The sequence below is a fragment of the Microcaecilia unicolor genome, chromosome 7 (assembly GCF_901765095.1).
Source record: "Microcaecilia unicolor chromosome 7, aMicUni1.1, whole genome shotgun sequence".
NCBI classification, from domain to species: Eukaryota; Metazoa; Chordata; class Amphibia; order Gymnophiona; family Siphonopidae; genus Microcaecilia; species Microcaecilia unicolor.
In genome coordinates this window covers 49,261,855-49,526,370 of record NC_044037.1, presented here as the reverse complement: position 1 = coordinate 49,526,370, position 264,516 = coordinate 49,261,855, and the positions used below count along the sequence as shown (strand labels likewise).

At 43.1% G+C, this 264,516-nt stretch overlaps 2 protein-coding genes across 2 annotated transcripts; both read right to left on the bottom strand.

Annotated features, from left to right (window-relative positions):
• Positions 1-24,660: 24,660 nt before the first annotated feature.
• Positions 24,661-129,446, bottom strand: LOC115474986 (sodium- and chloride-dependent neutral and basic amino acid transporter B(0+)-like). The gene is given in 15 exon segments (XM_030210727.1): positions 24,661-24,722; positions 24,725-24,776; positions 30,235-30,402; positions 31,768-31,877; positions 39,549-39,648; positions 65,799-65,917; positions 69,458-69,583; positions 75,468-75,696; positions 82,774-82,914; positions 97,233-97,365; positions 100,477-100,594; positions 111,399-111,560; positions 117,079-117,210; positions 126,249-126,381; positions 129,420-129,446. Coding segments are annotated over 15 exon segments (1,812 nt in total).
• A 3,643-nt stretch (positions 129,447-133,089) lies between these two features.
• Positions 133,090-261,003, bottom strand: LOC115474985 (sodium- and chloride-dependent neutral and basic amino acid transporter B(0+)-like). Its single transcript, XM_030210726.1, has 14 exons — positions 260,895-261,003; positions 254,692-254,823; positions 248,005-248,166; positions 241,804-241,936; positions 233,785-233,917; positions 217,821-217,961; positions 202,230-202,458; positions 196,972-197,097; positions 174,471-174,589; positions 171,501-171,600; positions 153,246-153,355; positions 149,854-150,021; positions 148,246-148,293; positions 133,090-133,218 (listed from the first exon to the last, which is right to left on the bottom strand). The coding sequence occupies exons 1-14, from the start codon at positions 260,962-260,964 to the stop codon at positions 133,090-133,092; spliced, it is 1,800 nt and encodes a 599-aa protein (XP_030066586.1). The 5' UTR covers positions 260,965-261,003.
• Positions 261,004-264,516: the final 3,513 nt, after the last annotated feature.

The following is a 264,516-nucleotide window of genomic DNA, read 5'->3' as shown; positions in this document are numbered from 1 at the left end:
ATACGGAAAATGTAGACCGTCAACAATATTGAAACAAGGGATCATAATATCACAATTCTCATGTAGAGCCACAAAACATCCTAATTCATGTTTAATGTGGGATAAAATGTCATAAATAAGTAAATAAACTTTTAATGTTGAACACCTAATTCTCAAAGTGGACATATTCCAAACACTATAATGAAAATAAAATGATCTTTTCTACCTTTGTTGTCTGGTGACTTTGTTTTTCTGATTGTGCTGGCCCAGTATCCGATTCTGCTGCTATCTGTCCTCTTAACTCCGTTTCCAGGGCTTCCTTTCCATTTATTTGTTTACTTTCCGCCTTTCTTCTTCATTTCTTGTCCTACATCCGTAAGTAAAAGCTGGGTCCTCCGCAAACTTGACTGTCCAGTGGATCCAGCTTTTGCCTATTTTCTTCATCCATGTGCAGTTTTTCTACTCTCTTCCTTTTCTGTTATCTCATCTCCTTCCTCACTCCTCCCTCCCCCTCCATGTCCAGCAACCCTCCTCTCCCCCCCTACCCTCCATCCACCCATATCCAGCAACTCTCCTCTCCCCTGTCCTCTCCTCTCCCCTTCTTCCACCATGTCCACCAACCCTCCTCTCCCCTTCCCTCCATCCAGCAACCCTCCTCTCCCCTTCTTCCACCATGTCCAGCAACCCTCCTCTCCCTTCCCTCCATCCAGCAACCCTCCTCTCCCTTCTTCCACCATGTCCAGCAACCCTCCTCTCCCCTTCCCTCCATCCAGCAACCCTCCTCTCCCCTTCTTCCACCATGTCCAGCAACCCTCCTCTCCCCTTCCCTCCATCCAGCAACCCTCCTCTCCCCTTCTTCCACCATGTCCAGCAACCCTCCTCTCCCCTTCCCTCCATCCAGCAACCCTCCTCTCCCCTTCTTCCACCATGTCCAGTAACCCTCCTCTCCTCTCCCCTTCCCTCCATCCAGCAGCCCTCCTCTCCCCTTCCCTCCATCCAGAAACCCTCCTCTCCCCTTCCCTCCATCCAGCAACCCTCCTCTCCCCTTCTTCCACCATGTGCAGCAACCCTCCTCTCCTCTCCCGTCTGCCCTGTTTCCTTCCTGCCCTGCCGTACCTTTAAATATTATATTTTTGCTGGAGTCGCGGGCAGCCGGCATTGAAGACATCGGCAGGCTTACGCCGGTTCCAGCAGCCTTCCCTTCCCTCGTTGCAATTCGGATGATGGCTCCGCCCTCTTCTGACGTATTTCCTGTTTCTACGAGGGCGGAGCCATCATCCGACTTGCAACGAGGGAAGGGAAGGGAAGGCTGCTGGAACCGGCGTAAGCCTGCCGATGTCTTCAATGCCAGCTGCCCGCGACTCCAGCAAAACTATAATATTTAAAGGTATGGCGGGGGCGGGGCAGTGGCGGGCTGGGGAGGCTTAGCCTCCCCAAGCCTCTTATACGGGGCGCCTATGTTTCTAAATTTAGATTTAAGGCGAGTTACAACCAATACAAATGAGAGACTGACAACAGAACATCAGGAATTAAACAAATGAAGAGAAAACAAATCATTTCATGCAGTAAGAAAATTAGGGCCCCCGGATCTAGACACCAATAGGAATATAATGGGCATCTTAGCTTTTACTGTTATATGTAAACCGCTTAGAACTTGTTGGTAAAGTGGGTTATAAATGCCAAATTAAATTAAATAATATAGTTGTTTTACATATTGATTGAATTAAGCATTGTCATCCAGTACTTAACATATATTAATACGCCCCATATGCTAATGTGTCACTCTAATAATCTTTAAAACCAGTGCGTTTTTTCTAGCGAAAAAGGTGCTGGTACTCAAATGCCAGGCCACCTTTCAGGGGTGGGGGTGATCACTGTGGGACCCACCCCACAATAGCCAGGCCCCCTGCAACCAGTCACAGAATTTATGACAAGGCAGAATTGGTGTGTAGAGCCTGAGCTCTTTCATTAAAACTTGGGGACCATGGGTCAATTTTAGCAGACAATGGAAAAGGTGCCGGTACTCAGTACCCCCAAGTACCCCCTCAAAAAAGCCCTGTTTAAAGCATTAAATTGAGCACTTTACTGAGTCACATGCTACAATGTGCTTAATAATATGTTTTATATGTGTGTATGTTTTTTAAACATGTTTTTATACATTTATTATGTTTGTTGGTTGTAAGTTGCCTACATTCTGAGATAGGCATGTTATAAATGTTCTAAATAAATGAAGTCAATCCATTGCAGAACATTACAAGTATACGACAGGGGTAGTTCTATTATTAGGTCAATTAGGGCATCTGCCTCAGGCTATTAAGTTTTGGGGATGACAGAAAGTGGTTCCCAGTCAGTCCTTGCCCGTCACTTGCAGTCACTACCTCATTCACCACTTCTGCTTAAAATAAAATAGAGAAGGCATGGGGTCTTCTAGCATGATCAAAGAGCCTTTAGTGGCAAGCACAAGCTCAATGGCCTTTCATTGCTGCTACTGCAAGTCCCGGAAGCAACAGTGGCAGAGAAGGTTGCAGGGAGAAAAGAATGACAATGCTGAATTGAAGGGGGGGTAGGGGTGAGAGAAAGGGAATAAGGTTGGTCAGAGGAAAAAGAATGGATAGTGGACACGGGTGGAGTAGGACAACAGAAGGGAGATGCTGGATCAGGATGAGAGAGAAGAGGTTTTGAAATGGGATAGGGAGAGGATGCTGGCTCAATAGAGCGAGAAAAGGAGGGAAGGTGCTGGATCAGGGGAGGGTGTGGAAGGGGGAGGTAAACATGGGATGGGGAAGGGGCAAAGAGGAGAAAGAGACACAAAGGCAAGAAGCTAGATATTGAGGGTGGGGGTGGGGGTATAGGCTGAAAGTGGAAATGCTGGACAAAGGGACTAGGAAGACAGAGGGAAGGTGCTGGACATGGAAGGAGTAGACAGAGGGGAGATACTGGATATAGGGAGAGTAAAAATACAGAGGGAAATGCTGAAAAGGAAATAGGGACAGAGAAAGGGAGTGCTGGATATGGGGATATGGATACAGGAGAGATGCTGGGCACAGGAAGGGGATAAGGATAAAAAGGGGGATCCTGGACACTGCAAGGTTTAGGGTAACAGGGGAAATGCTGGACATAGAGAAGGTAGGAAGACAGAGAAGAAAGATGCTGGACACAGGGGAATAAGGTGACAGGTCAGATACTGGATATGGAGGAGAAAAAGATGACAGAGGAGATTCTGGACATAGGTAGGAGATAGATACAGGGAGGAGGATGCTAGACCTGGGAGAAATATGTAGATGGTGAGGATGCTGGACAGTGGTGAGGGAGTAAATAGGAAGATGAGGGATACTGGAAATGAGGAGGGGAGCAGGAAGACAGATGTGAGATCATGGATGGAAGGGAGAGAATGAGAGGAGATGCTGGACAAAGGATCAGGGTGGAGAGAGAGGGGGGAGAGAAGATACTGTGTGGTTGAATAAAGAGTGAGAGACAGAGAGGAGATACTAGACAGAGAGAGAGGAGAGAGAGAGGAGAGATTTAGCAAAAGACTTGGGAATAAGAGGATAAGGAAAGGCTGAGCAGTGGTGATGGAAATATATGGAAAGCTGTGGGTAGATGCAGTAAAAAACAAAAAACAGAGAGAGAGAGAGAGAGAGAGACTCGGTGCATAAAGTCAGTGGACTGGATAATGGTTGAAGAATATTGGTTAAGGAATGGCCAGCCAGCTCAGTGACATTTAACTGGGCAAGCACCTCTCTTGCCCGATTAAACCTCTTTAAATATTGACTCCACAACTATTATAGTGGCCAACTGAGATATGAACTGAAGGATAGCTATCTGATTTCTTCCCAGATGGAGGATAGGTCAAAACACTGACCAATATTGGAACTTTGTATATCGAGATACCTCTTTGTTGTCCACCTGGACGATTTTCATGGCCTCCATGAGAGTACTCAGCTCATCAGGGAAATGATTTATATTGTTTGACCACCTGCATATTTGATTCTCTTTACGAAGTGAAAATGAAACATATGGACATGTATGTATTGAGATGGAGAAGGGAAATACTTTTCTACCCCTTGCTTATAATTATTTGGATTTAGCTCACACCTTTTTCAGTGGTAGCTCAAAAAGTGTTACATTCAGGTACACTAGATATTTCCTTGTCCCTGGAGGGCTTACAATCCAAGTTTGTATCTGAGGTGATGAGGGGTATGTGACTTGCCCAAGATCAGAAGGAGGAGTAGTGGGATTTGAACAGGGTTCTCTGGTTATCAGCTTAGTACTCTAACCACGAGGCTACTCCTCCACTCACTTCAAGTTTAGGTAATGTTAGTAAATGGAACTATGGTCCCAGTGATTAGCTTGTAAACATAACTTTGTGGTGTTGCATATGAGTATGGGCAGCATGTATCAGTTTTCTCTTTCTGATATACAGGATTGGCCATTTTTGCTGTATTTTAGGTTTAGCCAAAATCTTCTCCCTTTGTTTTAAGAGGATTAAGTACACCTTGCGCAAAAATGCAGAGTGCCAATCATTAAGGTCATTGTGCATGAATTTGATAACATAAGTATGCATGACACAGGGATGAAACTTCACAGTTTTCTATAAAGCTTTCATACGGCATGTGTGTAAAAACATACCTCTGGTACAAGTACTTTAGATGGCTGTAAACTGTTTTCCATTTGTCTGGCTTGAACTGTCACTCAAGTGATCCACAGCACCAGACTAAACTTTGTGTTCTTCATGAAGAAAGAAAGAAAGAAAGAAAGAAAGAAAGAAAGAAAGAAAGAAAGAAAGAAAGAAAGAAAGAAAGAAAGAAAGAAAGAAAGAAAGAAAGAAAGAAAATAATATAAATAACAGTGAGAATAAGCACTCATTTTGTAATGATAAATTTGAACATCTTGTCTTGATCCTAGAAATTTTGGGAAAAGCATACTCGGCTCCATGATATAGTGTGACAGTTACACCTATATATTTTGAGACTCACCTGATAACTCGGTATGTATTTCTTTAAGACTTTGCCCACTGCTTGTTAAACTGTGAGCATGCTTTGTGTAAACCCTAGAGGTCCCCATTTATTCTTGTCCTGAAGGAGTAAGCTGAAGAAGAAACACCATCCCTGTGGACTGGATTCTTATTCACACCAAAAATGGAGTATGCCACTCAGGGATGACTGATTTCACAAGGCAAATTTATATAAAAGAACCATAAGACCCGATGTAGCCAAGTTTCACCCTCAAGTTGCATCAGAAGTAAAACATCAATAAATAAAAAAACATAAAAATGAAAATTAACTACATTTATAAAATAACTACATAAAATATTGCACATAAAATACATATAAACTGTTCATTGCAAACATAAATTAGGAAGAATTAAAACAAGATAAATTGAATTCAATGAAATAAATATTATAGAATGCTGTACCCATGAAAACATTTAAATCAAGGCTTCATCATTGACACTACTATTCCAGAACTTATTATAAAACATTCATATATTGTCAACTGAAAAAAGTTGTTATTCACAGAATTAATGCACTCAATATTTACAAAAGAAGTCCTATATAAAAACCCATAGAACCTAATTAGTCTACTATAACAATTCAATATATGAAATAAAACGTAAATTAAATTAATTGTGTATTATCCCCCAAATTCTATAAATGGTGCATTAAGTTGTGCGTGCTAATTTGGCCACACAGCCAAATTGTGTGCATAACTTAATTGATTAACAAGCCAATCGGTGCTCATGCAAAAAAATCATCCCGCACATTCCTTAATCTTCACTTCCCCAGCTGTAGAGGTCTAAAATACAAACTAACGCATGCATCAACCTTTTCATACCTGAGCACACAACTCTGGAATGCGCGGCTGCGCAACTTAAAAATGATTTATGAACTAACTAACTTCCGTAGACTACTGAAGGCATATCACAAAGATCAACAAATGTGAACTCCTCCACATACAGTGGGGGAAATAAGTATTTGATCCCTTGCTGATTTTGTAAGTTTGCCCACTGACAAAGACATGAGCAGCCCATAATTGAAGGGTAGGTTATTGGTAACAGTGAGAGATAGCACATCACAAATTAAATCCGGAAAATCACATTGTGGAAAGTATATGAATTTATTTGCATTCTGCAGAGGGAAATAAGTATTTGATCCCCCACCAACCAGTAAGAGATCTGGCCCCTACAGACCAGGTAGATGCTCCAAATCAACTCGTTACCTGCATGACAGACAGCTGTCGGCAATGGTCACCTGTATGAAAGACACCTGTCCACAGACTCAGTGAATCAGTCAGACTCTAACCTCTACAAAATGGCCAAGAGCAAGGAGCTGTCTAAGGATGTCAGGGACAAGATCATACACCTGCACAAGGCTGGAATGGGCTACAAAACCATCAGTAAGACGCTGGGCGAGAAGGAGACAACTGTTGGTGCCATAGTAAGAAAATGGAAGAAGTACAAAATGACTGTCAATCGACAAAGATCTGGGGCTCCACGCAAAATCTCACCTCGTGGGGTATCCTTGATCATGAGGAAGGTTAGAAATCAGCCTACAACTACAAGGGGGGAACTTGTCAATGATCTCAAGGCAGCTGGGACCACTGTCACCACGAAAACCATTGGTAACACATTACGACATAACGGATTGCAATCCTGCAGTGCCCGCAAGGTCCCCCTGCTCCGGAAGGCACATGTGACGGCCCGTCTGAAGTTTGCCAGTGAACACCTGGATGATGCCGAGAGTGATTGGGAGAAGGTGCTGTGGTCAGATGAGACAAAAATTGAGCTCTTTGGCATGAACTCAACTCGCCGTGTTTGGAGGAAGAGAAATGCTGCCTATGACCCAAAGAACACCGTCCCCACTGTCAAGCATGGAGGTGGAAATGTTATGTTTTGGGGGTGTTTCTCTGCTAAGGGCACAGGACTACTTCACCGCATCAATGGGAGAATGGATGGGGCCATGTACCGTACAATTCTGAGTGACAACCTCCTTCCCTCCGCCAGGGCCTTAAAAATGGGTCGTGGCTGGGTCTTCCAGCACGACAATGACCCAAAACATACAGCCAAGGCAACAAAGGAGTGGCTCAGGAAGAAGCACATTAGGGTCATGGAGTGGCCTAGCCAGTCACCAGACCTTAATCCCATTGAAAACTTATGGAGGGAGCTGAAGCTGCGAGTTGCCAAGCGACAGCCCAGAACTCTTAATGATTTAGAGATGATCTGCAAAGAGGAGTGGACCAAAATTCCTCCTGACATGTGTGCAAACCTCATCATCAACTACAGAAGACGTCTGACCGCTGTGCTTGCCAACAAGGGTTTTGCCACCAAGTATTAGGTCTTGTTTGCCAGAGGGATTAAATACTTATTTCCCTCTGCAGAATGCAAATAAATTCATATACTTTCCACAATGTGATTTTCCGGATTTAATTTGTGATGTGCTATCTCTCACTGTTACCAATAACCTACCCTTCAATTATGGGCTGCTCATGTCTTTGTCAGTGGGCAAACTTACAAAATCAGCAAGGGATCAAATACTTATTTCCCCCACTGTACATCCAGAATTGTCTTTTAATATAATATCCGCTTGTTATACTACTATCATGTTTTATCATTATAATGTTAACCAAGATCCTTCTGTAAGACTAAATGTCTATTTTCGTATATATTTCCACCATTCATGATGTATTGTAAGCCACATTGAGCCTGCAAAGAGGTGGGAAAATGTGGGATACAAATGCAATAAATAAATAAATAAATAAATAATTGGTATTTAACCAATTATCGGCACTAATTGTCTTTAAATAAAATTTATGCGCCAAAAAGGGAGCACAGAAATGGGCATGGAATGGGCAGGGCATGGGCATTTCAAAAAAACTATGCACACCATTATAGAATACACCCAATCTGCGCCTAAATTAGGTGCAGGTATTTAGACCTGGTTTAAGGTGGCCTAAATGGGTGTGCTTAAATTTTAGTTACAAGAATAGCCACTAAGCGTATTCTATAAGCTACATCTAACTTTAGGCATAGTTTATAGAATTGTGCTAAGCGTGGCTTTTTGGTGCCGATTTTTAAGGTGCCGTTTATAGAGGGAGTCTTTTACAAAGCAATAGTAAGCCCAATGTGGGCTTACTGCTCGCTAAAATGGAACTACTGCCAGCCCAACGTGGCCAGTAGCGGTAGTTCTGGCTGGAGAGCAAGCCAATTCTGATACTATGGAAAAAAAATTTCCCTAGCATGGTGGTAATCGGGCATTGTTGTGCGCTGCTGGGTTACCATGGGAACCCTTGCTGCCAACTCAGTAAGTGCATGGCCATGCGGTAAGAGTTATCTTACTGCATGGCTGTTTGGGAGGGGGGGCATTTTACCAGCTGTGGTAAAAAGGGCCCTTGTGTGTGGGAAATACAGCCCCCACTGCTACCGCAGGGCCCTTTTTCCCACAGCTTAGTAAAAGAACCCCAGAATTTGGCCCTATGTGTTTAAAAACTATCACCTACAAAAGCTTCCCAATAAAGTCACCAGAAGAATACTATGGAGTCCTTTTACTAAGGTGTGCTAACAGATTTAGCAAGCACTAAATGATAAGACGCCCACAGGAATATAAATGGTCATCTTATCATTTAGCGCACACTAATCATTAGCAAGCACTAAATCTATTAGTGCACCTTAGTAAAAGGACCCCTATGTGAATAGTGATCTTAAGACTATCAATTCTACACCATTAGAATCAAAGGGGCCCTTTTACCCTTTTACTAAGTTCCGGCATTGGGAATGTGTGAAGAAATAGTGTGTTTTAAGCCTGTAGAATGTATTGGATATTCTCCTGCATTATGTCCTGAAGTGCACTTCTCCTAATTGGCCAGCAGATGGTATTTCTTTGCTGTAAAGCTGTTACAGAGAAAGGAATGTTCTTTTCTTTAGTTTTAGCACACAATCAGGAAGCAAGAAGCAGTATATGTTTGAAATTTTCTTGTTCCGGGCTCTGATTGCCCCAGGAGCTCATTGTCATTTGAAGTGTACTGGCTTTTGCTCCAGTCTTAGCCAGGAAGAAGAGAGAGACTTATTTCTTGGCTAAGTCCCTGTAAACAGTTACATTTGATAACTTGTGAGCAGCTATATATCTTGATCTTCCCAGGTACCTTTTAGAAAGTAAACAATGTTTAGTTAGTATTATAATTGATATTTTAGTTAACTGTTATTATTTGCTGATTGCACTTTTTCAGTTCCACTGTTAAATATTTTTATGAGAATAAACATAATTGTTCGCCCTGCTTGTCTGGACTGATAAAGAATCCTGGTAGTTTGTGTGTTGGGTCTGTGAGTGCCTTCTGGAGTCTGTGGGACCACTTGCAGTGTGGCCTCCAGTAACCTAGAAATCATTGGGGATAATTTGAGAGTGGGAGACTCACCCAGAGGCAGTTGTGATCCAGTTGGTAGGAGGAGGGTGCTAGTGTAGAGCATGAGCAGCAGGTGCAGGCGGACCTGAGCTGTGCTGGGGATAGACCCTCTAAGTGGCCATGGGCTAACCTCAGGTAGGTGGCTAGGTGTTTCGTGACAGTGTGCTTATCACAGATTAAAAGGGCTTACCGCGGGCATACTCAGGTGTTCTGTAGTAAGATACCAATCTGTGCACACAAAACACATGCTAAAAAAAATGTTTACTTTTTTTCACAGAGAAGGCATGTCTGGGGGCAGAGAGTGGGCCTTTCCACACACTAATTAGAACAGGATTAGCATGTGAGCCCTTCTGGCTGCACAGTAATGGCAGGCCATTAATTCAAATAAGGCCACTTTTTGCTGCAGTTTAATAAAAGGGCCCAAATGTTCTACTTACAAATTATCTCAACCTTTAAAAAGTTATAAAAACATAAGAATAGCCATCCTGGGTCAGACCAATGGTGCATCTAGCCCACTATCCTGATTCCAACAGTGACCAAGCCAGGTCACAAGTGCCTTGAAAAAACCCAAATAGTAGCAGCATTCCACGCTACCAATCTCGGGGCAAGCAGTGACTTCCCCATGTCCAAACCTTTTTTTAAACCCAGATATGCTAACCGCTGTTACCACATCCTCCGGAAGTGAGTTCCAGAGCTTAACTATTGTTTGAGTAAAAAATATTTCCACCTATTTGTTTTAAAAGTATTTCCATGTAATTTAATTGAATATTTAGTGTGCCTTGGCCTTTCTACTTTTTGAAAGAGTGAAAAAATGATTCATTTCTGCTCGTTCTACACCACTCAGGATTTTATAGGCCTCAATCATATCCCCCCTTAGCGGTCTCTTTTCCAAGCTGAAAAGACCTAACCTCTTTAGCCTTTCCTCATAAGGGAACAGTTCCAGCTTCTTTATCATTTTGGTTGCTCTTCTTTGAACCTTTTCTAATTCAACTATATCTTTTTTGAGATACAGCGACTAGATTTGAACGCAGTTTTCAAGGCGAGGTTGCACCTTGGAGTGAAACAGAGGCATTATAATATTCTTGGTCTTGTTTTGCCTCCCTTTCCTAATAATTCCTAGCATCAGGTTATTATTAAAATCACTAGTTCATGACTAATAGAGTCAGCATAAGAAATACTGATGTCAAACATGCTGTCACAAAGTGGGCAGTCTTTAAACTTATTCAAAATAAAGCAACTCAGTATTTGGATATAATAGTTGTGAACTCAATTATGCTTGACTGATGTACTCCATTTTCTCTCTCGGACTATTTGTACTGCCCCACCTATGTGCCCTGGTCTCTTCTCTAGTAATTAAACTGATCTTGAAGAACCATCATTAAAGTTACAGTCTTAATTTATTTATTTACGCCCTGGTGGGGGTAGAAGCGGGATCACTCAAAAGAAAAAAACACCTGTAGACATCCACTTGGATTAGTCCTTTTATATGGTGAGTGATTCACTGGGGCTTATCCACCACAACAGTATTTCTCAATCCTGTCCTGAGGCTACACATGGCCAGCTGGCTTTTCAGGACTGTCACAGTGAATATGCATGAGATATAGATCAGCTTGGGCCCCTTTTGCTAAGCTGCAGTAAAAACATGTTTTTTACGTGCGCTGAGGCACCCTTTTTCCGCAATGGGTAAAAGGCTGTCTTTTTATTTCAGGGGGAGCCATTGAGGGCTCCCATGCTAACTCGGCGGTAACTGGGCAGCGTGTGGCACTGACTGATTACCACCAGATAAACACCAGCATTACAAAAATAAAAAAATATTTTTGTAGCACCGGAAATGCCGCGTGCTGGGGGTGGGAACTGGCGGTAGTTCCGGATTAGCAAGTGGTAAGCCCACATTGGACTTACCGCCGCTTAGTAAAAGACCTCCCCCACACACATACTATAGTAATCCTAGAGACCTGATGGATAACAGATGACTCCAGGACAGTGTTGAAAAACACTGCACTTCACCATATATTTGACCCATAAGTACATAAGTATTGCCATACTGGGAAAGACCAAAGGTCCATCAAGCCCAGCATCCTGTTTCCAACAGTGGCCAAGCCAGGTCACAAATACCTGGCAAGATCCCCAAAAAAGTACAAAACATTTTATACTGCTTATCCCAGAAATAGTGGATTTTCCCCAAGTCCATTTAATAATGGCCTATGAACTTTTCCTTTAGGAAGCCGTCCAAACCTTTTTTAAACTCCACTAAGCTAACTGCCTTTACCTCATTCTCTAGCAAAGAGTTCCAGAGTTTAATTACATGTTGAGTAAAGAAAACCTTTCTCCAATTCGTTTTAAATTTTCTACATTGTAGCTTCATTGCATGCCCCTAGTCCTAGTATTTTTGGAAAGCGTAAACAGACGCTTCACATCTACCCATTCAACTCCACTCATTATTTTATAGACCTCTATCATATCTCCCCTCAGCCGCCTTTTCTCCAAGCTGAAGAGCCCTAGCCGCTTTAGCCTTTCCTCATAGGAAAGTCATCCCATCCCCTTTATCATTTTTGTTGCCCTTCTCTGCACCTTTTCTAATTCTACTATATCTTTTCTGAGATGCGGTGACCAGAATTGAACACAATATTCGAGGTGCGGTCACACCATGGAGTGAAGGCATTATAACATCCTCATTTTTGTTTTCCATTCCTTTCCTAATAATACCTAACATTCTATTTGCTTTCTTAGCCGCAGTAGCATACTGAGCAGAAGGTTTCATTGTATCCTCAACGATGACACCTAGATCCCTTTCTTGGTCAGTGACTCCTAACATGGAATCTTGCATGACGTAGCTATAATTCGAGTTCCTATTTCCCACATGCATCACTTTGCACTTGCTCACATTAAATGTCATCTGCCATTTAGACATTGTACGTGCAGGACGTCAGACCTCAGAAACAGAACGAAGCCTTGCGCCGGAAGAAGAGGACCTCGGCTGGTGGGGGTTGGGGTCCCCCGCCAGCAAAGGTAGGCGACGGCGGGTTGGCGGTGGGAGGGGGTCGAGAGGGTCATCGGCAGGGGGGTCTAGGTCCAAATCTACGGGGGCCCAGGCCCCTGTGGCCCCACATAGCTACGCCATTGATGTGCACACTATCAGGAAAGAGTGCACACTCTTCAAGAACAGTGCAGTCTTCAGCCAATCATGTTGAAACTCTTCAACAAGCAGTCAAGGAAGCCTATAGTTCCCTAACTTATCCAAATGTCATAGGCAATGGTATCACAGCTGGGCGGAACACACACAGCCCGCATCAAGTGAAAGAATCATTCTGTCTGAGACTTTCAGAGAGGGAGGGACAGTTAGTAGCTGGGACTCCAGTAATGTTGCCAAACACAAGAAACAGCAGCAGTCAGAAGGGAAACAATTCTGCCACAGGCCACACAGTAAAAGCACACCTGAAGAAAATAAAAGTGCAGTCTTTTCAGGTTTCTTAGAGTATTTTGCTTACTGACTGCCTGGTCAGGGAGGGAGTGGGGGAGGGGTTCAGCAGAGTCATAGGCAGAGATTTGGAAGGCACAAATGAGTGGACGAGTAGCCTAGTGGTTAGTGCAGTGGACTCTGATCCTGGGGAACTGGGTTTGATTCCCACTGCAGCTCCTTGTGACTGTGGGTAAGTCACTTAACTCTCCATTATCCCAGGTACAAATAAGTACCTGTATATAATATGTAAACCGTAGTTGGAAAAACCACAGAAAGGCAGTATATAAGTCCCATTCCCTTTCCCTAGGTATATAAGAGTAACAGTTCCTGCTCCTCATAGTTTATAACTTAGTCCCAGCACATATAAAGTCTGCTGAAAGGCTTTTTCCAGTTTGGTTGACTGACTTGAACAGTAGCAGCAGGTCAGGCACAGAGCACGAGCAGAGGGACACTCAGGACAGTACATAGAAAGGGATCTGTCAGACTCTTAAAAGGACCTCAGCCCTAATATCTGAGAAATCATAGTAAGAGTTATACACCTTCTGAATTCCAAAAGTGTTACTGGGTTACACATTAAGTGGCAGACTAAAGACACAGAGAACAGCATCAACCCCTGTTCCAGAGAGCTTACATTCTAGACTAAGTGCATCATAATGCATACAAGGGAAGCAGGGAGAGCAGGTGGGATCAGTAGCAGCACATATCAGAGGAAGAGACAAATAATTCCAAGAGTATGCTATAGCATCCTGTAGTCCACCACAAAGCAAAAGAGATTTTTCAAGAGGAAAGTATCAAGAGCTGCAATTTTCAGGGTTAATGTGAAACAGCAAAGTCCCATCTCTATATATAGGCTCTGCAGGACATCTTTTAGTAGTCAGGTGATTTCTATCAGGTATAATAAATTGTATGCACAGCTGCAGGCACATCTGGCAAAGTCCAAATGGAATGCATTACCCACAGACCTGAAAGCAATCGACGAAACAACTATCTTCCGCAAATCTCTGAAGACATATTTCTTCAACAAGGCCTACAATGAGAACCTACAGCCCGACTAATCCACTTCACCAACCCATTCAGTTACGAAAGCCCACCTTCTATAAATACCCTTATAAATCCCGTCCTTCTTCTTTCTTCCCCTAATTAACCTCTACACAATATTAACTATACCTAATATACTGGAACAACTATGTTAACAATACTATGTAAGCCACATTGAGCCTGCAAATAGGTGGGAAAATGTGGGATACAAATGCAATAAAATAAATAAAATAATGTGCATTTCACCAGCAACATCTCAACTAGTCAGAAGGCTACACATGCCTACCTGTTCCTGATATCACACCAGTGGCAGCTGGAGAAACAGGAACAGGATGTGGGTATAAGGGAGGTATATCAGGAGGAGAGTGCCAGTGGGCTGTACTGCACTTCCAGCTTGGATGATAAACATACCTGGGCCAGTATCTTAGTAGAAATAAGGAGAGTGCTACAGGGCTGGCAGATAGGCCACAGACAAAGCACCATACTTCCTGCTTCTTTTGAAACAGATGATGGAACAAACATGGTTAAGGCAGTGGAAGAGGACAGCATTCATGATTTCAGATGCTTTGCATACTTGCCCCCAGATTCTACAAAGTTTTACACCCAAATTTCCAATTAGTGCACAGCTTTGAGCGCCTGTCTTTCCTTGCTGATACCATATGATGCCAGCAACTGTAAAGCTCCTGAACGAGTTTCAGCAATAAAAGAATGGAAGATCCTCAGAATTTTTCAACCAAAATAATGGAGGCTTTTTACCTATAAAATGTTTTCTAGTATGAAAACATCTATAGATATTCAGTCATATTACCCACTCAGGTACTTTACAGACCAGAAGCTATATAATCTAGATGGAAATCATGATATTTTTATCGTGAAATTATAACAGATTTGTGTACTTTGGGTCAGCATCACATAAATTATAAAGAGCTCATCTATGCAATGTCTTTCCATATATCTCCTGCATCTATCTACCTTAAACTCATCAGTTGATACTAGGAAGATGTGCCTAGTACAGAATTGAAATGATAATCATTTCCTGAACAGCTGCTTTTGCCAGGTCTTTGACTTCATTGATGGCCTTTTCCTTTCCTTGCATGAATTCCCCCACACTAATTCCCTCAACTGCTAACCAGCCCCCTCATATGAAATAACAATAAAACTGCAGTGCTTACAATACACAGTATCAACTGCCTCCAGCTGAAAGTGGTCCGTTTTAACTGCAGCAGGCTTCTGGAATGGAGGTGAAGCACAGTTCTATGTTCTCCCCACATCACTGTAACATCACTTTTACCTAGCAACAGGAGAAACAGAAAAAAGAAAAACAGGAACTGATTCTAAAAACTTTGTAACCTGCCAAATACAAGGAAATCATATTAAAAGCATCTAAACGTGTAAAGAGTTTTACATGTGCAGATTGCTATTTACAGGTAGACAATTTCAGAAAGCTGTTGTCTAAGCTTATAGATGGTTGTGATGCTGAAACGTGAAAGGGGCTTGTGTGGTTTGGGTAGTATATGTATTTCCCATTTTATGCTGAAGTGGTAACACCACCTTAACAGGTATAACTGTATTTCACATGATTGACTATGTCATTCAGGTGTGGTGATGGCCTTTGCTCTGCATTAGCTATAAGATCATAAGAATAGCCTTTCTGGGTCAGACCAATGGTTCATCTAACCCAGTATCCTGCTTCCTGCAGTGGCCAGTTCAGGTCACAATTACCTGATAGAATCCGAAATAGGAGCAAGATTCATGCTACTGATCCCAGGGACAAGCAGTGGCTTTCCCCATGTTTATCTCAATAGCAGACTATGGACTTTTCATCCAGAAACTTATCCAACCCAGATACACTAACTGCTGATACCACATCCTCTGGCAACGAATTCCAGAGCTTAACTATTTGCTGAGTGAAAAAATATTTTCTCCTGTTTGTTTTAAAAGTAGTACCATGTAACTTCCTTGAGTGTCCTCTAGTTTTCGTACTTTTTGAAAGAGTAAAAAAAATCAATTTACATTTACCCATTCTACACCACTAAGTATTTTGTAGACCTCTATCATATTCTCCCTTTTCCAAGCTGGAGTCTAACCTCTTAAGCTTATCACTGCTGTCTTAGTAATACCTATATCATGGGGTATTACATTTGTAAAAGTACCCTAAGACACCAAGGATATATTTTGTACCCAAAATTCATAAGAAATGTAATTCACCTTGAGCTACTGGTGAAAGAAAGAAAGAAAGAAAGAAAGAAAGAAAGAAAGAAAGAAAGAAAGAAAGAAAGAAAGAAAGAAAGAAAGAAAGAGCCTTTTAGTAAATTCAATTAGTTTGGTAAACCAGCTGCAAGTTGAGTTCCTTCATTTATTCAAGATGTATTTTTTGAGGGACATTCAACACAAAGTTTTGTATAAACATACTTGGTTGGTCTCACTAGGGGGCCCTTTTATGGAGTGATGGTAAACCCAATGTGGGCTTACTGCTCACTCTTCTGGGACTACCACCAACACAACACGCAGTCCAACATGGCTGCCATCCATAGTTCTGCCCCAACCGCCCACCACAGAGCCACCGAGAGACTGAACTGGGGCAGGGCTGCAGCTCCTCCCGCACGATCGTCATCGCTGCTGCCCCCCCCCCCCCGAGGATCACCGCCACCCCCAGGATCTCTATCACCATCCCAGGATCACTGGCGCTGCCACCCCCACAGATCGCTGCTAGAGCTGCAATGCAAGTACCTTCAATGCAAGTACCTTGGCTGGCGGGGATCTCGAGGCAGAATGAAGAGCAGCACTGGAGGAAGACCTGCAGTGTCTACTCCTCTGGGTCCTCCCCAGCCTCCAAGGGGGGCCCGGTGACAGAGTTTTCTCTCTCCTGCTCCTGTTGGGACGTGATCACCCAGGTCCCATCAGGAGCAGGAGAGAGAGAGAGAGAGAGAGACCCTGGAGCCAGGCCCCCTTGGAGGCCTGGGCCCAGGAAATTTTGCATCCCCCCCCCGACCCCCCTCTTGGTGGCCCTGGTGTACCATTTCTGGGGGAAAAAGAAATCTACAGAAATGTCTTATGTGGCGGTAACTGGGCATCGACGTGCGCGGCCTGGTTATCGCCAGGTTAGCGGGGCAGACCTTATCACCACCTGAATGGGTGAAGGTAAGGGCTCCCCACTACATGGCCATGTGGTAAGAGTTCTCTTACCGCATGGCCATGTGTATCGGTGGGCTTTTTACCCGCTGCGCAAAAAGCGCCATGGCACACGGGAAAAATGGCAGCTTGGTAAAAGGACCCCTAGATGTGTTATCATTGTACACTCAAATTCCACAACATGAAGCATTGGATGTGATATCCCATAATATTGGGAACAAAGATATTCTTTTCAATATATTTCTTCAGAGTTTTTGTATGATTTAGTGCTTGTCTGACATTGCTGTCTGGATGTCTCAACGTCACCTGAAATTAAACATGACCAAAACCGAGCTTCTCATTTTCCCCTCCAAACCCACCTCCCCGCTCCCCCCCCCCCCCCCCCCCGTTTTCTATTTCTGTTGATAGCTCTCTCATTCTCCCTGTCTCCTCAGCTCGAAACCTTGGGGCCATCTTTGACTCTTCTCTCTCCTTCTCTGCTCATATCCAGCAGATCGCCAAGACCTGTCGTTTCTTTCTTTACAACATCCGTAAAATCCGCCCCTTTCTTTCCGAGCACTCTACCAAACCCTCATCCACACTCTTGTCACCTCTCGTTTAGACTACTGCAATCTGCTTCTTGCTGGCCTCCCACTTAGTCACCTCTCCCCTCTCCAATCGGTTCAAAACTCTGCTGTCCGTCTTGTCTTCCGCCAGGGTCTCTTTACTCATACTACCCCTCTCCTCAAGTCACTTCACTGGCTCCCTATCCATTTTCGCATCCTGTTCAAACTTCTTCTACTAACCTATAAATGTACTCACTCTGCTGCTCCCCAATATCTCTCCACACTCGTCCTTCCCTATACCCCTTCCCGTGCACTCCGCTCCATGGATAAATCCTTCTTATCTGTTCCCTTCTCCACTACTGCCAACTCCAGACTTCGCGCCTTCTGTCTCGCTGTACCCTACGCCTGGAATAAACTTCCTGAGCCCCTACGTCTTGCCCCATCCTTGGCCACCCTTAAATCTAGACTGAAAGCCCACCTCTTTAACATTGCTTTTGACTCGTAACCACTTGTAACCACTCGCCTCTACCTACCCTCCTCTCCTCCCTCCTGTACACATTAATTGATTTGATTTGCTTACTTTATTTTTTGTCTATTAGATTGTAAGCTCTTTGAGCAGGGACTGTCTTTCTTCTATGTTTGTGCAGTGCTGCATACGCCTTGTAGCGCTATAGAAATGCTAAATAGTAGTAGTAGTAGTAGTAGTTGTCCAGGAGAATTACTTCTGGTTTCAAGGCATTTTTTACAAACAAATACAGGGGGTGGCCATCACTTACACCTTCCGTGGCAATCTTATACATGGTGAAATTTGAGGAGATCCATCTATACAGTTCGGAGTGGTTCCAGTATATTGGGAAATGAAGGACATTTTTGGATGATGTATTTTTCCTTTGGGATGGCTCAGAGGAACAGCTTGGACAATTTCAAACATGGCTTAACTCCAGATTGTCTGCTTTACGCTTTACTATGATGAGTAGTAAAGATTCTATTGAACTTTGGATGTGCATTTATATCGGGAGGGCACTACTATTCAGACAACTGTGTACCACAACCCTATTGCAAGAAATTCTTTATGACATTATAATAGCTTTCTTCCTTTTCGACTTAGGTCTAGTTTGCCATTTAGTCAATTTCTCCATATTGTGTTCTACAAAAGATCAATTTGAGGAGCAAGCTATCATAGTAACATAATAACTTTGTAGATGACGGCAGAAAAAGACCTGCACGGTCCATCCAGTCTGCCCAACAAGATAACTCATATTTGCTGCTTTTTGTGTATACCCTACTTTGATTTGTACCTGTGCTCTTCAGGGCACAGACCGTATAAGTCTGCCCAGCACTATCCCCGCCTCCGAACCATCAGCCCCTCCTCCCAACCACCGGCTCTGGCACAGACCGTATAAGTCTGCCCAGCACTATCCTCATCTCCCAACCACCAGCCCTGCCCCCCAACCACCGGCTCTGGCACAGAACGTACAAGTCTGTCCAGCACTATCCCTGCCTCCCAACCACCAGTCCCGCTGCCCACCACCGGGAGAGCATTTTATTCAATGAAGCTACCCAAGAAAGCTTATTTGCAAGCAGAATTTGCTCATACAGAACTATTGCTAAAGTATAAGAAACAAATGTATGAAGATAAATTGGTAGCGGTGTTGCCATTTTCAGCAAATGTGTGTACAATATTTCATTTGATCTTTAAGTACTGGGAAATCTTAATTGCACATGACTGTTTTCAATCTTGTCCTACGATTGCTTACAGTAGAGACAAAACTATTGGAGAAGTTCTCTCATATAAAAGAATTGATTATGCTCAAAAGCACGCCAGCCAACTGGGTCACGTTATGTGTGGTGGTTGCCGCTGGTGTGGGTCAGCAATTGAGAGCACTCAGTGAGTGGTACCAGGTAGGATTTATTCAAGACAACATATCACATGTAAAACATCTCATGTTAAATATGTAATCGTCCTGCTTATTTTCGAACGAGAAGGCCAGCCATCTTCCGACACAAATCAGGAGATGGCCGGCCATCTCCTGAACCCGGTGAAATCGGTATAATCAAAAGCCGATTTTCGCCGGCTTCAGCTGCTTTCCGTCGCAGGGCCTGCCAAACTTCAAGGGGGCGTTTCGGCAGGGTATGGAAGGCGGGACAGGGACGTGGTTACCAGATGACAGGCTTCGGCCGATAATGGAAAAAAGAAGGCCAGCTCTGACGAGCACTTCACTGGCTTCACTTGGTCCATTTATTTTTAGGACCAAGCCTCAAGAAAGTGCCCCAACTGAGCAGATGACCACCGGAGGGAATCGGGGATGACCTCCCCTTACTCCCCCAGTGGTCACCAACCCCCTCCCACCCCAAAAAAAATTAAAAATCATTTTTTTGCCAGCCTCTATGCCAGCCTCAAATGTCATACCCAGCTCCATGACAGTAGTATGCAGGTCCCTAGAGCAGTTTTTAGTGGGTGCAGTGCACTTCAGGCAGGCCCATCCCCCCTACCTATTACACTTGTGGTGGTAAATGTGAGCCCTCCAAACCCCTCCAAAACCCACTGTACCCACATGTAGGTGCCCCCCTTCACCCCGTAGGGTTATGGTAGTGTTGTACAGTTGTGGATAGTGGGTTTTGGGAGGGATTTGGGGGGCTCAGCACACAAGGTAAAGGAGGTATACACCTGGGAACAATTTTTTAAGTCCACTGCAGTGCCCCCTAGGGTGCCCAGTTGGTGTCCTGGCATGTGAGGGAGACCAGTGCACTACAAATGCTGGCTCCTCCCATGACCAAATGCCTTGGATTTGGCAGGGTTTGAGATGGCTGCCATTAGTTTCCATTATCAGCAAAAACCAATGGTGGTGATCTCTAACTCCAGCCCAAATGTTGAGATTTGGCCGGCCCGACCGTATTATCGAAACGAAAGATGGCCGGCCATCTTGTTTCGATTATACGGTCAGGTATGCCGCTTTCTGGGGCTGGCCTTAGAGATGGCCGCTCATATAGATGGCCGGCTCCGTTCGATTATGCCCCTCCATATGTCCTTGTGATTTAATTTATGTGGGGAGATCTATTAGGGCAATTAAATATACACTTACTCAACATGAATTCTGTATTAATAACTGGGTTACCACAGCATCTTTGGTACAACATTGGCTTGGTAAAAATCATTCTAGTTCTGATATGTGTTGGAGAATAATAGATAAGGGAAAGGGGATGGAACTTGATATACCACCTTTCTGTGCTTTTTGCAACTACATTCAAAGCAGTTTACATAGCATATACAGGTACTCATGTATACCTGGGGCAACGGAGGGTTAAGTGATTTGCTGAGAGTCACAAGGAGCTGCAGTGGGACTTGAACCCACCTCCCCAGGATCAAAGTCTGCTGTACTAACCACTAGGCTACGCCTAGGAGGGAGGAAACCCTGTGCAATTGCTTATTTACAAAGAGCAAAAGTGGATATTCACCTTAAATATGACAAATCCTGGCGGCCTTAATATGGAGTTAAATTGGATCGCCTTAATGTGAACATGGGTTTTGATTGGCTCTCTAGCCAGCCTATTAGAATGCTATAAATAGCAGTTACTGGCGGCTCCATCTTCAAATTATTTTTGAGAAGTGACTGGCAACTGGCATTTGAAGTATGTTTGTGCTACAATATAGTTTTTCAATTTGTTAGGGTACAATTTTTCTACAAATTTTAATTTAATATTTTGTAATCTCTAGGTCCACATTCTGATGATGCTGAGGCTTAATACCTAGCAAAACATGGTTCATGTTGGCGGTGGATCTGAACATGAGAGCTGAAAATTAAAGCTAAGTTGATCCTATTTCAATTTAATAAATCTTTTTAAAAAAATTAGATACTAAGATAAAAAGATAAAATGAGTTTGAAATAAAAGTATTTGGAACAATGAGGAGTTGTCGCTGAGGTCATTTGATACTATTGTAGCAGTTGTGAGTGACGAACATTTGAGTTGTAGTATTTGTTTGTGGCTCCTCCCACTCTTTATTAAACAAAACAAAATAATTCTGACAAGTTAATGTGATTCATCTGATCATTTAGGGCAACGTTTTGTGACTTAGGCAACGTTTTGTGACTTAGGCACGATTGAAACAGGTATAGACTAAAATGTCTAATTTTAGCCCTGGACGTTTTGGCTTTGTTCCATTATGGCAGAAAAACGTCCACGTTTTGGGAACATCCAATTCCCACCCCCAATAAACTCCCTTGTGATTTGAATGCACTGGAAAGAAAAAAAAGTCTCAAATCTGAGTTTCAAAAATCATGATTTGAATGTTTTTCAGAGAAAAAAGTCCAAATGCCACTTTATGCAATTTTTGAGATATTTTTCTCTTTGAAAATGAGCACCATCCTTTCACCTTCTAATCAGAAATTATTTAATACAATGTTAGCAGTTGCCACCCATTTTATAATCTGTAATTTGAAAAATAACTCTAAATTATGCTCCCTTGTGAGAATCACATTGGGAGGTTACACTTGGGGAGGGATGCCATCAGGGGGTGGTTGCATCAGAGGTGGGTGCTTGTAGTCACGGGGTGTTGGGGGGAGAGGAGGTTGACGTGGGGGTTAGTAGTGGTGGGAATCCTGCCATCTGGGGGCTGGACTAGCATTGAAAAGGGGTGGGCAGAATTGGTGATCATGAGACTGTAGACATTGGGGGGGAGGGTGATCAGGAAGGTGCCCAGATGTTGAGATGTACAGCAGGCACAAACAGGCCTTAAGGCAGTTGTGAATTCCAACATCTATTTTTTCCATACAGATGTGGATTCCCTAAGTGAAAAGGGGCATGCTTGCTTGCATTGTAGGCCCGCCATGACCACTCCTCTCTCTACCTACCCTACTCCCACCCCCTTGACATCTAGATATACTCGGTTTCCCATGTGTGAATGACCCCTGTTCTGAAATGGTGTTTAAAGGTCTTGGCCTCTCCAGACATTTAAATACTGGCATTCCCACATGCAGATGCATCTAAAATAAGAGCTTTATGACATGGGAAACATCATTAGCATTTCTTATGTCCTTTAAAACTATTGTACATTCCCATGTATTTTTGTGGGATTTTTCATTTTGTTCAGGATTCTAAAATATTTTTGTTTAATTTCTGAGAACAATTTTACCAACAGTGTGCTTATTGCTCAAATGTTGTGCCCTGTTGCTCATACAGTACGTACTATTACTCAGTAAGATCCTCTATTGTGCTATAGTGTGCATTGTTCTTCAAAAGTACGTCTTCTGATAAATTGTGTGCCCTACTGGACCATAGCGTACCCTATTTGAACAATAGTAGGCACTATCGACATCATGGGGGAAAACACAATTTTGTGGCTTTTCCTGTTGTTTTAGGTTACAAATATGAAAAAATACGTGGGAAATGAGGTTGACATATCCTATTCTCTTTCAAATGAATGCACATCCTATATAATAATTCTCACCTCCAACGTTCTAATGTGCCTGGGGCCGTGGCTCCCTTGGAGGTGGTCTGCTAGGCAGTTTAGAATGCACTGACGTCAGTGATGTCACTGACAGCTGATTCCAAGGCAAGGGGAGGAGTAGGGAAACACGCGGAGCATGTTTCCCTACTCCTCCCCTTGCCTGGGAAACAGCTGTCAGTGCCCCCCCCCCCCTTGGCGCAACACCCAAGCCCCTGCCCTGCAAAACTGCGAGCCAGGCAGGGGGAGGAGTAGGGAAACACGCGGAGCGTGTTTCCGTACTCCTCCCCCTGCCTACCAATCAGCTCTCAGTGCCCCCCCTCGGCGCAACACCCAAGCCCCTCCGCCCCGGCGCAGCACCCAAGCCCCTACCCCCCCTCGACGCAGAAAGACCCCGGAGGAGTGCAGCGACATCAGAGGGGAGAGGAGGAGCGGCTGCAGAGATGACAGCCAATGCCAGATGGCTGTCTACGGAGCCGTGTTTCAGGTTTAAAAATTTTTTTGGGCTTTTTTCTTTTTGTACCGGCCGCTGCTGCTCAACAGGAGACGCAGCAGTGGCCGGACAGCGTTAGTATTGGCAGGTGTGGGTGACGAGGGGGTTGATGTGCCCGAGAGGGGGGGGTAGGGGCTTGGGTGATGCGCTGGGGGGGGGGGGGTAGGGGTTTGGGTGATTCGCCGAGGGGGGAGGGGAGGGTCACTGGACATGGGTGGCTGGAGGGGGGCAGGGGGAGGGTCACTGGACATGGGTGGCTGCAGGGGGAGAGGAGGGTCGCTGGACATGGATGGCTGCAGGGAGGGGCAGGGAAGAGGGAGGTGGGGAGGGGGTCCTGAGACCAGATGGGTGGCTGCAGGGGAGGGCAGGGGAGACAGAAGGGACGCTGCAGGGGGGGCAGGGAGAGAGGAGGGTCGCTGGACATGGGTGGCAGCAGGGGGGGCAGGGGAGAGAGGTGGGTCGCTGGACATGGGTGGCTACAAGGGGGCAAGGGGAAAGGAGAGGAGGGTCATTGGACATGGGTGGCTGCAGGGGGGCAGGGGAGAGGAGGGTCGCTGGACATGGGTAGCTGCAGGGGGAGAGGAGAGTCGCTGGACATGGGTGGCTGCAGGGGGGCAGGGGAGAGAGGTGGGTCGCTGGACATGGGTGGCTGCAGGGGGGCAGGGGAGAGGAGGGTCGCTGGACATGGGTAGCTGCAGGGGAAAAGGAGGGTTGCTGGACATGGGTGGCTGCAGGGGGAGAGGAGAGTTGCTGGACATGAGTGGCTGCAGGGGGAGCAGGCGAGAGAGGAGGGCCGCTGCACATGCGTGGCTGCAGGGGCAGAGGAGGGTTGGTGGGGAGGGGGTCCTGAGACCAGATGGGTGGCTGCAGGGGGGGCAGGGGAAACAGGAAGGACACTGCAGGGGGGGATTACCTTGCTAGCGCCCGTTTCATTGCCTACCGAAACGGGCCTTTTATACTAGTCCTTAATAAACATGAACAGGAGGGTAAAGCTGTTGCTGGAGATCAAATAAGGTCTGTAGTATAACAACAGAAAAGAGAAAGAGACCATTAAGAATGGACTTTGTGATCTTTATATTTTTATCATGGCCACATTTTAATGAACAGACTGTATTTAATGTGTTATATCTTTTAATATACGTAATTTATATTCATGCAGAAGGCAATAGTTATATTAAAAATATGCTTTGTTGTGATATCCAATTATAACCATATGTCTGTATCTTTGTCCATGATTTTGTCCAAGGCTGGGCCCCAGTTTGAAGTAGGTTTCGAAGTCTTTACTATGCGCTGTTTGAAAGAAAAAAAAAAGTTTTTTTTTCTGTTAATGATATTGTAAGTTAAGAAATAATACTATTGCTGGTGAACAGTGACACTTCAAAATAATTTCCATGGATAATCCATGGGAAGGGACTTTTACAAAAATGCATGCTTAATATGTGGGTAAAAGTGCATACTGCCTATATGTGCAAAGGAAGTAGAGGAGGTTTCAATGATCAGATTACAAAATTGTTTTGTACTTATTGTGTATACGTTTGAAAATTTGATAATATGCAAGTCAACTCGAAAATTTGTGCACCCTGAAAAACAGGAAGAAGAACAGTGTCCTGGGATAATTTTCAAAGCAGAAGTACGTGTGTACCTAAGCCTTGAAAAGGGAAAGGGACTTGATATACCGCTTTTCTGTGGTTTTTTATAACTACATTCAAAGCAGTTTACATAGTATATGCAGGGGCATATTTGTACCTGGGGCAATGGTTGCGTGACTTGCCCGGAGTCACAAAGAGCTGTAGTAGGAATTAAACTCAATTCCCCCAGGATCACAGTCTGCTGCACTAACCACTAGGCAATCCATAAAACTGGGGCTGTCTGTGAGCTAAATCTTTCAATGGCCCTTTTACAAAGCTGCGGCAAAAGGGGGCCTGCGCTGGCATCGGTGCATGTTTTCAACCTGCGCCAAGGCCACCATTTACCATAGCGGGTAAAAGGCAGCCATTTCAAAAAATGGCTGTGCAGCAAGTGAAGCACTTGCCACATGGCCATATGAGGGGGGGGGAGCACTTACTGCCACCCATTGAGTTGGTGGTAAGGGCTCCCGCGATAATCTGGCAGTAACCGGGCAGCACATGGCACTGCCCAATCACCACCAGGTACACACTGGCGTTATAAACATGGAAATGCTTTTATAGCACCAGAAATGCTGTGCCTGGGGAAGGGAACTACCACCGGGCTGCTGCGGTAGCCCAGCGGTACTTCCCTTTTAGCAAGCGGTAAGCCCGCGCTGGGCTTACCGCCGCTTCATAAAAGGGCCCCTGAATTCTTCTAGGACAATTTGCTGTTAAAATCATTGCTGTAAATCTAAGTCATTTTTTCCTTATGGGTGATTTAATCTGGTCAGTAGAATAGACATACAATGATGATTTTCCCTTGCCTATAATCCATTACACCTAATCAAAGGTCTCTGCTCTCAGTCCCAAAATCCTCAGCTCCTATCTCAATTTCTGGGGGTTCAATTCACAGTTATGTTTATTATGGGGCAAGATGGTGGCTATGCTATGAACACCTTGCATTACTTCATGAAAATCAACAGGGACATCCAGCTAATAACATCCAAAAAAGAAAAGTTCATCTCACAGCCATTTTTGAACAGGAAAAGCGTTGGGGGTTTCCTGTTCAAAAATACATGAGAACATCCAAAATAAACAGCCATGTTACAAAATAAAATGCCCAAATTATGAATGCCAAAAAACCAGGGACAAGGACATCTGTCTGGCAGTACAGAGGAGCCCCGTTATAATGCGATGTTAGGGATCCATAAAATATCATCACATTAAATGCGGGTTCGTGTTATATCGGGGTAATGGAACACGAACACAAATGAAGCAAACATTGATCTGCTGCAAAATATTTATTTGCTACAAACCGAGGCATTTACACAGTATTGAGTATTATGGCTGAACTATTATACTACATTACTGAAACATACAATACTGTGCAGTACAATACTGGTACAGGAACTTATCTTGTGTGGTCTGTTTTCTTAATGCAAACTGTTGGCTTCTTGCAAAATCAAGAATGTTCTGTAAAATTTTGATACTGAACTTTGGGTTTGTCCACAGGATCCAGAGGGTGGCACAAGGCCCCTGATAGCCTAAGAGGGGGCCAGGAGAGGAATATTGGTATCCTCTAGATGATAAAGAACCCAGGGGAGGGGGAAGCGCTAAGGGTCTTGGGCTCACCTTGAGGTAAGAGTGGGGCCCTGAGTAAGATACAACAGCAAAGGAGCCCAGGAAAACAGAGACTGCTCTCTCCCTTTTGGGGAGTTGAGAGGTTTTGCAGCATGGATGGGCCTTTTGGGTAGGTGCTAATTGATTATGGAGAGAGATTTGACCTATGCTTTTGGTGGGTAGTGATTGGCTGTTATGGATTCAGCCTCCACCTTTGAGTAGGCAGCAACTGGCTGTGATGGACTTAGATAACACCTTAGGGTAAGCAGTAACAGGCTTTTGAAGACTTGGCCTACATCCTTAGTAGGCGGTGATATTCGCATCTACCCAAGGTTGTTTTCACACTGGCACTGGGTGTGGCCAAAGCTGTGTTGAAAGAGTCTAAGTGAGGTTGTTTTCACACCGGCACCAACTTAAGTCACATATACAGAGTCCACCTGAACTTGTTTTCACACTGGCAAAGACAGAGCTCATCTGGCATAGCTAGACATTGGCTGGAGTGGTTTTCATGCAGGGAAGGGTGTGAGCTCCACCCTGGTGTAGATAGACATTGACTGGCGTGGTTTTCAAGCAGGCATGGGGAGAGGGCATTGCCGACAGAGGAAATGTAGGTTAAAAAAAAAAGGACAAGACATAAGCGGATTTGTATTATTGTGAGCTGTGTTATAACAGGATTCCACTGTATTTGTTCAAATATGGCCACACAGATGTCCCTGTTGAGTAGCCTAGTGGTCAGTGCAGTGAACTTTAATCCAGGACACCCAGGTTCCTATTCCACTGCAACTCTTATTTTAAATACTCAATCAAGCCTCCAGAGACAGGGAAATATCTACTGTACCTGAATGCGCACCATCTCAATAGCTTTCAGACTTGCAGGTATCTTTAATATTTATGTATAGTAGGGTATATCTCTGCTTCTGGAGAGCTCACAATTTAAAGGGGGAAAAAAAAGAGAGCTGAAGTGGGATTTGAAACTGAGGGCTAGATGCACTAAACCTTAACGACCCTCTAACAACCCTTTAAGGAAGGAAATTCCTAACCGTTGCATACATTAAAGGCCCTTTTCCTACGAAGCAAGCAGCTAAGGAAAACGGAATACAAAGGAGAAACTACCATTGAAATGTGGACAATTCGGAATGCACTAACCATACCAATGATTGCAACGAATCATTTACCGTCAGAAAGTTTATGTGTGCTCAGACCTGTCGTTAAGGCCCCCTGCACCATAAAAATCCAAGCCAGCATGTTTAAAAAGAAAAGTGAGATACAAACAAACACGTGGCTCTCCGCTTTCCCCTGCATCATTATAAAACAACAACAAAGAGAGTCCAAAATCTCCCGCAAAAAAACAAGACCACAACAAAACGAGCGGAAGCTATCCAGAAGGACCAGACTGAAGCCACAAATGTTGGAAACCAGAATAATTTATTACGACCCAATTGGGTCATAATAAATTATTCTGGTTTCCAACATTTGTGGCTTCAGTCTGGTCCTTCTGGATAGCTTCCGCTCGTTTTGTTGTGGTCTCATTATAAAACAAAACATACTGGTCTCCCTGCAGCTTAAAAATCCTGTCTCTCCCCTTCTACTACTACTACTACTTCTACTTAGCATTTCTATAGCTCCAACAAGGTTGAAAATTAACACCCTAAAGCCAATTTTCCCACTACTGTAAACAAACTGCAAAGAGGTCTTTTGTTTCAAAAGGGGATTTACGAGGTCGAGGGTCAGTTGTTCTTTTTAGAATTATCTTCAACTGCACTCTTCTGCTAGATCAGACAGCTAAAAGGCTTGCAGGTCGGGATCCCCCCCTCGCACGCCCCAGTCTGACGTAAGCAACCTATGTAGGTTTAATACGTTTGTTGCTGCTCTGCGCATGCTTAAGGAGCAAATTAAGGACGGGGATAACGTACGCTTAATACATTGTACTTTTCAATACTGCATCGAACATTTCTGAGCTGTTTTTTTTGTGCATTCTTCATTGTTTCAAATTCGTTAAGCACTTTTACGATTTAGATTTTTTAACGTTTGGTTGATGCATCTAGCCCTGAGTCCTCTGGTTTACAATCCATTGTGCTGACCAGTAGGCTACCCTTTAGACTTGCTTGCTATTGTGTTCAGAATGCCCCTAACCCTTGATGTTTTCAGGATCCTAGTTTCCCCTTCTGGTGTCACTTTCAGGGAAGAGGGAGGGGGACAGTAACCACTGGGGGGTTAAGAGGGGGGTCACACCTTAATCCCTTCAGAGGTCAGCTACTCAATCAGGGCACCTTTTTTAAACCCTGGATGTGATTAAAATAAGTCTAACTTAGGATGCCTTTTTTTTTTACATGGACGATTCTTCCATTCAATTATCGCTGTTGGATGTCCTAACTTTGAGCCTTCCCTATTCCTGCCCTAAATACACCCACAACATGTCCCCTTTGCTATTTAATGAACCGCAGTGAAGGATGTCCAAATTCTGCCTTTCAAAAATTGTAATTTGGACGTTTTTGGCATCTGCTTCAAAAATGAGCACCATAGCGTGATTATTCCAGCTAATCTCCAAGGAAACGCTTTCATTTAAATGACATCAATGGCATTTCCTATTTTGTGTTTTGTAAATGAAACAAAACTAAAGTAAAGAAACTTTAATTTGCCTTTGTTTTTTTTTTGTTTACAAGAACACTACCAGCCCCAACCATATCATTCAGCTGTGAGGTCTAATATGAGGAAGGAGCAATCCACAACTGTTACTGCCTCGCCAGTGCAACATTACAAAACAGCACTGGCTGATGCAAAGGGTTACTTCTGCTCCCTTTGGGCTCCATAGCTATGGGGTAAGTTATTTTCTGTAGGAATGAGGGGATGGGGACAAGCCCAAGGGTAGATGTAATCACTGGTGAGGCAGTGGTGAATGCCATCTATTAGTGCACACTTCAAATATCATGCATTAAAAAATAATGACACCTCCCATGGAAAAAAAAGAAAATATTTAAAATGTTGAGTCAAAAATATATCTACAATAATAAAAATCAAATAAAATTAAAAATGTGCCTACACATCCCTTCTGCACACACAGAAAGGTCAAATACCTGGAAATAGCTATCTTTGACATAAAGGTGCTACTCTGCTTTAGTTACAATTACTACTACTACTACTACTTATCATTTAAATCCCACAACAGAAATATATCATTAACTGCTCGATTTGACAAAACCAAATGATAACATTTTTGTATTCAACCATTATTTGTTTTCCTTGGATGTTCAATTATATGATTACTTCTGCTAACACTGGGCCCTGTTTACTAAGCAGCGTCATAGGCACGTTAACATTGTTAATCCTCATTAACCATGTACACGCGTTAACCATGTACGTGCCTACAATATCCCTATAGGCGCCCATAAGTGTAGGCGCGCTAAAAACACTAATGCACCTTAGTAAACAGGGCCCTTATTCTTACATGAAGCTACAACAGTAAACATATTTTTCAAAGTAATTATTCTAAAGATTTGTAAATATTCTGTTCAGATACTTGCCTGCCACAGGGTTCCCTCAGCTCTATAAATATGTCGTATGGCAATGAGAGGTATCCAAATAAGGCAGGAACTTGTCATAAGCCAGCCTAGTATGATTGACCAGGTAGGATATTGAACTGGGCCATATGTTGGTGCAGAAAATGTTGCCAAAGACCAAAATAATACCATCTGGTAAAAGTGAAAAAAAAAATGGCATCAATAACGTGCTTCACAATGATATACAGTAGTTATAAGATTGCCAAGACTGCAAGCCATTTATTTTAGGAACAAGGGTTTATATTTATCATGCTTTTTGTTTAGAGGCACTGAGGTATCTTTTGACTTTTATAGGGTAATTCTGTAACAAGCAATCAGATAAAATCCTTTTCTATAAATGAATATAGGCACCTACTTTCCTTTATAGAACACTAGCCTAACTGGGTATATATATTGTGAGGAGGTTTATAGATCTCTGCCCCTCACCCTTAAAAACAGTCCTTTAAACAGCCTTAGCCACCTTAAGATCACTAGTCCAGCTGGGAGGAGGGGTGGAGCCTAAACCAGGAAGTATATAAGACAGGGCCTAATTGAGGTTAAGAGGCCCAGAAAGAAGAAGGAATCGAAGCCCCAGTATATGTCGCCACCACCTATGGTTAAGAATTGTGATTTGGCTGAAGTAGCCACTTTTGCTTCTTGTTTGAGACTGACAAGCCTTGATCTGAGGTCTGGCTGGAGCCAGACCCTAGTACTTGGAGAAAAACCGAGAAAGAATCGCAGGCTATGTTTGGGACGTGGCCACCTTACCAGCCATAGACTGTGTTCAGGCCTTGCCAGCCTGAGGCCTGCTTAAGACTGAGGGTCTTAGAGAAGAGCAGACCCTGAAGAGGTTTGAAGATATTTTTGTGGATGCCCAGATATTTTGTGGTTGTAGTAAGTAGTCTGAATTAGTATTTTGGTATACTTAAAGAGGTTTGTGGAACCCAGAAGGTGCATCCCATCAGACAACTTTAGAAATCCATGCTGATCTGTGAGGGACTGATCCCTGATGTATACTAAGTAGACAGTAAGGAGAGTGATAATTATGTTGTTTTGACTTTGGGAATTGTGGTTTGTTTTAATTTTCCCAATACATACATGTGCGAAAGAGTGTTTTTAGGATTATTGAGAAGAACTCATGCTAAGGAAGATTTTGATTTCTACACTGTTCCTGCTTTATATTTACTTCATTCTGTTTTGTTCATGCTTTTGTATTTTGCTGTATGTCATATTTATGGGGGGGGGTTTCACTATTAAAAGTGGTTTTTAGGAAAGACAGCAGGCTTAGCAAGTTTTTTTAGAGTTGAAAGGGGAAGACTGTGGGTTTTAGTAGAAAAGCAGTGAGGGTCTTGGGGCATTTGTCTCTCCCTGCCAACCAGGATCCACTTTTTCCATTAAAGTAACTCCTGAGCAGTGGATCAAAACCCACTAATGGGACCTGTGAGAACATTATTGGTAGATCTAACTCAAAAGTCTTTTCTGTGAACATGCCTTAATACAGCTAAACTACTAACTTACTGCCAAAACTGCAGGAGAAACATATAACCAACATAGTCTCCACCACAGCCAGAAGAGCCAGGTCTTCTTTCCAATCATCATTTCTATGTCTCCAATGAATCGGTTTCCTCCTGTTGTAAAGTGTGAGAAAGAGGCATTCTGAGTTTGAGTTTTTCTGTTTTTGCTTCTCTTTCCTATATTGATGGGAGGTGCTATTACCATTAAAATCAACGTCATGCACATGCACCCTTCCATAATCAGAGAATCTCTAAGCAAAGTAAAGCAGATGTACTAAGGCAGGCATAGAGGGGCATTTTTGATCGGGGACGCCCATCTCTAAGGGCGCCCATCTCCGAGGACAGCACCGCGAAGGGGCGGGGCCGACCGTATTTTCAAAACGAGATGGGCGTCCATCTTTCGCTTCGATAATACGGTTGGGGGCGCCCAAATCTCAACATTGCTGAGATTGCTGGCTGTAGAGATGGGCGCCCTCGGTTTTCGGCCATAATGGAAACCGAGGGCGCCCATCTCAAAAACGAATACCTCCAAGGCATTTGGTCGTGGGAGAGGCCAGGATTCGTAGTGCACTGGTCCCCCTCACATGCCAGGGCACCCTAGGGGGCACTACAGTGGACTTTACAAATTGGTTCCAGGTGCATAGCTCCCTTACCTTGTTTACTGAGCCCCCCAAAACCCACTCCCCACAACTATACACCACTACCATAGCCCTAAAGGGTGAAGGGGGATACCTACATGTGGGTACAGTGGGTTTCGGGTGGGCCCCTCATCTCCCCTTACGCTCCTACCCGTAACCTCCGCTCACAGGACAAATCCCTCCTCTCAGTACCCTTCTCCACCACCGCCAACTCTAGGCTCCGCCCTTTCTGCCTCGCCTCACCCTATGCTTGGAATAAACTCCCTGAGCCCGTACACCAAGCCCCCTCCCTGCCCATCTTCAAATCCTTGCTCAAAGCCCACCTCTTCAATGTCGCTTTTAGCACCTAACCATTGTACCTCTATCCAGGAAATCTAGACTGTCCCCCAATTTGATTGACTGCACTTTTTTGTCCTTTAGATTGTAAGCTCCTTAGAGCAGGGACTGTCCTTCTTTGTTAGATTGTACAGCGTTGCGTAACCCTGGTAGCGCTTTAAAAATGTTATATAGTAGTAGTAGGTTTTGAAGGGCTCCCATTTTTCACTACAAGTGTAACAGGTGGGGGGGGGGGGGTAGACCTGGGTCCGCCTTCCTGAAGTCCACTGCACCCACTAAAACTGCTCCAGGGACCTGTATATTGCTGCGATGGACCTCAGTATGACATTTGAGGCAGGCAAAAAAAGTTTATAAAGTTGTTTTTTTGAGGATGGGAGGGGGTTAGTGACCACTGAGGGAGTCAGGAGAGATGATCCCCGATTCCCTCCGGTGGTCATCTGGTCAGTTCGGGCACTTTTTTGGGACTTGGACCTGAAAAAAAAGGGACCAAATAAAATGGACCAAATTCACGCCAGGGACGCCCTTCTTTTTTCCATTATCGGCCGAGGTCGCCCATCTCTTAAGCACGCCCAGGCATGCCCCTGTCCCGCCTTCGCTACCCTTCCGACACGCCCCTGGGAACTTTGGCCGTCCCGGTGATGGAAAGCAGTTTGGGATGCCCAAAATCAACATTCGATTATGCCGATTTGGGCGCCCCTGAGAGAAGGATGCCCATCTCCCGATTTGTGTCGAAAGATGGGCGTTCTTCTTTTGATAATAAGCTGGATAGTCAACTCAGTTCCTCACGATCCATATATAGGCTGGATTTAATTTGATTTATTGCACAGCAAGGTATCAAATTGGTTTGTGACAGTAGTACAATGATACAACACAATGAAAAATAATTAGAACATAAAATGCAAATCAAACCTGGTTTTCAAGACAGCCACAATGAATATATATGTAAGATTTGCATGTATTGTATATAAATCTATTTCATGCATTTCATGTACATTCATTGTGGCTGTCCTGAAAGCAGACTTCTTTGTGGCTTCTGAGGACAGGAGATGGCCATCCTTTTTAATAAGGATTTTCTTCCAAATACTTATTACAAATGTGTCTGAAGCTACTCTTGCAGTAATGACTATGCTAATTCTCTACAATTCTTAAAACTTATATTGACAAAGATTTACAATAACTATGATCGTTAAATATTTTTTCTTTATTAATTATATACATGTGCACAAACCCTTAAAATCTATTCAGCTTCATTAAAATTATGATGTGCAACACTTTGGTCTGTCTAACACACTCTAAGACAGGTACAAATTATTAATTTTAATTTAATACAATATGGCATTTATATACCGCTTTAATCCAGTTACCTGCTATAAGGAGATTTACAATCAAACAAGAAACAGTTTACATAAAGAATATTATTACATATTAATATGAACACAGTAAACTACAAATAGTTAAAATACTCAAAACCTTTGACAAAACAGGTACAAAAAGTCTGCAAGTAAATGAAATTACTTACCTGTAGCAGGTATCCTCTGAGGACTGCAGGATACATACAGTACATTCACAAATGGGTGATATCATCCAGAGGAACTCTGCACAAGCTTTACTCAAGATTTTCAAAGATTCATATCATGCATGCTCATGCTTTCCCACCTACCATTATAGTGCAGGACCTCATCAACTGAGTCTCTAGTTAATAGAATACAATTCTAAGAGGAGGAGGGAGGATGTGTGCAGATATGTATCCTGTTATCCTTGGAGAACGCCTGCTACAGGTAAGTAACTTTGTTTCCTCTGAGAACAAGCCGGATACAGATATCCTCACATGTGGGACTCCCTAGCTATAGGCCAATGTCATAGCCAGAAGGCAATTTTTGGGTGGGCCAACAGGTTGTATGGGTAGGCACTAGAGTTGCCAACATTTTGAAAGAGAAAAAAACATCAACCTGATGCACCCATGCTCTGTTCCTACCCCACTCCATGCTCAACCTCTAACTCACTCCCAATAACTTAAATGAGGGTAGCAGTGCAGGTTTCAGTGGCTGCAGGCCAATTGAGAGGTAAGGGAAGTATAAGAAACTGCACTCTTCAGCCCCATTGAGCCATGGTCCTCCGACACACATATGGTATTGCAGCCAAACGCATTCCGCATCCAGAGAACCTCCTGGCTCTCCACCAAGAATGGATATAGAGCAGAGCAAAGCTATTTCCCCATAAATGTCACCATGCAAAGAAGTTTTAGTTTCTAGTGTAATCTCAATAACAGACATATTATAAAGTAATTTTTAAAAATCTACAAAACAAAAAGTTACTTAGAACAAAGAGAAAATCTACCATGCCAGCACTAACTTCCAGAAACAAGGATCCTACCTATGAAAAGGCAATGCCTTAAATATTATAGTGGGGCCCTAAAATACCAATACATTTATTGGGAAAGCAGAACAAGCCAAATTACTCCAGAATGTTATATAGAAACATCATGCTAACAGAATACCTGAGTCACACACACAGAACACAAATGCCAAATACAGGGAAAGTGACCACAAACACTAGAAACATAAATTAAACTGAAACCCCAAGAAACCAGACTTGCATGTAGTATACAACAGCAGAGAACCATGAAAGAAAGGCATTTCTTCCTGTGCAAAATATAAAGATGGCACATGCCAGGAATGATATTAGGGGGTGCAACTAGGGCAGTTGTGCTTAGTTCTCTGGTCAGAAAGAGCCTCAAGCCTGCTGGAAGCTGAATAAGGCACAGCCTGGTAATGGACTTTGGGGTTCTCTCCTAGATTTCTGCCCTGGGTCCCAGCCATATTTAACACCAGCTCTGGCAAAATGTACATTCCAAATCCGACATAGTGTACTCACAACATACAAAATAAAGTACCTTTTTGTTGTCTTGTCATTTTATTTTTCAAATCATATTGGTCCCAGTCTCTGATTTCTGCTTCCCTTTGTCTTCTCTTAACTCACTCACCAGAGTCTCTTGTCTATTTACCATTTCTTCTTTTTCCATGCCCATCATCTATCTCCCATCTCTGTTTCCCCATATTTCCTTGTCCAGTATCTCCCCTGTGTCCATATCCCCGCATCCATCATCATTCCTATCCCCGCATCCATCATCATTCCTCTGTGTACCTATGCACCCCATGCCCAGCATCTCATTTATGTGTTCCTATTCTCCCCCCTTTCTGGTATCTCCTTTCTATTTTCCTTATACCCCCCTCTCCAGTGTCCAGCATTGTATCTCTATTCCATATCCCCCTTCCCTCCACCCCGTGTCAGACATTGCCACTTTGTGCCAATATGTCATCCCCATATAGCATTTCACATTTGTGTCCCTGTCCCCATGCTCACACCTAATGCTCATCATCTCCCTTTCTTTATCTGTACACCTCTCTATGTCCCCTCTCTTCCTCCTCCACACCAATGTGTCTCTCTCCTCTTTGACCCCACCCCAAACAGCTTCTCTTCCTCTCTCTTCCCTTCCCCTTATGCATCCCTTATTTCTCCCACTGTGGGTTCAGCATTTGACCCCCTCTTCCTTTATCCCCTTGTCCCTCTAACCCCTCCCACTTCCATAGATCCAGCACCTCTCTCCCTTAGCTACAGCCCTCCTTTCAGGTCCACATCTCTCTCCCTTCCCTTCAGTCATCCCCTGCATATCTAACACCTCTCTCCCTTCCCTCCGGCTCCCCCCTATATGTCCATCACCTCTCTCTCTTTCTTCCAGCCCCCCACATGTCCATCACCTATCTTCTTTTTCTTCAGCTCCCCTGCATGTTCAGCACCTTTCCCCATCCCTCCAACCCCCCTGCATATCCAGCACCTCTCTCCCTTCCCTCCAACCCCCCCTCCGCAAGTCCAGTATCTCTCTCCCGTTCAACACCCTGCCCTTCGCGTCCAGCACCTCTCCCTTCCCTTCAGCCCCTCCCAAGGCCAGCACCTCCGTGTCTTCCTTACCCCCCCCAAAGTCCAGCACCTCCTTATCTTCCTTACCCCCCCCCCACAAGTCTAGCACCTCCATGTCTTCCTTACCCTTCTGCAAGTCCAGCACCTCTGTGCCTTCCTTATCCCCTCGCAAGTCCAGCACCTCTCCCTTTCCTTCAGCCCCCTCCCCTCGCAGGGCCAGCACCCCAATGTCTTTCTCACCCTCTCCCATCCCGCTGCAGCGCTTGCATTTAACACTAACTCACAGACGCGGCATCCTGCTCCTGGGCCTTCCCTCTTCTATGGCCCACCCTGTATAAACAGGAAGTTGCATCAGTGTGGCAGAAGGAAGGCCCCAAGCAGGACGCCACATCTGTGGGTTCCTGCCAGGCAGCGCTGTTAGCATTAAATGCAAGTTCTGTGGCGGGGGTGGGAGAAGGTAAGGAAGACACATAGGTGCTGGAAATGCGGGAGGGAGGCTGGAGGGATGGTGAATCTTACGTGGCTGTGCTTCTGAGTGGGCCTCAGGCCCACCCATAGCTATGCCCCTGAATTTTGTGCATACTTACATGCATAAATGCTAATATGGTGCCTAAGCACTACTCTGCAAATAATCCGCTTAACTTAGATAGTGTGTACTTGAAAGGGGGAGGGAGAAGAGCATGGGTGGGACGTAGGGCCCCAACTTATGTGCATCACTTAAGCATGTTGATGGCCAGTTAGGCTAGTATTCTATAACACAACCTAGGCACCTAGTTTCCATTGTAGAGTTGCTCCTACCATGTGCACATTCCAGGTGCCTAAATGGAGGCACTCAGATATAGATTTGCTTCTAAATTGGGTATTCTGATATTTGATGAGATACTTAAGATGGGCTTGCTTATGGGACAACTTGGATTTCGGACCAAAAGGGCTACATTTCACCATACCGATACAGTTATAGGACAGTCTGATAATTTCAAGATTCTGAGCCTTATTCACCAGATAATGTATGGAACAGCCCCTTTGTATTTATCACAGGCTTTGCAGTTGTACTGACCAGTTCACTCATTGAGATCAGATAATACAAAGCAATTATCAATGTTAATGTTAAACAACATACATTATGCTAAAACTCAGGAGCAGTAGGTGGTCCATTAATGTGGAATAAATAGCCTGTGTATTTACAATTATGCAGTGGTATTTCTTAGTTTAAAAAATATTTGAAAACACATTTTTTTCTTGCAGGCCTATTGATATGGGATGATTTATTGAATGGAATAGTCCTTTGATCATATAACCTCAACACTTGGGGAAGGCACAATTTGATATGTGGACATGGTATTTCTTTATATTATTTTTATACTAGCCGTTAAGCCTGTTAAAACGGGCGAGATTTCCAGCTACCCTCCTCGCCACCGCTCCCTCCCACCTCCGTGCCGGACCCCCTGCACTGACCTGACCTCCGTGTGAAAGCGCTGCAGGTGAGAGGTGCTGTCAGGTCAGTGCAGGGGGCCCGATACGGAGGGGGGCGGGAACGGCGGCGGGGATGGGGAGGGGGAGGTTGGTGCGCACAATGTTCGTTTCCAGGCTCCAGCGGCACCATCCGACAGTCCGACTCCGTTTCCCTCTCTGTTCCTCTCTCTGACATCATCACGTCTTGACGCGAGGGCAGGACAGAGAGGGAAGTCTCTACTGCGCATTTGCAGGTGAGTCGGTCACTTGCCATTTATATGTTTGATGTATGCTTTTATTTTAATCCGCTTAGGTTTTAGGCAGAGTAGAAATGTTAAAATAAAAATAGAATAAAATAATGGGGGTCAATGTTCAAAGCAATTTAACTGGTCAAAAGAGGCTGCTGCCCTGTTAAATCACACTGGCTGGCACTTGACCAGACAGAGCTGCTGAATATCTGCTCTGATTGCCACAGCAGTATATGATTAATGTTGGTATGATTTGGGGCAGAATCAGGGCAGAGCTGGGAGTCATGCAGGCACTAGTGATATTCTGTGCCAAAAGGTGGAGAAAAAAGCTTTAAGACTGAAAAATCTCCACTACCAATGTCATAGAAACACAAATTATCCATTTCATTCCACAATGTCTTTGACTGAATAATGTCCAATATGTATGTCCCCTTCCAAATATGATCGCATCAAATTTTGGACAATGACTTAATCCATATTCAAAAGAACAAAAGCTGGTTACTTATCTCAGTATCTCAAAGAAATCCAACCGTTGCAGTCCCCAAAATCACATCTGACAAGGGGTATTTGTTTCACTTTTCCTACAACAGGAGTATAACATGGGAACTGAACTAACCAATATGGCATCTTCTTACAGCATCTCTTATGAGTACAGCATCCATTTAAATCAAGTATTCCCATTAGCTCATTCGTGTGAAAATCCAGTGCAAGCAATTTTCTCCCTAGTGTCCTCCCAAAACATTTTTTCTCCTTAGTATTTCAACTGTGGATCTCAGAGGCTTTTCTTGCAACAAAGGACAGTCTGAGAAGATATTTTGGTGTAGCCCCAGTTTTGAGCAGAAAGTTCTGTTGGGAGCGTTTAGCACTGATTTCAGCCTTAAACTCCAATTAAATTCTTAGTAGTAAATAATTTTTTTATATTTGTAGGATTGTTCTTCTAAAACTATAGTTTTTCTTGTTGCCTCTCAGAATTGACAACCCTAGCCACACTCTCAGAGGCAAACGTTTGTCTGCCTATCTACTCTTCCTATGTCAGTTCTCTGCTTAATTTTCTTCAAATAAATGAGTAACCAGCCACCTATATGGTTAGCATATCATTAACATGGTTTGCTAATGAAATAATTAACCTATATTAACCACCCATGTTCTCATACCTCAGTACATCGATTTCATTGAGACTTAACAAAATTTACCATATATCCAGCAGATCCCCATTAGTTCCAATAAAGCAGAAAAAAGAAGAGTCCATCCACCACAGAAAGAATCAATCAAAACAATCCAATATATTCCTGCCTAAAGAAGGAAAAAAAGAAATCACTACATCATGCATTTATGAAAATAATAAGGTTGAAGGTTTTAGCATCAATAACCGTTCATTAGTAATTAGTAATGCGTTTTTAGAAGTTGTATTGGTCATGGAGCCTTCCTCGACTGGTTAGTGTTTTAATGGATCAATTTGTTAATCCATGAATTGTGATTTCTTGAAATACAGGATTATGAGTAAAGACTTAAGGTCAATTCACTCAGGGGTCCTTTTACTAAGGTGTGCTGAAAAATGACTTGCGGTAGTGTAGGCATGGGTTTAGGGCATGCACCGATCCATTTTTCAGCATGCCTGTTAAAAAAGACCATTTTTCATTTTTGCCGAAAATGGACGTGCAGCAAAATCAAAATTGCCACATGTCCATTTTGGGTTTGTAACCTTACTGCTAGCCATTGACCTAGCGGTAAAGTCTCACACGGTAACCGGGTGGTAATGATCTACGTGCGTCAAATGCGTTCGAAAATAAAAATTATTTTTCAGCCGCATGCATTGGACATTTGTCAAATATGAAATTACCGCATGAGCCATGCAGTAACCAGGCGGTAACTCCATTTTCGTGCATGTTAGGTGCGCATAGGGCACGCGTAGACGCTTACGTGGCTTAGTAAAAGAGCCCCTCAAAAAGGAAGCCAAGTAAAAATAGATATTGGGAATTAGTATAGTTTTTGGGAGGGCATATGGTGGGACAATTTAGCTGCCATCCTCCCCCCACCTCCTCCACAGTCAAAATGTTTTTGGTTCAAATCAGTTGTCATAGGCACGAAAAAGAAAGCAGCATGAGCTGGATGACAAAGTTGGTATCTGCATAAATGTAGAGGTACTTTTAAAGCAGCCAGCAGCCATTGTAACTCTATCAGGGTCCCACAGTCACTTTGTGGTGTCTGGTAAGCAAGACAGCAGAACACACCCACATCTGTCTCCAGTAGCAGACTACAGCTGTCACAACGATGCAGACTGTGGGGAATCACAGCATCCTCAGCATTGTCAGTCCCCACAGCCCCATTCTCCCTCTACTTGTGTGTTTTAAAATGGAAGCACATGGGGGTTCATGGGGATCAGCAGTACTGCAAATGATCTGAGTTCCTAAGGTCCATACTGTAGAATATTTGGGAGGGAAGATGAAAGTGATTAAAATGTGGCAGAAAGAGACAGTGGAATAAAAAAATGTGAGGGAGGATGGAAGGGAAACAGGGAGACTGGGCAAAGGGAAAGATAAGCAGACAGGGTGTGGATGAAGAAGGAGAGAGATGAAAGATAGAGAAAAGCTGGAAGATAATGATGAGTGTAAGGGAAGAAATAGAAGGGAAGGAGAAGGAGAACTAGGGAAGTGGGGAAAGGAGAGAGATGAAGGGAAGGATGATGGCAGATAAAGGTCTGTGTGGTTCATCTAAACTACCCAATAAAGTGGTAAGAGTTCTATCTACTAATTTATGCAGGTTACACTACTCTATGCCTTTGTTTAGGATTGTGCCTACCACTCTGTACAGCTTACCCCTTCTATGTTTTGTTTATAGTGTGAAGGTTATATAAGTTTTGCTTTGATTCCATCCTTTTTCTATGTAGAGATCCTCTGGGTTTATTCTTTATGTTTACCAATAGCGACCCTCTGATGTCTGAAGTGTGTCATCTCAGAGAGGGTATCAGTTTCCACCTCATTGTGTCATTATTCCAAACCCCTGAAGGCAGTGGTGTTCCCAGCAAAGCCCTGTTCCTTGGATGACATTACCAACTATAACCATCTGGGGATTGAAGAGTATGCCATCTTTGAGGCACATTACCTCATGCACACTGCTGAGGGGGAATGCCTAAGGGGCATTATACCTCTTAGTGTGCCCTTTTGTGGGCCATTTTAATTTTATTGACTTTGTCATTAAATATTATATTTTATGATTTTGATTGGCTGCATGTTAAGGTGTTTGAATCAATGTCAAGACTGAGGTATTTATCTTTGGAAACAGACTTTTCCAAGGCTGATGCTCTCCTTGGAAATGTTTTAGTCTCCTGGGCTCCTGATACTTCTCTGGCTTATTTGGATTTATTGATTGATCTAATTGCATCTCATTGCTTATGGATTGATAGTCATATTATAGTAGAAGATTTCAATTTGCTTTTAGATGATCCTGATGATGCATATGCAAACTATCTAAAACAGGATCATCTAAATACAATTTGAAATCTTCTTCTATACTGTGACTATCAAACTGTAAATGAGGATTTCATTAGATTTGCATTGATTACTGACTACATCTAGACATACAGCAGGGCACACTTTGAATGCTATTTTTGTCTATGAAGCTGTTTTCAAATCAGGTAGGCTTCAGAATTTAAAAGTTTCACTATTGATCTGGCCTGATCATTTTAAAATGGAACATTCACTTTATTTTAGGAGTACTTATGGAAATCATGGGAGGAAGGATGGGGTTTGGAAATGGATGAAAATAGATTTAACTGCCTTTACAGCTGAGGCAGCGTTTCTGTTTAAAAACCAGATCTTGAAGTCATGTCTAATGACTAGATACTCCTCCTCCTCTAAAGTGATTTCATTTTAAATGCAGGGAGTGGCCTAGGGCAGCGGTTCCCAAACTGTGTGCCACAGCACCCCAGGGCGTATTTTCTTCACCTCCCTCCTACCACCAACCAAGCCGCCGCTGCTGCTGCTTCTTGCAGTGGCAAAACAAGCTTGTCTTTAATAGGGAACTAACCTTCTTGCTCCAGGTTGCAGGACGGTTTGTTATGCTGTGGCTCCAGCTCTCAGTAGCAGTCTAACCATGGTGCACAGTTTGGGAACTGTTGCATTAGACTGCTCAAGGAGGTTTAATGGACAGGAGATGAAGTGACGTCAGAACGCTGAAACCAATTTGGTCAATCTAAGTTTCCCCTTCCTAGTACAGCCGTCATCCCCATTCACTCAAAACAAAGCAAGCAAACCTAGTATGAGCTATGCATCCACCTTGTCGTTCTTTATTGTTGGTAGCATTTTTATTTAATCTCACTTATATTTTCAAACATGCCAACTTGTGCAGCATATGGATGTACACAGAGGAAGTATAATAACAGAATAACTTTTCATAGGTAGAGTAGTAATTTGTTATAAATCTTAATCAGTGATCATTTGGAGGGGCTGGTTACAGGGACACCCTAACACGTGTTATATTCATGTAGAGATTTTTTTTTTCTCATGGTAATGGGCCACTAAAACAGACATCCTGTTATGAGAATCAGGTGCTCAACATTCAGAATTTCTATTTATTTATTTATGACATTCAAATCCCACATTTAGCACGTATTAAGTTGAGAGGAGGGAGCATTTGAAAGCTTTTTTGTTTTTTCCTGTGCCTAGATCAAAAGAGAAAGATGGTTTGTGGGAACTTGCTCCAGTTTTGAAGGATGCAGTGGTATATTATAAAAATGCACCTCATATTGTTTATTATTATTATTTACTACTAGTTGATATACAGCAGAAATTAACCAAGTCAACTTCATGCTTTGTAAATAATGTTGTCTCAGTTATTATTATCCAAATACAAATAAAATTATAATGTTAATTATACAACCGTGTCTGCCTCTTATGGTAGTTAGGATAGCCTGGTCCTGGAGTTGCCCAAGGCAGTCAGGTTTGTCAGGATATTGACAATGAATATTCATCAAACAACAAGGCAAACGATCTGCAAGATCCAATATGGGAAAGAAAGCCAGCAGATCAATGTCACAACAAAAAGATTTTATTGAAGATACCGTGTATGAACAAATCGCCCGACACAGGCCGTGTTTCGCCCACCTAGGGCTGTGTCAGGGGCTACAATGAACAAATATATAATAATTATCATAGATCATAATAAATAAAATATAACACACATACGAGCATAATATATCAAATATATAAATTGACAAAAAACAATTAATAAAATATGGAATATTACTAGGTATACATAGAGTATACTAGAATAATTACATGAATAAACGTATCGCTACGCACTGTCCAATATAAATAATATATATACATGTACATAAAAGAGCATATATAAGAAAATATATATATAAAAGAAGTATATATAATGCAACAATTGTATGACAGTGCATATAAACATAAATATAAAAGCATAATAAAATCTAACATCACGTAACAGCAAAGCAAGGGCACTGGTATAGGTTGCGAACTTCAATACAAATATGTATAAATAAATTTATAAATGAGATAATAAAAGGCACATACCTAATTTGAAACCTTCGTAAAGGGGCAACTATAAAGAAGTGAACATGGACACAATCAAATAATATTCTATGTTACCAAAAATGAGAAATGGGGTAGTATGTATGGGAACAATAAAAATATTACTCACATATGGTGCATAAAAGTCAAGAAAAAACCAGCTAAAACGGGAATCCCTATAATCATAAATCAAAAAGAATTAATAAAAAGCAAAAAATAAAATTAGAACGGATCAAGACTAATAATATGACATTAGTTTAGGTATCATAGGGGGTATTGACACTACATTGTGTGTTGACATGACTAGTGCAATGTGTTTATAAAAATACTATATACAAAACGTCTTTGCTTACCCCTCAGGAAACAGAATATTCTCACTGATATTTGGTCATCTGTATTGTGTACAGTTTATTTATTTAGTTTTCAGTGTAGAAAATGAGCACAAAATACAGAGATTAAAATTGCTGTTTCTACCAGCTATAATAATTTTTGAAACTGTTTTAGTGATATTCAATTGTTACTTTATGATTTTATTTTTTATTTATTTACGTCAATTTATATACCGTATCTTATTGCAACTGCAAAACAGAACGGTTTACAATTTGTAAAAAAGAAAACATTACAACATTATATGTACAATAAAACAGACAATGGAACTCCAATCGTGACAGGAAAGCACAGCAAACCAGAATTAACTACATAGTATAAAACAATACAGGTTATGCTTCAATATACGGACAGCACCGCATGACAAAGTTAACTAAAAAAAAAATGAATGAACCCATGTTTCCCTTATTCTAAATTCTATTCTACATAAGTGATAAAGTAAAAGGTTTTAAGAAGTTTCTGAAAATGAATGTATGATTTCTCTAGTCTGATCTCTTTTGGAAGGCTATTCCAAAGAGAAGGTGACAAATAGAAAAAAGCCGATTTCCGAGTAGATTCCCACCTGGCTCTAGCAAGAAGAGGAATGACTAGCCTGTTATCAGTTAGAGATCTAAGGGTTCGTGTAGCAGTGTAAGGAATTGTTAAATTTGACAGATAATCCGGGTTTAGTGTATGAAAGGCGTTATGAGTTAAAACTAAGGCTTTAAACTTGACTCTTGCTTCAACCGGAAGCCAATGCAGTTGATGCAGTAAAGATGTTACTCTGTCATCCCTCCGGGCCCTACATATCATACGCGCCGCTGTATTCTGTATTCTTTGTAATCGTTTCAAGTTAGCTTGAGTGATCCCTGCATATACAATATTACATTAGTCTATATGTAATATTGAACATATGTACATATGGGAAGCTTTCAAATAAATTAAAAAGCTGTCCAATAAGTAAAAAAAACAAAAAAAAAACCTTTTGTCCTCCACCTTTTAAGGCACTGCCTATCCAATTGAAACAGCTTTAGACTTGTTGCAGGTGGACCAACAGTAAAAAACGACAATGTGGATGCAGCAGCTCATAGGTTTGTTTGCTTTGTTTTGAGTGAATGGGGATGACGGCTGCGCTGGGAAGGGGAAGCTTAGACTGTCCTAATTGGCTTCCTTGCTTACAGTGCACTAGATAGGCTCACTTCCACTCCTGTTTATTAAACCTCCTTGAGATTGCTACTGAAAGCTGGAGCCACAGCATAACAAACCACCCTGCAACCTGGAACAAGAAGATCAAGGGGGTCTTTTACTAAGGTGCACTGGGGGTTTTAGCGCACGCTAAAAATAGGCGCACGCTAGAGACACCCATAGGAATACATTGGTGTCTCTAGCATTTAGCACGCACCTATTTTTAGCACGCGCTAAAAACGCCAGTGCGCCTTAGTAAAAGACCCCCTCAGTTCCTTATTAAGGTGTGTGTGTGTATTGGAGGGGGGGGGGGGAGACACTTTTAAGCTTGCTTTGCCACTGTTGCTGGTCTAGAGAGCAGCAGCAGCAGGGGTGTGAGTGGGAGGGTATAGAGGAGGCAAGTGCTGGATTGTGGGGGTAAACAGGGGATTTAGGCTACATGGAAAATGGGAGAGAAAGAGGGTAGAAGCTGGATGGAAGGGGGAGAGGGGACAGAAGTTGGATGGAGGGGGGAGAGAAGGTGGACAGAAAGGGAGAGAGAAAGTGGACAGAAGCTGAATAGAAGGGGGAGAGAAGGTGAACAGAAGCTGGATTGAGGAGAGAGCGAAGGTGGAGCTGAAGTTGGATGGAAGGTAGGATTTAATACCATTGGCGGTGGTGGCAGCAGCAGCATGGGTGACGGGGAGAAGAAATGTGTAGTCTAGGGGCACCGTGACCCGAGCAAGTTTGGGAACCACTGACCTAAGGTAATACCGTGGAACCTCCCTATTCCTGGGTCTGCTGTTTTTTGTTTCTTGTTTTTTTTTTTTTGTGGGGGGGGGGGGGGGGGGGGGGGTTACCTGCTGGGAAGTTTTCCTTCTACTCTTACTTCCTCATCGCAAATTGGATCTCTCATCAACTATTGATCATAATGTATTGCTTAATAAACTGGATTCTATTAGGATTGTAAACATGGTACAAAACTAGTTTTCAGCTTATTAGGGAAGCGTAGTTATAGAGTCATGAGAAATAAAGTGTTTTATCTATCTTGGAATTCTGGGTCTGGGGTGCCTCAGGGCTTTCTATTGCCACCAATACTTTTCAACGTATTCTTGGTCTATTATTATGTTCCATGGATTTGTTGTTTTATATTTATACAGATGATGTGAAAATTATGTTTCCAGTCACGATTTAATGACTGATAAATCTAATTTGTGAACTCTTGCTTTTTGAAAAATCACACATTGGATGGCTGCCTACTTTTTTTCAATTAAATACAGAGAAGATGTCAATTTTGTGGGTACATACAAAAGAAATAGCTTTCCACTAGCTGATTTACAGTTTGATAATATACTGATACCCATACAAAATGCAATGAGAAGCTTGGGAGTTTTAATGGATTGAGCCCCAACCAGAGAAGCTCAAATTTGCTGGATTGTTACTACCACTCTTCTTAAATTACATTTCATATGCCAAATTCATTTTTATTTTTTTAACTGATGATTTATAACATCTGGTGTATGCTTTCTTTTTTTCTCAATTGGACTACTGTTATGTTTTGTATTTGGGTTCAATGAAGGGATTGTTATCTCAGATTCAAATGATACAAATATTACTGCTAAGGTCGTTTTGAATAAATCCACATTTGATAGGGCTAATCCTTTGTTGAGATCATGACACTAGTTATCTGTTGTGTTTAAGTGCTGATACTTGCCAATTAACAAGCAATTATTGACATTAATTGGCATTCATTAGAATTTATGAGCAGAACTGTCGAGGCATATTCTATAATGTGCTGAGTGTAAACTCTAAGTCAAATAGTTGAAAAGGGGGCATAGCCATGAGTGTTTCTAAAATCTATATGCATTGTTATGTTTAAATCTTTTTTATTAGTAAACAACATATGGGAAATATACATTGCGTAATTTCTTCCGGTTCAGCTATTGTGCACATTGATCCATACTTTGTTAAACAATGGTTTTAATTTTCACCCCCCCTCCCTTAACTTCCTCCCTCCCATCCCTACCCTCCCCTCTCCCCACCCTACTCCTTCATCTTTTCCGTATCCTCCTGTGTTCAAAAACATTACTGTCAGGGATTTAATATGTGACTTCTCGCTGCTGGTGTCATGGTAGTCCAAAACTGGCTCCAACGTTGTTGGAATTGTGTTCCTTCTGTACAGTCAAGATCCCTTATAGCCATGCGCTCCATACGCATCATATGTATCATGCGTGTCCTCCACTGCTGCACCATGGGAGGTTGGTGGAACATCCACTCCGACAGTATTGTCTGTTTACCCGCGAGTGTGGCTCGCATCACAAATGCTGTATATCCTCGTTTAGGTCTTTTTCCCAATTTTGGGTGTCCAAATAATAAATAAACGTCATAGTACCATGTTTGTCTCCACATATTGGTCACCTGAGTCACAATCTGCTGCCAAAAGTTTTGAATATGTATACAGTGCCAGAGCATGTGTCCCGTTGTAGCTCCCGAGGCTCCACACTTTGGGCATTCACCCCAAGGCGATAATCCCATGTGGAATGCCCTTCTCGGTGGAACATGTAATCGCAGAGCCACCTTATACTGTAGTTCCCAGTGTGCAGCTGCATTTGTAGTCTTCCGAATCTGCAATATATGAGTTTGTAACACCTGTGCAGTTATTGTAATTTGTAAGTCCAGAGTCCAGGTACGTGCTAATTTGACATAGTCCAGTTCCAAAGCCTTGTCTCGTATATGTCTATGGTGATATGCCATGGGTACTTTTTGTTGGGACTCCAGAGAATAAGCTGAGGAAATTTCTTCCTGTACATCCTCTGTTAATGATGTCCATGGTAAGGATAACACGTAGTGTCGCAGCTGTCTGTAGTAAAAATCATCACTGGTAGGCAAGCCATATTTGCTCTGCAACTCATTAAATGGTTTGAGTCTGCCCTCTGTAGTCACCTCCTGAAGGAGATATACTATTCCCTTCCTTTCCCATCTTTTAAATACAGAGTACATTTGTCCAGGTACAAAAGAATAATTGTTACAGATAGGCAAATATGGTGTCACCTTAGATGAGAAATGGTGAAGGCGACACACCCATTCCCAGACAGCCCTAGCAGCTGTCATTATCCCAGAGTGCTTCAGGGGATACGGGACCTCCGCTCCAGTATTATGTAGGTAGTTACCAAAATGTATCCCTGGGGACACACCTAGCTCCAGGGATGTATTAGTATAATCGCTGGTATGCCTGAACCAATCATTTATATGTCTCATACCACTAGCTATACTCAGAAAGCGTATGTTCAGTAATCCCAGCCCCCCGTATTCCACCGGAATGGTCAATATAGAGATCGGCAGTCGCGCTTTCTTCCCCCGCCAGAGGAATTGTTGTGTGTGGCGGTGTAATGTGCGTTCATCTTTTTTTTTTCAAGTATAAAGGTAAGGTTTGGAATATATATGTCCATCTTGGGGCGATAACCATGTTAAAGAGTGCGATCCTACCCAATAGAGACACAGGAAGTGTGCCCCAAGCCCGCAAGGTCTGTATAGTCTCTGTGAGTAATTTATTTACATTAAGATCGTATAACTGGGAAAGGTCTGTCGGTATATGCACTCCTAAGTATGTAATAGAATTCGCTTCCCAGGTGAGAGGAAATTCATCGGTCCATCCCCTGTGTGGGCATTTTACTATTTCAAGAGCTAGCGTCTTGGTCAAGTTCAATTTGAATCCTGAAATTTGTCCGAAGCGTTCTATCTCTTGTATTAGCAGGGCCATGGATCTAGGAGGGTCTGTTATGGTCATCATTAGATCATCTGCGAAAGCTAATACCTTTATATTTTGGCCTGCTATTCGCACTCCCGAAATAGCTGCCTGATTTCTCAATACATGTAGAAGTGGTTCCAATGATATCACAAAAAGGGCAGGAGAGAGAGGGCAACCCTGTCTAGTTCCCCTCATTATTTTAAATTCAGACTCTTTTATACCATTGACAAGGACGCTCGCTCCAGGTCCACAATATAGTGTTTCAATTGCCTGCATGAACCAGCCCTCAATCCCCATCGCCTTCATAGTCTGGAAGAGATATTCCCATCCCACCCTGTCGAAGGCCTTTTCTGCGTCTGCGCTCATTATTACAGATGGGATTTCTTGCCCCTGGCATGATGCTATAGCTAATAATAACCGATGGACATTATGTGTTGCCTGTCTATTTCTAACAAATCCAACTTGTTCAGGGCTTATTAATTTAGGGAGGCATTTTGCCATACGATCTGCCAACATTCCTGCCAGTAATTTGGTGTCAACGTTTATTAGGGAGATTGGGCGAAAGTCTTCTGCTTTATTCAGCGACTTTCTCGGTTTAGGAATCAATGTAATTAAAGCTGTGTTAGCATATTTGGGAAATGTTCCTGTGGCAATCACCTCTTCATAGTACTCCAACAGTGTCTTTTGGGCTTCTAGGGGTAGGGTCTTATAAAATTCCCCGGTGTATCCATCTGGGCCTGGTGCCGATCGGTTCTTTAGTTTTTTAATGGCCTGTTGGAGTTCCGTTAGGGCTAGGGGGGCATTAAGCATAGCTAGGTCTTCCGGTGTTATAGATGGTAGACCCGCCTGGATTAAGTATTCTTGTATCGATTGCTTGTTTACTAAGTTCTCCGCTGAATACAGTTGTGTAAAATGTTTGGTGAAGATTTTCCCAATTTCGCTTTGTGTAACTTTAAGTTTACCATGTTCATCCCTCAGGGCCGCCACCGTCCGGGAACCCCCCCAATGTTTTATTACTTTACTCAGTAGACGTCCCGTTTTATTCCCAAATCGATGTAATTTATATTTATAATACATTGTGGATCTTTTTTCTTTTTCATGGAGCAGGGTATTGAGAGTGATCTGTATGGCCTTTAAGTGTTCCAATGTGGCCTGGGTGGGTCTGGAAATATGTATGCGTTTAGCCATGGAGAGTTGTTTTTCCAGTTGTAATATTGTCGCCGCTCGGCGTTTCTTTTGGATACTACAATAAGCAATAATGTCCCCTCTAAGGACCGCCTTTAATGCGGACCAAAATAAGATTGGGTCTGTCCGTGCATGTTCTTTATTGTGAAATGCGTAGTCTCCCCACTTATCCAATAGGTATTTTTGGAATTGGGGGTCCCTATCCAGGTATACCGGGTACCTCCACCCTGCCCCTCTCATCCTGTCGCCCAGTATTTCTAAATCCAGCCACACCGGGGCGTGGTCGGAGATCTCCTCTGGTCCTATGGTTGCCCCCCTCACCTGGTGGAACATGGTACGGTCTAGAAAAATATAATCCAATCTCGATTGTGTGCCATGCGCCCTTGATCTATGTGTATAATCATGTTCCCCAGGGTGTAATGTCCTCCACACATCCACCAGATCCAAGGCCTTTATAAACATTTGTAATTCTCCTGCCCGTTGTCCTGAGTAGTGTGCCGACTGTGGATTAGTGGTATCCTCTCTTGGGTTTAGAACTAAATTAAAATCCCCGAGTACTAAAATCTTACCCTGTTGGTACTGGAGACATTTACCTCTCAGTGTCCGGTAGAATTCTTTGTCATATTCGTTAGGCCCATATACCCCGATCAGATAGAATTCATACCCTTGTAACCATATTCGCAGCACTATATAACGACCCTGTTTCCCTTTTTCCACCACTGTTACTTTACAGGCCAACCCTTTGCGAAAAAGGACTGCAATACCTCCCTTTCGTCCTTGGGCATTTACCGCATAACAGTCACCAACCCATAATCTTTGTAATTTAGAATGTTCTGTATCATTTAGTCGTGTTTCCTGTATACAGGCTATGTCTGCCCGGTGTCGCTTGAGGGCTGTAAGTATTTTACTCCATTTTACGGGGGACGTTATGCCCCCTACATTCCATGTTATAACTCTAAGTGGCATAATTGTATAATTACATATAAATCCTTATAAGCCATATGAACCGTGCCTACAAGGGACCCTGCATATGTCCTGGTTAACAAATTCCCATTATTTACCATTACAATAATGTCTTTGGAGGGCTCCAACTTTTGTTCCCCATTTACAATATCTGGAGTAGGTTCTACCTTCCCTTCCCCCCCCTCCCCCCTCCTTCCCAACCACACATGTAACCTTTGATCAGCCGCCCAGATATTCTAGGCGGATGACCTGTGACTTCGGTGATCACCTGAAGCTCCCCATTCCCCAATATTCTAAACAGTAAACAGTAATCTTGCTATCCACATATACAGTTAATACTTGCAGTGAATTGCATATTATTTCTGTTTTGCAATGAGTCTTAATCAGGCTGCCTCCAGGATTTTATTGTCCGTTAAATATTTTCTAGCTTCGGCTGCCGTGGAAAATGACTGCCATTTCTCCTGCGCATATATTTTTAGTTGAGCTGGGTATTGTAGTCGAAATCGGACCTTTTTCTGTGCCAGCTCTGAGCAGAGCGGATGGTATTGCTTTCTTTTTTCTTGTACAGCAGTTGAGTAGTCTTGAAATATCAAAATGTTCCTCTTATTATACTTTAGCGAGTCCCGTTTAATTTTGAAGCCTTGTATTATCTCTATTTTATGGCGGTAGTTCATTAGCTTCGCTATAACTGCACGTGGTCTGTTTTCTATCTTCCGTTTTTCTGCCCATGCGGTGTGCTCTTTCAGTAACCATTGGGCCCATCGTGTCCGTGAGCGCTAGCTCTTTAGATAACCAAGATTCCAACCATGTTTCAAGATTGCGCTCAGGGATGGATTCATCCAGTCCGATAATACGAATATTATTCCTTCGTGCTCTATTTTCATAGTCATCTAGAAAGTTGCACTGCTCCACCAATTGCTGCCTTAAATCTGCAATATCAGGGCCAAACCCTCGTGAATCATCCTCCGTTGCCGAGACCCTCGTCTCTAGGTCTCCAAGCCGGATACTGAAGCCATCCAAAGTTGTCTGGTAGGCCTCTAGTTTGTTATTCAAACTTATCCATTTGGGTTCCCAGGCCCTCTCGGTCGCTTGCGTCAACTGGTGGAGCTGGGCGTCTCCGTAAACGTGGGCCCTGATGGCGCGGTCTCCTCCAGCGTCTTAGCGTCGCCGCTACTCGCTTTGCTTCTATCTTTTTTAAATGTTTTTTGCGCCATAGTTGTGGGCGAATTGTTAGAAATTTTTCCATATAAGGTAATTACGCTGCCTTACTTCTTGTTGTGGATAGCGATATTTTAAGGGGATTAAGGCTTCGGAGCTTCAGTATCGAGCTGCACGTGGGCCCTGATGGCGCGGTCTCCTCCAGCGTCTTAGCGTCGCCGCTACTCGCTTTGCTTCTATCTTTTTTAAATGTTTTTTGCGCCATAGTTGTGGGCGAATTTGTTAGAAATTTTTCCATATAAGGTAATTACGCTGCCTTACTTCTTGTTGTGGATAGCGATATTTTAAGGGGATTAAGGCTTCGGAGCTTCAGTATCGAGCTGCACTCGAGCTCATGACGTCCCTATATGCATTGTTATAGAACACAACCAGTCTGCGCCTAACTGAGGTATTGGCATTTGTACCAGGTTTTACGGGGGTAACCGCCCCTGATTAAATTTAGTCGCATGTACAGGCGCTTGACTATTCTATAAACCATATGGAAATGTAGGCTTATTCTAAAAAGTATGACAAAATTGAGGTATACTTTATAGATGCACGTAGGCTGCACTGAATTTTTAGGCATGATATATAGAATCTATTCCAAAATGTCATTTTTTAAAATGTCTCTCTTGCAAGTCTTAAGTGAGATCTACCCTGGAACAACTGCTTCACTCCAATAAATTGGATTTGTCGTTAACTCTTCATGTATAGTTGTCATCTTAATATAAGAAATTATTCATGGATATGGTACAGTGGTTTTCAACTTGTGTGGAGCGAACATCCAGGAGGTGTGTAGCATTGTCAGCACACAAAGAACACCAGCTGCAGTGGTGTTCCATCACTGGTTTTGATGTTGTTCTTGTTTTCTTCTTGGAAACTGTACATCTTGCTCTCATCTGTTACCTGCCCCACTCTCATGAGTTGAGCATCTTTCCGTCGTCTTCACTCAGTCCCCCTCCTCTCACCTCCAGCTCTTTCAAATTGATCTTCTTTGCCAGCAGTGCTAACTTACTGCCCAGGCCGACCCAAAGTCTTTCCTCAACCAGGTCCTACCCCCTCTGATGCAATTTCCCTGTTTGTGAGTTGCTTTGCTGAAGAAACATTTTAAGGAAGTCTTGCTGTTAGCATATCTGCTTACAATGTGATTAAAGAAAATAAGGAGAAGGGAGCGTGCAATGTCTCATCTGCTAATTCAGCTGCATCTTTTATTTTGCTCAATTTTTTGAGATGAATCAATACGAAATTTCAGTGTGTGCTACCCTCCTGGCCATTTTTACTTCTGAGGATAAATCTGTTTTATTGAGATTGTATTTTAAAACATTGCCCCATGTAAGCCGCATTGAGCCTGCCATGAGTGGGAAAGCTCGGGGTACAAATGTAACAAAAATAAAATAGATACTATTGGAGATTCTACATGGAATGTTGCTATTCCACTAGCAACATTCCATGTAGAAGGCTGCGCAGGCTTCTGTTTCTGTGAGTCAGATGTCTTGCACGTACGTGCAGGACGTCAGACTGACAGAAGCAGAAGCCTGCGCGGCCACATTGGTGATCTGCAAGGGCCGACTTCTACATGGAATGTTGCTAGTGGATTAGCAACATTCCATGTAGAATCTCAAATAGTAGTAACAATGGAGGCGTGGCCTAGTGGTTAGGGTGGTGGACTTTGGTCCTGGGGAACTGAGTTCAATTCCCACTTCAGGCACAGGCAGCTCCTTGTGACTCTGGGCAAGTCACTTAACCCTCCATTGCCCCCTGTAAGCCACATTGAGCCTGCCATGAGTGGGAAAGTGTGGGGTACAAATGTAAAAACAACAAAAGATTAAGAAAAATCAAGTGTTTTCAGATGTAGCTAGGGCCAAGCAATTGAGAAGAAAACCTTTCCTCATATTGAAAGCTAGAACACTTGCAGTGGGAAGTAATTTTCTTTTTCTGAAGTTTCCCTGAAAATGTCTAGCAAAGTTTTCTGATGCTAAGTGCCCCTTTTACTAAGCCGCAGTAGTAATTCCTGGCACAGCAAATGTGCAAAGCCCATTCAATGCCACATGGGAATCACTACCATGGCTTTATAAAAGGAGCCCTAAATAGGTTTTCTGCCACTCAGCACAATTAGATTATTGTTAGATAAAAAAAGCACAAAAATTATGGTTAAAAAGCACATATGGGATTAAGGGCAGTTTGAGGATAAGGACATACAGGTCCTTTTAACCCAGTATCCTGTTTGTAACAGCGTCCAATCCAGGTCACAAAATCCTTACAGAATCCCAAAGGGATGTCTTGGTGATGATTGTTTCTAAGGTCTTGAGTGGGTTGAATGCTAGTTTTTTTTGTTTTTCTTTACTTATGACTAGCTGGTATGTTCCTTCTTGTGTGCTGTGTTCATGAGAAACAAAAGTATTAGATGTACCAAATCAGGCAGTCCAGCTAATAGAGACTAGGCAGCATGCTTTTACCTGTTATGCTTCTCAATTATGGAAAATAATTCTAGGGACCTGCAATTCTGCACAGATTTATTTCATTTTATAGGCTGCTGGAAGCTTGGTTTTATTAGTTAAGTGATATGCCTCTATACTGCTATTAATCCTCATGTACCTGTTAAGTTTAAGGATTGTTGTTTTACTGTATTTCTTAGTGTTCTACTTGTATCATGTGCTTCCAGATATTTTTCCATACTGTGAGTAGCCTGAGGCCTTTTCTGGAAAAAGATAGATAAATTGATAGATATAGATGATGGATAAATAGTTATAGATTAGATTTATCTGTATATATAGGCAAACATAGATAGAGACAGATACATATGCACAGATAAATATAACACACACACTCCTTTCATTAGAATAGCTATTGAAGATTAGAACATTTGATAATACATATTTTCTCACTATATATATATATATATATATTGTAAAGAGTATGTAGGCAGCCCTGGGGAACAGAAAGAAAAGAGGAGAGAAAGGGACTACAAATTTCAGCATGCCCCAAAGGAACCCTGGGGTAAGCAAGAATACCCCAGGTACAGGCAGGCAATCCCCAGGGAAGAACCCGAAATAGGAAACTACAACTCCCAGCATGCCCCAAGGGAACCGGGGGATAAGAGAAACTATGTGCATTCCCGGGAGAGACCAGAGGAGGGCCGCAGGGGAAGGAGTAAGGCTGATTCTCCACCTGGTGGAAGAGGTGGTGGAACAAGTGGGTGGAGATAGAAGGGACTCCAAAGAACTTTAATGAAGAAAAGGCTGAGCAGCTGGGAGAGGGGCGGGGTGAAGAGAATATGGATTGGGCTCCTGAGGAGAGAGAGGCAGAGAGTGAACCTTGCCCTATGGAGTTGACTGAACCGGAGAACACCCTGGAAGAGCCGATGGACTTTTCAGCTCTGGCTCAGCGAAAGCCAAGGAGGTAGCGGGGCCAAGCCGGGTCATGCGGGAGGAGGTCAGGTAAGAGAGAGTGACTGACCAAGAGGGTGGGACCCTAGGCTTTGAGCCCGCGCAGAGCCATATTGTGTTTTAAAGCTGGAATTGAAAGTGAACTGTGTTTTGAAAGCCTGGCTGTGTTTTGAAAGCCTGGCTAACCTGAACTGTGTTTTGAAAGCCTGGCTAACCTGAACTGTGCTTTGAAAGCCTGGCTGTGTTTTGAAAGCCTGGCTAACCTGAACTGTGTTTTGAAAGCCTGGCTAACCTGAACTGTGTTTTGAAAGCCTGGCTGTGTTTTGAAAGCCTGGCTAACCTGAACTGTGTTTTGAAGGCCAGGCTGGGGTTTTAAAGCCTGGCTAAACTGAACTGTATTTTGGTAAGCCTAGCTAAACTGAACCGGGGGTTTTTTTTTTTTTCCTTTAGCTGCTCCTCTCTAGGAGAGGAAGAGAGAGGACGCAGCTGCTGAAGCCTGGCCGGTGTACCAAACCGGCTTGAGTAAGGTACACGGTAACAGGGATTTGTTTTGTGTTTTGGATCTGTACTTGGGAGAAGGAGGGACGCCCTTCCTATGCAATAAACAGCTTTATTTGGAGTTGGAGGTGAGCACGGCTGGAGAGTGTTCTTTTGTTTGGGGAGCTGCAACTTCGGAGTGAAGGTGAGCAACGTAACAATTGGTGTCAGGAGTGGGACCCCTTTTCGGACCTGTTGCTCGAGGAGGCCAAGACCAGCAAAGCCGAAAAGCCCGACGGAGGGGCCAACGCTGAGAAAGGCGCAGACCCGTCTAGGGTTCCGGTAAGCGGGGCCTAGATTGGGGGGGGGGAATAAAGGGATCTTAGAAAAAGGGAAACAGAAGTCGGGAAGTCGCACTTGGAGTTTGTCCTCTGTTTTTTCCCCCCCAGGAGTCGCGGAGCCGGACCCAGGATGGACCCCAAGGAGATCTTCGCGTGGATGACGATGCAGTTCCAGAAACAGCAGGAACTGACCAATAAGATGGTGGAGGACTCCTTGACGGCTGCACGAGAGCAGCAACAACCGGTGCTGAATATGCTCCAAGACTTTTTTCAGAGGGGGATCAATGCTCCAAGGGACGTGGGAGCCGGAGTAACCGGACAGGGGCCAGGAGGCAGCGGTGCGGTAGGACCTTTATCCTTGAACTCACTTACTTGGGGAAAGTTGTCTGAGCAGGATAATGTAGATGATTTCCTGACCGCATTCGAGAGGGTGGCGGTGGCCGCAGGATGGCCCCAAGAGCAGTGGGCCATGCGGTTAGTGCCTTCATTATCTGGGGAGGCTCTCGCAGCCTTTAGAGACTTGGCTCCTGGGGATGCTGCCCACTATGGGAGGTTAAGAGAGGCCATTAAGGACCATTACGGACTAAGTACCCAGGCTTATAGGCGTAAGTTTCGGTCCACTAAATGGGAAAAGGGAGAAATCCCTAAAGCGGTGGCCACTAAACTGATGGACTTGGTAAAAAAATGGTTGGAACCTGATCGCCACTCCACAGGAGAGATTCTTCAAGAATTGGTAGTGGAACAATTCCTGCAGGGCCTTCCCAGGGAGATTAGGGCAGGATTAGTCCAAAGGGGTTGTAAGACAGTGGAGGCCGTGACTGCAGGGTTGGAGTGTTACTTGGAAGCCCAACGTTGGGGAGGACCCGACCTGGAGGGGGGGAAGCCCCGACCTCAAGGAGGCTGGGGGCCCAAAAGTTCCTTCTTTAAGACAGATCCCCAGGCAGTGAAGCACGAGTACAGCGGGGTGGGTAAAAAGCCAGTAGTACCCGCAGGCCCTGGGAAAAAGGCTACCTCGTATGGAGGAAAAATGTGTTATAAGTGTGGGACAGAGGGGCACTTCCTGAAGGATTGCCCAGGTCGGGAGGGATGGACCTCGCAGGTGGCCCAAGGGTTTAGGCCACGGTATACTGCCAAGGTGGAGGTGGAGGGTTTACCGATTGTAGCCATGTTAGACTCCGGGGCAGACCAGTCCATGATCTCTAGGAGGTTATGGGAACAAATAAGGAAAAAGAGAACACGAGGTCAGGATACCTATGAGGGAGCAGTGGCTATTCAATGTATACATGGGGCCAGTACTCGTTATACCCTCCATAGAGTTCACTTGAAGGGGCCCACAGGGGAGATAGAGATAGCTTTGCCGTTCTGCCCCGGTTGCCACAGGAGATGATTTTAGGAAGGGACTGGCCCCCGTTTACCGAATGTATTAGTGAGAAAAGAGTGTTGGTAACAACCCGCGCTCAGGCTCGGCGGGACCCGGAGGTGGAGGAAGAGGAAATAGGAGGGATTTTTCCTTTTCAGGGGGAGGTCCTAGGGGAGCCAGGAAAAGAGAGAAAGGGGAAAGCTTTGAAGAAAAAGGAGCAGAGGGGTAGACGGGAGGCATTGGAGCAGGCGCGAAAAGAAAGTTATCTGCCAGTAGCCCCGAAAGAATTGAGGGAACAGTTTCCCCAGTTTCATAGGGAGCAAGCCAATGACCCCACTTTAGAATATGCTTGGGGAAGGGCACGACAAGGTGAAGGCAGGGAGGCTCCGGGGTTCCTGATAGAAGGGGACATACTATATCGCAGGGTACCCAACTGGGAGAACTCTGAGTCTGGGAGACAGCTAGTAGTCCCCCAAGCTTTTCGCCCCCTGGTAGTAAGGCTAGCTCATGATCACCCTTTGGGGGGGCATAAGGGCTCCCAAGCTACCCTGACTCAGATATTGGGGCGCTTCTATTGGCCCGGAGTTTATGGGGAGGTGGAGAAGTATTGTAAGTCCTGCCCCAACTGTCAGAAGGTGGCCGACCGGCTGCCACCTAGGGCACCTTTAAAGCCCCTGCCTAGGGTGGAACAACCGGTGAGGAGAATAGCCATGGATATTATTGGTCCGGTAACAAAATCCCAGAGAGGTTTCCTCTATGTGTTGGTGATTATGGATATGGCCACTCGGTACCCATGGGCCTTACCTTTGAGAAGCCTATCAGCAAAGGGCATTGCCAGGGAACTGATAAAAATCTTTTGTGAGGTTGGCTTCCCCAAGAAGTTTTGACAGACCGGGGGTCCAACTTTATGTCAAGTACCTTAAGGCAAGTGTGGGAGGCTTTTGGGATAAAGCATATCCATACAGCGGCCTACCATCCTCAAACCAATGGGATGGTGGAACGCTTTAATAGAACTTTAAAGGGTATGTTAAAAAAAGCGTTAGGCGAGGATAGGACAGGGTGGGACCAACTGTTGCCCTTTGTGCTATATGCCTACAGGGAAAAGGTGCAAGACTCATTAGGGGTTTCGCCTTATGAACTAATGTTTGGCAGGAGGCCAAGGGGGATTTTAGATATATTGCAGGAACATTGGGTACCTCCGGAAGCATCTGATCAGTCAGTGGTCGAATATTTACAGGATCTGAGGGCCAGATTGGACAAGTTACAGGAATATTCCCAGGATAGGCTAGAACAAAGCTAGAACCAACAAAAGGAATATTATGATAAAGGTACTCGGGAAAGGGAGTTTATAGTAGGAGATAGGGTCCTTATCCTGATCTCCGAAGACCCTCATAAGTTTGCCTCTAGGTGGAAGGGACCCTGGGTTGTAAGGAGGAGATTAGGGCCTCTCACGTATGAGGTGGTGAACGAGAAGGGCCGGGTCCAAACCTTCCATGTCAACCTGATGAAACCCTGGGTAGCAAGGGTAGGCTTCCAGACTCGGGTGGAGGAAAAGGATGGAGAGGAGTTGGGACCCCAAATAAGAGATATTTTCAAGCCCGGGGAGCCAGGGGTTAATTCCCGGCTGACACTGGTACAAAAGAAGGAGGTAGGAAGGCTCCTGAAAGGGTTTGATGATGTATTGACGGCCTGTCCGGGGAATACTCACCTAGTGGAGCATGACATTATAACAGAAAGGGGTAAAGTAGTGCGGCAAAAGCCATACAGGCTTTCCCCCATGAAAAGGAGGGAGGTTATAAAACAGGTACAGGAAATGTTAGACTTCGGGGTGATTGAGGAGTCCAATAGCCCCTAGTCAAGTCCAGTGGTGTTAGTGCCAAAACCCGAGGGGGAGTGGAGATTTTGCATAGATTTCCGCCAGCTTAATAATATCTCTCAAGCAGACGCATATCCTATGCCCTATATTGAAGAGCTGGTGGACCGGCTAGGATCTGCCCAATATCTCACTACCCTGGACTTGACAAAAGGGTACTGGCAGATTCCACTTACTCCTGGGGCCCAAGCTAAGACGGCCTTTAGTACGCCCATAGGCCTGTACCAGTTTAAGAGATTACCCTTTGGCCTTAATTCCGCGGCGGCGAGCTGCCAGAGGTTGCTGGACAGGGTGCTCCGACCACATCAGACCTACGCCGCTGCGTATATGGATGATGTGGTAATACATAGTGAAGACTGGAACACCCATTTAAACCAGGTAGAGGCAGTGCTGCAGGCTTTTAGGGAGGCAGGACTCACCCTGAACCCAAAAAAATGCTATTTTGCGCAGTACCGGGTGAAGTATTTGGGCTATACGGTGGGAAGGGGAGAGGTGTGCCCCTTATTAAATAAGGTTAAAAGCATCCAAGAGTTTCCCAGACCCAACACCAAGAAACAATTACGTAGCTTCCTGGGGATGGTAGGGTATTACCGCAGGTTCATCCCTCATTTTTCCTCAATGGCCACTCCTTTAACCGACATGCTGAGAGGGAAGAATCCCGACCACTTGAGGTGGGGAGGGGAGGAGGCGAGGGCATTTGAACAGATGCAGAGGGCCCTGTGCCAGGAACCTGTGTTGAAGGCAGTTGATTTTGAAAAGCCCTTTGTCCTTCAAACAGATGCTTCGGGTAGGGGGTTAGGAGCAGTACTGTCCCAGGAGCATGAAGGGGAGGAACACCCGGTACTCTACTTAAGTCGGAAGCTCCTACCTCATGAGGAGCATTACTCTACCATAGAAAAGGAGTGTTTAGCCATACGATGGGCAGTGCAAGAATGTAGTGTCTATTTGGAAGGGAGATAATTTAAGTTGGTAACGGACCATGCTCCCTTGAAATGGCTGAATATGATGAATAATAATAATCGGAGACTAATGCGTTGGTACCTAGCGCTGCAGCCTTTCCAATATTCAGTGGAGCATCGCCAAGGGCGATGTTTAGGAAATGTGGATGCCCTGTCCCGAGTAGGGGAGGAGAATAAGAAAGAATGGGGGGGATGGAAATTTAAGGGGCGGGGGGTATGTAAAGAGTATGTAGGCAGCCCTGGGGAACAGAAAGAAAAGAGGAGAGAAAGGGACTACAAATTTCAGCATGCCCCAAAGGAACCCTGGGGTAAGCAAGAATACCCCAGGTACAGGCAGGCAATCCCCAGGGAAGAACCCGAAATAGGAAACTACAACTCCCAGCATGCCCCAAGGGAACCGGGGGATAAGAGAAACTATGTGCATTCCCGGGAGAGACCAGAGGAGGGCCGCAGGGGAAGGAGTAAGGCTGATTCTCCAACCTGGTGGAAGAGGTGGTGGAACAAGTGGGTGGAGAAAGAAGGGACTCCAAAGAACTTTAATGAAGAAAAGGCTGAGCAGCTGGGAGAGGGGCGGGGTGAAGAGAATATGGATTGGGCTCCTGAGGAGAGAGAGGCAGAGAGTGAGCCTTGCCCTATGGAGTTGACTGAACCGGAGAACACCCTGGAAGAGCCGATGGACTTTTCAGCTCTGGCTCAGCGAAAGCCAAGGAGGTAGCGGGGCCAAGCCGGGTCATGCGGGAGGAGGTCAGGTAAGAGAGAGTGACTGACCAAGAGGGTGGGACCCTAGGCTTTGAGCCCGCGCAGAGCCATATTGTGTTTTAAAGCTGGAATTGAAAGTGAACTGTGTTTTGAAAGCCTGGCTGTGTTTTGAAAGCCTGGCTAACCTGAACTGTGTTTTGAAAGCCTGGCTAACCTGAACTGTGTTTTGAAGGCCAGGCTGGGGTTTTAAAGCCTGGCTAAACTGAACTGTATTTTGGTAAGCCTAGCTAAACTGAACCGGGGTTTTTTTTTTTTTTGCTTTTAGCTGCTCCTCTCTAGGAGAGGAAGAGAGAGGACGCAGCTGCTGAAGCCTGGCCGGTGTACCAAACCGGCTTGAGTAAGGTACACGGTAACAGGGATTTGTTTTGTGTTTTGGATCTGTACTTGGGAGAAGGAGGAACGCCCTTCCTATGCAATAAACAGCTTTATTTGGAGTTGGAGGTGAGCACGGCTGGAGAGTGTTCTTTTGTTTGGGGAGCTGCAACCTCGGAGTGAAGGTGAGCAACGTAACAATATATATATATATATATATATCTAATATAATAAAAGGCACCCTCAACGTTCTGAGGACAACGTTCTGAAGTCACTCAGACTCCCAGAACGGTTCGTAAGTTCGTGGTGGTGAAGCCACTGAACGACTTGCTGCCCCGCCCTCGCATCAAACGTCATGACGTCGAGGGCGGAAAACCAACAGAAAATGAAAGCAGGGACCGCATCAAGGAAGGGGGAGGAGTAGGGAAATACGCGGAGCGTGTTTCCCTACTCCTTCCCCTGCCAAGGAAACGCTGGCTACCAACCGTGCCGTGCGCTCCTCAGGTAGCCCCGCCCCGACCGTCCGAGCACCACTCTCCCTCCCTCCCAAGTTCAGCAACGCGCGACGGCGACGTGGTGGGGGCGCTCCGCCCCAGATGTCAGCAGGTGGGGGGGTGCTCCGAGTCCTCTCCCAGCAACGCGCGACGGCGACGTGGTAGAGGCGTTCCGCCTCAGATGTCAGCGGGTGGGGGGTGCTGCGAGTCCGCTCCCGGCGCTATCCTGCCTTTAAAACCCAATTTGAAGCGCTGGAGTAACAGGCAGCAGCGCCTCGCGTCTGCCCTTCTACTAAAAATCTCTTTGACGACGTCATTGGGCCTTCCCACATTGAGTCCCGCCCTCCTCTCAGGTAACTTCCAATTACCGCGAGGGCGGGTGGGACTCAATGTGGGAAGGCCCAATGACGTCGTGGAAGAGATTTTTAGTAGAAGGGCAGACGCGAGGCGCTGCTGCCTGTTACTCCAGTGCTTCAAATTGGTTTTTTTTTTTAAGGCAGTGAGGGTGGTGGGCCTGGGCGGCAGGAGAATGGAGCTGGTAGGTGGGGAGGGACTCAGATGGGAGAAGGGTGTGGGGCTCTCAGGTGGGGGGGAGGGGGTTCTCAAATGGGAAGGAGACTGAGGTGGGAGGGGTTCATGGATGGGAGAAGCAGAAGGGGGTGGGGAGGGGGTTCTTGGATAGTTGAAGGGGACGGGTGGGGAGGGGACTGGGGTTCTTGGATGGAGAGACTGGGGAGGGGGTTCTCGGATGGGGAGAGGACTGGGATTCTTGAATGGGAGAAGGGGACTGAGGTGGGGAGGGGGTTCTTGGATACTTGAAGAGGACGAGTGGGGAGGGGACTGGGGTCTTTGGATGGGAGAGACTGGGGAGGGGGTTCTTGAATGGGAGAAGGAGACTGAGGTGGGGAGGGGGTTCAAGGATGGGGGAGGGGGTTCTTGGATGCTTGAAGGGGACGGGTGGGAAGGGCACTGGGGTTTTTGGATGGGAGAGACTGGGGAGGGGGTTCTTGAATGAGAGAAGGGGACTGAGGTGGGGAGGGGGTTCAAGGATGGGAGCGCTTCATGAAACCCCATACACACACACTCACTCTCTCATCTGGCAGCGCTTCCTGTACCCCCTGCCCCCCCCCCCCACACACACACACTCCCTCACTCTGTCATCTGCCATTGCTTCCTGAACCCCTCCCCCCCCCCCACACACACATACTCACTTACTTTCATCTGGCAGCGCATCCAGAATCCCCCACACCCCTCTTCTTCCAAGCTGAACCCCTCCAACACATCCCCCCCATCCAGTGTTGCCAGGTGGGCGGTTTTACCGCCCAATTGGGCGGTTTTCCGCGACCCGCCGCGGGAAATTTTTGCCCGCGGCGGGTTGCGGTTTTTTGGGCTGGTTTTTGTGCTTCGGGCGGTTTTTTTCGGCCGCGGGGGGGCGGGGTTAGTGACGTTTTTGGGTGGGGTTAATGACGTTTTGGGCGGGGTTAGTGACGTGGGAGGCGGGGCCGATGACGGGGAGGCGGGGCCGATGACGGGGAGGCGGGGCCGATGATGTAAGAGGCGGGGCCGATGACGGGGAGGCGGGGCCGGTGACGTGGGAGGCGGGGCCGGTGACGGCGGGGGCGGGGTTTATGACGGCGGGGGCGGGGGTGATGACGCGGGGGTGGGGGTGTCAGGGGCGGGGTTTGTGTTTGGGCGGTTTTTGGGCTGTTTTTTGGGCTCCAGTGGGCTGGAAAAAAAATTTCCACCTGGCAACCCTGCCCCCATCCCACACACACACTCTCTCTCTCTTCCTCTCCTCCAGCACACCAATTGCTTAGGTGCAGTGGCAGCAATCTCAGACACCAGAGAAAGAGGGGGGCCTGACACCATAGAGAGAGAGGGAGGGAGGGAGGTATCTCTGTCACACACACATACACTCTCTCTCTCACAGACAATGTGTTTCTGTCTCTCACTCTCATACACTCTATGTCTCACATTGTATCACATTCACTCTCTATGTGTCACACAGTCACTTACATACTCGCTTGATCTCATACACTCAGTCTCACAGACAATCTGTGCCTCACACACACTCTCATTCACGCACACACTGTATCTGTGTGAAACACACTCTCTCTCTCTCTATCACACTGTGTCTCCCATACGCAATTGCACACACTCTCATTCTCACACACACACTCTCTCACAGACACGCTCACACCCAGACTCACTCTCTCTCTCACACACACTCACACTTTCACTCTCTCTATCACACACAGTCACTCTCACATACACTCTCCAAAACATACACATTATGAGGAAAACCTTGCTAGCGCCCGTTTCATATGTGTCAGAAACGGGCCTTTTTTACTAGTATATATATATATATATATATATATATATATATATATATATATATATATATATATATAGTGAGAGAATATGTAATATGAAATGTAATGCATGGATACATTAGAGATAGAGATTGTCTCCTTTGAGAGTTAGGGATTGAGATTATCCTTATTGTTACTGTGTTAGTCTTTTGAATAATTTTAAGGATGATGATTGTATGTTATGGATGTTTGTTTCTTTTTACCTTTTTAATTACTATGGAGTTCTCTTCTATAAGATGTTATTTACATTTGTCAGCCACTGTGATTTGAATTTACAACAATGGCAGGATAACAAAGGTTAATAAACGATAAACATTTGTTAGACCATCAAACATTGACCCCCATAGTTCCCTGCTAAGACAGTATTTGAAATATCAGTAAAAGAAGACCATATTCAGTATACAGGAATGAGAGCTTCCTGGGAGTGCACAAATCTTTCAAAAATATTACTTGGTGTAACTGGCAATATGTAACAGCTTCATATTTTAGTGATCTTTTCATATATACTCAGAGGAGAGTTATCTACCACTTTTACATTTTTATTTAATTTATTTATTTATAACATTTGTATCCCACATTTTCCCACCTGTTTGCAGGTTCAAAGTGGCTTACACAGTTCCGTAAGTGGTAATTACCATTTCCGGAGAGGAGAAATACATAGTTGAGGAAAAGGAGACAGAGTGGATTAGGTTATAGGAGGAAAGTTCGTCTTATGGTAAGAACTGAAAGGTATTAGGATAAGCTTCATTCATAACAAATTAAACTTGGAATAATTAGGAATATTAAACTATAGATCCGGATATATACTGAATATGATCTTCTTGCTTCCTTATTTGTGTCCAAATGTCTGATAATGTAGCAGATACACAACAGTTGATATACAATTTGAATGTCACTAAATGAGTGGAATCAATTCTTAGGTTAATACAATGAACAATTAGCGGTTACTATACCTGAGTGACACAGGGAAGACCAAGAACAAATAGAATTACACAACAAGAAGTAGTTAGTAAAATTCTCTTTTGTCTCATTGCTTGTGGAAAAATATCTTCAATAGTTGTTATGATTGTTCCTGCAAAGGACAATATATTTTAAAAGCATTGGATAATGCATATTTTTCAAAGCAAAGCATTCAGTAAAATCAATATGTCAGAAAGGGCATAAATTTATCAATATATATTAGAGGATAATAACTTTAAAATTATAGGGATGTGTTATCATTTTAACATAAATTAGAACTTCAACTGTATTAGCTACATTATTTTGTGCCGTTTCTCATCTGAAACAAGGGGATGTGCATAGAAAAAGTTTTAGTTCAGGCATAGGAGAACTCTGCCGCACGCCTTATCTTCTGCCTGGACCGATACACTCATATCACTCCTCTCCTCAAGTCACTTCACTGGCTTTCGATCAGGTACTGCATACAATTCAAGCTTCTCCTATTAACCTACAAATGCACTCGATCTGCAGCCCCTCCTTACCTCTCTACCCTCATCTCCCCTTACGTTCCTTCCCGTAACCTCTGCTCTCAAGACAAATCCCTACTTTCAGTACCCTTCACCACCACCGCCAACTCCAGGCTCCGCCCTTTCTGCCTCGCCTCACCCCATGCCTGGAATAAACTCCCTGAGCCCATATGCCAGGCCCCCTCCCTGCCCATCTTCAAATCCTTACCCTAAGCCCACCTCTTCAATGTCGCCTTCGGCACCTAACCACCATACTTCTATTCAGGAAATCTAGACTGCTCCAACTCGACATTTCGCCCATTAGCTTGTAAGCTCTTTTGAGCAGGGACTGTCCTTTTTTGTTAAACTGTATAGCGCTGCATAACCCTAGTAGCGCTCTAGAAATGTTAAGTAGTAGTAGTAAACAAGGGGATGTGCATAGAAAAAGTTTTAGTTCAGGCACAGGAGCCAACTTTTCAAAATGATTGGGGGTGCTGAATTTTTTTTTTTTACAGGTGGTGCATTCCCCTCCCCCCTCCTCCCCTGTCCCCTCGCCCCCCTCCCACCCAATTCCAGACCCTCCCTCCCCCCCCTCCGAGTTCCAGGGTGGCCCCCCCATCTCCCTCCCTTCCTATGAATTTAAAAGTCACTCATCTTACCTCCTCGTTGGAGGAGTTACATCTGCAGCAGCAGCCCAGGAAAAAGCGTGCAGGCAGCCCAGGAAAAAGTGTGCAGGCAGGAGACTCAGAGCTGTTCCGTTTGGTCTCTCTCAGCTCTGGTCCCGCCCTTGCGTAAACAGGAAATGAGGGCGGGACCAGAGCTCAGAGAGACCAAACGGAACAGCTCTGAGTCTCCTGCCTGCACGCTGTTTCCTGGGCTGCTGCTGCAGATGTAACTCCTCCGACGAGGAGGTAAGATGAGTGACTTTTAAATTTCGGAGGGAGGGGGGACACCCTGCAGGGAACTTCCGGTGGGTGACTATTGGGGGTGCTCGAGCACCCACAGCACCCACGGAGTCGGCGCCTATGAGTTCAGGTCATTTTTGGATCAATCACCCGTTCTATTTCTTTTCAGATTTGTTTCATTCATTTCCATCCAAGTCAACGGGGCAAGCAATTTTGCACTCTAGCAGTGGCATTTCCCATCCATTTTTTTATATGGATGTGCAGTAATTTGAAAAAATAAAATCATAAAACACAATAAACCAAATGACCTGAAAATCAGTTTATTTTTTTGTGCCTTATAATTTACAGGTGATGCAAAAAGAGCAGATCTTACAAGGAAAGGAAAGGTCTCTTTAAAATGGCTTTATTCAGGTAAGGACTAAAAGTACACAATGCGCCTGACAGTGGTTGTGTTTCACCCATGCTGCTAAATGACCAAGTAGTGTGCACAAGCAGCTTCACCTTCTTGGTTCAATGCAGTGTATGCCAAAAGATGGCAGCCTCACACAGCAATTCAACAACAAAGCTAGCAGTGGTGATGATTAGAGACTTAGAATTCCTGAGGTCCACCAACCAAGGTAATGAGATCTTTTAAAGCAGAGAATACTTACCTTGCCCTTTTTTACCTGTATATCTTGTAGTGCTCTCTCACCTTGCAGACTGTCTGATCCTCCTAGCCATTCAGCTGCCCACCAGAGCCAAGAATTGATGAGCTCTGACCCCGTTCCACCCCAGAGGTGACATCACTATTCCTCTTTATAAAAGTATTCACATGGGGATGATTAGAAGCAAACGCTGGCGCTAGAGGCTTTTAGCGCCATACTACGCTGGTGTTTGCTACCGCGCCATGATCAGAGTCTCCGAGCGCATGAATGCATCTAGCATGCAAAAACAGAGCTAAACATATTCATCCCCAATGATCAGCAACCAGCATGCCAAAGATTGGGTCGCTGGCTGCGGCAAACCCTACACCAGCTCCGAGCTGGCATTAGGGTTTGCAGATCATTGGGGAGGAATGGTTAGCCCTATCCAGCATGCATTTGCCTGCTAGCAGACCCCCATTCCCCCCCAACAAAGCAAACCCGAAGAACCCCCCAGTGACAGGGGGCTGCAGGTCCAGTGAACCTCCAGTCCCCCCCCCCCCGACGATCCCCCCCCCCAGTTTCATCCCCCTCTAACTCCCCTCAGCATTTCCAGAAAAGTCCCTGGTGGACCAGTGGGCGACCCCCCCCCCGAGAGACAGGGGGGGCTGGAGGTCCACTGGACCTCCGGTTCCCCCGCCCCCCCCCCACCGACACAGTTCAGGGAGGGCTGGAGATTCTAACCCCCCCCCCCCCAGCATTGGCTAGGGTCCCTGGTGGTCCAGTGTCAATCTGCCCCCTCCCAACCTCTCCCCTACCTTGGGTTGGAGGAGGGAAGTAGCCTTCCTCCCTCCTCTTCCTTCAACGCCGCAAAATGGTGGCACCCAGTCCTGCCCAGTATATCCTGGGATGCGCTGGGTGGTACTTCATACCATATAAGGGAATGCTGGGGGTTATGGGGGGGCTGGAGACCCACTGGATCTCTATCCCTCCCTGAACTGTGTCAGGGGATGTCGGGGGACCGGAGGTCCAGTGGACCTCCAGCCCCCCCCCTCCCTGTCACTCGGGGGTGGGGTTGGTCACCCACTGGACCACCAGGGACTTTTCTGGAAATGCTGAGGGGAGTTAGGGGGGGCTGGAGACCCACTGGATCTCCAGCCCTCCCTGAACCTGGGGGGGGGGATTGTCGGGGGGACCGGAGGTCCGCCGGACCTCCAGCCCCGATTTTGCCTTGCTCGGAGCAGGTGTAGTTGGGGTCTGATGGTCCCATGGACCTCCAGCCCCTGTGTTTAACAGGTTTGGGCTTTTAACAGCCCAGACCTGTCAAACAAGCGTGGGAGGATTGTGCTGAGCGCATGCTCAGGCACAATTCCCTTGCACTTCTACCGCATGATCAGAGATAATTGCGTGCTTAAATTTGCCTGCAATTATCTCTGATCATAGGTCTAATAATGCAATGCGTTGTTCCAGCGCTATTTTTAGAGCGTTGTTTGAAACAGCGTGGGGCTTTTGATCATCTGCATGACACTGCTAAACCATCATGGGCTCAATATCAGGAGGTTAGCTTTTTGAGAATCTTTAACAACAGTGCAGATTTTTAAATGCTAAATACAGCTATTTTAAGTAACAAAACGGTACATACCTATCAGTGCAAACTGAGTGTCCAGGCCCAATGTCACAAGCAAAGAGAAAAATAGACAGGCCCAGAAAGGGGCCATTGGCAGCTGAACCAATGCCTCTGGATAAGCAATAAATGCCAAACCGAACCCTAAGAAAGAACATAAATATTAGAAGGTATTTTCCAGTAGTATGTACTTTCTCTTTGAAACTTAGGTACAAAGTCTGCAGGTACTTTATATCTAGGCAGACAATTTGAAAACTGCCTTCAAAATGGGAAAATTATTTAGAGCATCTGGCACTGCATATTTCATTAGGAATAGGCTGTTTGCAACGAGATAAGAAATGTCAATGGCATATCCCATGTTATTGCATGTCGTTAACAAATGGAAATAAGCAGGAAAAAAAATTGGGGGATTTTTCATTTGCTGATAATAGCGTGCACTACTTGCAAATAGTGCATACGTTTTACTGGTAGCGTGTGCATGCTCAAACCATTGTGAATTGCACACTGTTTTGCAAAGAGGGCACACTCTTGACAACATTGCTTGCAAAATGAAAATGAAGTCTAACCAGAAACAAAGCAAGCAATACTGCAAATGACACAGGGAATGAAACAAAATGATAATTTGGGGGCTGCACATCACTATATTTCATTATATTCCCAAATATATAGACAGCCCCACTTTAGATAGAATGTAGAAACTGGAATTGATATGTCTAGATTGGGACAGGTATAATTCTGGTAGTATTTTAGAAAGGGATCTGTCAACATACAGGAGTGCATGGGAATCCACCTACACTGGCAAGGTGAGCAACTGTTTAATAAACATACACTTTGAAGTGAATGGGCTGCGTCGGCATTAGCGCGCCACTAGCACGGCTTAGTAAACAGGAGGTAAGAAAGAAAAGAATAAAACAGGTTTATAATTAAAAATATGTATACATGCAGGTTTGCAAAAAGGCAGATATAAACATGTAACTTACACATGTAAGTTTTGTAAAAACCAGAGGTGTTCCTTGGTCGGCTGCCACCTGGGGCGAATCACTGCTGTGCACCCCCCCCCCCCACCAGGTGCAGTGTCATCATGCCCCCAGGTGCAGCAACATCACTTCCCCCAGTGCATCACCTCAAAACACCCCCCTCCCCCCGAGTGCATTGCTGTTACCTCCTGGGGTGCTGGGAGCAACCGCACAGCTGTTGGCTCCACCAGTTCCCTGCTCCCTCTGCCCCGGAACAGGAAGTAACATCAGAGGGAGCAGGGAACCAGCAGAGCCGACAGCCATGTGGCTGCTCCCTACACCCCTCCCCCCCCCCCCCCCCCCCCCCCACCGCAGCATACACCCACCGCTCCACCCTTGGTACACCGCTGGTAAAAACAACTTGCATGTGTAACTTACACTTTTCATTTTGCAGGAGGAAAAAAGAAATGGGGGATTACAAAGGAGAACTCTCTTAGATGCAGATGATCAAAAGTCCCGCGCTGTTCCAAACAGCGCTCTACAATTAGCACCAGAACAACGCAGGACAATAACGCCCCTATGATCAGAGCTAATAGCATGCAAATTTAGGCTCTGAGCTGGCATAAGGTTTACAGCAGTAGCTAGTTTGTTGCGCTGCCCATTGAGCATTGGGGAGGAATACTAATGTCCCTGTTTAGCATGTATTTGCATGCTATTAGTGTTCAGAGCCAGTGAGCGTGTTGTTACATGCGCTTACCAGCTCTGATCCTGGGATGCAGGCAAACGTGGGAACCAGTCTGGCGCTAATGGCCTCTACCACCCGTATTTGCTTTTGATCATCTGGGCATTAATTCTTCATGTAAAGGGCTGGCCAAATGAGCATTTTGTTTTAATCTACACATGCAAGGGAGCAGTTTAAGATTGCATCATTGATACATTGGGACACACAGGGAGATTCCTTTTTTTCTGGAATGGGGAATAAATGTGTAGATCTTGGTTCCATCCTCCTGCAAGCTACATTCAGTACAGTTATACATGTGTAAACATCAGCTTTCTAAAATTAGGTTTTACATATATATGTGATACAATTTGCACATGTAAATCGCAAACAGGGTTCCTAAAATAAGGGGCATTTTGTGAATTTAGGATTGTCGCAATATTGTTTAAAATAATAATTGCTGATACGTTATAAGAGTAATTTTCAGACAATTTTACTCAGGTAAAATGAGGTTGTAAAGTGCCTTCCCTTCTCCGAGTTCTTATTCTACACTTGGTGAGGAATTTCCTTGAAGGCCCACGGGGTGGGGGGGGGGGGGGTTCAAAATGGCCCATTTTATGTATTCTAGACGTGCTACATAAATCACATAAACCCTTGTTGAAGGAGACGTTAATTTTCAAAACCAGCTCTTGCGGATAAAAGTGTTTCATCTCTGTTTTAGAACTGTCCTCTCTGTAGGCAGCTCAGAGTCTTTGGACAGTCCAACCACCTGTGTTTTCTAAATTTGGATTGGGGATAGACACTCCTAGGATGGGGTTAGGGCAGGAAGTGCATACACATTATCTTAATTGAAAAAAACAAAAAAAAGGCTTGTGAAAACAAGATGTGCAAATATGTGCAGGCACTATTTTCTTAGGCAATTTTCAGAGCAAAAGTACAAGTACTTGGGAAAAAGTGCCTGGTAACATAAATGTTGGCCTCAGTGTTTCTAAGTCAAAAAGATTCCAACAGTAACATAGAGGAAAACCTGACAATCTCATTTTGTGTCAGTTTGTTTTGTAGAATGAATTTGGTATAGTTCCTCTAAGATAAAAATACTAATTGTGCATTAATTTTCTTATTCTATACCAGTTCCATAACAGATAACTTGGTCTCCGATGTCATGTTTTACTGGAGATCCCTATCAGGTGAATTTTCGAAAGAGAAGGGCGCCCATTCTGACACAAATCGAGAGATGGGTGTCCTTCTCGCAAGGTCGCCCAAATCGGCATAATCGAAAGTGTAGCGAAAGTGGGACTGGGGCTTGCTTAGGAGATGGGCGTCCTCGGCCAATAATGGAAAAAAGAAGGGCGTCCCTGACGAACACTTGGGCAACTTTACTTGGTCCATTTTTTTTCATGACCAAGCATCAAAAAGGTGCCCGAACTGACCAGATGACCAACGGAGGGAATCGGAGATCACCTCCCCTTACTCCCCCAGTGGTCAATAACCCCCTCCCACCCTCCCCAAAAAATCTTTAAAAATACTTTTCTGCCAGCCTCAACTGCCATACTCAGGTCCATCGCAGCAGTATGCAGGTACCTGGAGCAGTTGTAGTGGGTGCAGTGTACTTCAGGCAGGCGGACCCAGGCCCATCCCCCCCTACCTGTTACACTTGTGGTGGTATATGTGAGCCCTCCAAAACCCACCAGAAACCCACTGTACCCACATGTAGGTGCCCCCCTTCATCCCTAAGGGCTATGATAGTGGTGTACAGTTGTGGTTTTTGGGTTTTGGGGGGCTCAGCACCCAAGGTAAGGGAGCTATGCACCTGGGACCTTTTTCTGAAGTCCACTGCAGTGCCCCCTAGGGTGCCCAGTTGGTGTCCTGGCATGTCAGGGGGACCAGTGCACTATGAATGCAGGCTCCTCCCATGACCAAATGGGTTGGATTTGGTCGTTTTTGAGATGGCCGTCCTCGGTTTCCATTATTGCCGTAAACCGGGGACGACCATCTCAAAAACAACCTAAGGACGACCATCTCTAAGGTCGACCTAAATTTCATGATTTGGGCGTCCCCGACCGTATTATCGAAACGAAAGATGGATGTCCATCTTGTTTCGATAATACGGGTTGCCCCGCCCCTTTACGGGGCCGTCCTGTGAGGACGCCCTCATGAACACTTGAGCACCCCGTTCGATTATGCACCTTCACAGCAACCTACGTTTTAATTATGGTTGTTAACATGTTAAGAAATCTATAGTCAGTGATATTCAATATAGGGTTCACAGGTCAGGTTTGGCTTCCATTTGGAACTGCTTTTATTTTTAGGTTAGAATCACTGGCCTGTGCAATCAGATTTTGTTTGCAGTGTCTTATTGGCCCAATTGGGCCAAAAGAAGGCTGGATCTCCATTTACCCAGTATCAAACCAGCAGCAATTCAGCCAGGTGAACTTACACACACTTTTTTTCTCCCTGTTGTGCTGCCTCTGGGACACTTCAGATTGCCTGGGCTTTCAATGAAGCCTTGTGATATCTTCCCTCTCTCTAGGAGAGAGAGAAAGTTATGCTAGACTGCATGAGGAGGTGTGCGGAAAAGAAAGAGGGTTGTGGAGGAAAGGAACATTGGGAATGCTGAGGAGTGGTGGCAGAGAGATGCTGGGCATAAGGAAGTAAGGAGAGACAGTAAACCACAATACTGGAGGTGGACCCCATTCCCCGGCCTGACTCTGTTGCAGCTCCATCAGATCCAAAGAGGCCCACTGCTTAAGTGGTAGTAAAAATAGGGTTACCATATGGCTCCAGAAAAAGGAGGACGGATTGAGCCAGCCGGGTTTTACTTCCATTGCTTTCAATGGAAAGCAATTGCTTTCAATGGAAGTAATTGAGCCATCCAGGTTTTACTTCCATTGCTTTAAGCAATGGAAGTAAAACCCGGCTGGCTCAATCCGTCCTCATTTTTCTAGAGCCATATGGTAGATTGTAAGCTCTTTGAGCAGGGACTGTCTCTCTTTGTTAAATTGTACAGCGCTGCGTAACCCTAGTAGCGCTCTAGAAATGTTAAGTAGTAGTAGTAGTAGTAGTAACCCTAAGTAAAAACCACTGCTGTAAAAAAAGAGGGTTAACATCCCACCATTCCTGAATTCAGACTGTTCTGGGGTAGGTAGACATGCCAAGTCACATACATTAGGCATGTGACACATGCATGTGGCCCCTTCTCCAGCTCACATGTCAAACTCTCCTTCTGTCATGTATTGGATCCCTGCCCTCATGATGTGGCATTTCTCTGTCTCTGTCTCTCTCCTTCCCTTCTCCCTCCCATGGTCCGGCATCTCTTACTCATCCCCCACCCCCGCAGCCCTCCATACCATAGTTCACTGGCAGCATCACTGCTCAAGACAGGCTGCCTCTGGCTAGCCAGTGAGGCCTTCACTTTGAACATCCCACCCCTCTGATGCAACTTCCTGTTTTTGGTGGGCGGGACATGGTATAGGGAAGGCTCTGAGGGCTAGCCTGAGAAAGCCTGTTTTGAGTGCTGCCACTGCTGGTGAGCTATGACAAGTTTAAAGGACCACCTGGGGAGGTGAAGAGGGAAACAAAGTGAAGTCAGGATCGGGGTAGAGAGGAAATGATGCTGGGATCAGCAGGGGAAAGAGCAAGAGGGAGAGATACTGGACCCATGTGGTGCAGGGAACAGGAGAGAGAAGAGAATATAGATATTAACTTGTGGAATTCAAAGGGAGGGGGCAGCAGGGAGGGAAGAGAGAGGGAGACATGCTGGCCTTAGAAGGTGGGAGTGCAGTAATGTGACAGAAAGGGAAGAGTGAGGGGAGAAGCTAGATATGGAGAGGGATAGTGACACAGAGAGCTGATGCATGGCATGGGAAGGGGGATAGGGACACACAGGAGTGATACTGGACACCTGGGGGAGAATAAAGACACAGAAGGATTGTGCTGTACACAGAGGGATGGGACACAGGGGGGCAATGCTGGACACAGTGAGGGGGAAGGGGATAGAGATACAGAGGGGCTATTCTGCACACAGAGGGATAATGGCAGACATGTGAGGGAGATAGGGACACAGAAGATGCTGGAGAGGACAAGAATAGAGACACAAAGAGGGGAGATGCTGAACATGGCAGAAGAAAAGGGGTAAGGACACAGGGAATATGCTGGGCAGGGTACATAAGGATTGTGAGAGAGGGGAGACTTCTCATTTTGGATTGTTTTGTGAACACAGAATAGAACAGGTGAATGACCCTCAGTAGGAAGCTGATAGCGGTGAGAGACACCTGATAAATGGCAGTATATCATTGAATTAACCAAATAACTAACATGTATAGTAAAAAAAAAACTTTATTAATGAAAAACTTACCAGAATCTGCTACCTCTGAAACAGACTTTCCTGATTCAGAAGCCATGTGTCCCAGTATAGAAAAGATAGCAAACCCAGCAAATATACTGGTAAGACAGTTTGTAACGCAAACAACAATGGAGTCTAAGTAACAGTTGTTGTTGAATTTATTGTAGGAAGACAGAGCAATCAGACCACCGTATGACGTTGAAAGAGAAAAGAAGATCTGAGTAGCAGCATCTTTCCAAACCTAAAATGGGAACAATTTTATATGAACTATGATATGATTTAATGGAAAAATAACAATAATATATTATCAATAAACAAGTCCTGAGAAGCCAAAACTTCAGCCTCATATACTAAGCTGCACAAATTTTCATGGCAGATCAGCAATTTAACATAAAATTTTGCTATATATGCAAGTGAGTCCTGTAACAAAATGTTATATGAATTTTGGGGAAAAAGAAAGGTAACTACAGAAAAGTAGTCCGTGAAGACATGCTTGTTGGCTTTTGAAGAATTCAGGGTTAATAGACTGCTGTCTATATCATCATTGCAGCAGCTCATTAATTCTGAATTAAATAAAATTGTGTGGGAATATACTTCACAAGCTCAGTAGTTCATATCATTGCTGTTTCAGGATCTGAGTTTGCAAAATTTTACTTGGCTTAGTACATCGGTCTCCTTATGAGATGCCATATGTATTTATTAGCTGCAGTCATGACTATGCGCTTTGATAAATAATAACTTTTCAGTTAAGTAGTAACTGAGGGATTAAATTTTCAAAAGAAAATTTTCTTTTATTGGCAGCTGGTAAACATATAACTTCCTTATCAGTAGATTTTCAGTTGCTACTGGATATGGATAGTGGCAGGCTGTAAAGCCACATAGCAGAGGGCTGGAGGAAGGCAGCACCAAGAAATTATCCAAATACAAGTCCAAAGTCCAAAACAGAAAAGTACATAATCCATTATTAAGATGGGAAAATCCACTTCTTATTCCTGGTGTAGGCAGCATAACATCTGTTTTACTCTTTTGTGATTTTGCCATGTACTTGCGACCTTGATTGGCCACTGTTTGAAAGAGGATACTGGTCACCCAGTATGGCAGTGCTTATGTACTTACTAGTAAAAAAGGCCCGTTTCTGAAGCAAATGAAACGGGCGCTAGCAAGGTTTTCCTCCCCAACCCCCCCCTCCCTACCCCTTCGTCATTGTGAAGCCACTGACGCCATTGCTCCGCACCTCGTCAACGCACCTTCATCACCTTCTTCGTTGTGAAGCCACTGACGCCATTGCTCCACCCTCGATGTGTGACGCCATTGCTCCGCCCTCGACGTCATCACGTTTGACGCGAGGGCGGGGCCCAGAGACTTGGTGATTTCGGTGGCTTCACCACCATGAACCCTTCATGAAGGAAGTGACGTCAGTGGCTTGGCTTCAGTGACGTCAGTGTCTTCAGAACGTTGAGGGTGAGTTTTATTATATAGATGATATTCAGGCCTAAGCTAACAGGACAGCAGTGCTGTTGCTGACCATTTGATGACCCTTTAGAAGCACTATTACACAAGGGAATACCTGCATTTACATGTGTACATTGCATACACATGTAAAATCTGATTTTAAAAAAGTGAGTATTTACATGTGTATACTTGCACTATGTGTGGACTGCAAGGAGGCAGTGTTTGGATGGGACTTGAGCAGAAATAAAATCTACATGTGCATTCCTCATTTCAGAAAGTGAATATACGTGTATGTCTTAATATTTCAATATTGGGTTTTATAGCTGCTCCCTTGCACGTGTAGGTTTGTATAAATTGCATGTTTGGGCACGTCCATTAGGAGAGATCAAGAGAGTTCTCTCCCATATTCTCCACTGTATACGTGCAGGTTTGAAAAAATGGCAAACATATATATGTAAGTGGAGGAGCCTAATGGATAGAGCAGTGGGCTAAGAACCAGGAGAGCTGGCTTCATATTCTACTGTGGGGCCTCATTTTCAAAAGAGAAAAACATCCAAAAAGTGGCATAAATCTGCATTTGGAGATTTTTCTCACAAAAAAAAAAAATCAAATTAGTATTCTCAAAACCAATTTTTTGATGTTTTTCTATGAAGTCCATCAGAAGTGTGTTCAAGTCGCAAGGGGGCATGTCAGGGGCATGTTAATGGCGGGATCTGGGCGTTCATAACACTTGGATGTTTTTCTCCCATAATGGAACAAAACAAAAACATCCATGGCTTTAAGTTGGACATTTTGGTCTAGAGCTGCTTTATTAATGAATAAACCACAAAACATGTGCCCTAAATGACCACTGGAGGGAATCAGGGATGACCTCCCCTTACTCCCCCAGTGGTCACTAACCCCCTACCACCCCTCCAAAACAAAAATGTGAGCCCTCTAAAACCACTCTATGCCAGCCTCAGATGTTATACTCAGGTCCATTAGAGCAGTATGCAGGTCCCTGGAGTAGTTTAGTGGTGTATGCAATGACAGGTGGACCCAGGCCAATACCTCCGCCTACCTGTTACACTTGTGGTAGAAAATGTGAGCCCTCTAAAACTCACCAGATACCCACTGTAACCACATATAGGTGCCCCGTTCACCCATAAGTTCTATTGTAGTGATGTACAGTTGGGGGTAGTGGGTTTTGGGTGGGTTTTGGGGGCTCAGAGGACAAGATGAGGGAACAATGGTGAGATGTGTACCTGGGAGCATTTATTTGAAGTCCACTGCAGTGCCCCCTAGGGTGCCCCATTGTTCTCCTGGGGTGTCTGTGTGAGCAGTCTACTAAGAATGCTGGCTCCTCCTACATCCCAATGGCTTGATTTTGTACGTTTTTCACTTGGACTTTTTATTTTTCTTGAAAATGGACCAAACAGATAAGCATACAAAGCACAAAAACATCTAGTAAATAGCCATTTTATAGATGTTTTTCTGTTTTGAAAATGGCTATATTCCCCACTTAAATTCTGAATGTTTATACTTTGTCACAACCTGAATCACAAGCCATGAGTCAATATATCCAGGGGAACTTCAAGAAAGTCTTCATTTGACCTTCTACTTCACCGACTGAGGCCAGTTTTTTCTTTGTCAAGAAAAAAGATGGAGGTCTACGGCCCTGCATTCATTATTGAGGGCTTAACAATATCATTATTAAAAATCAGTATCCCCTCCCACTTAATTCCTGAACTTTCTGACCATCTGCAAGGAGCTACCATCTTTTCTAAATTAGACCTTTGGGGGGCCTATAATCTAGTACAAATCAAAGAGAGAGATGAACGAAAGACCACATTCAATACACACAACGGACATTACGAGTATCTCATTATGCCATTTGGACTCTGTAATGCGCCCACTGTATTCCAACATTTGGTAAATGATATTTTTAGAGACCTGTTTTACACCATGATAATTGTCTATCTAGACAATATTCTCAGCTTCTCATCCTCGGTAGTAGTGTAACCATCACATGTATGTACTGTTCTCTAGCACCTAAGAGACAACAGATTATATGCTAAATTGAAAAAATGCTCCTTTCACCAGCGGGTCATTCCCTTTCTGGGACATACAGTGGGGGAAATAAGTATTTGATCCCTTGCTGATTTTGTAAGTTTGCCCACTGACAAAGACATGAGCAGCCCATAATTGAAGGGTAGGTTATTGGTAACAGTGAGAGATAGCACATCACAAATTTAATCCGGAAAATCACATTGTGGAAAGTATATGAATTTATTTGCATTCTGCAGAGGGAAATAAGTATTTGATCCCCCACCAACCAGTAAGAGATCTGGCCCCTACAGACCAGGTAGATGCTCCAAATCAACTCGTTACCTGCATGACAGACAGCTGTCGGCAATGGTCACCTGTATGAAAGACACCTGTCCACAGACTCAGTGAATCAGTCAGACTCTAACCTCTACAAAATGGCCAAGAGCAAGGAGCTGTCTAAGGATGTCAGGGACAAGATCATACACCTGCACAAGGCTGGAATGGGCTACAAAACCATCAGTAAGACGCTGGGCGAGAAGGAGACAACTGTTGGTGCCATAGTAAGAAAATGGAAGAAGTACAAAATGACTGTCAATCGACAAAGATCTGGGGCTCCACGCAAAATCTCACCTCGTGGGGTATCCTTGATCATGAGGAAGGTTAGAAATCAGCCTACAACTACAAGGGGGGAACTTGTCAATGATCTCAAGGCAGCTGGGACCACTGTCACCACGAAAACCATTGGTAACACATTACGACATAACGGATTGCAATCCTGCAGTGCCCGCAAGGTCCCCCTGCTCCGGAAGGCACATGTGACGGCCCGTCTGAAGTTTGCCAGTGAACACCTGGATGATGCCGAGAGTGATTGGGAGAAGGTGCTGTGGTCAGATGAGACAAAAATTGAGCTCTTTGGCATGAACTCAACTCGCCGTGTTTGGAGGAAGAGAAATGCTGCCTATGACCCAAAGAACACCGTCCCCACTGTCAAGCATGGAGGTGGAAATGTTATGTTTTGGGGGTGTTTCTCTGCTAAGGGCACAGGACTACTTCACCGCATCAATGGGAGAATGGATGGGGCCATGTACCGTACAATTCTGAGTGACAACCTCCTTCCCTCCGCCAGGGCCTTAAAAATGGGTCGTGGCTGGGTCTTCCAGCACGACAATGACCCAAAACATACAGCCAAGGCAACAAAGGAGTGGCTCAGGAAGAAGCACATTAGGGTCATGGAGTGGCCTAGCCAGTCACCAGACCTTAATCCCATTGAAAACTTATGGAGGGAGCTGAAGCTGCGAGTTGCCAAGCGACAGCCCAGAACTCTTAATGATTTAGAGATGATCTGCAAAGAGGAGTGGACCAAAATTCCTCCTGACATGTGTGCAAACCTCATCATCAACTACAGAAGACGTCTGACCGCTGTGCTTGCCAACAAGGGTTTTGCCACCAAGTATTAGGTCTTGTTTGCCAGAGGGATTAAATACTTATTTCCCTCTGCAGAATGCAAATAAATTCATATACTTTCCACAATGTGATTTTCCGGATTTAATTTGTGATGTGCTATCTCTCACTGTTACCAATAACCTACCCTTCAATTATGGGCTGCTCATGTCTTTGTCAGTGGGCAAACTTACAAAATCAGCAAGGGATCAAATACTTATTTCCCCCACTGTATCTTATCTCTACCTCTGGGCTACAATTGGATCCGGAGAAGCTCTGAGATATCCAAGAATGGCCTCAACCCTGCAGGTTACAAGCATTACAATGATTTCTTGGTTTCACGAATTACTACCGCCAATTTATTTCTCATTATTCACTACTGGTAGCTCCCCTCACAGCTCTTACCTGGAAGGGCGCCGGTGCCAAGAATTGGGCACCAGAAGCTCACCAAGCCTTCACCACACAAAAGAATGCTTTCTATATTCTATATGGATGTCATCCTCATCAACCCCTGCCAATCCCTGAAAACCCAGACATGCCAGCCATGCACCAAGCCATTTGTGACATCGAAGAACTCTGGAGAGAGCTACATCTATAGCTTCAACATGCATCTAATATATTTAAATGACAGGCAGATCGGAAAATAAGAAAGGCACCCCTCCTTTACCCTGGGCAAAAAGTGTGGCTTAGTACCAAGTTCTTATGCCTTTGACTACCATCTTACAAGTTCGTCCCTCGCTTTATTGGACCATTTCCAGTAAAATACTGTCTCAGAGCCATCACTTACAGTCTCTACCTACCACCTACCATGAAAATCTACAATGCCTTTCATATCTCACTCTTAAAACTTTTCCTTGCTTCCAAGTAGCATTCCAAACCATCGGACACTCCAATTCCTGTCACTACCCCAGATCCAGAGTTTGAAGTACAAGAAATTTTGAATGCTAAAAGACATTCAGGATGTCTCTACTATTTGCTCTCTTGGAAAGCTTTCGGCCTAGAGGACACTTGGGAGCCTGCTGAAAACATCCATGCTCCCATCCTGACCCAGTCTTTTCATGCTAGCCACCCTTCTAAGCCTGGGTCGAGAAGGAGGAGGAGGGGCCTTGCGCAGGGTGGGGGGCATTGTAATGGAGGCAACTTACTGCTCTGGCGCAGCGTCACGGGTCTGTCTCCCACCGAGTCAGGGAGCATCGGCATCCTTCTGCCTCCCCACTGCTGGCTCGCATCTCCACTCATCTCCACTGATGACCCACTCATCCTGCGCCATTCATGTCTCCTGGCGCATGCTGCCCCAAAGATGGCAGGTTCCTCTGCCTTGTCTTCCAGGAGTGGGTGACATCATGCCTGACATCAGATGCCAGCTTATATTTCTGGGCCAGGTTCCCCTCTGTCCAGCGCCTCAGCTATTGCTGTTTGTGGCTCTTGGTGCTGCGATTGTTCCTTCACTTCTCTGCTTCTCTTGTCTGCCTAGACTTTGCCTGGACCTTGAACATCTCTCAATTTGCTGCCTGCCTAGACCTTGTCTGGACTCTGGACACCTCTTTGCTCGCTGCCTGCCTATACCCTGCCTGGACCTCAGACACCTCTCTCCCGCTGCCTGCTTAGACCTTGCCTGGACCTCAGACACCTCTATGCCCGCTGCCTGCCTAGACCTTGCCTGGACCTTGGACACCTCTCTGCTTGCCGCCTACCTAGACCTTGCCTGGAACTCGGACACCTCTCTGCCCGCTGCCTGCCTAGACCCTGCCTGGACCTCAGACACCTCTCTGCTTGTTGCCTGCCTAGACTTTGCCTGGTCCTCAGAACTTTTTTCTCCTGTTGCTGTCAGCCCTGCTTGGAGTTCCTGCTCCTGCTATCTTGTCCACTCTTTTCTTCCGTGGAAGTCCTGTAGGCCACTTGAACCTGGGGGCTCAACTCCCAGGGAACAGCGGTTGCTACAGGTGAAGATCAGGCTTGTTGACCATCTCCCTCTTTCTCTCCTAGAGGAGATCCAGGGGCTCACTTCTCTTCCTACTGGAGCATAACACATAATTAACACAGTCTTCAATTTTGAATCTAATAATCTTTAGTCTGGAGAAGTATCCTAGTGGTTAGTGCAGCAGACTTAGATCCTGGTGAATTGCATTCAATTCCCACTGCAGTTCCTTGTGACTTTGGGCAAGTCAATTAACCCTCCATTGCCCCAGGTTCAAATTAGTACCTGTATGTACTATGTAAACCGCTTTGAATGTAGTTACAAAATCCACAGAGAGGCAGTATATCAAGTTCCATTCCCTTGCCCTTAAATTGTTAATTTTTGATTTAACAATGCAATATATTAACAAACTATTTAACATTTTCTACTTCAGAAAAGGGTCCTTTTTAAATTAATTTTCACCCATCCAAAGACACTTACCTCTGCATCATATAATCTTGAAATATTAGACTGGCTTCCAATATAATAGGCAATGCCTTCCACAGCTCCATCTAGGGTAACACCTCGTATAAAAAGGACAATCAACACAAGGTATGGGAACAGAGCTGTAAAATATACCACCTGCCAATAGTGCAGCAGACATTTAGTTCAATTGAAAAAAACTATTTCCAAGAAAAAAAGCATTTATATCACATAAACATAAGAATATAAGCATTGCCATACTGGGACAGACTGAAGGTCCACCAGGCCTAGTATCCTGTTTCTAAAAGTGGCCAATCCAGGTCACAACTACCATGCAAGATCCTGTAATAGTAACAGATTTTAAGCTGCTTATCCTAGAAATAAGCAGTGGAATTTCCCAAGTCCATCTTAATAATGGTTTATGGACTTTTAGGAAATTATCTAACCCTTTTTTAAACCCTGCTAAGCTAACTGCTTTTATCACATTCTTTTGCAACTAATGCCAAAATTTAATTAGCTTCATTGCATGCCCCCTAGTCCTAGTATTTTTGGAAAGAGTAAACAAGCGATTTAGTCTACCGATTCCACTCCACTGAGTATTTTATATACTTCTATCATACATTCCCTCAGACATTTCTTCTCCAGGCTGAAGAGCTCTAGGTGCTTTATCCTTTCCTCATAGGGAAGTTGCCCCATCCCCTTTATCATTTTTGTTGCCCTTCTCTATACATCTTCTAATTCCACTATATCTTTTTTGAGATTCAGTGACCAGAACTGCACATCTCATTTTGCTTTCCATTCCTTTCCTAATAATTCCTAACATTCTATTTGCTTTCTTAGATGCTGCTGCACACTGTGCAGAGGGTTTCAATATATCATCAACTATGACACCTAGATCCTTTTCCTGGGCAGTGACTCCTAATGTGGAACCCTGCATCACTTAACTATAGTTTGGGTTCCTCTTTCTACTTTGCACTTGCTCACAATAAACATCATCTGCCATTTGGATGCCAAGTCTCCCAGTCTCATAAGGTCCCCTTGCAATTTTTCATAATCCTCTTGTGATTTTACAACTTTGAATAACTTTGTTTCATCAGGAAATTTAATTAACTCACTAGCAGAGATGGGTTTGTTACTTTTTAAAACTACTTAAGTAAAAAGCAAAAGTACTGGCTTCAAAAGTAGTGAAATCAAAGTAGAAAGTGTTATTAAAAAAATACACAAGTAAAAGTAACAAAAGTATAGTTCTTAAAACTACTTTTTTACTACAAAGTAAAAAGTATCCTTAACATGTTGGTCCACTGAATCTAGTATGTTTACAAGCAAACTTCCAGGTGGTCACACAAGGTCCTTCCTAGAACCCCCCCCCCCCCCCCAAAAAAAAAAAACCCACAACATTGCAGTGGGCAGAAGAACATTAATACACCTATTGGGAAACAAAACAGGCTGGATTAGTACAGATCAGTCCTAAACATAAAATAGTAACATAGTAGATGACGGCAGAAAAAGACCTGCACGGTCCATCCAGTCTGCCCAACAAGATAAACTCATATGTGCTACTTTTTGTGTATACCTTACCTTGATTTGTATCTGTCATTTTCAGGGCACAGACAGTATAAGTCTGCCCAGCACTATCTCTGCCTCCCAACCACTGGCTCTGGCACAGACCGTATAAGTCTGCCCAGCACTATCCCCGCCTCCCAACCAGCCCCCCTCCCACCACCGGCTCTGCCACCCAATCTCGGCTAAGCTTCTGAGGATCCATTCCCTCGGAACAGGATTTCTTTATGTTTATCCCATGCATGTTTGAATTCCGTTACCGTTTTCCTCTCCACCACCTCCCGTGGGAGAGCATTCCAAGCATCCACCACTCTCTCCGTGAAAAAATACTTCCTGACATTTTTCCTGAGTCTGCCCCCCCTTCAATCTCATATCATGCCCTCTAGTTCTACCGCCTTCCCATCTCTGGAAAAGGTTTGTTTGCGGATTAATACCTTTCAGATGTTTGAACGTCTGTATCATATCACCCCTGTTTCTCCTTTCTTCCAGGATATACATGTTCAGGTTCGCAAGTCTCTTCTCATACATCTTGTAACGCAAATCCCATACCATTCTCATAGCTTTTCTTTGCACCGCTTCAATTCTTTTTACATCCTTAACAAGATATGGCCTCCAGAACTGAACACAATAGTCCAGGTGGGGCCTCACCAACGACTTATACAGGGGCATTAAAACCTCTTTTCTTCTGCTGGTCACTCCCCTCTCTATACAGCCTAACAATCTTCTACTTACGGCCACCGCCTTGTCACACTGTTTCGTCGCCTTCAGATCCTCAGATACTATCACCCCAAGATCCCTCTTCCCATCGGTTCCTATCAGACTCTCACTGCCTAACACATATGTCTCCCATGGATTTCTACTCCCTAAGTGCATCACTTTGCATTTCTTCGCATTGAATTTTAATTGCCAAACCTTAGACCATTCTTCTAGCTTCCTCAGATCCTTTTTCATGTTTTCCACTCCCTCCCGGGTGTCCACTCTGTTACAAATCTTAGTATCATCCGCAAAAAGGCAAACTTTACCTTCTAACCCTTCAGCAATGTCACTCACAAATATATTGAACAGAATCGGTCCCAACACCGATCCCTGAGGCACTCCACTACTCACCTTTCCCTACACAGACATTTGATGCTAAAAGAATACCCGGCCTTTTTCACACATGAACAGAGGTTGCTCCCATAAAGTTTAGAGTAAGTAACCACAAACTAAAAATAGAAATATGTAGACAAAAATTAAACTGAACTCCTGAGAAGCCATACTCTGCATACAGTGCAAAGCCAAAGAAACAGAAACAGTTACACGTCCCTTTATACTGTGCAAAATAAGAGCAGATGTAAATTTCAAAAACTTACATATTCCAATTGCTGCATTAAAAATTAACAAATAAAACAAAAACAGAAAATGAGAGATACATTTTTATTGGACTAACTTATTACATTTTTTACTAGTTTTTGGAGGTGAAAACCTCCTTCCTTAAGTCAGGACAAGCATACTATTACAGCAGTATACTGTCCCAATCTGACTAAATAAGTTTTGGTCTCCAAAAGTTAGTTAAAAAAATATATATATAGTTCAATATAAGGTGCCATCTTATGGCACTTGAGTGGAGGAATGGCCTAGTGGTTAGGGTGGTGGACTTTGGTCCTGGGGAACTGAAGAACTGAGTTCAATTCCCACTTCAGGCACAGGCAGCTCCTTGTGACTCTGGGCAAGTCACTTAACCCTCCATTGCTCCATGTAAGCCGCATTGAACCTACCATGAGTGGGAGAGCACGGGGTACAAATGTAACAAAAATAAATAAATTTTTTGTTTTATTTATATTTATTAAATTTTAAAGTGGACTAACACCGTTACCACATTGCCTTTTCCTAAATTAAACATAAAATTATTTTTTCTACCTTTGCTGTCTGGCCATTTAATTTTTCTAATTCTGTTGGTCCCATTCTCTGGTTACTACTTTCCTGTCTTCTTTTCATTCTCTTTCCAAGGGCCTCCTGTCCATGTTTTATTTTTTTCATTTCTTCTGTCTTTTTCACCTCTTCCACTATAACGAACTCCAACACCGATCTGTTCCAGCTGTATGGGTGCTTGAGCACCCCCAATATTGAGCAAACCCTGTGTGTCCAGGGAGGGGTAATTTCTATTGGGTTTATTATCCCAAATCATTTTGAAAAGTTGACTCCTATGTCCCCACCTATCCTGTCTTGCCCAATTTCTCTCACCCTCACCAGCCTATAGCCTCAGTCTCTCTCCCTGCCTTTATCCAGTATTGCTCCTTCTCTCTGTCACTCTCTCTCTCTGTCCTTCCCATCCCATCCAGTCTTTTCCTCTCCCATTCAGTTTTGACTTGTTTCTTTCTCCCTCCTATAGAAGTTCTTAGGTGGGCAGAAAATTACTAAAGGCAATTACTCTGGACTCGTTTACTAAGGATATGACAGAACCTCTTATTTGGCCCTAAGCTGTGCTAATAGGCTGGACCAATGAAAGGAATAATGCCAAAAATGGAAATATATTATTTATTATAGATATAAAAATAACAGTATGGCAAGTGCAAATAAAGTTACAAAAATATACTTGTGCACTACAAAAATAATGATTATTACACCAATAGATATGAATATAGATATATATGAGTAGTTAAGCAACTATAATATCCTGAGAAAAGATTACCAACAATTAGCAGCAAGTTAGGCTAACTACAGGTCCTGTCATAACCCAAGTTGCAGGCAAAAACCATAGACTAGCTACCCTGAACTATAGGAAGGAAAAACCTGCTTCTCTCTGTGCATGAGTTAACAGTCTTTGAAGAAGCTACAGAGCAGCAGCTGAACTGACCTTGTTAGTTTTTATCACAAGGAATTCAGTTCACAGGTGTTTTGGGAAATCAGTCTCTCTAGCACCTCTGAGAGAGATCTATCCACCAACAAGTCTTCTTTTCTTCTGATCTTCTTTCTTTCTCTTCTGTCCAACATTGGCATCCCTCTCGGTCCAGGTTACACATATAGACCAATCACAAACTGTGTACTTCTGTCCAGCAGAATTCATGGTGATAACAATGAGAGGTCTTGTGATTGCAATGAAGAAACTCTTATCAGCCACAAACCTGATGGTAGAAAACTCCCTCATGGTTCATATGGTCTCCCAGAGACTCTGTCGCTGTGAAAACTGCTCCTCCGTACCTCTCAGTAGATAAGGTGGATGGCTAGTGCATGTAAACACACGTCCTTGGATGAAGCCAACACGGCTCTGACAAGCAGTAGTATTCCATTGCAGAAAGCTGGTTTCTGAAGTATTCCGATGTATTCAGGCCACAGTCTGTAGAATCCATATTAGATCAGCAAAAGATGGTTCAAGCTTACCAGGCCTCTGACCAGCAAAGGTGAGAAAACAGGAAAATACCCCTACACTCCCCACCTATCCAGTCTTGCCCAATTTCTCCCCCCCCCCCCCCAGCCATTAGCCTCTGCCTCTCTCCCCTTTTATCCAGTATTGCCCCATCTCTGTCACTCTTTCTCTCTCTCTCCCTCCACACCCATCCAGTCTTGCCTAATTTCTATTTCTCCCCTCCCATCCACTGCAGCCCCGCAACACAGTCTCACTCACTCACTCCCGTGCACCTCTTCTGGGCCCACGCTAATAAACTACCATGGAAGACAGGAGGAACCCGGCTCTCTGGAGTACCGCTAGTGCTTCCTGCACCAGTCCCAGAAGTGTACATCAGAGGACCCAGGCCTGGCATACAAAGCAGTAGCAGCACTGCAGAGAGCCAGGTCCCGCACATCTCCCATGGTAGTTTATTAGTGCGAGTCCAGAGGTTCGGGCCCAATCAGCTGCAAGCCGCGTCTGACATCACTTGGAAATCCTGTAGAGGGAGAGAAGCAGAGAGATGGAAAATACTTTTTTTTTATTTAAACTACTTTCCAAATTTATGCTTTGTTGCTAAGTACAAAAGTATGACTTAAATGTAACTCGTTACAAGTAAAAAGTATTGCAAAAAAAAAAAAAAAAAAGTAACTTGTTACAAGTAAAAGTACTGCAAAGTACAAGTATTTTGTTACAACCCATCTCTGCTCACTAGTTATTCCCATTTCTAGATCATTTATAATTATGTTAAAAAGCAGTGGTTTTTTAGCACAGACCCCTGGGCAACCCCACTATCTACCCTTCTCCATTGAGAATACTGACCATTTAACACTACTCTATATTTTCTATCTTTTAACAAGTTTATAGTAGCGTGTGCTAGTGTCTGAAGTATATAAAGACAGTGAGGACTCGTGTCTCACGGAGCTACATAATAGTGAAAAAAGTATATGTATGTGCAATACAGAAAAGGGTGTTAATCATTCTCTGTACTGCACACACATATATTTTTTTCACTATTATGTAGCTTTCCAGCTTATTTTCGAAGGAGATCGTCGCCCATCTTCTGACACAAATCGGGAGATGGCCGGCGATCTCCTGAAGCCGGCAAAATCGGTATAATCGAAAGCAGATTTTGGCCGGCGCCAACTGCTTTCCATCGCGGAGCTGGCCAAACTTCAAGGCAGAGTACAGAAGGCGGGATGAGGCGTGATGGGGGTGGGGTGGGGCATGGATATGAGATGGCCGGCTTCGCCCGATAATGGAAAAAAGATGGCCGGCTCTGACGAGCATTTCGCCAGCTGCACTTGGTCCATTTATTTTTAGGACCAAGCCTCAAAAAAAGTGCCCCAATTGACCACCCGAGGGAAACGGGGATGGCCTCCCCTTACTCCCCCAGTAGTCACCAATCCCCTACCACCCAAAAAAAACAAAATTAAAAAAAAACATTTTTTTGCCAGCCTGTATGCCAGCCTCAAATGTCATACGCAGCTCCCTAACAGCAGTATGCAGGTCCCTGGTGCAGTATTTGGTGGGTGCAGTGCACTTCAGGCAGGTGGACCCAGGCCCATCCCCCCTACCTGTTACACTTGTGGTGGTAAATGGGAGCCCTCCAAAACCCCCCAAAACCCACTGTACCCACATCTAGGTGCCCCCCTTCATCCCTAAGGGCTATGGTAGTGGTGTAGAGTTGTGGGGAGTGGGTTTTGGGGGGATTTGGGGGGCTCAATACACAAGGTAAGGGAGGTATGCACCTGGGAGCAATTTTTGAAGTTCACTGTAGTCCCCCCAGGGTGCCCGGTTGGTGTCCTGGCATGTGAGGGGGACCAGTGCACTACAAATGCTGGCTCCTCCCATGACCAAAGAGCTTGCATTTCACCAGGTTTGAGATGGCCGGGCCCGGTTTCCATTATGGCCGAAAACCAAAGCCAGCCATCTCTAAAGCCAGCGATCTCAACATGAGACCTAAATGTTGAGATTTAGCCGGCCCCAACCGTATTATCGAAAGAAAAGATGGCCTGCCATCTTTTTCGACAATACGGTTGGCTCCACCCCTTTGCGGAGCCGGCCACGAAGATGGCCGGCCATATAGATGGCCGGCACCGTTTGATTATACTACTACTACTACTTAACATTTCTAGAGCGCTACTAGGGTTACGCAGCGCTGTACAGTTTAACAAAGAAGGACAGTCCCTGCTCGAAGGAGCTTACAATCTAATGCCCCTCTTTGTGAGATACGAGTTCACACTGTGTTGATACACGTCTGGCAATAGCGCACACTACTTTTGGTAACATGTCCCTTGCCAAGATTTCATGATTATCTTTTTACATCACCGGTCTTCTATTTTGGTTTCACGTTTTCCCTGATTAGACACTTACACATCTCAGCACTATACTTTTTGATGTTGGCATACAATTGAGCTTTTGTATATTGTTTGTCTTTTGCACTTTATTTATCATTTGCACGGTCTTCCAGCCTTTGTATTTGCAGACTGCACCCTCTCATTGATTTGCAGTGTATTGATACGCTGATACTTTTGTGTCTCTATATTCACAGTAAGGTCAGTGTTGCTCTTTTTGCCCTTTCTTTTCCTGACCATCCTTCTTTTATCATTCTATAGTTGCCCTAAAGCTTGTATGATATAGAGCATCTTTTTTTTAAATCATAATTGATGAAAGTGGTTCCAGTATTAGGCATTCCTCCCCAGGCATCTTTGTATTTTAAAATGAAACATTTAAAGTTTGGTGTTTTTTTTAAATATGTATGTACATTTACTTTTGCACATAATTTGCATTTCTTTATTGTGCAATTTTTATCTGGTATCCTCTTTAATGTTTTTATTATGTTTTTAAGTTTGTTATATTGTTTTTATCTTCTTTGTAATATATGTGTATATCAGTGGCATAGGAAGGGGGGGCGGTCCGCCCCGGGTGCACGCCGCTGGGGGGGGGGGGGGGTGTCGGCTCCGCTGGTTCCCTGCTCTCTCTGCCCTGGAACAGGTTACTTCCTGTTCCGGGGCAGAGAGAACAGGGAACCAGCAGAGCCGACGCAGCTCCCAGCGACATGCACTCGGGTTTTTAGATTCCTGATACAATCTCTGATTCTTCCAAGACTGGACTACTGTAAGCCAATACTAGCACTTTGTTCAAAATCATTGACTCATTGTTTACAGTTAACACAAAACTCCATTGTTAGACTGATCTTTGGACTACTCTGATTTGAATTACTTCAACCACACTATTCAAGGCTCCACTAGCTTCCTGTCTATGAGGACCCTCTTCTAGACATGATACTGGTAACCTATTTCAAGCTGCAGGATAAATTTAAAAAAAAAAAAAAAAATATATATATATATATATATACAGTGCACTCCATTTAAGTGCACATCGGATAAGCGCATGCTCTGTTTAACTGCATGCCGTACTTCGGTCCCGTTTTTGGCACCATCAATTTCTATGGGGACAAACTTGGTTTAGCGCACCACTGATAAGTGCAAGATTCGCTTATAAGCATTGTTTAAGACCGTAACTCTGCAGGACAGACTCCGCATAAGCGCGCACACGGAATATGGAAGCCGATTGGCGCTTGACAACCAATGAGATTTCAAATTTACCACCCCTTTAACTGTCACAGGCAGAATAAGCGAAAGAATGTTGTTAGAGTGTACACTGGGGTCGTTGTCATCGTCGCGCAACTGTAAGACTTTAACACTGGCTGAACGAATAGAAGTTCTTAAAAAATTAGAAAACAAAGTCAAGCATCTATTGCTAAAGAATATGGTGTCAATCCCAGTCAAATTTCACATGTCTTGAAGCAGAAAGACCAGCTTCTGGAAGACTGGCAAAACAAATACAAATCCACACAGGAAATGAAAATGGACGGGAAAAGCTGAGGAGGTAGAAGATGAGCTTCGTTGGTTTTCTTAAGTCAGGAGCAGACAGTTTCCTGTCCATGGTCCACTGCTTATGGAGAAAGCTAATCAGCTAGCTGAAAGCCTTGGACTAACTGAATTCAAAGCCACTGTTGGATGGCTGGAAAGATGGAAGGAGAGGAACAACATAAAATTCAACGAACAGCACGGTGAAAAACAAGACGCTGATGTATTTGGTGCTGAAAATTGGGTTGTTTCAGTTCTTCCTACCATCTTGAATGAGTTTGCACCTCGTGACATTTTCAATGCTGACAAAAACGGTCTCTACTGGCAAGCGATTCCAGATGGAACACTTGCATTCAAACATGCCGAAACTACTGGAGGTAAAATGTCAAAGGATCAACTGACGATCCTCCTTTGCTGCAATATGGATGGGAGTGAGAAGTTGGAACCCCTCGTCATTGGAAAGAGCAAACAGCCCCGTTGCTTCAAGAAAGTTAAGCGACTTCCTGTGTCATACGAGGCTAACACAAATTCATGGATGACTGGGGAAATTTGGAAGCAGTGGCTAAAGAAGTTAGACATTAGAATGTGAGCACAAATGCGTCAGATTTTGTTACTTTGTGATAATTGTGCTGCACACAGGGATGATGTCAGGCTGTCTAACGTCAAGGTGGTCTTCCTGTCCCTAAACACTACCTCTCTGATCCAAGCTATGTTTTTTCCCCCTAATTCTCTTGCCATGGCCACCTGTCTATTTCTTCTTTCTCCATGTCCACCAACCTTCTTTCCTCTGTGTCCCTATCTGTCCTGTCCAGCATCTTCTCTCTGTGTCCCTGTCCTTTTCTCCACACATACCCTATATTCAGCATTTGCCCTGTCAGTGTCCCTATCCCTATCCCTGTGTCCATCAACAACATTCTGTGTACCTGTCCCTATGCTCCCTCCATGTTCAGCATCTTTTCTCTGTGTCCATATCCCTCCCCTTGTCAAGCTTATCCCCTCACTATTCCTCTCCTTTCACACCTGCAACCCCAGAGCCGATATCTGCCCCCCCCCCATGCAGTCCTGCTTTTCTTTTTTCCATCTTAGTCCAGTATCTCTCCCTCTCTCTTCTGCCACCCCCTAGTCTAATTTCTCTCTCTTTTTCCTCTAATCCTCTCCCCCATAAGTCCAGCATCTCTCTTCCTTCCTTTCTCCCCCTTGGGCCCAGCAACTCTCTCTCTTTCCCCCTCCTTGATCAGGTCTCAGTCACTCTTCCCTTCACTCTCCCCCGTCCCTTGGATGATGATGTTGGTGATGATGATGAACACTTATAGCATGCCTTATCCCTAAATATAGATTCAAGGCAGGTTAACAGAATAAAGAAAACTGATTCATTAATCAGGAACTAATAATAAACAATGATATACTTCCAATTCATAAAAGGGCCCTTTTACTAAAGCTTAGAGTGCACTAAATGCTAAGAAACCCATCTTATACCAATGGGCTTCTTAGCATTTAATACCTGCTACATTTTAGTAAAAGGGCCCCAAAATGACCAAAAATATAACATCATAATAATTATAATTTATGGAATTGAACATAATTTGAACACATACAAATATCCACTGGTAAAACATTCCAGCTGTTAACTAACTGATATTTAAAAGAATTTTCATCCAGAGATATCCTTTTTACACCCTTAAGAGCAGGATATCGCAAGACAAAACAGTTGCAAGTGTGATCATGTGTTCCTAACAGCTGAACTGCAAATATCATCTGCTGGACCAGTGCCCTCCAGAATCTTGAAAGCCAGTGAAGATCAACAACCAAAGGGGACACAGGATCAAATTTAGATTTACGAAAAGTCATTCTAGCAGCTGTATTCCAGATCAACTGCAACTTAGTAAGTTTTTGGGTAATACCTATATACAGCAAATGACTGTAATCCAGCTGAGATATGATCAATAGATGCACCAAAGTAAGTGGCTGGAATAAAATAATTAGATACTAACTGCAACTGATTCATTTTAAAAAATGTCTTCTGGGTAAGATGTTTGACCTGAGAATTCATTGTTAGAGCAGCATCTAGCAAAGTACCCTAGAAGATCTTTCAATTGAAAGCTGAGTTCCATCATAGCAATAAATATAAGCTGGAATATTATCAGTATTCAAGCTAAACCAGAGAACAATGAATTCCAATTAATAGGGCCACTGGACAATTGGAGCAACTGTTTATTTGGTATAAATCCTGGAGAACAAAAACAAATTGAGAATATAACCAGAATTTTATTTATTTATTTACTTATTTATTTATTAGGATTTATATACCACCTTTTTGAAAGAATTCATTTTTAAGGCGGTGTACAGTAAGAATAAATCAAACATAAGCAATAGACAATTACAGCAGTAAAAATATTCAAATAACAATACAAAGTATGGCGTGATAGTATACTACTTACAATGTCAACAGCATAGGGTATAAGCAAAGATGGAATATACAGATAGGTAAGAGAGTAACAGAAGTTAGAAAATAAAGTGACTCATTTAAAGAAAGTTGCACACAATGAAATGTTATCTCAGCTAGGGTAGGAGTGAATAAACATGTCCTGCTGCAGTACATGCAGCCTGTGTCACTCCGTGTGTGTGTGACTAGCAAATTAGTTATTTCTTCCATTAAAGGCCTGGTTGAACAGCCAAGATTTCACCTGCTTCCTGAAGTATAGATAGTCTTGTGTTAAGCGGAGCCTTTCAGGGAGTGTATTCTAGAGTGTGGGGGCTACTCCGGAGAAGGCTAGCTTGTGGGTATCATATCATGTAATGTCTTTTGGAGATTGGTTAGGGATACTCCTTGGGAGGACCTTAGTGTCCTTGGAGGTGGGTAGAGGGTCATCCTGTTCTTCAAGTACTCAGGGCCATTTCCTTTAAGGGCCTTGAAGATCAGACATAGAGTTTTAAGTTTAGCCCTATATTGTACTGGTAGCCAGTGAAGTTTTTGCAAAAATTTGATGTGGTCACATCGCTTGCAACCTTCTATTGGTCTTACAGCAGCATTCTGAATCAATTGGAGCTGGGAACCCTTTGTAGTCAAACCAGTATATTATGCATTACAGTAATCCAGTCTTGATTTTATCATGGCATGCACAACTGGGATAAGATTTGCCTTCTCGTTGTAAGAAGAGAGGCAGCGTAGTTGTCACAAATAGTAGAAGCAGCTCTTGAAGGTTGCTTGGATTTGGGGAATCAAACTGAATTCCAAGATTCCTAACTTGTGATTTCAGGGGGAGTTCATACTTCCCAAAAGAGATTTTGATGTCAGGTATGTGTCCACTTGTGTTAGGGACCCAGGGAAGCTCGGTTTTACTTGGGTTCAGGCAAAGTTTGTTGTGTTTGGCCCATTCTTTAATTGATGTTAGACAGGTAATTAGTTTATTCAGGGCTGTAGGTAAGTCAGATTCAATGGGTATGAGTAGCTGCACGTCATCCGTGCAGATGTAGAACTGAGTGTCTATTGACTGAATCAGCTCGGCTAGTGGCTTGAGGTAGATATTGAACAGAATAGGTGACAGTATCAATCCTTGTGGTAATCTACAGGTCAGTGCCATGGTAGCAATGAGGTGCTGCCAAACTCTATGGATTGCTGCCTGTCTGATAGATAGGATCTGAAGCAAGCAAGTCCTGTTCCATTGATACCTGTTTTTGCCAGTCATGCTAGCATAATATCATAATCCACAGGGTAAAAAGCTGCTGAGAAATCTAGCAGTACTAACACCAAGGCAAATCTTTTGTCTCAGTTTCTGTGAAGATCATCTAGTAGGGATACGAGGACCATTTCTGTTCCATAACAGGGTGTGAAGCCAGATTGACATGGATCTAGCCATTTTCTCTCTTCTAGTCAACCACTGAGTTGAACACAGACTATTTGTTCTATAAGTTTCCCGAGAAATGGGATGTTGGATACTGGCCGGTAACTTTCAAGTTTGTCATGGTCAAGGTTGTTTTTCTTTAGTGAAGGGCGAACCACTGCCCTTTTCAATGCTGTTGGCAGTTGCCCATTAGAAAGAGAGGAATTCACAATTTTTGTGGCACCAATGCCATTTATTTGATCAATAACTACCATGGCACACTTTTTTTTCCTCTTTACACTCAAAATACTATAAATACATAACACATAACCCTTTCTGCACAACATTCCTTCACCAATTGAGGCCTTCAGTCACGTTACATACTGACATTTCCCAGTCATTAAACAGAGAACTGGCAAGCCACTCAAAAAGATGGTTAATAAATCCCAATAAATAAATAAACTAAGCATACACATGAGCAAAGAGACCGTGAGCAAGCACGCTGGAGATGGAGCTGATGGAACTGTGTGAATCTGTGCCTGCAATATAAGATGTGCCTGAGTTGGGCAGTGCTACCTGCAGGCTGCCTTTTTAAATCTTTACAGGCACCTTCGTATAGGGACAAAGTATACTAGTCTTGAAGTGCCCCAATTAACTGGAATTCACTGTATATACATATACACAGAAAATATAGCACTAAACATACACACAGACGGCTAGAAAGAATCACATCAGTCATGCTCTGCATGCTTTCTCACTTGTTTCAATAATGCCAAATATTCTGGACAGGTCAATGTCCAGCCAGCAGCAGTCAAAACTTAGTTAAATGATTGACTAAAGCCGGCTAAATTAGCCCTGGATATTCAGAGCCGGGCCACGTGTGGCACCTGCTGCACTGAATATCATGAGCTAATTGCATTTGTGCTGGTTGTCAGAGCTTATGCAGGTCCCAGCCAAAATTCAGCCGGGACCCAAATGAAAAAAAGGTACCCTGTGCTCCTGTCAATTTCCCCTTCCCCCACAAAGATAGCCCCCACTACCTGAAGTCCCTGGTGTTCCAGTGGGTGTGACAGAGCAGAAGCGAAGTCCATTCGCTCCTGCCCCTAGCAGCTATAACTCCAAAATAGCTGCCTCAGGGGATCAACAGGAACAGAAGGTATTTTTTTTTAATGCAGGTTCCGGATGACATTCAGGTGGGGCCTGCCTAGCTAACCAAACAGCTTTTGAGCTGTTCTAAATTTGCCCGCTTAACTATGTGCACTAAATATTGCCAACACCTGCATAACTGCTGGCTCCTGCCCATTGCCGCCCTTTGTGCTACCTCTGACCTGCCCACTTTTTTGTTGGCTGGTCAGAGCCGATATTCAGTGGCACTGCCCAGTTAAGTGCCGCTGATTATCGGCGGTTGGGTGACCCTGAGCAATTTAAGTGGGCAGGAGCCCACTAGTCATGTAACTGCACCTCCCCAATTTGCAACAATGTGGGCACTTTTGGAAAAATTGTCCTGGATCAAATCTTTCCCCTATTTGTTTCTTGGAGCAAAATTACTGCCCCAGCAAATCTACTTGGGGATAAACTTAATGTCCAGCATGCACCCTCAGAATACAAACATAAACTGATCCTACTACTGGAGAGAATGTTGTACCAGCATAGCATAGCATAGCAAAAATGATTCTGCAATCCTCTAACATAATATATATTTAATATATTCATAACTTGGTTTAACTTATAACAATGGCAGCAATAAATGCCGCAAAATGCTACACTTATATTTATAAACATGTGAAGAAATATTTTTGTAATACATTAAATCATAAATAAAACCAGATGTTTAGATTTTTTCTTCTCACCAGATACCTTTCCAGATGATTTTATTCCTTTTATCAATGCTGCTCCAACCAGTATCCATGCCAGCAGGAGGCAAAGGGCTAATTGCCACACAAGATCACCAGTATCATCAATAGCAGTGGATCGACGGAGGGCTACTTTACTGGGAAAGAAAAAGACACACACTTACACATACACAAACAGAAGCATGTATAAATGTGCAGTACCTTTACTTAATCTGGACTAAGCAATGGACAGTAACAACATGTATTTCTTTACAAAAATATTGCTACAAATTCCTACAAACTTCATTTGGGGAGTCTGTTTACTAAATCAAAATGAAAAATATGCATTAGCACAGATAGAGGGGAAGTTATCAGTGTGGGCTACCGTTAAGACACATTATTTTGCTGTTTACCCCAATTATTAGTAACTAGGTTTCATCGCATAAAATGGGGCCTGTGCTAAAATAGCTCGAGTTAGAGGTAAAACAACATGTCATAACAATAGCTCACATTTTAGGGGCCTATTTACTAAATTGCAATAGCTGTTAACAGAAGAAATACTGTGAACTAACCCCCTCACTCTATAATCCTGCACGCCAGTGGCATAGCAAGGGCGGGACGGTCCGCCCCGGGTGCATGCTGCTGGGGAGGGGGGTCGACTTCGCTGGTTCCCTGCTCCCTCTACCCCGGAACAGGTTACTTCCTGTTCTGGGGCAGAGAGAGCAGGGAACCAGCAGAAACGACCCCCCCCCCCCCAGTGCCGTGCACACGGCAGGCAAGAATGCACTCGGGGGGGGGGAGGGCTTGATGCGCCGAGGGGGGGCTTGGGTGATGCGCCGAGGGGGGGGTTGATGCACCAAGGGGGGGGTGTCATGCTGCACCGGGGGGGGGGGGGGGGGTGCAGCGGCGAACCACCCCAGGTGGCAGCCGCCCTCGCTACGCCACTGCTGCACGGTCAACTTTATGCTTAGCACACAAAATTGTCACACACAAGTTATAAAATACCTACTGTTGTGCATGTAATTTAATTGAAAAATTAGCTACTGGAGCTAATTTGCACTATTAAATTGCCTAAGTTTCCAGGCACTGGGCAATTGGAGACCAAGGTATCTAAGATATACGATTCTCTTATATATTTCTATTAGACTGATAACCTCTTTCCAGAGCATCAATTGCTTGTTCCTCCTGTTAAAAAGAAGTAGTTTCAGAAGGAAATTTTCCTCAGTGTGACTACTTTTGTGCAACATCCTACAGCACAAATTAGAACTTTGTCAGTTTCACAAATCATTTAAAATTAGCTTTTCAGCTGTTTATTGGGTTAATTCTCCAGAAAGCATAGTTTGTACTGGCAGTTGGAAGATCTTTTTTTTTTATCTGGATTTGCTCACACCTTTTTCAAAATAGTAGCTCAAGGTGAGTTACATTCAGATACACCCTCCATTAGAATTATTGTGTGGCAGATAAGTTAAGAGAGAGATTATTGTAAGCGAGATATTATATTTTGCCTGTTTGTCATTGCATTGCCATTTTTAATATATGTACTTATTGAAATGATTTTGATTGGATGAAATATTTGTTTGCATTATTCCATTATTGACTATTTGAGCCACAATTTGTATCATTATTTGTCAGAAAAGATGGGAAACTAGTGCTATATTAATATTAAATTGAAATTAAAATATCTTTTACTTTAAGAGAGCATATTGGACCTCAAATCAGAGCAGTCTGCTGTGCAGTTCCTAAGTGCTCCATTGTACATTGCTAACAAAATAAGGGTGGAAGTTATCGATATGCAATGAGACCCTGTGCTAAAATAGCACGACTTGTGGTAAAATAACTTGTCTTAATGGTAGATGGCAAATGCCATAGAATGGAGTAAAAAGTGTGAAATAAACGTAGATAACTTTCCCTTCAAATGTCTCCTCTGTGGAACACTTCCCAAGTACAAATATAAGGTAGATTTGGATGGGACACGCACACATGAGTTTGCAAAGATCTCACGATGGGAGCTTAGCTTTTGAAAACTTGAAACAAATTTAAAGGTGTTCCCTTCAACATACCTATATAGATATAAGCCTAGAGTCTAAAAGTTATTATGGAGCTCATTTTCAAAAGAGAAAAACATCCAAAAAGTGGCATAAATCTGCATGTGGACGTTTTTCTCACAAAAACGTCCAAATTGGTATTTTCAAAACCAATTTTTTTGTTTTTCTATGAAGTCCATCAGAAGTGCGTTCAAATCACAAGGGGGCGTGTCAGGGACATCTTACGGGCGGGATCTGGGTGTTCCTATCACTTGGACGTTTTTCAGCCATAATGGAACAAAACAAAAGTGTCCAAGACTAAAACTAAGATGTTTTGAGCTAGACCTGTTTTTATAACGAATAAGGCACAAAAAGGGTGCCCTAAATGACCACTGGAGGGTATCAGGGTGACCCCCCCCCAATATCCCCCCAGTGGTCACTGACTCCCTCCCACCCCCCACAAATGTGACTACAAATATGATTTAGCAGCCTCTATGACAGCCTCAGATGTTAGAGACAGGTCTATTAGAGCAGCATGTAGGTCCCTGGAGTAGTGTAGTGGTCAGTGCAGTGCACCATGGAGTGGGGTACTCTGATCCCTATCTCCCTCTACCTATCACATTTGTGGAGGAAACTGTGAGCCCTCCAAAACTCACCAGAAACCCACTGTACCCACATATAGGTGCCCCCTTCATCCATAAGGGCTATTGAAGTGTTCTACAGTTATGGGCAGTGGGTTTGGGGTGGGTTTGGGGTGGGTTTGGGGGGCTCAGAAGACAATATGTAAGCCGCATTGAGCCTGCCATGAGTAGGAAAGCGCGGGGTACAAATGTAACAAAAAAAAAAAAGATAAGGGAGCAACGGTGAGATATGTACCTGGGAGCATGTTTTTGAAGTCCACTGCAGTGCCCCTTAGGGTGCCCTATTTATCTCCTGGGATGTCTGGGAGACCAATCTACTAAAAATGCTGGCCCCTCCTATGTCCCAATGGCTTGAGTTTCTACATTTTTCACTTGGACTTTTTTTTTTCTTAATGGACCAAAAAAGAAAACATCCAAAGCACAAAACCTTGTTAGAAACACTATTTTCGAAAACAAGAGATAGATGTTTTTCTTTTTTGAAAATGAACTTCTTTCCTATTCAGATTTCAGACGTTTTTTGCAAAACGTCTAAAGTCGAACGTAGATGCATATCGAAAATGCCTCTCCGTATATTTGAATGATATATAAGGCTATGTGCACTTACTCCCAATATTGCTTGCTTGGGGGTTCCATAATGTTGGGGTCACAAGTTAGATTGTTTTTTAACACCCATGTCAGGTTCACTGTGGTGACAGTACCTCCTAAAGTTACATTGCACAAATCTGTTAAAAAAAAAGGACATATTGTGAATATTCATTTGTGAACAAATGTAGTTCACTCAAGGCAATGTACAACAAGAATAAGTCAAACATAAGCAATAGATAATTACAGCAGTAAAAGTATTCAAATAGCAATACAAGATATGACATAGCTTACTACATTACAATGTCAACACAATACGCACAAAAACATTTTAATAGACAGCACAGGTGTAAGTAAAGATGGATCATGACATCATAACCAGGAAGTCAACAGTTTAAAATGATATATACTTCACTTAGAAAAAAGCATTCCATTCAAAATGATAATTTAAGCCTACTGGCTCTTCTACGCTGTTTAACTGGTGTATGCACCATTATTTTTTGTGTAAGTTTCTTCATTCGATCAACCCCATATCTATTAATAGGCATTTCCCCCCAAACCCACCTCCCCACTCCCCCATTTTCTATTTCTGTTGATGGCTCTCATTCTCCCTGTCTCCTCAGCTCGAAACCTTGGGGTCATCTTTGACTCTTCTCTCTCCTTCTCTGCTCATATCCAGCAGACCACCAAGACCTGTCGTTTCTTTCTTTACAACATCCATAAAATCCGCCCCTTTCTTTCCGAGCACTCTACCAAAACCCTCATCCACACTCTTGTCACCTCTCGTTTAGACTACTGCAATCTGCTTCTTGCTGGCCTCCCACTTAGTCACCTCTCCCCTCTCCAATCGGTTCAAAACTCTGCTGCCCGTCTCGTCTTCCGCCAAGGTCGCTTTACTCATACTACCCCTCTCCTCAAGTCGCTTCACTGGCTCCCTATCCATTTTCGCATCCTGTTCAAACTTCTTCTACTAACCTATAAATGTACTCACTCTGCTGCTCCCCAGTATCTCTCCATACTTGTCCTTCCCTATACCCCTTCCCGTGCACTCCGCTCCATGGATAAATCCTTCTTATCTGTTCCCTTCTCCACTACTGCCAACTCCAGACTTCGCGCCTTCTGTCTCGCTGCACCCTACGCCTGGAATAAACTTCCTGAGCCCATACGTCTTGCCCCATCCTTGGCCACCTTTAAACCTAGACTGAAAACCCACCTTTTTAACATTGCTTTTGACTCGTAACCACTTGTAACCACTCGCCTCCACCTACCCTCCTCTCCTCCTTCCTGTACACATTAATTGATTTGATTACTTTATTTTTTGTCTATTAGATTGTAAGCTCTTTGAGCAGGGACTGTCTTTCTTCTATGTTTTACTAAACATTTAAAGCCTTAAACCTGTGTGTTTTCTCAATACAATATAGTACCATCAACTCCTCAATCTTCTTTCTTCTCAAATTGGATTTGCGCTCTGCCATTCTAATTCAAAGCATTCTGCTAGTCTGTCCCACATATAGTTTACTGTTGACTTTTAGTCTTTGTACCTCAATAATAGAGTAAAGGCAATATGTTTTAGCTACTCCACATTACTGAGAATGTATTTTAATATGGACTTTTGATTTGCAGATTGATACCAGTGGCGAATCATGCCAAGAGCTGATGTTGCATAACATAACGCTGGCACAGCAATTAAAAGTATTCAAACCCCTGATGAGGTCTTTGTGAAACAGTGGCCCCATTGGGTGTTTGCAGCTATTTAAGATAAGTTTTTATAATTATTTATTAAAAAAGTGTTTTCATTTGTTTGTGCACTTGAACTTCACAAATATGAGGAGGTTTTTCATGACTGATGATTTTGATTACAGTCCTAGCTTTAAATATTGGTTTAAATAACAAGCAGGATGCCTGAGGTCTTTTCCTCCTAATTTAAGAGTTTAGTATTTGGGAAGTTATGAGGAGCTATAATTACTATTTTCATCAAGCTATTTTTTGCAGATTTATGTAGTTCATAACTTATATAGCCTGATAATTCTTTCTGCATAACTTGAGTGGGCCTCACTTTGGGCTGAAACACACCCAAAATTGTGGCACCCCCTGGATCCCCAAGCTCCACCAGCTGAAGAGGTTCTCCTGACAGCCAGAATACTTCCCTATGCTCAACAGTTGGCACCACTGTCCATGGGTTGCTGCTGTGCCAGTCCCCCCCCCCCCCCCCCCCACACACACACACATGCTTGGTTTCACACATGCATAAAAACTAAGCATGTGAGGGGGAAGACAGTACAGTGGCAGCTCATGGATGGTGCCACCAATTGCAGAGCGTAGGACAGTGTTCTGGTTGCCAGAGGAGGACCTCTTCAGAAATGGGGCTTGGAGATCCTCACCAACTCAGTTATTTATCATTTGAGTTGGGAGACACTGGCGGGGGGGTAGAGGAAAAATGTTTTACCCCCCATTTTGGGTTCAAAGCCACCCAAAATTGCACATGTGGCTATGCTGTCACTAGCATATGTACACCCTGCTGCCAGCCTGTTTCTCTCTCTGGCTACAGCTTCCCCGCTGCTTGCCTTCACTGGCAGTTGCTGGTGCTGCTGCTTGAGCCAGAAAGCATGAAATGGAATTTCAGGCTAAAAGCACTTTCTGAATCGTTTTGAGTCCATTCTACTAAATTGTGGTAACTTTTGCACATGCCGCATGGGTAATGCAAAATTATGCAGTAAGTGCAAAGCCCATACGGTAAATGGAGGGCATGACCACCATTTGTCCTGCATTTAATGCAGGAGGCAGACGATTAAAGTACAGGCACCACATTACATACTGCCCTATAGCATGGGTGCTCCCACACTATTAGGCACTATAGTTATGATTACAATTTACAGTGGGGGAAATAAGTATTTGATCCCTTGCTGATTTTGTAAGTTTGCCCACTGACAAAGACATGAGCAGCCCATAATTGAAGGGTAGGTTATTGGTAACAGTGAGAGATAGCACATCACAAATTAAATCCGGAAAATCACATTGTGGAAAGTATATGAATTTATTTGCATTCTGCAGAGGGAAATAAGTATTTGATCCCCCACCAACCAGTAAGAGATCTGGCCCCTACAGACCAGGTAGATGCTCCAAATCAACTCGTTACCTGCATGACAGACAGCTGTCGGCAATGGTCACCTGTATGAAAGACACCTGTCCACAGACTCAGTGAATCAGTCAGACTCTAACCTCTACAAAATGGCCAAGAGCAAGGAGCTGTCTAAGGATGTCAGGGACAAGATCATACACCTGCACAAGGCTGGAATGGGCTACAAAACCATCAGTAAGACGCTGGGCGAGAAGGAGACAACTGTTGGTGCCATAGTAAGAAAATGGAAGAAGTACAAAATGACTGTCAATCGACAAAGATCTGGGGCTCCACGCAAAATCTCACCTCGTGGGGTATCCTTGATCATGAGGAAGGTTAGAAATCAGCCTACAACTACAAGGGGGGAACTTGTCAATGATCTCAAGGCAGCTGGGACCACTGTCACCACGAAAACCATTGGTAACACATTACGACATAACGGATTGCAATCCTGCAGTGCCCGCAAGGTCCCCCTGCTCCGGAAGGCACATGTGACGGCCCGTCTGAAGTTTGCCAGTGAACACCTGGATGATGCCGAGAGTGATTGGGAGAAGGTGCTGTGGTCAGATGAGACAAAAATTGAGCTCTTTGGCATGAACTCAACTCGCCGTGTTTGGAGGAAGAGAAATGCTGCCTATGACCCAAAGAACACCGTCCCCACTGTCAAGCATGGAGGTGGAAATGTTATGTTTTGGGGGTGTTTCTCTGCTAAGGGCACAGGACTACTTCACCGCATCAATGGGAGAATGGATGGGGCCATGTACCGTACAATTCTGAGTGACAACCTCCTTCCCTCCGCCAGGGCCTTAAAAATGGGTCGTGGCTGGGTCTTCCAGCACGACAATGACCCAAAACATACAGCCAAGGCAACAAAGGAGTGGCTCAGGAAGAAGCACATTAGGGTCATGGAGTGGCCTAGCCAGTCACCAGACCTTAATCCCATTGAAAACTTATGGAGGGAGCTGAAGCTGCGAGTTGCCAAGCGACAGCCCAGAACTCTTAATGATTTAGAGATGATCTGCAAAGAGGAGTGGACCAAAATTCCTCCTGACATGTGTGCAAACCTCATCATCAACTACAGAAGACGTCTGACCGCTGTGCTTGCCAACAAGGGTTTTGCCACCAAGTATTAGGTCTTGTTTGCCAGAGGGATTAAATACTTATTTCCCTCTGCAGAATGCAAATAAATTCATATACTTTCCACAATGTGATTTTCCGGATTTAATTTGTGATGTGCTATCTCTCACTGTTACCAATAACCTACCCTTCAATTATGGGCTGCTCATGTCTTTGTCAGTGGGCAAACTTACAAAATCAGCAAGGGATCAAATACTTATTTCCCCCACTGTATTTGATATACCACTATTCATGTAATACAACATAGTGGTTTACAATACAAATAAAAACATTTGAAAGAGAGAGGAACTCCAAATTTTAAACAGGAGAGGGAAAGAAAAAAAGAATACACCAATCACTCAAGGTAAGAGAAACAAAGGTAACCATGTCATATTCAGGCAGTGCAAATGAGGTTGCAGATGCCCAACACAGGCAAGTTCAGTGAGTGTCTCCATAAGCATCCTTAAATAAATAGGTTTTTAGGACTGTCTTGAAGCTAGGGAACGAAAGCTCAAGACAAAGTGAAGATGACAGTGAGTTCCATAATGTTGGAACCACACAGTAAAAAGTCGATTGCCTCATAGAGTCCAACCTTGCAGAGGAAGATGAGGGAATATGAAGACATAGATCGTGCAATGATCTAAGAATTCTAGGGGGCACATATTGGACTATTACTGAGGACAAATATGATGGAATACCTGTGGAGAGGGTTTTTATAGGTCAGTGTCAGGATCTTATGTTAGATGCAAAAGCTTACTGGAAGCCACTACATATAACGTGGTACAGGCCAATAGCATAAATATATAAATAAATGTTAAACACCTGGCCATGGTGGTACTCTCAACCCTCCTCAGTCAGTACCACCCTCACGACCCCCTCTGTTCAGACCACCCCACTCAAATCTCAAAACCAAGCCCTGACACAATTGCCCTCTCCCAAGCCACAACCCTAAACCTCAAACTAATACCCACTCCCCCAAGCACTCTGACCCCCCTTACAAATTTGAGGCCCTCTGAGCCCCTGGCAACAGCCCTTGAATGCCCCCAGTCCATCCCCTCTCCCTGCTGCTCATCAAGCCTACCCCCCCCCCCCCCGCCACTAAGGAACCTTTTCACACATTTCTCTAACCTCCCCCATTCCTGATCCCCCATGCCTTACCTGGGGGATTCATAGAGTGATTAGGTGGCAGCGGTCCTTCTCTGCTCCTGCCCAGGTCGGTGTGTCCACCATAATGGTGCTTGACCCTAGTAATAGTACCACCAGACAACTGCTAGGGGGTCAGGCATCATTTTGGAGGAGGTGCAGGCTTGAACAGCAGCAGAGAGAGACCACCTCTACCTTTCATGACATGATAACCCTGCAGACCTCCAGGTAGGACACCGGGAGGAGGGGGAGCAGATTCCTTAGCAGCAGAGAGGGGATTTTTAAGCATTGGGGGGTAGTGTTAGACTGTGGGGGTTCAGGGTGCTTGAGTGGAGGGAGGAACTGGGTATTAGTTGGAAAGTCAGGGTGGTGACTTGGGGAGGGCAATAATTATGTCAGGGTTTGGGGTTGAAGTGGTGGGGAAGATGAATGGAGGAGGATTTGAAGGAGGGTACTGAGTAAGTGGCTTTTGGGAGGGCCAAGCTACCGGACTGCCAGTGGCGCAGCTGCACTTATCACCTCCTGTTGAGGTGACAGTAAGTTTGACTGCAAAATTGGCAGTCAGGACAGCTAGTTAACAGTAAAGACCCTTGACTAGCTGTCACACCAGCCACACTTGTGCCCTACCCTGTCTTGCCCAGGCCCAGCCCACTTCTGGGTTAGGCAGCTAATGGCTGGAGTTTTAACACAAAGGCTCCCATTTTAGATTAATAGACAGTAGTACAGGTCTGCACTACTGTCTTCTGATTGGGAAATCTTGTGTTAGCTGCTTAACACAGCTTACTAGAAGGGCAATCACAGTATGTACTAATGGTCATAGTGTGAGAAATAAGGTTCTGGATCTACAGGCTGTGAAGGAAGAGGCTGATTTGGATATGGTGGTGGCCATGGACAGAGACGTGGTTCACAGAGAACCTTGACTGGTATATAGTTATACCTGGCTATAATCTGTTCAGGAAAGGCAGGGTAGGAAGAAAGGAAGGGAGTGGCAGTATATGTTAAAGATAATATTAAAGCCACACAAATGTAGAACCTGCAGGGTAAAGAAGAAGCACTGTGTGTCTATCTGGAAAGAGGCAGTGGAAAATGTATATATATTTCAGTGATACAAGCCTTCTTCACAGACAGAAGAAGTGGACAGAGATTTAATTGAAGACATTCAAAATATGACTGTGAAAGGGGAAATACTAGCAAGGAGAAATTTGGTCTTACCTTAGTCCTTCCCACTCACTATTCCAGAACCCGTGGGATAGTTGTGTCCATCAACCAGCAGGTGGAAATAGAGAACTGAAAACTGAGCTGAGACATATCTCTCTTGGCAGCTCCTCAGTATTTATGTACACGAGAAGTAAGGAGAACCTCAAAATAAACAGAAAAACCTTAAATAACTTGATAACTTAACACAAGCAAAATGTGTGGACCTCTCTCATCTCTGGACAACTTGTAGAGAACAAAAGATATGCAGGAACCACCATGAAAAGTGACAGTTGTTATTTGACCCATACTTTGCACCAACTTAACATCTCAGAAACCTCGGGTGGGTCTCTCGAGTAGAAGGAAGGACTGATGGAGATAAATTATCAGTTAAGTCCTAATGTCTCCTTCCATTATGCAGCTTCCCACTATTCTAGAACCTGTGGTATGTTCAAAAGCAATCCCTAAAGAAGGTGAGATCCTGGCACAGCTGCCCTGAGGCCTGAAACCCCAAAACTGTCTTCTGAGTGTACAACATCCACCCTATAGTACTTTGCAAAGGTATGCAGCATTGACCCTGTCACCACCTTGCAAAAGGCCTGAGAAGCCTGCTTCCCCACACGCAAATAAACTGACGTGATAGTCTCCTTCAACTATCTAGCAATGTGGGCTTGGAAGCCATGAGGCCAAGCTTTTGTTCAACAAAAAGCACAAACTCATTTGTGACTTCCAGATATCTAATGAGGACTCACACATTGAGAAGCTTAAAGGAAGATTACTGAGCCTCTTTATCCTTTCTGCAGAAGGACAGAAGCTCCGCAGATTGGTTGAGATGAAATACTGACACCACTTTTGGAAGAAAGGAAGGAACCATGTGCAGGGTGAACTCTCCTCCACCTCCGAAAAGCAAGGAAAGGGATCCCAACAAAAAAGAGCCTGAAGCTCAGAAACCCTAAGTGTTAATGCAAGAGCCAACAAGAATGCTGTCTTTAATGTAAGGTCTTTCAAACAGGCCTTCTGAAGTGGCTCAAAAGGAGGCTTCTGAAGAGCTGAAAGGACTAAATTAAGGTTCCACTTTGGACACACGCAAGTGGCCCATTCCCTGCAAGAATCGAATGATATCTAGGTGAGCCACAAGAGACATCTTCTGTAGTCATCCCCTGAAACAGGCCAAAACCACAACCTGAACTTTTAGAGAACCAAATGCAATCCTTTTTGAAGACCTGCTTGGAAAAATGCTAGAATGTGCATGATCTGAGCAGAGAAGGGAGATAATCTGTGCTGAGAACACCAGCCCTACCCTGAGCTCCAAGCGATTTATCAACTACTGAGACTCCTGTTCCATCCAGTTGCCCTGTGCTATATGCAACACTGCTTAACTGTCTCCACAGGAGTCTCCATTCACCCCGACTGTCACAAGTGCAGCACAATGTGTCCAGAGCAATGAGTCAGGATCCCTCCCCTGTACCAAGTAGAACTTGCAGCCCTCCAAACGGTTCTGAGTCAAACTTTAGTCAGACTTACCACTACAGGTTGCTCCCCCCAAGCTCAAAGTCTTCACAGGTTTTACCACAGACAAAGACTCAGGACTGATACTATGGTCCACGTTCTCCAGCAAACTTCTTTCCATATCCTTTCTTTTTTTTTTAAGGTTGTTGTGCTGGAAAAAGAGAGCTCCACAGGAAACATGGAAAAGGTGAATGGAGGCAAGAAGTAAATTCACAAGACACCAGATATGGGGGGGGGGGGGGGGGGGATCTGAAGACCTCCAGATATGACTCTGCAGACTGAATCCACCCACAAAGCTCAACTGGGAACCAGTTGACCAACTGGATGAGGATCAAATCACTCAGAACCAAAGGCTAAAAAGTGTGTCCATCTACCTGCTAGAGATAGAAAATACTGAGGAGCTGGACTGGATGCCAAGAGAGATCTGTCTCAGCTCAGTTTTCAGTTCTCTTTCTACACCCGATGGACACAACTATCCCACTGGTTGTAGAATAGTGGGAAGCCACATAATGGAATAGGTGATTTTCATATGCCAGATGTTGAATGGGATATCCCTATTGTGGGATCTTCTAGAAGTAAGGAGATCCTGGATTATCTAAAGAGTGAATGTTCCAGCAGTTCATAATGGAACCCACATGGGATGGAACCATACTGGGCTTAGTGTTTATGAAGGGGATGAGTGTTTCTGATGTTATAGTGGGTGATCATCTGGCATCCAGTGATCACCAGATAGTGTGGTTTAATATTAAGACAGGTATGGAGAGGGTTCACTCAACAGTGAAGGTTCTAGACTTAAAAAAAAATAGACTAACTGCTCAGATGGGGGATTACCTCAAGGAGTTGTTAGCTGGAAGAGAACATCTGGAAGAAGTAGAAAAGTAGTGGGCTAAACTGAAAGGAGTTACTGTAAAGGCAACAAACCTTTTTGTAAGAAAATAAATACAAGTAAGAGGAAAAGAAGCAGTTGGAAAGGTATAGACAAAGAAGTTAGTCTTCACAAATTACAAGAGATCACAAAAAAGGAAGAGAGAGGTGACAGTATTTGGAAAACCTAAGAGAATCTGGTGAAGTAGTCAGGAAAGCAAAGATGCAAATGGAAGAAAAAATAGCCAATGTGGTAAAATGTTAGTGATAAGAGGAAGTGCAAAAGTGACATTGTGAGACTCAAAGGTGCAGAGGAGGAAAATGTAGAAGCTGATAAAGATAAAGTAGAATTGCTTAACAAATATTTGTTCTGTGTTCACAGCTGAAGGGCCTGGAGCAGGACCGCAGAAGACAAACACAAATAGGAATAGAGGTGTGGTAGATCTTGCATGATTTGCAGTGGACTGTGTTCATGAGAAGCTAGCTAACCTAAAGATGGACAAAGCGATGGGGCTGGACAGCATACATCCCAGGGTACTGACAGAAATTCTGGCGGCTTTGCTGGCTGACCCTTTAAAAGATTCTTTAGAATTGGGAGTGGAAAGTGGAAGGTTGTAAACTACAGACTGGTAACTTTGACTTCTATGGTAAGTAAATTAATGGAAACACTTTTAAAACAGAGAACAGTGAAGTTTCTGGAATCCAATAGATTGCAGGATCTAAGGCAGCATGGTTTCACTAGAGGCAGGTCTTGTCAGACAAATCCAAATAATTTCTTTGACTGGGTGACCAGAGTTGGATCGAGGGAGAGTGCTAGATGTGGTGTACTTAGATTTTAGCAAAGCCTTTGATCACATACATGACAAATAAACTGAGTGCCCTCACATGGACTCTAAACTGACTGACTGGGTAAGAAACAGGTTGAGTGAAAGGTGACGGAAGGAACTGGTAAATGGAGCTGACTCTGAGGAGAGGGATGCTGATGTTACGGTTCGGTTCTTAAGCTGGTTCTTTTAACATTTTTGTAAGCAATATTGCTGAAGGGCTGTTTGGTAAGGTTTGCCTCTTTGTGGATGATACCAAAATCTACAAAAGGGTAAACTTCCTTGATGGTGTGGATAACATGAGGAAGGACTTAGCAAAGCTTGAAGAACGGTCCAGAATTTAGCAGCTAAGATTTAATGCTAAAAAAAATGTTGGGGCATGCATTTGAGCTGCAAACCCAAAGGAACAGTACATTTTAGGGAGTGAAGAACTTTCATGTGTGAAAGAGAAGAGGGACTTGAGTGTGATCGTATTAGATGATCTTAAGGTAGCCAAACAGGTAGAAAAGGTGACGGTGAAAGCTAGAAGGATGCTTGGATGCATAGGGAAAAGAATGGCAGTAGGAAAAATGAGGTGATAATGCCTCGATATGAGGCTCTGGTGAGACCTCATTTAGAATACTGTCTACAATTCTAAAGACCACTACATTCAAAAAATATATATAAACAGAATGGAGTCAGTCCAGAGGGTGGCAACTAAAATGGTCAGTGGTCTTTATCATAACGCGTATGAGGACAGACTTAAAGATCTCAAAATGTATACTTTGAAAGAAAGGCAGCACAGGGGAGATATGATACAGATGTTTAAAATTTTCTGTGGCATATATGCACAGGAGATGAATCTCTTTCTATTGAAAGGAAGCTCTTGAATGAGAGGGTATAGGATAAGGGTAAAAGGGGACAGACTCAGAAAGCAACATGAGGAAATACTTCTACATGGAAAGGGTACTGAATTTGTTGAACAGCCTCCCGATGGAGGTAGAGGTAATGAAAACTGTATCTGAATGCAAGAAAGCTTGGGACAAGTACATAGGATCTCTAGGGGAGAGAAAGAGATGATAGATGACATGGATAGGCAGACTGGATAGGCTATATAGTCTTTACCTGCTTTCATTTTTCTCCATTTCTATGGATTATTAAGCTAAAAATGATTTAAAAAAAAAAAAAAAAAGATACCTTTTTTGTACCTGCTGCATGTCTCATCTGCCCACAAAAAGCAGTCTGCCCATGGTAGCACATGTTGGAATGAGGCAAATAAATAATACAGACTGTAGGAAATTAAGACATTATAATAGATAGAAACTAATGCTGAAACTGCAACCATACTGCATCCCACACCTGAAAAAAAAAAGTAAAAACACTCAGTATAGATAAAAATGTCAAATGCAAAGTATATATATAAATGATTCATAGCTGTCATTTTTAGGTACTGTGTGAAAATAAATTTTAAAGATGAAAGAAATAAAATAAATAAATGCTTAATCTTCATAGAATTGGTAAATTAGTTCATACCTGCTAATTTTCTTTCCTTGAGTCCAGGTACTTGGGTTTGTGCTGTCCTTTTAGCAGGTAGAGACTGAGAACTATTGAGCAGTAATGTCATCACTTTAGAATCCTGTACAGTTCCCTGGGGCCAGTCATAATTTATCATAACACAGCAAAAGAACAAAGGCAATTAAAAGTTTTTTAAAAAAACCTCCCCTAGGAGCTAATGAACTTCTCAACAGAGAATCAGTAATGAAGAATAAAACCCTCTAAATTAAAGACCCAACAGGAATAATGAACTACCCAAAATACAAATCTTTATGCTTCAGGAAGTAGAAAGCAAACTGATAATAAGAACCATGGGTGGGTTCTGGACTGGCCTGGAGGGACTCAGGGAAAGAAAATTAGTGGGTAATAACTAATTTAGCCTTCTTTATTATCCCAGTAGACCAGTCTAGTTACTTGGGATATAACAAAACAGTACTTACTGAAGTACTTTTGACGTAGCTGACAAAACTTCTAGAGAGCTCAGCAGATTGCCTATGCTTACAGATAGTTGATCAACCACTGAGCTTGCACTGAGAACCATCAACCTTGTGTCCATTTGTCAAGACAATGTGTCCCCAAATTTGTGAGACTTGTATCCATCATCACAAGGATCCAGCTTGGGGTTTTCAAACTGTGGACAGATTGTTGCTGTGTAGCAACAAGTCAAGACTTGTGGAAACCATCAAGACTTGTGGAGACCTCTTTAAAGGTCTCATGTGAATCCTGCCCCATTTGAAGGTAGTGCCAAATTGTTGGTTTGTAAAGAGTGAGAAGGTTTTTGATCTGCAATTGTAGCTCTTTCCTCCTCACCGTGAGAAGAAACACTTTGCCTTGGAGAGGGTCGAACTTTGCTCCTAAATATTCGAATGTTTAGGAAGGGGTAAGGTTGCTCATGGAGTTACTGACAATCCATCCCAGTGTTCTGAGAACTGCACCACTCACTGTTTGTTTCACATTCTTGATATGAATTCACTCTTATTAACCAGTCGGCAAATAAGGGTGAACCAAAATTCCCTCTTTGCATAAGGTGACTGCAAACATCACCATTGCCTTTGTAAATGTATGTGATGTCTAAAACTGGAAATGCTGTCCCAGGATAACGAACATCTAGTAATGCTGATGAGACTTTCTTATGAGGATCTGTAGGTAAGCTTCCTTAAATCTAAAGAAAAAAAATCTCTCCTTGTTGCAGTATCACAATCACCAATCTTAAAGTTGCCATTCAAAAACTTGGAACCTTGAGAAATTTGTTGACCGCTCTGAGAACGTGAATTGGACAGAAAGTACCCTCTTTCTGTGGAACTACAAGATAAATTGAATAACAGCTTGTTCTCCTTTGGAGATGGAACTGGAACTATCACTTCTAACTGAAGTAAACTGAATAAGTTCTGTGAGACTGCCACTACTTTTAGGTGAGAATGACAGAGCGATTCCAGAAATACCTCAGGAAGAAGCTGAGCAAACTCTGGAAGATAACCCATCCCAAATAACTTCTAGTACCCAAAGATATATGATTATCTGGGCCCACGCCTGGTAAAATTACTTTAGTCGACCTCCTACCGAAGGCACCAGAGAGCTAGCCCACAGACCTTTATTTTGAACCCTTGGAAGTACCCGACATTCCTGCAGAGAAATCTCAGTGTCCTCTACAGCTACCTGACTTACATCTGAAAGGAAATTACTGTACTGAGCACTCGCTCTTCCCAGTCTATACCTCCTGGGATCTCTAAAGTGTCTTCTAGATGAAAAACCTCTAAAAGAAGGTTTTGGGGTGATTTTCTGGAAACAGTGGACTCAGACACCAATTTTAACCAATTTTCTATATCGTCACCGAAAAGCAAACCTCCTTTAAAAGATAATCTAGTCTTAGAGTTAGCATTTTAGGAAGCAGGCTGTGATGCTTATTTAGCTAAGGCATGTTTTAGGTGCTTTAGAAGTAACATCTGTAGACCAATTTCTGAGCTAGAGAAAACACCAAACAGCTACAAGGAGAGCCATATCTTTTGCCAAAGCTCTTATTAAATCATATAAAAGCATCTACCAAATAGCTCATTCCCAAATCTAAAAAGGTTGAACCTGGATCATCCCTCACTAAGAACTGCATAGATTTTTACACCAATTGCTCTGACCACCTAAAACGTGTCCAAGCTACATAGCTTCCACAGACCTCTGCCTGAAAGACTAAACCAGATACTTCAAATGCTTGATTCAAAAGAGACTCCATCCTGTGGTCCTGGGGAGTTTGCGGTGCTGCAGCCCCTTCTACCAGTATACTACCCTACTGCTGCATCCACCTTAGGCAGCTTGAATTGTTCATATTGCTGAGACACTGCCAGGTAAAGCCTAGCTATATACCATTTAACACGCAAACTGGCATCTGGAATCTCCCATTCCTCAGAAATTATATCATCTATCACCTGAAAAATAGAGAATGCCTTGGAAGATTTTCTGATACCAACCAAAATAAATTCATGGGAACTAGAACTAGAATTGGGCTTATCCATCAAAATCTTAATAGTGGACAAAACCTGGGAAATTAAAGTAGCCAAGTCCTCCATATCAAAAATATGAACCACAGAAGGATCCTGTCCTGGTGGAACTTCATCCCCCTCAGAGAGGATGTCTGAAATGCTTCTCTGCAGAATTTAAATCTAGCTCCTGCTCAACTCCACAGACTACAGAAACTTTATCATCTTGATATTCTACCCTTTCCTACCTGGGAAGCTTAACAGCTACATTAGGAGACGAAGCAGGAATATTAGGTGAAGTAAAAGAAGTAAATTTACAGTTACGGTTTATTCAATTTGTTATACCACCTGGCCATACAAAAGGCTCTGTGAAACAACAAAATACATTCAAGTGAAAATGTTTAATCAAAACATAAATCCTATGACCTACCTACAAGAGAAGGATCCATCACTACCAGTGGCTGGGTCAGCAGAATGCCTTTTTGTTTAAGGGTGCCCAAGCTCCACTCCAACTCTGCTCTCAGGTCCATGCCATTTCTTCCATTCATTCTTAATATACATACTGTGCAGTCTTATTAATAATACATTACACTAACCACAAAATTAAATTACACAGGGGCCCTTTTACTAAGCTGCTGCAAAAAGCAGCCTGTGGCAGTACAGGCACATCTTTAGGCATGCACTAGGCCAGTTTTTGGAAAAAGGGCCTTTTTTAAGGAAAATAGGTGGTGAATGCTTGGATACAATCCATTTCTTCTCATATATAATTACAGAACTCAGTTATAAATGTGTAAGCAGAAGTCATTCACAAAAAGGAGGAAAAACACCTCAAGAAAAAGCTCTATATATAGAAATGGGATAAGAGCTACTATTTCATCATCATAGGCGATACAAAAACCTCCTAATTATTTTTAAATGTTTTTAAATATTTTCTTTCACTAAGCAAAAAATCACTCTGCCCAATAGGCTAAAACGTTTTACTTAGCTTAGGCAGGCTCAAAACTTTCTTCTCTCAGACCGTGATTTAACTGTGGTCAACGGGTCCCGTTTCACATTACGCTGCTTCAGAAGCAAGGGGGCAGCAACATTGGTACCATCAGGGCCACCGCAAGAGCCTGGCTGTTGTTCGCAGGAGGCTCCCCATCCTTATGTTTGGCAAAGGCAGTTCTTTAACAGTGTGCACATTGCTTCCTTCCAGAAAGATACTACTTCATAAGAAGCATATCATATAGATTGCATGAATTTAAATCTTATGTTAATTTAAATGCTGATTTATCCTCTAGAAAAGTGTTCCACTTGAGGCAGTTTTCAATGACAACATATAGAAGTTCCCTTGATTTTTCTTTGGTGGATAGATAATTTGTAGTAATAAACTGTACATCGTTAATCAAAATCTATAGACATAAGAAACTCCTTCCCCATCCCTAACTGTTTCCTCAGTTACTAAGCTCATTTTCTTAGATATTAGGATGCCTACCCCAAAATTTATAATTCCTAAAATAGTTTGACACAAGAGACCCTGCATATACTATTTATTCTCTGGTCAATATTCAGCCGGTTATATAGGACCCATTCAATACCAGGACTTGTCCACTAGTGTCTGACTGGATTGCACAGGCTTCCAGAATTTATGTGTGTCCCAGCTGATATTCAGCCAAGACCTACATGAGACACTCCTCTGCCCCCCCCCCCCCGATTCTAACCCCCCTCCTTCCCACTCCCTGGAACATGAACAGACCCCCCCAAGGATCCTTCTATCTCCCTCCTACCCAATTGAAACATGAACAGCTTCCCCAAGACTCTGCCTCCCCCCCAGGAATATCAGCAAACACTCCCCTCCTGTCCTACTTGCCCAATACTTCGTGGTCTAGCAAAGAATGGACAGGAGTGATGCCCATTTTGAAGGGGCAGTCACAATGGGCAGGAGTGAGTGGGAATCTCTCCTGCCCATTCTTTGCCAGACCACAAGGATCGGGCAGTAGGCTAGGGGGAGGAGTCTGCTATTCTGGAGGGGGGGGGTTAAGGGAAGAAGGGGTAATCTTGGGGGGAGTCTGTTCTTGTTCTGGGGAGTGGGAAGTAGGGTAGGTGGAAGGGGGGCCTGTTCATGTTCTGGGGGGTGGGAGGGAAACGCAGAACACTTCAGGACATTGCCCAGAAGTTATGTAGGTACTAGCCGATATTCAGAGCCAGCACCTGCATAGCTAATTGGCATAGTTAGGACTGCTTTTTGTGTGATCCTATATACCCGCTTACCTACGCAGACATCGGCATTGAATACTGCCGGCTCCCATTTAACTGCCAGCACTTCCCTTACTCCACCCCCAAATGCCTCTGTGAGTCCTGATACCAAAATGGCTGGATAACGCTGATATTCAGTGGCACTGCCCTGTAAAGTACTGCTTTATATTGACAGCTGGCCCACAAAGTGCAATTTAAGCAGGCAGGGGCCTCTCCTGCCCACTTAAATCATTTTGAATATCAACCACTGTATTTTTACTTACATTTTCATCTATTTTCCATGGGTGTGTTCCCCACATTAACTTAATGCCCACTCTCTCTCTCTGCTTGCCTCCTTGAAGAGTAATTGTCTTCATTTAGTGGAACTATCAAATCTCATTTGCAATTATCACTGCTTAAATATCTGAGTTTCTATTTCCAATGTCACATATTCTGTTCTCTTTCCCTCATACCAGAGATCCTTTTTCATCCTTTTTTTATTTCAAGGAGCCTTACGAAACACCCATTTCTGTGATGTTTTCCACTAATCTCATTTATTGTTGAGGCTGATTCAATCAATCATTCATGTTGATTGTTAATGTCAAAAGAACAGAAATGAAAATCAAAATGTCACTGACCTTGTAATATTGGTGCCAACCTCCATACTGAAACTGGTCCCAAACTGGCATATTGCCCAAGAGCACATTCTAGGAAGAACATAGGCAAACCAGCAAATGCCAACATCAATATATATGGAATAAGAAATACACCTGAGGGGAAAAAAAGTTAAAGACTGTAGTAACTAGAAATAAAACAAACACAGAAAAGAAAATAAGTTGAGGCACGCTTTTTTTGAGCTTATTTGCGATATATCACCTTTGGAAGTTCCTTATGAAGTGGACACGAAACCCTGCAGAGTTGGACTTGCAGAAGTCATACGAGGATTATTAAGCTCTTTTTTGTAGCATGGGGGAACAAATGAAGATTGTTAGTACCCCTTGCTGTGAACGCTGAGAGTTCTTAAGTTTAAGAGGTGGGCCCACCGGCAGCCAGTGTCTGGAGTATACAGACTTAAAGCAACTGCGAGTGGACTACCATTATACCAGCTAAGTTCCTATATTATCTGAAATTTAAAAAAAAATTGATGAAATATGGATAGGAGCATATATCTCCATTAATTATGATGTGAAGTGCTCCTGCGAGTTGTCACGGAGGTTGTGGGCGAGTTGACAAAATATATATGTATGTTTAGGTAATTTATTTTCATTGTATGTTGAGCACTTGAGGGTTTTGCTCACGATATAAAATATTGAAAAATAGTGAAGTGGTTCAATGATCGAGAGACTTGTCCACCCTTAGAGACATAAAACGCTTTGTGTAGCCTCACTTGGGTGAGTTTATACTCTGAGACCACTTCCTTCACACAAAAAATATTTGTTATATTAAATATATATGCCATTATTGATTTGAGTGGTGTATATATAATATACATGTTTATTTTGTTATTTTCTCGTTCACTCCCTCTGTGACTGCATTTTTCAGACCGAGGTTTGTTTTATATATTGCATTTGATTTACCTATGGTCAATTTTGGGATTTAATATTTAGTTAGCTGGTTTACCATGCCACACTAAGCTAGAATCAGGGGATTCCCACTCAGCTGAGATCAGCTCCTGCATAGCCTCATGAACATGAAAGGTCTTAGGAGGCTACTTGGTGCCTCACATTATAGGGTTTACAGATGCAGGAGCCTGAGAAGTTGGAAAGGAAATGATGAGAATTCATTAGTAATAATGAGAGGAAGCTCTTCTGTATGGAAAAGCTAGGCCGTGGTGGGATCATGCCCCACAGCCAGAGAAGCATCACCCTCAGCCACAGTGCCAGGTAGAGAATGATCAGATGTCACCAAAAGGGCTGCATTAGAACTGAGCCCAGAAAGTACTGAGAGCTCATCCATGTCCTTAAAAGTGTCAACTTGTCTTCTCTTTGAGAAATGTGGCTCAAGGGGAAGAAAAGGAACAGGAGAATCACCAGCAGGCACCTCTTTAACAAATAAGCCTGGTGTAACAGCAGAATAAATTTGGGAGAACACAGAACCCCTATAGAACTCTGTTCTACAAATAGCCCCTGAGGGAGATCAGTCAGAGTAACCGTTGTTGCAGTTGTGCATGCCAAGATTGAAAATGACTGCCGCGATGCAGTCCAAAGATAAGTGTGCTGAACCTGCCAATACCGCCTCCCACTGCTCCCCTTTCTGAAGGGAACCCATGCCTGGCAATGGATCCATCTACTGAAGGTCAGAACCAGTAGGAACCCGCTCACACTTTGAGTATTGGCCCAAAGCTACATGGTGGCTCCCACATTGTCAACAGCACTTAGCCACTTCTGCCACCATACACAAAAAAATAGAAAGGGTACTCTCCTAAGGAAAGGAAAAGTCACTACAGCTGAAATGGGTCACAGGTAGTATTAGGCTGCTGAAGCACAACTAACTCCTTGTTCTTCCCAAAACAAATTCCAATAAGGCAGACGTGCCATCTCTTCTTTTTTAATTTTTAATTTTAGGAGGTAGGAACTGGCAGCGGGGGATGGGGAGAGACCTGGCATCACAAGGTTTATACCCAACAGCTAGCAAAAGGCTGTTCAACGTCCCCGCACTCAACTAAACTTAAAATTTATAGTCCAGGAGTACTTCAAAGTTGTAGTCACAGAGCTGCACAGGTATGCTGCTACCAGCTGTTGCAGAAGAGAATGCTGAATAGAAACCACTGCACAGTAGCCTTTTAAGCAGAGCTCTGCTGTACTCTCTATCTCCACCTGCTGGTAGATGGCCATAACCCACAAGTCTGGACTGATCCTTTGCAGATGTAATGGAAATGCCAAATATTCACCTAAGTGTTATTCTGTAAATGCACGGATAAGGAGGAATTCAATAATGATACAAAAAGTTAGGTGCCGGGATGGGCACAAGCATTTATGCCTGCCAAAGGCTGCTGTAAATGCTGGCACCCACCTAATAGTATTATACCTTTGGCATCACAAAAACAATGTAAGAGCCAGCAAAAACAAAAAATAAATAAAAATTGTTATACTTCGTAGCTATCTAATCTTAAAATAGCAAGATGAGCCCTCAGACGGTTTTACTACCCAAATGTTTAGCAACAAAAGGAGGCTTACAAAAGGGTGTTCTTATCATTTTTTTCTTTCTTTAATCAGGCTTCATCATGCACCATAACAATCAAAACATATTGGTGCTAATAATGTGCTATAATATGTACCAGTAACACCATTGTGTCCATAAACTTAAACAGTGAATTTTATGAAAAGCACTCAATGGAGAGCTATCGGGAGTGCTGTGGTGTTTCTGCAGGTATTGGCAGAGACGCCTTGCCCGCTTGTGTCACCTGAGTGAAGACCTTGGACCACCTATTTCACTGTGTCTAGCCATGGGACCTGTAAAAGCCATCAGGAATGCTGTAGTGTTCCTGCAGGCATTGGAGGAGATGCCTTGCCCACTTGTGTCACGTGCGTAAAGCCCTTGGACCAACATTTCAGTGTTTCTAGCCCGTGGGACCTGTAAGAGCTATCAGGAGTGCTGTGGTGTTTCTCCAAAACCATATATTTAGACTTGTGATATGTATGCCTTAATTGTTTTGTTTAGAAGACCTCAATTTATCGGAGTCATGAGGCATTCAATGGTTTTAGCTGCCACTCTCCTAGTGTCACCAGTTTTCATATATATTTTGATTTTTACTTGTATATAATTTTGTGTTATACTTTTGTTGTTCCTTCATTAAATATTGTCTTAAAGACTTGTACCATACAAAAGGCAGTCTTTTTATGTAACAACTTAGTAGCGCACTTAACTTGGATAGATTACTTCCAAAGGGAATAGACTGTCCGACATGACATCACGATTCGCTGTTTCAAGCATACTTCCCCATATCAGTACTTTGACATTGGAGGAGATGCCTTGTCTGCTCGTGTCACCTGAGTGAGGCCCTTGGACCACCTATTTCAGTACGTGTAGCCCGAGGGATGTAGCCTCGGGCGTGTATGCTCATAGGAGTATGAGCAAAGGGGTAGGTCCCACCCATCTTAAGCCCCTTCGGACCAACTGAGGAGTGTGAAGCATGGAACTCTGCTCCACTCCCATGGGGAAGTGTAAAGGAGGGAAGAAAAAGTCTCCGACCCCAATCATGGTGAAGGGGCCTATGGACTTCTATCTTCATCCCACATTGAGTAATGTGACAGCAGCTGTGATTACTATAACCCCCCTCCGAAGTTTCCTTTTTTTTCAGGGGGTAGGACCCCTCCCCCACAACCTGTGTTATGTCAAGAGATTAAAGATGCTCCTAGACAGGAAAGCGTTTTTATTCCCGCTAAGAATTCTTCGGTGAGAAGTTCTTCTCTTATTTCTTCTAAGAGTGGGACTAAAAGTACTTTTCTTTCTGTACCTGTTTCAATACCAAATAAGACTTTAATGAATGTTATGGTTGTGCCATCTGAAGAGCAAGAATTTCCTTGAAAAACATTTTTGAGTTAATTACTGGTATGAATAAAAATCTGAAAAAAAAAAATCTTTCCTTATATAGTAAATTCACTGAACAGGCTTCTGTTAAGTTTTCAGAGCATGATACAAAACAGTTAGTTTTGGAGGAAATGTACAGAAAATTGAGTCTTGGATTACTAATTGTCAATCGACTGTGGCTGCTTCTGTAAAAGATAAGTTGTTATTAAGATAAGTTGTTATTACATCTCCAGATGGAGTCATTAGAGAATGTCTCCTGTGTATGTAATCTGAGGCTATTATATTTTCCAGTTACTCGCTATTTATCTCCCTTGGAATTAAATTATTTTAAAGATGTATTGTTTCTTTCTTTTGATTCCTTTTAGTTTAAACAACTCTATTATCTTCCCCGAGGTTGTTAGTCGGGAGGTGATTTTGATGGTTTGAACTCTTCTGATAGTCTGGACTTGTCTAATGTCTTGAAACATCACAGGACATTGTGACTAAAAGAGCCATTTTGATAGTTACAGTGGCTTCAATGGAGCAAAAGATGCAGATTTTGAAGTCTTATTTTCCAAAGAAAAAAATTCTTTTTTTGTGGACAGATTGTATATATGTTCCTGCATGGGGCTCGATCTACTCAGTCAAAATGGAAAGCATTCCTCCAGCTGAAGCCAAAGGTTCTAGCTGCGGAAGGCACTTTTTTTTTCCTGAAGTTTCCTTGTAAGTATCTAGTGACGTCTGAGTTAGATTTAAGGGTATTAGATTATTTTCCATGCCTGTTTTTTTTTTTCTTTAATGATGCATACTTTTAGTTTTGTGGGGGTTTTTTTTTTATTAATTTGACACATAGCACTCTCATTTAGCTCTTCCAGATATGGACTTGATTGCTAATATGTGATGGAAGATGTTTCTTCTTTATTTGATTCTTGCATATCTCCTTTATTTGTTGTTTATGTAAAATTTGAAAATGTTTCAATAAAATTAATTTTAAAAAAATGAAAAACACTTATCTGTTTGTCTACTCCTCTGTCACTTGCCACACCAGTCCAATATTCACTGTTCAATAAGTTAGCTGTTCCTCCTCACAGCTGACTTCATGTTTCCCTCTTAACTTCAACAATGCCCAACCACGGGTTTCATGCAAATTTATATATTTATTTATGTTTGTTACATTTGTATCTCACCTTTTCCCACTTAGTAGTAGGCTCAAAGTAGCTTACATAGTTCTGGAGAGGTGGTTACAGACTCTGGTGTGAACAAATACAGTATAGGGGTACTATTACAGTGACAAGTACAGTAAAGAAGTATCGGTAAATAGGTTGGGGTGATTCAGACAAACGTTTAGGGTGTGATCAAGCATTGGGGTTGAAAACTGTCCGTTTCCTCATTAAAATGCCATATTTCATTATTCGGTGTTTATGTCAGATACTGTGGGGTATTCCTTCTTGAACAGGTGAGTTTTTAGGTTTTTTCGGAATTCTAGATGATTATTCATAGATTTCAGGCATTTTGGTAGAGAATTCCAGAGCTGTGTGCATATGTAAGAGAAACTTGGTGCGTATATTGATTTATACTTCAGGCTTTTATAACTTGGGAGGTGAAGAGTTAAGTACGTTCTGGCTGATTCAATTGTGTTTCTAATTGGTAAGTTGATTAGTTCAGACATTTAGCTTGGGGCTAGACCTTGTATTATTCTGTGAACAAAGGTACAAATCTTGAAAGTGATACATTCCTTAATTGGTAGCCACTGTAGTTTTTCCCGGAGAGGTTTTGCGCTTTCAAATTTAGATTTTCCATAGATAAGCCTGGCTGCCGTATTCTGAGCAGTCTGTAGTTTCCTTAGGATTTGTTCCTGCAACCCACATATATTCCATTGCAGTAATCAACATGTGTTAATACCATTGTTTGAATCATGTTGTGAAAAGTTTCCCTCGGGAAGAATTGTTATACCCGTTTGAGTTTCCACATTGTGTGGAACATTTTCTTTGTAATGGCGATGGCTTGGTTCTTTAGCATTAACGTTGCTGTCAATAATAATGCAGAGGATTTTCAGGTTATCTGAGATTGGAAGAGTGTGTTCCGGGATATGTATGGCTGTGGGGTAGTTTGTAAAATGTTGAGATGAAAGAATAAGGCAGTGTGTTTTTTCTTTATTAAGTTTTAGTTTGAATGTCATAGCCCAGGTATCCATTAGGCTTAGGCTGTTTTTTTATTATATTGGTGATTTCTGAAAGGTTTGATTAGAAAGGTATGTATATTGTGACATCATCAGCATACAGAAAAGAGTTAAGGCCATGATTGAAAAGAGACTTGGCTAAGGGGGTCATCATTAGGTTGAAAAGGATGGGTGAGAGAGGTGATCCCTGAGGTACTCCGCAGTCAGTTTCCCAGGGTGGAGAGATGTTGGAGTTTGACTTTATTTGATATGACCTTGAGGTTAGGAACCCCTTGATCCATTGAGTATATTCCCTCCGATTCCTATCCTGTCGCGTATACTTAGTAGTATATTGTGGTTTATCATATCGAATGCGCTAGATATGTCGAATTGAAGTAGGAGAATGTTTTTACCTAGTGCAATTTCTTGCTTGAATTTGGCAAGAAGAGATACCAGTACAGTTTCTGTACTATGGAGGAGTCTGAAACCGGATTGTGATTCATGAAATATTGAGAATTTGTTGATATATTCCGTGAGTTGTTTGGCAACGATACTTTCCATCAAATGAACTTCCTCAAGGATTCTGGTAACAACCTTTTATAGCTTGAGTTGCAAATACAGCTTCAAAACACCCAGCAAGACTGGAAGCCCAATGATGGCTCACAACATGGCACTTTGGTGTTTTACTGCTGCTGGGGAATGTCATTCCTTTCTGAAAGACGATGTTAGTATGGTTGGATGTTGTTGAAGATACAAAGGAAACCTGAAATCAGCTGTAAGGAAGAACGGCTAACTTACTGAGCAAAGAATATTAGACTGGAATGGCAAGCAACAGAGAAGTAGACAGATAAGTACTTTTCATAAAAGTCACTAAGTTTATAAACACAGTGGTTTTGTTGGCACATCTTACAGCATATTGGGGGTCTTTTACTAAGGTGTACTAATAATCAGCTGGTGCTAAATGCTGCGTTTAGCGCCAGCTGATTTTTTAACGCAAGCTAAAAACGCTAGCGTACCAAAGTAAAAGATCCCAATTATTAGCACCAATATATTTTCAATGTTATGGTGCATGATAAAGCTCAGTGTATGAAAGAAAAAAATTATAAGAACACCCTTTATAAGTCTCTTTTTGGTGGCTAAGCTTTTGAGAGATAAAATCATCTGAGGGCTCATCTTACTATTTTAAGATTACATAACTATTGAGTATAACAATTTTATTGTTTTTTTCTGGCTATTACACTAGTCTCTGCTATTGAGAGCACCCAACTAATGGCAGTTAGGCATGTAAATGACATTCTAAACATCACGCCTAATTTTGGGAATGCCCCTCCCATGGCCACGCTCCCTTTCAAGTTCCATGCTCACAAATTTAGGCACTCATGTTATAGAATAGGGCAGTGGTTCCAAAACTTTTTTTGGATTCACGGGGCCTTACAATCCAAGTAATTTTTCACAGCCCCCTCCCCCCCCCGGGCCACACAGGTCTCTCCCCACCACCTAGCAGCATGGAGTCCTACCTTTCCTGGCTTCTTGCTGCTTGAGCATCTCATTTCCCCTGCGACTCCACTGATAGCCGAGCCTCCTCCTCCAGGTCTGGCCTTTATTCTGTGCCAGGCCCTCAGCTCTTCAGGCTCTCAGCCCTATTCCACACCCTCCTCAAGCACTCCCCAGGTGGGAAACCATAACAGTAGCATCTTTCTCCCCTCCAGAGGTTGTCACTAGCGGTAGCATTTACACACTGTTGCCGGCGCTGGTCATGAAACCTTTCTGCTGCCACGGTCATAAACACCGGAGGGAGGAGCTTAGCCTCCGGACTGCAAGTGGGTGTGTGAGAGGGTATACCTCCTTCCTCTCTCCTGCTGGCTATGGCAAGGAGGAAGTGACCAGCTGCACAGCAGGTTACTTCCTCCTCCTGTGCTGACTTAGGGTTTTTTTTTTTGAGGGGGCACCTTTTCCATTGCTAAAATTGACCCATGGACTTCAAGTTTTAATGAAAGAACTCAGACTCTACACACCAATCCTGCCTTGTCATAGATTCTGTGAATGGTTACAGGGGCCTGGCTATTGTGGGGTGGGTCCCTCAGTAATCACCCCACCCCTGAAGAGTGGTCTAGCATTTGAGTACCGGCACCTTTTTTGCTAGAAAAAAACACACTGCTTAGGCTCGAGAAGAAATTAACCTGCTGTGGAGCATTCACTTTCTCCTGTTCTTGCCGCATGAGCTGAGCTAAATGGCTCAACAATTGGCTTGCACAATTCAGATGCACCCACTGTGCATCTCCTTCTGCAGCACCCCTGTGAGTTTGTTGTGAAGCACAAGGGTGCCGTGGCACACAGTTTGGGAAACACTGGAATAGGGTGTAGGGCATATCTACGAATAACTCCTAATTACTAGGAGTGGACAATTAAATTTTTTATTGTGATTAATTATGCAATTAAAAATTTTAATCACATCATTAACCTCGCTTAATCACAGCATGCATTTTGGCTATTTCTCTCGTCCTTTCCTACTGGCTCTCCCCTATTGAGCACAATCATCTCTCTCTATTTCAATCACCCTCTTTATTTATTTCACTCGTCCTCCTCCCCTGCCCTCCTCCCCAGCCGTCACCCACTATCTCTCATGCCCCCTTCACCAGCCTTCACCCAGATTCTCGCATGCACCCTGATTTTTTTAACACAGACCCACCTCCTTCCCCCTGCGTTTACCTCAACAGCAGGATTCGGGCTATGAATTTTCACTTTTTCCTCAGTGCTGCCTCAAAGTCGCTTTCCTTCCTCTGCATGGCTAGGCTCTGCAGATACTTGAGCCGCACTAGTCAGGAAGTTGGGGAAGTCTCGTAGTTTTCAAGCCCGTGAGATTTCCTCAACTTCCTGCACAGCGTGGCTCAAGTGTCTGCAGAGCCCAGCCTTCAAAGGAAAAAAAAAAGGACTTTGAGGCAGCGCCGAGGAAGATGTGAAAATCTGGAACCCGAGCCCTGCTGTTGAAGTAAACGCAGGGGGAAGGGGGTGGGTCTGCATTAAAAAAATCATTATTATAGAATTACTCCCTAACTGCTTAACACACTTTAGCAAAAGACTCCCAAAGAGTTGAATGTGTTTTGAGAAGACGATGATATACGCTATATGATGAAGACATACCTCCTCCATTTTTGTAAGCCAAATAAGGGAATCTCCAGATATTCCCTAAACCCACTGCATAGCCAATCATGGAGAGGAGGTACTCCACTTTACTTGACCAGATTCCCCGCTCTAAGTCATCATCTCTGATACCCTGAGAACAGATAACAGAACAACTCATCATTGTTAAGACAGGTGAATCAAATGTGCAAACAGCAAACACTTTTAGATATGCACTAATATTTAATTTGCCAAAAGATATTATTATCCTGCAAGTTTTTCATGTTAAGGGTCATGTCTCTATGCTGTACCTTTTAAAGTCCAAACCACATTTTTTTCAGTAATACCTATTTTCAAGAGTAAATTAGATATACAGGACTACAATGATGATTACATAAGTCAAGCAGTGTTGGGAATTAAAATATGGAAAAATGAGCATCAGCATGTCTAAAAAGAATAACCAATCTATAACTGATCATTTATTTTTATATACAGTGTACTCCATTTAAGTGCACGTCGGATAAGCGCATGCTCTGTTTAACTGCATGCTGTACTTCGGTCCCGTTTTGGCGCCATCAATTTCTATGGGGACAACCTTTGGTTTAGCGCACCACTGATAAGTGCAAGATTCGCTTATATGCATGGTTTAAGACTGCTCCTCTGCAGGAAAAATTCTGCATAAGCACATGCATGGAATATGGAAGCCGATTGGCACGTGACAAAGGGGTGATAAATTTGAAATCTCATTGGTTAACTGCCACAGGCAGAAGAAGAGAAAGAAAGTTGTTAGAGTGTACACTGGAGTCGTTGTCATCGCGCAACTGTAAGACTAACACTGGCTGAACGAATAGAGGTTCTTAAAAAATTAGAAAACAAAGAAAGTCAAGCATCTATTGCTAAAGAATATGGTGTCAATCCAAGCAAATTTCACGTATGTTGAAGCAGAAAGATCAGCTTCTGGAAGACTATCAAAACAATACAAATCCACACAGGAAACGTAAATGGGTGGGAAAAGCTGAAGATGTAGAAGATGCTCTTCTTCTGTGGTTTCTCAAGTCAGGAGCAGACAGTTTTCTGTCAAGTGGTCCACTGCTTATGGAGAAAGCTAATCAGCTAGCTGAAAGTCTTGGACTAACTGAATTCAAAGCCACTGTTGGATGGTTGGAAAGATGGAAGGAGACTAACAACATAAAATTCAAGAAACAGCATGGTGAAAAACAAGACGCTGATGACTTTGGTGCTGAAAATTGGGTTGTTTCAGTTCTTCCTACCATCTTGAATGATTTTGCACCTCGTGACATTTAAAATGCTGATGAAAACAGTCTCTACTGGCGAACGATTCCTGATGGAACACTTGCATTCAAACAAACCGAAACTGCAGGAAGTAAAACGTCGAAGGACTGACTGACGATCCTCCTTTGCTGCAATATGGATGGGAGTGAGAAGTTGGAACCACTCGTCATTGGAAAGAGCAAACATCCCCGTTGCTTCAAGAATGTTAAGCGACTTCCTGTGTCATACGAGGCTAATGCAAATTCATGGATGACTGGGGAAATTTGGAAGCAGTGGCTAAAGAAGTTAGACACTAGAATGCGGGCAAAAAAGCGTCAGATTTTGTTGCTTTGTGATAATTGCGCTGCACACATTGATGATGTCAGGCTGTCTAACGTCAAGGTGGTCTTCCTGCCACCAAACACTACCTCTTTGATCCAACCTATGGATCAGGGCATAATAGCCAATTTCAAAAAACATTATCGGGCTCTTGTGCTATGTCGTCTGATAAGTGTTGTGGATGACCAGACTGGCAAGGATAAATGTGCTGTTGAACTGGCTCATAATCTATCACTGTTGGATTCCCTACATATGCAGAAAGAAGCCTGGAATCATGCTACACAGGCAACCATTGTGAACTGCTACAAGCGGGCAAGCTTTGTTAAGGATGTGGAGAGGGACGAAACAGATGCAGCTGTTGCAAACGCATCAGATGAACAGGCTATTGACATCCCAGCCGGTGTTACTGAAGAGGAGTTTCATCACTACATAGCTGTTGATTACGATCTACAAACAGCTGACGACAGCACTGATGTCGAGATATGCGCCTACATGCAGGCAACGGCTGATGATGAAACAGATGATGAAATGAGCAGCGAGGCACATGTTGATAAAATTCAACAACCTCCTGTCACTTTTGCAAGAGCGCTGGAGAGTCTCAACACCATGCGGGTCTATCTGGAGGCCACTGGATGTCAGTGCTATGACAGTTTTTACTGTCTGGCAGACGTAGTCTATGGAACTCACAGACACAAGGGTGTACAGAGGACTATGACTGATTACTTCAAGTAAGCCTAACGTCAGTTAACAGAGACTGTATAATGTCAATTAACGTAGACTGTATACTGTACGTATAATAAACAGTACTGTACTTATGTTTATCAGATGTCAAGCTTCTTTGGGTCACAATGGTTAAGTGCACGCTCCGGTTAACTGCATGTATTTCTTTGGTCCCAGACCCTTGCACTTAAGCGGATTGCACTGTATATGGAAGAATAAAAGGAAATTTGGACTTACCTATTAATAACTTTCTTTCCTTGAATCTCACCAGACCAGTCCAGACAAGAGGATTATGTTTCTCTGTCAGAAGAAGGATCCAGAGAAAAACGGCTCAAAGCTGATTTCATTCCCCTTATAATGTGGGGCTGGTGTTGCCTTCAGCAAATCAGTATGCTATATCAAAGCTAGACAACTGAAGGCAATTATGTTTTGGGTTTCCAATTTACTACTAAAACCAAACCTGATTTATTTTAAATCATTTCATGGTCACTAACCAATGAATGAGAATTCCATACATCAATTGTATAAATACCTTCAGAATGGGCTACAAAATATTCGCTGTTACCTTTATGAATTTGTCAGACCCTCAACTGTCATGGCTTCCACGAGTAGGTTCTGGACTAGTCTGGCAAGACTCAAGGAAAGGAAATTACCAGGTAAGTCCAAAATACTCTTTTCCTTACCATCAATGCCAGACCAGTCCAGATGAATGAGATATACCCAAGCTCTACCTAGACCAGGTAGGAGGAAGCTATGATAGCTCTCAGGACTTCTACATCTAAGATGTCAAACCTCTAGAACTGCATACTCATGCTGAGGCACGTATAAAGGAATTGAACAATGGCAAGGGTAGTGCCTTACCATTGTCCTCTGGAAGACAGATTCCATCTATGTCATTGAGGAGTCCTGTGCACTAACTAAGTGGGCTAGCCAGACTTTTATTATATGGTCCATGGTGATCATCTCCTTGACTACTTCAAAATCAATGTCTTAAAGCTACTCTGCCTTATTAGGATGCATGAATAGACCAAAGACCTATCCCAAAATTTGGAGGAACCTGGGCCCTTATAAACATTTCAGAGGTGACCAATAACTGACTTGAGCATGGCCACCTTTGCCCTGACCTATATCACCCAACTTCTTGCCATCGGAACACAGAAAGCCTGATTCCACCAGAATGAAATACTACCCTCAGAAGGGACAGAGTATTGAGCATATAGATACGTTTTCCTTTAAAATTACCAAATGAAACCAATCTCTGCCCCAAGGCTTAAGAGATGCTACCCTGTGAGCCTGAGAGGACACTGAGTCCTCAGGACTAAACCCAGGTTCTAAATAGTGGTCTTGCACACTTGACTGCCTGGGAGACAGCATTTCATCCAGAACTTCTGTATCATGTCCTAGAATCAGTCTCTGTTCTCTGTTGTGAATTTATCTTCACCCCAATCTCTTGTGGAGGAAGAAAATTGAAGAATAGGCCCCTAAAAAGGCAATAGGTCTCATTTTCTGATGATAGTCCACAGAGTATCCGAATTTACTACCTGTGTATTAGGGATTGAAGTGGACAGTCAGTCAACTATTTCAAATCAGGTTAACAAAGTGGTTAAAATTTCTTTCCTTCTTTTACGAAAATTGAGAGCAATTCGTAGAAACTTTGAATTATCCAGCTTTAGACTCATATTACAATCTTTGCTACTCTCCAAATTTGATTATTGTAGCATAGTTTACATTGGTTGCATGACTGAGCTTATAAAAAAGCTCCAAATAATTCAAAATTTTGCTGTGAGCGTTATATATTCCTTACCTAGAGAAGATCACATAACCTCTTACTTTTTGTTTTTGTTACATTTGTACCCTGCGTTTTTCCCACTCATGGCAGGCTCAATACGGCTTACATGGGGCAATGGAGGGTTAAGTGACTTGCCCAGAGTCACAAGGAGCTGCCTGTGCCTGAAGTGGGAATTGAACTCAGTTCCTCAGTTCCCCAGGACCAAATTCCACCACCCTAACCACTAGGTCACTCCTCCACTTGCAAAACTTCACTGGTTACCAGTGGTTGCAAGGTCCCAATTTAAACTATGTGTTATGGGTTTTAGGGCATCGTATGAGGACCTTGCATTATATTTGGTTGAGTGTTTCTCATTTTTAGACAGACAATTAGCTCAGGGACAGGTAGTCCTGAGATTTCCCTTAATAGTTTCAGTTGAATTTAAGAGACAACTGTCTTCATGTTTATCTTACAGAGCTGCCTTGGTATGGAATTCCCTACCATAATTAGATTAATAAAGGTGTATCTGCCTTTTAGAAAACAGCTGAAAACTTTTCTATTTAAAAAAATATGGTTGCTGATTAGTTTTAGCTTTATAATTGTAAATTCCCGAATTGTCTCGGTTTTTAGTCTTTTGTTATCCACACTGAACCGAGGTTTTGCAGAATACAAGATTGTTGTGTAATGTAATGTAACTTTTTAAACTGGTTTTAAAGTGACTGGTAGTTTTATTACTTATTGGTCCTTCTTTAATCTACTATCTTATGCTTCACTGGATTCATTCTTTTCTCGAGTCCATCTTACCACATCAGCGTTAGACATCCATTGTTGATGTCTACCAGTCTCTCAACTGGCACTTTTCCTTCATGCTGAAAGACTGTAGTTGTATGGCCAGTTTTGAAAAAAGAAAACTTAGATGTGTATGTTATTGAGAACTATAGCCCATATCTAATTTATCTTTTGTCTATAAATAAGTGGAGAACAAGACTTTTTGTAACGTAAAGACTTTGCTGACAAAAGGATTCTTTTATATCCCAGACAACTGAGATTTAGAGACCACCATAGCACAGAAACCAGCCTTTTAGATAGTCTAATAGAGGCTCATTTTCAAAGCACTTAGACTTACAAAGTTCCGTAGGTTACTAGGGAACTTTGTAAGTCTAAGTGCTTTGAAAATATGCCTCTAAGTGAACTCCATGAATCACTAAATGGAAATTACCTCTTACAGTGTCATTATGTTTATGTTTATTCCACAGTTGACATACCACCTTTCTGTAGATATAGTCAAAGCAGTTTCCATTTACATATACTATTACAGGTAGATTTATCCTCAGCTTTTGATCTGGTTGATCATGGACTGTTGTTACATTGGAAGCACAGTGGAATGAGAGGTACTGTCCTTGCTTGGTTTTGATCTTTTCTTATGTATCATTCTTTTTATGAAGTGGAGGAGTAGCCTGATGGTTAGTGCAGTGGCCTGAGAACTAGGAGAACTAGGTTTAATTCCCACTGAGGCTCCTTACAACTCTGGGCAAGTCACTTAACCCTCCATTGCCCCCAGTACAAAATAAGTACCTATATATAACACGTAAACCACTTTGATTGTAACCACAGAAAGGCACGTATTAAATCCCATCCCATTTCATTTTATGTCTCATTTAATCCACAGAATTCTAGTGTTCATTCTTTTCCTTGTGGCATTCACCAAGGCTCTGTGCTATCATTCCTACTATTTAATCTCTTTATCAACCTATTCGCATTATTAGTACAGATATTAGGTATCAACACATACCTATTCATGGATGGCATCTAGTTGACTGCACATGTTAACCCTAAGAATTCAGATTTATCTACTCTTAACTGTGTTTGAGCCAATAGCCTCTTGGCTTTTCCAGAATTATCTTAAGCTTAATCCTTCAAAGTCTAGGGCTATATGGGTTCAGATAGACCATCAATGCCCAGTATGGCTCCTTGGTGTAGCCTTTGACTCACAGCTGTCCTTTCATGCTCATATTTCATTGTAATAAAACCTTGCTTTTATCACCTTATCAGATCGATCCACCTTCTCTATTAATACCAATTCAGTTTTCAATGTGTTATTGCTTTATTCCCATTGAAAGGAAGTGGGAAGTGGACCAATGACTCCAGGGGGACAGGATACTGATGTATAAAGTACCACTTTATTCACAGACTCGACACAGTACCGTGTTTCGGCCACAGGCCTGCCTCAGGAGTCTTAAATGATTCTGGTACTAGGAATCGTCTGAAAGTTAGGTGGTCTTGAAAAAGACCTTTGAATGATTGAAACAGATACTTTAAAGTCTCTGTGAAGTCTGTCAAAAGTAAAACTTTAAAGACCACCTAACTTTCAGACGATTCCTAGTACCAGAATCATTTAAGACTCCTGAGGCAGGCCTGTGGCCGAAACACGGTACTGTGTCGAGTCTGTGAATAAAGTGGTACTTTATACATCAGTATCCTGTCCCCCTGGAGTCATTGGTCCACTTCCCACTTCTTTTTAACTGTTGTTTTCTCGTGGGAGTTAGTGTTCATCCACCTCGGTGGAACACCTCCTCATTGCTCTATTCCCTTCATCACAGAAATTAAGGAAACATTTGGAGACCTGGTGGCAAGCACAAAAGTAGGAAGGACTGTATGATAATTGCACATTATTTAATGGTACTGGGGTGAACTTCAGCTGAAGGGAAGGAAGCTGTGGGGGGAGGGGGTAAAGGTGTTCAAAGTTGTTTCTTACCATTGTTTTTAAGACTGTATTGTGGCGTTGTTGTTGTTGTTGTTGTTGTGGTTCCTGTTATTGCTACTGTTGCTTGGAACTACCTTTGAGATATTTATGGCTGGTTCACTGAAGAAACCACTATGATGCAGCTGAATCTGTGTAAATCAAAAATTGAAAAAAATCACCATGCAATTAAATGACCAAACTGAATTTATAAATTCCAACCCCATCAATAATACATATTTTATTGGCAGAGTTTTTTAAAATGTTTCAAACTTGTGATTTTTATTAGCCCAAATATATTTGTCCAAATAAATCTTATTGTTCAGAGAAGTGAAAGCATCTGCTTGTTTGGAAATTTAGCCATTTATAAACAAATGTTGCAAGCTCCACCTCCCACTTCTGCCTCACCTTTAGTCTAACATGAAGAAGGCTTCATATTAAGAGGGACAGGGCAAGCAGCTTTCTCTATTTCTCTCCTACTGTCATAGCCTAGAAACTCAGATGAAGAAAAGGATGGACCGGGAAGGAGAATGGGTGGAGAGATGTACAGCTTTCAAGCATCAGGTCAGTTAAGAGACTAAACTGTGGGGAGAGGGGGGGCAGGAAAGGGGTGAATGGAGTGCAGCAGTTGTCCATGGGATCTATGGAAAGATTGAGCTGGCTGTGCTCACTTATATGGGGTAAAAGGAACCATTTTAATCATGGGCGTAGACTGGGGGGGCATTGCCCCCTCAAATGATGACAACGACTTACCTGAAGTCGCTTCGGTGAACTGGCGGGCAGGGCGCCAGTAGTAAAAGCAGCAAGCAGGCACGCTTGTCTCCGTCCCCTTCCCTGCCCTCTCTGCGTCCCGCCTTCCTCTGATGTCATTTCCTTTCAGGCGGGTGGGACGCTGAGAGGGCAGGGAAGTGGACGGAGACGAGCGTGCCTGCTTGCTGCTTTTACAACCCCCGCTCGCTCGCCCACCTGTTCGCTGCTGGAGTGGAAGTGCTGTTTCCACTCCCCCGCGCAGCTGTCGCCGTTCACTCAAAACACAGCAAACCTGAGGGCAACAGCTGATTTATGGGCATGCTGCTATAAAGTCTCCCTTTGGAAAGCCAGTGGGCAAAACGGGTCCCTGCTGGAGTTCAGAAATTTAAAGCTAAGTGCTATTTGATATTCACGTTATGAAAAGATGATATGAAAGTTTATGATTTGCACTGCATACTGCATTTAAAGTACACACAAAGAAAAACATAAATATATTATTGAAAATTAAAAGAAAAAATGTAAAATATTACTGGAGGTTTTTGGCCAGTGATGAAATGATCATCTGTTGTGCTTGAAAGGTTTCTGTGAAGTTTTTGCTTCAACACTAATGACTTTTGAGGTCTTTTCTTCCATTTGATTTTTACACAGATTTTTAAATTTAGGCCAGGGCTGACTAGTGAAATTGGGTGCACCTAAGAGCACCATGTAACTTATAGTATTCTATCTATAACGTGGAGACATACCCATGCACCTCCTATAGTCCGCCCCTTGCAGTTACGCACTTAAGTGGCCTGCAGTAGTGTGGGTGCAGGTTTTTGGCACACGCTGGGCCATGTTTTACCATTGTCTGTCTTGGGGGAGGCGCTTGATAGAATGGGGAAGGAGGAAAGAAGGAAGGAAGGAAGGGAGAAAGAGCTGGCTTGATATCTCATACATATTCATTATGGTTATTCCCAAAAAAAGCCAGCTCTTTTTCCCTTCCTTCTGCTATATTAGCATATTCATTTGCATATATATATATATATATATATATATATGCAAATGAATATGCTAATATGCTCCGCCCCATCCTTTGCCCCCCAAAATGAAACAGTCAAACTACGCCCATGATTTTATATTTAGACTTTGTGGATTACATCTTAAGCACCATTACTGATGCCTGTTTTCTGTGTGAAATTGTGGAGGAGCAGTATGCACTGCAAGACATGAATGAGGTAATACTAGTTGTTTACCTCATTGGTAAGACTACTACTGAAGCCCAACACCTCATTGTGATGATCGTATGTAAATCATTTTGAATATCAGGTCTTATGTTTATAAGCTTAGGCCTACCTTTTATTTACTTAGATGTACGAGGCTAATTTATAAACCTAATGCTGAAAATCAGTGCTAAGCTCCTAACCTTGTTCTCCCATTCTAAATCTGCCCTTGTTGCCACTCACCTTTTTATGCTTCTAAATTTAGAAGTTCAGTGAAATTTGGACTGTAAAGGTAGGCCCTCATACCTAGTAAATTTTCAAAGAGACCAATTTAGGTACATAACTTTCAACAGGGCCGCCGAGAGACTGGGCCAGGCCCGGGACAAGGCCGCCCCCAGGGCCCCCCCACCCGAGGTCGCCGGGCCCCCCTCCACCCACCACTGGACCCTCTCTCCACCCCCGGGCCTTCTGCACAGACCTTAAGTGCCTCACCTTCGAAGGCGCAGCAAGCAGCGGTAGATCCACTCCTTCCTTCCGTGTCCCGCCCTCGCGGGTTACGTCAGGCGAGGGCGGGACACAGGAGTGGTCTGCCGCTGCTTGCTGCGCTTTCGAAGGTGAGGCACTTAAATCCAATGCCAGGGAGCGACGGAGGGCGGGTGGGCCGGACTGCTGCGGCGGCGCCAGGCCCCCCCCCCCCGGAGACCCGGGCTCGGGGAATTTTGTCCCCCCCTGTCCCCCCCTCTCAGCGGCCCTGACTTTCAAAGTTAGGAGCATAAATTCTTTGAATACCAGATCCTATATTTCTAGCTCATTCAATTACAAACGCTCTAAGCAGGTTACAGTAAACATATGTATATTTAACATAATAGATGACAGAAGATAAAGACCTGTACGGTTCATCCAGTCTGCCCAACAAGATAAACTCATAGTATAAGGTGTGATAAGTATGCTTGGTCTTGATTTGTCCTTGCCTTCTATACAGGCGTGGAACCAAGAAATATAAGACAATAAAAAGAAATATAATAAAAACATGTAAAAATCATATGTTGCCGCTTGAGGAATACTGTGTGTCAATGCATGTGTGAACTTTAGAGGGGACAGTGATTGCAGTTCTATCAATCTTCCAATGAAAAATGTGAATTTACCTGTCTTTCCCTGCTGACAGCATATGATGTCAGCTACTGTAAATCACCTGAATGAGTTTCAGCACTAAAAGAAAGATCACAAATATACAACAATGGAGGAATCTCAGAAATGTTCAACCAAAACGATAGCTATGTGTTATCACCTGAGCTGTATAATCTAGATGGAAATTAAGATACTTTGATTGTGAAATTATTTCAATACCCAGGCAACAGATTTTTGTACTTTAGGTCAGCATCACATGGGTCAGAGTATGCTGCTTATTCAAATAGATTATGATGAGCTCATCAATGCAGTGTGTTTCGATAGAGCTCCTGCATCTATCTACCATTAATTGATACTTGGGAGATGTGCCTGATGTAGAATCCAAATTACTACATTTACTTAAAATCTGTTGCCAACTTTATTGATGACCTTTACCTGTCTTTGAATGAATTCAACTAATCTTATCAACCCCCTCATTTGAAATAACAATAAAACAGCAGTGCTTACAACACACAGTATCAACTGCCTCCAGCTGAAAGTGGTCCGTTTTAACTGCAGCAGGCTTCTGGAATGGAGGTGAAGCACAGTTCTATGTTCTCCCCACATCACTGTAACATCACTTTTACCTAGCAACAGGAGAAACAGAAAAAAAGCAGGAGCAGTGGCGTAGCCAGAAGGCAATTTTTGGGTGGGCCAACAGGTTGGATGGGTGGGCACTAGAGTTGCCAACTTTTTTGAAAAAGAAAAAAACAGCAAACCTGATGCACCCATGCTCTGTCCCTACCCCACTCCCCATAACTTCAATGAGGGTTGCAGTGCAGGCTTCAGTGGCTGCAGGCCAATTGAGAGCCAAGGGAAGTACAATAGACTGCACTATTCAGCCCCACTGAGCCATGGTCCTCCAACACATATATGGTATTGAAGCCAAACACATTCTGCATCCAGAGAACCTCCTGGCCCTCCACCAACAATGGATACAGAGCACAGCAAGGACAATTCTCCATAAAACTCATCATATAAAGAAATTTTGTTTTCTAGTGTAATCTCAATTACAGACATATTATAAATTAACTTTAAAAAAATCTATAAAACAAAAGTCACTCAGAACCTTGAGCAAATCTACCATGCCAACACTAACTTCCAAAAACAAAGATCCTACCTATGAAAAAGAAGTGCCTTAAATATTATAGTAGGGCCCTACAATACAAATACATTTATCAGGAAAGCTGAACAAGCCAAATTACTACAGAATGCTACATGGAAACTTCATGCTAACAGAATACCTCAGTCACACACCCAAGACACAAATGCCAAATACAGAATAAGTGACCACAAACTCTAGAAATATAAATTAAATGGAAACCCCAAGAAACTAGACCTTGCATGTAGTACAACACCAGAGAAACAAGAAAGAAAGGCATTTGCTCCTGTGGAAAATATAAAGATGGCACATGCCAGGGATGGTGTTAGGGGTTGGTTCCTTGGCCAGAGAAAGCCTGCATGCTGGAAGCTGAAGGCGCAGCCTGGTAATGGACTTTGGAGTCCTTTCCTAGATTTCTGTCCTGGACCCCAGCCATGTTTACCATCAACTTTGGCAAGATGTACATTCCAAATCCAACATATTATATTCACAACATTGAAAATAAAATATTTTTTTTATACCTTTTTGTTGTCTGGTCATTTTTTCTCAAATCATATTGGTCCCAGTCTCTGTTTTCTGCTTCCCTCTGTCTTCTCTTAACTCACTTGCCAGGGTCTCCTATTTGACATTTCTTCTTTCTTCATGTCCATCATCCATCTCCCATCTCTGTTTTCCTATATTTCCTTGTTCATTATCTCCCCTGTGTTCATATCCCCTCATCCATCATCATTCCTCTGTGCACCTATGCACCCCATGCCCAGCATATCCCTTCTGCGTTCCTATTCTCTCCCTTGTCTAGTATCTTCCCCCCCCCCCCCCCGTGTCCATATACCCCCCTCTCAGTGTCCAGCATTTTATCTCTATTCCATATCCCCTTCCCCCGCCCTTGGTCAGGCATTACCCCTCCGTGCCATGTGCTATCCCCATACAGCATCTCACATTTGTGTCCCTGTCCCATGCTCTCACCTAATGCCCATCATCTCCCTTCTGTATCTGTATACTTCCCTATGTCCCCTTTCTCCCTCCTCCACACCAATGTGTCCCTCTCCTCTCTGATCCCACCCCCAACCAGCTTCTCTTCCTCTCTTTCCTTCCCCTTATGCATCTGGCTCTTTCTCCCTGCATCTCTCTCCCTTCCCTCTGCATATCATCATCTGCATATCCAGCACCTCTCCTTCCGCTCCCCCCCCCCCACACGTCCAGCATCTCCCTTTCATCCAGCCCCCATACATGTCCAGCACCTCTCCCCTTCACTTCAACCCTCTGCATATCCAGCACTTCTCCCCTTTCCCTCCACCCCCCTGCATATCCAGCACCTCTCCCCTTCCTTCCACCCCCCCCTATATATCCAAAACCTCTCCCCTTCCCTCCAAACTCCCCTCTGCAAATTACAAAACCTCTCCCCTTCCTTCCAACTTCCCCTCTGCAAATCTAAAACTTCTTCCCTTCCCTCCAAACTCCCCTCTGCAAATCCAAAACCTCTTCCCTTCCCTCCAAACTCCCCTCTGCAAATCCAAAATCTCTCCCCTTCCCTCCAACCTCCCCTCTGCAAATCCCAAAACCTCTCTCCCTTCCCTCCAACCCTCTGCCCCTGGCAAGTCCAGCACCCTTCTGTTCCCTCCCCTCCCTGCCTCCCCTTACTTCTGGGCCAGCATGCAGCACCCCACTGACTTCCTCACCTCTCTCCCACCCCTGCCGCAGCGCTTCATTTAATGTTGTCGGCGCTGCCGTTACAGTTTCCCACCCCCGCGGCGGCGCTTTACACTTTACCTAACAGCCAACGCTACAGATGCAGCGCTGACGTCCGAATCCGACATTCTGCTCCGGGGCCTTCCGCGTCCCGCCTCCGTAACAGGAAGTTACATCAGCGTGGAAGGCCCCGGAGCAGGACGTCGGATTCGGACGTCAGCGCTGCATCTGTAGCGTTGGCTGTTAGGTAAAGTGTAAAGCGCCGCCGCGGGGGTGGGAAACTGTAACGGCAGCGCCGACAACATTAAATGAAGCGCTGCGGCAGGGGCGGGAGACGGTCAAGATAAGGATCTGCTTCTGGGCGGGCGGGCCTGAGGCTAAACTGGGTGGGCCTGGGCCCATCCAGGCCCACCCGTAGCTACGCCCCTGAGCAGGAGGCGATCCTATTGAAACAGCAGTTCTCAACCCAGATCTCGGAACACACCAAGCCAGTCTGGTTTTCAAGATATCCACAATGAATAAGCATGAGATAAATTTGCATGCATTGTGATCTGCCCTCATATTCATGGAGGCAGGTTGTTTATTTTCTACAGGTATGTGTTGGACATTGTTATATCAGATTGCATTGCCTGTGACAGTTTACATTGCTTGTGCCTTTAAGAAAGGCAGGAAGTACCTTTGGACAACAAATATTAATCTTCCTGCAGTGCTCTGTAATAGGCTTTTCCTGAGCACATGTCCCAGTTCCCTATGCCTTGTGGGACTTGCCTTATTGGCTAGTTTCTTGTTCCCATGTATGATGGGTATAGCCTGTACTGTACGTTCTGTCTCCTCTCTTGAATAATAAGAATCTGTCTGCAGCACGGGTTTCTAAGAACTGTGTCTAACACTGAGCCTAGCTGTTTTAAGCCTCTCAAAAGCCCGTAACATCATCAAATTTTCACCATTTAAAGTATTGACAGCATCTAATCATCAGCCAGTGCTGAGATTTCCTGGCTTCCTTGGTTAACAGGGTGTGCTGGTAGAAAACAGACTCCCAGTTCTGCAGGGCTGAGATTTTTGTGCACCATTACAAAACTGTAATGCTCCTGTTTACTAAGCCATGCTAGCGGCTGTCCCAGCGCTAGTGCCAACAGAGCCCATTCAAATGGAAATAATGTGATATCTTTTTTATTGGACTAATTTTAATGCATTTTTGATTAACTTTTGGAGACCAAAACCTCCTTCCACAGGACAGGATACCATAACAGAGAAAGGTGATTTTGGCTTCAGAAATCTAATAGAAAAAATTGTATTTAGTCCAATGAAATGATACCATCTTATTTTTCCTTTTCTTATTGTAATTATATTTGTTAATTTGAAGAGTGATTGGAATATGTCAATTTTTGAAAATTATCTGCTGTCTATATTTTGCAGAGGGGGACATTCATCACTGTTTCTTTCTCTGTTTCTCTTCCTGCCTTTGGTCTGCCATATAAATAAGGAAAAGTGGTGAGACCGGAACCTGGAAAGGTAACTAGAAGCTGATAGAGTGGCAGGGGGAATAAAAGGAAGGGCTGAGAGATGAGCAGAGGACCTATGGTTGGCAGAGAAATGCTGGCATTAGATGATAGAGGAGCTGCAAGAGGGAGGCTTGCTGTAAAAGAGGGTAATGGCTATGAGATAATACTGCTGTGAGGGTCTGGGGTAGTATCTAAAATAAGAATTCCTGGCTAGCAAAGGAGAGAAATAACTTTTAGGATAATTTCCTAAAAGAAAAGTCCACAAGCCATTATTATGATGGATTTGGGAAAATCCACTGCTTATTTCTAGGATAAGCAACATTGTTTTACTCTTTTGGGATCTTGTCAGGTACTTGTGACCTAGATTGGCCACTGTTAGAAACAGGATACTGGATTTCATTGGTTTGTCCCAGAATGGTAACACTTATGTAACTAGTTTAAGCTGAAGTTACTACGTAGATTAAGATACCTTTTAGAAAGTTGATGTTTTCAACTAGTAGTCCAGGCAGTGCTTTTAAAATCTTTTTTATTATTGTAACATCTGTTTATTAGGCTTGTCAAATAAACAATTGAAGAGACTTCAAGTTTTGTAAAATGCATCTGCTAAATTGATCTTAAAAGAAAGTAAATTTGATCGTGCAACACCATTCTTGCGAGAATTACATTGGTTGCCTATCAGAGCAAGAATCAAATTTAAATATTTAACTTTTATTTTTTAAGACTTTGTATGGGTTAAGTCCTGGATATTTAACAGCATTTGTTACCATTTTGTAGATCTTTGCTTTGTCTCTGTTCTTCACAGGAATTGTTATTGACATTTTCATCATCTAATTGTTGTTGGTTGCTTAGTACCAAAAGAGTACATTCTTTGGTAGAGCTGTTGAATTTTGAAATTTATTTTATTTTAGTTACATTTGTACCCTGCGCTTTCCCACTCATGGCAGGCTCAATGCGGCTTATATGGGGCAATGGAGGGTTAAGTGACTTGCCCAGAGTCACAAGGAGCTGCCTGTGCCTGAAGTGGGAATTGAACTCAGTTCCTCAGGACTAAAATCCACCACCCTAACCACTAGGCCACTCGAAATAACTTATCATCTGAGGTTAGAAATATTACACATTATATGAGTTTCAAAGTTTTGTTATTCTAGTACTACTATTACTTATCACTTCTATAGCGCTACAAGGCATACGCAGCGCTGTACACCATACATGAAAAGACAGTCCCTGCTCAAAGAGCTCACAATCTAAATATATTCCAGTGTTATCTTCTATAATTTATGGAATTGATTGCTAAACCTATGGTATTGAATATGCCCTTGTCGTACCATATAATCATGTTTCTGATGTATCCCACTTTGAACTTGGTGGCTAAGCGGGACATAAATGTTGTTATTCAATTAAATTAAGGAGAGTGAGAAAAGTAGTCACAGATTCTGATAGCTGGCAGACATAGGTTGTGAGGGGAAGAGAGGCTGAGAGTAGAGCAGGTGGCCATAAAAGGAAGCTGAAGTAAATACAAACTAGGGAAGGAGGCATAGTTTGTAATATTATTTGGTATTATATTATTTGGTACATTTATACCCCACATTTTCCCACTAGAGGGAGCACAGTGTGGCTTACAATGTTACAAAAGGTTACAATATAAGAAGTGTAATGACACAAAAGTCAGAAGGACGGGAAAGATCATGAGGGCAATACACGTTGGCTAAACGGGTATAGGTAATATGGGGAAGGTGAAGGCTGAGCGTTAATTGAAAGAGAAGCAGGTGAGGAAAGGGCTGATAGGGGAGATAGGCTAAGAAAATGATTCTGATATGAGAAAGGAATATAGATGGAGGGCAGGGCCGCCGAGAGGGGGGAACAGGGGGGACAAAATTTGCCGCAGTCCGGCCCACCCACCCTCCATCGCTCCCTGCCATTGAACATAAAGCGCCTCACCTTCGAAAGCGCAGCAAGCAGCGGGAGACCACTCCTTCCCTCTGTGTCCCGCCCTCACCTGATGTAACGTCTGCGAGGGTGGGACACAGGGAGTGAAGGAGGCCCGAAGGGAGTGATCTGCCGCTGCTTCTGCTGTGCTTTTGAAGGCGAGGCCCTGTGAGTTCAATGCAGAGGGCCCGGGGGTGGGTGGCAGGGGGCCCCGGTGACCTTGGGTGGGGGGCCCTGGGAGTGGCCTTGTCCCGGGCCCGGCCCAGTCTCTCAGCGGCCCTGATGGAGGGAATAAACACAAAGGAATGAGATAAGGATGGCAGTAGCAAGAGGGGTGAGACTTGGAAGGGAAAGAGAATAAATTTGAGTTAGGCCCCAAAATTTGAAAGTCAGCTTCTCTCTCCCCACAACTGAGCAAACCCAATTATCACTGAGTGGGAGATATACTATTGGCTAATTGGGCTGGATCATTTGTAGGGTGGCAGCTGGTATCTGTTCTTTTTTTCCTGCCTTGCAGTCATTGAGGTAAATAAGGTATTTTGGGGGGAGGATGGGGAAAGAAGAAAAGGTTGTGGTAGCATACAATAACATGATCTATAATTCTCCCTTTTAAAAATTACTTTCCCTTGGCAGTTCTAATATTGAGAGTGGATGTGGTCAAGGATTCAACTTCCATTTTTCACAAAAATAGAAAAATGTGATTCCCCTATTATATTCCATAGGGGGTAGAAATGGTGGCCCTAGTGGGGGCATTGGGCTGTGTGAGCCTAAAAAAGTAACACAGTAGGAGAAGTAATAATTGTATCTGACAAAGGGAGGCCCAAGCTTTCCATGTGCCCCATAAAAATTAACATATTATTTTAATCCAGAGGGCCAAATTCTGGGATTTAATAATTAGAGGCAAATGCTACAGCAGGTACACCCATTTAGGCAAAAGCACCATCTTAAGAAATTGGACTATACCACACATAGACAAAGAAAGACCCTTCCATCTAGTACACAAAATTTTAATAGCAGACAAAAATTGGGTAACATTTAGAGTATATATTTATTTATTTATTTATTTATTTATTTATTTATTTATTGCATTTGTATCCCACATTTTCCCACCTTTTTGCGGGTTCAGTGTGGCTTACAATATGGGTTGAATGTTGGAAATACAATTTATATAGATAGTTAGGGATTATATTAAGCAGGGTTAGACGAAACAATTGAGGTGTCGTTAAGGGAAGTGATAATGGAACATAGGCATTGCAACTTTGGAAGGAAGCAATGGGAGCTAAGGGGCGATAAAAAGACATGAAGTCATATGGTAAACAACTTTCTGTGTGTAGAGGTGTGAGTGATGTGATAATATGGGAATGGGAGTTCCGAGATGAATGTACGATGCATTAGTGAACAGTAAGTATGGACTTTATGTGTTTTGTTATATAAATGCCCTAGATCCCTAGGAATCCCAAGACCCAAATATTTTAACTTCTCCCCTGACTATTTTAATGGAAGTTACCCCAGCCAATTAAGGACTAAGTCCTCGCTCACACAGCTTCAGATTTATCATGATTAATCCAAAGACCTGAATACTGACCACAAGTGTGCAATAGATCCAAGGCTTTGGGCAATATCCTTGTAAGTTGAATAAGGGCTACCAACAAATCATCTGCAAATAAAGCCACCTTAATACCCTTATCATTTTAGCTAGTGTTTCAAGTTGTCAAACACTTGTTTGCCCACCATCTTGAAATAAGGGGGGGGGGTGTAGGGCTAAAACCCCTGCTTATATAACTATATGAGAGCTTGGTAACAACCTTAGCATCAGCTGCTTCAGATCATCCTCAATACAGCATGATTACAACAGAAAGGGATTGCTTAAGAACGGCTTACCCAATGGAATCATCTGACAAACATTCTTGCCCAGTCATGTACCCCAGGTCAGATTAGCCCAGACACTTCAGAGCCTAGGCCTTTGCATGAAATCAAAGTCAGGATTCGCATCATTAGATTGTTTGGAGCCTGAGACCCCGGAATTGCAATTCGCTAATACCACATAAGTTTGCAATAAATCCCCAGGTTAGAAGATCCAGAACATGGGAAGGAGCTGGCCAGTTTCAAGGACTTCTGCCTCCACCAGAACTGTATAAGGAGGTACTGGAAACAAGAAAAGCTCTAAGAAGCAGCTGTTTTTTTTTTTCTATCTGATCTGAAGTAATATCACTCAAGTTACTGCCAGCCATCCACTCTGCCTACACTGCTGTGACCTGCCAGGGGTCTTTTGCATCCAGCTGTTCACCTGCTACCCACATCTACATCCAGGTTCTATAGCAGTTCTGTTATTACTAAAGGGTAATGATAAAAGGTCGGTTTCTGGGCCTGACCTAGGGTTTAATGTGCATTCACTCTGACCTAGTCTCTGATATACACATTTGTCTTTCATTTTCCTCAGTTATCTTGTATTTATTTATAATTGTATATAATTTGCAGTTACTCGTGTTTTCACTTTTGTTCTTTCATTAGCATGTAAATAAACAAACCTTTATTTTTATAAGAATTGGCTTGTTTCCTTGCTTGTCAGTTACCAGAGCAAAAGAACTCCATTTTGTATAATGTATGGGGAGAGATTTTAGTCAGACAAATAAAGCTGCCATTACAAGCAGTATACTGTATCTAGCTCCACCTACACCACTCAATCATAATGTGTTATTTTCTTTTATCATAGGATATATAACTGATTGTATATTTCTTATTTTATATACGAGTTCCTTTCCCTTTCTGCAGTTTTTATTTTGTTAACCACCCTGATCTGCTCCTAGTAAGGGTGATATAGCAAGTCTATTAAATAATAAGCATATAATCTCTAAGCTTTCAAGCTGTGATCCTTCCAGGGCTCAGAGCAGGTATGTGGCAGAGAATTTCATGTGAACTCAGCAGACTGGGAGTTGCCACTGACCTGGAATTTACGAGTACCAGGAGAAGTGCTGGGAATGGGAAACCAGTCCAAGAAAAAGGGGATGTGCCTGGCCCTGGAGCCAGGGAAATGATCCAGCAGTCTTGTGGAAGGTGGGGTCTCACAGATTGAGAGAGGAGTTAAACCTGTCAATGAGAAGAACTCTCACCTGCAGAGAACAGTGGGAAGTGGGAAGCAAAACAGTGAAGGAGCTATACCTGAAATAGAACTGGAAATGATGTTGGTGACTAAAATTATATTTCCTTTAAAATCTTCTTTATCAGAGAAAAGAGATGTAAGTTTAACCAACATTTTGGAAAATTCAGAAGTTATAGATTTATATTATTAGTGACTTTCGTCTTTGATTTAGATAGGAACAATGTTTTGAAATTGTATTTCCGATACATGGTTGATAGTTTTTTGGGTTCAAAGATGCATATATTTCCTGACACATCAAGCGAATCGCAGACTGGGAGGTGTGAAGTCTTGGCTTTTAAGCCAGGAATCATTGCCCTAGGTGGGACCTTCCTAGCGCGATTCCCTTGTAAGTGTTTTATTTCCTTATTACTTATTTGTTTGAACCTAAGAAATTATAAGAGTTTGTGGAAACAGATGAAGAATCCTCTGCAGCAACTTCCTTCAGTTACCACTGTACCGGCTGCAATAACCGATTAACCTTCCTCCCTCAGAAAATGTGAAGTGTAAGATTAACCATTTTGAGTTTTTCTTATTTTCTTTAAGATTGTTTTCCTGACCTTGGATCTTCCAATTGTGGACAATTATGTAAATACTAGTAAAAAAGGCCCGTTTCTGACACAAATGAAACGGGCGCTAGCAGTGTGTGTGTGAGAATGAGAGTGTGTGCGTGAGAATGAGAGTGTGCGCAAGTGCGTATGTGAGACACAGTGTGAGAAAGAGTGTGTTTCACACAGATACAGTGTGTGCAAGAGAGTGTGTGTGAGACACAGACTCTGTGAGACTGAGTGTATGAGACCAAGAGAGTGTGTGAGTGACTGTGTGACACATGGAGGGGCATAATGGAACAGAAACGCCTATCTCCATGGGCGTTAATCTCCGAGAACGGGTCCGTGAAGGGGCGGACCAAACTGTATTTACGAAAAAAATAGACGCCCATGTTTTATTCGCCAATGTGTGAGCTGGGCGTTTTTGCTTTTCAGCGATAACGGAGAATGAAAGCGCCCAGCTCAAAAACGAATAACTCCAAGGCATTTGTTCGTGGGAGGGGCCAGGATTCGTAGTGCACTGGTCCCCCTCACATGCCAGGACACCAACCGGGCACCCTAGGGGGCACTTTTACAAAAACAAAAAAACAGGTAAAAGAGCTCCCAGGTGCATAGCACCCTTCCATTGTGTGTTGAGCCCCCCCAAATCCCCCTCAAAACCCACTGCCCACAAGTCTACACCATTACTATAGCCCTAAGGGGTGAAGGGGGGCACCTACATGTGGGTACAGTGGGTTTGGGGGGGTTGGACGACTAATAAGCATTAAGCAGCACAATTGTAACAGGTAGGGGGGATGGGCCTGGGTCCACCTGCCTGACGTCCACTGCACCCCCTAACAACTGCTCCAGGGACCTGCATACTGCTGCCTGGGAGGAGGGTATGACATTTGAGGGTGAAAATAAAAAGTTGTGAAACATCATTTTTTTGTGGTGGGAGGGGGTTAGTGACCACTGGGGGAGTCAGGGGAGGTCATCCCCAATTCCCTCTGGGGGTAATCTGGTCATTTAGGGCACTTTTTGGGGCCTTATTCGTGAAAAAACAGGGTCCAGGAAAAGTGCCCTAAATTCTAGCTACAAACGCATCCATTATCGGCGAAGGGCGCCCATCTCTGTTCGGGTGATAACCACGCCCCAGTTCCGCCTTCGACACGCCTTCGACACGCCCCCGTCCACTTTGTCCGCATCCGCGACGGAGTGCAGTTGAAAGCGACCCAAATTCGGCTTTTGATTATACCGCGTTATTCGTTTTTGTGAGATAAACGCCCATCTCCCGATTTAGGTCGGAACTTGGGCGTTTTTCTCGTTCGATTATAAGCTGGATAGTGAATGTGATACAGTGTGAGACATAGAGTGTGTGAGAGTGAGAGAGAGAAAGACATTGACTGTGAGAGCGAGTGTGTTTGTGTGACAGAGATAACTCTCCCCCCCTATCTGGTGTCATGCCCCCCCTCCCTCCCTCTCTCGTTTCAGGCCCCCCCTTCTCTTTCTGGTGTCTGAGTGTTACTGTGCAGGATACTGAGCTCTGGCTGTGCTTCAATGAACTGACCAATCCTATGTAATAGAATGCACCTCCAACATTCTGAAGCTGAGAAACCTTGTGTGGTTGGTCACTTCTGCTTGTGACGAACCCGGAAGTACGTGATGTCAATTCAGGAGATGTGGGTTTCACCACCATGCATTTAGAACGTTGGGAGTTGTGGAGGCTTCATAGAATGTTGGAGGTGTGTTTTATATAGAGAGATATATTGTTGAGAGAAAATGTTTTCCTTTTTATATTAATTTCTGTATTTCCTTACATTTATGTGATAAATGTGAATGTAATTAAGTAATATGATAAAAAAAGGAAATGATGTTGATATATCCTATTCTGTTTCAAATAAATGCTTATGCCTAATAAACAATATCAGGAGGGAAAAGCTGCTGCTGGAGGTCAAATAGGTCTGCAGTACAACAGAAAAGAGAAAGAGACCATTCAGAATGGACTTTGTGGTCTTTATATTTTTATCACTGTTACATTTTAATGAACAGACATTTAATGCTTTATATCTTTTAATATACTTAATTTATATTCGTGCAGAAAGTAATAGCTATGTTAAAAATATTCCTTGTTGTCACATCCAATTAGAACCATATGTCAGTATCTTTGTCTCCGAGTTTTACCAAGGCTGGTCCCCAGTTCGCAGCAGGTTTAGAAATCTTTACAATGCGCTGTTTGAACAGAAAACAAGATTTCTTCTGTTAGTGATATTGTATGATAGGAAATAATATTATTGCAGATGAACAGTGACACTTCAAAGTAATTGTCATGGATAAACCAGTACCCCATCCGTGGGACAGGGTTTTTACAAAAATATATGACCAATATTCCCCTAATTCTATAAAACTGCACAAAAGCCAAGTCACTCACCTGTAGCAAGTGTTCTTCGAGGACAGTAGGCCAAGTATTCTTACAGCTGGGTGAAGTTATCTGACAGAGCCCAGTGTGAATGCTGATTAGCGATATTAAACCAGAACTTTCTAATAGTGTCCCACCACGCATGTGCTGGTCCCTTCCTCCACAACGCGTGAGCGCAGGTCCCTTAGTCATTTTAAAAAGCTAAAGAATACAACTCAAACTTTGCTTTCTCTGAGGACAAGCAGGCTATTGCATTCTCACAGCTGGGAATTTCTAGTTATCAGGCTCACCGAAAACAACAATGCTAGAACAATAGGGCTTGAAACATCAATGATGAGTCTACAATCATAAAAATTAAACAAAATTAAAAATTTGCCTACTAGCTGAACCAGGAGATAGTGGTAAGAAAAATAATTTGAATAAACCCTTGGACTCTCAAGCACAGTTGGACATTTCATTAATCTTGGAGACATCTATATCTGATATTGAACAACGTAGAACCCTTTTAATATCGTTTGTCTTTGAGCAGGATTTGAATGCTGTATTGAAGTTATATTTTAAAAATGCTTTGAAAATTTTTTGTAGTCAAAGAGTGTGGATATACCCGGATGTCTATAAAACAACTCAAGACAGGAGAAAGAAATTTTTATTGTATAGAGAAGAGAAGCCTTGGGGACAACATATCTATTGGCTTACCCATGTAAATGTCTGGTTAAATATTTGGGTGTAAAATATACTTTTTTTGAACCGGAACATCTTAAAGCATTCCTGGAGATGAAAAGACTAGCTAATAAACCTGTAGAGTAACTGATATCATTTAAGTATTAAAGTAATAAGGGTAGATAGGCCAGGCCATATATGCATTTTCTTTTTCTTTCTTGTTTAAGATCTCCTATTATCTAAATCACTTCCCCCTCAAGGTAGAGTTGTGGTCTAATTAATTGTATAACTTGCTCTTTCCTTTTATTGAAAGTATTGTAAGCTTAATGTCGTAATTATTTTTGTTTTTGATCAAGTTGTACAATGTATTTCATATTGCATGTTCCGCATGTAAAAAATGTAAATGATAAATTAAAAAAAAAAAAATTTGCCTACATACCCTTACTACCCACCTGGAAATATCTCTCGTTAACATCAAAGTATTCCTCTGGGTTAATTAGAGTTAAATCTCACAACAAAAATATTACATGAACCTGCTCAATTTGACTAAATAAAAATTCTAACATTTTTGTACTTAACCATTTTTTGATTTCCTTGGATATTCAAATATATGATGACTTCTGCAAACTTATTCCTAAATGAGCTGCAACAGTAAACATCTTTTTCAAAGTAATTATTATACAGATTTGGAAATATTCTCTTTAGATACTTGCCTCCCAAAGGGTTCCCTCAGTTTTAGAAATGTGTATTATGGCCATGATGGGTAACCAGATAAGACAGGAAATTGTCATAAGCCAGCCTAGAACGATTGACCAGGTGGGAAATTGAATTGGACCATATGTAGGTGCAGAAAATGTTGCCAAAGACCAAAGTAATACCACCTGGTAAAAATGAAAAATGATGTCAGTAACATGTTTCACAATGATATACACTGGTTACAAGACTGCAACCCATTTATTTTAGTAACAAGGTTTATATTACTCCTGGGGCAAATCTGCACAATATTTTTAAAAATGTTGTGCACAATATTTAAAATGTCTGCCAAATTCTGCATTGCTTATTTATAGCCCTTTTGCACAGAATTTCCCCATCATGAGGCCTGAAATTCCTCCTGCCCTTTCCGTCCTCATGCTCTAGCATCCTCCGTTCCATCTCTCACTCCAACTGCACTTCTCTCTAACTCCCAGCAAGACCCCTAATTCTTCTCCCGCATACAATACCCCTACCTCTCATTTTCCCTCCCCCAGGCATACACCCTCCACCTTTCATTGTTTCTCCTCTCTCTTGCTATCATTCTATCTCTCACACCCTCTCCATGGCATACTCTCAGCTTGTTCTGCCCCCCCCCCCCACTCTTTCCCAAGATAGGCTGTCAGCTTTCTCTGTCCTTCCCCCCCAAAAAAATAAATATCCCTATGGCACACTCAGCCTTCACTGCCCCTCCCCATTAAATACCAGGGCATGCTCTCACCTTGCTTTGTTGTTCTGCCCCCCCCCCCCCCATGGCATACTCACCTTAATCTGCCCTCTCCCCCCACACACACAACACACCTTGCTCAGCCCTCTCCACCTTCCCCATGGTGATGAAACAGAATTAAACAATAACAAATGTATGAATATCTATGAATATCATAATAAGGAAGCTAGCATTATTATAAGGATAAGGCTAATTAAGAGTGTCTTTTACTAAGGTGCGCTAGCGTTTTTAGCCAGTGCTAAAAGCTGAGATACCCATTATGGGTATCTCAGTGTTTACCACCAGCTGATGTGTAGAGCAAGCTAAAAATGTTAGCGCACCTTAGTAAAAAAAAAACCCTAACTTTGCTTCAGAGAAATCTATTGAGCAAAGGATCCCAAATGGTAGTTTTGCAACTTGACCAAAATAAGTGCATTTGGGTGCCCTTTTACTAAGCAGCGGTAAGCCATCCTCAGGCTTACCGTGCGCCAAACTGGAACTACTGCCGGGCTATCAAAGCAGCCTGGCGGTACTTCCCACTCCCACCGTGCACCATTTTCAGTGCTACAAACAGAGGCAGTTAGCAGTAGCGTTGGCAGGGAAGCACATGTCAAAGTGGACAGAAGCCATGGGACCAAGCAGGGCCTTTTGGGAGCTAATAGTAAATGGCCCCATCCGTGCTAATTAATGTAGAGTGAAGATGTGTTGGACCACGGCTCTCCCTGGGCCACTACTGCTTTCTCTGCCAGTCCCACCTCCTCTGACGTAAACTTCCAGGATCAGCAGAGGAAGCAGTAGCGGCACACAGAAAGCTGCATTCCAGCGTGTTTTCATTCTGTGTTAATTAGCACAGACCCAGCAGAGGTGCAAACAGGAGGAAGGGAGATAAAAGATGCTGTAAAGCAGGATCGAGGAATGAGAGAGAAGGGCAATGCAATACAGGAAGGTGGTTTTCCAGTGGGCAGGAGAGGTTGCAGTTGGGGCTGGGGAGACTTAGCCTCCCCAAGCCTCTTATATGGGGCACCTCTGATAGGCTCCAAGGTGCTCCTGCTTCTTTTTGAATTTGATTTCTGCGGTGATTAATGTGCTTGCAGGGACACAAGCATACGGCAGTAGTAGCGGCAACTTCAACTTAAGGGCAGCAGCAGGAGAGGAGATTAGCCCAGGGTCTTGGCTGGAGCAGAGGGGGTACATTATGTAGAATCTTTTTTATTGAACATTTTGCATAGACAAACAAACCAATAAAAAAAACTGTATCACATCATCTCCTATGAGAAACAGAAAGAACAAAAGTCCATAAGATTTTTTTCCTCCAAATAATTTCTTTTGTTATTTATTTTCTCTGTCCTCAGACCCTCACCCCCTGCCCTCAGCCAACCAGAACAACCTGGCAGTGATACATACAGTACTTGTACCACTTTTATAACAACCAATAATGTACTGAGTTATGGCATGAAGAGTGGGACTCATATACTCCCCTACCCTTTAACTGACCTGTCTGTTCTGCCATGTTTAGACCAACCCCTACCCCCCACACCCGCTCACCACCCACCATCTTCTATGAATCTTAAAGAGAGGAGATACCTTAAACTCTAGTGCTGGTCATCAAACTAGTATTGATTGGAAGCCAGGGCAGTCAATGTCATTATAAGAAGTACAGGAGGTGGGTTAATAATCTCTGGTTCTGCTGCTTTTTAACATTCTTAATTGTAGTGGACTTGAACTGAATAATTTCTGGTTATTTTCATTGCTTAATACTAGGTTTCCTATGATAGCATTGTGCTTATTTGAATCAGTTTTTCTGTACAAGTTTTGCTTGATTTGTTTTTATTGGACATTTCATTAATAAAAAAAAAAAAACTTTTAGCAAAATCTTTTCAACAGGGGGTGGGGCTATACAAGGGACGGGGCTAGGCAGAGGTGGGGGCCCCACCAAACTGATCTGCATAGCCCTGATTGTGAGATTTCATAGAGAAGCAGTGAGGGCCTTCAGGCAGTTCTTTCCCTCTACCAACCAGGACCCATATTTTCCTTCAATGCAATCCCTGAGGAGTGAACCCGGGTAATGTATACATAAGGGTTGCTCTGAGAACACCATTTATAGATCTAACCTAAGAACTTTTCTGTGAGTATTTATTTATTTATTTATAACATTTGTATCCCTCATTTTCCCACCTATTTGCAGGCTCATTGTGGCTTACATAATTCCGCAAGCGGTGATTACCAGTTCCGGATAGGAGAAGTACATAGTTGGGGCAAAGGGACAGATTAGGTTAGGTTACAAGAGGAAAGTTCATCCTAAGATAAGAGCTAAAGGTAATAGGTTAAACCTCAATCATGACAAAAAAATAGCTTGAACAATTAGGATCATTAAACTGGAAATCAAGATAATTAACAAAACAGTTGAGATATAGAGAATACATGTTGTATAATTGTGTTTTGTTAATTTGACTTTATGAGGAGTTGTTATTGTATGCTTTCTTAAATAAATAAGTTTTCAATAGTTTACGGAAGGTCATGATGTCGTGTGTTATTTTTATGGATTTTGGTAATTCATTCCAAATTTGCGTGCATATATAAGAGAAGCTGGATGCATATGTTAATTTATATGCCTTAGTATGCCTTAGTACAGTTTAACTACAAACTTACTATCAAAAGTAGAGGAGAAACATATATCCAGCACATCCTCCACCACAGCCAGAAGACCCAGGACTTTGATCCAATCATCATTTCTATGTCCTGAACAAATTGATTTGCCCCTGTTGTAAAGTGTGAAATAGAAATATTCTAAGTTAAGAGTTTTTCTGTTTTTATTTCTCTTTCTTATATTAATGAAAGGCAGCATTATCAGAAAGAACGATCTCATGCAAATCAAAACAGGTTTTCAGGAGAGCCACAATGAATACATAGGAACGATTTGCACTTACTGACTGCATTGCATGCAAATTTATTTCATGAATATTTGTTGTAGATCTCCTGAAAACAGACATATTCATGACTTTTGAGGACCAGAGGTGGCTACCTCTTCTACCAAGGGAGTGGTCTTCAAATGCATACTGCAAAGTATATATCTGAAGCTATTCTGGTAGTAATGACTATCGGACTTATTTTTGAAACAGAAGGATGTCCATCTTTCGACATAAATCGGAAGATGGACGTCCTTCTCCCAGGAATGTCCAAATTGGTATAATTGAAGCTTGATTTAGGACGTCTTCAACTGCTCTCCATCGCAAGGACAGCCAAAGTTCAAGGGGGCGTGTTGGAAGTGTAGCGAAGGTGGGACTTGGGCGTGCCTAACACTTGGACGTCCTTCACCCATAATGGAAAAAAAACAAGGTCGTCCTTGACAAACACTTGGACGTTTTTACCTGGTCATGCTTTTCTTATTTATTTATTTATTTTATTTATTTTAGTACATTTATACCCCAAAAAGGTGTCCAAAATGACCGATAACCACCGGAGGGAATCAGAGATGACCTCCCGTTACTCCCCCCGTGGTCACTAACACCCTCCCACCCTCAAAAAACATCTTTCAAAATATTTTGTGCCAGCCTCTATGCCAGCCTCAGATGTCATACTCAGGTCCATCACAGCAGTATGCAGGTCCCTGGAGCAGTTTTAGTGGGTGCAGTGCACTTCACACAGGCGGACCTAGCCCCATCCCCCCTAACTGTTGCGTTTGTGGAGGAAACAGCAAGCCCTCCAAAATCCACCACAAACCCACTGTACCCACTTCTAGGTGCCCCCCTTTGCCAGTAAGGGCTATGATAGTGGTGTACAGTTGGGGGTAGTGGGTTTTGCGGGCTCAGCACACAAGGTAAGGGAGCTATGTTGCTGGGAGCAATTTATGAAGTCCACTGCAGTGCACCCTAGGTTGCCCGGTTGGTGTCCTGGCACATCAGGGGGAACAGTGCACTACAAATGCTGGCTGCTCCCACGACCAAATGGCTTGCATTTGGTCGTTTTTGACATGGACATCTTTGGTTTCGAAAATCGCTGAAAATCAGTAACGTCCATGTCTAAGGACGACCAAATTTAAGGATTTGGACGTCCTCTTGTTTCGAAAATATGGGTTTCCCCGCCCTTGAATCGGGCCATTTTGAAAGGACGTCCAATTCGAAACTTGGACATCCCTTTCGAAAATGCCCCTCTAAGCTAATTCTCTACAATTCTTAAAACTTATATCTACAAAGATTTACAATGACTATGATATTTATTCACGTGCACAAACAAAACCTATTCAGCTTTATCAAGATTTTGATATGTACCACTTTGGTTTCTTCAACACATTATGGGACAGGTTCAAATTTTAAATTTTAATTTAACTTAATAAGGTATTACTGTTTTATCCAGTAATGTGGTACAAGGTAGACTACAAACAAACAAGAAACAAACAGTTTACATAAAACATATTGAAGCCCTTTTACTAAAGTATGCAAAGTAGTCAGCACACACATTAATAATGCTCATTAACTATTAGGACGCAAACATGGTAACTTTTTAGTGTGTTAGCATGACAGTGCCCACTAAGTTGCATACTAACTGCTTGCTCTATTAGTGTGTGGGAACGGGGTAGAGAGTGGGTGTGTACTACACATAGCAGTTAGCATATGGAACTTTAGTGTGTGCTAATTGTCACCAATGCCGACTTGACCATTAGACAGACTAAATCAGCATTTTTCAATCGGTGTGCCATGGCTGTTCCCCAGGTGTACCATGGGGATCCTGCGGGATTGGCAAGAGGATCTGCAGTCGGCACACTTCACTTCACTCCTCCCACCCCTCAGGTCTCTGTCCTCTCCTCTGCAATTCTACAATTTTTGTTGTTGCCGGCAGCTATTAGAACATGCCTTCCTCTGACCAGCCCTGGGGTCCTTCCTTCTGAAACGACTTCCTTTGGCCACATGGAAGAGGTGCGGCAGAGGGAAAGCCTCTGGACGGTCAGACGAAAGTATGCTTTAATAGTTGCCAGTAACCACAAAGTTCGTAGGTTCCGAACTTTTTAGTACTTACTCTTAACATTCCTATAGCTTGTGGATCCAAGAAACCTTACCTGCTTGAGCATAGCTATTTATATAGACAGAGGAGATTAGGCTTATAGTTAATTTAGTAAACTCCACCAGAAGTTTAAAATGGTTTATCTTAAGCATCATACTAAGAGGTTTGAATGCTTTTAAGTTATAAAGCAAATTTATTATTATTATTATTATTAATTATTATTATTATTATTATTTGTATCCCACATTTTCCCACCTCTTTGCAGGATCAATGTGGCTTACAATACATCATGAATAGTGGAAGTATATAATAAACTAGACATTTAGTATTATAGAAAGTATCTTGGATAAACAGGATAATAAAAAAGCATGAGGTTTGTATCACAAGCTAATATTACAAGACAATACTGGATATATGTGGAGGGGTTCACATTTGTTGATCTTTGTGGTATGCCTTGTTAAAGAGATGGGTCTTCGGTAGTTTACGGAAGTTGATTAGTTCATAGATCGTTTTTAAGTTGTGCGGTAGCACATTCCAGAATTGTGTATTCAAGTAGAAAAATGTTGATGCATGCGTTAGTTTGTATTTTAGACCCTTACAGTTAGGGACGTGAAGGTTGAGGAATGTGCGGGATGATTTTTTAGCGTTTCTGGGGCGTTCCTGGGTGGTAGATCTATCAGGTCTGACATGTAGGCAGGGGCATCACCGTGAATGATTTTGTGAACTAGGGTACAGATTTTGAACATGATGCATTCTTTGAGTGGGAGCCAGTGTAGCTTTTCTCGTAGGGGTTTAGCGCTTTCATATTTTGTTTTACCGAATATGAGTCTAGCTGCAGTGTTCTGGGCTGTCTGGAGTTTCTTGATTATTTGTTCTTTGCAGCCAGCGTAGAGTGCGTTGCAGTAGTCTAGATGACTGAGTACCATTGATTGTACCAGGTTATGGAAGACGTTCCTTGGGAAGAAAGGTCTTACTCTTTTTAATTTTCACATTGAGTGGAACATCTTCTTGGTTGTGTTTTTCGCGTGGTTTTCAAGTGTTAGATGTCTATCAATGGTAACTTCAACAATTTTTAGGGTGTCCGAGATTGGAAGGTTCAGTTTTGGTGTGTTAATGGTGGTGAATTTGTTCGTGTTATGTGGAGAGGTAAGTATTAGGCACTGGGTATTTTCTGCATTGGGTTTCAGCTGAAATTCATCCGCCCATGAATGCATGATATGTAGACTTTGGTTGATGTCATTGGAGATTTCCTGTAAGTCTTGTTTAAATAGGATGTAGATTGTTACGTCGTCTGCATATATGTATGGATTGAGGTTTTGGTTTGATAGTAGTTTGGCCAAGGGTATCATCATTAAGTTGAATAAGGTCGGTGAGACGGGGGATCCCTGTGGAACTCCGCATTCAGGTATCCATGTGGGTGATGTAGTCGAATTAGATGTTACTTGCTATGATCATGTGGTTAGGAACCCCTTGAACCAATTGAGGACATTGCCTCCAATTCTGAAGTACTCGAGGATGTGTAGTAGTATTCCATGATCCACCACGTCAAAGGCGCTGGACATGTCAAATTGTAGAAGTAGTATGATCTTGCCAGTTGCGATCATTTGTTTGAATTTTGTCATTAGAGTGACTAGTACTGTTTCAGTACTGTGGTTAGACCAAAATCCTGACTGGGAATCGTGTAGTATTGAGAATTTGTCTAAGTAGTTTGTAAGCTGTTTGGTCACCAACCCTTCTGTTATTTTGGTTATTAAGGGAATGGATGCTACTGGCCTGTAGTTGGTTAGTTCACTAGCATTTTTTTTTGCGTCTTTGGGTATGGGGGTGAGTAGAATGTTTCCTTTCTCCTTCGGGAAGAGTCCACTTTCTAACATATAGTTCAGGTGGTCCGTAAGATCTGTTATGAATTGTTGAGGGGCAGATGCCATTAGGTTGTTTGGGCATATGTCTAATTTGCAATGAGATTTGGCAAATCTTTTGAGCGTTTGGGAGATGGGGGTCCTCCAATAATATCTCGAAGTTGGTCCAGGTTCTGTCTGCTGGGTATACACTGTTATGTCCTTTATTTCCTTTCTGTTGGTTTTTTCTGTATGTGTTTGTTTTTCCTTTTAGTTGGTTGTTGTTCCTTTGGTCTGGTGAATTGTGAATGGGTTGTTTATAGGGCTTGAATGCTGTGGATAGATTGTTGTTTAAGTTGGGAGTGGTCCATACGTGATAGATTAGGGGTAGGAAGTAGATCATCATGAGCAGTTTGTTGGTGTTCATGTTGGCTATGGTTCGTGATATTTATTTGTGCCTAAGGGTATGAGTGTGATTTTGTATAAACATTAAACAATGTTAGCATTAGGCATTGTCAACATCAGCAGTGAGCAAATTTCTCAGACTGAAATTGAAGTGACTTTTTAACGTGCCAGTTGGTTTGCTCTCCTCCTTTTCCTCTCCCCCCCCCCCCCCCACCCCAGTAAATCTTGTTGGCCACGTGCAGCTCACTGTTAGTTCTTTCATTATGCCAACCTGTCATATTGTAAGCTTTTACCAAATGATGGCATCAAAAGTCTGCCTGTGGGTTATGCAGACATTGTTTTATTGGATTGGTGCTGCATAGGAGAAAAAAAAAAGCACAGAAGGGAGAATTTGCTACAGGTTTTTATTCGAGGCCTTTGTTATCAGACTAAAAAAATAATAATAATAAAAAAGAAAAATACAAAGTTTGTAGAATTGTTACAGAGAGGAGAGAGAGGCCTGAAGGGTAGGAGGAGGAAGGTAAGGAAAGGTATTGGACTTGTGGGAGGGAATGGGGGTGGGGAAGAGGGGAGAAAAGGTTACCCATGAAGGGAAGGGAAAGGGCAGACAGGCTGAGCAGAGAGGGAAGGGAAGGGGAGAGAGAAGATATGCTGTGAATGAAGAAGAGAAGGGAGACATGCTACACATGAAAGGAGGGGAAGAGAGGAGATAGGCTGAGCATGAAGGGGAGAGGGCAGAAAGGCTGAGCAGAAAGAGGAGAGAGATGGATAACATGAAAGATCTGAGAAGGAGGCAGAGGAATTCAAGAGAACTGAACGAGAACGATCAGTGCCAAACAGACATAGGGCAGGAGGTGAGAAAAGAAACAGCAAATGGAAAGGAGACTCTGGAAACAGAGTTAAGAGCACAGACAGAGGAAAGCAAAACCAAAGATTGGGAACTAGATGATTGGAATAATAAAATTACCAGAGTACAAAAGGTAAGAAAAGTGATTTTATTTTCAGTTTAATGATTGGATTGAATTACATTGGTGTTGATTATTTACACCTGTTGGCTTTATTTTGCACTGTACAGAAGGAAATGCATTTGTAACCGGGGGGGGGGGGGGGGAGGGGCTCGAGAGGCCAGCAGTCACTTACTTAAGTCCAGATCCCGTCAACTCATCCACTCAGGAACTGCACTACACTCAAAGGGTTAAAAGTAGGTAGAACATTTATTTAGCTAATGGTTTCACTACATTGATCTTCATACAATTCCTATGTCAATCACAATTGCTTTCAAGATGGTCAAAGTAATAGTACATTTCAGGGTTAACATATGTGCACAACCCTCATGCATGTCCTGCAGTCTAACTGGAACCCAGAACAGATTTCATGAACTTCAGTACCACCTGGGCTAGACTCCTTGTAACGGTCTTCTCCCTTCGGGCTGCCACCCCAGAGGTCTTGCCTCAGCTACGGATAGACCACACTCCACCCAAGCCCCAGTTACAAATGGTCTCCCCAATCTGCCGAGTTTCTGGTTCCTCAAATGGCTGATGCAATGTAACAGCTCACTGTCTATGGCTTTAATCCGCTGGTTACAGCAATGCAGGACCTCCCCCCCCCCCCCTTAATTGCAATGGGTCACCTGGCAGGGGGCTATAAATAACACAGAACACAGGCAGCCAAGGACCTAGTTACTCTGTCAAGAGGCAGAACCAGAGGCAAATCTTTTCCTCTGAGCTTCCCTTTTATAACCTCTGATCTCCTCTCTTGTCCTCCAATCAATCCCCTAGTAACCTGCTACCCAGGGCACACTTTATCATGTTCTTAACAAACCATGGATTACATTCTCCCCCCAGTCAGAAACTATGTGCCCTCAAGGATCCAAACCCTATTCAACATTTAGCAATGACTGATGTTCATTATTGCTCAGAATAGTTTCAACATCTGGATTCTTGCAATTAAACTTTATTTAACAGTGATTACTTTTATTTATCATATTATGCTTTTCTTGATTTATGGCTTTACTTTTAAATCAAGTTTCAACTAATGAAATACTTCATCCTTGTTTAACATTAATACTAGCATTTATCTGTATTACTTTAACATAATTCTATAACATTGTTTCATAGGGTCTATTGCCCAACCTTTAATTAACATATCATTCTCATATTATTCCAAATATTTTGAAATTTCTTGATCAATAATTCTTCTTGCATAATTCAACAATGAACTGAAAAACTATTTAAGCTGTGTTATTTGGACCGGAGTCCGAGTCCTACTCCACAGTTTATAGTTATCCATACCACTTAGGATCTGGCTTTTACAAGATCAAATATCAATATAGCAAACATTTATGCTGTCCATTTTCTAGGGGTCCTTCCCTGAGAAGGTATCCAAGTCAAGGAGACTCACCGCTGGGCTCGTTCCCTCATGTCACTCCAATTTCTGGTGGGTGGTCTTACTTTCTCTGCAGCTCCTGGAACAGAACTCTCATGGGCGGCATGGGCCTCTCCTTCCTTTGTAGCAAGATCCGGGCTGGTGCTGTCAGATGCTGCACTGCCTGCTGTCAGATGCTGCACTGCCTCCGTCCCATTTACAGAGTCCCGTTCCGCAATCCAGGCAGCACAACTTCACTGGTGCGGGTTCGCTCTGGTATGGGCACCCTGGACAGACAATTCGTCCCACTACTGCGTTCTCCTCAATGGTCAGCCCCACAATGGCTTGCAATCAGTGCACAATTTCTCTTAGTTCATTTTCCACTTGCCAACTCTGCACCCTACTAAGCCACTCCTGCTCTCTTTTATAGAGCAAGTGTCCGCGTTCACTGCTTGTGCTGGTCCACTGCCTGGCAAAACGTGTGAATGACGTCATTCAGTTCAACGTCCAATGGTATGCAGTGCTCAAACTCTGCTGTGTGCTGCTTCTAGATTGTGCCCCCCTCTTCTTCCCTGGCCGGCGTGGGAATCGCTACCACTATGACTCAGCAAAATTTATCCCACCCTTCTCCCAGGTACTCACTGTTGACGCTTTTTTCTCTGTCCATTAGCGTGGCTCTGTGCAGACGGGAAAATTTGAATATCTAGTGGCAGATATCTTCCATCTATCTGGGAATAAATGTGTTAATCCCAGGCCTGCAAAATGGCCTGTAGTATTTGTAATCCACAGGAAAAAGTCACTTTTGATAATTCTTCAATCACAGTTCCTCTTTCTTCAACATCTCATATGCTCCACATTGGGCACCAAAATCAGATGTAACCCGGTCCTGCTATCCCGGGTTAGAGGGGGGACTCGAGAGGTCCTAAGTCACATACTTAAGTCCAGGTCCCGTCAGCTCATCCACTCAGGAAGCACACAACACTCAGAGGATTAAAAGTAACTGGAACATTTATTTAACTATTTAACTAATGGTTTCACTGCATTGATCTTCATATAATTCAGATTTCAATCATAATTGCTTTCAAGATGGTCACAAGCAATAGTACATTTCTGGGTTTGAAAGGGGGAAAGGGACTTGATATAACGCCTTTCTGTGGTTTTTGCAACTACATTCAAAGCGGTTTATATGGTACATATAGGTACTTATTTGTACCTGGGGCAATGGAAGGTTAAGTGACTTACCTGGAGTCACATGGAGCTGCAGGGGGAATCAAACCCAGTTCCCCAGAATCAAAGTCTGCTACACTAACCACTAGGTTACTCCTCCACTCTAACATAGGTGCACAACCCTCATACTTGTCCTGCAGTCTAATTGGAACCCAGACTAGATTTCACTCTTCCGATGTACTTCAATACCATCCGGGCTAGACTCCTTGGAAATGTCTTCTCCCTTCAGGCTGCCACCCCGAATGTCTCGCCTTAGTCGGGGTAGACCCCACAGTCCTCCCGAGCCCCGTTTACAGATGGACTCCGAGTTTCTGGCTCCTCAAATGGTTGATGCAATGTAACAGCTCACTATCTATGGCTTCAATCCACTGGTTACAGCATTGCAGGACCCCCCCCCCCCTCCCTTTGATTGTAATGGGTCACCTGGCAGGGGGCTATAAGTAACACAGAACACAGGCAACCAAGGACCTAGTTACTCAGTCAAGAGGCAGAATCAGGAACAAATCTTTTCCTCTGAGCTTCCCTTTTATAACCTCTGAGCTCCTCCCGGGTCATCCAGTCACTCCCCTAGTGACCTGCCACCCAGGGCTCACTCTATCATTTTCTTAAACAAACCATGAGTTACGCATTTCTTTCTAGTTCTCTGGCATTGCATGACATGCAGAGTCCTGTATCTCTGCTTTCAGTTTTTGTCTGCATGTTTTTGCAGTTCCCTATTTTGTATCAGGTGAGAGTCCTGTTCTGCATCTGCAACTGAGGTAACGTGGAGGGGCATAATCAAACGTCGCTGGCCAAATAGATCACCAGCGATGTATGTTGGCGGCGGCAGTACAGCCGGAACCGTATTATCGAAAAAGATGGCCGGCCATTTTTTTTTCGATAATACGGTTTAGCCCGGCCAAATGCCGTGGAGTTCGCCAGGTTTGAGATGGCCGGGTTTGTTTTTCAGCGATAATGGAAAGTTATGTCAGCCATCTCAAATCCCGGCCAAATTCAAGGCATTTGGCCATGGGAGGAACCAGCATTTTTAGTGCACTGGCCCCCCTGACATGCCAGGACACCAACCAGCCACCCTAGGGGTCACTGCGGTGGACTTCAGAAAAGCTCCCACGTGCATAGCTCCCTTACTTTGGGAGCTGAGCCCCCCAACTCCCCCCCCCAAACCCACTACCCACAAATGTACTGCACCCACTAAAATTACTCCAGGGACCTGCATACAGCCTCTAGGACTTATTGCTGCTGTATAACTTTGGCACACCAGTTCACACCTGAAGACTAATCTCTCTGAAAAGTCCTTTCTTGAAATAACTACGTTTACTCACAGTTAACTGCAGATCAGAGGTTGTGCCCCACTGGCAAAGAGTCCACTGGTACTAAGATTAGCAGTAGGTCAGAGCTGGCACAATGGTATACAATGCCCTCTTTCAGCACCATTCAAGGTAAGAACTACGTTCTCTAACGTGGGTAACACAGGAAAGGGAACTAAAACTGGCTTACAAAAATGGCCACTACTGCATGGACTCATTGCCGGTCTTAGGCAGAGGCGACCGAGGCGGCCGCATAGGGCCCCGCGCTTAAGGGGGCCCCGCGCGGCGCGCCTCAACTCTGCCTCTCTGACCGACCCCCGCTTGGACCGCACCGCCGCATCATGATTTGATTCCGCTCTGCTTCTACCTCCGGTCCGGTGCCCTGCCCACCCACCGCTGAGCCTGCTGTCAGCTCCCGCCTCTCCCCGGACCTGACAGACAATTGCAGGCTTGCAGCGACGCCCCGAACCCCGACAGTCAGAGTTGCAGGCAGCGACGGCTCACCCACCCAGCTTTTCCCTTCCTGCCCAGGAAGCTCATTAAACAAAAGAGATTCTTGGCGGCAGAGGTGTTTTTGATCCAGGACTACCTGATTTTCACTGACTTTGCATGCACAAAGCAGGCAGGATGGCCTGCCTAAACTGTTTGATCTTTAACTCCAGGCAGCCTTTCTGAAAGACTAATTTAATAGAACCTCCTAACAATGAACTGCAGATAATAGAGAAAGGGGAAGCCCTGATGGACCCCCCAGTGTGGTCAGTGCAGTGCACACAGAGCTACACAGGACATGCACTTGAAATTATGAGCACTTAGTTAGCAGAAGTCCTTCACACTGTTCTTTTTAGCTGCACTTGGAGGTAGATGCACTAAACGTTTTTCATCGTTAAATGAGCCCTCAGGGAAGAATTTCCTATCCTTTCCATGCACTTAAGCCTATTTTCCGACGACAGTAGCAGCTAACGAAAACGGAATGGAGATGAGCAATTAGTGTGAAAACCCCATTGAAACGACATGCACTAACCTTTTCCGATTGCCTTTACGCAGGAAAAAGGCAGGAAAACTAACGAGAGGTCTGGACCTCTCGTTAGGACAGCTCTGTGGCAGGAAAAAGTGTTAAGTGAAAAAATAAACAAACTTTGAGCCAATCCCAGCGCATTAGCAGAGCTAATTCAGCTTTCTTCTTGCCCGTGCAGCGCCTTCGGACAGAGGAGAGAGGCGCTGCACGGGCCCGGTAAGAGGAAGGGGGGCCCGATGGAGGAGGGGAATGGCGGCGACGACCCCAAAAGGGGGCGGGGCACGGATGGAGGATGTCGGGAGGCGGAGCTGAGGTGAGAGAGTAGTGAGGAAGGGAGGGGGGCAGGGGCTTCTAGAAGTTTGCTTTTTCGGGGTGGGGGGAGCGGCGGAAAGTGGGGAGGGGGCAGGGGCTGCTAGAATTTTGCTTTTTCGGGGTGGGGGGAGCGGCGGAAAGTGGGGAGCAGCGGGGGGGTGGGGGGCAAGGCCGTCTGTACAGGACGCTCCTGATGAGCGCCCTTGCCCCCTCCCGACCCTTTTTTTTTATTTTTGTTTTTATTTGGGAGCCATGTGCTTGCGATTTGACTGTGTTTTGACTGTTTGTGGCATGCGCAGAGCAGCTAACATAACGCTTGGCTGCTCTGCGCATGATTTGGGGGCCGATTAACGATGTGTATTGTGATTCTTTGATACATTGTACGTTTCACTACCGATCTCAGCATGTGTGACTTTTTTTTTTGGTGCATTTTTCGTTATTTTAAAATCGTTAGGGACTTTAACGATTTTGATTTTTTTACGTTTGGTTGCTGCATCTGCCTCTTGGTTCACTGAAACAAAACTGGCTAGTGCTGTGTAATTACCACTGATCCTATGCCCACCAGTCATACCATAGTTATAATTTGCTGTTAGCCTATTGACTTTTCTGTTTCTTCAAATGTTTTGATTTGCAATTTTTTTGGTGTTGCTTTCTTTTTACCTTTTTTTTTATTGGTGGACTCTTGAAAGTTAAAAAAAAATTAGACTTTCAGACTGGTGGAATATACACTTTTAGAAATCTAGAATAAATGAGATGCTTACATTTGGCTTTTTTTTTTTAACCTACAGTGTGACAAACTGCCTTGTTATCGGGCATTTTTTTTTCAGGAAGGTGCATAGGCTTGAGAAGGTATAGTTATGTTTGCACCTTTTGCTCCTAGATGCCCTTATGAGATTGGGAGACTGGGCATCCAAATGGCAGATGACATTTAATGTGAGCAATTGCAAAGTGATGCATGTGGGAAAGAGGAACCCAAACCATAGTTATGTGATGCAAGGTTCCACACTAGGAGTCACCGCCCAGGAAAAGCATCTAGTACTACTACTTACCATTTCTATAGCACTATTATATGTAAGCAGCGCTACAGACTGGACATGAAGAGATAGTCCCTGCTCGACAAAGCTTACAATGTAATTAGGACAGACAAATAAAGGAATTACTAAGGTGGGAATGATAAAGCATGGGTTCTGAATAAGGGTTAGGAGTTAAAAGCAGCATCAAAAACGTGGGCTTTTAGCCTAGATTTGAAGACGGCCAGAGATGGAGCTTGATGTACCGGCTTAGGAAGTCTATTCCAAGCATATGGCACAGCAAAATAAAAGGAACGGAGTCTGGAGTTAGCAGTGGAGGAGAAGGGTGCAGATAAGAGAGATTTACCCAGTGAACAGAATTCCAGGTAGGAGTGTAGGGAGAGATAGGAGTGGAAAGATACTGAGGAGCTGCAGATTGAATGCACTTGTAAGTCAATAAGAAGAGTTTTAACTGTATGCAGAAATGGATAGGAAGCCAATGAAGTGACTTGAGAAGAGGGCTAATATGAGCATAGCAAGCAACACTGGAGGAATATAAGTCGTGCAGCAGAATTTTGAACAGATTGAAGAGGAGAGAGATGGCTTAGTGGAAGACTTGTGAGAAGCAAGTTGCAATAGTCTACATCAGAGGTGGTAAGAGTGTGGATAAGGGTTCTTGTAGTGTGCTCAGAAAGGAAAGTATGAATTTTGTTGATATTATAGAGAAAGAAACAACAGATTTTATTAGTCTGCTGAATATGTGCAGAGAAGGAGATTGTGTGTCCGCACCTCTGACCCCCCGGGGTTATGAGAATTGGAACTACTAATTGTAGTGGAATTGAACTGAATAATTTCTGGGGAAGGGGGGGGTTCATGATAGCATTGTGCTTATTATTTCAATCAGTTTTTCTATACAAGTTTAGCTTCATTTGTCTTAATTTGAAATTTCATAAATAAAAAATTTTCTAAAAATTGAAAAATCTTATCAATGGGGTGGAGCTGGGGTGGGCGGGGCTAGGGCAGGGGTGGGGCTAGGATGGGGCCCCACCAAATTGGTCTGCACAGGGCCCCGCACTTGCTAAGACCGGCCCTGCATGGACTACAACAGGAAACAAAACAGGGCACACTCTGACCCAGTTAGCAGAGGGGAAAAGCACCATGGGAGTAGAGCCCAGTACCCTACACCCACCACAATGCATTGCTAATGTGACTCTGCAGGGCACCTAACGGAAAAGGTGTCACACTCACCCGAGAGCCACATCACAACCAGGGAAAAGCTGTCGGAGGATACAACACATTCTGCTGTCATGGAGGTGGGTATGGCATTTGAGGCTGGCACACAGGCTGGCAAAAGGTTTTTAGTTTTATTTTTTTAGTTTGGAAGGGGATTGGTGACCACTGGGGGAGTGTGGGGAGGTCATACCCCATGCCCTCCAGTGGTCATCTGGTCAGTTGGGGCACCTTTTTGAGACTTGGTCGTGAAAATAAAAGGACCAAGTAAAGCCGGCGAAATACTGCTTAACGACGCTTTTTTTTCCATTATTGGCGAAAGCCGGCCATCTGGTAACCACGCCCATGCCTGCCAATGTCCCGCCTTCGCTAATCTACCGACACGCCCCCTTGAACTTTCGCCGGTGAAGCGACGGGAAAGCGGCGAACCTGTCAAAAATGCCGCTTTCGATTATACCGATTTCGCTGCTTTTAAGAAATCGCCAGCCATCTCCTGATTTGTGTCGGAAGATGGCCGGCGATCACTTTCGATTATAAGCTGGATAGTAACATAGTAGATGACGGCAGAAAAAGACCTGCACGGTCCACCCAGTCTGCCCAACAAGATAAGGTGAAGGATTCTGCTGGCATGTGGTGTCTGTATAGTAATCTGTTACAGTCCATTTTGTTCCAGTTTCCCAATTGGTGCTCTAATATATTCCAGTAGCATAATTACATGAAATAACTATTTCTGAAGGTTATAGGTGTAGGTGGGGATGGAGGAGATACTTGCAGGGATGGGTGGGAATGGAATGGATCTTAATGGGGATGGGTGGGTATGGGTTAGATTCCAGTGGTGTGCCTTGACAATTTTTGCACATTGTAAGTGTGCCGCGCGATGAAAAAAGTTGAAAATCACTGTAATAGAGGTAGTGTATGCAAATCAGTCTCATGCATATTCATTGTGGATGTCCTGAAAACCTGACTGGCAAGAGGATACTCCAGGACCGACTTGGGAAACACTGGATTAGATGACACTGTTGCGGAACAAGCAACTAAGATTATGGAGCTTGAAACTAAGATTCAGTCTGTTGAGGAAGTAAATGTACTCTAAAGGGGTATTAGAACAAGCAGTGCATTTAGAAGATAAATGCGACACCCTAGCTTGCTATACAGCACAAGCAGAGGAAGGGTGAGAAGTATAAGCAAGTGAGAGCTGTGTGTATTAGAGCTATTGTCCGAACCGCAAGTGCGAATGGTCACCAAACGGATGTTCTATGTTATGTGGAGGCTGTGGCGTGTTAGGTTTTGTCTCACCAGAGAGCTCTTCTGCACTCTCGTTCACTGGCTAGTTCTGTCTCACCTGGACTACTGCAGTGGAATTTATGCAGGCTGCCAGGAGCATCTACTGAGGAAATTCCAGACTGCCCAGAATACTGCTGCAAGACTCATCTTGGGCAAGCCGCGCTGGGTTTCTGCGCAGCCCCTACGTTTCAACCTACACTGGCTACCTGTGAGAGAACGAATTGCATTCAAGATCTGTACTTTGACACATAAAATAATCTATGGCTTAGCTCCGGAATATATGATTCCTCTAATAGATCTCCCACCTAGAAATGCCATCACTACAGCACGCACCTTTTTACAACTCCATTATCCATCTTGCCGGGGTGTTAAATACAAGCTTCTTTTTGCTTCCACTTTCCACTACTCCAGCCCGAAGACCTGGAACACTCTTCCCCTGTACCTAAAGTCGCAAGCTGACCACCCTCTTTTCAAGAAGCTGCTGAAAACGTACCTTTTTGAACAAGTGTATTCCATTAGTGACTCTGCTGTTTAGTCATCCTAATTGCTGTTAACATTTTATCCTTATTCTACTGCTAAATTCATGTGCTGTATCTCTTAACTTTTGTAATTCATGGAAGCCACATTGTGTCTGCATTTGTGGGAAAATGTGGGATAGATATGAACCGTAAATAAATAAATAAATAAATAATAAATAAACCTCAACTTGAGACCCAAACAATTAGATGGGAGATGTCACAGACTCGGAAAGTGAAGAAGATTTTTTGTTAAGTGAGGAGATACAGGTAGACAGCAATGATGATGAGGCCGTGGTACTTGCTGTGCGACCTGTAACATGACACAAATCAAAGGGTCAAGTGGGAGGATGGTCAAACCAGACACTCACAATAAGGGACTTCACATAAGCAGAAATGTTAGATATAAACATTCAATTTAGGCAAAGAACCAGAGAAGGAATTCTGAAATGACTAGTAAGATTGTGGGATGAGGGAGCAGACTGTACAAATCACCACAGCAGAGATGCAGCATCTGGGGTCTCTAGCCTCACATCCCACCCTGAGACAAACACATGGAGCACAGTGTCTGGTTGAATGGATGACAGGGGCAGTTCAGCATGCTTGGGCAGATTCTATGGACACTGAAGAAGATAACACAGCATGGAAAACAGTGGCAGAGGGGATCCAGCAACTAAGAGAAATGGGGATGAAAGCCACAATTTACATTGCCACCTCCTTTCAGGGCCCCAACAGGGTGCCATTTTCTGCAGGAATACGGACCCAAATAATTAAGCAAGTCCTTGCACACTTGAAAGGCACACCCCTAAGTATGCTGGCAGGAACACAGGGGACATCAGTCTTGGATGTCACCATCTTACTAAGGCAGTTAGAGGACATGGGCGTCCCCTGGCAACTTAGGCAAACATATATTGCTAGTGAAAATGGGACAACGGGAGAGATAACTGTCATGAAAGTGACAGGGAGAAACACAAATGTTCACACTGAGGTAAGAAAGATCTGTTGTACACTGAAAATCTTGTGCACAGTTGCAGTGAAAGTTCCTATGCCAGAAAACGATGTTGAGGGAGGAAAGTGACAGTGTACACTCCAGAGAAACAAGAAGAATGGAGAGAAATCATTGCTGTGGGAGAAGGGGGTGCTCAGATATTGCTGTTTATGTTTGTCACTTCTGTGAAAGATGAAGGCCTGTGCTCACACATTCTCCCACTTCCAGCAGGGAGTGGCTTTAATGATGTTGCAACCCTAACTGGACATTTAGCAACAGCACTATGCAGCAGATATATGTTGTATAGGATACCTCAGTGAGCCTAACTTAAAGAGGTGGAATGATGGGAAATGCAGCAAATACACTTATGTGTAAGTTAAGCAATCACCTAAGTAATACCAAGTTAACTGTTTTCAGTTTACATATACATGCAGGTAAACTAACATTGTATTACCATGATAGTGCTGGGCAGACTTATACGGTCTGTGCCAGAGCCGGTGGTGGGAGGCAGAGATAGTGCTGGGCAGACTTATACGGTCTGTGCCAGAGCCGGTGGTTGGGAGGCGGGGCTGGTGGTTGAGAGGCGGGGATAGTGCTGAGCAGACTTATACGGTCTGTGCCCTGAAGAGCACAGGTACAAATCAAAGTAGGGTATACATAAAAAGTAGCACACATGAGTTGTCTTGTTGGGCAGACTGGATGGACCGTGTAGGTCTTTTTTCTGCCGTCATCTACTATGTTATTAGTGCAGTAGCCTAGTTTAGTAGCTGCCTAGGCATGGCATTGTATTTCTGTATATTATATTATTGTACATAACATTAGGAAAATAGTATGAAGTTATTTTCCTTTTTAAACTCCATACTTCTGCTTAAATCTGAACAGCATTCTGTCACGCTAAAGTAAAAACCAGATTCCCCACATTCCTTCCCATCTGATAAGGAGAGAGGCTCCAGTCTGAAAGCAGTTTTCTCTTTTTTCCCTACATGGTTATAGACTTCTATATTAGCTGAGAGCCAACCTGGGCCCAACCACGTTGGGCTTACTGCCACTTTATAAAAGGAGCCCTCAATGTCTTGTGGGGGTGTATTTTCAAAGCTTGCTATGCAACTTTGTAAGTCAAAGTGCTTTGAAAATAAGCCCTGTGAGGAAAGTAGCTCTCCCAGACTTAAGGAATCATTTCTGCCATCTCCTAGACTCTACAGTCACAATGAGTACTATTTCACTATGCTTGATTCTTCCTTACTGCCCTGACAAGCAGCGCCTGCTTGCTTGTCATATATCCCTGCCCTCATAATCCTCAAACCTGTTTTGAAGATCTTCCATCCTCTCCTGTCTGTGTTGTCCAAAGGTAGATCTTTATTTCCCTATATTCTATTCCTGCCTACATTTCCTAGAGCTGCTGCCTCTTAAAGGTTTGGAGGTCTGCCATAAGGCTTTATAACTAGATCTCTTTACCTGAGTCCACATTTCCTGACCTTTGCTTTTCATTCTTTCTTGGCCTAGACCCCTTTTCCTAATATCCTGTCTTATATTTCAGGCTTGGGATCTGCCAGCCTCTTTTCTCTTTTCTTTGGGACATCTCATGGCCACCTGCGTTCAACACAGATCCTTGACAATATACAGTTTTAAAACATCATAGAGGGGTGTTGTTATCTGAATTTCATATTAATATAAAATGGTCAATCTTTGTTATGTAAAATTTATGGAATAATCATAAGTTAGTGGTACATATATGAGAAGACATGCACGTAGCAGGTCTATAAAATACTGAGTGGAGTGGAACAGGTAGACGTGAATCCCTTGTGTACTCTTTACAAAAATACAAGGACTTGGGGACATACAATGAAGCTACTAAGTAGTAAATTTAAAACAAATCAGAGAAAATATTTCTTCAGTCAACGTGTAATTCAACTCTGGATTTCGATGCCAAAGAATGTGGTAAAAGCAGTTAGCTATGCAGAGTTTTAAAAGGTTTGGACAAGTTCCTACAAGAAAAGTCCATAAGCCATTATTAATATGGACTTGGGAAATCCACTGCTTATTCCTGGGTTAAGCAGCATAAAATCTGTTTTTACTCTTTTGGGATCTTGTCATGTACTTGTGACCTGGATTAGACACTGTTGGAAACAGGATGCTGGCTCGATGGATCTTTAGTCTGACCCAGTATGGCAATGCTTATATTCTTATGTTCTTAAAAAAGACAATCCTAGGCACATCCCAGAGGCAAATGTTTATCTGCCCATCTATTCTCCCTATCCCACTTCTCTGCTTCATCCTCTCCAAACAAATGAGTAACCAAAGCCACCTATGTGGTTAGCATATCATAACTGCCTGCAAACATGAAACGGTTAACCTACATATTAACATATTTCAGCCTCAGTACATCAATATCATTTAGACAAAATATTTACCATATACCCAACAGACTCCAATAAGCTCTATTATAGCAGCAAAAATGAAAGTCCATCCACCACAAAAAGAATCGATCAGAATAATCCAATATATTCCTGCCTGAAGAAGGAAAAATGAAATCACTATATCATGCATTTAGAAAAATTAAAAGATTGAAAATTTTAGCATCATTAAATAGTCATTAATGATTAGTAATACATTTTTAGAACCTGAACTGGACCTGGAGCAAACTGAAGTCTTACTGAGCTTGCCAGTGTTTCAATGGACCAATTTGTTAAACCTCGAGTTATGCTTTCTTGAAGTACAGGATTAGGATAAACACTTAAACTGATTCAACCAGAAAAGAGGTTAGGTGGAACAGACATTTAGTGTAGTTTAGGGAAGGGGGCATGTGGTAGGGTGATTCCCCCATGGTAGGGTGATTCCCCCCCCCCTCCCCATGCTTCAGGTTCTAATCAGTTGGCACAAGTCCTAAAAAGGAGACAGTGTAGGCCAGATAACAAAGATCAAAGCTGCATGCATGTAGACATTTTTGTACAGCAGTCATGTGGCTGTATTAGGGCCCTAAAGTGAATGTGGGGTGATTGGTAAGCAAATCAGAACATGTTTAGTGTTGTCAGTCCCCACAGCTCTGTCCTCTCTCTACCAGGGGTGTAGCCAGACCTGATATTTTTTGGAGGGGAAGGGCAGAGTTTACATGGGGGGCACTAGGCATGTAGGCGTGAGTAGTTCTTGGTATACTCATAAAAAATGCCTTAGAATGCATTTGATAACGGATTTCTAAGTAAAAAGTCTGTCCTGTATCAACATAAACAACATGCACACTTACGGAAACCTTGGAAGCACTGACATTTTTACATGAAGTTGCTTTATACTATAACTTAAACTTTACTATTATAGTAGACTTGAATCTGGTCAACCTCTCAATACGCATCATAGTATCCTGGAAAATAATTACTGCAATGGCACATATCCCTCAACTTTACTTTATCAGACATATAAAACACCTTATTCAGCTGTATTAATAAAATAAGTCATCTATTCTCTTCTACTGATTTCTCTCCTTTCTGAAGCTGACATGAACCAGTTCAAGTCCCTGGCAGTGTTCCTTCCACTCCCTTCTCCTTAAAGGATTGTCTGGCAAATTACTTTGTGAAGTAACACTAAATTCTGCAAAGAAGCTTCTCAGAGCCTATATAGCAAACCTAACAGCACCAATTCTAAACACACAAATATCAGTAACTGTACCTTTAAAAAAGCAGCAGTGACTATACAAAGGTGCGACACCGCTACACCGCGATCGCGAACAAGGAAAGGGAAATGGCCGGCTTTTGTGAGAAACTGAAAAAATAAAAAAAAGGGACAGAAATCAGCTGATCTGATAGCCGGCTAATACCGCAATTGAAACTCCCGCGCCGCTCGCTGCCAACAAGAGGCTCCCTAGCCCTCGTTGGCAGCTTTTATGCTTTCCCCTGTAGCCCTGCCCCTTCCGGCTTCCCAACCAACGGCAAGGGGGTCTCCTGCCGCGTCATCTCAATCGCTGATGGGGAAGCCGGAAAGGAAGGGTCGCTCTGACGCAGGAGCTGCCGGACAGCAGCCGCCATGTTATGTGCGGCTGCTCGGCATGCCCCTCGCCGGCCTACCTGAATTGCAATATGTTTCCTATTGGAAAAGCCAGACAAATCAGACTCCTATGAATCCATGCACAAAGTACATACCAGCAGAATCTCTCACCTTGGTCATTCACAGAACACAGACCAATCCTCACCAATTACAGAGTAAAGGACCAAAATTAGAAAAGGAAACGCTGATAAATCACATTCTCTGTAAGCAGTACAGCACAGGAGAAATACAAATAAAAAGGGATTATCTACTGTAGGGAGCAAAATACAAGATCACTTTCTACCCTGAAATAAAACTCATAAATAAATTGTCTGGAAACCCAAGAAAAGTTAAAAACTTGTGGGGCAACAATGAGCAGTATTTTCAAAGCACTCAGACTAATAAAGTTACATATATGTAACCTATGGAACTTTAAGTGCTTTGAAAATGAGCTCCAGTGACTCCAGCCAACTTATTAGTGGAACATAACCACGGAGGCATGGAATGGTTGCATTTTCAATATGGTAATATGGTAATACTAGAGCCCTGCTAAGGAACAGGTTATTTTGAGTTAGTCTTCACTGGACCAAACTTGCTTTCTTTGTGCCATCACCTTCCAGCTAGATAGACAGTGTCTTAAAAGGTGGAGCATAAAGGATTTAAAAATAAACATTTATATCCCACATTAGCCCAAGCAAACTCGGGTTCAATGTGGCTTACATTTGAAAATACAGCGAGACAGAATAATAGAATTCAATTATATCATGGGAGCAAATAGATGAATATGTCTGAAACATTTAACAAAGTTGAGATTAGCATATATACCCAACTGAGCTTTTAAAAGTCTGTCCTTTAATGATGACGCATATTTTATAGCCATCTGTATAAGCATGCACACACCAGAACAGGCATCTATTCACACACTTTAAAAGTAAACAACAACTTCAAAAGAGTACATCCAAAGCTTAATTTTTATTTTCTCATTTCCATCTTCCAAAATTCTAGACAGCAGATATACAGATCAGCAGGACCCAAAGCAGTCTCCAAAACACAGTTTACACCTAATTGTTCAAACACCTTTAGGATTTACCTTTGGGTTTTAAAAGTAAAACCACGTGCATGTAAGGACTGAATAAACGAATTAAAACAAAGTTTAAAGCAAATGACCTTAATATGCAATACTTGGTAGCAATATTGAAACAGTGATGGAATTTTGTTAGTCTTCTCATAATACCCATAAAGGAAAGTTGCATACCACTTTTACATGTTATCTCCCTTGTATGCAGCAGATACACACCAGCTGAAGTTTACTAAGGAGATGAGTCAGTTTTCAGAACAATACAATGAGCAGTTAGTTGTTACTATACCTGAGTGACACAGGGGAGACCAAGAAGAAATAAAATTACACAGCAACAAACAGTGATACTAAGTCTGTTGTCTCTCATTGCTTTTGGAAACAAATCTTCAATAGCGGCTAGGATGGTTTCTGCAAAAAGACAGAGTATATTAAAAGCACTGGATAATGTATATCTTCCAGGGCAAAGCATTCAGTAAACTAAATATGTCAGAAAGGGCATAAATTTATCAATGCATGTAACAGGACAACTATATGGTAGGGGGTGTGCTATCATTTTTAAAAACATTAAAACAGCAGAATTATTTATATTGCTTTGTGTTATTTCCCATCTGAAATAAGGGATTGCACATGGAAAAACATTTGGTTTAGTTTATTTTTGGATCAATCTCCCATTCAATTTCTTTCAGGTTTTTTTTTCATTCATTTTTGAGAGGAATGTGCATTTTTTGAAGAAAAGAAATACAACAAACTGAGGGTTCCTTTTACAAAACGGCACTACCGATTAGAGTGTGCTGAATGCAAAGAAGACTATGGGAATTGAATGGGTTTCTTCGCATTGAGCATGCCGCTAATCGGTAGCACCGCTTTCTAACAGAAGCCCTGAATGACATGAAAATCTAATCAAGGTAAAAGCCAGTGAATAACAATCCTCTGTACCTTGGTCTAGTTTGTCTACTTACTTTTGGAGAGCAAAGGATAAAGAAGTCATATTGATAGTGGGAAAGGAGACTAATTTAGCACTAGCAAGATAATCAGGTTTTTGTTTTGGGTTTTCTTTTTTATGAGGAAAGTACTACCAGCTGCAGGTGCAGGTTCTAATGAAAATTTGAAGTTTCAGTTCTCTACTCCCATCTCATCACAGGAGCAAAAGAAGACAAAGTCAAAGGCGATTCGTGGGACAGACCTGGGAGCCCCTCAGCTAAAAAAGAGGGGTGTCACCAAGAAGGGGGCTTGAGGATCCCTTGAACTGGAAAAAAGGATATCCCCCAAACCAACCCTGAGAGTAAAACATTGAGATCAGACCAGAGAAATCTCCAGCTGTGAGATGGAAGTAACAAAGGTGCAAGCAGATACGTATTTGGACAAATTATTCAGTTAAATAAACCACCTTCAAAGTTTTTATAATGCTATATTGACTTTGTACTAGCAGGAGGGAAAAAGTGAGACATCAAAAGGTTTTGAAGGGACCAGAGAGAAAACCCAGCCACACACAGCACTGTATACATACTTGGCGCCAGGCAGTAACCTGTATCTCTGGGCAACTCGAAAACAGTCTAGTTCAAAGTCTCTAGATTCTCATCCATCAACACTGATAAAGAATTAAATGACCAGTTCTTCCAGCATTATAATAAAATGTTTATTATATCAGTGCTGAGAGACAGGGATTCAGCAATCAGATTCTCTATCTGAACTACAAACCTTATATAGTGTTACAATACTGTGATTTCTATAAGTACAACCCAGGATAATACATACATGGCTCATTAGTGCATACATGTGTAATTCCCTGGTAAACTGATGAAATTTCCTCAGGTGATTATTAGACTGGTGTAGAACTCTCCAGATTTACTGGGGGGGAGGGAGAATAGCATGAGCAGGAGGGTGAAGAGCACAGCCCAGAGGGAGGATTGGTAGAGAGTGACAATAGGTGTCATAGCTGGAAGGTGATAAATGTGATGGGATTAGTGAGCACATGGTCTTTGGTTATATTCACCTCCGAAAGAACCCATGAGGAGAGGAGTTATCCTGGTAAGGCCCAATAACCTAAGCCTGAATAAAGAAGAGGTTTTTGCCAACAAAAGCATTAACTAGATTGTGAGGAGCACACCCAGTCTGGGAGTGGAGCAGGAAGAGCTGTTCAGTACCAGAAGCAGCAACTTGAAGAAGTGCCCATCTGGAGGGAAGGATAGACAGGGAGGTTTGGTCCTGAGTGGGTCTGGCGCCTGGGTTAAAGCCCAGCGGGACAGCTTATGTTTATGTTTATTATTAAAACTTTCTATACTACCCTAGTTGACTGGCAGATCTGGGTAGTTTACAAATCTAAAAATATAAACTTAAAAAGAGGAAAGGAATTACAATTACATGATAGGAAATAAACCAAGCAGTCAACAAAGAGACAAAGGTCTAAGGGAAGCCAACAAATTTTGGTGGGGGAGGGGGAGCAAAAGCGGGAAGAGCTTTTCTTCCTTTGAAGTCCACTCCATCCATCTATTCACTCCTCTACCTCTCCAAGTAGCAGTCATTTATCAACCCCCTGATAAGTCCCTTTCTTCCTTTCCCACTGACTTTGACTCCTGGCTTTCCTTCTTTCTTGAACTTTCATCTCCTTCCCTCATTCTTGGGGATTTTAACATTCATGCTAATGATCCTTTTGACACTTATGCTTCTCAATTTCTCGCTTTAACATCCTCTTTCAATCTTCAACTGTTCTCCACTACCCCTATTCACCAGAAGGCCACTGTCTTGATCTTCTTCTCCAACTGCTCACTCTCCAATTTCTGCACCTCAGCTCTTCCCCTCTCTGACAATCATCTGATAACTTTCACATTTAAACACCCCCCCCCCCACACACACACACACAGTTCCGTCTAATCTCCACCAATATATTTAGGAATCTTCAGGCTATTGACTCTTCTACTTTGTCCTCCAGTGTTTCAAACCTCTTCTCTATGAGTCATGGAATCGGAGGTAGGGTATTATTATGGATTAAGAACTGGTTGAAAGATAGGAAGCAGAGAGTAGGATTGCGTGGCCAGTATTCTCAGTGGAGGAGGGTAGTTAGTGGGGTCCCGCAGGGGTCTGTGCTGGGTCCGTTGCTTTTTAATGTATTTATAAATGACCTAGAGATGGGAATAACTAGTGAGGTAATTAAATTTGCCGATGACACAAAATTATTCAGGGTCGTCAAGTCGCAGGAGGAATGTGAACGATTACAGGAGGACCTTGCGAGACTGGGAGAATGGGCGTGCAAGTGGCAGATGAAGTTCAATGTTGACAAGTGCAAAGTGATGCATGTGGGTAAGAGGAACCCGAATTATAGCTACGTCTTGCAAGGTTCCGCGTTAGGAGTTACGGATCAAGAAAGGGATCTGGGTGTCGTCGTCGATGATACGCTGAAACCTTCTGCTCAGTGTGCTGCTGCGGCTAGGAAAGCGAATAGAATGTTGGGTGTTATTAGGAAGGGTATGGAGTCCAGGTGTGCGGATGTTATAATGCCGTTGTATCGCTCCATGGTGCGACTGCACCTGGAGTATTGTGTTCAGTACTGGTCTCCGTATCTCAAAAAAGATATAGTAGAATTGGAAAAGGTACAGCGAAGGGCGACGAAAATGATAGTGGGGATGGGACGACTTTCCTATGAAGAGAGGCTGAGAAGGCTAGGGCTTTTCAGCTTGGAGAAGAGACGGCTGAGGGGAGATATGATAGAAGTGTATAAAATAATGAGTGGAATGGATCGGGTGGATGTGAAGCGACTGTTCACGCTATCCAAAAATACTAGGACTAGAGGGCATGAGTTGAAGCTACAGTGTGGTAAATTTAAAACGAATCGGAGAAAATTTTTCTTCACCCAACGTGCAATTAGACTCTGGAATTCATTGCCGGAGAACGTGGTACGGGCGGTTAGCTTGACGGAGTTTAAAAAGGGGTTAGATAGATTCCTAAAGGACAAGTCCATAGACCGCTATTAAATGGACTGAAAAAATTCCTCATTTTTAGGTACAACTTGTCTGGAATGTTTTTACGTTTGGGGAGCGTGCCAGGTGCCCTTGACCTGGATTGGCCACTGTCGGTGACAGGATGCTGGGCTAGATGGACCTTTGGTCTTTCCCAGTATGGCACTACTTATGTACTTATGTACTTATACTATTCTCTCCTCTGCTCTGGATACACCCGCTCCTCCCATCCCCTGTTCTGTAAGGTGTACCAAGCCCAAACCTTGGCTGATGTCTAGAATTCGCTACTTACATTGCTGTGCCCAATCTGCTAAATGCCTTTAGCTGAAATCCCATGCTGACTTCATACATTTCAAATTCTTGCTGATTTCTTTCCAGGCTGCTCTTGCACTTGCTAAACAGGACTACTACATTCAGTTGACAACTCTCTTATTATTATTTGTTACATTTGTATTCCACATTTTCCCACCTTTTTGCAGTCTCAATGTGGCTTACATATAACCGCTAACGGCGTTAGCTGATTCCGGTCTGAACAAATACATGGTATGAATGAATACAAAGTGATATTGTGGTAGAATGAGGTACATGTATGGTAGGTACAATTGGGGGAAACTTAGAGAGGGAAAGGGGGAAGAAGAGTCAGGTAATGCCCGTTACGGTCTTTGGTTACATTGTGTCGCAAGTGTCCAGGTATTTTTATGTTGGGTCGGTGGGGTATGCTCTTCTGAACAGGTCTGTCTTTAGTGCTTTCTGAAAATTTAGGTGGTCAAGCGTAGTTTTTACTGCTTTTGGCAATGCGTTCCATAGTTGTGTGCTTAGGTAGGAAAAGCTGGATGCATAGGTGGATTTGTATTTGAGTCCTTTGCTGCTTGAGTAGTGGAGGTTTAGGTACGATCGTGCAGATTTTGTGGTGTTTCTGGTTGGCAGGTCAATGAGGTCTGTCATGTCTTGGCTTAAACCCTCGATGTCTTTTTGCCACACTGAACTCTCTCAATGTGCCTTCACCTCAAACTACCCCTTCACTTTCTCCCCAGACTCTGGCTGAGTACTTTCATGATAAGGTTCAGAAGATTAATCTTGAATTCTCAACCAAGTGACCTCAACCTCATCCCTTCTATCTGTCATACCCTCAATCTTTCACTTTCCACTGCGACTGTTCCTGATGCCTTCAAATGTGCTGTAATTACACCACTCCTCAAAAAACTCTCATTTGACCCTACCTGCCCTTCCAACTATCACCCCATCTCCCTCCTCCCTTTCCTATCCAATATACTTGAACATGCTGTTCACCGTTGTTGTCTTCACTTTTTTTTTTATCTCATGCTATCCTTGATCCGCTTCAATCTGGCTTTTGCCCTTTTTATTCAACTGAAACAGTGTTTGCTAAAGTCTCTAATGACCTGTTCCTGGAAAGACCCAAAGGTCTCTATTCTATCTTCATCCTTCTTGATCTATCTGCTGTTTTTCACACTGTTGATCACCGCCTACTCCTTGTTACACTGTCCTCACTTGGATTTCAGGACTCTGTTCGTTCCTGGTTTTCTTCTTATCTCTCCCATCACACTTTTAGTGCATGATCTGGTGGATCCTCCTCCACTTCTATCCCCCTATCAGTTGGCATACCTCAGGGTTCTGTCTTGGAACCTCTTCTTTTCTCCATCTATATTTCTTCCCTTGGTGCTCTGATCTCATCCGATGGTTTTCAGTATCACCTTTATGCTGATGACTCCCAGATCTAACTCTCTACACCAGAAATTTCAGCAGGAATCCAGGCCCAAGTATCAGCCTGCCTGTCTGACATTACTACCTGGATGTCTCACCACCATGCAGTGGCGTACCAATGGCGAGGCATTGGGGGTGGCTTGCCCCAGTTGCAGGTCATTAGGGGGTGCTGCCATGTATGTCTTTCACCCCCTTGACTGGTGTGGTGCTGCCATGGATGTCTTCACCCCCCCCCCCCGACTGGTGCGGTGCTGCCATGGGTGTACCATCCCCGTCCCCTGCCCTGACTAGTGTGGTATTGTTCTCCCCCTCCTCACTCCTCACTCCTCACTTTGAGGCTTCCAGCAGCATCAGCAATGTAAGTGCTGCCTTCGGCCAGCCTCGGAACCCTTCTCTTTACAGTGTCCTGCCTACGTGGGAAGCTGTATAGAGGAGGCTTCTGGGGCAGGTCAGAACCCTCTCCCCTGTCTTAATACTGAACCACGCCATTCATTGATCTCTAAATGCCAAATGGTCTCCCACCTTGATGTCAGAAATATTCTCTCCATTTGCAAGCACCAGGTCCAGAATAGCTCCATCTCATGTCGGTTCCGTTACCCACTGCTGAAACAATTCTTCCTGTAGAGAATCCAGGATTTCTTTGCTTCTAGATGACCCCACAGCAGGGACACCCCAATCGACATCCAGCATATTAAAATCACCTATCAGTAGTACTTCCATTTCCTAGCTATCTTGTGGATGTCTTCAATTAAGTCTCTGTCCATTTCCTCTGACTTTGAAGGTGACCTGTATATTACTCATTTCCCCCCCCCCCCAAACCCACCTCCCCGCTCCCCCCATTTTCTATTTCTGTTGATGGCTCTCTCATTCTCCCTGTCTCCTCAGCTCGAAACCTTGGGGTCATCTTTGACTCTTCTCTCTCCTTCTCTGCTCATATCCAGCAGATTGCCAAGACCTGTCGTTTCTTTCTTTAAAACATCCATAAAATCTGCCCCTTTCTTTCCGAGCACTCTACCAAAACCCTCATCCACACCCTTGTCACCTCTCGTTTAGACTACTACAATCTGCTTCTTGCTGGCCTCCCACTTAGTCACCTCTCCCCTCTCCAGTCGGTTCAAAACTCTGCTGCCCGTCTCGTCTTCCGCCGGGGTTGCTTTACTCATACTACCCCTCTCTTCAAGACCCTTCACTGGCTCCCTATCCGTTTTCGCATCCTGTTCAAACTTCTTCTACTAACCTATAAATGTATTCACTCTGCTGCTCCCCAGTATCTCTCCACACTCGTCCATCCCTACACCCCTTCCGGTGCACTCCGCTCCATGGATAAATCCTTCTTATCTGTTCCCTTCTCCACTACTGCCAACTCCAGACTTCGCGCCTTTTGTCTCGCTGCACCCTACGCCTGGAATAAACTTCCTGAGCCCCTACATCTTGCCCCATCCTTGGCCACCTTTAAATCTAGACTGAAAGCCCACCTCTTTAACATTGCTTTTGACTCGTAACCACTTGTAACCACTCGCCTCCACCTACCCTCCTCTCTTCCTTCCCGTTCACATTAATTGATTTGATTTGCTTACTTTATTTATTTTTTGTCTATTAGATTGTAAGCTCTTTGAGCAGGGACTGTCTTTCTTCTATGTTTGTGCAGCGCTGCGTATGCTTTGTAGCGCTATAGAAATGCTAAGTAGTAGTAGTAGTAGTACTCCAATATAAATACATCTTCCTTTCTCTCTTTCCATTTTAACCCACAGTGCTTCTTCTGCACCCCACATGTCCTGCAGTTCCATCACTTTAATATCGTTCTTAGCATATAGTGCCACTCCTCCACCCTTTTTTCTTATTCTGTCCTTCCTGAATAGGTTATAGCCAGTTATAGCAATATTCCAGTCATGGTTCTCTATCAACCACGTCTCTGTGACTGCCACTGAATCCGAGTCTGCTTCTATCATTGTAGCCTCTAGATCTAGAGGTTTGTTTCCCATACTACGGGCATTGGTACACAAGGCTCTCCAGATGTTACTTTTTTTCCCTCTTCTATAGGGGCATTCGATGTCCTACCATCCCTGGGGTTATTTATGGCTTTGTGGCCTTTTTTACCCATCCACAGCAATTTTAGTTTAAAGCCCTCTTTAGTACTTTAGCTAGTCTGTTGCTGAAGATACTCCATCCCTTCCTTGATAGATGGACACCTGATAGACACCATCACCGCTCAGTAGCTCTTGGAAAATCATCCCATGGTCTTGGAAACCAAAGGACTCTCGTTGGAGCCCGATAGTGTATTAGATGTTTCTCAGTTTGGCTTTAGGTCAAAATAGTCAACTGAGATGCTTCTGATTTCTGTGTTAGATTCTATTTAGGCTGCTTTTGACAGATGAATCGAGTATCTCATGGTGACTCTCAATTTTTCTGTTGCATTTGATAACATGCAGCATGGAATCCTTTTGAATCGCTTAAAAGACTTGGGCATTAGTGGTTAATTGCTTCTTTGGTTAGAATCTTTCTCAGTGACAGTTTCGAGTTCATCAGGGTTCTAGGTGTTCAGAAAGGGTTGATTTAGCATCAGGTGTACCCCAAGACTCAACGTTATCAGCTATATTGTTCAATATTTATATGAGACCTATTTGTCAGGTCCTTTGGTGTCTAGATGTTCAATTTAGGCTCTATACAAATGATATTCAGTTTGTCTTCCCTATATGTGATACTGGTGAGAAAAGCTTTCAATTTTTAGCTACTTGTTTGCAGTCCAGGAGTGCTTGGATGGATGCAAATCGTTTTCAGTTCAATGTTTCTAAATCCCAGATTTTATTTTTGTTTGGTATGGCTTCCCCTTCTTTGGTTCCAGAAACCTTTGTATTCGATTCTTTGAAAATTCCCATTGTGCGGAGCTTAAAGTATGTTGGGGTGTGGTTGGATTCTAGTTTGTTATTTTCAACTCAGAAAGGTTTTTTCAAATTATATCTTATTAGGCAGCTAAAGCAGTTGTTGTCGCCCACTAACTTTAGGTCTGTATTACAGTGTGTGATCACTCCCTTGTTTGTTTACTGTAACGCATTGTATCTTGGTTTACCTCTACATAAGATCCGTCCTTTACAAATTGCTCAAAATGCTGCTGCTTATTTGCTCACTGATACCTCTCACTTGGCTCATATTATGCCAATACTTAAAGAGTTGCATTGGTTGCCCATCCAGTGGAGAAACAGGATTAAAATCTTGTTGCTAATTTTTAAGGCTTTAAGCAACGATATGCCACTTTCTGTGGCTAGTTCTTTGAAGTTTTATCAGCCTGCTCTTGCATTGCATTCTTCAGGCAAACCTTTGCTTTATATTCCTTCCTTTCATCATATTAGGCTAACTGAGTAACATTCAACTTTTTTTTATATTGAGAGTGTGAGGCAGTGGAATTTGTTGCCCTTTAATTTAAGAGGTATGGTTTCACTTCTTCAGTTCCGTAATAATTTGAAAGCTTTCCTTTTTGCCAAAGTTTTTACGATGGTTTAAAGCTGGGTGCTTATTGTTTTAGGAATGGATTTGTTTTAGTCAGGAATCTTTTATGGCATGTGTGTGACACTTTTTGGATGTTTTTCTCTTTTGAAAATGAGCCCCATATTATATTAGGTGTTTCTCAATTTGACTTTAGGTCAAAATATTCAAATGAGATGCTTCTGATTATATTATATTAAGTATGTGCTGCTGTGATCTGCCAAGAGTTATAGGATCGTGCAGAATGTAACTTTTAAAAAATTAAATAAATAAAGGGTACTAAAATCTCAGTCTGGCATCTATTCCTCTAGGAGTTTGAAAGCAGACCAGACTTGGATTTTGGCAGTGAGGGAGGAGCACTGCTCTGATCCCTGGGGTGATTTGGGGGAGAAGAGTTAGGGATTGGACCTATTTAAGAGGTGAGCTGTGAAGCTATACTGAAGTGAAGCTGACTGCACTCTAGAGTTGAACTGTAAAGCGATGTTGGAGTGCATCTGGGGAAGGGAGCTGTAAAGTGGAGGATTGCCAGAATCAGTCCCTGTAGAGGATGCTATAAGACTGCATGTTCTGGCCAGGCGAGAGTGAGAGATGACAAAGCATTAACGCAAACTTAGCCCAGGTTAAAAATCACTACTTCAGGGCATGCTCAGGCATCCCGCGGTAGTTTTGGCATCTGTGTGTGCTTGCCATGTGCAAAAAATTATATATTATTTTAGCTGTGAGGGCGTGTTTGGGGGGCAGCATCTACATCGCTGCATGCTAACCGATTAGTGAGTGGTTAGCTTTTTAAGCCTTTAACACCTAGATAATAGGTGTAATTAAGGGTTCATGTGCCAATGGCCATGTACTAATAAGACAATTAGAACGTGGCCATTACTGGAAAAAGGGAAAATGCGGCCATTTTACTGCCATACAAAAAATGGCCTCAGTGTGCGGGAAATTCACGCGCTAATTATAGCGCAGGCCACTTTTTAACGTAGCTTAGTAAATGGACCCCTTAGTCTCTTTTAGCATCATGTACACCATTAGTAGAAGGTGCTTAATTGCATGTTTTTGTTTTGGTTTTTTGCAAGCTTTTTCTGTGGCTGAGCATTATGCTAACATTTGGGAATATTGTGACCTCAACAAACACTACATTTTCTTCATCTTTTTCTAGATTAAAGCCTAAATAAATATTGAGTTTTTCCGTGTTCAATATATTATATATTATACCTCACCGTATCATAACTGGCATGAACACACAAAGTTCATTCATTGGTTTATTTTATTCTAATGATTGGAAAATATGTACCTTTGCAATTTTCAATTGCTGTTAGTTCTGCATAAACTGTTATGTTAGAATTTGTACTATTGATTTACGTGCTGTTTTGTTTTTTGATGCTTAAAATTGCATATGAATATTTGAGCACGTACTCAATTTGCACACACAATTTAATTGAATATCGAGCCAATTAGTGCCAATAATTGGGTGCTAATCAATTATTGGCATTAATTCGCCTTAATTGAAATTTACATGTGCAGTTTTTGTCACAGAGATTTGCAAGGCTTTGAAAATGGGGCACGGCAATGGGAGGGTCATGGGTGGATCGGGGCATTCCTAGAATGTATGCATGCTGTTATAGAATAAGCAGGATCAGTGCCAAACTAAGATGACAGGGTTTACTTGGTGTAAATCCTCATGGCTAACGTTAGGTGCTAACCCCCAGATTCTATATAATGTGCCAGAGTTGTGCGTGCAAATCAGATCATATTCTGATTTGCACGTACAACTTAATTATCTTAACAAGCCAATCAGCGCTGATAATTGCCACTTCACAGGTAATTGACACAAATTGGCATTCATTAAAATTTACGTGCAGAACTTGATAAGCATATTCTGTAACGTTCTACTCATAACTTCTAAGATGCAGAATGGAAAAGGGGGCATGGCCATGGGCATGGAATGGGCATGTCGTGGGCGTTTTCATGTGTGTTGATACAGAATACACCCGCTCCACACTTGACAGTCACCGGCATTTACACCAAGTTTTATATAGTGTACATACCTGCAACTAAATTTAGTCACATTGATGGGTGCTAGGCATATTCTATAAACTGCACCTAACTTTAGGCCTAGTCCTAAGCATATTCTATAAATGGCGCCTAACTTTCAGTGCCTTTTATAGAATGGCGCTTTGCATGTTGCTTTTTCAGTGCCAATATTTCAGCATTATTTATGGAATTTGGTCCTTAACTGTTTTTTTTTATTCGGTCAATTATGTTAACATTATAAATGTTTTTTTTTTCTTACAGTATATCTGACACTCTAATACTGTGATTGTGACTTGTAAATTAGAAGCTTTGCTTTACTGTACTGGAATGATGGTATTTATGTTGATTTTTTATTCATGTGCTTACTGTTTGGCATGCATTTTATTTTTGTCTTTTATGTGTATAGACCCCAGCGCAGGCATTTGCCAAAACACAGGTTACATCGGGACCAATAAAATCTGCTTCTTCTGATCCTTGATTCCGTCTCACTGTTTCATCTGTGGCCAACTACAGTTTTTATTCTGCTGAGGTAACCAAGACAGAAAAACAGGTCTAGTCAGCAATGCAGAAAAGGCTAGACTGAGGAGGTCCCACATGATAATGACAGGTGGGAACAAAGTCATATATGTGGTGAGCCTAATGAAAGGCTTCTAAAAAAATTGCTGGATTAGGCCCTGTCAGCAGCATCACACATAAGTGAGGATTAGCAGTACTGCTTATCCTCGGAGAACACCACTTCTCCCAGAACTCTGTCATTTCTTTGGTTTTAATTGTTCACTTAGGGTCTCCAAACAAGTGGCTGAAAAAATAAGGGCAAAAGAAGCTTCATTCAAGAAATACAGAAGAATGCAACAAGAAGATCACAGAAAAGATTATCAGATTAAACTAAAATAAGCAAAGAGGGAAATACGGCTAGCGAAAGAACAGGCGGAAGAAAAAATGGATAAAGATGTTAAGAGAGGCGACAAGGCCTTTTTCAAATATATTGGGAAAGCAGAAAAGATAGGAATGGAATTGGTAGACTGAAAGATGCTGAAAATGACTATCTGGAAAGGGATGAGGATAAAGTGAATGTGCTAAACAAATACTTCTCTTCAAAGTTCACGGAAGAAAATCCTGGAGAAAGACCGCAGTCGGCTGCCGTGGAAGTATCTGGGAATGGAGTGGATATTGTGCCATTCACAGAAGAGTTTATAAACAGCTTAAGAATCTGAAATTGGGCAAAGCTATGGGGCTAGATGGGATACATCTCAGGATACAGAGGGAGCTCAGAGAAGTCCTGGCAGGACCTCTAGATCTTTAGAGATGGGAGAAGTTCCTCAGGACTGGAGATGAGCTGATGTGGTCACTCTTCACAAAAGCAGAAACAGGGAAGAAGTGGGAAATCACAGGCCGGTAAACCTTACATCAGTGGTAGGAAAAATAATAGAGTCGCTGCTGAAGGAAAGGGTAGTTAACTTTCTAGAAGCCAACGGGTTGCAGAATCCGAGGCAACATGTCTTTACCAAAGGAAAATCCTTCCAAATGAATCTTACTGACTTCTTTGACTGGGTGACCAAAGAACTGGATGAAGGACATGCGCTAGATGTAATTTACTTGGATTTCAGCAAGGCCTTTGATATGGTCCCTCACAGAAGACTTATGAATAAGCTGAGAGGGCTGAACTTAGGACCCAAGGCAGTGAACTGGATAGGAAATTAGTTGACCAATAGGTGGCATAGGGTGGTGGCAAATGGAATTGGCTTTGAGGAAAGGAAGGTGAGTAGTGGAGTGCCTCAGAGTTTGGTGCTGGGGCCGATTCTGTTTAGTATGTTTGTGAGAGACATTACTGAAGGATTGGAAGGAAAGGTTTTCCTTGTTGCAGATGACACAAAGATAGCCAATACAGTGGATACCCTGGAGGGAGTAGAAACCATGAAAAGAGATCACCAAATGTTAGAAGAATGGTCAAGGGTCTGGCAGTTAAAATTTAATATATCAATACGGTAAACTTAACTAATAACAATTAAATATACAATATGTGAATGAAACAATGTGCTCAGTTCAAACCCTACATACCATTACAAACCATGTATGAGGAACCATCATTACATACAGGAACAGTAAATGTGCATGTATATATATACATACATACATCAAATGCTACTCCAAGCGTGCTAATCAATAACAATAAACTCTCATTCTCAAACAGTATTAAATGTACAATATTAACCCACATAAACAGTAAAATGACAATAATGTTAACATACAAATAGAACAATAAAACAACCCTCAATGTATTAGAGCACAATTCTACTCACTTATTCATTATTCATAGTACACCCCAATCATTTCATAGTCCAGTCTATCGCAGTTCTGCATTTCAACAAAGTTATGTGACCTTAAAACACACTTTTCTTTTGGCGTTTCCTTAGCTCAGGCCAAGTTTCACTAGAAAGCTTCTTCAGGAGGAAATCTCTTACAAAAGGAAAGAAATTTTAACAAAACCAAGCAACAAAAAAATATATAATAAAAAAAAGAAACAAAGAACAAACTAACTCCACATACTTAATTCATAACATACCAGACACCCTTCCTGTGGGAAGCAAGGAGGCATATTTTCAAAGCACTTAGACTTACAAACTTTGTAAGTCTAAGTGCTTTGCAAATGAGCCCAAAATCACGTACACACGCACACTCTCAACGCTGCATGATGAGATCAACAATAGAGTCAGATTTAAATCACTCAGCTAATCAAAGTCACACCCACCAACCTAACCAGTTACAGCCATTCAATTTCCTTATTCAAGTCGTCTGGCTATATAGTATTCCATGAAATGTGAACCTCTGTTCCTTGCGTACAAGAATGTCAGTGGAGGAGCCACCACGAAAAAATTGTATGTTCATCAACACCATAAATTGCACATCCTTAACTTCATGATTATATTCCTTCCAATCCACTGTCAAAAGTGCATCAGGTTTTAAGGTCTTAATATTCCGATGTGCACCTTAATTTTACAAACAATCTGGCCAATATAAAGCAGACCACAGGGACAATGGCTACAATACACCACTCCTGCGGAATTGCAATCTGTTTTTACCCCTTAGGTAAAATCGCCTTGTGGAATGGGGTATCATAATCCATGTCGCTTCAATAGTGTATTGGCAGCAAATGCATTTGCCATACTTAAAGTGGCCCTTCTCCTCCAACACAGCTTCCACCAGGATAGATAGCAGCTCCCCCAGATTCCTACCTCTATGATAGGCAAACCTGGGCAATTTTCTTAGTGGAGCATGGTAGCCAAGAACATGCCAAAACTTCATATCAAAGAACGAATCTCTTGTACCCTTGAAGAGAATGGCAGAACACACACCAGTGGGGCTAGATTCAAGAAGCCATATTCTATCAACGTATAACACTCATTTATATGCTTTCATTCTCTTCCCTATAGGGTAACCCCATTGTTGAAAATGAAAAAACATCCATGTAGCATGAAATTTAAATTGATTCATGGAAGAACACAGTCGTTTAAGCTGAAGAATCTGGCTAATAGGGATGTTATCCCTCAGATGTGGAGGATAAAAACTTGAATAATGCCAGGGCCGCCGAGAGCCCCCGGGCCCCCCCACCCAAGGTCGCGTCACACCCTGCCCCCCCACCCAAAGTCACCGGGCCCCCCTCCACCCGTCACGTCACGCCCCTCCCCACCCGAAGTCGCCGGGCCCCCCCTCCACCCGCTGCCGGGCCCTCCGAACTAACCTGAAGCGCCTTCACATTCGCATCGCAGCAAGCAGCAGCAGCATCAGCAGGGCAGACCTCTCCTTCCTTCCGTGCCCCGCCCTCACGGACGTTACATCAGGCAAGGGCGGGACACGGAAGGAAGGAGTGGCCTGCCCTGCTGCTTGCTGCGATGTGAACGTGAAGGCGCTTCAAGTTAGTTCCGGGAGCTACGGAGGGTGGGCCGGACTGCAGCGGCGCCAGGCCCCCCCCCCCCCGGAGGCCCGGGGACTTTTGTCCCCCCTGTCCCCCCCTCTCGGCGGCCCTGAATAATGCAAAAGCATATTACAATCCGTGTCCTTCCTAAACACAGTGGTATTAAACTCTCCCACTTCAGAGAAAAGAATGGCTATATCCAAAAAAATTTGTCCCAGTGAGCACTGAACTGGATATGAGTATCAACCAGATTAATATACCTTAGAAATTTCTCAGGTTCCGTTTCAGTGCCTCTCCATACCATCAACACATCATCAATAAGATGCTTCCACATAACTACGTGACCCACATATGGGCAATCAAATATAAATCTGCTTTGAAATAAAGTCATATAAAGGCAATCGATGGACGGAGCCATCGCCACCCCTTGGCAACGCTTCTAGTCTGAAGGAAGAAGTTGTCTTCAAACACAAAATAATTATGTTTTACTATAAGTTCACTCATATGATTCAATAACAACTTCTCCCCAGAAATGGATGCTTGAGCCAAAAAATAGTCTATGGTCTGTAAAGCTTCTTCCTGGGGGAAGTTAGGGTATAATGAGCTAAGCTCTAGATTGTCCAAAAATATTTCATCCACATTATAAATTTGTACAGAAGCCAAAAATTATATAAAATGGCAAGAGTCATGGATATAAGACTGTGCCCTAGCTACAAAGGGCTTCAAGTAAAAGTTCACAAATTGGGATACTAGCTCCAAAATACATATGTATACATATATTTATACTGGAACAGTAAATGTGCAATGATGGTTCCTCCGCTTCTATCAATGACATGCATGGGTTGTAATGGTATGCTGGGTTTGAACTGAGCACATTTTTTCATTCACATATTTTATATTTAATTTTGATTAGTTAAGTTTACTGTATTGATCTATTGACGTTAGCCACTGAAGAGGATGAATAGCACAACCACTATGGCAAATACACAGGATACTGGAGAGTAGGGTGTGTGATGACTCTTCCAATACAAACAAATCTCCTGGACCGAATGGTATTCATCCCAGAGTACTGATAGGATTGAAACATGAACTGGCGGAACTATTGTTAGTAATATGTAATTTATCTTTAAAATCGAGCATGGTACCGGAAGATTGGAGGGTAGCCCATGTAACACCGATATTTTAAAAAGGTTCCAGAGGGGATCCAGGAAATTATAGACCAGTAAGCCTGACATCGGTGCCGGGCAAAATGGTAGAGACTATTATAAAGAACAAACTTACAGAGCATATTCAAAAGCATGGAGTAATGAGACAAAGCCAACATGGATTTAGTGAAGGGAAATCTTGCCTCACCAATCTATTACATTTCTTTGAAGGGGTGAACAAACATGTGGGTAAAGGTGAGCTGGTTGATATTGTATATCTCGATTTTCAAAAGGCGTTTGACAAAGTACCTCATGAAAGGCCCCAGAAGAAATTGGAGAGCCATGGGATAGGAATAGTGTCCTATTGTGGATTAAAAACTGGTTAAAGGATAGAAAACAGAGAGTAGGGTTAAATGGTCAGTATTCTCAATGGTGAAGGGTAGATAGTGGGGTTCCTCAGGGGGTCTGTGCTAGGACTGCTGCTTTTTAACATATTTATAAATGATTTAGAGATGGGAGTAACTAGTGAGGTAATTAAATTTGCTGATGACACAAAGTTATTCAAAGTTGTTAAATCGCGACAGGATTGTGAAAAGAGGACCTTACGAGACTGGGAGATTGGGTGTCTAAATGGCAGATGACATTTAATGTGAGCAAGTTCAAAGTGATGCATGTGGGAAAGAGGAACCCGAGCTACAGCTACGTAATGCAAGGTTCCATGTTAGGAGTCACCGACCAAGAAAGGGATCTCGGCATCGTTGTTGATGATACGTTGAAATGCTCTGCTCAGTGTGCTACGGCAGCTAAGAAAGCAAATAGAATGTTAAGTATTATTAGGAAAGGAATGGAAAACAAAAGAGAGGAAGTTATAATGCCTTTGTATCGGTCCATGGTGTGACCGCACCTCGAATATTGTGTTCAGTTCTGGTTGCAGCATCTCACAAAAGATATAGTGGAATTAAAAAAGGTACAGAGAAGGGTGCCAAAAATGATAAAGGGGATGGGATGACTTCCCTATGAGGAAAAGCTGAAGCAGCTAGGGCTCTTTAACTTGGAGAAGAGATGGCTGAGAGGAGATATGATAGAGGTCTATAAAATAATGAGTGGAGTGGAACGGGTAGACGTGAATTGTTTATTCTTTCCAAAAATACTAGGACTAGGGGGTATGCGATGAAGATAAAAAGTAAATTTAATATGAATCAGAGAAATTATTTCTTCACTCAATGTGTAATTAAATTCTGGAATTCATTGCCAGAGAATGTGGTAAAGGCAATTAGCTTAGCGGAGTTTTAAAAGGGTCTGGACGGCTTCCTAAAGGAAAAGTCCATAGACCATTATTAAATTGACTTGGGAATATCCACTGCTTATTTCTGGGATAAGCAGCATAAAATGTATTGAGCTTTTCTGGGATCTTGCCAGGTATTTGTGACCTGGATTGGTCACTGTTGGAAACAGGATGATGGGCTTGATGGACCTTTGGTCTGTCCCAGTGTGGCAATACCTATGTACTTATATCATGAAATCCCACAGAACAATATTGTTGTCAAAAACACCATTTAGACTCGACACAGAGACATATTTCAGCGTAACCACCTGCTTCAGGAGTCTATAGGTATATAATCTCAGATATGATGTTAAAAACAGAGATTTATGTAAAACTCTTCTTAATGCCTAAGAGAAATGCTGCAATGTCTGGCAAGGTGAGGGCAATCCTCTTTGCGGGACAGAATTGCCCTCACCATTCCAGATGTCGCAGCGTTTCTCGTAGGTGTTTTATATAGAAGAGTTTTACATAAATCTCTGTTTTTTAGCATCAGACCTGAGATTATGCACCTACAAACTCCTGAATCATGTAGTTACGTGAAACATGGCTCCGTGTCAAGACTAAATGGTGTTTTGACAAAGTACTGTTCTGTGAAATTTCACGATCTCTCTGTTTGTATTGTAAGAGTCATCACTCAGGAATTACTTCCTACCAACCTTCTTATCCTCCATGCTCTTCCCCTACCTCTTCTTTATCGCTCCACTTCCTTACCTATCCCTATCATTTCTCTCATACCTCTTTTATCCCATTTACCCTTTGTTCATTTGACCTACCATATACCTCCTTTGTTGATTTTGATACTGCATATTGTATTCTCTTGTTACTATGTAAGCCGCATTGAGCCTGCGATGAGCAGGAAAGTGCGGGGTACAAATGTAATAAATAAATAAATCACACACTCTACTCTCCCATGTCCTTGGAATGGGAAGGGAAATGGGTGGGTTATAGGTAGAGAAGGGGCATGGTCTGGATTGTGTAGTTAAAGGTAAATTCTACAAGTGGCGCCTAAAAATCAGTGCCAAAAATTTACACACTGAGTGCCATTCTATAAAGGGTACATATCCCTTATAGAATAGTGCTTAGGGCATAAACCATGCCTAACTTAAGGTTCCAGCAATTACGCCTGAAATGCCCTTGGAATGCCTCTAGCCATGCCTCCAAAACTTTACATGCGTTAAGATTTATGCGTGGATTATTATAGAATACGAACTGCACGTAAATCCTATTTAAGGGCAAGTAACACCAATAATTAGTTGTTAGCAGCCAATTATTGGCGTTAATTGGATTAAGCAATTGAGTGTACAAATTGGCTACACATGTTAATTTGTTCACACAACTTTAGTTACCATTTATAGACTCTAGGGGTTAGAGCTCAGTAGCTTATTACAGATGTTACTATACATATAGGGGCCCATTTACTAACCTACAGTGGGGCTAACTCGCAGGTAGCATGTGCCAAATTGACACTACCACCTGGGTAGCGTGGGCACCCAGCGATAATTTTGAAATTGGCGCGCACTGTTTTCCGTGGTAGAGAATATTTTTCTAATTTCTACCAGTGGTAATTGGCAGCGTGGCCACATTAGTGTGCACTACATGATTACTGAGCAAGTAGCACATGAGCCCTTACCGCTAGATCAATGGGTTGCAGTAATTGCTCAGGCAGTAAATAGCCATGAGCTACTTTTCATTTTGGTGCATGACCATTTACTTCCCCAATAAAAAAGCCATTTTTTCCCAGACACTATAAAAAATGGCACAGCACATGCCAATTTCATGCTTCCTAACTATCACAGGCCATTTTTTACCGCTATTTAATAAAAGTATTCCATATTGCAGGTATGCCTTGTGAGGAGGAAGTGCATCTGCATTGAAACTACATTTATCATTTACAAAGTTTTTTCTGCACTGTAATTGAAGAGTAAGCCTGACTAAGCCTCCAACAGTTCCCACATAGATTTTGTACTTACTGAGCAGTAAGGGCCAGATTCAATAAATGGCGCTGAAAAATAGTGGCCAGGAAATAAAATGGCATTGAGAACTATTCTATAAAGGACCCTCCAGCATAAGTTCCCTGTTACAAAACACCTAACCACCCACCTGGGGCTACCCCATGGGCACTTAGAGGGTCTATCCCCAGCACAGCTCAGGTCCACCTGCACTTGCTGCTTGTGCTCTACACTAGTATCCTCCCACCGACTGGGTCTCATCCGTCTCTGGGTAAGTCTCCCACTCTCAAATTATCCCCGTGAGTTCTAGGTAACTAGAGGCCACACTCCCAGTGCCCCCACAGTTCCTAGAAAGCATTCACAGACCAAACACACAAACCACCAGGATTCTTAATCAGTCCAGACAAGTAGGGGCAATAAACTGAAAATTTTTATTGTCTGAAAAATTAAAACAATGAACAGAAAAGGTGCAATCAGCAAAACAATAACAGGTAACTGAAATATGGATCAATTATAACACTATCTAAATAGTACCTGGGATGATCAGGACATATAGCTACTCACGAGTTATCAAATATAACTGTTTACAGGGCCTTAGCAAAGAGATCCCTCTCTCTTTTCTTCCTGGCTAAGACTGGAGAAAAAGCCAGTACATTCTAGCTCCTGGGCAAAGCAGAGCCCAGAACAACAAGTTTCAAAAATAGTTGGCCACATCACTGCAGGTCTTTTTCTGGGTAACAGCTTTAAACTTAAACATGCACCACCTGCTGGCCAAACTAGAGAAATACACTTCAAGAATTAAGGCAGTTTTACAGGCTTAAAAAAAAAAACCACTCTTTTGTCACACGGTCTAAATAGAATAGAGTTTAGCAGGGATTCCTGTGCCCAACTTTGGGCATGAGGACTTACTTCAGCTGCAAATTGGACGCGGATCCCAACAATTCTATAACACTGCCTGCATCTCCCTGACCTGCCCATGCCCCTCCCATGGCCACAACTCCTTTTAGGTTGCACCTATAGGATTTGGGTGCCCAGGCTTATAGAATAGCAAGCAGCCAGGTGCACTGACATATGGGTGGAGTCTGGGCAGGACTCCCATTTACATGAATGACTTCTAGAATACTGTAAGTTACATATCTCAAACACTTATGATTAAATTATTGGTCCATATTTTTGTTCGCAAATGTGGAATGCTTTACCACTTGACCTGAAAATAATTCACAATCTAATCAACTTCCGTAAAGCACTGAAAACACATCTCTTTAACATGACATACCATAATGACTCATAATTGGAACCGTAATTCTTCATCATCTACTTAACAATCGGATTATTTTCTCCCTATTTAGTACTGCCTAATTTATCATGTAATTCATGTTCAATATGTGATACTAATTGTATATTCTCCCCTTTTTAACCTGATTGTTCATTATATCATCCATGTTTCTATATATATTACCAATTGTATCTGTACTCTGACATGGCATAAGTCATGACAGAAATTATAAGCCACATTGAGCCTGTAAATAGGTGGGAAAATGTGGGATACAAATGCAATGTTATGACCCAGTAGTGGTGAGCCCCTGTGCCCCAACTGAGCACGGCAGAGATGGAGTGACACCGCACTCGGGCAGCCAGACAACCCCTAGCTTCACCTGGGAAGCGACCACCGTTCACCGGGAGTTGAGCCCCCAGCTGCAGGCGGCCACCAGGACTTCAGGAATCGGCGGGGTTGCACAGCCGCTGACCAGGATAGCAGGAAACAGACACAGTCCAGAACCAGTACTCCAACAGGCAAAGAAATAGTCAAACCAGTCCAGAGTCAAGGCAGGCAGCAAACAAGCAAAATCCGAGATAACTAGCCAAGGTCTGGTACACAGGAAAACCAGGAACAGAAGGAAGTCAGTGAACAGCACTCCAATAGCAACTCCTCAGAACAAATGAGGCCGAAGCAATGAAGGCCTGGAGGCAGTGCTTTAAATAGTGAGGAAATCTGAGCAAACCACACTCAGGTGAAGCCAACATGGCTGCCCCCATAGGAGATCCTCCCAAGACCAAATATGGAGTTCCTTCCTGATCTCGTTTATACAAGATGGCCGCCCCCTCCTGAGCTAGCCAAGATGGCCGCTGCCTGTGCTCTAAGCCGGATGACGGCTGCCAGACTTGGGAAAGTGAAACCGACCCATCCTGGAGAAACATCAAAAAGCCGGCTAGCTCTGCCGGACCGCACCTCGCCAGCGAATCAGATGCGCAGGCCTGGAATCAGGTGAAGAACGTAACATGCAACAAATAAATAAATAAACATAACTGCCTGCATTCCTTTATAGAATAGGCTCCTACCCGGCACTCTCTGGGTGTGTTATTTATAGACGTACAGTTATAGAATAACCTCCTATTTGAACAGTGCTGCTAAATATCTTTGCAGACTGCTTCATCACTATCCAGAGTGCTGGGGCAGTGTGTGGGCAGAGTGAGCATGCAGTAGCAAGTTATCTGGAAAGCAGCGATATTCAGACCGCTGTCCTGATAACTAACTGGATAAAGTTAGGACAGAGAAAAAAAGCCTATATTATCACTCTATTCCAGATATCCAGCACCACTCAAAATTCAAAGAGTAGTTCTGAATATATGGATTATCTTTAAATGCCACAGCTAGCATTTAAAGAAAAAATGCTGTCTGCAGTATTTACATATTGACCCAATAAAGTTCAAAGATGTTTAACAACACATCCCACTTAGCATTATTATGAATGTATATGGGTAAAATATTCTGAATATCTGTGCAACTTAGTTAGGAGCCCTTTTATTAAGCAGCACAAAAAGTGGCCAGCGCTACCCCCAGCAGGGGTCTTTCCCGCACACCAAGGCCAGTTTTAGAGCAGTGGTAAAATGACCCCATTTTCTATTTTTTCCTATTAATGGTCATGCCTGAGTGCACTCCACAATAAGATATGCATTAGTGCTTAACACAGCTTGGTAAAAGGGTTCTTTATTCGTAGTCAAGATCGATTTTAATGGGTCCACAAAGTTTTTGTGATATTAGCATATGACAAATAAACTTAGATGATCTTTCAATAAGTTGCACACGCTAAATGCTAGAGACGCCCATATATTCCTATGGGCATCTAAAGCGTTTAGCGCATGCTAATCATTGGCGTGCACTAAAAATGCTACCACAGCTTAGTAAAAGACACGCTTAGTTTTTTGTTAATCTGAAACAATAGATTTTTAAATGATAAATGCATCTATTTTCAATAATAAAACACTACATACCTAACAATGCAAACTGAGAGTCTAGGCCCAATGTTAGAAGCATAGCGAAAAATAGAAAGGACCAAACAGGGGGCACTGGCAGGTGAGACAATGCATCTGGATAAACCATAAATGCCAAACCAAAACCTAAGAAAGAAAATTAATATTAGAAGTTATTTTCAAGCTGTGTCTACACACTCTTTGAAAATTAGAAACAAAGACAGGGGTACTTTGTCCCTAAACAGATATTTTGAAAATTGACCTTGAAACAGGAAAAACATTTTAGTGCATCTGGTCCTATTTTTTGTCAACATAATCCTAGATAGACATTTTGCGAATTAGGATTGTAGAAATATTCTTTAGAATATTCATTGCTGATAGTTAGTAGGGCATTTTCAGACAATTTTACTCAGATAACTAAGATGGTACTAGGGAAGAGGAGGTTATAAAGGGGTTCTTTTACAAAGGCGCGCTGAAAATGGCCTACAGTAGTGTAGGCGCGGGTTTTGGACATGCGCAGAATCGTTTTTCAGTGCACCTGTAAAAAAGGCCCTTTTTGCCGAAAATGGATATGTGGCAAAATCAAAATTGGGTCTGAGACCTTACCACCAGCCATAGACCTAGCAGTAAAGAATTTGGGTGGCAATGACCTGTGCGCGTCCGCTACGTGTGCCAGAAAATATGAAATATTTTGCGGACGTGTACCAAAAATGAAATTACCGCAAGAGCCACACGATAGTCAGGCAGTAAGTCCATTTTGGCAATTGTTGGGCACGTGTAGACACTTACGCAGCTTAGTAAAAGGACCCCAAAGTGCCTTACCAACAGAGGGCATAAGGGAAGCGGTAGCACCAAAACTATGCCGTCTATTGGCCTCCCTTGTTTGACCATGACACGGTGGGTGGGGTGGGAACACTTGGGGGAGTGTTGCACAGGCGCTTTTTCACAATGCTACATTCCTGATGCACTGCAAGGAATTTCCCCTTGAAAATGTGTTTATAAGCCCACAGGAAGTTTCAAAATGGCTCAATTTATATATTCTAGAAGTGCTACATAAATCATGATAACCTCTGTTGAAAGAGAGGTCAATTTTCAAAACTATCTCTTGCAGGCAAAACTGTTTTTCACTGTGAAAGTGATCTTTTTCAAAATTGCCCCCACCCCCACCCCATATACAAGTCAGAGTATGTGGAAAATTCAACCACCTGTGTATCTTAATTTGGATTGGGGCGAGTCATTCCGGGATGGGGTTAGGGCAAGGAGCTTACACATATTGCTTTAGGCAAAAAAAAGGACTCCTGCAAAAAAGAGGTGGAAGTATGTATGTACAGGTACTATTTTCTTAAGCAATTTTCAGAGCAAAACATATAACTGCACAGGTAAAAAAAAGTACCTGTGGACTTGTGCAGGTAGCATGAACATTGGCCTCAGTGTCAGTAAGCCAACAAGATTCCAATAGTAACATAGAGCAAAATCTGATAACATATCAGTTTGTTTTGTAGAATGGATTTGGCACAGTTCCTCTAAGATGAAAATATTAATAGACTATTAACTTTCTTATTTCTTCCAGTCCCAACAGTTCAGTAACAGAGAAATTGATCTCTGATATATCATGTTTATGGAGAGATAACTATGGCAACCTACATTTTGACCATGGATGTTAGCTTGTCAAATCTGTAGGACAGTGTGTTCTTCAATGTAAGGTCTGCAGATCAGTGATGGCTCCTGATTGGGATCAATTTAATTTTTAGATTAGTGTCATTAGCCTGCATAGTCAATTCAACTTTTTTTTTGTTTAAGGTGGTGTCATAGTGGTCTATGTGTGCCAAAAGAAGGATTGCCCATCTCGTCTTCTGCCAGGGTCGCTTTACTCATACTACCCCTCTCCTCAAGTTGCTTAACTGGCTCCCTATCCGTTTTCACATCCTGTTTAAACTTCTTCTACTAACCTATAAATGTACTCACTCTGCTGCTCCCCAGTATCTCTCCACACTCGTCCTTCCCTACACCCCTTCCCATGCACTCCGTTCCCTTGATAAATCCTTCTTATCTGTTCCCTTCTCCGCTACTGCCAACTCCAGACTTCGCTCCTTCTGTCTTGCTGCGCTCTATGCCTGGAATAGACTTCCTGAGCCCCTACGTCTTGCCCCATCCTTGACCATCTTTAAATCTAGATTGAAAGCCCACCTCTTTAACATTGCTTTTGACTCATAACCACTTGTATCCACTCACCTACACCTACCCTCCTCTCCTCTTTCCTCTACACATTAATTGATTTGTTTGCTTTATTTTTTGTCTACTAGATTGTAAGCTCTTTGAGCAGGGACTGTCTTTCTTCTATGTTTGTGCAGCGCTGCGTATGCTTTGTAGCGCTATAGAAATGCTAAATAGTAGTAGTAGTAGTAAAAGAAGGCTGAACATGCATTTACCAAGTGCTACACCAGCAGCAATTCAGGTGGGCGGGCTTACATTCTTTTTCCCTCTTTCCCTCCCTCCCTCCCTCGTTTACTCTTCTGTGCTGCCTCAGGAACATTCTGCTTGCCTGGGCTCACAGTGTGGCGTTGAAATTTCTTCCCTCTTTCTACCAGTGAGGGAAGTACTATGGTGTAAAAGGGAGCATGACCTGAAGAAATAGTAAGAGAGAAAGAGCCACTGCTACTGGTAAGAAAGTCTGAAAAAAAGTTTCTTCTCCGAGGACAAGCAGGCCAGTTGTATTCTCACATGGGGTGATATCATCCAACGAAGCTGCAGATGCTTCCTAGCATGTATTACTTAATGAAAGTTCTAGCAGCATCCCAGCGCACATGCGCGGTTGGCTTCCCAACCGACATGCGAGTGCAGGTCCATCAGTCTCTTCTTTTCTATGGAGCTAGGAGGACACGTCTTTGCGGTCTCCTCTCAGTGCATTTTTTCTCGATTTTTGAGTGCCTTCCCTTGTTGGTTTTTACCCCTTTTTTAAACTTATTTTCCTCAGTATTTTAGTTTCAGTACCTTCCCCTGTTAAACCTTAGTTATTTTCAGCTCGTCACATTTTCTTTTTTTCTTTTTTCACAGCTCTTTAAGCCCACTTGTGCCTGAGCACTGGCCTCAAATTGAGTCTTGCCCCCTTTTTACTATCATCATTTTTAATTTGATTGTGATCATTTTCTCAATGTCTAAAAAGACCCCCAGTGGCTTCAAGAGGTATGCCCAATGTAACAGGGTGATTTCTATCACAGACCCACACAATTGATGCATCAGGTACCTAAGGCCTAACCAAACTAATTCTTGTTCTCTCTGTTTAAAAATGCAGTTGAGAACACAGAAAGTGCGTCAGGTCCCAGACTCCTCAAAGGCTGGTTCATCGAAAACAGCAGCGGAAGCATCATCCTCAATGGCTGCCCAGACTGCTTCAACCACTGGGAGTGCCCCAGCACTGAGGTGGTCTCCATCTCCCTTGACATGAGGCACTCATAGCGGGCCCCTGACACCTAGGGACCATGATGCCAGGTGTCGAGGGGGGCCTAAGAAGCACTGGCATCAGTCCTCGTTGAAGTGTGATGCCAGGAGAACCATGGCATTGGAATTGATGGTACCTGAGAAGCACAGGCACTGATAGGACTGCTCCCCCTCTTTCGTGGAGTGCCAGTGCACTTCAGGCAGCCAGGTTCCCACATCTGGTTTGACACTGACCCTTTCCCAGGCTCTCTCTGAACCGGATCCCCAGTCTTTGCGATGCCAGCCCTTAATGAACAGTACCAGGCCATGCTCAGGGAGGAGCTGCTGCAGATGTTCCAGTTGCACTCTGTTCAGGCATCGAGGGTGCCTGTGACAACTGCAGTTCAGAATCAGCCCCTTCCTGAGTCCCAGACTTTGCCTGTGGAATGGTCATCGACGTTGGCACCTTAACAGGCATCAATCAACGTCAATGTTGACCCATGCAGTACCAACTTCGATATCAGGTAAGGAAGATTCTCCAGAGTCTGAGAGTATGACTGTGCCTCATCACCCTATGGAACATGGACTGGGTCACACTTAGCCTAGGCAGGTGCAGACTCACTCAGTACATTCAGAGTATTTTGAGGACTCTGATCTGGACCATTCATTAGAGTCTGAGGAGGATCCACATTACTTCTCAGAGGAGGAGTCTTACGGTATCCTTTCTGATCCCTCCCCCACTATAAGAGAGGTATAAATCTCCACCTGAGGGTCTCTCTGTCATTGGTGGTGTTAAAGAGATGGCATCTGCCATCCCATTTAAGTTTTGAGACAGATGAGGATCCCAGGACTGAATTGCTATCGGTCTTGGACTACAAATCTTCTCCCAAGGAAGGGGTCACAGTTCCATTACACCCTATCCTGAAGGATGCACCAATGAAGAACTGGGAATCTCCCCTCTTAGTGCAGGTCACACCAAATAAGGTGGATGCGAAATATCATATCCAAAAGACTCCCGGATTCAAAAGGGTACAACTGGCTCACCCCTCTTTGGTAGTCAAATTCACCCTCAAATGGGCCAGACATTGCAGGACACATGCCTTGGCTCCCCCAGGTAGAGAAGCCAGGACTCTGGACTCATTTGGGACTTTTAGATCATGAAGAAGCAAAAGGGGCACTCAGGGAGAAGAAGGCCAAAGCGGAGAAACTGAATGAATTATTTGCTTCGAACTTTATGGAAGAAGATGTAAGAGATCTACCTTACTGGAAATGATTTTCAAGAGTAATGATGCAAACAAACGGAAAGAAATCTCGGTGAACCTGGAAGTTGTACTAACTCAAACTGACCAATTAAAGAGTAGTAAATCATATGGATCAGATGGCATGCATCCAAGGATACGGAAAGAACTCAAGCATGAAATTGCTAATCTGCTGTTAGTAATATGTAATATGGTTTAGAATGAGTAGAAATCAATCACTTTTTTACTGGTTCCAAAAAAGTACAAAGACTAGGGGACACTCAAGGAAGTTACATGGAAATACTTTTAAAACAAACAGGAGGAAATATTTTTACATTCAATGAATAGTTAAGCTCTGGAACAGTTTGCTTTAGGATGTAGTAACAGCAGTTAGCATATCTGGGTTTTTGGTGGGGTGACGGGTCTGGGATTTGGGGGTACCTTTAGAGAGCTGTTAGCTGGGAGAAGATAGAAAAGATAGGAGGGACCCCCAAACTCACGCAATAAACTAAGATGTTGTAAAATGCCAACTTTTACTGCACTGTAGTAATTTCCCCCTTGAATTAACCAAATTACTGTATGTAAACAAATAGAATACAAAGTTTTATTAATGAAAAAACTTACCAGACTCTGCAACCTCTGAAACAGACTTTCCTGATTCAGAAGCCATGTGTCCCAGTATAGCAAAGATAGCAAACCCAGCAAATACACTGGTAAGACAGTTTGTAACGCAAACAATAATGGAGTCTAAGTAACAGTTGTTGTTGAATTTATTGTAGGAAGACAGAGCAATCAGACCACCAAATGCCGTTGAAAGTGAAAAGAAGATCTGAGTAGCAGCATCTTTCCAAACCTAAAATGGGAACAGTTTAACATGAACAATAATGTGATTTCATGGAAAAATAATGGGCCCAATATAGATAGATAGATAGATAGATAGATAGATAGATAGATAGATAGATAGATAGATAGATAGATAGATATTTTAAAAAACCTCAGCTTTCTAAATGTGTGCGCCTAAATTTTGCTCTTAAAGTTTTGCCCTGTTGCCAGCCAAACGCATGAGCATAAATTATCAGCTGAAAATTCATCTTAATTTAATAATTTAAAAGTTATGCTTATAATTTTAGGCATGCCATTCATTATACTACATTTATGAACCTCACGCTTTCCTCCCACCTTAAATCTGCCCCATTGCCACCCACTTTTTATGCTCCTAAATTTAGGAGTTTAGTGAAATTCTGGGCTTGATATTCAGTTGGCCATAGTTAGCCTTTTGCTTACTGCTGCTGGCTTTATTCCCAGATAGTCAATGCTGGGCCATGTCTGGGCATCGACACTGAATATCTGGGTATATGTGACCAGATGAAACATAGCCAATTAAGTGCAATATTCAGCATTTAACCAGCTACAATGAACCTCATAAAGTTAGGCCTGTGTTTTATGCAGTTATTCTTGCTGGCTAAGTGTTGACTCCACTGCTGGAACGGACAAAAAATAGCCAGCTTTGGCTTGGACGCTAACTGGGCATTTTCAGCACTCTATCCAGTTAAGTGCCGCTGAACATGCCTGGTTAGCCCAGGACAAACAATTTAAATGGACAGTAGCCAATTCTGGCTATTTAAATTGCTTTGAATATCGACCCCTTGAACTACAGAGCTAATCACTCAGCCCTAGTAAATTTAGAAAGGTCAATTTAGGAGCATAAATCTTGAAGTTAGGACCGTAAATCCTTTGAATATTGGGCCCCACAATAATAAAGTATAAATAAACAAATGCTTGAGAAGTTCCATAACTTGAGCCTCAAGTACTGTCCTAAGGTACATGAATTTTCATGGCAGATCAGCCATATGCAAGTGAGTCTTGTAACTAAATCTCAAATAACATTACATGGAAAAAGTTTTAAGAAAGATAACTACAGGAAAGAGGTCAGCAAAGACATTTTCATACGCTGGCTTCTCAGGAATTTAGGTTTAATGGGCTGCTTTGCATTATCTTGCATTACAGCAGTTTATTAATCTTAAATTAAATATCAGTTTGTGCGGCAATATATTGCACTAGTAAAAAAGGCCCATTTCTGTCAGAAATGAAACGGGCGCTAGCAAGGTTTTCCTCGGAGTGTATGTTTGAGAGAGAGTGTGTGTGAGAGATGGAGTGTGTGTGTCAGAGAGAGAATGAGAGAGAGAGACAGAGTGTGTGTGTGTGTGTTTGTGTGAGAGAGAGAGAGAGAATGTGTGTGTGACAGAGAGGGGCATAATCGAACGGAAACGCCTATCTCCATGTGCGTTTATCTCCGAGAACGGGTCCGTGAAGGGGCGGGCTGAACTGTATTTTCGAAAAAAAAAATGGATGTTTTTGAGCTGGGCGTTTCTTTTTTTTAGCGATAATGGAAACTAAAAACGCCCAGCTCAAAAACGTCCTAATCCAAGCCATTTGGTCGTGGGAGGGGCCACGATTCATAGTACACTCACCCCCCCTGATATGCCAGGACACCAACTGGGCACCCTAGGTCAGTGCGGTGGACTTCAGAAAAAGCTCCCACATGCATAGCTCCCTTACCACGGGTGCTGAGCTCCCAACCCCCTCCCCCAAAACCCACTACCCACAAATGTACAACACTACAATAGCTCTTAGGGGTGAAGGGGGCACCTACATGTGGGTACAGTGGGTTTTGGAGGCCTCCCATTTACCAGCACAAGTGTTACAGGTGGGGGGGGGATGGGCCTGGGTCCACCTGGCTGAAGTGCACTGCGGTACCCACTAAAAGTGCTCCAGGGACCTGCATACACGCAGGCCTCTAGGACTTGTTACTGCTGTATAACATTGGCACACCAGTTTACACCTGAAGACTAATCTCTCCGAAAACGTCCTTTATTGGAATAAGCACGCTTACTCACAGTTAACTGCAGATCAGAGGTTGTGCCCCACCACTGGCAACGAGTCTCCCTGGTACTGAGATTAGCAGTAGGTCAGAGCTGGCAGAATGTTGTACAATGCCCTCTTTCAGCCACATTCAAGGTAAGAACTAAGATCTCTAACGTGGCTAACACATGGAAGGGATCTAAAACTGGCTTACAAAAATGGCCACTACCTCATGGACTACCGGAAACACAACAGGGCACACTCTGACCAAGTAGGCAGGGGGAAAAGCACCATGGGAGAAGAGCCTACCAACTACCAACCTCGTGAGACTGTAACAGAAGCTAATGAAATCACGGAGCCCAATACCCTACACCCACCACAATGCAATGCTGATGTGACCCTGTAGTGCACCTGAGAGCCACATCTGACCCAGGGAAAGGCTGTGACAGGATCGAACATATTCTGCTGTCATTTGAGGCTGGCATAGAGGCTGGAAAAAAAGTTTTTAAAGTGTTTTTTTTTTGTGGGAGGGGGTTAGTGACCACTGGGGGAGTACGGGGAGGTCATCCTCGATTCCCTCCAGTGGTCATCTGGGCAGTTGGGGCACTTTTTTGGGACTTGTTCGTGAAAAAAAAGGGTCCAAAAAAAGTGACCCAAAATCGCGGTAAAAACGCCTTTTTTCCGATTATCAGCTAAAGACGCCCATCTCTCCTCGGCTGATAATCACGCCCCAGTCCCGCCTCCACCACGCCTCCGACACACCCCTAGCAACTTTATTCATTTCCGCGACGGAGTGCAGTTGGAAATGCCCAAAATCGGCTTTCGATTATACCGATTTGGGCGCCTTTGCGAGAAAAAGGCCCATCTCCCGATTTGGGTCGAAATATAGGCGTTTTTCTCTTTCGATTGTAAGCTGGAGAGTGTCTGTGTGTGTGAGACTGTGTGTGTGTGTGTGTGACAGAGAGAGTGTCAGAGAGAGTGTATGTGAGAGACAGAGAGTGAGTGTGTGCCCCTCCCCCCCTTTATGGTCTGAGGACCCCCTTCCACCCCCACCTCTCTGGTCTCAGGACCCCCCTCACCCCCTTCCTCTCCCGTGACCCCCCTGCAGCCACCCATGTCCAACGACCCTGCTCTCTCACCTGCCTCCCCTCCAGCCACCCAGGTTGTGTAGCAAATTCTTCGAGGCAGGCAGGAAAGATCCGCGGTCCTGCCTGCCCGCTGCTGGCGCTGACCCTCCCCCGCTGCCAGATCGCTGTTCAAAATGGCCACCGAGACTTCCAATAGTGGACTCGCGAGACTTCTGCTGTAGTTTTGGAGGCAACCCTTATAAGTGTTGGCGGCCATTTTGAACAGCGATCCGGCATCAGGGGATGGTCAGTGCCAGGGATCTTTTTTGCCTGCCCCGAAGAATTCGCTACACAACTTGGGTGGCTGGAGGGGAGGCAGTTGAGAGAGCAGGGTCGTTGGACATGGGTGGCTGCAGGGGGGGCAGGGGGAGAGGAGGGTCGCTGGACATGGGTGACCTAAATGTTCAGATTTGGGCGCCCCCACAACCGTATTCTTGAAATGAAAGATGGAGGCCCATCTCATTTGAAAATACGGTTGGCCCCGCCCCTTCGCAGCGCCATCCTCGGAGATGAGCGTCCCTGTTCGAAAATGCCCCTCCACTTAGCTGAAGTCATAGCTATGTGCTCTGATAATGTTTTTTTTCAATTAGGTAGAAATTGAAGGAATCAATTTGCAAAGAAAACTATCCACCCAACATTCAAAAGGGTTTAACCGGGTAGGAAAGGTTTCTGTCCGGTTAAACCCTGCTGAGCAACCAGGCACCTGATATTCAGCAGCTCCTAACCAGTTAGCGCAGCTGAATGTCACCGCTAACTGTCCATCTCCTAACCAGTTAGGTTAGGGGAAGGCTGAGGGGGGGAGTAGTAGGAGTGGAGCACCTACTTAGCCGGTTAGCAGTGATTTTCAATCCACTAACTGGTTAAGTAACTGCATAAAGTTAGGAGAGCAAGAAAACTGTCCTAACTTTGGGGGGTCTTTTACTAAATTGTGCTAACGTTCTTAGCATGGGCTAAACGCTAGAGACACCCGTGGAAATATATGGGCGTCTCTAGCGTTTAGCACATGCTTATGTTTAGCGTGCACTAAAAATGCTGGTGCAGCTTAGTAAAAGACCCCCTTTAAGCATTATAGTTAACTGGGCACAGGTCTGAATATCTGCGGTGCCCTGTTAACTTCTGGGTGACCGCTGATACCTGGATATTCAATTCTGGGAGCCTCACATACCCAGCTGTGGCTGTGAGTGGCTCTAACGCCATATACCACCATGAGCTGAATATTGGGACCTATATGTTTACTCGCAAAGTTGCAGCTACTGCAGTAAACAGACTGTGGTGGGCTATAAATCCATATAGCAATGAAATCACCAAGAAATTATCCATATACGAGTGATATTCAAGCCTAAATGACACAGATAGCAGTGGTGTCACTGACCATATTAACCACATAGAAGTGTTACTCTTTCAAAAGAAGGACGTTTGCCGTCTGGTAATCTGAGTAATTACAGACCAGTAAGCCTGATTTCAGTGCAGGGCAAAATAATGGAAAACAATTATAAAATATAAAATTACAGCACACGTAGACAAACATGGTTTAATAGGACAGAGTCAGCATGGATTCAGCCATGGGAGGTCTTGCATCACCAATTTGCTTCATTTCCTTGAAGTCATGAATAAACATGTGGATAAAGGTGAGCCGGTTGATGTAGTGTATCTAGATTTTCAGAAAGGTTTTGACAAAGTTCCTCATGAGAGACTCCTGAGAAAAATAAAGAGTGATGAGATAGGAGGCAGTGTTCTGTTGTGGATTAGGAACTGGTTACTGGACAGAAAACAGAGGGTAGAGTTAAATGGCCATTTTTCTCAATGGAGAACAGTGAGTAGTGGAGTGCCACAGGGATCTGTACCGAGACCTGTGCTATTTAACATATTTATAAATGATCTGCAAATTGGAACGACAGGCAAGATGATTAAATTTGCAGATGACATGAAACTATTCAAAGTTGTCAAAACGCATTCGGATTCTGAAGAATTGCAGGAAGACCTTAGGAAACTGGAAGACTGGGCATCTAAATGGCAGATGAAATTTAATGTAGACAAATGCAAAGTGATGCACATTGAGAAAAATAATCCAGATCATAGTTATCTAATGCTAGGGTTCACTTTAGGAGTCAGCACTTAAGAAATGACCTAGGCATCATTGTAGACAATACACTGAAATCTTCTGCCCAGTGTGCAGTGGCAGCCAAAAAAGCAAACAGGATGCTAGGAACTATTAGGAGAGGGATGCAAAATAAGACCAAAAATATTATAATGCATCTCTATCGCTCCATGGTGCAACCTCACCATGAGTATTGTATTCAATTCTGGTCACCGTATTTCAAAAAAGATATAGCGGAATTAGAAAAGGTTCAAAGAAGAGAGACCAAAATGGCAGAGGGGATGGAATGCTCCTGTATGAGGAAAGGCTAAAGCGATTAGGGCTCTTCAGCTTGAAAAAGAGATGGCTGAGGAGGGATATGCTTGAGGTCTACAAAATCCTAAGTGGAGTGGAATAGGTGGAGGTGAATCTGTTTTTCACTCATTCAAAAAGTACAAAGACCAGGAGACACTCAATGAAATTGCACGGAAATACTTTTAAAACAAATAAGAGGACATATTTTTTCACTCAAAGAATAGTTAAGCTCTGGAACCAGTTGCCGGAGGATGTGGTAACAGCGGTTAATGTATCTGGGTTTAAAAAATGTTTGGACAAGTTCCTGGAGGAAAAGTCCATAGTTTGTTATTGAGATGAACATGGGGGAAGCCACTGCTTGCCCTGGGATTTGTAGCATGGAATGGTTCCACTAACTGTGTTTCTGCCAGGTACTTGTGACCTTTATTGGCCACTACTGGAAGCAGGATACAGGGCTAGATGGACCATTGTTCTGACCTTGTAGGCTTGTTCTTAAGTTCTTATGGTGTGAGAGCAAGGACCTAAATCCCCTTTCTTGCACCACACAGACCCTGCTTGAATACCTTCTACACCTTTCTGAATCTGGTCTCAAGACCAACTCTGTAAGGGTTAGCCTTAGTGCAATTAGTACTTACTATCACCATGTAAAGGGTAGGCCCATCTCTGGACAGCCTCTAGTTATTTACTTCATGAGAGGTTTGCTTCTGACAAAGCCCACTGTCAAACCTCCGCCTGTGTCATGGGACCTCAATGTCATCCTCACCCTCACCCAGCTGATGTAAGCTCCTTTTGAGCTGCTGTATTCCTGTCATCTGAAGTACTTGACCTGAAGGTCTTACTTTTGGTAGCTGTTACTTCAGCTTGCAGGGTCAGTGAGCTTCAGGCCCTAGTGGTGATCCACCTTACATTAAAATTCATCATAACAGAGTAGTTCTGTGCATGCACCCTAAGTTTCTACCTAAGGTTGTGTTGGAGTTCCATCTGATAAATAATTGAAGAGTCCAGTATTACAGTTACAGTGGTGGAAATAAGTATTTGATCCCTTGCTGATTTTGTAAGTTTGCCCACTGACAAAGACATGAGCAGCCCATAATTGAAGGGTAGGTTATTGGTAACAGTGAGAGATAGCACATCACAAATTAAATCCGGAAAATCACATTGTGGAAAGTATATGAATTTATTTGCATTCTGCAGAGGGAAATAAGTATTTAATCCCTCTGGCAAACAAGACCTAATACTTGATGGCAAAACCCTTGTTGGCAAGCACAGCGGTCAGACGTCTTCTGTAGTTGATGATGAGGTTTGCACACATGTCAGGAGGAATTTTGGTCCACTCCTCTTTGCAGATCATCTCTAAATCATTAAGAGTTCTGGGCTGTCGCTTGGCAACTCGCAGCTTCAGCTCCCTCCATAAGTTTTCAATGGGATTAAGGTCTGGTGACTGGCTAGGCCACTCCATGACCCTAATGTGCTTCTTCCTGAGCCACTCCTTTGTTGCCTTGGCTGTATGTTTTGGGTCATTGTCGTGCTGGAAGACCCAGCCACGACCCATTTTTAAGGCCCTGGCGGAGGGAAGGAGGTTGTCACTCAGAATTGTACGGTACATGGCCCCATCCATTCTCCCATTGATGCGGTGAAGTAGTCCTGTGCCCTTAGCAGAGAAACACCCTCAAAACATAACATTTCCACCTCCATGCTTGACAGTGGGGACGGTGTTCTTTGGGTCATAGGCAGCATTTCTCGTCCTCCAAACACGGCGAGTTGAGTTCATGCCAAAGAGCTCAATTTTTGTCTCATCTGACCACAGCACCTTCTCCCAATCACTCTCGGCATCATCCAGGTGTTCACTGGCAAACTTCAGACGGGCCGTCACATGTGCCTTCCGGAGCAGGGGGACCTTGCGGGCACTGCAGGATTGCAATCCGTTATGTCGTAATGTGTTACCAATGGTTTTCGTGGTGACAGTGGTCCCAGCTGCCTTGAGATCATTGACAAGTTCCCCCCTTGTAGTTGTAGGCTGATTTCTAACCTTCCTCATGATCAAGGATACCCCACAAGGTGAGATTTTGCGTGGAGCCCCAGATCTTTGTCGATTGACAGTCATTTTGTACTTCTTCCATTTTCTTACTATGGCACCAACAGTTGTCTCCTTCTCGCCCAGCGTCTTACTGATGGTTTTGTAGCCCATTCCAGCCTTGTGCAGGTGTATGATCTTGTCCCTGACATCCTTAGACAGCTCCTTGCTCTTGGCCATTTTGTAGAGGTTAGAGTCTGACTGATTCACTGAGTCTGTGGACAGGTGTCTTTCATACAGGTGACCATTGCCGACAGCTGTCTGTCATGCAGGTAACGAGTTGATTTGGAGCATCTACCTGGTCTGTAGGGGCCAGATCTCTTACTGGTTGGTGGGGGATCAAATACTTATTTCCCTCTGCAGAATGCAAATAAATTCATATACTTTCCACAATGTGATTTTCCGGATTTAATTTGTGATGTGCTATCTCTCACTGTTACCAATAACCTACCCTTCAATTATGGGCTGCTCATGTCTTTGTCAGTGGGCAAACTTACAAAATCAGCAAGGGATCAAATACTTATTTCCACCACTGTATATATTATATATATATATATTTTATTTATTTATTTATTTATCAACAAGGTGGAGACCTCAATACACCCGGACGCTAATGCTTTTTTTTCATTTCTTTAACTTGGGTAGTGTGTAATCATCATTGGTCTCATTTCCTTGAAAGGATTTTTTGGAAATTGTTTTAATTCCTGAATCTTCTTATATCTTATTCCTTTAACTTATTTTTTACATATATAATTTAAAAATGTTGAGCACTTAGCTGTGGCTCGACGGTGGCCAAACCCGTTTCGCTTTCACTGCTTCATCAGGAGCCGTGCATCAACTTTCTTAAAGTGTCGAAAAAAATGGTATCACACATTCTGGTGATCACCTGTGGAATGAATATATATCTATTACTTCTAAAAAAACCTAAAACATAATCTGTTATTCAATCCTCACTCTGAATTTTATTATTTTATGATCATTGCGTGGCGTTTCAGCCCTTACATCCTGATTTCCCTAGCATAATTCTTAGCGCAAAATGCTGGCGCAATATTCTTAACTGCTGGTCACAAACAGACTATTTAAACTAATGCTGCTTATTTTGACATTACAAACTCACATTACATCTTGTCCAGCGTAACTTTTCAGTATAGCGTTCTCTGCCGCTGATCGGTAAATGTCAAGTCAAGTCGCCTATTACTGCTTCTTTTAACCTGATGTCAATTAGATTTTCCCTATCAGAAAGCTGCATTTTTTAGCGAATCACTGCACTGCATTTTTTTGAAACTTCCGATCAATGGTTACTATCAACATGATTGAGATATCTCCTATATTATTGGATCCTGTCAAATACTCAGCTGCATGATTGAATACCTTTGATCGTTTTATTTTATTTAACTGTAATCTAAACCTATCAATGAAATAAAAAAACCTTTTGGAAAAAAATCTTTTGATTCTTTTGATTAACAAAAGAATGCACACCATTCAATTAGATTGTTTAAACCAGTTGGTTCCAATGTGTTTAACCGATGGATCCATTTCTGCTCTTGTTGTAAAAGTAACCTTGCATGGTCTCCACCTCTGACATTTGGTCTCACTCTATCAATTATAAAACATTTTAAGATATCAAAAAATGTAGCCCAGCTTTTTACAGTGGGTGACTAGTGGCGCTTCCACCCGATTCCTCTTGAGGTTGCTTCGATGTTCATTTAATCTTGTTTTGAGGCTTTGTATTGTCTTCCCCACGTACAATTTTTTGCATGGGCAAAAGATTATATATATTGCATGTGTGGTGTCACAATTGCTGAAATATTTTAACTGAGAAGTTTTATTGTCTTGTGGATTGGCAAAAGATTTTAACTGCAAGGTTATTTCACAGTTTTTGCACTTGCCGCACTTGTAGTGGCCAACTGGAATATTATTTTTTCTTGTAAATATAGGTTTTAAATTTGAAGGGCTTAAGATTTCTTTCAAGTTTCTTCCTCGTGCATATGAAATACATAATGTTGTATCTTTAAATGTGTCATTTGATTGTATTATGTGCCATTGATTCCTAATTATATTCAAAATTCTTGGACTGGCATTTGTATATTTACTAATAAAAGTCAATGTTTTTTGATCATCTGATGGTTGATTTTCTTAAAAGTCAATCTCTTTTGTTGTACTTTGCTCTCTTGTATGCTTTTTTCAAAAATCTTCTTTATTGCTGCATATTCTTCTGTAACATAAAAATTGGGAATATGGTAAAGACTCTTTGCAATGCAAGTTGCCACCAGATGCATTGCAAAGAGTCTTTACCATATTCCCAATTTTTATGTTACAGAAGAATATACAGCAATAAAGAACGTTTTTAAAAAAATCTAAAACATTGACTTCACGATTGAAAGCACGAGGGTATAAGATGGGAATTTTGAAACGGGTTTGGCCACCATCGAGCCACAGCTAAGTGCTCAACATTTTTTAATTATATATGTAAAAAATAAGTTAAATAAAGGAATAAGATATAAGGAGATTCAGGAATTTTTAACATTTCCAAAAATCGTTTCAAGGAAGTGAGACCAATGATGATTATACACTACTCCAGTTAAAGACGTGAAAAAAAAACATTAGCGTCCAGGTGTATTGAGGTCTCCACCTTGTTGATAAACAAGATTAGCAGTATATATATATATATATATAGTTCATTTATATCCCACATTTTCCCACACATGCAGGCACAATGTGGGTTACAGAAAAATAGGAGGAATTACAAATTATGAAGATACAGATAAGCGAAAAAGATAAAACAAGGGGGCATTGACTATTACTGTAATACTAGACTCGTCAACATTTTTTCCCAAACCTCATGCTCATCCTGGTGAAAGCACACTGCACACCTTGGACAGCAAGTGAGAATTAGCCACTGCACACCTTGGACAGCAAGTGAGCATTAGAGCAGCCTATGTACTACAGACAGTACACCCAGCTTTTTGTTTCTTTTGATCCCAACAGGATGGGGGTTGCCATTGGGAAACGAACAATCTAACAATTCTACCATGTAAACAACGTGTTTGTGGGCAACTGTGGCAGGCAATGATGAAAAAAAGTGGAGAAAAAAAGACCTCAGAGATATCGGCAACACCTCGTTTTTAAAGGACACACCTTTTGAGTAATAAGGGCACCACTTTAATCATAAGTCTTGGATGACGATTGTTCCACGGACTTTTGTAGTATCCAACTCTACTTGTGTTATTCTCCAAAGTCCCATAAAGTCCCGACATTGTTGTGGAACAGATAAAAGTAACAGAACAGAGGGGCGACATTAGACGGTCCATTGAATGGAAAGCATTTTTATAATTGCATTGCTTACTTGATTGGAGAAGATATCTTTGACGTCACATGCTGACTATATAAGCAGTACGTTTGAAAAAAGAACCTGTCTGCCATTTTTGTACCAGGGTGAAAAGGAGACTAAGAGATGTTCTAACTACTTGGATGTGTTTAAATCAAGAAATTTCCCCTGAAGCAGCTATATTTTAGCGAAACTGGGTTCCCCTGTCGGGACTCTATGGGACTTTGGAGAATAACACAAGTAGAGTTGGATACTACAAAAGTCCGTGGAACAATCGTCATCCAAGATAAGTAACGATTTCAAGTTACTTTTAATTCAATGTAGTGTCTCTATCATAGGTGCTTGTAAGGGTACAGTGGCAAAGTTATTGTGAATTTGATATGGTAGAGGTTTTTTAAAGACATGATTAAAGTGGTGCCCTCATTACACAAAAGGTGTGTCCTTTAAAAATGAGGTGTTGCCGATATCTCTGAGGTCTTTTTTCTCCACTTTTTTTCATCATTGCCTGCCACAGTTGCCCACAAACATATTGTTTACATGGTAGAATTGTTGGAGAGTTTCTGATAATATATTCTACTTATTCCGCAAATTTATAGTGAAACGAACAATCTCCAATTGCCTGGCAGATTGCATTTCTTTCACTTAACCCAGACTGGGCTGAATCTTGAGGGTCATGTCAAAGCTCATAATATCAGAACCATGGTGGTGTCAGTAGCTCACATGCGATCAGCCTCCATAGAAAAAACTTACAAGGTTGCAACATGGTCTTCAGTCCACACATTCATATCTCACTACTAACTAACGCGATAGTCAATTTGGACAGACAATTCTACAGAATTTGTTTGGGATCTAGAATCCAACTCTACATCTACCATCCTGGGCCCGTTTTGTTCCGTTCCAGGCTGCACTCTCACACAGTTGTATATAGTTTCAGATTAATCAGTATTTTGCCCTGGCCATTGTGAGGCCCAGTTGACCAATGGTTGTTGGTTTTGATGAGCCTGGTAGCTAGGGGGTCCCACATGTGAGAATATGGCCTTCTTATCCTCAGAGGAAGCGAAGATACGTACCTGTAGCAGGTATTCTCCAGGGATAGCAGGCTATTCATTCTCACATGCCCTCCCACCTCCCATTGGAGTTGATTCCATGCTATGTTATTGTACTGCTGGTCCTGTGCTCTCAAGCAGGCGGGAAGGCACTTACACATGCATGGTGGGGACGCTGTGTATGCTTTTCAATCTTTTTTAGCTTTATTTTATGCTCCACACAGGGCGACATGGATGATGTCACCCACATGTGAGAATTAATTGGCTGCTGTCCTCAGACAATATCTGCTACAGTTAAGTATCTTTGCTTTCTGGATGCCACACCTAATAATAGCATTGAGAGAACAGCAGCAGTTCAGAGAAAGGCTACAAAAATAACCCAAACCCTAAGCAGAGAGGCTTAAGTCATTCAAAATGTACATAAGAATAGAATATAAGAATAGCCATACTGGGTCAGACCAATGGTCCATCTAGCCCGGTATCCTGTTTCCAACAGTGGACAATCCAGATCACAAGTACCTGGCAGAAACCCAAATAGTAGCAACATTCCATGCTATCAATCCCAGGTCAAACAGCAGCTTCCCCATGTCTGTCTCCATAGTAAACTATGGACGTTTCCTCCAGGAACTTGTCTGAACCTTTTTTAAACCCAGATATGCTACCTGCTGTTACTACATCTTCTGGCAAAGAATTCCAGAGCTTAACTATTTGTTGAATGAAAAATTATTTCCTACTATTTGTTAGCTTAAGTGTCCCTTAGTCTCTGTACTTTTTGAAAGAGCAAAAATTTGATTCACTTCTACTCGTTCTACACCACTCGAGATTTTGTAGACCTCAATCTTATCTCCCCTTAGCCATCTCTTTTCCAAGCAGAAAAGCCCTAACCTCTTTAGCCTCTCCTCATATGAGAAGAGTTCCATCCCCTTTATCATTTTGGTCGCTCTTCTTTGAACATTTTCTAATTCCATTATATCTTTTTTTAAATACAGCAACCAGAACTGAACGCAGTACTGAAGGTGAGGTCCCTAGAAAGGAAGGGAGAAGATAGAAATCAACTTGAGCTACTACTGAAAAAGGTTTGAGCTAAATCCCAAGAAATATGAAATATATAAAATCCTGAGTGGAGTGGAATAGGTATACATGAATCAATTGTCTACTCTTTCAAAAAGTACAAAGACTAGGGGACATATCCTGAAGTTACTAAGTAGGAGATTTAAAACAAATAGGAAACATATTTTTTTTCACTTGGTCAAGAATTGCTGGAGGATGTGGTAAAAGTAGTTTGAGTTAAAAAAAAAACGTTTGGACAAATTCCTGGAGGAAAAAGTCCATAAACCACTATAAGGTAGACTTGGGAAATGCCACTACTCAGTTTTGGGGTAAGCAGAATGGAATTTTGTTATATTTTGGGATCACGCCAGGTACATGCGATCTGGATTGGCCCTATCGGAAACAAGATAACTGGGCTTAATGGATCTTTGGTCTGACACAGAATGGCTTAAGTACTTATGTACTTAAATTCTGGTATATTAGTGGAAACCAGGAATGTGATGTAATTTAAGTATGCTTGGAACAGATATAGAAAACAATAGTTAAATTAAAATTGAGATTTTGGGGAATAGGACTGGAACTGAACACAACTAATTTATGTGGTTGGTATGTGGCCACACTATTGGAAAATCCTAATCATACAATATATTTAACCAATTCAGATTTTTCTGGCAAATGAATTGCTAATAAAAAATTATATTAATAATATGGAGGGGCATTTTTGATATGATGTCTAAGGGCCCTGTTTACTAAGCAGCGTTATAGGTGCATTAACATTTTTAACCTGCGTTACCCATGTACGTGCCTACAATAGCCTTGTAAGCACCTACATGCTAAGTGTAGGCGCACTAAAAACACTAACGCACCTTAGTAAACAGGGCTCTAAATCTGATTTTGGATGTTTTCTGAAAAACATCCAAAAATGTAGTCGTGAATGTGGCCATTTTCAAACCAGAAAAATGTTCCACTTTTTGTTTTGAAAATGGCCGTTTGCTAGACATTGTGCTCAGTGTGTTTACCTTTTAGGACCATTTTTGAAAAAAAAAAAAAAAGACCAATGAGAAAACGCACAAAAACAAGCCATTGGAATGTATGGGGGGGGGGGTAACATTCTTAGTAGACTGGCCACACAGACATCCCAGCAGAGCAGTGGGGCAACCTAGGGGGTACTGCAGCAGATTTCACATAAAGGTCCCAGGTGCACATCTCACCATTACCCCCTTATAGTGTATGGAGAGCCCTCTAAAACCCACCAAAAACTTACTGTAGCCATCTTTACTCCACTACAATAGCTCATATGCTTGCAGGTGTCACCTAAATGTAAATACACAGGGCCGGTCTTAGGCCGAGGCGATCGAGGCGGCGCGCTTAATGGGGCCCCGTGCAGCGCGCCTCAACTCTGCCTCCTTCGCTCCATCCTGCTCCCTGCACCGGTGCTCACAGTCCGCTGCCAACCACCCGCAACCCAGACTGTTCTGCTGCACGTGAGCTAGGATGGGGCCCCACCAAATTGGTCTGCACAGGGCCAAGCACTTGCTAAGACCGGCCCTGTAAATACAGTAGGGTTTTGGTGAGTTTTGGAGGACTCGCACATTCCACCACAAGTGTACCAGTTAGAGAGGGATATGGGCCTGGGTTCCCTTCTCTATGTCTAAAATCAGGGTGTCAAAAATCATAACTTGGATGTTTTGGAGAGAAAAACATCCTTCTGCCACCTTATGATATTTTTTGGACATTTTTCTTTGTTTTGAAAATGAGCTCCTTAGACTCTAGGAAATCAAGTTTCAAGTTTATTAGGAACTTTCTACCCCACCCATCAAACAAGTGTCTGAGCTGCTTATAATCTATAATTGGAGAAATAAGGGTATGCAACAGCTGCAGGTAGGTACAATACGGAACACGGTGGATACAAAAGAAACCAGGGAAGAATTACAATATTTGATAGGAAAGAGAGAGTAAGAGAGGGCAGCACATTAGGAAAAGTAGAGCAAGGGTGGTCCAGTAACTCATCTGGCTAAAGCCCAAATGCTTCTAAAAAGAGATAGGTCTTTAAACCTGTCTTGAACTGGGCTAGCGAGGGTGATGTCTTTAAGGGCCTGGGTACGGAATTCCGCAAGTGGGGGACAGTATCTCCATAAGCAATGTCAGAGCCTTATGTACAGATGATTAAAATACTACTTTCATTGTCATTGACTCCTGAAGCTATAATCTCGAACTTGTTAACAATTATTTTGATTTTACAATGCAGTTTTTTACCATTTAAACTATTTACAATTTCTAGTGCAGATAAGAAAAAATATTTATTTAATTTGTTTTCATCATCTGAAGATACTTACCTCTGCATCTTTCAATTTTGAAATATCTGACTGACTTCCAATATAAAAGTTAATGCCGTTCATAGCCCCATCTAGGGTAAAACCTTTTATAAGAAGAATGGTCAGCACAATATATGGGAAGGTAGCTGTAAAATATACCACCTGTCAAAAGTGCAGAAGACATTTAACTTAGTTGAACAAAGTTATTTCTAAGGGAAAAAAGCCCTTGGCATTTATTTTCTTTCCAATATTCTTCTTACAATAATAGCTGTAAATATACATTATGATGCAGTAAGTATATCAAATGCTACTGCCACAAACATAGTCAAAATAAATAAATATGAGGCAATATTCAAATGTCACAATCAGCATTTCTTTTAAACACCTGCTGTCCACTCTGTAAAAGTGGCAGTGCTCAATATATGTATTAATCAGTGACCAGAGCTAGATATATGAATAGTGTCGATATTCAGGCTCATTTTCGAAAGAGATGGACGTCCAAAAAGTGACATAAATTGGCATTTGGACATCCATCTCACAGAGACTTCCAAATCGTTATAATCGAAACCTGATTTTGAACGTCTTTCTCTGAAGCGCGTCGGAAAGATGTCCAAATCTAAAGGGGGCATATCGGAGGCGTGTTTAAAGCAGGACGTGGGCATTCCTAAGACTTGGACGTCTTTGAGCCATAATGGAACAAAGCAAAGACGCCCAGGACTAAAACTTGAACATTTTTAGCTAGACCTGTTTTTATTACGAATAGGGCACAAAAAGGTGCCCAAAATGACCAGATGACCACTGGAAGGAATCGGGGATGACCTCCCCTTACTCCCCTAGTGGTCACTAACCCCCTCCCAATCCCCAAAACTGTGATGAAGAACATTACTTGCCAGCCTCTATGCCAGCTTCAGATGTCATACTCAGGTCCATGATAGCGCATGCAGGTCCCCGGAGTAGTTTAGTAGTAGGTGCAGTGCACTTCAGACAGGTGGACCCAGGCCCATACCCCCCTACCTGTTACACTTGTGGAGGAAACAGCGAGCTCTCCAAGACCCACCAGAAACCCACTGTACTCACATATAGGTGCCTCCCTTCACCTGTAAGGGCTATGGTAGTGGTGTACAGTTGGGAGTAGTTGGTTTTGGGGGGCTCAGCACACAACATAAGGGAGGTGTGTACCTGGGAGCATTTTATGAAGTCCACTGCAGGGCCCCTAGGGTGCCTCCGATTGCTGTCTTGGCATGTCAGGGGGACCAGTCTACTAAAAATGCTGGCTCCTCCCATGTCCAAATGGCTTGAATTTGGACATTTTAGACGTGGACGTTTTTGTTTCCGAAAATCAAAGATGTCCAAATCGCAAAACGTCCAAATCCAAGAACGTCCATGGTATTTTTGAACACAAAAGATGGACGTCCATCTTTTTCGAAAATGACCTTCTCCCCGCCTCAGAATTTGGATCTCTTTGTAAAACATCCAAATTCATGCTTAGACGTTTTCTTTCGAAAATGCCCCTCATTGCCAACTATCTGAAGAGTTAGGTGGAACTGCCCTTGATCTGCCTCAACTCTATCCAGATAGTGGTGGTGGTGTAATCTGTAAGAATTTTCAGTGAGACTCTCTGTACAGTGCTGTGGAAAATTCACAGATAGGGCCAGCTAGGGCCCTTATCCTGATAGCAGCTGCCACTAAGCAGGTGTTTCTGAATATCATGAGGCAAATACTGAATAATACATTTACTTAAAAGGGAAACACTATAATCCCAGAGAAGACATATTTATCTCTACTGCATAAAGAGGCTCATTTTATTTATTTATTTAATTAATTAATTTATTTATTTATTTATTTATTTATTTATTTATTTATTTATTTATGGCATTTCTATCCTACATTAGCCCAAGTGGAACTTAGGTTCAATGTGGCTTACAATATAAACATAAAAGAAAAAAATAAATTAGAGGTACATTTAAAGAATACATCATAAAAAATATTATATGGGAAGTGACAGGGGCAAATTCAGTGGGACATCAGAAAGTAGTGAAATATAAGGAACTAAATAATATTCAGCACGGAGTTCAAAAGCACATAGACTCACAAAGTTACATAGGTTTGAAATTGAGCACCATATTTTTTTACATGTATGTTAAGGATGCACATTTATTAATATGCATTCAAGCAGTGGCATACCTAGGGTAGTTGACACCCGGGGCTGGTCATTTTTAACACCCCCCTCCAAAATCCAGTACTAGGCATACTGAGAATACAAAACACTCAGGACCTATAGAGCAATTCTAGCATACCATAAGCAGTAATTTCTACAAGTCACACAAGGAAAAAGAAAGCATCTTAAACACTACAGTGAGCACTAGAACATCAATTCACCTATTGTAAAACAAAACCAGACAGAATAGTACAGATCGTTGATCCTGCAAAGTCAATGCCAACTGAAAGCCATGTCTTTTTAACAAACACCGATACACCCTAATCCACTATAGAATAAGTAATCATAAACTTTCTATTTAGACAAAAATTAAACTGAACCCCCAAGATGCCAGACTCTGCATACAATGCAACGCCACAGAAACAGAAAATGTTCCCTAGTACTGTGCAAAATATAAAGACAGCAGATGTAAATTTGAAAAAAACTAATACCAATCACCACTTTACAAATTAACAAATAGAAATAAAACAAATATAGAAAAGAAAATACCATTTTATTGGACTAATACATTTAGCTGTCAGAGGCCAAAACCTTCTTCCTCAGGTCAATACAGTATAGTGCTGTTCCAGTATCCTATCCTGACCTGAGGAAGGGTGTTTTGTTCTCTGAAAGTTAGTCAAAATGTATTAAAATTAGTCCAATAAAAAGATTACCTTATTTACATGTTCTATTTAAAAGCATTTATTAACACATTTACAATACTATATCCTAAAGCAAAAAAATAAAAATATATATTTTATTTACAGTTTGTTGTCTCTGGTTTCTGCTTTCCTCATCTTCTTTTCACCGTCTTCCTTCCATCCAGCATCTGTCTTCGCTCTCTCTCTCTCTGCCATCCCTTCCATCCACTGTCTGCCCTTTCTCTCTACTCCTTCAATCCACCATTTGCCCTCCCTCTCCTATCCACCCAGGGTCTGCCCTCACTGCCCCTTTTCGTCCCCCAGTTCCAGCCCCATTATCCCACCGGCCCCTAGTTCCAGCCCCAGCCCACATCTCCCACCTGCCCCTCCTTTTCAGCCCCCAGTTTCAGCCCCACTTTCCCACCAGTCCCAAGCTTCAGCCCCAGCCACTTCTCCCTGTCCTCTTTTCAGCCCCCAGTCCCCACAGTTTCAGCCCCTGCCCCTTTTCAGCCCCCAGTTCCAGTACTAGCCCCCATATCCCACCTACCCCCCTTTTCAGCCCCCAGTTCCAGTCCCCTTCATCCACATGCCTTGCATTAGGGCTCCCTTTTTCAGCCCCAGACCCATTCTCCCTCCTGCCCCACGCATGGCCTCATTCTCCCTCCTGCCCCCTTCTCAGACCCCAGTTCCAGCTCCAGGCCCCTTCTCCCATCTGAGCCCCCCTCCCAGACTCAGTCCCCTTCTCCTATCTGAGCGACCCCCAGTCCCAGTCCCCTTCTCCCTTCTGAGCCCCCCAAACCTAGTCCCCTCCCATCTGAGCCCCCTGCACCCAGTTCCAGTTACCTTGTCCCATTTGAGCCCCCCCAGACCCAGTCCCCATCCCCTTCTCCTATCTGAGCCCCCGACCCAGTCCCCACCTGCCTACCAGCTCCGTCGACAGACAGATGACCCTTTTCTCCTGCCACCCAGCTTTTAAAAAAATCTGTGAAGCGCCTCGCGTCTGCTCTGCTGTAAAGAAAGCAAATCACCTCGTCGCATCAGCCCTTCCCTCACTGTGCCTCACCCTCTGATGTAACTTCCTATTTTCACGAGGGCGGGACATAATGCGGGAAGGGCCGACGCGATTTGTTTCCTTTACAGCAGAGCAGACCAGATTGGAGGCGCTTCACAGGTTTTTTTTTTTAAGGCTGGGTGCCGGGTGGCAGAGGAAGGTCATCTGTCCGTCGACGGAGCTGGTAGGCAGGTGGGGACTGCGGCGCCAGCGGAGCACCCCTCCACCTGCTGACACCCAGGGCAGACTGCCCCCACCGACCCGCCCTTAGTATGCCACTGCATTCAGGGGGTCTTTTACTATGTTGTGGTAGCGTTTTTAGAGCACGCTAAAAGCTAGAGATGCCTATAGGACTATATGGGCATCTCTAACATTCAGCATGTGCTAATCATTAGCACGCGCTAAAAACATTACCACAGTCTAGTAAAAGACCCCCTCAGTTTGCTATTGCACCTTCAAATATTTAAAGCTTGTTAAATTGATTTAGGGTCCCTTTTACAAAACGGTAAGATGCCCATTATATTCCTATGGGTGTCTTAGCATTTAGCACATGCTAATCATTAGCGGATGCTAAATCCGCTAGTGCTCCTCAGTAAAAGGGGCCCTTAATGTGAATTTATATATGAACTAACACACATTAAGAAAATTAAGAGGTAATTCTATAAGGAGCCACTTAGATTTAGGTAGCAATCAACATCTGCTGCCTGATATTCAGTGCTATTTAACTGGCCAGGAATGGCTCCTAGCTGGTTAAATAGCACTTAACCAGTTATCCACAAATATTCAGTGGGAGATAGCCGGTTATCTCCTGCTGAATATTCCTGGTCAGGAGGAAAAAGACCTCAGCAGTCAACAGCCAGCTGTATATACGGTCACTTAGAAATTTCTTGTGTCCTTTCTAATCAGCTACCAGAAGGCGGGAAATCCTTAGGCCTGTTCCCTAGTTTCCCCAAAACACTACTGACCTTACCAGTCACCCTTCAGTGGGCAGAGGATACGGTGGAAGCTTTGGCCCTAATTGATTCAGGGGCTGCTGGAAACTTTGTTGACACCAACCTGCTGTAGCAACATGGCATTCCCACCCAGGCTATAGATACGGCCCTATGATTGAACTCTATTCAGGGGGAGATTGTCCTTGGGACCATTTGCAGAATTTCTGTCCAGTTCCGGCTGCAGGTTGGGGTTTCACGCCATGAGACCATCAAGGTTTTTTGTTCTTCCCCAATTCATTCATCCCATAGTTCTGGGCCTTCCCTGGTTCCATCAGCACTCCCCCTGGATTGACTGGGGTACTAACGACATTGCGAAATGGGGACCGAGGTGTTTTCAGAGATGCCTTGGCATGTTCCATCCCATCCCATTGTTGCTGTTACCACTATTCTGTCATCACCCTCCCGGAGCTCTTTCCTACCACCAGAATATGCTGACTCTCAGGGCATTGTCAATAAGGAGGCCAAGGTCCTACCCTCCCCACTGTCTTATTGATTTAATTCCAGGAAAAACACCCACCAGAGGGTGGGTTTATACCCTCTCCTGAGACGAGTCTAAAGCCGTGAGTGCTTACATCCAGGAGAATCTAAAAAAAGGATTCATAAGACCCTCCACTTCTCCAGCTGGGGCAGGGTTTTTCTTTGTCTCCAAGAAGGATGGGACGTTTTGCTCTTGGAGAGATTACTGAGGGTTAAATGATATTACCATCAAGAGCCAGTATCTCCTTCTGCTTATTCCTGAGCTGTTTGACCGTCTGCAAGGAGCTGTGATATTCACCAAGTTAGATCTATGCAGGGTATACCATTTAATCCAAATTCATAGTGGAGACGAATGAAAGACTGCATTCAACACACATGACAGGCACTATGAGTACAGTGTCATGCCTTTCGGCCTATGTAATGCGCCCGCTCTTCTTCAGAGCTTCGTCAACCATATCTTCTGAGATTTACTATATTCATCTGTCATCATCAATCTGGAAGATATACTTATATTTTCAGCCTCTCTCCACAGGAACATCCAGCTCACATGCGAACTGTCCTCCAGCAACTCCGAAATAACCAGTTATATGCCAAACTGGAGAAGTGTTTATTCCATCAGTCCTCCATTCCCTTTTTAGGTTATATTAGTTCAGCAGCAGGTCTGCAGATGGACCCAGATAAACTTCGGGGTATCCAAGACTGGCATCAGCCTCGGGATCTATGACCTTTACAACGCTTTCTGGGATTTGCAAGCAGTGGTGTCGCGAGGGCAGCTGACACCCGGGGCGGGTCGCCGCTGCGCACCCACCCCCCCCCCCCCCCCCGGGTGCAGCGCGATGCACCCTCCCCCCTCCGTAGCGCAACACCCCCCGCCCCCGCGAACATAGAGAACATACCTGGAAGGCGATAGAGGGGTGGGTGGGCAGGTCAACCCGCCGAGAGCACGCTGCTGGGAGGGTGTCGGCGCCTCGCTGGTTCCTTGCTCTCTCTGCCCCGGAACAGGAAGTAACCTGTTCTGGGGCAGAGAGAGCAAGGAACCAGCGAGGCGCCGACACCCCCCAGCGGCGTGCACCCGGGGCGGACCGCCCCACCGCCTCCCCCTTCCTACGCCACTGTTTGCAAGTTATTACAGACAATTTATAGACCGATATTCTCTCATCACTGCTCCCCTGACAGCTCTAACTAAAAAGAGAGTTGATGTTAAAAACTGGTCCCCAGAAGCCTCTCAGGCCTTCAACCTCCTGAAGCAGGCTTTCCTGTCAGCACCTGTTTTCCAGAGGCCAAATGTAACATGCCCATTCACCCTGGAAGTTGATGCATTCGCCCTGGGAGCTGGAGCCGACCTGTCGTAGGCCTCCATAGCAGGGAAACTCCATCCCTGCTTCTTCTTTTCAAAGAAATTCACCCGGAACTACCCCAGTGCCACTCCAACTGAGATGGTCAGTCTTTAGATGGGGACATTCATCACGTCTAGCCAGGCATCCAGGATTCTGCAAGACCTTGCACCTTGTGTTGCGACACTATTGGCAGCCACTTATGACCCAGGACATATGGCAATTTGTCAGCACTTGCACTACATGTGCCCAAAACAAGGGTTCTCACACCAGACCTTGGGGGCTCCTACAACCCTTACCCACTCCCCAAGCCCCATGGCAGGAACTTTCGAAGGATTTTATCACAGACCTATGATCTGGGTGGCTGTTGATTGCCTTTCCAAGAAGGCCCATTTTGTACCCATGCCCTTTCTTCCTTCCATTGCAACCTTGGCTCAAGCCTTTGTCCAATGTATATTCTGTCTCCACGGACTCCCGGTGCGGATCCTAAGTGACCGAGGTCCTCAATTTACTTCACGGTTCTGGAGACATCTATGTTCAGCTGTAGGCATCACCACTCACTTTTCCTCAGCCTACAACCCCCAGACGAATGGTCAAGTAGAATGGGTAAATCAAACCCTCAACAGTTTCCTTTGGATGCATGTTAATTGGGCATCTCTGCTTCCCTGGAAAGAATTTGCCTACAACAATAATATCCATGAATCCTCCCGAATGTCTCCTTTCTACATTGTATAGAGTCAACATCCCGACTACAGTTACCGATCCCTGGTACCCTGGAACCTTCAGTAGTTCATTGGACCCTCAAGGATATTCAGAACGTCTGGAATAAAGTCCAGATCCACCTCCAACAGGCTTCAGTCCGATACAAATACTTTGCCGATTGAAGGAGACAAACAGCACCTGTTTTTCAACCAGGAGAAAAGGTCTGACTTAACACCGAATACCTTTGACTATGCCTGCCCTCCTATAAATTTGCCCTAAGATTCATTGAATCCTTTCATATAATGTCCCACGTGGGGGCTGTTACTTACTGACTGCACTTACCCGTCAAGCTGAAGATACATAATGCTTTCCATGTTTCTTTCCTGAAGCCTTTTGTTAAATGGCATCCTGAGCCGGTACTATCCTTCCTCCAAGACACCACCCCAGATCCGGAATACGAGGTGGCAGAAGTCCTGGATTCTAAATGACATGCAGTTCATCTCTACCATCTTCTGTTTTGGAAGATAACTCCTGGGAGCCGGCAACTAACATTCATGCCCCAGACTTAATCCGCATTTCCATTCTCACTATCCCTTAAAGCCTAGGCCACATCGTGGAAGGGGTACTGTCATGGCGCAGGGTTGCATTCAGGAAGTGCAGGGAGCATTAGCACCATCGAACCGCAGTACCTACTCTGCTGCTTTGCTCCGTTGACCTTCGGGTGGCCAGGCACCATCTTCCCACAATTCCCTTCTGCTGCTGGTGGATCGCGGCTTGCTCCTCCCCATCGGACATCGCTTCTGCACCTTTGTGCCCTTCCGGGTTTCTGCCTCCCTGTTATGTCGGTCTGACATCAGGCGCTCTTCTCCTCTTAGGGGAGGGCCTCTTCTCAGCTATGACCCGTTTTGGAGAGGTTCGGTGTTGTTTCTTCCTTTGTTTGTCTGCTGTCTGCCTTGATCCATAGCCTGGACATGACGCCACCACCTGTCTGCTGCCTGCCTTGACTTATAGTCTAGATCTGACACTGCCACCTGTCTACTCTCTGCCTTGACCCATAGCCTGGACCTGATGCCACCACCTGTCTGCTGCCTGCCTTGACCCATAGCCTGGATGTGACACTACCGTCTATCTGCTGCCTGCCTTGACCCATAGCCTGGACCTGACGCCACCACCTATCTGCTGTCTACCTTGATCCATAGCCTGGACCTGACGCCACCACTTATCTGCTGTCTACCTTGATACATAGCCTGGACCTGATGCCTCCACCTGTCTACTGTCTGTCCTGTCTTTGGTCTCTGCCTCCAGCTCACTATCTTCTGTAGCCCCCTCGTATGACCAGATCCTCTCTATTCCTGTTGGCCGCCAGAACCTAGGGGCTCAACCACTGGGGAACAGTGGTCACTGCAGTTTAAGCACTGGGCTTGTTGACTGCTGGTCTTCCGGATCAGCACAAGGGCTCACTTGCTGAGACAAAGGTTATTTTTCTTTAGCAAAGGGTGCCCTTCTTCCCTTTTTAATGCTGTTGGTAGTTGCTCATTAGAAAGAGAGGAGTTCATGATTTTTGTGGCGCCTTCTATGAGGCCAAATATTGCTTGCTACACTATCTTTGATGGGCAGGGGTCCAAGGAGCAGGTAGTTGGTTGAAGGTCTCTTAGGATTTTGTCAAGGCTGTCCTCTGTTATTGGGTTAAAAGTTTCCCATATGCCTGTGTCAGGAGAGGGCGAGTTTGTGCACTCCTGGTTAGTTGATTGGAGACAGGGTGGAACTACCTGTAAATCCTGGCAGAGCTATTTACTATACTAAACAGCTGCTTGAATTGGCAGCCTGTGCAATACACTGAGAGAAATATTGTTTGTTGGTTGCTGTTAAGACTTGGCGATACTGTTTCGTGCATTTCCTACAGTTTAGCTTGTCTTCATCCAGGCGAGATTTACGCCATCTCCTTTCCAGTTTCCATCCTTCGCGTTTAAGGATCTGAAGTTCTGGAGAATACCAAGATGAGCATTTGTGAGTGAGGCATAAGAGTTTATTTAGTGGTGCTGTTTTTTCTAAGGTGTTTGTTAGGTGTACATTCCAAGTGTCAACCTGTTCTGACATTGTAGTTGCCTTTTCAACCATATGTGGATAGTCCAAGGCGTCTAGGAAATCCTCAGCGGTCAGCTTTTTTTTTTTTGTCTCTGATCTTCTTCCAAATTCTGGGAGGTACCATTTGTTTCCGGTGGTCACTTAGGGAAAACTTAATTAGAAAATGGACTGACCATGATAGGAGTGTTATTTCAATACGAGGAAAGGCTAAAGAGGTTAGGGCTCTTTAGCTTGGAAAAGAGACGACTGAGGGGAGATAAGATTGAGGTCTACAAAATCCTGAATGATGTAGAAAGAGTAGAGGTGAATCAATTTTTTTCTCTTTCACAAAGACTAGGGAACACTTAATGAAGTTACATGGAAATACTTTTAAAACAAATAGGAGAAAATATTTTTCACTCAGTGAGTAATTAAGCTCTGAAACTCGTTGCTGGATGATATGGTAACAGCAGTTAGTATATCTGGGTTTAAAAACAGTTTGGACAAGATCCTGGAGGAAAAGCCCATAGTCTGTTATCGAGACAGACATGGGGAAGCCACTGTAATATGCTCAAATGTAGAAATGCCTTCAACAACATGGGCAGTAGCATTTTGAGCAACCTGTAAAGATCTCAGGTAATCAAGTAATCAAGTCTTATAAGGGCTCAACCCCCCCCCCCCCCCCTTCAGGCCTACCTTTGCTTTCCCTGTTGGTCTAATTGGTCCCAAGAGCAGGAGCTATGGTTCTAACCTCAAAATGACCACCATGGTCTCTAAGGGCAGTCTCTCAGTACTTGTCACTTTAAGACCAGAGCTGCGACAGAGACCCCCTAGACCACCAGGGCTAGGTGGGTGGGTGGGGCCTAGTTTGGGGCGTCTTCTCTTCTGGGGGAGAAAGCTACTTTGCTTCCTAGTGGTACTTATTGTTTCTACTGCTAGTAGGTTAGCAGGTGCCTCATTGTTTGTTTGATAAGGGAATGAAATGCAGTTTCCTAGAAGGAGCAGTGGCCTAGTGGTTAGAGTGGTGGACTTTGGTCCTGGGGAACTGGGTTCAATTCCCACTACAGGCACAGGCAGCTCCTTGTGACTCTGGGCAAGTCACTTAACCTTCCATTGCCCCAAGTACAAATAAGTACCTGTACATAATATGTAAGCTGCATTGAACCTGCTATGAGTGGGAAAGCACAGGGTACAAATGTAAAATAAAATAAAAAAAATAGTGGTTCTCAACCTTTTTTCAGTCAGGACACACTTGATGGACAGTGCTTGCATACATGACACACTTTATACCTGACCCTCATGGTCATTTAGGCTGATACAATATAGCAATTCTTATGAATTAAATGTAAACACAACCTCCACCCCCCCCCCCCAATCCAACAACAGATGTACAGGGTGAGGCAAAAAAAAAAAAAACACCCCATAGAGGGTTTTGCTATTTTCTCAACAATCGCTTGGAATTTCATCGTGAAAGTTTACAGCATTATTTATTGTTACTATCCACCTTATAATTGAAAGAGAAAAACGCCTAGATTTCGACCCAAATTGGGAGATAGACGTTTATCTCACAAAAACGAATAAATCGGTATAATGGAAAGCCGATTTTGGACGTTTTCAACTGCATTCCATCGCGGAAGCGCACAAAGTTGACGGGGGCGTGTCGGAGGCGTGGCGAAGGTGGAACTGGGGCGTGGTTATCGGCCGAGGAGAGATGGGTGCCTTTCGCCGATAATGGAAAAAAAGTATGCGTTTGTAGCTAGAATTTAGGGCACTTTTCCTGGACCCTGTTTTTTCACGAATAAGGCCCCAAAAAGTGCCCTAAATGACCAGATTACCACCAGAGGGAATCGGGGATGACCTCCCCTCACTCCCCCAGTGGTCACTAACCCCCTCCCACCACAAAACATGATGTTTCACAACTTTTTATTTTCACCCTCAAATGTCATGCCCACCTCCCTGGCAGCAGTATGCAGGCCCCTGGAGCAGTTGTTAGGGGGTGCAGTGGACTTCAGGCAGGTGGACCCAGGCCCATCCCCCCCTACCTGTTACAATTGTGCTGCTTAATGCTTAGTCGTCCAACCCCCCCAAACCCACTGTACCCACATGTAGGTGCCCCCCTTCACCCCTTAGGGCTATAGTAATGGTGTAGACTTGTGGGCAGTGGGTTTTGAGGGGGATTTGGGGGGCTCAACACACAAGGGAAGGGTGCTATGCACCTGGGAGCTCTTTTACCTTTTTTTTTTGTTTTTGTAAAAGTGCCCCCTAGGGTGCCCGGTTGGTGTCCTGGCATGTGAGGGGGACCAGTGCACTACGAATCCTGGCCCCTCCCACGAACAAATGCCTTGGATTTATTCATTTTTGAGCTGGGCGCTTTCATTTTCCATTATCACTGAAAAACAAAAACGCCCAGCTCACAAATTGTCAAATAAAACATGGACGTCTATTTTTTTCGAAAATACGGTTCGGTCCGCCCCTTCACGGACCCGTTCTCGGAGAAAAACGCCCATGGAGATAGACGTTTTCGTTCAATTATGCCCCTCTATATATGTTTATGTGCTGAGTGGAATGAGATTATCTTTAAACACAGTGAAGTTACAGACTTTTCAGTGTGATCACCCAGCAATTGTCACATATTCAAAAATGTTTGCAGTGTAAAACTACCATTATTTGAAAAAAAACAACAACAACGAAGTACCAGCTTACTCTTAATGGCATCACAGTGACATAGACTTTTGTCTGGAGAACAATGTTGGATGCTCCACCAAAACTAAACTTGCAAGCAATCATAAAACTCAAGGAAACGCTGCAGATGATGTGGAACAGCCTACCACAGGGACCAATCTACAAGGCCGTTAACAACTTCCTAAAGCATCTGAAGGCCTGTGTTAAAGCTGGGGGTGGACACTGAGCATTCACAATGAGTGCAAAATTTTAATACACTGTCAATTGTATCATTTGAATGACAATATTTTACTGTGTGTGATTTAGCTCAAACATTAACATGCAAAAATCGCTAGGTAGTAACGCTAAAAGGTCAGTAACATCAACATAGCTTAAGATAATTAAATGTTATTTACTATTAATATATAAATATGATGACTAAATAAGTACATAAAATTTCTTGTTGAAATTCAAAGTGGTTGCTGAGAAAATGGCAAAAAAACTCTTTTTTTTTTTGTCTCACCTTTTAAATGATCCCTAGCACATTTTCTCCATACAAGTTATCATACAGAAAAAAATATTATATATATTATATATTATGTATTTATTTAGATCATTTATACCCCGCCTATTACCATATAATGCAGCCCCTAAGTGGCTTACAATGAACTAATGAAACATTTACAATGACAGTGGGAGGAAGAAGGGAATATATATATTTGTTACATTTGTACCCCACATTTTCCCACCTATTTGCAGGCTCAATGTGGCTTACATAGTACCGTAATGGCGTTCGCCAATTCGGTTGATAACAAATACAGGTTATATTGTGGTCTAATGAGGTAGGTGTGTATCAGGTACCATGATTTTTTTTTACACCATTTCAATAGCTTTTGGGCTTGTAGGTGGTATATAAATACTTCAACTACTAGGCTCACTGTGAAATAATACAAAACCTAAACAAATTCTAACTCAGCATACATGTAGCAAACCTACCATACAAGTAGCATTAATTCCTATGATTCAAACAACATAAACCCTACCTATAAATAGGCGACACTACAACAGTCCACAAAAACACCTACTACTAGTAAAACTGAACAAGTGGGACTGTTACAGAGTTCTCCACAGTAATTGAATGCAAACAAAATACCACACCTCCATCACATGCAAAATCACAGATAAACCCCCACCAAATACAGAACAAGGGATCACAAATCTGAAATTTATTTTATTTATTTTACTGCACTTATATCCCACAATTTCCCACCGCTGGCAGGCTCAATGTGGCTTACAACATTTAGATAAAAAAACAGGCGAATACAATAAATGGAAAGCAAGAAGTAGGGTGGAGAGTTAAGGGTAAAGAAATGGGACCATCCATTACAGCAGTGTCCTCTGGTCAGTGAGGCAGGGCAGGATCTTTAGGGTACACTTGCCCAAATAAGTAGGTCTTAAGTGAGGCATGTATCACAACTAGGAGAAATTAAAAACAGAAACGCATTTCCAACAAAACACAAACATCCAAGATGCACCTTCCCAAAGCTAACATATTCCACCTAATAAGTTCAAAATAAAACACTTTTTTTCTAACTTTGTCTGGGCATTTTATTTTTCCAAGCACGTTGGTCCCAGTTTCTCTTTTCTGCTTTCTTGAATGAATTCTGCTCTCTTTATAGTGAGTACTGTCATTTATCCATTCTCCACTTTCTTCCTATCTTCTTCTAGTCCCTCAATATATCCATCTCAACATATTTCCTCTTTCACTCATTTCTGCCTGCATACTCAAATTTCACCCTCTCACTCTTCAGTCCTCCACCTATATTTCACTTACCTATCAACTTTTCCATCTCCTCCTGTCATCCTCTAACTCTCCTGTCTCATTTCTTCCCTGGCCTTTAATTCTGTCCTCTTTCACTCACTTCCTATTACTACATTTCTATCCTCTTCTCACTCATCTCCCTTGAGAACCCCTATGATTCCACTATGCCAAACATCCCCCCTCTCTTTTCCTTCCTATACTCTTTTAACCCATTTCCCCTCTCTTTCTCCACTCACACTTGTAGCCCATCTCCCTGTCCTGCCCACCCATCTCTCTCCTCCACCCCTATGATAGAGCTTCTATCTCTCTCCTCCACCCCTATGGTCTAGCATATCTCCTCTCTCTCTCTCTCTCTCTCTCTCTCTCTCTCTCTCTCTCTCTCTCTCTTTCCTCTACCCCTATGGTCCAGTGTTTCCTTGTCCCCTATCCTTCCCTTCCACCCTTATGGTCTGGCACATCCTATCTCCTCTCTCCCCCTTATGATCCAGCAATTCCCTGTCCTCTCTCCCCCTCCACCCATATAGTCTAGCAATACTCTGTCCCCTCTCCCTTCCCCTCCACTTCTATGGTCCAGCAACTCTCTATCCCCTCTCTCCACCTTTCCCTCTTATGATACAGCCTTTCCTTGTCCCCTCCCCCTTCCCCTCCATCCCCATGGTCAAACACTCCTTGCCCCCTTTCTCCCTCTTCCCCCTTATAATTCAGCAATTCTCTGTCCCTTTCCCTTTCACTATGGTGCAGCAATTCCATGTCACCCTCTCCCTCCATCCCTCCCCCCTCCCCCAGCTTCAGTGTTTAACAGGGCAGAAGCTCGGACTGGAAAGCAATCTGGCAGCAGGAGATGCAGCTACACAAATCCCAATGTCTTACTCCTTGCCAGGTTGTGTAGGCAGCAAACCAAGCACTGGAAGTAAAATCCTTCTAAGTGTGGTTTACCACCTACACAATCCGGGCAGGAGCACAGCAACAGTGTTTGTATAGCCTCATCTCCCCCTCTCTTTCCCCTGAAATCCATCATCTCTCTTTCATACTCACTCTCTCCATCTCCCCCTCCCCTTCTTCCCCATGGTCTGACATTTCTCTCAGCTCCCACAATCTGGTAATGCCCCCTCTCCCCATCCCACACTCATACAGTCTGGCATGTCAGACCATAGGAGGTGAGGGTGGGGGACATGTTCCTCCTCTCTCCCCGTTTCCCTCAGTCAAGGTCTGGTATATTTCCTGCCCCTCAAACATCAGCACCTGTTCTTCTCCCCCATCCCCTCCCCATTGGTCCAGTATCTCTCTATCCCTCCTCCCAAGGTCTGACATGTCCCTCCTCTCTCCCCTGTTCCCTCAACCAAGGTCTGGCATCTCTCCTGTTGCCCTCCCTTACACATGTCCAACACCTCTCCTTCAACCTTCCTCCATCTCCTCACTGTGAATCCAGTACCTCCCTCCCACCCACCCCTACCCCTGCTCCACAAGTCTAGCACTTCTTCATCTTCCCTCAGCAACCCTCTAGGCCACAAAAACCTGAGATTTTCACCAGTGCTGGCAGCGGCAGTGGTAACAGGCTGTCTAGGCTGACTCAGATCCTTCCCTCTGCAGCATCTTGCCCTTCTGACCTAACTTCCTGTTTATGTGTAGATGGAATGCTGCAGAAGAAAGGATCCGGATTGGCCCAGACAGCTGCTACTGCTGGCACCAGTGGAGAACTCAGGTTTTTGAGGACTGGGGGACGGGGCTCTGACAGAGGACGGGAAAGAAGTGCTAGACTCATGGGTGGGGGAGGAGCAACAAGTATTGGACTCATGGATATGTGGTGAGAAAGGAGAGGAAACAGAGAAAAAAATAACAAAACAAAAAAAAAGCCGCTGTGTGCACCTCTGGTGCTCACAACACACAGCGGTTGAGAACCGCTGTGCTAGCCAATTGGAGAGTGTGTATTTGATGATTGCTACATTTCAAATATTTATAAATGTGAAGAAACATTTCCTATCATACTTTTTAAATTAAATGTTAAATGAAACTGGATTACCCCCCCCCCCCCCCCCCAAGGTACCTTTCCAGAAGATTTTATTCCTTTAACCAATGATGATGCGACCAATATCCACGCCAGCAGGAGACAAAGGGCTAAATACCATACAATATTACCAGTATCACTAATACCAGTGGATCGACGGAGGGTTACTTTACTGAAAAAAAAAACATACACACACATTGTGGAATATATAGTACCTCTTTTTAATCTGGACTAGTTATTTGAATAAACAGTAGTAGTAGCATGTATTTCTTTACAAAAATATTGCAAACAAATTCCTACTCCTCCATTAATGCACATTTTGCTTCCAAATCGTTTTTTAATCAGTTTTAAACAGGTACAGCTCTCCGAGTCAAGAACATTATATAACATTAAGACTAAATAGAAGGGAAAGAGGAAGGGAAATGGGACTTGATATACCGCCTTTCTGAGGTTTTTGCAACTACATTCAAAGCGGTTTACATATATTCAGGTACTTATTTTGTACCAGGGGCAATGGAGGGTTAGGTGACTTGCCCAGAGTCACAAGGAGCTGCAGTGGGAATCGAACTCAGTTCCCCAGAAGAGAAAATGAGATCATACCTAAAAGGAAAGAAGGCACAAATCAAATTCAAAAGAAGAGCTACATACATGTTGTCCAAAGTAGACAGGGATTCCAGTTCTCATCAAATTTTATCATTTTTCAGTTCAGATGTTTAATTTTTCTATCTTGTGAATCATCCAAACCTTATTGAGCCATTCTGCCCTAGCTATAACAGATCTAGCATCTAACAATAGGCCATTTATCATATGTCCATAAATACAAAGGGAAGTCTGAATATTAACACACAGTAACATAACGCACAAATTAAATGATACAGGGATTCCTGTAATCTGTTGTAAAAAGGACTGCACATTGCTGCACATTTAACGGCCTGTTTACTGAGATGAATTAGCTATTGAAAAGAGGAATTACAGTGCACTATCACTGCAGAAAGGTACTAAGAGTTAATGCACAGTTTTAATGGTTATTTTCTACATTAAACAGTTAGGAGGTAATTCCATAAAGAACTGCCTAGTTTTAAGTGGAAAGAACACGTGTAAATGCCAGTAATGCAGTAATTTACAGACATATGTAAACAATTACATGTGTAACTGAGCAGTTTCTGGAAAAGCAGTATTCTATGAGGATGCACCTAGATACAAAGGGGTGTATTTTGTGTGCGAGCATTCACATGGGTGGCATTCAGGCAGGGTGCATAATTACATAAATAGATTATAAAAACTTATAATCTAAGTGTGGTCTTTATGATTGGTGTAAGCATCTGTGCTTTAAATATAGGCACATTTTCAGCTTCTTATGCTAGTATTCTATAAAGAAAAGTAACATATGAAGTGTATTTTCACATCAGACTTACAAAGTTCCGTAATAATCTATGGAACTTTGTAAGTCTAAGTGCTTTGAAAATGAGTCAATGCCAGCATGCAAACTGCCCAACAATGTATCCAGATCTGTATCTGGCACTCTGTGTAGGTTCTTCATGATTAGTGCTTACTTTTCTTTAAAGAATAGGTTTCAAATAGGCATTTTTCTAGCACCTATATCTAGGCATAGAATTATCCTCCTGGTGCAGAATGTGCTATTGTAGAGTATGGACTGAGTGGAAACTGCACCTTAATGTTAAGAGAGGTCATTAATATGCTAGCACGGCACACAATGCAGACTAGTTATATTACATGTACAGTTAACTGTATTAAATGTTATTTGCCATGTAGGTGGAGGGTAATTTTATAATTAGGTGTCTAGTTTAAGAGGACACTTTTAGGTGCTATTTTATAAAGACACATGGAGGCCTATTTTCAAAGCACTTAGACTTAGAAAGTTATGTGGAGAGGCATTTTCAATATTACCTTGAACAAAGTTTTGTGCTTTGTACATTTAAAAAAAAAAAGGTCCAAGTGAAAAAACAGAGAAAATCAAGCCATTGGGATGTAGGAGGGCCATCAATTTTAGTACCCTGGTCCCCCAGACATCCTAGGAGAGCAATGGGGCACCCTAGGGGGCACTGCAGTGTACTTCAAATAAATGCTCCCAGGTACACATCTCACCATTGCTCCCTTTTCTTGTCTGCTGAGCCCCCCACCAATAAAACCCACTACCACCAACTGTATACCACTATAATATTTCTTATAGGTGAAGTGGGCACCTATATGTGGGTCTTGAAGGGCTCACAGTTGCCACCACAAATTTAGTAGGTAGGAGGAGGTATGGGCCTAGGTCCAACTGTCTACAGTGCACTGCACCCACAACTACACTAGTCGAGGGACCAGCATGCTGCTGGAGTGGAGTGAGGAGTGGCCTAGTGGTTAGTGCAGTGGACTTTGATCCTGGGGAACTGAGTTCAATTCCCACTGCAGCTCCATGTGACTCTGGACAAGTCACTTAATCCTCCATTGCCCCTGCTACAAAATAAATACCTGAATTTAATCATATTTTTAGGGGTGGGAGGGAGTCAGTGACCACTGGAGGAGTAAGGAAAGGTCATTCCTGATTCCCTCTAGTGATCACCTGGTCATTTAGGACACATTTTTGTGCCTTATTCATTCTAAAAACAGGTTTAGCTCAAAACGTCTTAGTTTTAGTCCTGGACATTCCACTATGGCTGAAAAACATCCAGATTTTAGGAACTCCCAAATCCCACCCTTAACATGCCCCCTTGAGATTTGGATGCACTGCAGTCAAATAACATAGAAAAACATCTAAAAATAGGCTTGAAAAATACTGATTTGGATGTTCTGTGAGAAAAACTTCCAAATACTGCTTTATGCCACTTTTTAGATGTTTTTCTCTTTCGAAAATGAACCTCATAGTAACCTATGGAACTTTGTAAGTCTAAGTGCTTTGAAAATGAGCCCATGGGCACCTATGTATCTTTATATAAAATACTAGCTTTAACACAGAAATCATGCTTCCCTTGCAGATCTAAATTAAATAAGCACTGTGTAAATTAGCATCTATATAAATAATTCCCACCTCCAACGTTCTGAAGCTCACTCAGCACCTGAAGCTCACTCAGCACCACTCACCCTCACTCATACACTCGCCCTCAACCATGCCCCATCTCTATAGGCTCTCACCACCACTCACCCTCACTCATACACCCGCCCTTAGCCACGCCCTATCTCTCTATAAAACGCACCTCCAACGTTCTAATGAAGCCTCCTCCAAGTTATAACTTTGTAGTTGTGTAGATCGCGATTTCCCCATGAGTGTATGCCCTGCCCTCGCGTCACAACGTAATGACGTCGAGGGCGGAGCAATGGTACTCAACGAATAGCATTGCTCACCCGCCCCGCCCTCATGTCAAAATGTCATGAAGTCGAGGGCGGGTAATGAAAACAGAAAATAGAAAAGGAGTTACTTGCCTGCGTAATGCCGCCACAAGCCCCCCTACAAACATGTAAAGTGCAAGGTACGAACCACATGTCACCGTTTTCTTCTCTCTCAAAGGATCTCGGCCGCATGCTGTGACATTTACTTTCCGCTTTCTACCACTTAAATTGTGTCACTGGTTGGAGAGCAAGGATGCGAAAGAACTGTTTGCGAAATGGTAGGGAAGCTGTGTGGGGAAAGGGATTTTGTCTTGGTCTCTTTCTTCTTCCTGGCTTTCAGTCCGTCTCCCGCACTACGAGCGTGAGGACAGGGCAAGAGGTGGTCATACTTTTCTAAGCTGCAAGACGTCTATTACAATATATTTTTGATGCTGACGGGAGGTCTTACTAGATCTCTCTGAAGCTGCTTCAGGGGTTCCCCCCACACACACACACACACATCTGGCGATGGTGCTGCAGGAACAGGCACTAACTGGGAGGGAGGGAGGGAGGGAGGAACATGGAACTGGGAGGGAGGGAGGGAGGAAGGGTGGGTGAGGACCCTGGAACTGGGAGGGTGGGAGGGGGTGGGAAAACCTGTAACTGGGAGGGAGGGGGGAGGAAAAACACTGGAACTGGGACACAAAACCTTGTAACTGGGAGGGAGGGGGGAGGGAAAACACTGGAACTGGGATGCAAAACCCTGTAACTGGGAGGGAGGGAGGACCATGGAACTGAGAGGGAGGGAGGGAAAACCCTAGAACTGGGAGGGAGGGAGGGAGGGAGGGGGTGAGAAAACCCTAGACCTGGGAGGGAGGGAGGAGGTGGAGAAAACCCTAGAACTGGGAGGGGGTGGAAAAACCATGGAACTGGGAGGGGAGGGGAGGGAGGGGGTGGGAAAACCCTGGAACTGGGAGGGGAGGGAGGCCCTGACACAAACTCTCATTCTCACACACACACTCTCGCACCCAGTCGCACTCTCTCTGTCACACACAATCACACATTCACTCTCTCTCTATCACACACTCACTCTCACACACACTCTGTAAAACACACACACCCCGAGGAAAAGCTTGCTAGCGCCCGTTTCATTGGTTTCAGAAACGGGCCTTTTATCCTAGTATTTTATAATTCATACGTATACTTGTGAATTCCACTCAGTTCAAATTCTGCCCCTGTGCATACCTACCAGGAAAGCATGTGCCATGATTTCAAAGCGAACACAGTTATGCTGGTTGGCAATTTATAAGAGGCAATTTAATGACTTTATAAAATTGCCTGCATACAAAAGCAATAAACTTTGCCTTATATTGAAATGTATGGTGCCTACAAATAACTGATATCAAAATCTTAAAACAATAAAGCCTCAAATCTCCGGGGCTATCACTGGAGTCCAGTACTATCACCAGCTTCTATATTGCACTTGAGAGGAAACCCAAAGAGTGAGAAAAAAACCCTCAAAAACAGCCAAGGGAAAACTCACCGTCATTGCTCATTCAAATATCAACAAGTTCAATAATCAGCACCATACATCAAAAAAAATATCAAAAGTTCCCAAAATCATTTCAAAGAGGGTTTTCCAAAAACACATCCCAAATAAATTTCACAGAAAAAGTCAACATGGAGCAGTTTATATAAATCACTTAGCTTGAAATCCAGTTCCAACGTATCCTCTTTCATAATGCTCTATACGATTAGACTAATCCAGTTGTATAATGTCCAAACACAACAGAATGGGGTCTTCACTGCAAATCTCAATCCTTGACAAGAACCTCAGGAGAGGGAACTTACTCAACTCACTGTTGAGTTTAATAATCAAAATCTAAGGGTGGGGAGGCTGCATGCTAGGGGCTTCAAAGTTAATTGAGGGGTGTCGGGGGAGTGGGGTTGAAAGATTGCCTCGGGCATCCTCCACCACCTGGTCTGCCCTTTTCTTTTCATGTTCATTGCTGTGTTGTGCACCATTGTTAGGGGGACACTGCTGCTGTTCTTTGATTATTAAACTCAACGATCATGATTATCAATTTAACCTGCATTTTTATACGATGTTTGTGTATGTGATGATGGTTCCTTGAGTTTGTGTGGTTGTCAGGACTTGCTTTGCTTAGACTGTAACTGGTCTTTGCTGCCCCCAAAAAGCTTGTGCCCTAGATTACTGCCTAGTCATACCTAATGATTGAGCCAGCCCTGTGTTCAACAGGCCTTTTGCAAAATCAGCTGGAAATTGTTAATATCCTGATGTAGGTGTCTCTTTTCTGACTTCAAAGCTCTGTGCCAATCTCTCTTTAATCTGTTATGTAACTGGTCATTTAAGAAGTGTTAGGAAGCATTTAGATGTGCAAAAAGCTAGTTTATGCATAAGGGATAGAATCAAAACAAAGTCTTTCCCTGCATAGGTATGATAAACTTTGTAAATGCATTCCAGGACACTTTTATTCCAATCTCCCTGCAGCTCTGTCCCTGACAGGGCTCCACAGTCTCAGTGTGCACTATTCTTTTGTCTTCAAGGTTAACCAAATCAAAACCTAGCTCTAACCTGGCTTCCAGGAATAGGGTTTCACAAGGTTCTAAGTAAAACGTGGCCTACCTGTATTAAACTTCTGCTGCTTGCACACCTGTGGTAAAGGCATATGTTGGGTAAAGGCATATGTTGGAAGGCTGCTCTTGTCTTCCCTGGGTCTCCATGGTCTGTCTGTGCTCAGAGGAGTAAAAATTCAGCCGGCAGTGGGGAGCATTTTGCTGACTGCTGCTGGCATTATTCCTAAATATTCAATGCCAGGCCATGTCCAGGCTTTGGCATTGAATATCTGGTTTATGTGTCACTGGCTTAAACATGGCCGCAGCCGCTTAAAACAATATTCAGAACTTAAATGGTCATAGGTTACTGCAGAAAGATAGGATTGTGTTTTATGTAGTTTCCCTGGCCAGTTAAGTGCTGAAATCGGTACTTAACTGTCCAAGTGCCGACTCCTCTGCAGAATACCCCCAAAACAGCCAGCTTTCATTTAGATGTTAACTGCTAATTTTCAGTGGTGATAACTGTAGAGCAGAAAGAATCTTTATTTAGTACCACATTGTAACAATGACCCAGTGGTAAATAAAGACTCTTTCTGCTCTACATTTCGGCTGGAAGGTTCTTTTCCCTGAAATGGCTGGACAGATTCAGCTTCAGTAGCTGCACAACAAGGCCAGTGCTGGGAAGACTTCTACGGTCTGTGCCCTGATCGTGGCCAGACAGATTTGGATGACTGGAATGAAACTTTGATGATAGCTTCAGTAGTTGGAGAACTAGGCCAGTGCTGAGCAGACCTCTACCGTCTGTGCCCTGAAAATGACAAGCACAAATCAAGATCATGCATGTATATATAGTATCATATCATACCATTTACTGTGAGTTTTTTGGGCAGACTGGATGGACCTTATGGGTCTTTATGTACTGTCATTTACTATGTTACTACCGGTATATATAATGTCCAGGCTGGGGTGTATTCAATTCAGATAATATTTTTGGTTCACCCCTACTTCTTTCTTTTGCATGTGTTTTGCCTGTGGTTTTCTTTTTTCCAGTTTGTTTATTTATTACTTCGATCAGGGCACAGATTGTAGAAGTCTGCCCAACACTGGCCTTGTTCTCCAACTACTGAAGCTGAATCTGTCCAGCCATGATCAGGGCACAGACTGTAATAGTCTGTCCAGTACTGGCTTTGCTTCTCAATTACTGGTTTTGCCATCTGATCATTGCTAAGCTTGTTTTGTTCTGTGCCTTCCACACAGGATTCCTTTGTATTTATCCCATGTATTTTTGAATTCCGTTACTGTTTTCATCTCCACCACCTCCCGCAGGAGGGCATTCCAGGCATCTCTTTGTAAAAAAGTACTTCCTGACACAAACCCCATACCATTTTTGTCATTTTTCTCTGAACTGCTTCAAAAAGATAAAACCTCCAAACTGAACACAATATGCCAAGTGGGGCCTCACCAATGACTTATACAGGGGCATCGACACCTCCTTTTTTTTGCTGGTTACACCCCTCTCTAGTCACATGATTCTGATTTCTACATTCTATCTGATTATGTTTTAATGTAGTTTTTAAATATGTTAAATATGTTCTAATTCTCATGTATTGTGAGCTGCTTTGTATCACTACATGTCAGAAAAGGCAGGAAATTAATGTATTATATTAAATTATAATTAAATTTATCATGTCACAAAGACCAGGACATTTTATCATGTCACAAAGAGTAGGTCGTTATCTAAGTTACTTTACTTAAAGCATTACTACAGCAATATCCACATCTAAAGTCAAAGCAGTCTGCTGTGCAGTTCCTAAATGTTTCATTAGACATAGTTAACAAAATCATTGTTTCCTACATGGATCACTTCCCAAATGCAAACATAAGGTAGAAATCCTTCTGTTTTTTAGGCTTTACCAGTCGTCAGTAGTGACTGCACTCTCATTATCCATTACGCATGAGTTTGCACAGATCTCATGATGGGAGCTTAGCTTTGAAAACTAGAAACAAATGTAAAGGTATTCCCTTTGACTTGTTTGTTGACCTTTATTTTTCCACCCCCCCCCCCCCCCCCTCTATGTACCATTATTTTTATACACATGAATAGATATACTGTAAGCCAAGCTTCAAAAGTTACTATACATGTGACTGACATATGAGGTCAAATATACTTACTCCCAGTATTGCATGCTTGGGGCTTGAAGTGACTGATAGATAATACTGTTGGGATTACAAGTTAGATTCTTTTCTTCCACCCATGTCAAGTTCATTATAGTGACAATACCTCCTGAAGTTACATTGCATAAAGCTGTATAAAAGGGACATAATATGAATATTAATTTGTGAGCAAATGCATTTCATTAATATTTTTAACATTGCAACAGTCTTACTGAAAAATACAAAACATATTTCTAACCATCAGATTTGTTGTGCATGATATTATTACGGTCTGGATACGCCATTCATGAAGGAAAGCACTAAATCTCAGTGGTGCCTGAGTGAGTGTTTATGTGAGGTGTGTATGAGGAGTTATATGTGAGGTATGTGTATGTGTGGGAAGTCTTGTGTAGGGGATGTGTGAAGTAAGCCTGTGTATGTACTGTTGAAGATATAGAGGTATATGAGTTCTTGGGAGGATTAAATAGAGAATTCTGGAAATGGCACTTAAAGTTAGGTGCTAATTAGGTGCCCAACTTCCAGCACAGAAACATGTTCTAAGGGATGCAAGTTGACGAAACAGCACTGAAACGGCAGATACACGCACAAATATACTTATGCACCCAGTTACAGGATAGTGCCTAAGTGTTTTGACACATAACTGCAAAGGGGTGTGGCCATGGGAGGGGCATGGGTGGGTAAGGGGCATTCTGAAAAATCACATACAGTGTTATAGAATACTATGGATGTATGCCAACTTGTGTGCCAGGACTTACACCAGGTTTCAGCTGCTCTAAGTCCTTGTGCTCAATATTGGGCGCAGAATTCAGCACCCAACACTATTCTATAAAGAGCGCTCATCCCAGAGTGCCCTTTATAGAATAGCGCTGGGCACTGATATTTTCTGGTGCCCAAATTTGGGTGCCATTTACTGAATCCAGCCCTAAATAGTGTGAGGTTATATTTGTGTTGGGGTGGTGGTGTTGTGTAGACATTTGAGGGGTATGTTTCTAGAGTATATGTGGAGAGTATGGGGCAATGGTGTAGCTTGGATTGAATGAGCCCCTTTAATACCGTGTTTTCTAAAGTAGCTGGGGCCAGGGAGTTCACATCAGAGCTCCAGTCAGGGAGTTAGGGGGAGGGGTGGAGAGGTAATGTGGTATAGAGCGTGTGTGAGTAGATATTGAGGCTAGGAGTGTACACGGGCTAGGAGCTTTGTATGTAGGACAGGGGTACATGTAGGGTGTGTAAGGAGGTAACTAAGAAACTAAGGGTATGTGGAGGGTATATGCTGTAGGTGAGATGTGTAAGGTGTATGAGTAGGAGCTTCTATATTTTGGAGGCATAGTGGAGTGTGATATATGAGAGTGTGTGTATGTGACACATGTCCGTGTGGGGTATTTGTGGATGTGGTGCAGAGGTGAGGCAGGATGTGTATATGAGTAAGAGACAAAGGAGAAAGTTGTAGGACACATAGTGAGGAAAGGGGGGTGGACTGGTCTGAGAAAGGTTCTTCCTGGGATGATGGTGCAGTCCTCGTTAAGGAGGTATGTAAGATGAGACTGTAGGGAGGGTATCAGGTATATAGTAGAGGAGAAGAGTCTGCAGGGATCATGTTGGATGGGTGTGACTGAGGGGACTTATCTAAGGTGGATCTGCAGGGAGGGTGTGGGGCACTGTTCCCTCTAAGCTGAGTGGGAGTCCTCCAACTGCATTATAGCCATTGAGGGATGGTACTTCATTATTGTATTTTCAAATCACTAGGGACAGACAGGTTCTCTGGTGTCCCACAGAGTTTGCCTGTCTCTTATTATTCAAAATGAGATGGTGAAACAGCACCCCACAATGGCAGGACTATAGGTGGAGCATAGAAGAAACAGTGGTGTGGGGGTGTAGCGGAAGGGAAGTGTCTCCTGTCCATTGGCATAGTTTTCCTTCTTACTTAAGGCAAGGGGGCACAGGCCAAGGACAAGAAAGTCATTGTAATGGGATATTTCCAGGGTGCAAAGACATGCTTCTGAAAAAATTACAAACTGCCCAGAACACAGCTGCTAGGCTTATTTATGGTAAATCGAGGTTTGAAAGCTCAAGACCGCTGCGTGAGAAACTGCATTGGCTCCCTGTCAAGGACCAAATAACATTTAAAATTTGCGCTCTGGTGCATAAAATTCTCTATGGTGAAGCCCCTGCGTATATGGACATCCTTGTCAGCTTACCACCTCGAAACTCTCACAGATCAGCTCGCTTGTACTTAAATCTGCATTACCCAATCTACAGAGGCCTCAAGTATAAAACCACCTACGCCTCCACCTTTTCCTATATTAGCGCACAACTGTGGAATGGTCTACCTAAATTTGTGAAATTTACCCCTGATCGTCCGACCTTGTAAAAATACCTTAAGACCTTCTTATTCGGAAAAGCTTACGCTCCTGACCCGCCCTGCACCGCTGCCTATTGAATTCAATTTCTCTTTCCACATTTCCCCACCTCTGCTATTACTCTCTAGCCTCTTTCACTACAATGCCATTGACTGTTTGTTGTAGAATTGATGTATGACTTTTGTAAATTTCTGTAAGCCACATTGGGCCTGCCCTTGGGTGGGAAAATGTGGGATATAAATGCTATAAATAAATAAATAAATAAATAAATATTGGCTGTGGTGTGGAGGGGGACTAATTCAGCATTAGCCCTCATAATATTTGGCGAGATATCGCTCTCGCCATAGCAATCCCAAATTGCACCTACACCCAGGTCTGTAAGGAGAGAGTGGGGTAGAGGTTCAGTGAAAGGTCTGAAGAAAAGTTGTATGTGAGGATCAGGGGAAGTAGTGGAGGGTTCATGGAACACGCCCCACCTCTTCCTCTTTCCTGTGGTATATATAAACCATTTTTTTTAAAGACTAGGAGCTGTAAGAAGGCAACTACAGCATACACACTGCACTTACTTCTAGCTGTGCTACACTTGCTAAGCCACCTCCCAATCTCATCATAAAACTCTTCCTCCCATGTAGCCCAGCAGCAGGCGAAGTGCTTAAGTGCTTCATCTTGGACTGTGACAAGATCATGGTCTCATGGCTCTTAGCACAAGACTTCAGCCCCATGACAACAGGAAATGTAGTGCTTTATGTGCTGCTGGACATGCAGCGGGGGGGGGGAAGAGTTTTATGATAAGATCAGGATATGATTTGGCAAGTGTAGAATGCGCCACATTCACCTCATTCCACTAGTTCCTCATCTTTTTTTCAAGCTAGGGTTGGTTGAGCACCAGGTGGCCCCTTGCTGTGGTCAGCCCCCAGCTTTTTGATAGGCTCACTCCACGGTAGCTGTACCTTTGGTGTGGGGTGTATGTGGGTGTGAGGTATATTCAAACGATGGGGAATGTGTCTTACTGGGTACGGATCAGTATGTTTGTACTGTAGATATGTGATGAACTTTTGAGGAGGAGTATGGGTATCTGTGTGTGAAGGATTGTGTGTATATCTGTGGACAGATATGTATTTGTAGGATGTGTGTGTATGTGTTGATGTATTTGCAGTATATATATGAGTAAGACATGTATGTGGTGTATGTATAGTGTGTATGTTTGGAGGTTTGGTGATGGATAAATATTGAATCCTGATACAGGTTTATGCGCATGTTTGGGCGTCCTAAGTGACGACCTGGTGGATGACTGGTTTCGAGTACCCAACAGTCTGCGATAGCCGGTAAGCATGGTCATATTTGTTTAGAAATAATGGAGAAAGTGTAATAGAGAGTGAATTATATGCTGTTGTTCATTCAGATTGTGACCCCTGAAGACGCTCGGAGGAGCGAAACACGTACGTGTAGGGTCCTTGTGAAAAAGAGAATGTATCGCTAAAGATCTAAACCAATGATGTCTTCATGTCTTCAGTTACGAGGAACAGTGCAAGCAGTTATGTGATAATAACTGACAATCAAGATGGTGAAAATTACATGAATTTTCCAGGATGTATACGGTCTTGGAGTAAAATATTTTAAGGACAATTTTGCCTATTAAGTGAAGTAACAGTGGATTTTTTGCAAATTGAAAAACTTGTTTACAACAGAATGATACCAGTTTTTGGATAACCTCGAAGTGATTGGGTTCTTGGAAGAACCTGGAAGAACTTTCTAGTACTATATTTGTGTATAATCGCATTGAGTGTGTTGCTATCTGGTCAGATTAACCACTGTCGGACTTGATTGGCAAGTTTTGAGAAAATATACATTCTTATACGGGTAATTTGAATAGGTTTAAAATGTGGGGATATACGTATAAGTATTGTATGAATGGATGAAGAGTGAATGGTGTTATTTGTGGATGTTAACAAATAATGAACAATAATGTGAATATGTAAAGTGCAATAATGGAATAAAGATTTATAAGCATTAATAGTTGTGTTAGAATTTGCTTGTTTGGAGGTGTATATATGAGAGAATGGGGGTATGTGGGCATGCATGTATGTATGTATATACATATACCTGGGCGAATCTCTTCATAAAAGTGGTTAATAAATCCCAAACTGTGTACAGTAGACATGTGAGGAGATGTGGGGAAGGGGGGTATGCAGTTATGCAGGTAGAACGTTGTAAGGTATGGATGTAGTGTTTGATAACCGGATTGTTTGTGTGCATGGGGGATTTTGCTGGTAACGTAACTTGAATTGTGCTTCAGGGTTTTCTTTGTCAGTATTTCACTGTCTTGAACTGCGGGGACTTTTTTTTGGAAGCCCCTGACATTTCTGGTTTTTGAATTTGAGTTTCCCATTTTCTTAAAGCAAGCCAAAGTTTGTGACTTTTTCTCTGTTATTTGGAGAGTTACTGGCAGATAATCATACACTGTTTCCATCCATCTGCCTAACTGTTTAGTGGGCCCTAGACAAACAACTGCTTGACACCCCATCATAATGTAAACACATTTCTAAAATTATAACAAACTAAGAGAGTCTTTTACTAAGGCGCACTCACGTTTTTGGCGCGTGCTAAAATTGGGTGCGCGCTAAACGTTTCAGATGCCAATGCATTCCTATGGGCATCTCTAACATTTAGCATGCCCCCAATTTTAGCGCACGCCAAAAACGTGAGCACGCCTTAGTAAAAGACCCTCTATACCCCATATTTATTATTTACACTATACTTTGTATTACATTATGCATATCTGATACATTCTATTTCTTTACTCCCAATTCCCTTGACAACTAATGTACCTTAATTGTAACCAGGGCCGGTCTTAGGCAGAGGCGACCAAGGCGGCCGCATAGGGCCCCGCGCCTAAGGGGGCCCCGCGCGGCCCGCCTCGTCTGCCTCACCTCTCCTACCACCGCCAATGCTCGCCTGCCCTCCATGTCCAGCGACGCGACTCTCCAGTCCTCGTTCCCCTGCTCCACCTCCCTCCAGCCATCTGAGCCCCCCCCCTCCCCGACCCGCCAAACGACCCTCGTCTACCACCCGACCCGCCGGCACCTCACCTGACCCAGCATTTTTAAAAAAGCTACAAGCGGCAGTGCCTCCTCGCGTCTGTAAAAGAAGAAAAGTCGCTTTGTCCATTGGCCGGCCTTCCCTCATGTCCCGCCCTTGCAGAAGTTACATCAGAGGGTGGGACATGAGGTCTGCATAGGGCCCCGCACTTGCTAAGACCGGCCCTGATTGTAACAATACTCTATTATTCTCTTACCGTTAATGACAGCTGTCATTGCGGCATAATGTAAGCCACATTGAGCCTGCAAAGAGGTGGGAAAATATGGGATACAAATGCAGCAAATAAATAAAATATGATTCTGACTACAGGGAAAAGTCAGCAGAACAGGAAGCAACAGGTAAGAAGTGTTGCTTGCCTACTTCTCCAGCCAAACACAGGCGGTGGGGACAACAGACAGACCTCTGATGGCAGTACTGGCTCAGGTCCTTTCTCTCTCTCTCCTCCTCCCCTATCTCTTTTCTTTCTGCCAACAAATGGCTTACCAGTGTATAAATCTGCCTTGGATGCCACTGAATTAACACACTTGTAAGGGCCGTTCCTAAATATTTGTGCCCTAGGCACACGCCTAGTTTGCCTATGCCTTAATCCTGCCCTGGATGGAGAGACAGGCACAGATCCCTTTTACATATTTCTTTCCAATGTTCCATATACAAAAGCATGAAGCCCTTTCTGAATCAGATTATTGTTAATTAAGGCAATCCCAATATGGTTTATTAAGCCAAAAAATATTTTAAAAATTACCTTTGGGTTCTCTGCCGCACATCTCATCTGCCCACTCAAAGCAGTCTGCCCATGGTACCACACTTTGTAATGAGGCAAATAGATAATACAGACTGTAGGAAATTATAACATTATAATAAATAGACACATATGCTGACATTAGAACCATACTGATTCCCACACCTGGAAAAGAAAAACAGTAAAAATACTCAGTATAGATAAAAATGTCAAATGCAAGGTTTATATAAATGCTTCATAGTTGTTCTTATGTACTGTGTGAAAAGTAAAATTTAAAATATATATATATAAATGCTTCATACACACAAAATTTGAAAGATTTTCATGGTTATTTTTGAAGTTCTATTCAAGATTTGGACATGCATTTCCACTTGCATCTCAGACACGCATAGAAAACCCAATTTTAATAAAGCCTGAATTTACAAGTCCACATTGCGAATATGTGTATTTGTCAAGGGGGCATGTTTTGAGGTTATTTTAAGCAGAACTAGGGTAGATTCAAGAAACACACATATATTCCTGATTTCAGGAAGGGAATGGACGTCTATGCTTGTGAAGATCAATTTTGGGATTTACAGTTTGATTGTTTGGACTGTGTGCTTTTTGTGCCCCCTACCCCCCCCCCCCCCCCCCCCCCGCGCAAAAAATATGAAATGTGGTCTTTTTACCTACTTGGCAGAATGTAGACATGTAGGTATCTGAAAACGCTGACATACACATCTATGTTTCAGCAATCACATGTCTATACTCAGAAATACCCACAAACACACGTAAGTTCTGTTACATCGATGTGTATGTTGATGCATTGCCCCCGCTGATGTTTTAGAATTTGACAATTAAGAGGGTCTCTTACTAACGCTTAACCCGAGTTATCTGCAGCAGGGCCCGTAGGAATAAAATGGACCCAGCTGCAGATAACTCGAGCTAAGTTTTAGTAAAAGACCCGCTAAATGAGTACTGTATCCACATATAGACCCCCTTTTACTAAGGTGCGCTCACGTTTTGAGCGCACGCTAAATGTTAAGAGGTAAATGTACTCACTCTGCTGCTCCCCAGTATCTCTCCACACTCGTCCTTCCCTACACCCCTTCCCGTGCACTCCGCTCCATGGATAAATCCTTCTTATCTGTTCCCTTCTCCACTACTGCCAACTCCAGACTTCGCGCCTTCTGTCTCGCTGCACCCTACGCCTGGAATAAACTTCCTGAGCCCCTACGTCTAGCCCCATCCTTGGCCACCTTTAAATCTAGACTGAAAGCCCACCTCTTTAACATTGCTTTTGACTCGTAACCACTTGTAACCACTCGCCTCCACCTACCCTCCTCTCTTCCTTCCCGTTCACATTAATTGATTTGATTTGCTTACTTTATTTAATTTTTGTCTATTAGATTGTAAGCTCTTTGAGCAGGGACTGTCTTTCTTCTATGTTTGTGCAGCACTGTGTATGCCTTGTAGCGCTATAGAAATGCTAAATAGTAGTAGTAGTAGTAGGCGCCAGTGCATTCCTATGGGGGTCTCCAACATTTAGCGTGTGCCCAATTTTAGCGCACTCTAAAAACGTGAGCACGTCTTAGTAAAAGACCCCCATAGCCAGCATATATACTTCTTTTCATGCATATGTTTTAGAAGAGGATCTCCATCAGCAGATTCTTTTTAAATTACTGCTGGAATTCTACATGTCCCAACATAGACATCTCAATTCCAATTTCTCTATTTTTTCTAAAAACCTGACTTATGTTCTTACTACCTACATAATATCTGTCATAGGCTAAAAGCAGCTGTGTCGAGTCACCTTTGATGTTATCCAATAAAGTCTTTTATCATCCATTCGTCTCCTTCACTGATTGGAAAGAGCCTACCTTCCCTACTCCCTCTCTGCTCTACACTGAACTGTTGTCCGTAGGGAACCAGGGCACCTCCGCCTCCGTGTGGCTCTTCTCATAAAGTATGTTACAGCATTAGTGCACAGTAATTGCATTAACACGTTTTATTAGTATATAAATATTGCAGAGAATGGTGTCTGGAACACTAATTTCTGTTAGCACAAGGTAGCACTTTTAGAAAATACAGCCGTGAACTTGGTGGCCAAGACTCTATATTGTTACACACACACACTGGACAATAATCAAAAAAATGTATGTGGGTAAATACTGTATATGTTTACCATCATACGAATGAGATTTGATTGCTGTTTCTTTCCACCCACCTCCCAACCACATAACCATACAAAGAAAAAGAGGCAGAATTAGGTAGGGGTGTGTGCAGACAAAACATTTCAGTACATTTTCAGATTTTTCTAAATATTTCCCAACTTCTGGTGTTTTCTTCAATTCATTTCACATTTATGCTTTAATAATAATAATTATTATTATTAACATGTGTTAGAGGTTTTAATGACACAGAAATCAGTTGTGTGTATATTAATCTATAGGTTAACGAGTGTTAAATCAATTATTTATGCAATAATATTTTTGATGTGCCTTAATACACCAAAGGGATAATTTTATAACAGTATTAATATATTTAAGTGCCTGGGGAGCACCTAGGTTCAAAGAAGGGCGATCAAAATGATTAAAGGGATGGAACTCCTCTCATATGAGGAAAGGCTTAAGAGGTTAGGACTCTTCTACTTGGAAAAGAGATGGCTGAGGGTGAATATGATATAGGTATACAAAATACTTAGTGATGTAGAACGGGTAAACATAAATCAATTTTTTTTTACAAAGTAGAGGGAACACTCAGGGAAGTTACATGGTACTACTTTTAAAGCGATCGGGGAGGAAATATGTTTTCACTCAGCAAATAACTAAGCTCTGGAATGCATTGCCAGAGGATGTAGTATCAGTGGTTAGTAATTTGTCAGGTACTTGTGACCTGAACTGACCACTGGTAGAAGCAGGATACTGGGCTAGATGGACCATTGGTCCTATCCAATATGGCTATTCTTATGTTCTTATATCCTGAAAATCACACAGGGAGGGATGCCTCTAGGACCATGTTTGTGGACCACTGCTCTATGATTTGATAGGAACTAGATCCCTTTTGTTTGTTTACATTGAACTCAAAATACTTTTGGTACAATATTGAGCTAGCAGCCAGTGAGGCCGGGAATAGGCTGCTATATGTTTTCTATTTCAACCACACAATTAAAAGTATTTTTGATCAATTTAAACCATGTTCTAGCTGTGTTTGTGAAGTTCCCTCAGCCCATGCTTGTTCACAGTGTCTCAAGTGGTTCAGACAGTGGGATCTGTGTTTCTCAGTTTAAAAGGAGGCAAATCTACTAACCTTTAGTACTTATTACAGTGTAGGGATATGTACATGGGCTAAAGTGAGTAGCTGTGCCCTAAAGAGAGACTGGAAGAAATTTATTTACAGCTGGACAGGCATGATTTTTTTTTCTCAGTTTGTACTAGTGGGGAAAATGCTAGAGGTCAGAATAGAACAGTTACTCCAGGACAGCAGCTGCAGTAAATTATGCAGGTGCAACAGTGAACAACAGCAAGCTGTCCAAAAATCTTTAGTATTACAACAGAGTTCTCTGGCTCAAGTGTCCCAAGTGCTGCAGAGGCCTAATCTAATCTTATGTGAGTTATTCACCATGAAAGTCCCAACTAAAGTTTGAGGATGATTAATTTATAAGGGGTATTACAACAGATAGCTTAAAAAGAGCAATAGAATAAAAAAATTATTGAAACCCATTGTGAGACCCCGGGCAAGGGTTATAGGGGTGACACAAAGGAAGCGTTCATCAGCTTGGTTAATACTACACTAAGGTCACATGACACTGCAGGAGGCTTGATAGGAGGGTTCAACAGAAACAAGTCCTGCATGAACTGAACAACTAAAGGCTGTAGAGAGATGGGTTTATTTTCTACAAGCTGGTGATAAGTGTACTTGCACTAAGGAGTACTCTAATGGAGCTGGTTTGCTGTGTGCTATTAAGGTGTTTCATTTGTATTGTGCTAACATTGTATCATATCTATATTATATGAATGTTCTTCGATGTTGCCTACTATGATATTCATATTCTGATGACATTTATCATATTTCTGTCATATGATTGTTTTATAGTGCTGTTAAACGTTTATATTTCTGGTTCTGTATCAAATTAGCCCTACTACTAGGATTCAATTTGACATATTCAAGTTTACTTGGTAGATTGTATTTATGCTTATATTTGGTCATTCTACTATTGTTATACTGTTAACAAAATTTTTGTTCTGATTTTTAGAAACCCTATTCACGATTTACACATGGAAAAAACAATGTTCACAAAGTCGGTGTGTACACATGAAAAGCTATACAAGTGTATGGGAGAAGGGGGCATGTTGTGGGCATGTTGAGGTTGGGGCTAGGGTGGAACAGAAATCTAAACATTTATACCTGCCCTTTCCCATTAATAAGGGCAAATCACTGCCAGTAAGGTGCAGTAAGAGCTCCCCTCTTACTTCACCTTACTGGCTAACCACCTTCCCTAATCCCAACCCACTCCCACTCATACCCTTCCGATAGGAACCTCCCAATCACAATTCCCCCCATTGCCTCCCTCCAGAGAGGTAATCTCCTGGCATCGGGTCAACCTGGCTCCCTTTGATCCCACCTGGCATCAAATCTTCCAATCATCCCCTCGAGCCTCCCTGTAATTGCCATTCAAGGCCCTCATGATGCCAAGGCACTACCAGTACTTGATCATAGGCCAATTTTCCCCTGCATCCCCTATCCCCCCATTGATGCCATTTTGATGCTGGTGCCACTGGGCCATTAGGGATGCCCTCCTGGTAAGTTCCAGAGTGGGTAAGGGGTACAGGGGGGGTGGAGACGTGGATGGCGATTGAGGGGAGGTTGATTTGTGAGGAAGGATCAGAGAGAATATGATTCCAGGGAGATGAGGACCATAGGGATGAGACCTGATGTTAAGGGATTAGCTCTACCGGGGGGGGGGGGGGGGATGAATTGAGTTGTAATCAGGAATGAACTCATGGAGGGTATTGGGATCAGGGGTAAACTCTTTTAGGGATGTATGATAAAGGGAGATAAGCTCATGAAGGGGGGAGACAGCTTTGTCAAAGGAGGGAAGATGTGTTCAGGTAGGTTTACAAAATTGTCTGCCATACATGGGACACTCAAGGAAGTTACATTACATAGAAATACTTAAAACAAATAGGAGGAAATATTTTTTCACTCAAAGAATTCTTGAGTGAAAAAATATTTCCTCCTATTTGTTTTAAGTATTTCCATGTAATGTAACTTCCTTGAGTGTCAGTTAAGCTCTGGAACTCATTGCCAGAGGATGTGGTATCGCAGGTTAATGTATCAGGGTTTACAAAATGTTTGGACAAGTTCCTAGAGGAAAAGTCCATAGTCTGTTATTGAGATGGACATGAAGGAAGCCACTACGTGCCCTGGGATTGGTAGCATGAAATGGTGCTACTAATTGGGTTTCTGCCAGGTACTTGTGACCTGAATTGGTCACTACTGGAAGCAGGATATTGGGCTAAATAGACCATTGGTCTGACACAGTATGGCTAGTTATGTTCTTATGTTTTTTAACCAACATGTATCAGTGGCAACATGCACATATGTAAGACAGTGTTTTCCATTTTTTTATACATGTAAGTTTGTGAAAGTGCTATTTCCCCTAAACATAGCTGGCACCTTAACCTACCCATCTTTCCCCGAGTTGGAAATATGTTGATATTTTCATGATACCTATATGTGCTCATCTGTCTTTCTAAAATGATGGTCAAAAACACAATTGGTCACTTCCATGTGTATTTTTTAGAATGAACAAACTATCTAAAAGGTGCCTGCACATATCAAGCTGTACCTGCTGTACACCACCTTGGACAAATCTCTTTATAAGGCAGTTAATAAAACCCAATAAATAAATCAAGCATACTTTTAGTTTTAAAAAATGGTGTCTTGCGATGAGGTCCAGTGACACACATCCAAAAGAGACCACAGAAAAATGAAGATATCCCTGTGCTTTGAATGTTCTTTAAGCTAGAGAAGCTTCCTTAGCAGGTGTCGTCGGAGATATTATCTATGCTATAAGGATATGTTATCCTGCTTATCCTCAGAGAAATGCAAAGTTTCATTAACAGATAATTTGCAATAATAAGCTGAACGCTGTTAAAATCTGTAGATATACTTTTCTTCCCTGTAATCAACCATTTTCTCAATTGCTATGCTCATTTTCTTAGATATTAAGAGCCCTGTTTACTAAGCTGCACTAAGGGTACGCTAGGGTTTTTAGAGTGCACTAAATGCTAAAGACAACCATAGGAATATACGGGTGTCTCTAGCATTTAGCACACGCTAATTTTAGGCGTGCACTTAAAACGCTAGCGCATCTTAGTAAACAGGGCCCTAAGATGCCTACTCCAAATTTGTAACTGCCATGACACCCCTAACCTCATTAGTAATTATCACTGCTTAGCAATTTGAATTTCCATTTCCAGTTTCACATCTTCTGTTCTCATTCCTTTGTCTTTCATCTTTTTACTCTCATACCTGAGCTCCTTGTCCATCCTATGTTTTTAATAAGTAGCCTTATGAAACATACACTTTTGTGATATTCTTCACTAATCTCATTTATGGTTGAGGCTGATTAAATGAATTAATTAATCATTAACATTGATTGTTAATGTTAACAGCATAGACATGAAGAAACACAATGTCACTGACCTTGGAATATTGGTGCACACTTCCACACTAAAATTGGTCCCAAGTTGGCATATTGCCCAAGAGCACATTCTAGGAAGAACAAAGGCAAACCAGCAAGTGCCAGCATCAATGTATATGGAATGAGAAATGCACCTGAGAGTTTAATTAAAGATTGTAAAATTAACCTTGCTTGCACTTCTCATTGTAGAAGTTAGATGTTCCACTTGAATTTTCAAAACATTGCTGCCATATTCTGAAAAACAATACTTTTAGATCCTATTTTGGAGAATTGAAGAGAATGCACACTGGAGTTATATCATTAAAGGAAACTTCATTAATGTGACTTTATATTTCTATCTACCTCCCTGTTTACTAAGCCGCGCAGCAGTGCTGACAGAGCTGTGTCGACGCTAGCACGGCTTAGTAAACAGGGAGGTAAGATTGTTATTGTGGCATATATAAGCTATGTACTGACATTTTAAGGAATGCAGTATGGATACTTTCAAACATCCACATCATATTTCCCTACATGCTAGAACATTGCATTTTAAGATCTGCATGTGTGTATATAAATATATATAAACTAGTAAAAAAGGCCCGTTTCTGACACAAATGAAACGGGCGCTAGCAAGGTTTTCCTCGGAGTGTGTATGTTTGAGAGAGTGTATGTGAGAGTGACTGTGTGTGAGAGAGAGAGTGAATGTGCGAGTGTGTGTATGTGTGAGAGAGAGCAAGAGTGAGTCTGAGTGCGAGTGTGTCTGTGAGAGAGAGAGTGTGTGTGTGAGAATGAGAGTGTGTGCAAGTGCGTATGTGAGACAGTGTGAGAGAGAGAGATTGTGTTTCACACAGATACAGTGTGTGCGAGAGAGAGAGTGTGTGTGAGACAGACTGTCTGTGAGACTGAGTGTATGAGACCAAGAGAGTGTGTGAGTGACTGTGTGACACATAGAGAGTGAATGTGATACAGTGAGACAGAGTGTGTGAGAGACAGTGTGTGAGAGTGAGAGAAAGACATTGACTGACTGAGAGAGAGAGAGAGAGAGAGAGAGAGAGTGTGTGTGTGAGAGAGAGTGTGTGTATGACAGAGATACCTCCCCCCTCTCTGGTGTCAGCCCCCCCCCCCCCTTCTTGAGCGTTACTGTGCAGGATGCTGAGCTCTGGCTGTGCTTCAAGGAACTGACCAATCCTATTTAATAGAATGCACCTCCAACATTCTGAAGCCGAGAAACCTCATGTGGTTTGTCACTTCTGCTTGTGACGAATCCGGAAGTACGTGATGTCAATTCAAGAGATGGATACAGAGAGCAGGAATGCCTCAGCCATGCAGTCAGCTTCAGAATGTTGGAGGTGTGTTTTATTATATAGGATATCAGATCAGTACTCAAAAAAATATGTAGACATTTGATGCTGTTCCAAACAATTGTGTGCTTTAAAAAAAATTGGAGAGCATTATATATATAAAATTATAAGTATATTCTGCAATTCATATAATGCTATACGTAGGGTGGAATTAGGGTGCTCTGGGAACAGGGCAGCATAATTCATATAGATTATATGTATATGCACTGACATTTGACCTCTATGCATATATTGCCTAACCCACAATATTCATCAGCACTGCCCGGTTTAGTGGTGCTGAATATTGCCCTTGACCACCCATAAAAAATGGGCCGGTCAGGGGCAGTACAGGGGGCAGCAGTGGGAAGGAGTCTGAAGTTATGCGGACACTGATAAGATTCTGTGCCAGCACTCACATAGCTAAGTGGGTGAATTTAGGACAGCTCAAAAGCTGTTCTAATTCTTCCCTCTTAGCTATACAGGTGCTGGCACTGTGGCTGGCAACCGTATAACTTTTATTTTCTTTTTCAAGCCCCCCCATCCCCTTCCCAGGCCCCCAATAAAGCCTCCTTTTCCCCTCCACCCTCCCTCTGGCCCGCTGCCAAGAAAAGGTCCCCCCCCCCAGCTGTCTAAGTAGGTCCTCTGAGCCTGCCTGATGTCCCTGGTGGTCTGTGGGGATAGGAGCAAAGGCCACGCACTATTGCCTCTCGTCGCTTTCCTAAGAAAATGGCTGCGTGACCTCTCAAAGCAACGCATGGTTGGCACCACCTAACATTTACATGCCAGAAGCTACAGCAGCCTTAGAGCAGACATAATTGCTACAGCCTAAATGTGGTAAGGGTATATGCAACTTACAGTATTCTGTACGTTATGCGCATAATTGGGAGCCCTGCCCATGCTCCAGCCACATGTTTGCCCCCCTTGCAGATGCATTCTAAAGCATTTACGTGCACCCTTATAAAATGGTGCTTACATGCAGAAGTTCTAATTTTCTCAGCATTTACGCACGCAAGGGGTGCCTAACTATGAATGCCTAGTTATATGACAAACAAATATAGGTGGCAAAACAATGTGACAAGGTGGTGGACAAAGCCAAAAGGATTCTAGATTGCATAAAGGAAGGCAAAAGCAACAGAAGATAGGAGGTTTTAATGCCCCTGTACACATAGGCGGTCGGTGGCCCAACTGTTTGGGGAGGCTAAAGGGGGCAGGGTTAGGGGTGGGGCCAGGGGTGGAGCTTAAATTCATAATTGTCTGATAACACACAGAAAAAATAAATAAATAAAAAGTCACAATTAATACCTTTTATTAAATTTAGATATTAGATATGTATCATATGTCAAAGAATAAAGTGGTTGCTCAAAGCATATTCTAACCACAATCGCTCAACTGCAAAACACTATGCACAACTTTGTGCAAAAACACACTTCGAACCTTACTGTACCATAAATATTACACTGGGCAGAACCTAATACACCAACATACCATGACCCATACGGAAAATGCAGACCGTCAACAATATGAAACAAGGGATCATAATATCACAGTTCTCATGTAGAGCCACAAAACACCCTAATTCATGTTTAATGTGGGATAAAATGCCATAAATAAGTAAATAAATATAAACTTTTAATGTTGAGCACCTGATTCTCAAAGTGGGCATATTCCAAACACTATAATGAAAATAAAATGATCTTTTCTACCTTTGTTGTCTGGTGACTTTCTGATCATGCTGGCTAGTATCCGATTCTGCTGCTATCTGTCCTCAGTGCAGGTCAGGAAGTCATCCTCCTTAAATATCTCCCTGACAACCCAGGACACCTCCAGCCAACCACCCCCCCTGCTCTTCTAGCAGTAAGGTAAACAAACCATAAACCAATTTCTACAACTGGTTACACAAGGCTACAGGGCTTTCACTGCAGCTCCTGCTGTGAGGATGGAGGTAAATCAACAATTTAAACCCCTCAGGGGAGGCTTAGCCTCTCCAAGCCTCTTATACCGGGCGCCTTTGCCTGTACAGGTCATTGTTGGGGCCTCACCTGGAGTATTGTGTTCAGGTTTGGAGACTGTATCTCGCTAAAGACATAAAAAAAACTTGAAGCAGCTCAAGTGAAAGTGGCACAAATGGTATGGGGTTTGTGCCAAAGATGTATGAGAAGAGACTTGTAGACCTGAATATCTATACCCTAGAGGAAAGGAGGTACAGGGGAGATATGATATAGATGGTTAAATACTTGAAAGGTATTAATATACAAACAGATCTTTTTCAGATATGGGGAAAATGATAGAACTAGGGGACATAAATTCAGGTTACAGGGAGGTAGACTTAACAATAACATTAGGGAAGCAAAGTTACTTACCTGTAGTAGGTATTCTCTGAGGACAGCAGGATACAGAGCTTTACATCTGGGTGACATATAATCCAATAGAGCCCACGCAGGAATGCTGTCCACTTATTTACAACAAATCTTTGAAATCACTGCATGGCACATGAATGAACTTTCCTACCTGCTGTTGTCACATGAGACCTATCCAGTCAAATAGATAGCTCATAGAATACAACTCCAAAGGGAAGAAGGGTACATAAGGCTATATATCTTGCTGTCCTCAGAGAACACCTGCTATAAGTAAGTAATTTTGCTATCTCTAAAGACAAGCAGAATATCATAGCCTTACATCTGGTACTCCCTAGCTAAAAGACTGTCTGACCAAACTGACTGTCACATTGGGAGTCTTGATCTAAACAGTAGTGAGACGTGAACGTGTGGATTGAAGACTAGATTATAGCTCTGCAAATTTCCTCAGTGGAGGCTGATCTCAAGAGGGCTACTGACACTATCCTGGCTCTGATATTATGAGCCATGACCTGACCCTCTAGAGAAAGCCCAGCCTGGGCATAAGTAAAGAAAATGCAGTGTCCTAGCCAATTGAAAAAAGTGTGAAAGCCTTTTTTGTTTCAAAAGAAACAAAAAGCTGGGTAGACTGTCTATGAGTTTTAGTCCACTCCAAGTAGAAGGCCAAGGCTCTCTTGCAGTCCAAAGTATGACCTGCACTTTCACCTTTATGGGCATGAGTTCTCTGGAAAAATGTTAGAAGAACATTTGACTAGTTAAAATGGAATTCAACACTACCTTAGGAAGAAACGTAGGATGTGTATGCAGGACCAATCTATTGTTGTAAAACTTTGTGTTAGTTGGATCAGTTACTAAGGCCTGGAGCCCACTGACCCTGTGTACTGAAGTGATTGCCACCAAAAATAAGACCTCCCAGGTCAGGTACTTCAAGTGGCAGGTATTAAGAGGCTCTAAAGGAGCTTTCATCAGCTGTGTTAAAATGACATTGAGGTCCCATGATATTGCAGGAGGCTTAATGGTAGGCTTCAATAGAAGCAAGTCCTGCATGAAGAGAACAACTAGAGGCTGAACAAAGATAGGTTTGGTCTGTGCCCTGAGAAAGGCAAGGACAAATCAAACTCGGGTATATATATAAAGTATCACATACTATGTAAAATGAGTTTATCTTGTTGGGTAGACTGGATGGACCGTACAGGTCTTTATCTGCCGTCATTTACTATGTTACTATATATGTTTACCTTCTACCTGGTGACGATGGGTGCCAATTGCACTTTGGTAAACGCTAATACAGTTGATCTTGAGACCTGATTTTGACAGGTGCAGAAGGTATTCAAGCAGTTTTGTGTAGGTCAGGAAAAAGGATATAGGGCATTGCCCTCATACGAGATAGCAAAACTTCCATTTGAAACCATATGACCTCCTAGTCGAATCTCTTCTGGAAGCTAGCAGGACTTGAAAGACATTGACAGGCAAGTTCACTGAATCCACTACTATCCTCTTAACATCCAAACTGTGAGGGCTAGAAACTAGAGGTAGGGATATAGAAGGGATCCCTACTCATGTGATATCAGTGTTGGAAAAATTTCCAATCTCCATAGATCTCTGAAGGAAAGCTCTAGAAGAAGAGGAAACCATGTCTGTCTCAGCCAATAAGGGGTGCTTTTGATCTTGGTTCCCCTGTCCTGCTTGAGTTTCAGAAGAATTTTCACAATGAGAGATACTGGAGGATATGTGTACAGAAGACCCTCTAATACAGGAGGAAGGATCTGAGGCTGGTCTACCATGTGATGCCAATCTGGAACAGAACTGAGGGACTTTATTACGGTGAGTGGCAAAAAGATTTATCAAAGGAGGGTCTCACTATCAAAGATCTTCTAGGCTATGTCAGTATGGAGAAACCACTTAGCAGGTTGCAAAATCCAACTCAGTCTATCTGCCAGATATATGGGTCTAAGGAATTTCCCTTGAGAGATGGCCCATTTCCACAATCTGATTGCTTCCTTACACCGGAAGAAAGAGCCTGCCTCTCCCTACTTGTTTATGTAGTACATTGTAACAACCTGGTTGTCTTTCTGAATTGGAATTACTTAACTGGATAACCAATCTCTGAAAGCCCTTATACATGCCAAATACATGCATAAATGATAAAATACTGGCATACATGCATGCCTGTGTGCACATAAGCATATAAATGCTGAAAAGCATTCTGTATATCATGCATTTGACAGGTGGGAGTACACATGAGCATAGTCTGGGAAGAGCATGGGTAGAACTCACACTTGTGGGGATAACTTATACCTGGTTACGTTAGCATTATATAGGAAAGTAGATGCCTACTTTCTCTTATAGAATAAGTAACCTCTGAGCATGTAAATTTAGGTGAACTGTTATTGCCCTCTCTCTGTCAAAATCATTGTTTTAACTGTTAGCATGGCTGTTCATTAACTGCTTAACACATTTTAGGAAAATGTCCCCTAAGCATTGAATGTGATTTGAGAGTAAATGATATGTTATATCATGGAGATGTTATACCTCCTCCATTTTTATAAGCCAGATAAGGGAATCTCCAGACATTCCCCAAACCTACTGCATAGCCAATCATAGAGAGGAGGTAGTCCACTTTACTTGACCAGTTTCCTCGCTTTACCGTTGCATCATTGCCATCAGGATGGGGACCCTGGGAACAAATAACAGAGCAACTGACCATTGTGCAGACAGGTGAATCGAATAGCAAGGATGTTTAGATTTGCTCTAATGTTTTGCTAGAAGATACTAGGGATGGGCAGCAAGAATCATTTCCCTTGTCATTTCAGGAAATATATGTTTTCATTTGGCCATTTTTTTCATCATGGGGACAAAGTCATTGATTGCATTGAAAGAGGGTGAACTATGTGCAAAGAGGGTGCATTCTTTCTGAAAGATTGAGCACTATGCATGACTGTGCAGTGGTTTACACATGCATGATAATTTGCACATGTACCATGAGTCCTTTCTTTGCAAATAGTGTGCCCCTTTCAAAAGAGTGTGCACTATTATCTGCAAAAGGAAAAGCATTAATTTTTGTGTTCTTCTGCTCATTTTTGTTTGACAACATGCAATGACATGGGATAGGTCATTGACATATTCCATATTGTTGCAAATGAATACCCATCCCTAGAATATACTATATTCCTATAGTCAAAACATTCAACAACTATCTTGCTGCTGCATTTTCCATGAAATCTCTCAGATTTATGAAAATGCACAATTCAACATTTTCTTACCAAGCAGCAAAATGCTGGAGTGCTCTCACCTCATTTTCAGGAAGAAACTGAAAATGTTTCTGTTTATGAAGTTTCTTAAATGAAAGTTTATATGATCCTCTTTGTTATTGTATTTGACTGTAAAAAATGTTAACTCCTAGGATACCTGGCTATCTCTTGTAATCTGAACAGAGCCATTTAACTTATAGTGGAATATAAGACTTTGGTATTTTTATGCATATGTACATAAATGACTAAAATACCACCTAAATCTAGGCAGCTCCTTGTAGAATTACTCCCATATTAACAAGAAGTCTGCTCACCTATAGATTCCATTCTTGTTTCCATAATGCCTCACTTGTTTGAATGCCATTGCCTTCAAATAAAAATATCATCTTCAGTTCCATGACATCCTACACACTCCACATGCCTACAAGTCAGTTACCCCAGTCTTTAGGAAATGATCTGGAATGCTTTGTATGCAGCAGAGTGTGGCACTCTCAACTGGAATGTCTGTACAGCCCTCAAACAGCTTACCAAATGCATGCAGTTCTGACCAGGTCAGGTATTAGGGATGTTGCTATCCCAGCTCTGCTTTTGAGTCAAATTGATAGGAAAGGCTGATGGACTCTCAGTAGAGTTGCCAACTGGCTCCACATTCGCCTGACAAGGTTGATCAAATCTAGGTTTTACCCCATTGCATGCAAGGAATTGTAGTCTTATTCTTCTTGGAAATCAGAACTACAAGTCCCCTGCATTTAATGGTAAACCCATAAATGGATCAACTCAGTCAAGTAAATCTGGAGCCAGTTGACAACCCTAACTTTCACCTGTGCAAAGCCTGTATGGATGATGAATTGATGGCATGAGATATAAGATATGCATGCCAACATTGCAGTCCCATATACTGACCAGTGTTGGAGATGCACCTGCACCCAAGCTATTAATCCACACTCTGAATGGTTAAAGGGTGTAGCATGGAAAGGCCTTGAAAATGTATTCCTATTAAGACAATCAGTGTATCTGGTAAAACACAAGTCTACATAGAAGCCATCTCTGCAGGCCAGCTGTCAAGACTATCACTACACAGTAAATGGAAAAAAGGGATCTTGCACATTTTACCTCATAACATGAGTTACTGTGCAGCTATTTTCAGTAAAAAATGCAGTCTCAGAAGAGGGCACTTTGTCCCAAGCCCAGGGGGCCTCCTTGGTATAATCTCCAGTTTCTTGAGTCCATGTGTGGGCCCACATGTGTTCCCTTCAGAGTGCATTGGTGTCTTGTTAGGCCCCCATTCCTAGGAGTTTGACACTCGCCTTCCTTTTCCCAGGAATCTTTAGAGGAGTCTAGCTTGTTGGCATGACCCTAGCAATCTCTCCCAAGTGGATGATGCTGACCACCAATGTGAGTCTCAAGGATTGGGGAGCCCATTGCCATGGCCAGATTGCTCAGGATCAGTAGCCACAGTTGGAAGTATCCTGGAGTGAGGGCCATTGTCTTAGTGTTGCAATGGTTCTTCCCCTTACTGCAGGAAAGGGCAGTCTGGGTCATGTTCGACAATGTCACAGTGATGGCTTATATCAACAAATGAGGTAAAAGTGCAATGAGGTAAGCTGCATGGAGCATCATTCTCAGCATTATTGGCTATTCACATTGTGTGGATGAAGAACGTGCAGATGGATTTTCTCAGTCAGAACATCCTGTTCCCTGGGAGAGTGGTATTGGAGCTCTTTCCAGCTCCTGGCAGAGCATTAGGGCATCTAGTGCTTTGACCTAATGGCATCACTGTGTTCCCTGTTATTCAGTTGCAAGAAGAAGTTTGGCCTAGCAGGAATCATTGTTCTAGTTCAGTCCTAGCAGGAGCTTCTCATGATTCTTGATTGGCAGGGTCTTCTGAAGGGCAGCCAAGCATTGATTTCTTGTGATCCTAGTGGCATTGAACTGACCCCATTGGCCATTATATGCAGATATGATTCGTCTACTAGTGAGACCCCCCACATTGCAGCTTGCACTGAGCCAGAGGCTTCTGCAACAGGGCCTAATCATGATGGAGGACCCAGGTTACTTTTCGACCCTTGAGAAGCATGCCTGAGGAACAGGGGCTACTTGGCCTCTGTCATTTTTACTCTGCTCAAAGGCCAGTCCACATCCTTTGGGGTATGTCCAAGTATAGCACAACTTCGAGTAGTGCTGTGCTGAGTTTGGACTTTCCACATGGTGAACGGATGTGCCATCTATTTTGGTGGTTTTGCTGAGTGCTTTTGAGCAAGGGTTGGCTTTAAACTCTCTGAAGATATAGGTGGTTGTCCTTTCATGGTTTCACAGTAAGTCTGTGGGAGTTTCCTGGTGGTGCAAGTGGATCTTCTTCAGTTTTTGCACTGGGTAGAGCACCTTCAGCCTCCAAGCTGAGCTGTTCTGCTGCAGTGAGATCTTAACTTGGTTCTCAACACCCTGATGGACCTTCTGTTTGATCCATTGGAAAAGGGTTTCATTTGAAGGATCTCTCTCTAAAGACAGCTTTTTTGGTCTTCAAGTTACAGACCCTGTCCTGCAGGGATCCTTACTAGTCCTTTTCAGACAATGTGGTCTGTCTTCATATGGTTCCATCATTTAGGCCTAAAGTGGTTTCTCCCTTTCTCAGGGTATTTCTCCCAGCCTTCTCAGAAAGAGGGGATCTGATATCTTCTTGAAAGCTCAACATTGGATATAATTAAATTAGAGGGGAAAAGACAGTGTATATGCTTTTTTTTTCTAATACTTTTTCACAACAAGCTCACAGTACTTAAAGCTATTGCAAGTACTGTGAGCTTGTGAAAAAGAGAATTGATGTGAAAGAGTATTGAAAGCTCCACAGGTTGGATGTTCAGTGTTTTTACATTACTTGGAATTCTATCATTTCCTTTTGAAAACTG

Excerpts from the sequence above, each read along its gene's own strand:
- LOC115474985 (XM_030210726.1), bottom strand. The coding sequence starts at position 260,964 with ATGATTGGCTATGCAGTAGGTTTGGGGAATGTCTGGAGATTCCCTTAT. Across the intron at positions 217,962-233,784 it reads GAATAAAATCTTCTGGAAAG|GTGGTATATTTTACAGCTAC; the intron begins GTACCTTGGGGG and ends CACTTTTGACAG. Across the intron at positions 171,601-174,470 it reads GTCTCCCCTGTGTCACTCAG|GCAGGAATATATTGGATTAT; the intron begins GTATAGTAACAA and ends TTCCTTCTTCAG.